This window comes from Siphateles boraxobius, unplaced genomic scaffold (genome assembly GCF_051911475.1).
Source record: "Siphateles boraxobius isolate OS27281-9 unplaced genomic scaffold, OSU_SipBor_1 25, whole genome shotgun sequence".
In the NCBI taxonomy this organism is placed as follows: domain Eukaryota; kingdom Metazoa; phylum Chordata; class Actinopteri; order Cypriniformes; family Leuciscidae; genus Siphateles; species Siphateles boraxobius.
In genome coordinates, this window is record NW_027508866.1 from 17,486,605 (window position 1) to 17,749,347 (window position 262,743).

The window sequence follows — 262,743 nt, forward strand, 5'->3', positions numbered from 1 at the left end:
ATATTTCACATATATCAGTATTTCATTAAGAATTCTTTCATAAAGAATGAATGAGAAATGCAGCAATTAGTTTTTTCATGTCTTAACATATAGTAATTTTTTGTGTGAAAAAAATAAAATGTTGAAACAAACAACAACAAAAAACTAAATCCTGAAGCAATAATCATTACACACACAAACAAACAAACAATCAAACAAACAAACAAACAAAAGAGTCCAGAGAAATGTGCCGCAGTAGTTTATTTAATAACATTTAACAGACTGATTGACTGTGACGGTCCCAGAGGCAAAGTTGCTCAGAATGAGGAGTTCTGCCATGCAGTATGAATGTCGTGGGCGTGTACCAAAAATTGCATGGTATAGCTATAATCTTGTACTGTATGCTTGTGAAAAAAGCGAATGTTCACAGTACTGATAAAAGAGTAGGCAACTGCACCTGGATGACCTTCTACTTTCCTGCGAGATTCTGGTGTGCATATGATACTATATAGAACATACTTTTTTTAGCAGCCCTGAAGTAATAACTCAAATTCAAAATAAGTACCGACTCAAGAGTGTATGCGATTTCGGACGCAGCGTTAGAGTTGCGAAGTTATAGCCATTTTTATTTTTTTTCTCCATGTTATAGCACCAGCAAGTTGCCAGTCGACACATGATCTTTCTCGTAACCACAGAATGAGCTCTTACATTTGTGCTGAGTTTGGTGAAAATATCTCAAAACAAATACCTCAAAACATTTTTGTCAAAGTGGCTTTTAATGTTTTAATGTTTTGGCAGCCCTTAGAGACTGTATATCAAAATGTAATCTGTTTTAGGTGAGAAAGCTGAACCTTGGAAATTTTAACAATTACAATTGATATTTTAATAATATTGGAGTCACAGCTGTGCAAGAAGGCCGTTCTGTGCAGAGTTTGTATGTTTTCCCCTTGTTGACATTGGCTTACTCTGAGAAACAGGCGTATTGAACATGGTAAGCTGGCCTGTAGGTGTAAGTGTGAATATGAATGTGTGGGAGTGTGTCATTGTTGTGATGGACCGGCCATTTACTGTGCTGTGATGGATGTACCTTACAGTGAGGATTCTAGTCCTCCTTCTCTCTGCCACACTTCTTTCTTCACACTGTTTTCCTTGATCCATGTTTTCAAACCAAATCATTCTGATGCCATCCCGATTTACCAAAAGATGACTGAAAAAACATTTTCTAGGAGAGACTAAAATAGGACACCTAGGCTTTCAGCTGAAATTGCAATTAGTTGTGTTTGTAATAATTATTTAATTTCATTGCAAACATTCTGCTGAGATTTTATATTGCAATATAATTACAGCAGAAAATAGTTCGCCATCATTCTGATTTGAATGTGCTTTTATCACTTTTGAAAGCAGTGTGTTAGCATTCAAAAAATGTGCTGCAAATCTACAGTGTTTTGCAGATGGTGAAGTATGAATGACAAAAGGGTTTCATGGATTTTGGAAAATGTGGTCATTGAATCTATTTTGAGTAAAAACAATGAAAAATTATTCCCAGTTTGGTCCGCATTGAATTCTGTTTCGCTGAATGTGTGAAGAGTTTTGAAAATGTGGCTTCAGTATTGGCCGATGCTTTATAGCAATAAAAACAAAAATAAAAAACAGTAAATACCTGTAAATAAAACGAAACATTTACAAATATTATAAACACTAAACATATAGCCTAGGCTATTTTAGTTACCCTCACACCACAACAAATCTTTTAAATGTATCGCTAGGCTATTCAGAACAGAACAAGAATAAAAATTAGTAGCTATAAAATTATAAAATAAAACAAAAAGCTAGGCAATCGAGGCATTCATTATAAACAACATGAAAACATCAGGCCAAAATTAATTTATTTAAAGTAAAAATGAAACTGCATTGGCCTCGCATAGGTTATTAAAACTGAATTGAAACTGAATATTGAAACTGCATTATGGCCTCTCTCATTCAGCACGAATACAAATGTTCCATATTCGCAATCCAACATTTGGTTGCTAAACTATCATTCATCACGTAATCAAGGCTTTGTACGGAGCCCTAACGGAACTTGGTGGTGGAAAAAAAATGCGATGGGAGGAAAAATATTTTTCAAAGCTTTGCGTTCTCTCACAAAACTTTTACGTTCTCTTGCAAAACTTCTGCGTTCTCTCGCAAACTTTTTCCTTCTCTCGCAAAACTTGTTCTGAGTTCAGACAAACACTTCCTGTTTAATATCCCGCTAGCATGGATCAATAACTCGTGAGGTAAACGTTGTTAAAACACAAATGGCACCTCTCTTTCCGATCATAGTAACGTAGACAACGAGCTACAACCTAATTTTCCTCAAAACGAATATCTCTGTGCAGGAGGCAGAGAGACAAGTCTGAATGGACCGTCTGCAATGTGAAAACCCCGAAAAACATTACTACAAAAATATTCATTAACTTCACTGTAACATACTGTACTGTCACCAAATTTAGTTTGCTGCTCTTCTGTTGGTTAAGCTACAACACTTAGTTTGGCAAGTAATAGCACATGGAAAAAATAAGCCTATTTCTTTACACAAATGTTATTGGTACGGAGTTAACATACTAGTTAAAAACATATCTTTAGCATAATTACGTACTGAATTTGAGTTCGTACTGAAGTTATTGATTCTATTTTGTAATAAAAAAAATATTTAAAAAAGACATTTTATCAAACTAAGTGTTGTAGTATAACCGGCAGGAGAGCACTGATTTGTGAACAGAATTTGATGACAGTACAGTGTGTTACAGTGCAGTTATTGAATATTTTTCATAATAAAAAATCATAAAAAAAATTAAAAAGCACATTTTATCAAACAAAGTGTAGTAGTATGACCTGTAGGGGACCATTGTTGTGTAAACTGAATTTGGTGACACTACAGTGTGTAACATTAACTATTTTTGTAGTAATTTTTTTCGGGTTTTGCACTTTGCAGATGGTCCATTCAGGACTTATCAGGACGCCTGCTCATAGATATTATAAGGCTCGTTTTAAGGAAAATTAGGTTGTAACCTGTTGTCTCTCTTATGATTTGAAAGAGGAGTCATTTGTGTTTTACAACGTTTAGCTCACGAGTTATTGATCCGCAAAGTTCGAATCTGTGAATATTCCCAACTTTACTGAACTCCTTGAACTAAGCATTGACGGTATTACTCCATACTCTATTTCACCCTCTCTGTTTTCAAAAATAACATCGTACACACCTGTCAGTTTTCAGAAAAGTGTTTGTTTACACAAACCCGTGTATATATGCCATCAAGAGCATGCCAGACCTGTAGGTGGCAGTGTAACGACAAGCTCAAGCCCACGTTAGCCAATCAGAATCCCGAAAATAGCAACAACAGCACCAAATCACTTCCTCTTTCTCTTTTTAACAAAGAGGTCGCACTTTTGATGCAGGTGCAAGTTCTGTCGCATACTGTGACACCGGCTGCCTGAAACTCAGTTTTTCTCAGTTTACATGGAAACGTGCAAACAAAGTTTTCCAAAATCTTCACTCTGGCCGGAGTTTTTAGAAAGAATCGTTTTCAGAGGCGAATTCTCCATTTGCGTGTAAACGAAGGGCACAAACGAAGGGAAATGTCTCCCCGTTTTTCAAATTGACCATGTACGTGTAAACGGGGCCTGAGGCACAAACTGACTTTTATCGGTCTCTTTGGGAGGAGATTGGAGTTTAAACTTTTATTCTACAATTCCATAACTGTTAATTTAACACTAGACATACATAAACTGTACCATCCAATTCTGCTGAAGTGTGGGCAGGATATTGCTTGATCATTTTTTTTTCGCTTTGTTTTGTTAATACGTATCTGTGTTCAGTGTTTGTTAGTCTGTGTAAGTTAGTCGGTCTTTTGTGTTGCTTTTTCTCCACCGGCTGGCCAAACCCGAGCGCCTATAGAGCCAGTGTACGCGAAACTTCCGGAAGCCGAGTCTATTGTTTGTCTTTAAAGGGGGCTATTGTGTTATGTTTCAGTTGTTATATATGCTTATTTCTGTTATTTTTGTATATGTAAGGAATAATTGACGACAGGCCGTTGAATTATTAGAAAAATACAAAACATTTGTGGTATTTTTATTGGGTCACATACACCTATCTATTCTAATTGATTTAATTGATTAGACATTCTTATCTTGTCATTTAATGGATAATGATCAGTTAAAAAGCATTGGATGTCGGTCAGGGAAATAATCTAAATGAACAAAATGCTCTCAAAACAATTTTTCACCAGATTTGCTATGCTGCAAGCGATTTCATGCTAACTCAAAAACTTGCACATGAGCTAAAACCTGACGTATCACTTGATTGTAGCAACCCCCCACATTGATTAAATCAAGTTTTGCATCCACAACAACTGTATGCCCACATTTATGTCGTACATTTGTTTTGTAAATGAGGGCCAATGAGTGCAAATGTTTTTTTTTTTTTTTATAAAAAATTATTCAATTTAGTATACTAAAACAATATTTAACAAATCACAAGTGAATACATTAACTTATTGAAATTGTTAATTTAACTGATATAGCGACTTATACCGACATTTCCAAAACTATGATTTTGTACTGACCTCAAATGCATTTTTCAGTACCCAAGTACCCTAACATGTTGATAAATTGCTTATAATTGCAAGCTAAATAGACACATCTTTGTGGTTAACAAGAAGGAAATAGGTTAAACAAGGCAGTTTAAGTCCATACTGATTGCTTTAACTTCATCTATTTGGATGTCTGGTAACTGATCATTAAATCAAAAGGAGATAAAGGCTGGTACACAGAATAGAACACAAAGGGTATTGCTTCCTTCATTATCTGACACTCACAGTGTAAAAACATAGTCCATAAATTACCTGCAAACCCAACAGAACTACTCAGACAGTCTCTTCTCAAAAGGGGTAGCAACTGAAACACCAGGCATCTCTTTTTGATTAGCCGCCATAGTTAGATTGTCTGCAACATGTTCAAAGGTGAACAATGAATGAGAGACTCCTTTTGTGTGATTATCGTGCAACTGCAGCAAATTGTAATAAATTGTAGGGACATGAGCACAGGAGACTTTTTGGATGGTAATTGCTGTCAGCTATGCTGATGTATGTAATAAAAAAAGAAAAGAAACAAACGTTTAGCTCCAACTTGCCTCAACACTCCCGCCTGGAAGTTACTAGTATACCTAATAAGCCAACGCATTCTCATCCTTTGGCGTCATGTAGGTGACGCCATATGACATTTCGTCGAAATCTTACGCACATGGCATCCTTTAGCGTCAATATAACATGCACTGTTATGGGTAGGTTTAGGTCTGGGGTAGGGTACGGTTATGACGCCTTGGGATCTGCGTCTCATATTCACGCTAAACGATGCCATGTGCGTTGGATTTAGACGAGCGTCACCTGTATGACGCCTTGGGTTCTGCGTCTCATATTGATGCTAAAGGATGCCATGTGCGTAAGCTTTCAACGAAATGTACAAAGCATCACATGTATGACGCCAAAGGATGAGAACGGGCTGAATAAGCCCTCAATTAGCACATGCAGGTGTGCTTAGTTAGGGTTAGAGCTGTGGTTTTTAACTGATCTCGGATCTTCTTTTTTTGTTGAAGACATCTAAGTTGTAGACATTTGTAATAAGACATTTGTATAATAAAAAAAGAAAAGTGTAGTTAATGTTCTCTTATTAGCCTGACTAGCAACGCCCTCCATAAAACGCACAAAACAAGTCCAACAAATTTATATAAGAGCACATTATACAAACAACTCATATTTACTAATATTTGATGATTTGTAGATTCCATTTAATAGATTAACCTTTCAATAAAACATTTGCAATTGGTTCGTAAAGGTGTTTTTACACATGTCTGAGTTTTAATTGCATTTACACAGTTTTGACCAGCAAGTTTCACCAGTGTGTTGCGTTTCAAGCACATTCGAAACAATGAATCCTTTTGCAAAGCAAGTGGTTCAATTAATTCGGAGTTTCGAAAAGGTTTGTTTCTGCTTTTCGTGTAATCGGTGTATGACATCAAAGTACCACAAGAGCTTTTTCGAAAGCATACGGAGCCGTATGCTCTCTAATCGCTCTCATGGTACTTTGATGTCGGTCTGCACAGTACCACTTCAAGTCGAACACACCTAATGACTACCCAGGTGGGGTAGTAAGGGGGCACTCGACAAATCACGTGAATGCAAGTAAAATCAGTCTACCCTAGTGAAAGTTCTATTTTATTATGCTAATTTGCATACGCCAACCTGTGCACAAGAGAGTATAGGCACTTTTTTTCTCCACTTCAAGCACTGACCGAATCATTCACCCCACTCAACAGATGCAAATACCCCAGATGTAAATGTAATTTATGTTGGTGTGATAAATAAAGTAACACCTGGTCAAGAGGAAAGTGGATGCTGGGTGCAAACATGAGCACAGAAAAACCATTCCCCAGTGCAGAAACCTCTAACCTGTTCAGACAAATCGAAAAAGCCAAGGTTGTTTCCTCAACTGACTCATTCAGAAAAGCTTAAAATAATTCCGTTTTGAAGTATAGTAACTACATGAAAATGTTGATTCACATCCTATCCATTCTGGATTTTACATAGACGTAAATTATTGTATCCACAGCACTTACAAATTATTATATTTTTAGCTGGTCAAAAATTGTAATCGTATGCTGTAAACTAAATCCGATTATAAAATAAACTGCAAATCATTGACATTGCATTGTTTAATTTACTGGCAGTTTAATTTAAATAGATTAATTTCATCAGTCAAAGTGACTGAGTTTTTTTTTTTGGGGGGGGGGGGGGGGGGGGTTAAATAATCGGTATGTTTTGACAATTGTGAGCACAAAATCTACACAAATTTACTTTCTTATACGTATAATTGTTTGTAGAGACTGCAGCAATAATTTAATTGGGTGGTTCCCAAGCTATTATTGTGGTATCATATTTCAGAGTTACCTTCCTAAACAACAAATAAAATTAACTGGGCTTGTTTACTTTTATGTCAATAAGATGGTCTCTTCCTGTTTAAGCTAGCTCATGAATGCAACAAAAAATATCATAAATCAGAAAGAAAATCAGACCTAGCACACTAAAAAATGCAGCAATGTTTTACAAGTTCAAGTGTGAAAAGTTCACTACTTCTGTTAAGGACTCCACCCTTATTTGGACTCCAAGTGCTCAATTGCAAAAGCACATTATTGAGAAAACAAATGTGTGTTGGGATTGAAGATGGAATGAGTGTCAACTCGGTGCAGACAGGTCGTTTCCCACCCATGCAGGAGGCCCCCTGTGCAAGTCTTCTGTCCCCAGGCAGATATGGATGCTAATGCCAGTCTCTGCTGCTGTTGCTCATCTGCTTCTCAGAAGATTTCGCTGAGTCAGCGCCACGCTCAGCATCACACCATCCATGTGGGGCCTCCTATTTGCACTTCCATTATTCATTTTGTGTATATACTATTCCTGTCTGTGTTAGGAGACAGTAAGGGTAGTTCACCTGACCAACTGAATTCTTGCATCAGTATTTGTTTCATTTGCACACTCCAAAATAACCTAGCCAACAAAGTCCCTTTAAAAAAAAACACTGACCATTGCCATTAAGTCTGGTCCAGTTTTCCGCTTTATCTAGCCAAGAATCGCCCACTTAGAATGAAAGGTGTCTGACCAACATGGAAAGCATCCAAGCTCAATTACACAGCAGTGTCAGTCTGTGACCAGCTGTACGGAAAACACTGAAAAAAATTCTAATGATTTCACAGACACACATCAAAGGAAAAAAACGAATAAACTGTTTTTACTCTGTATATATAGTATACATACTGCTAAATGTGTCAAACAAAACCTTAAAGCTGCAATGAAATGGAAGCATAGACATATTGTGACCATAGACTGTAAAAAAATATGGATGTAGTGTCCGTGACGTCACCCGTTGGTTTCTGAAAAGCATTTTTGAAGCTCAGTGGGCGGAGCCGGCGGTCGTCATTTTGGCAGCGCCACTCCCAGATAACCGAAAATGGGCAAAGAGGCGGGATTAGCTGAGGTGACGTGACTGCTAACGGACAGCAGACAAACGCCTAGTAGTGACAGCAGTGGCAACCCACCTGTCACTCAAGTGGCCACACCCCTACGGAACCTTAAGTCTTGAATAAACTTTAAACTGATGAGTTATAAAAAAATCCACCCCCCTCAGAGTTTTCATGAAGGGCAAAATTAGCCAAATTAGACCAAAACCACTTTTTGCACCAGGTTGTATTTTTTTTTTTTCTGCTGTAAAGTTGAGTATATTAACATGCGGGGTCTATGGGATTGACTTTTGGAGCCTGTCTCTAGCAGCCAGTCGAATTGCAGTTTAAGTCACTTCCGTGTTGGATTAAAGAGAGATAAAGGTTTCCGCTTGATTGTGACATACATCCAAGTGTAACAGATTAAACAAACAAAAAACAAAAAAAAGTTGACTTGATTTTGAGATGTGGATGTTGAGCTCAAATATGAAAGCAAGCTTGCAGTCAATTGTGGTGGAGCAAGGTATATGCTGACAAAATCATTGGAGAAATCCAGCATACGTCCCTACATCACAGAAAGATTTTTATAAAAAATTACAGGGTCAAAAGAAAATGAAACATACGTACACAATAACGTGCACTTACATAATAGGATGCGTTTTCGTTTAATGCTGACTAATAAAATAACACATTTCTGTCATGACTTTCTAGATGGCGCAGGCTCATAAGTCCTTAACCCAATCTGCTGATAATTGCATCATTCTCTATAGGGCACAGCTGATTGGTTCCCACTGTATTGGTAGCCAATGAGCTTGCTGCTCATCATTCAAATTATTGTCTATTATTTGCTTTACATTTCAGAAACCCTCCACCTTCCCCAGCTCCACCTGTATCTGCTACTAGGGTGATTCAGCAGCAGCAGTATAGCAGAACCATTTTGCCAAGACCAAACACATTAACTTTGTCATCCTCATCACTATGCAAAACTCTCAGAGAGTTGTCATGACATAAATATCTTTCAAAGATCTGATGCCACCAAGCAGGGACATTTTTGGTAAATCCAGTTATTAGTTCTCCCTCAAAAGTTCTAAAGGCTCATCAAAGGTATTGTTCACCCAAATGTAAAAATTGTTTCATTATTTAATCTTCCTTATGTCATTGTAAACTTGCATTATTTTTTTTTCTACTGTGGAACACAAAAGATGACATTTTTAAAAGCCTGTTTTTATGTCCATAAAATAATGAAAGTCTATGGGCTCCACTTTTTTTTTTTTGGTCCTCATTGACTTTCATTTGGAGGAAAAAAGAAAGTTAAAACAATCTCCAAATCTCTATATTTTTTTGTTCCATAGACAAAGAAAGTCATACAGGTTTGGAACGCTATGAGTAAATGACAGAACTAAGATAAAAAAATATTACAGTATATTATATTATACATGTATATATATATATAGTATATATATATATATATATATATATATATATATATATATATATATATACTTAGTTACCACAATACATTTTACATTGAATATCTTCAGTAAGCAGTTACCTGAATATCTTCAGTAAGCAGTTACCTAAATCCCCTCTCATGTTGTCATAAAGCGGTATGAACTTCTACTACTGATGCCTTTTTGCATTAGCTCACATGACGAAAGCCTCATGTCCTCTTGTCATCTCGGATGCATTTGGCTCAAAGCCAGGACCCACACTTCACATCCATTCTGTCTCATTCTCAACTATTTCTATGGTGAGAAAGAAATGCTCAAAATATTAAGTCAGGCAAAAGTAATAAACTTTCTCAACTTTTAGAGCTCTATATAAACTGTAAACATCTGCCAAAACCCGTTTACTCGTTCCCCGCCAGCTTTTTTTTAAGTTGCCAGCCAGCGCCAGGATTTTTGATAATTTTCACAAAATTCGTGGCCCCCCGAATATTTTGTTGTATGAATATCTGAACATGCAATATATCAAAAGAAAAAAACAGACCCTCTGATTAAAAAAAAAATAATAATAATTCTAGCTTCATGCATTCTTTTTTTATCAACACTTCAATGGGGGTAAATTTCCTAAATTTTGAGCAAAAAGCTGAGAAAAATGAATGGATGGAGTAGAACGAGTCCACCAACACCCCCAAAGCTTTCACAGTCCTGTTGCTCATCCTGGGTCGACATTTCATTCAGTAACATTAGACATTTTTGATATGCAGTATAATGTTTGATGTACATGCTATTTTACATATGCATCTGCTTACATATGCTATCGCTTTTTGCAGCTTCTTCACATGTCTTTTGTTCTGGAGATTCTGTACTCTTTCAGAAGATGCCTAATAGCGCCTCCTACCGTATGACAGCAAAAACACGGAAAGGCGGAGAAGTGTTTTTTTCATAACTGATGGAAAATTCCGTCAATGGCCGGGAAAGACTTCAAATTGTTTGCTGCTATCTGGGAAAATGGAGTAAGATAGATTATATATATATATATATATATATATATATATATACAGAACAAACGAGCCATTATGTGGATTCATCGGAGCGAACTTTGTCCTGCAGAAAGGGAGAATGGGATTTCTCTTTTAAAATATTTCTCCCTGTGCGCTCAAAGGAATGAGGAGAGGAGGGCAGCAGAGTCTTCTCCACTGGTCTCTTCGGGAAGAGAATCATCGTCACTGGATCCGTCCTCCTTACTCCGTCGATGGTTTTAGCCAGCCCTGTCGATGGTTTTAGCCAGTCTGCGCATATCCGTCAGAAGGGACGGAGGAGGAGGAGGAGACCTGCGCCTGTCCATTCGGAGACTGTTCACGTCCCGTCTGCCCAGTCAGAGACTGTTCACGTCCCGTCTGCCCAGTCAGAGACTGTTCACGTCCCGTCTGCCCAGTCAGAGACTGTTCACGTCCCGTCTGCCCAGTCAGAGACTGTTCACGTCCCGTCTGCCCAGTCAGAGACTGTTCACGTCCCGTCTGCCCAGTCAGAGACTGTTCACGTCCCGTCTGCCCAGTCAGAGACTGTTCACGTCCCGTCTGCCCAGTCAGAGACTGTTCACGTCCCGTCTGCCCAGTCAGAGACTGTTCACGTCCCGTCTGCCCAGTCAGAGACTGTTCACGTCCCAGTCAGAGACTGTTCACGTCCCGTCTGCCCAGTCAGAGACTGTTCACGTCCCGTCTGCCCAGTCAGAGATTGTTCACGTCCCGTCTGCCCAGCGAGAGACTGTTCACGTCCCGTCTGCCCAGCGAGAGACTGTTCACGTCCCGTCTGCCCAGCGAGAGACTGTTCACGTCCCGTCTGCCCAGCGAGAGACTGTTCACGTCCCGTCTGCCCAGCGAGAGACTGTTCACGTCCCGTCTGCCCAGCGAGAGACTGTTCACGTCCCGTCTGCCCAGCGAGAGACTGTTCACGTCCCGTCTGCCCAGCGAGAGACTGTTCACGTCACGTCTGCCCAGCGAGAGACAGTTCACGTCACGTCTGCCCAGCGAGAGACAGTTCACGTCACGTCTGCCCAGCGAGAGACAGTTCACGTCACGTCTGCCCAGCGAGAGACTGAGCACGTCCAGTCTGCCCAGTCTGAAATAGATCCGGAAATGCCAATTTGTGTGGCCGCCAAGGCAGTTACGGACTATCTGGAGCGTCTGGCTCGGATCCTGGACATGCCCGTGTCTGCTGTTCCAGAGTGCCCGTTCTAGAGCCGGAGGCAGAGCCAGTGCCCGTTCCAGAGCCGGAGGCCGAGCCAGTGCCCGTTCCAGAGCTGGAGCCAATGTCTGTTCCAGAGCCAGTGCCTGTTCCAGCGCCAGAGCCAGTGTTTGTTTCTGTGTTTGTGTCTGTTCTTGTGGCTGTTACAGTTTTGGTGTCTGTTCCTGAGCCGGTGTTTGTTCCTGAGCCGGTGTCTGTTCCTGAGCCGGTGTCTGTTCCTGAGCCGGTGCCTGTTCCAGAGCCGGAGGCAGAGCCAGTGTCTGTTCCAGAGCCGGAGCCAATGTCTGTTCCAAAGCCAGTGCCTGTTCCAGTGCATGAGCCGGGGTCTGTTCATGAGCCGGTGTCTGTTACTGTTCCTGTGCCATGGTCGCCCTCGCCCTGGTCGTCACCGCCCTGGCCGCCCGAAGGGTCTTCACCGCCCTGGCTGCCCGAGGGGTCTTCACCGCCCTGGCCGCCCGAGGGGTCTTCACCGCCCTGGCCGCGGGCGGTGAAGACGCCCTCGCCCTGTACAGGCCCGCTCGTGTTGTGTGTTTTGCCCTAGTCGTTCTCTCCTGTTTCCCCCCTGGCCTGTCCCTCCTGTACCACCCGGGTCGGATAGAGCGTCTGGTAGCCGCTACGTAGGGAGGGGGTTATGTCACATGTCTGTCCTGTCAGGACAGACATGTGACAACTAGAATGTGTCTTGCTGTAAGAACATTGCTCACAGTGTTTACACTTTAGGGAAATCACAGTCTTTGCATCTACTACCTCAGCAAGCAGCGGGAAATGTTTATTAATGTTGTCTGCATGATTTAAGGACGCAGAGCATTTAATGTGAGTAATAACTTTTGGGTTCCTAAATGTCTTGGCCACAGCTGTATTCATTAGACTGAACCCAGATTGATTACTTTAAATGAATGAGCAAACACTGTACATCAGGTAAAGCTTTTGGGTGGGATACTGATATCATAGGAAATGTTTGTTTCATGTTTCCATTTCTTACTTGCAACAGACTTTGCTCATGCAAACGGCTATAACTAATAATCTGTGTTGGGTTATCATAAACAATAGAGCAAAACGGATACGCTACAAAAAAAACAGAATATAAATCTGCATAGTAAGATGTTGTTTTTCTGAAAGGCTGAGAATTCAAATAGCTAAAAATCTTCTCATACAACAGCAAAACCCAGTTTGATTTTTGGTTAGTGTCATATGTAAGAGAGGGCAACATTTTCATATCAAGATAAAACCTGAAGAGACACAGGGGAAATTTAAATCAATGGCTCACCACAAAATGTAATAATTTACTCACCCTCATGTTCTTAATCCTTACAATGAAAGTGAATGGGGTCCAAAACAACACTAAACCCCAGTGACTTTTATTGTATTTATTTTAAAAAGAAATCTCAGTCATTAATACAGGTTTGAAATTATGTAAGGGTGGATAGAAGATGATAGAATTTATTAGTATTTTTTTTAAATGTATTTATTGAGTGAACTGTCCCTTTAAGTTGTCCAAACTATTAATTTGGTCTGGGGTTTCTGAAACCCTAGACATGAGGGTGTGACATATTTATATGGTCGGATTTTTGCATTGCAATAAGTACAGTGTTTTGTATTTTAATGGTAAAAGGGTTTTCATTCTTCTCATGACAGCTGCCCACCTCAAATATCCCAGTGCCGACCCCAAGATGGCATCCACTATCACCAAAGGTGTGGATCCATTATCCAAGCTCCTTTACAAATCCGACTACACCTACACAAGCCTCCCTTGGCTACATATAATTGATAAGGCTCTTGAGAAAGAAACCTAGGGACAAGATGAAGATCAGGCTGAAGGAAATTGATTGAGCTCATAAATCCTGTCCAGAGCAGCACCATATTTTATTAGCGCTACGCTAGAGAAGTGCGCTCCTGCTGCGATTTAAAAAACGGCCATTCGGTATATGTGTGTGCGCGTGCGTGTGTATCATACCTCTGCTTTTGTTTGTGTGCATCTCTAGGGATGCATTTTACACAGATATTAGACATTTGCCTGATTCCCCATGAATAATGAAATTGCATTCACTGATCTTTAAAGCAAAAATGCATGACACATATGCATCAGTATCACAAGCAACAAAAGAAACACTTCAAATACAACAGCATGGTTTTATAATCTTATTGCTCTCAACCATACTTCAACCAACTTTTGTCTTGCAATCTCACATTTTCCCGCTAACATTTGGTTCGAAAATACCTTTTTAATCCTGGCATCATCTGTCTGTCTGTAATCTAGCACTTGACTACACACTCCAAGAGATCAGCGTTGTGCGCACAACAATAAAAAAAAAAAAAAAGTAAGCTGAACAGATGTGTGTTTTTTTTGCTGGAGGGATATGCGGCATATAAACAATAGTAATATTGTGAAACAAATAGTCTGTGTTAAAAGCTGTGAGGTTTCTGCAAGGATCACCTGAGCCCAAAAATGTGGTTTCCCAATTGAATTAATGACCCATCCCTGGAGCCGAACTCCTGCTCCAAACCCTTTTAGTAGCACTCATGAAATGGATGAGTCTAGTAGGTTTTAATATTTAGGTTACCTCACGGCTCACTGCATTCGATCTTATAAGCATAATGAGATTGCCCAAGACTGCAGGACACTTAAGTACACACATATTTACCCTGATGGAAAGATATGGAAGGACATGTATGCACATAGTATTTCAGAATTATTATTTATTCTACATTATATCTACATTATAAGACAAACTCAAATTGCAAAGTTTTTTTGCACAGCAGGTTTGATATTGGATTTCTTGCTGTTATGAAAACATGACTTAAGGATATATTTTCTAGTTTGTTGCAGGTGATATAAGAGGGATCGACATTCACATTCTAGAGAGCATTTGATTGGTCAGAAATCTTTGGTGCAGGATGATTCATAAATATTATTGGTCCATTTTCCTAGAAAAGAAAGCCTAATGTTTATCTTATGGGTTTTATTATTATTTCATATTTCATATTTACTTTTACCTGTATCATTAACCATCCATAACTTCTCTTGAGACGTGCCTTGTCTTTGTGTGAACAGACTCAACCTAATTTAGATCAGATTAGAGGTTGGTTATTGACTTGCTGAGTACAACAATGTACTTTCTCACCAAATCCTTCACTTAAATCTCTCCAGTTGAATGCATAGAGTGGCACATTGGGTATGTGACTTTGAGGTAATGAGAGATGATGCCGCTTCAGGTGCATCCAAGTGTAACAATATTTTAATTCCTTTTGGTATATTTGGATCTTATTAGAGTCATGCAAAGGATTAGATTATGATCCATTTTTATAGCTGAGAAATGTGTAGATACTGCGATAAACTTGTTTGCGTGTTACGAAATTCCTCGAAATGCACTTCGCTGAATGCAACGACTAAATGAGTGTTTCCTCCAAGTCTCGCTTGTCCCTTTTGATCATACCTGAAATGTCATGCATGAATTTTTACCTCAGTTAATAAGAGCAAAAATTACTTGGTAGGCCAGGCAAGCAGCTTCTCAAGATCAGTCATCCACATGACAGAGACACATGAGAGCTAAGTACCCATGATGTTCTACAGATCCCATGATTGAAAGACACCGAGCTGAGAGGGTCGGGTATGAGTAATGTTGATCTCCAAGATGAATCACATCAAACTTGGCAAGAAGTGGTGTCGATCTCCGAGAAGAAGAACATTAAACTTAGCAAGAAGCCAGGGTTTAAATATGAAAAAGCATGTAATGAGCCTCAGAGGAGCTGCTCTCAAGCTCTGAAGAGAGAATGGAAGGAGAATGAGGCAAAAACAAGGCAAGGAAAAGAATATCCAGGCGGAAAAGGGATCAAGGTCTTCCCTGAGGCTGTACCTCCACTGAGAAAGTGTCATGAAGAGCGAGGGTGAGTGGGAAGCAGGGTGGTCTGATGGGCAGTAGGATAAAGGCTGAGTGACTTCATCTACACATGGGATAATCTCTCACTCTATGTGTTAAGCCCTGGACACGAGATATTATATCTCCCAAAATACTGACAGTGAGCTGCTACTGTACATCTAGATTAGACCTAAGCAAGGATCTTGTGTTGAAATATTCACTATATCAAATACATGTGAATGTGAATAGACGAATCAAGGGCTCTTATAAAGAAATCATCCCTTTAGTGCTTTCAGTTGTCTTAGTTTCGATTTGTTGGCTTATACCCCAATGTCTCGATTGCTTAATTGAAAATACATTGTGATTGATATTTTAAGGTTATGCTTTAACAATTCAATAACTTGGAGATTAAAAGTATAGATCTGTATCTACACATCTTTGATCGGTAAATTGCAGTTTTCTTAAGGGATTGTTTTCTCAAATTAAAATCCTGTCATTGTTTACTTGTTATTTTGGTTCATGAATATTTAAGCAGCTATTTTTTTAAATAGACCAAAAAAAAAAAAACACCAGAAAGGTGTAATAAACGTTGTCAAGTCTTCTGAAGCCATTCAATAGAGTGGTGCAGGGATGACGTATTTTTGTAGGCCAATTCGGAAGTTTGTATCACCCTGGTTCCCTCAACAAAAAAAAACAACAAAAAAACCACTGGGATTTTTCCATTGGCTTTTGGATTATTGCAGAAAGTTAAGTCTATGGCTAACAAAAGCTTAGGATTCTTATATTCAAAATATTTTATTCATCATGGAAACACATCCCTGTCTGAAAATTGAATGCTAACCACATCCCTATACCCTTAAACCTCACCCTACCCATAAGTCATTAGAGGGAAATTATAGGTGAATAAATCTGATGTAGAAGCACCTAACGTCCTGGTTGCGTATGCAACCCACCGTTCTCTGAAGGAGGGAACGGAGGATGTAGTCGACGTCGACTGAATTGGGATCTCGCTAGAGAGCCTGTCTTCTTCGAGTACTATTGAACGAGCCAATGTAATTGGCGTGCGTGATTCGCATCACACACTCCGCCCCCGCGGCGCGGGTATAAATACGGAAGTGGATGCACGCACTAGTTGCTTTTTCGCTGAGGAGCCGAGAGTAACCCGGGGTCAGCGGTGGTCCAGCGGTAGTGGCAAGGGGACTACGTCCTCCGTTCCCTCCTTCAGGGAACGGTGGGTTGCATACGCAACCAGGACGTTCCCTTTCAGTCGATAACGTCGGACGTAGTCGATGCGATTGAATTGGGATCACCCTTTGAACACGCCACTAACGCTGCCACCTTCCAGTGCCTAAACCAAAGCCTCCTGATGCCCCCGCAAATTTAAGGCGGGGAAGGACAGGGCTTAGGCCAGGGAAGTCACTGCTATTCCTTCAGGACCACTGGGAAAGCGTTCCCCGTACATTGGAAGGAAGGGACGCTGCGGAAGCCACGTCCAACCCAGAGGGAGGTAACGTGGAAAATACACATCTGAACTGGGCGGAAAAAGGGCAGTCTAACATATGGAATGACACTGGGGTGGCTCCAGCCTAAGACGGGGGGAGACACACCGGACAGTGACGGCAGAGAGACTCTGCCGAGGGAAGACACGGGCTCACCGCAGGGAGCCGTATCGTGGAAGAATACACATATGGGGTCGCCGAAGGGACCGCAACATATGGACCCAGCCTAACACAGGTTCCACACTGCTTACGAGTGGTAGGCCTAACACCAGACGTTCCGCACGTCCGACGTCGGAGGGGTGTGGAGGAACTCAACAGGGTTAAATTTTAAGGGAACTCAACTGGAGTAGAAAGGCGCACGTATCCAGTCCATAGGAGGGGAATGGCGCAGCAAGCCGACACTTGAACCGGGCTCACGGTGAAACTGGCTTCATGAGAAGGGAGCCCACGGGAAGCAGCGGTTCAACTAGGTGTCGTCCAGCCCCCAACTCTAGAATCTGTTTTAGCAAAGCATATCGTCAACGCCCAGGCGCAGCACTTTACACTCATCATAGAGGAGCTCAACACCTAAGTGGACATGTTGCATCCCGGATCTTTACCGAAATGAAGGCAAGCACTAAGTGCAACTTTGCATGGAAACAGCCTTCCCTCTCTGCTGAATTCCAACAGATATTTGTAGAGCTGGTCTGAGGTCTATGACTTGCATTCTGTACACGTCCAAGCGAACGGACAGAGAAGCCAGGGCTGGATCTGCCTCCTCCAGGGCAGCGCTTGCAGGCTCACCACCTGCTCCTATTACGGGAGAGGTAGGAACCTTGGGCACAATCCGAGCCGGGGTCTCAGCTTGTGAGAGTTAGCCGGCCCAGACTCCAGGCACAATACGTTGACCGAAAGCGAGCAAGTCCCTACCCTCTAGTAGAGACCACGCCAGCAGGAGAACTGATATAACAGATTTTTTAACTCAGTGCCTGCAGTGGCTCAGGGGCGGTCTCTGCAGTGCAGTCGCACCAGGGACAAGGCCCAAGAGGATAAAGAGGGACACAAGGATTTACAAGACCTTGCTCCTCAGGAACCTGATGATCAGAACGTGCTTCTGCATACTTCTGCAACACGATGAGCATCGTTTAAACACCGAGGCAACATCATTTTGAGGGTGAAGGAAAACAGCCTACTGCAACCCATTTTGCAGGAAAGAGAGCACTGAAGTGATCGAAAGCTTTCAGGATCTCCTCTGGAGAGAAGACGCACTCAACGACTAGGTTCCACTTCTAAAGGCGTAAGCACGCTACCCAATTCTAGGGGGTGCTCGCAGAAGTGATGGTATCTATCACATGTTCTTGTGATAGCCACCTGAACCTCCGCGTTCAGATATAAGACCGCCCGGAATCTCCGGGGGCAGAACGCGTGTGCCATCGTGCTCCGTCCCCGAAAGAGTTTTCAGGGGAAGTCAGGAAGGCTGTTGATGGGAACTAGGTCTAGTTGGGCCAATAAGGGGCAACTATGAAGACCTGTTCCTCTCCTGACTTGGCACGTAGGTGCAAGCGACGGGCGCAAAAGACAGGAGCATTGCTCAACACAACATGTGAAGATCACTGGGCTTCAGGAGACTTTTCTGCTCAGCACTTGGGTGTGACAAGTTCACTGTGCTTCAGGAGCATTCCTGCTCAACACCTGAGTTTGATAAACTCACCGAGCTTCAGGAGCATTTCTGCTCAACACTTGAGTGCGAAGAACTTCACTGAGCGACAGGAGCATTTCTGCTCAGCACTTGAGTGTGACAAGTTCACTGAGCTTCAGGAGCATTCCTGCTCAATACCTGAGTGTGATAAACTCACTGAGCTTCAGGAGCATTTCTGCTCAACACTTGAGTGCGAAGAACTTCACTGAGCACCAGGAGCATTTCTGCTCAGCACTGCGTGTGACGAATTCACTGAGCTACATGTGATGAACTCACTGAGCTACAGGAGCATTGCTGCTCAACACCTGAGTGCGATGAACTTCACTGAGTTTCAGGAGCAATTCTGCTCAACATGAAGAGTGATGATTTCACTGACTTGAGCAGGCCAAGTCGACCATGAGTCGCAGTCACTTTGAGAAGGCTCACTGGGGTTAAACGCATTTCTGCGGGCCCCTGGGGCAGCTGAGACCCAGTGTTTGTCAAAGGGTAGTCCACTCGGTTTACACAAACACTGGCGGAAAAATGAAACCGGGGGGGGGGGGGGGGGGGGCAACTGAGCGGCCCTGGAATGGTCATGACCCAGCCGGACCCAGGGGATGGAGTCTCCACTTGCCCTGGCTATAACTGTCGTGAGGCTCGATGGCGGCACGATTGAGTAAGCGGGAGGAGTGGAACAAGGCGCCCTCAGAAGCGTCTGACTCCAAGGAGGAGGTGACGGGTGAGTTGTGACATGCAATGGAAGCTTGCGCAACGGTCCCAATGTCTAACAACTCGAGGCACGAATGCCCGTTTAGTCGGGGGTCGCCCAGGCCCCCGTTAAAACACGCCCTTTGTACATGGCCCCTCTGTTGAAGAGGGTTTGGCAGCAGACCGGGATGAACTATAGTCACACAGGGTGAGCTGCTCTGCCACTGTCACCTCGGGACTCGATCATGAAGCTAGCGCTGAAGCTGTCACATATGGAGGAAGCCAATGGCTGCAATTACCATATACCCCAGGAGCCTCTGAAAGTTCTTCCAGTGGGACCCTTTCTCACTTCAAACACCAGCTGAACACATTCTCAGTGGAGAAACGTGTTAGACCGAGTCCATCTCCAAAACTGAAAAAGAGATACTAAGCCCGTGGGCGAGATTACTCTCTTCCAGTTGACCTGAAGACCCAACGGGCTCTGGAGCACTCGAAGGGAAGGACACTGTACTGATACTCCACCCTTACACGCAACCCACAGGATGGCCTGCGGTGCGGAAGGTAGAGATCTGTTTTTAAGCACATGTCTTTCAGGTCGGAGCTGCAGACCAATCTTGGGCCAAGATGGTCACGACCCACCACCTAGTAGCACGAAGAACGAGTTTACAACTGGCCTTCGTACCGGCTGGAGGAGCGGCTATATCCAATCCTTCGCCAGCAGGATAAGATAAGCACGCACAAGTCAGGAGCACTGCTCAACGCTCGGTGTGATGAATATCACTGAATTTTCAGGAGCACGTCTGCTCAACACCTAATGTGATGACTATCACTGACTTGAGCGGGGTAGCCGAGCCTGAGGTGGGGCAGCAAAGTAGAGAGAGTGGTGTTAGTGTGCTGTGCAACACTTACCTGTCCCCACAAGTGGCAGGGGGCGCGTGAGAAGGCGGATGACCGGGTCCTCGAACCAGAGATGCTCACAAGTCTCTGAGCTAGAGTCCAAGTCAAGTCTCAAGTCTTTGAGCTAGATTCCAAGTCAAGTCTCAAGTCTTTGAGCTAAAGTCCAAGTCAAGTCTCAAGTCTTTGAGCTAAAGTCCAAGTCAAGTCTCAAGTCTCTTGTGGTTATAATAAGTGTTGCATCACGTACAGCGACCCATCCAGGCTGCTTAGAACACTGCATAGCTATTAAGGAATTCAAAGCATGTTATATGTTATTATGACTCCTTTATCTAATAGCATACAATATCAGCTTTGATTTAGGTATATAATCAGTGTAAACAGGCTATTTCAACATGACAAAAACACCAAGATTACTTTACTTTTAAGTTAATATCTGTATCTGTAAAAATTGAGGTTCTGAAGAAAAAGGACTCTCATGGCTGTTGCTGAATTATAATGAAAGGCCTTGGCTCCTATTGTGCTGGCTATGTGGAGCCATTAGACCAAATATAGAAAATGTTATAGCCTACCTCACAGCACTAAAATTGACATAGTGCAAAACATCACAGTAGCTAAATGCAAAACACTATTGCAACCAAATGATGTGAAATACATGGTTCATATATTTGTGGCGGCCCGCCACACATTGATTTTCGATTTATTTTTTTATTTTTACTAAGCCTATTTAAAATCGTATTTGATTGCAGAGCGCCGTAGCGCATTCGCGCAGCACTACCTCTCGCACGTCTCTCTCTCTCTCTCTCTCTCTCTCTCTCGTACACCCACCTCTCGCGCTCTGGAACACCATGAGGTGCACGCGCGCAGATACCCCATATTTTGCATTGAGCGCTTCTCTTGTTTGGCCCGTCTTGTTTGAAGTTTTTAAACCCAAAGCTGACGATGAATGGCACAGCAACGGCCGGTGCAGTCGACATGTTTGTTTGTTGTCCTCTCATGTGGCCGCGCGCGCACGTAGTACGTGTTATGTAGGCAGGTTTTAGGTAACGGGTCAGAGGGAGGGGAATAACAGCGTGCTCATCAGACGTTTCCTAAAATTAAACATTGTTCACGAGTCCCGCAGCTCGAGTCCGAGTCGAGTCTGGAGTCTTTCGAGGACGAGTCTCAAGTCGAGTCTGAAGTCACTGTGTGTGCGACTTAAGTCGCACTCGAGTCCGAGTCTCAAACTCGAGTCCCCATCTCTGCCTCGAACGCACCAAGCTGCCTGCTGGCGACCAAGGGGGAGCTGAGGGGTGTAAGGCTATACAGGGTCACACCCGCCAGACTGGCCCTCTTGAGACCCAGGAACAGATGAAATTGCTCTCTCTTTGAAGTGTGGGTACCGCTTGCTCCGCTTTTTTTTTTTTTAGGGAGCCAGCGGCGGAACCGACACACACACAAACAAAGGCTCCACCCGGCCCTCACCCGGGGGGAGGGAGTGATCGTGCCACTCCAAGAGCATCTCATCCATTCCTGGGCGGCCCGCTCCGGAATGCTTTCGCTGTCGCTTGCCACCTGGCTTGGCAGCGCCTGGAGCGGGCTGGGCGTCCCTACTGCGGCCGGCTCCATGCTGAGGCCTGGGTGGAGGCTGCTGCGGAGGGCCAGCAGGAGCGGCGGCCGGGGAACGCCCACGGCGACGAGCAGGCGGAGGAGCTGCCACCGGCGGCGGGTGGAGGCAGCAGCTGGCCACCGGGGCAGGATGTGCCGGATGACCTCCGTCTGCGCTTGAGCGGCAGAGAACTGTTGGATGCAGTTCTCCACCGCGTCGCCGACCAGCCCAACCTGGGAAATTGGGGAGACCAGGAACCGAACCTTGTCCGCATCCGCCATACCAACCAGGCTGAGCCAACGAAGGCGCTACTGGACCACCAAGGTGGACATCGCCAGACCGATCACACACGCTACGACACCCGTACCCCGGAGGGTGAGGTCAGATGCAGTGCGGTGCTCACCTATGAGCGCACGGTCTGGATTACCCTCGTGCAAGAGGAAGCGGCTTGCCCACAGGCTTTGTAAGCTCTGCCCGTCGGAACGGACAAAACCTCACAGGCCTTAGGGGGGAGACGAGGATCCCCCCAAAAGGCAGCGGCCGCCGGACACAGGTGCACCTGTGTCGACAGACCACTCCAATGGAGGGACACCTCGCAACCCTTCACCGTTCCTCCATCAACGGTAATGAGGGGGAAAAGCTATTCAGGCAGTTTCTGGCAGAGAAAGATGCTGTTCACCACCTGATAAGCTCTCCATGCATTTCGGGAAAGAAAGGCACTGGGGCGGCGATCTGAGAACCAGCGCGGCCCGCCCCAAGATACCAAACTCCAGATTCCAACCGAGACTGAACGGGACACGGTGGAGGTTCCACTCGAGCCCGGCAGCCTCGGCGGCCCGTTTCAGCATAGCTGATAATTCTGGATCCGGCTCGGGCAACATTGAACTCCCGGAGGGAGACAATGCAGCCGAGTCATCATCTCTAGAAGTCAGCTCACCCTCCGATGCTGCAATCGGCGTCCTGTCCTCCAGGGGAGCCCCTAGTGAAACCGCTGGCCCACCCATTACAGATGGACCAGCAGACAACACAGGAGGCTCCAGTGGTTGCAGTGGAAGGGAGGAGTGAGGAGCCCACAGGGAATGGTTACCGGGCGGGACATCCAACACTATCCTCCGGTCACCCATCCCACACAGCACCCGAGGGTGGGGCATGGTAATGGGGACTCGCTCTCCGCGAACGAAGGCGAGTCTCGCCCTCAACACTGCGACAGTCATGTTCCCACAGTGAAAACACGAGCTGTCCACAAAAGCTGTCTCAGCGTGCTGTAAGCCCAAACACGTGACACAACAGTTGTGACCATCAGAGAGAGACAGAGAACGACCGCACCCAGAAACGCACGGGCGGAATGACATCTTGAAAAAGACGCAAACGCACCCGTGTTGCTCTTTCAGAAAATAGGACCGTCACCAGTGCCGGAGCAAACAGGGGAATGACCGCGGCAACACTGAACAGAGAACTGAAACAGTGAAGCACTCACTTTTCCGCCCTCTAACCAGCCATCAACACACACAAACATTTAGAAATTTGTTGCTGTTAAAACAGCAGTTGAGAGCTCAAAGCTCGCGATCACCGCTGCACTCGCGCTGTAGAACACCAGCACTGGGAGAGTCTTCCTGAAGAACACCGACACACTCGCTCGTTGTAGACAACAGCACTCTCAGAGACATCAAACGATCGGCTCCGAAGCGAAAGGCAACTAGTGCGTGCATCCACTTCCGTATTTATACCCGCGCCGCGGGGGCGGAGGGTGTGATGCGAATCACGCACGCCAATTACATTGGCTCGTTCAATAGTACTCGAAGAAGACAGGCTCTCTAGCGAGATCCCAATTCAGTCGACGTCGACTACGTCCGACGTTATCGACTACGTCCGACGTTATCGACTGAAAGGGAACCCTGGTTGTAAGCCTAAACTTGACATAAATGTTAAATTTGTCACTGATTAGTTGATTGAAATGTTGTTCCAGGATCAACAAAGATGTTGATCCAGGAACATGTTGCACTTCGTGAAATCAGATTCTGCACCGTTTACAAGACAATTAAAATCTTTTTTTTTTTTAATCATAAGAGGCATTACTAATGTATTTTATATTAACAAAAATAGAATAAATTGTGAAAATATCTTGGGCTTGTGTTCACCACAGACCTTATTTCAAGCATTCGATCGAAAACCCTTTAAAAAAAAAAAAAAAACATTGACTTCAGGACACTGAAACCGAAAGTGCTAAAATTTACGGGGTTTTCAGTTGAAATTTAGACAACTGCAATGATAAATTGAGGGGGAAATTAGCTTTGTTGGGATCACCTTCTTGCACATGTCACCAAACCTTTGCCTTCCCAGGTTCCTTACCTTTCAACCTTTTTGTTGAAAGGTAAGAAACTCTGTTTCTGGCCTCATTCCTCTCTGCCCGACATACACACAGACACACACATACATCCGCGAATGCAACAATGCTATCAGCCATTCCAGGCACGCAGGCCTCAGCACAATGTAAATTATTCAGCTGGGCTTGCTGGAGGCTGCAAGGGAATCATAAATCGAGACAATCTGGGGCCATTTCGAGGGGTGACTATGGTTAAACGAAGCTAAACATCAATACAGAAAACCCTCACAACCCTAATGCCATTAAAAAGGATCAAATCAAGCCATTCACACCAGCTAAAATCTCACTAAAAATTTTTGGCCATCAGTTCATTCGGACAAGCGGTGCACCTATCTTTTGTAGGTTGCAGGTCTTGGCAGGGCTTCAAAGGTTAACCAACATTTTATGGATGCAAACCAACCCCAAGCCTTGCTAAATGACTTTAATTATGTATGGCTATTGGGCCAGAGGTGCCCACAGCCTACCTAGAGAAGTACCTCATTGCTCAATGTTTTGAAGAAAAATCCCAGTAAAGCTCTTCTTGCACTGTGTAAAATGAATTAGGAATGAGGAAATAAATGCCTCAAAGATATGGTTGCTCGATAAGGTGCTAGAGTATTATGACAAATTTATTAATATAAACAGAAACCACGGGTCAAATGTCGGACATAGATTATACATAAAATGTGGCATTTTTATGATTTCAGACTGAAAATCATCCTTTTTAAGTCGCAGAGCAAGAATCTATTTATGAATTTTTGATCCAATGTGCTACAGAATAGAAGATTTTTTGAGATATTTTATTATTTAACAATCAAATAAAAGCCTAAGTAGCATTAGTATTCTGGGCGGCAGTCTCTGTGTGGTCAGTATGTAATTATTTCCATTAAATTTAAATATTAAACATTACATTTGCCCCTATCAAACCCTTTGAAGATTATAAATTATTAACTTACGCAAAGTACCACGTACCTCCGAGTTCTTAGCATATATTATTGAACATAAAATATAGAACGTGTGCTAGAGCATACTACACTGGCAATTTTACCTATCCTGACAGAACTCCAAATCGGACAGAATAACAACCGAGCCAAAGAGAGAAAGAGAGAGTGTTGCTCGCTTGTTTGTCCAGCTGTTGTTAAACTCATAGACGTGCATGTGTTTTTTTTTAGGGGGGGGGGGGGGGGGGGGTTGTGGTGTGGGGATGTGTGTGTGTGGGGATGTGCTCTGCAGGGCAGCCGCCATGTTTAGTGAGGCAGTTTGCTGCCTAATTATGCACTGCAGGAGTGACCTTCCATAGACCTCCTCCTCACCAGGCTCATGTATGGGCAAAACAACCATATCAGGCAATATTTCTTCTTAACAGCTACATTCACACTGCAATGATTTTGGAAAATGGCAGCTTTGGTTTACCATAATATATGAAAGTCAAGATGGGTTTAGGAGATGCCTTGATGTCCCCTACCATGGTTTACTTTTTTTAATGAATTTGAGAGCTTTACCTCTGATTTGATCCCTGCTAAAAGACACCAGCATAATTTTCAATGCAGGTCCTGGCTGGTTAATACTGGTGGACCTGTATTTGCTATACTATTGACAAGTAAAACTTAAGTTGACCAGCATGGTCTTACTGATGTCAGTGGTACCAAAGAATGGATTCTATGAAAGCCGACTGCCTACGTATTTCTGTTAAAATCTAAGTGCTATGCAAGAATTGTATTCTTCCATAAAAAAATATCTTTCTGTAATTTATCATAAAACATTATGTTTTAGTAATGCGTTCCAAAAAGTTTAAAATAACTTTTGCCTAAAGGAGGATCAGTATTGTTTGGTCCTGTTGTGTGTGTCAGTGGATGTGGATGTGTATTTAAGCTCTCTTGTTTCACTGTTGTCGGGTCTCGTTATTGTTTGGATGTGCGTTACGTTAATCTCTCTCTGTGTGGACTTATTAAAGACTGCCGTACTCTTCATCTTACAAAGCCGAGATCTAGTCCAGTCAAGCATTGAAATTAGGGTGTACTCAGTCACACTAGGCAATCTTAACTGTGCCCGAGCACTTTGACCCCCAAAGGTGCATAACGGTCTGGTTCTCAGCTTATTGATGAACAGGAATTGTCGTTTGCGAGTAAAGCTGCAAATTCCTCCATCAGTCAGCTGCCTCCGTAATAATCTTCTGATACATGCAGCACAATCTAACGCTTTTCTTCCTGTTCTCTTCTAAACAAAAAGATGCATCATAAGGTCATGAATACGATGGTGTGTTCCAAAACAATGACAAAAATCGCATTTAGGAGATATAAGCATTCAAAACTTAGTCTCTCACTGGATCTCTCAAATGGATCATGGATTTTTATGACTTCACCGCAGACTTCAGCTTCTCATCACGTCTTCTATCCAATCAAATGCTCTCAAAAATCTAAAGCGTCCCACTCCCTATGCTATAAATACCACCAGGCCAAAGCAACCGTTGACACGTCACGGAGCAATATGGGTTGGAGATGTGTATTCGGTTGCTCAAACGCTTATTCCGTTTTCCAACATTATGTTGGTTAAAAATGAAATGGCTAGAATTTATTCACACCTCTAATACTGAATCCAACGTATCATCGGCACTCAGATTCGCTTCCATGGTTCTGTCAAGTAGCAATTGCAGTCTGTGAGGTAAACTAAACGCTATTGGGTATTTGAAAAGGGGGAGGAGCAATTCAATATGTCCCACCTTCGCTTCCTGTTTCAGTGGAAATTAGGTCAACGCATCATACAAAACCTCGCGTTCCAAGGCACTTCAGTGGGCCTTTGAGTGCAATGTGAGTGCAGGTCAGTGGGGGAGTGGGGTGGGGGTACAAGCGTGCCAGTGCATGGTACAAGGCAACCGTGCCTAGTGTGAGTGCACCCTTCTTGAACGTGCTTATTATGATAATTAGGGCAATCTGCAATGGGCTTTCTGATGTGTTTTTTCAATAAGTTGGTCAACAAGAATTTAGCAAGACTGCCCCTTTTTTTGGAACAGCCTTGGAACAGTCATCTGGAGCATGTCTTATAATGCTGTATGTTGGCAGTTCACTAGGTTTCGTAAGAGAGCAAGGGAGTGATAAACAAACTCAATGAGTGTGAAAAGAGCTTGAAGAAACTGCCAAAATGTTTGTTTGGCTCTTAAACCGAACATTCCCCTATCTTGTAACAATTCATCGGTATATAAAAGACCAAAATGAAATGACTCGGCACTAGATCAGTGTTTATAAGCCACACACAATGACATAAGTGAAAGTGGAAACACAAATCACCTCCTTTACAAAGCACAGATAATGTTGGGCTTGAATTCACATTTTAGCTGAGTGGAATATGAAACAGTATAATTTAATGACGTTTCATAATTGCTATGACACTGATGGGACAGAGTAATTGATTTGAAGGCCTCTTTTACTTTAGCTTTTTCCCTCTGATGGTCTCTTCATGTTTTGTTTGCATATCTGGGCATTACGATGAGTGGCGCTTGTAGACACAAGATAGCACAATGAAAACTCTGCTACTATGCATTAAATAACAGAATTGTTCTTTAAAAAAATATATAATTTCTTGGCATTTTCAGTGGCATTTTTTTAAATATTATTTCTCATTCCAAAAGGCATATCTACTTTGAATGTTTTCTAAAGATGGGTTGCGGTTTTCTTTTGTCTCTAAGACCATGGTGGTTAATGTGTGAATCTAATCCATACTTTTTGTTCTGCAGTAATTTACAAAAAGATCCATATGTCCTGTTCCTGTAAATCCAATCCCAACATCTTATGATTCTCTGTTTAGATAACAGCTCTCCAGATTGGGACACAGCATGTGGCAATGGTTGGTAAGGTCCCCCCATATACACACACACACACACCTATTATTATGAGGCCATTCCATAGGCATAATGGTTTTTATACTGCATAAACTGTATATTCTCTCCCCCAATAACCCTACCCCTACCTATCATAGAACACTTTCTGTATGTTTATATGTATTTTGATAAATTATTGTTTAGTATGTTTTTTAAACATATTAATTACGAGGACTGTAATGCAATACCCATGTCATTATGCAAATTTGTGTACTCATAAGTCATATAAACCACCACACACACATTCTTGTACATCTATTTTCAAGGACATTTATTGACACAATGTAATCTCTAGCTGCTTACCCATCACAACTAAGTGCCTAACCTGAACCCCTACCCTGAACATACCCTTAACCTAATTATAACCTTATTCATAAAACCAAGTCTTGACCGTCTTAGGCCTTTAAAGGGGTTCCAGAAAGTGAGGACAGGCCAAAATGTCTACTCTCTTTGTCCTTACTCCGATGGTCTAAAACTCAAACCGGTCCTCACAAAGATAGTTGTACACACACCCACACACACACGCACACGCACACGCACACGCACACAATGATGCAAACGCTCCAGAACTGAACTGCCGCCACACTTCACAAGTCTTGTCAACAAACTAGCAAAACATCTGTCATTTTATTTGCCTCAGTTTGGCAAGTTTAATGCTTCGACTTTAACTTTATTTCACAGTTTAGTGAAAGTGTAACAATCACCACCTGGTGATTACTCAACCTTTTAAATTTGGAACAGGGATTTGTTAAGAAGACAAATATAAGAAAACCAGCGTTGCATGTCACTATAGCCTTTCATCAGTACTGAGGCACAAGCTCCCCATCAAACACAAAAGTACCCTTATTTTCCAGGGGGGTCCGGGGGACCTGGACTCCGGTGAGAAAAAACAACACCAAAGCAGTTTGGTTACTTTTGAGAGCAATATTTTTATATTTTCTTGAGAGCTTCTGTGAGAGCTTTCTATTTACAGCATATTTAAAGGTAGGGTAGGCAAATTTGTTTTATAAACACTTTTGAAACTCACTTTACATTCTCATAGCAATCAATAATAGAAGTGGTCTAATCACACGTCATCGATGCGTTCCGTATGCAGAGTTGTAGGCTTTAGCTCAAGAAGTCCTATTGAGTTTAAATTACATATATATTGAAACATTCACTCAAAGGTACACAATGCTGTATTCAATTCCTCAAAAAAATCCACAGCTGAGAAAATAAAGTTGTTGAGATATATCAGTTTGGAAAGGGTTAGAAAACTATTTCAAAGGTTCATGGACTCAATTGAACCACCATACGAGTGATTAACTGCAAATAGAACATGCACAGAAAAGTCGCCAACCTGCCAAAGTTCCTCCAAGGTCATAGCAACACCTCCTCTGGGAAGTTAAAAAAAAATAATCAAAGAACTGCAGATATCTCTAGCATCAGCTATAAGGTCAGTGTTCATGACTTGAAGAAAGAGAACAATAAGAAGAGTAGCAAGGTGAAAACCAGTGCCCTGCCAAGAAGAACATCAAAGCTCATCTCATGTTTGCACCTGAATAATCCCTGGATGAATTCTGGGAAAATATAATGGAGCACATGTACAGTGAGCACATCATTTTACTGCAAGACCTTCATACAGTATCTAGTAAAACATAATAGTGACAGTTTGATTCTATATGGATGTTTAGCTGTTATCACTGCGGGAAGCTTAAGATTTTCTATATACCAGGCAATTCTTAAGGAGAATATACATCCATCTGTGTGTAAGCTGAAGCTTTAGTGTAACTGGGTGATGCATCCAGACAACAAACCAAAATACAGAAGCTACTGCACGTCTGAAAGGAAACAAACATGCAAGTTTTGGAGTGGCCTATTCAATGTTCTGATCTGAATCCTTTGAGATGATGTTGCAGGGACTAAAAAGGGCAGCTCATATATTAGAAGATCTACCAGTCTATCAAACGTAATGCATTTCTGCAGAGAATAATTTTAATATTTTATTATTTATTTAAAGGGATAGTTCACCCAACAATGAAAATTCTTGTCATTTACTCACCCTCAAGTTGTTCCAAACCTGAATGAATTTCTTTTTCTGCTGAACACACACACACACACACACACAAAAAAAAAAAACTATGGAAGTCAATGGGGCCCATCAACTGTTTGGTTAACCATTCTTCAAAATATTTTCTTTTGTTTTCGAATAATATTGATCATTTTATTATAATATAATTATAATTATATTTAAATATATTTATAGATGAAATAATTATATAGAGCTGCGCAATATTGAAGATAGATATGATATGCAATAACTCTTTAATGTCACAGGGTCTTTGCAGGCGAACAGACAAAGACAGGAGAAGAAGGTTCCAAACAACACTAGTTTTAAAGGGATAGTTCACCCAAAAATGAATATTCTGTACGTATTTACTCACCCTCATGTTGTTCCAACCCCGTAAGACCTTCGTTCATCTTCGGAACACGAATTAAGATATTTTTGATGAAATCTGAGAGCTGAGAGTATGGAGGGATCACTCCTCCATACTAGTCCATAGGCTTCTTCAGGGATTAGAACTTGCCGGCCTCGAAAAGTTATTAAAGACATCGTTAAAATAGTCCAAGTGACTACAGTGGCTCAATCTTAAGTTTATCAAGCGACGAGAATACTTTTTGTGCACAAAAACAAACATAAATAACGACTTTATTTCAACTATTCATTTCCTTCTCTTTGGGCCTCTAGTCAGTTAAGCCAGTGTAATTGCGTAGAGCTACGTTACACGTAGGCTCACTATTGGCCAACGCTGGTCATGTGTGTTATGCGTGTGACGTATAACACCAGATTGTACGCTGTTACCTGTTACAAACTAGTAAGCTGACTCGAGGCCCAGAGAGAAGGAAATGAATAGTTGAAATAATGTCGTTATTTTGGGGTTTTTTTGCACACAAAAAGTGTTCTCGTCGCTTGATAAACTTAAGATTGAGCCACTGTAGTCACTTGGACTATTTTAACGATGTCTTTAATTAACTTTTCGAGGCCGGCAAGTTCAATCCCTGAATAAGCCTATGGACTAGTATGGAGGAATGATCCAGCTCTCAGATTTCATCCAAAATATCTTAATTCTGTTCCGAAGATGAACAAAGGTCTTACGGGGTTGGAACAACATGAGGGTGAGTAAATACTGACAGATTTTTTAATTTGTGGGTGAACTAACCCTTTAATAATACTAATCCCGAAGGAAGGCAGACAGATAGATAGCAAACACAAATAACATAACTGTGACCGGACAAGGAATGCAGGAAAGGGATCAACTTAAGTACAAAACATAAACTAGGATAATTAATTAAACACAACTGACACATATTAACTAACAATGATGGTAGCCAAGGAGACAGATGAGTGGCGGGAATCTGCATAAGGACACGTGACAAAAACAAACAAACTGAAAGTCCATAAAAACAGAAACTAACAGAACATAACGGTGACCGTTAAATTATGCATACGATTATGCTTTAAGTGTGTGAAATGAATTTAAATTATATTTAAATATATTTAAAACTGAGCATGATACAAACATGCATTCTTCACCTTCTTTCTGGGAGAAGAAAGCATTCGGGATCACTTGTTGTCTGAGTTATTTTCTGTGGTTTATTGTAATGTTGTACATTTGCGCTATTTGTGATAACACTAACACTCAAAATAATTAATTGGTTTGAGTAGAGCCAACTTAAATTAAACAAATTAGTTCAAACAAATCAACTTTTATGAGTATTTAGAATCTACTTTTTTTTTTAGTTAAATAAAAACTGACACATTTTAAGTAATCTGAATTGTTTCATTGTTTTGAGTTTTATAAACTTGATTCTTTTAATTTAGACTAACTTTAATTTAACTGGGCTGGGATTTCTATTTCCCAGCATGCTTTGCCACGACACTCAAAGGGAAAGTAAATGCTAAAATTTAATGTTATAAAATGTTCTGCTGACTTAAACTTTGAATTTCTTAACTTAAAGGTGCAGTGTGTGATTTGTAGCGACATCTAGCGGTTCGGCTGCGAGTTGCACTGAGGGCTCAGCCCACTGCTCACCCCACCCTTTCGAAGAAGCTACGGTGCCTGAAACTGGACAAACATATCGTTGTCTGAGACAGCAGAGAATAGCCAGAGTAAGCCAAGAGTGTGTAACATTGTCACTGTTTCTGTACCACAGTCCATTATAAACCACATCATTGATAAAGTTTACAAAGCCATAGTCAGGTGAGGATCAAGGGTCTTAATATATAATATAATAATAGTAATCAGCTGATTGTCTCACAAACGTAACCAGCACATTTCCCCCCACATAGCAAACCCATAATACAGCGAGGGAGAAGAACCACATGAAACTATGCAACTATATATTGTTTCTAACAGGAAAGTAAAAGTTTAGCTGGCTCAATATGAGCTGTTACTGTGGCTGAGCTGGTTAAAGCGTAAAGCCTTGTTTAAACTTGACGCGTCCGCATGAGCCCAAAGGTTCGAACGTGCAGCACATTTATCCCCACATAGCAAAGCCATAACACAGCGAGGGAGAAGAACTAAGTTACATGAAACAATCCAACTACATATTTTACACCACTGACAAGGGAAAAGTCACTACTCACGGTTTTTATGGCTAGCTTCTAGCTTTCTGCTGCTTCTCTTTCAAGGTTGTGACGAAACGCGCTCTGTAGCGCTGTTTGTTCGCTGTCGGCTACGGTAGAAACATGACGTCACAATATGTCGACCTTCATAGAAGGGGATTCCCGCGGGTTATGTAGATATAAATGTCTCATTCTAAGGTAATAAAAACATTACGGTTTATTAAGTAAGTTCTATATACACCACTGAAAACATAGTTATGGATGTCATATTGCATTTCTGTAAATATATAATCAAATTTTTTACAAATTGCACCTTTAAAAAAATTGATGTGGCTCTCGAACGGCGCTTGCAGTAGCGGGCTCTGGAACGGCGCTTGCAGTAGCGGGCTCTGGAACGGCGCTTGCAGTAGCGGGCTCTGGAACGGCGCTTGCAGTAGCGGGCTCTGGAACGGCGCTTGCAGTAGCGGGCTCTGGAACGGCGCTTGCAGTAGCGGGCTCTGGAACGGCGCTTGCAGTAGCGGGCTCTGGAACGGCGCTTGCAGTAGCGGGCTCTGGAACGGCGCCTGCTGGAGCGGGCTCATGGACGGCGCCTGCTGGAGCGGGCTCATGGACGGCGGCTGCTGGAGCGGGCTCATGGACGGCGCTTGAAGTAGCGGGCTCTGGGGGAGACAGAGGACAAGAGGCTCCCTTCTTCCTCTTCTTTTTCCTGGGTCGCGGAGCAGAGGACATAGCCAGGCTTGTGACCAGTTGAGGAAGCACAGCAGGGACCGCAGTCTCAGGGGAAGAGGACTCCGAAGTCGACTCCCACGACAGCTGTCTCTCTCGTTTACCACGGAGATCAGCGGGTGCAGATGACGCCTCTGGAGTCGAAATGGAGTGAGCCTGGTCTCCATGCGCCACGATGGCTAAGACCCGACCCTCCCGGATAACTGGCAACGTGGAAGGAGGTGACGACACAGTGGGACCCTGCGGCTCCTTTCGAGATAAACAGTCCACCATGTCCCGGAACGGGCGGTGGACCAGCATCTCCCGTTCGCCCAGAGGAGGGGGAACATTGAGATCCGCGATGAGGTAACGGTTGACGAGGACATCAGGTAAGAAAAGTCTCCTTGCTTCCACGGCCTGGGCATATCTCCTCAGGGACCTCTCTCCCTGGGGAGGGAAAGGAAGCTTGCCCAACTTGCTGTCGGTGATAGCCGACTGCCACTATAATTCCTGGTCATTCGACTGTTGAATAGCAGGAAAAGACATACAGTCTGCTGGGTTCTGTAGTGGTCGGTTCATTCTGTTATGTGGATGGCGGATGAACCCAGGCGCAGACAGTATGCAATCACAGAACGTTTATTGTAGACAGAAAACAGGAAAACAAAACCCACGAGGGGGCAAAACACGACTAGGACAAGGAATGGATGGCAGACTAGACTAGACAATGACTGTACAATAAACTGACAATTCTTCAAATAAACATTCACAAAGACAAGACTCTACACTAAGTACTCACGGGTAAGAAATGGTAAGGTATAGCAACATAGACAGATTCGACAACATTCAGCATCAATTAGGCACTGAACCGACACAAGACAGCAAACACAAGGGGACTAAATACCAAGAAACTAACGAGGGGAACAGGTGACGCTAACAAGGCAATCATGACTGAACAAGGATAACAAAGGGGCGGGGTAGCAAGACGAGACAACACAAGCACATGGCCCAAACAACAGACCATGCGCTTGTACATAAAACATGGGTCTGTCATGATCCTGCCACAATACTAGAAGAATACAAGGACAGGATGGCAGAATCATGACATGATGGAACTGATTCCTTGAATTTTTTGAGTTTTGCCAACTTATTCGGGTTTACAGTGTTATTGTAGTATAATGGTTTTCTTGGCTATTAAGTCAATATTTGGCTCGACCATGGAACAGGTGGTACTGGTTTACATGTTACCAGTAGCAAGCTTCCAACAAGCCTGACCTGACCATGGTCGAGCCACCGGCGACTAATCTGGTGAACTCACTGGCCCGCATAGGGAGTGAGAGGGTGGGTAGACACCCTGGCAGGACAAACACAAAACCTGCCTTTAAGGGCGCATGCACCTAATGGTCTTGCGTCCATCTACCAAGCCGGCACCCTGCTGCCTTGCAGTCACGTCCCTGTAAGGACAAAGGCTAAGGGAGTTAACCCTAACAGAAAATCCAGGTGTGTCGTCAGCCTATGAGGGCTTTTGGATGGGGCATTGCCTTTGCCTAAACTTTTGGTCAGACACTGCGACTGCTAAGCTGCTTTCTCTCGTCTTGGATTCTCCTTGCCAGGTGGGCGAACTTAGCAGAAGAGAGGGGCTCACTGGCAACTAGCAAAACCCAGTGAATCCTTAACAGATATTGCTAGCACTCCTTCAAAAACTATGAAATCTCACAGAAAAAGAAGAAAATCATACTGTCAGGACGTCGCCCAGGATAAAAAGGTCCACCCTAAACCTATTAACATGAAATTCGCAACATGGAACATCAGAACGATGCTTGACAGAGAAGAAGTTAACAGACCCGAGAGACGTTCAGCTATAATCTCTCGTGAACTACTGAAATATAAGATAGACATTGCGGCTCTGAGCGAAGTACGTTTTCCTGAATCAGGCAGCATTCGGGAAGAAAGTGGCTACACAAAATACTGGAGTGGGAAGCCATCAGGGCAAAGACGTGAGGCTGGTGTCGCCCTCGCAGTATCAAATCACCTAACCCCGAAGCTGATACAGGACCCTAAACCTGTAAATGACTGATCATGACCCTCAGACTGCCATTAACAAATAACCGGAATTGCACCCTGATCGCAATATATGCACCAACAATGACGAACAGCCCGGAGAAAATCGAAGCTTTCTACAGCCAACTGCACCAAGTTCTAAGGGCCATCCCAAACTCTGACAAGATCATTCTACTAGGCGACTTCAATGCCAGGGTAGGCCAAGATGGCACCACATGGCCTAAAGTCCTTGGGAAGTTCGGCATAGGCAATGTGAACTCTAATGGTGAGCTTTTCCTCTCACTATGCACAGAGTTTAAACTTGCCATCACCAATACATTCTTCAAACACAAAGCTGTGCACAAGAACTCATGGATGCACCCGCGCTCACACCACTGGCACCTGATTGACTTTATTGTCACTCGCCAGCGTGACATTGAGGACTTCCTGGATACCAGAGCCATGCGTGGGGCAAACTGCAGCACAGACCACATATTGATAATGTCGACAACCCGTCTAAAGATAAGGAAGATGATATACAAATTTAAACAGCCAATAAAAAAGCTGGACGTCCTCAAACTAAAGCGTGAAGATGTAAGGGAAGTTCTTGAAGCAGCTCTAAATGAAAGACTGACGGACCCAACCGTTACAGTCTCTATAGATGAAACTTGGAACTCATTCAAATCTGTCGTCAATGAGACCGCAAAGACGACACTTGGGATCGCACGCCAGAGAAACGAAGACTGGTTCGATGAGAATGACGAGGAGCTCAGCAAACTCATAAAAACAAGAAATGAGGCAAGAAACAAAGTGCTGAATAGAAACACCAGATCGGCCATAGCAGAACTCAGGAAGCACTCTAAGCTAGTGCAGAGAAGATGCAGAGAGCTGAAAAATGATTGGTGGACAAAAAAGGCAGTGGAGCTACAACAACTGGCAGACATGAATTATACAAAAGAATTTTACCAGAGCATGAAAGCAGTATGGGGTCCGCGGGTCAACTACCCCGATCAACTTCTCGCTAGTGATAATACAACCCTACTAAGTGAAAAACAGGACCTACTGAACAGATGGACTGAACACTTTAGCAGTCTATTAAATGTCCGCACAGATGTCGACCAACATGTGACGGATAGTATTCCTCAAGCACCTACTCAGCAATGGATGGATGCCCACCCTACCATTGACGAAGTCCATAAAGCTGTGAATTTGCTAAGTAGTGGTAAGGCCCCAGGTGCTGACGGAATCCATCCTGAGATAATCCAGCAAGGTGGCACCAAACTACTCGTTGCACTTCACAAGATCATAACTGCAGCATGGGATTCCCGATCCGTCCCACAGGACTGGAGGGACGCACAACTGATTACCCTTTTTAAGAAAGGCGACAGACGTGTATGTGGGAACTATCGAGGCATCTCACTTCTTTCTATCCCAGGAAAAGTATTTGCCAGAATTCTCCTCAACAGATTAGCAACCCACGCTGAAACAATCCTCCCTGAGGCCCAATGTGGTTTTCGACCAGGTAGAGGAACGGTAGACATGATTTTCTCCCTAAAACAGATACAGGAAAAGTGCATTGAGCAGAATAGGCCTCTCTTCATGGTATTTGTAGACTTTACAAAAGCCTTCGATACAGTGCACAGAGAAACATTATGGAAGATCCTGCATAAAATTGGTTGCCCTGACCTGTTCACTGACCTGATCGCCTCCCTCCATAATGGCATGAAGGCTTCAGTGAGCATGAAGGGGGAACTATCTGAAAACTTTGTTGTGCTAAATGGAGTGAAACAAGGTTGTGTCCTAGCGCCAACCTTGTTTTCCCTCTTCCTTGCCACAGTCCTAACTAGTGCTTTTGCAGATTGCGATAAAGGTGTGATGATACAGACAAGGCCAGGAGCTGATCTCTTCAACATAAATCAGTTCAAATCATTAAGTAGAACAAAACCTCTCCTTGTCCGGGAACTTATGTTCGCCGATGACATTGCCTTTGTCGCCCACTCACATCAGGATATACAGGATATTATCACCCGCTTCGCCACAGCAGCAATGGCCTATGGACTCATGGTAAATATAAAGAAGACAGAAATAATGTTCCAGCCACCCCCAGGCACGGACGAAAGTAGCCAAAACAACATCCAGATCGGAGGCGAAAAGCTAACCTCGGTCAAAGAGTTCAAATATCTCGGGGCAATAGTCACCTACAACAACAAACTAGATGCCGAATTATACCTACGTAAGTCTAAAGCTTCGCAGGCATTCGGCCGACTAAAAGAAAGAGTCTGGTCCAACAAAGACCTCACCATAAAGACTAAATGTGCAGTATATCGTGCAATTGTGCTCCCAGTTCTTCTATATGGAGCAGAATCTTGGACAGTTTACATGACCCAAGCACACAACCTTAATGCCTACATGATGAGACACCTGAGACAAATTCTAGGCATTAAATGGTGGCACCATATATCAAATAAAGAGTTACTAGACAAAACCAACACACCAAATATGTACGAAACACTAATCCAGCGCAATCTGAGATGGGCTGGGCATCTGAGCAGAATGGACAATAGTCGACTGCCAAAACAGATTATCTACTCCCAGCTCAAGGACGGGCACCGTGGTATAGGCAGGCCAAAGCTGCGCTTCAAAGACACAGTTAAAAGGAATCTCAAGCTTAAACAGATCCCACTAGGCAGCTGGGATCGCCAAGCAAAAAACAGGACTCTTTGGAGAAATCTAATTAGAAGGAAGTCGTCATCGGACACGATGGACAGCAATTGAAGTCAATATTTTGAAATGGTAATGCACTCGATTATCGCAAAAGCCCCGGATTTAGCTTGATGTTTCCACTCACCCCCGCCAGGGAATGATGTTTTCGTAATTACAGACTTTGATGTCAAGCTCAATTTCATGAAAAAGTGATGAGGCTAGGTAGAACTCTCGAAATGTCTAACTGACAATTATACCTACTTACAGTATGACAGCTTGCTCAAAAACTGATCAGAGAAAGTTTTTAGTATATGCAAAATGGTAAAGATTTAGTTTTCGCTTGCTGTGCAAGAAAAGAAAAAAAAACTGGCAAAAATACTCCCATGGATTTACATTGAAGGAGCCATAATATAAATAGACTTACAGGTGGGCTCTTTTGACTTGGGCCTGTAAGCAAACACATAGCAACCATCCAGAATGCCCTAAATGCAGAATACTTAAGCAACAGCATAGCACTCTAGCAGTGATGCGAACCACCAAATCCCACAAAAAACAGTTGTGGTCCTGAGGTGGATAAACCAGCGTAGTCAGGAACACAGACTTTTCTCCTGCATTGACCTCTTTCTAAACTGTTGTTAAAGACTGCAGCTGTTTGGCCTCTATTTCTAGGCAATTGTACAATTGCTGAGACTCAGTGCACAGGGATAAGCTGTTCTCTTTGAAGACAGGGAGGAAACGTTGGAAACACAAGCCTCTTTCATTCTTGGCAACTATACATTTCTCTTATTCAGACATTCACATATTATGTAATGCATATTCTGTAAAATACATATATGGTCAGCTTCTCAGTAATTGTCTTTGCTCAATCAGTTCACTTAGCCTGGAGAGGTTAAATGCTTCTGTTAACTGGCTTGTTAGTTTGAAGGGGACACTTGATGGACAGAAATTGCAGGGTTGTGCTAATGATGAAGCAGGAAATAGCAGTGCCACTCAAACATTTCCTTTGCAATGAGGACAACCACAGGCAATCAGATTCAAGTCCATGTGAAAACCCATAATAATTGATTAGACTTCATTGTGGAATTCATGACAGCAATGTCAATCAAACCCAGGGCCTTGAGGTCAGTCTATGTCAAATTTAAACCTATCTGAAATAATTATTTACATAATTATTTAGATAAAACATATATAAAGAAAACAAGGGATGACTTAATAAGCAGGACTACATCATTGTGATGTTTGTAGTCCTTATTTAGTTACTTAAAGATACACTATATGTAACTTGGCACTCTATAGGTTAATAAACAAAACTGCATGCGTCCTGTGCAAGAACATTGTAGCTAGAGCTACTTCTCTCTGTTTATGTACAGTATATGACGAGTCACGCAGGTGAGCTACTCCGCAGTGGTTGGGATCAAGCTCTGTCTAAAATTGTTTTAATTCAAACTACTTAGGTACAATAAACATAAACTCCAAAATGCTTGCACACTTACTCCATGTTTTTAGTTTGTTGAACGATTTGCATGATACTTTTCATTCTATTGAATTGTTTAGATTGAATGTACTTAATTTAGCTTATTTTAGTCTGTTGTCAATGCAACGCAATACAAGGAAGATGTTGATTGGCTCTGTGAACTGACGTCAGACATGCATGAATCGCGCATTTTCATCTGTTCATCTGGACTTTCATCAGGCACGTTTGCTGGTGAGTAGTAGTACATTTTGCTCTGAAACAGCTAATACGTTATAACACATAGATAAATGAGATGTATAAGATTTAGCCAGTAAAACTATATGTAAGTTTAGGCTGTGTTTACATGTTAACATTGCCATCGTGTTGTATCGATCAGTCGCAACCGAGACTTTTATAAGTTAGTTCTGATACGACATGCTCTTTGGGATCGTCACATTTAAAATCTAAATCTAAAACCTTTTTTGATCAATAATTCTCATTAAACAAATGAACGAAAATGTCGTCTGTTGTGTAGGCCTACAACGATATCTTTTTTCGATGGTGTTTTTGCATCTTGACGGTTTGACATATTAGAAATGTTCAACATGGCTTAAATAAAGCGCAACTTTATCATTAACCTTTTAGAATTGTTTACATTTCTTTCTGAGTGAAGTGAAGTATTAAACAAATAGCTTAAATTGAAATTCGACTGCCCGCAAGAAATACTAGCCCATGTAGTTATGCATTCTAGCCAAAGAAATGCAATCTCGTGCTCATCAGCGTATGTTAGCTAGTACATTTCAGTTAATGCGAGTCTAGTGTATCATGACATGCTAAATAAATAAATGGATAGCTAGATAGTACTTCATTTTGCATATATATTTTGTAGATAACAGATCAAAAAAGATATAATTTTTTTCTTGTTATGTAAAAAGCAATCTAATGTTTTTTTTGTTACTCTGCAGATTCAAGTTCAAAGCAAGGCTAATCAAGATGATCTGGAATGGACAATTTAGACAACATACCCCAGGCTATGTGTCTTCTTTTTGGTTTAACTTACGCACTGCACCTAGACTATCCAAAGTGCATGGGCAACACCTTTCTTTTCATTCAGCAAGTTTTGCTAGGTTTAGGAAAGGAGCTGAAGGGCAAGATTCTGGCTGTTACAAATCAGCTTACCATGTAAACAGGTAAATGCATTTTTCTTCTGGTTCTCTTTCAGAATCGTTAGATAAAAAACGTCCCCTTTCATTGAACTATGCCTTAGGGTTGGACAAATTTTCATGTTCCTTAATAATACAGTATAACACTGTGCTTGCTAAATATTTTGAAAAGTTTTAAAATACTGTTTTAAAGATTTAAAATTTGGTAAATTTGGTAATTGGTACTTAAGATATTTCTTTGTTGTTGTTAGTCTTTGAAAACTGATTTTGATAAGTGAATTCAAATAAATTGTAAGTTCAAAAAAATGATTGTTATCAGTAAATAGCTATTTAAATTAAAGTTTTGGGTTCTGTCTACTCACAACATTCATCCAGATTGTAGGTTTCACATATGTCGTCTGTGCATAACTGTAAGCCTTTACAGGTTGATTGAACTTAAAACATTTATGGAAACTGTAAGCCCTTACAGGTTGATTGAACTTAAAAAATTTATGGAAACTCGTTGCCCTAAAAAAGTTAATTTTGTATTGTTGTTCAATCAACCTGTAAGGGCTTACAGTGAAATAGTCCGAATATAAACACTTATCATAGCTGGTGATTCAGCATAGGACAAAAACACAGGTTGGAATATTGATTGATGATGTACTCGCTCATTAAATAAATTTGGTACATTTTGGAACAAAAAAAAAAAATAGTTAGATAGTGTATACCTTTACCAATTTGAAAACACATATAAATGTATTTTTTTCAAATATTGTATATTTATGGTATATGCATTAATGTATATTTATTGAATAAAGCAGTGTTTGTTATAAATTATTTATTTCTGCACATCTTTATTTTTATTTATTTTTTAATTCATGAGCCTGCCTAATTTTCAATCAAAAAAAAAACTTCTCCTCCCACTTACAATGACATCTCTTCTCTTCACCAACGGTGTTTACCGGCACGAGGGCGGGACAACCTATAACTCACATGAGATGATCCAATCAATTCCTGTCTGTCAATCAAGTATGTCAAGGGTTCTGACCGAGGGTTCTGGCCCTCCATTAACAGCTACGCAACTACCACTTTCACGTTTCAAAAAGTTTGTGATCTTATAAAGCGATCATAAAACTAATCCCTATGAATTGAGCGGTTTCCCTAATTTTCTGAAGAGACTCGATCGCTTTATATAATGAACAGATTGAATTTAGGCTTTTATTCACATATAAACATTGATCAGGGAACATAAACAGAAGCTCAACCGGACCTGCTTGAGGCAGAGAACAAACCTCATTAATTATTGTGGAAGCTCAAACGTGCTGCGTAACACAAGAGAATAACACACGAGAATGGACCTCATTGGGAGAATGAACCTCACTGATTCTCGCACATCAGTCGAACACACTTGAGCTTCCATTTACCACAACTGATGTGTGTGTGTGTTGATGAATGTTTATATATCAATAAAAGCCTAAATTGAATTTAATCAGTGTATAAAGCGATCCTGTCTCTTCATATTTTTTTAAAATGTTCATTTGTGTTCCAAAAATGGATGAAAGTCTGGGTTTGGAACAACATGAGTGTGAATAAACGATGACAGTATTTTCATTTGTGGGTGAATTTTTATAATTTGTATCCCACGTATGTGTAAATATCTACTTTAAATAAATAAACGTTTAAAAAACTACATTTCACACCATCCTCTATGGAGCAGCAGGAGAATGCTAAAATAAATTGCATGATACATAATGTAGGCTACTCACCTATGAATAATTTGTTTTTAAAAGTTTGAAGCTGAAAGAAAGAAACATAAGAAACTGTATATCGAGACACTTTTATTTCAAATAAAAGTGACACATTTTCACAAGCACTAAAACGCAGCAATCCACACAAAGTCGAAATTCAGTTTACATTTATTTCTGAATAAAGAATCTAAAACTTCAAAAGGAACATAGAAGCAGTACATAAAAAAAGATTTTGATATTTGTTATGATTTCTTGGTCAAGAAAAGACCAAGCTGGATTCAGCTCTTCAGCTGGATCGAGTGTTCTTCTTTTATGGTAGTCGATCTAATAGACTTGTAGTGTCACCCACTCGTTTTCCTCTGGAAATATCGAGTGAGAGTGAAATGAGAGGAGAAGAGATTGCTGCTGGAGATGTCAGTTCGCCAGAAGAGGGCATTCGGATTCTGTCTGACAAAGTTATGGTGCGACAGGCGGTTGTGGTTAACCACTCATGATCGTGCTGCATCTCTGTAGCTACTGTCGGGAACTGTACAGGAGAGGAGAAACATTCCCGATGGAGTGGAGGACTCTTCTAAACAATATTCTCTGAATGCAATAATTTAGAACTGGATTGAAATCTCTTAAACATCATAATTCTTATTTATAACAAAATATCCACGGATTAATCTTCGGTACGCATCATCAGCTCGGGAAAGACAGTGTTTGCGCATTATGCTGCGATGGAATACGCTGAGGTGGAGGGGGATTGCTGGGATTTCCATAAGTTTGACTTGTGGTAGATAACTTGGATTTGGAATCGCGCGTCTTCGGTTCTGTTTGTGACTTGATGTAAAAATTTTAGGATTTAAAATGGATTCTTTCTGTTCGAGTGGATGTTTATTATGAACATTTTGTTTTGAGGGGAATTAAAAGATATGGTCAGTGGTCAGTCAGGGGAGACTGAAGATTTCCCGCGTCTGTTCTGCGGTGGAGGACTACAGGCGGGAACGTGCGCGTGTGGAAGAACCGAACCATCTGAAGTGAGCGCGTGCCATGCCGTTTCGGGTCTCGAGCGGTAGAAAGCTGTAAAACCTGTGGCGAGGAGTTGACTGAGACGCGGTGATGGGTAAGTTTGACTATCACTCGGACATAAGTGAACATGGAAACCACGGTAGATGTTTATGGTGATACATCAGGGGGACATTTCCTGCAGGTGAATAATTTTTTCATTGAGATGTGAATAGTCTTCAAACGGTGTCTATGCATTAAAATAAAAGAGACCGCATATCTTACTCTGATAAGCATAAAAGGTGTATTAGTCCTATGCATGCATTCATATGGTGTTGTCTTTAAGACAATTTGTATGCATATTTATTTTGCATATGATAAGCACCTATGCTACATATTTCGTGATCAAATCTGACCCTGCATTCACTTCAGTTCACAGTATGATTCTGGTAAGGTAGGCTACAGTCAAGTGTATCAGTCCATTTATTTATTCGGTGGGCATTTATTCGATGTTAATCGATGTTAATTAAGTTTATTCAGATTTTTCGTTTATAAATGTTCAAGTGTCTGAAAACTAGAACTGATCTTTGACTTTTTTGTCCAATAATATTTAAATGATTATTTAGGCTACTACAACAAAAACATGTGTATTTTGATGAATATTTTATTTATTTATGCTGCTTGTAATATATTGTCAAAATGCAAAATATGTTTAGAAAATGTATGTATTGCTGTTATTTATGCCATTATATTTATGCAAATCTGTTTGCTGATCTGGTAGAAAATTGATTTTCAATCTTTGGTGTGGACTGATATCCCCTCGTGATAAGGTGTAAATGTTAAGCTAGATATGTTTCACTGGAGAATGAATGGTTATATGCAAAGTTTGAGTGTCTAAACTTTAAATTGAATAGCTAATTGTAGGCCTACCTGTAAACTATGTTGTGATTTTCAGTTGGGATCCAAACTGTGCCATTCAACCATAGACATGACAACCAATTAAGTTGGAAAGTGTGAATATTGGTAAAAGAAAAAGTCAACTGATTATCAGCTTATTACTCGTCATCTCTCACTGATTTAAATAGCAGACTTATGCCAAATCATTTTTTAACACTCTAATGCTAATTGAACCTCATTTTTGGCAAAAAGGCAATTTCTCAGAGTGTGCCTGTGCATTATTGATAGTGTGGAGATCGTACTGCGATAGTTAATATTCTTTCTTAGATTTATATATGGTATTGGAAAAGGTGCACATTATGTGCATGCATTGTGCTTGCATCAATGCAAGTGTGCATACAATGCCTTGAAGGCTTATTGTATAGTTTTGCATAAATTACTTGTTTGAGCAGCTGGAGTTATTTCTTCATCAAAGAAATGTGAAGCCATAGATTTTATTCAATGACAGAAAAGCAAACTGACAGTATCCATTGCTTCAGTGTTAACAGTGTGATTTTCGATGTTAATTTGCATTTGCATTTGGCTTTTATTAACAGATGCATGTCACATTCTTACAACATGTATAAATATTTACCAGAGATATATTTCTTACATGTTTTTCATGATTTCTACTACACTCATCATTATTTAACTAAGCACTGCAATTAACTGTAAGTCACAGACCTTCTTATGGCCACATTAGAGTACTTGATTATGGATGTGCTTTCAATCATTTTACAGGGGCTATTCGACAGATATGTGACCTGCTCTGATTGTTATTCGTTAGCAGCGTGTGGCGAGATGGCCTTCCACAGCTCGTAAAATGATGAGCTATGCTTGCTGCTTTGCGGCACTGTAGTGGGAGATCTTGACAGCAAACATAAAATAACCAACCTGGTAAAATTTTGGAGCATCACTGTGAAGGGTATGTAGGCATATATAGAGGCAAAATCAGTTTTACCAAGAGAAGAAAAAGTGTAGATGCATCTAAAATAAGAAAAGTGGCAGATCAAGTTTGTTACAAATTAATTTTCATTAGACTTCACATGGATCATTAATTTTATCAGCGTCATTTCATTAGCAAATGTCATTAAGCTGATACAGTCTGATTGTCTGGTTAGTGTGAATGGAAGCCAGTGACGTAATTACTTTATTGTACTGCAGCCTGCTTGTGCATCAGTTGTTGGTCTACGCTCATAGACATCAGCACTTCTGTGCTTTGTTTTTGTGATTGTTATTAATCACAATCAGTGGATCCCAAAAATAGTTACGGGACACTATGGACACTGAAGCCACACGCAGAAATGTATGAATGTCATTGTGTTAAATAAGAAGAAATCAAACCAAGTGACATTTTTAGGTTCTACATGATAACAATAGATATGGTTTTCAAAAATTAAGACAGTTATTCAGACATTTTCTGGTTGTTAACTGTTTAAATGACTTAATACATCCACTATTAATCACATCAAGATCAGCAAGCTTTTTGAGGCCAAGGTATATTATAAATAAGGAACAGAAGGTGCATTAATAATGTTCTTGACTATTTAAATGTTTGGTCTTGATAAGCTGTTAAATGCAGTGAAGTACCGTATTTTCTCCTTTTCAACCTTAGAGAACATCTGGTAGAATTACTTTAACATTGTATAGATTCAGATAAACCATTTGGTTCCATGCACGTTTCTAAAGGTGTTATTTTGATGGTTTTTGCAATAAATTTGTCTTTAAGCGAAATGTATATTTTGATATTTCATATAACCACTTTCCTGAATTCTTGTTATCAGAATATTAATGTATCATCACCACATTGTTTGTCTCAGACAGACAGATAATGCCTCAGGAACTTTATTTCAGAATGCTATTTCTAGCCAGCTTTGTAAAAGTTGCATCAGGGATGGAATTGAAACCCTTTTACAGCAACACAGTGTGGGTATGAAGGCCGGAAAGAAACAGCACAAATGATAAAATCCCATTACTGGAAAATGTCCACACTTTAGCCAAGACCTTCACATAAAGAACATGCGTATTTTACCCAGACCTCTAACCTCTTGATCCAATGTTTAGTTGTGAACTCACTGCTGATATAATGCCTCACTTCAACCTCCCATTTGTTTTGACAAGAACAACAGGCCTTCCTATGTGTATTAAGGAAAGATGGACAAAGGCTGCTAGCAGAGTCACTGAACATCCAGGCAAATATAACTGATTTGGTTGACTGACAATCATTTAGATTATAATTAGCGACTAATACGATGGCCGAGGCATATCTCTCAGGACATTTCCTTTTATACTGTAGTTGGCTCATGTCCAAGCTTATTGGAAGACAGGCATGTTTGCCATTGCCAGAGAGAAGAATTAAACAACATAGCATGACTGGATTGATTTGCACAATCACCACTGTTAATTGGGTCCTGTGTGGTATCATATTGCTGTATAAATGTAATATTTCAAGGGTTTATAATCACAGAACAATTACAATATTTCTTCTCTCATTAATCGTCTTAATCTCTGCTTTGAAACTACTCAACAATTAGGGCTGGGCATTTTCAACTACCTCATAATAAAATGCACATCACAATGCACATTTCACGATTCAACATGTCGCAATATATCACAGCGTCCTAATAGGATCACGATTGAATCTGCACCAAACAATTGAGAGTTATTTGTCATGGATAGGGCCCTATGAAATCCTTTTTATTTTTTCTCAAATTCCGTTTTATTTTTTTTCAAATTCCATTTTTTGGGATTTATTTTTAGCCCTTTTGGATTTTTCGGATTTGCTTGTTTTCTTTTCACTTCTAAGCAGTATTGACCGTTAAATTCAGTTACACAAACTCACAATTCAGCTTTTTTATTTAAACTCTTAATATATTCAGCAAAGTACATTCAAGATTCTCCAAAATTAAGCCAAACCTTCAACAAATCTCTTGCCAAAAAAACAGTAACATGAAGGTAACAGTTACAAGGTAGGATTGATGAATATTAAATCAAAGATTAAATGCAGACATGCTGCAGGGAGACAGAAACATTGAAACAACGATATGTGCCTGACAGAAAGCCAACACAATGACATTAAAACCACTTTTCCTAAAGTAAAAAATTCTTTATAACTACTGGCATACATAATTTATTCTTTCAAGCAGACATATTAACAAACATATTAAAGCTATTAACAAACAGTGAATGCTTTTCTCTTTTTCTTTTGTTGCTTGACACGGACCGCATTAGGTTTATTACCCACTGTCACTTTAAGACGTCGGATCATGTCCAATGACATGCGATCTCACTGTGATGCACATCCGATACCTCTCACAACTGTTTAAGACATAGCCGACATAGTTTACGTGAATACTCTCCAAAACGGATATTTAGACATAATGTTGTGTGTATTTGTCTATTTAGACACGAAAGAGAGCTCAATGCAGTACTAGCGCGCTGTATGGCTGCGCGCTTCGGGTCGGGTCTACTCATTCTCCCAGACGTTTACATCGGGTCGGGTCTACTCATTCTCCCAGACGTTTACATTTTTTTAACGTTTTATGAGACCGCTGGTTAGATCAGCACGTTACAGTATACAAATGGACGCATCTACCACTAACGCAGCCCCCGTTAGCTCATCAGAAGCCACTCGCTTCGACATTTTTTTCCCTACGCGTGAACGTGAGGTTGTATGGTTACTAGGCAACATGTTTAACAATGCCATTTGGCTACGGTTTAGCTAGAGACCTTTCTACGTTTGTTGTTTTAAACTGAAAAATGAGAAGGAAGTAAACAAAAATTTGTTTATTTAATATGTCAACAAAATATATGCAAATTCCGCGTTTTCACGTGTAAATTCCGTGATTCGTCCACGTTTTCCGCATCACGGAAATCATAGGGCCCTACATGGAAAGTGAATCTGCTGTATCTGTTTTAAACTCTCTTGCACTGTTTGCTTTAGAGGTCGACCGATAGTGGATTTTACTGATACTGATATTTAGGTTTGACCGTACATGTCGATGACGGATTTTTCAACCGATATTTTTTTGAATGGATATTGGATTAAAAACAAACATAGCACTCCAAGTAAAACAGTGCCGAACTGGAATGTGCTAAATTAAATAAATTAAAATGAGAAGTTATACAGAATGAACTCTACAGAAAATAATTTAAACATTAAAATACTACAGGTCAAATGTGTGTTTCTTTAGCTATAACCTAGAAACATAGCCTATGTAAATTTCATATAACACTTTGCAAGTCCCATTTGTTAACAAGGATGTATTAGCTAGCTTTCATTAACTATATGCATTATTCGTTTTTACTCCATGTATTATTTGAGCAATACAATTGTACCTTGGTAATAACCTAAGGTAATAACAGATCAAATAAATTAAAACTCAATTTAAAATGTATTTGTTACGATGGTGGTGAGGTTGAAGCAAGAAGGAGGCAGGGTCCAAATGCAGCATACACTCTTTATTAAATAAACTTCAAAACTAGGCGAAGACTCGGGCTAGGAACAAGACTCTGGAACAAAACAACAAACCTCAAACTAACTGCATAACTGATCAACACTACAACATCAAGAACTCACAAAGACTGAACAAGACACAGGGCTTAAATACATACTGGACTAACAACGAGACAAGGGACACCTGTGAACATTTAAACAATCAACCAATGACACAACAGATGGGGGAATACAAGGCAAGATCACATGACTAGAACAGGGGATCACATGACAGACAAGAACCAGGAACAAGAAACAAAACCAAAACCGTGACAGTATTATTAAATGTTGAAATTAACAAACTAACAATGAATAATACTTCTACAACATTTATTAACCTTAGTTAATGCTAAAAAATGTAATCTTATTGTAAAGTGTTACCATTTCATATAAATGAAAGGAGTCGTGCTTAAAGATGGCCATCTTTAAATATCTGCAAATGCCAGAGCATTAAAATTGCATACATGTATATTAGGCCTAAATGTATAGTCTATTACTTTATTTGCTTCTATATTAGAACACTTGATGATTATCTAATCAAAATAACAATATGTATTGCAGTGATAAAAAATAATTGAATCGAATGCGTTTCTGATTTGTTTGTTTCTGTCGGCTACATGAACATATCAATGTTGAGAAAGCAATCACATCCCTAGCTTTAAATATGTAACTTTGCCGGGTAATGAATGCATAAAATTGTCCAGCTTTTATAAACTAATGGTAACATTTGCGACATTAAACATTATTGGGTCAGGTTTGGGTGTGTTTTTGTCACATTGTTTTAACCGCTTGAGGTACTAATAAACGGCAAACATACTTCTGTTCTTTCTCTGCTAATGCAGCATCTAATCAACAAATTAATTACTTTATAATGATATGGCAATATGTATATGCACATCTGAGTGTCAGCGCTCTCCGTGAAGCGTGTTCTCTCTGTGCAGCGTGCAGCCTCACATGTTACAATAAACAACAGGAGCTGCCAGTGATAGTTATTATTCCGCCTCTAGAGGTCGCTCTCGCTCTGTATAATGCCAGCAGACTCTTCTCAGTGCTTTCGTACTGTGTAATGACAGTGCACCCTTCTCAGCCGCTCCAGCAACGGACGCAACCCGGAAAAATTATCGGTGTGGATTTTTGCCGATAATGATAGTTGCACCAATTAACTATTGGTACCGATATTTTGGCAAAACCGGTGAATCGGTCAACCTCTAGTTTGCTTCACTTTTGCCCAGTATTGTGTCTAGTATTGTATGTACATTGAATTGAACTGAATAATCCCGTTTGTAATGGCATGATTTAGGTGTTATCAAATTATTTCATATATTTGTGCATTCAGAGAGTAAGTAGTTTTTTGACTGTTTTTTCTATTTGCATTTCAGGCTTTGCCATGAGGCACCGCTGGTTCATGGTGCCACTGCTAATGCAGGCATGGCTCTCTTCCACTCCATGCTTTGGTGAGCGTCCTTGCCCTCGGAGCTGCCGATGTGATGGCAAGATTGTATACTGTGAGTCTAGTGCATTCCGTGATGTTCCCAAGAACCTCTCTGGTGGCTGTCAAGGCCTGTCCTTGCGGTATAACAGCTTGGCAAGCCTAAAGGCTGGACAATTTGTTGGCCTCAACCAGCTCATTTGGCTGTACCTGGACCACAACTACATTGCCAATGTAGATGCACGTGCTTTTCAAGGGATACGGAGGCTCAAAGAGCTAATATTGAGCTCCAACAAGATCACAATTCTGCATAACACCACATTTCACCTGATACCAAACTTGAGAAACCTTGACCTTTCTTACAACAAGCTACAAGCTCTGCAGCCAGGACAGTTCCAGGGTCTACGCAAGCTACTTAGTTTGCACATGCGCTCCAATTCCCTTAAGAATCTTCCCTCTCGCCTTTTTCAGGACTGTCGTAATCTTGAGTTCCTTGACCTTGGCTACAACCGTCTGCGCAGCATTACTCGCAATTCAATGTCTGGCCTGCTGAAGCTAACTGAGCTGCATATTGAGCATAACCAGTTCTCCAAAATCAACTTTTTCAATTTCCCACGCTTCTATAACTTACGTGCTCTTTACCTACAGTGGAACCGCATTAGGACCATGAGTGAAGGCCTTACGTGGACCTGGACATCATTGCAGAAGCTGGACCTTTCAGGAAATGACCTGCAGGAGATAGATGCAGAAGTGTACCGGGCCATGCCGAACCTGCAGACACTTAACCTGGATTCAAACAAGCTTGTCAATGTGTCTCAAGAAGCTGTGGATGCCTGGATCTCTCTGACTGCAATTAGTCTGGCAGGAAATATGTGGGACTGTGGACCAGTTGTTTGTCCGCTAGTGGCCTGGCTGAGAAACTTCCGCGGAAACAGAGAAATTAATATGATTTGCGCATCACCCAAAGAAGTTCAAGGGGAGAAGGTTATGGATGCAGTTGACGCCAATAGAGTTTGCATGATTGCCCCTGCTATGCCATCAACCGTAATTGCTCCCTCTACTCCTTTGGTCGCCTTTGCACAGACCCCAGCCAGCTCTTTTGTCCCGACTCTTAAATCTGGAGACAGCAGAGGGGGCCTGGGGACATCCTTGGAAGGTACCATCTCTTCAGCACCTTCTCAGCCGGCTGTCCCACCACCTGAGCAAGACTTCGAACCAGTATCATTCCACAAGATAGTGGCAGGAAGTGTTGCCCTTTTCCTGTCAGTTGCTATGATCCTCCTGGTAATTTATGTCTCGTGGAAGCGCTATCCAAGCAGTGTAAAGCAGCTGCAGGAAAACTCGGCTGCAGCTCGGAAACGTCGGAAAAAGTCCCGGGAGACAGAGCGCACACTCAGCACACCATTGCAGGAGTACTATGTGGACTACAAGCCTAATAACACAGAGGGCACTGATGTGCTAGTCAATGGTACTGGACCATGCACCTACACCATCTCTGGTTCCAGAGAATGTGAGGTAAGACTCCATACCTCGACTTATAATCCATTGGGTTTGGTGGGAAAAGAGGTTAATTCTTTAGCTGCTTTTAAAAAAGTCCTTCTGTTCTTATGCTGTTTTGATGCCATTTTTAGAAGATTGTTGCATGGGAGGGATGTGTTTTTGGCAGGGATATAGTTTAGGAGGGACACGTTTTTAAAATGTTTTTGGCACAGTATGCGATTTTTTTAATCTTGGATGAGGTGTTAATTTACAATTACATATTGATTTGTTAGTACATATTTGAGGCGTCCTGTTAATTAATTTGATTTTTTCTTTTAGGAGCAGTTTTATTCTGGGCTGTAACATAATGCATGTAAACAAGTGTACCTGAAATACCTTCTTCTACCTGGTAGGCATCTACTTGAAGATGATAGGGTGGTTTTAATTATGCTCCCTCAGGCAGGCTCTTGCTTGTTCTTTTATCCCATAAAGATTTGTGATTCTTTGAAAAAATCAGCTATAGTAATCACAGTAGGGCTGCTCGATTATGGAAAAAATCATAATCACGATTATTTTGGTCAGTATTGAAATCACGATAATGTAACAATTATTTCACATGACTTTGGGTACATGTTGCATTTAATTCAATTCAATTCAATTCAAATTTATTTGTATAGCGCTTTTCACAATACACATTGTCTCAAAGCAGCTTTACAGAAATTGCATTTCGGAAATGTACATAGAAAAATACAGTTAGTTAATCAAGTATTAATTTATGGCATAACATATCGCCGGCTTTGAGTCGTCTCTTCACAGGCGTCGAGTCGTCTCTTCACAGGCGTTGGGGCATCTGAAGTCTCCGTGAGAGGCTGGATACAAACTGGAGCTGACGAACGCTATTTACCTCGGGACTAGCGTCCCGAGATAACAGCAGAAAGGCAGATGGGAAATAATTAGCATAGCTGATGTTCATAATGTTAATGCATTCGAACTGATTCAGCAGTATCAAAGGTTAAGCATTAAGTGAATGCTTGGTTAAAGAGATGCGTCTTTAATCTAGTTTTAAACTGGGACAGCGAGTCTGAGTCTCGTACAATATCAGGAAGGCTATTCCAGAGTTTAGGAGCTAAATGCGAGAACGCCCTCCCTCCTTTAGTGGACTTAGATATCCTAGGAATGACCAGAAGCCTCGAATTTAGTGATCTTAAAGAGCGCGATGGATTGTATGGCGATAGAAGGTCTGTTAAATACGCAGGAGCTAAACCATTTAGGGCTTTATAGGTCAGTAGGAATACTTTGTAATTGATACGTAACTTAATAGGTAACCAGTGTAGAGATGATAAAATAGGAGTTATATGATCATATTTTCTTGATCTAGTAAGAACTCTAGCAGCTGCATTTTGCACTAACTGTAGCTTGTTGATTGAGGATGCAGGACAGCCAGCTAATAAAGCATTACAGTAATCGAAAGTCGAAAGTCAAGTTGCGGTCTAGTGTAACACCCAGGTCTTTTACTGTAGTGGATAAAGTAACAGGACATCCTTCTAAATTAAAGTTGTATTGTAAGGGATTTTGTGGGTAGTTTTTTGGACCAATAAGTAGTACCTCCGTTTTATCTGAATTTAATAGCAGGAAATTACACGTCATCCAGCATTTTATATCATTTAGACACTCTGTCAATTTAGATAAGTTAGTGTTTTCATCTGGTCGTGATGAGATATATAATTGAGTGTCATCAGCATAACAGTGGAAATTAATTCCATGTTTTCTTATAATATTACCAAGTGGCAGCATGTATATTGAGAATAGCAGAGGGCCTAACACAGATCCTTGCGGCACTCCATAGTCTACTGACGTTATCTTTGATTTTTCCCCATTTAGACAGACAAAATGTTAACGGTCTGATAAGTAAGATCTAAACCAGCTTAATGCCTGTCCCTGAACACCAGTGTAGTTTTGTAGTCGATCCAGGAGTATTTTATGATCGATAGTGTCGAACGCAGCGCTTAGATCGAGTAGAACTAGTATTGAGATACAGCCTTGGTCAGAAGCTAAAAGTAAATCATTTGTAATTTTAACTAGCGCAGTTTCTGTGCTATGATGCGGTCTGAATCCCGACTGGAATTTTTCATAGATATCATTTTCTTGTAAGAAAGAGCACAATTGAGCGGACACAATTTTTTCTAGTATTTTAGACATAAATGGAAGATTTGAGATGGGTCTGTAATTTGCTAAGTTATTTGGATCTAATTGCGGTTTCTTAATGAGAGGTTTTATTACTGCCAGCTTGAATATTTTTGGAACATGACCTAAAAATAAAGACGAGTTAATAATATTAAGAAGAGGCTCTTCGACTACAGGTAACACTTCTTTCAGTAGTTTAGTGGGTATTGGATCTAATAAACATGTTGTTGGTTTCGATGCAATGATAAGTTTATTTAGCTCTTCCTGTCCTATAGTTGTAAAGCGGTGTAGTTGTTCTAGAGGGGCCATAATTGAGGCTGAATCATAAGACATCATAGAGGATTGTATATTTACAATTGTGTTTCGGATGCTTTCTATTTTCTCATTGAAGTAATTCATAAAATCATTACTACTATATTGTAATGGAATATTTTGCTCTGGTGATGTTTGTTTATTTGTTAGTCTAGCCACGGTGTTGAATAAAAACCTTGGATTATTTTGGTTATTTTCTATTAGTTTGCGGAGATGCTCAGCCCTGGCTGCTTTTAGAGCCTTTTTATATTTATTAGAAGACACCTTTCAACAATTCTTAAAAAAATCTAAATTTGAACATTTATTGTAATTTTTGAAATATTAAACAGACCTGCTAACTCACAAGTGGTGAAAAAGGTGACATGTTTACAAAGTAATTTGTTGTAGGGGGTCACCAGGGCGTTATTTGCGTTTATAAAGGACAATTTATTAAACCTTACTAAATATATGTTTTATGTCAAATTCTTACATTTGATCAAATTCAGTTTTAATAAAAAGGGCTGTTATCCATTAAATTAATTTACACTACAAAATTACAACTGTAAAAATATTATGAGATTAATGTTTAAACAAATAATAAAATAAAAAATAAAATCAATGATGCCTTTGCCTTTAAACAATAAATCAATAGGTGGCGACAAGTGACCGTCTTAATAAATGAATCATTGAGTCATTCATTAAAACGATTCTTTCAAATGAATCATACAGTAACAAAACACAGCACTCAATGATGCTTTTCTTTTATAACTATTTTCGTCGGTGAAATAGAACAAAACCAGTCAATAATGCGTCTAAAATGTAAGTTACTACATATAAACTAGGCTACTTCTATAAAACTATAAATTCAGTGTAAAATTTGCAATCGTGCTATTATAGAACAGCCCTTAGTCGTGTTATGTTACTTAACTATCATATAGCCTATTATAAATAAAAAAAAACTCAACATTTCTACCTCAGTATGTTTCTTCTGTGAGTTTTTGAGTGAGCTGTAAGGCTCATTGGTTTTGATTTGTCCACTAATGTCTCTCTCACAAAGACAGCGCAGCTTCCAGAAACTATCCATTACCAATCTTTGTTTACACTGACTGTACAAGATCAAAATCATTTCGCGTTTCGATCGGTCGGGCAAGTAAAACACTCTTTCACTTGAAACTTAAAAATCCCCTTTTCCCGGACAAGCAGACACGTTTAAATGTCGCTCCCTGTGTTCATTCTCGATTTGTTTCGTGCTGTAAAGCGGAACAGATGATCAGGTTATGGGCACTCGCGCTGCTGTTCGCTTGAACTGAGGCGCTACAGTGATCGAGCAGAAAGAGATCGCGACAGCTCGAGAGACGTCTATGGTCTCACTCCAGTCTATATTAAATTAGCCAATTGTTATTGTGAAGCTTATTGTGCTTGCAGTTTATGACTGTATAGGCTGAGAGTGTTTATGGCTTCGGGAGGGGTGGATGTGCGCGTGCGCGAGTCATTCAGAACACAAGACAAAATAACATGACAAAATAATCGTTTTTACTCAATTGTACTATTTTGGAGATCGTTGGGAGCCAAAATCGAAATTGAAATCAAAATTCGATTAATTGCACGGCCCTGAGTCACAGGATAACAAACTCCCTCAAAAAACTGCTGTGTCACAATTGTTTATTTGTCCTCATTAAAATATGTGTATGTGTGTGTGTGTGTGTGTGTGTGTGTGTGTGTGTGTGTGTGTGTGTGTGTGTGTGTGTGTGTGTTTAACTGCTCCCAAGACCAAAATGGAATGGATTTGTCTATGGGGAACTTCAAACACATCATGTTAGTGAAAAACCTCCTAACCATCCTTCTAATCCTGACTTACACTCATTGGTTCTTTCAACACTGTTTGGTCCATGCTCAATGAAACAGCTCTATTTCTATATTTTCTCTATTTTTTTTTTCATGATCTTACCGGGGCTATGAGAATGTCTTTAATGACACCCCCACTTTTTCTTTCAAGGGCCCTTTTTGACTTATTCCATGTTTATCACTTCATACCCATTTTCAGCCTCTTATCTTTGCTTCACACTCGTCTTTCTCTCTTGAATCATCTCTCCCTCATTTTAGATCACCCCTATTTATACTTCAGCACAACCTGCAGTTCCAATTTACAAAATACAAATTTTCTCAGTTTGACACTCAGGACTCCACTGACATGTGTGTTGGCAGCTGGGCTGAATTGATGCATTTTAAGGAGCTGGTTTTGTGTGTTGTTTGTATGCTTCACTATATTTACATATGCTCATGCTTTTCCTAAGGCAACTTTTACTGTTACTCCTTCGGGCTAAGAAGCCTGTCAGTAGTGCAGTAAGGTGTCATTAAAGGTAGACCTGCCTCAGGCAGAGCCATGATAGGGCATATGTGCTGTGGCTAGCAAGACAGGCAAAAAGTAAAGACAGCTAGACATGCTAGCAGGCCGATTGGCATGATGGTAAACAGGTGATACCAAATCAAGTCACAGGAAGAGAAGACTATAAAGGTGGGTGAGAGCACAAAGGCACACAGAATGGCATCCTGACAGTGACGTTGACCTCTCCACATGGGCCCGTGTCCGTTCTCTGATCTGTCCCCTCAAAGCGTTTTTGAAGAGATCAGAGGGGCACATCAGAGTCCAGCAGATTGGCATGTTTTTCTCTTTTGATTTCCCCAAGTCAAGGAACAAACTTTTTCCCTAAGTCTCTTATAGCATCTTTGCCCTTATGATGATATATCTTGGTAACACAGCAAGAACAACTGAAAGAAGAACACAGTTTGTCTGTAGTACACTACCGTACATGTTTTCCATTATAAAAAAAATATATCCATTTGGTCACTTTTATGCATTCGTTAGCGAGCGAAGTTGCACATTTAAAGCAGCACTATGCAGTTTTTTAGCTTAACTGAACAGCTTCAGAGTTATTGGAATGGTTATATGACTCTTTTCGGGTTGAATGGTGGTCGTGTCACCCCCGTCTGGTGCCTGTGAGTGGAAAAACCGCACTTGCAACTTTGAGCCGGCGGACCGCCGTCAGGAAGTATCGCATGATTTCAGCTCTCGCAATATAACAAATTGCTTTACGGCGCTGCACACATTACACGCATACACGCCCCCATCCAGGATACGGCTAGCTATAAGAACAACTAACGTCATGGCTAAACCGGCATATAAGAAGCAGAAAGCTAGGCAAGCATTGTCGGAGGAAAAGAGAAAGCGGAAACGGCAGACTCACCGAGCAAGGAGTCAGACACGAGTAAATATCTAACGCATTCTCATCCTTTGGCGTCATATGTGACGCCATATGACAAAACGGCGAAATACTACGCACATGGCACCCTTTATCGTCAATATAACACGCACTGTGATGGGTAGGTTTAGGTGTGGGGTAGGGTCTGCGTCTCATATTCACGCTAAAGGATGCCAGTCAACTTTATGACGCCTTGGGTTCGCGTGTTATATTCACGCTAAAGGGTGCCATGTGCGTAGTATTTCGCCGTTTTGTCATATGGCGTCACATATGACGCCAAAGGATGAGAACGGGCTCAAATATCGGACCTGCGTTTTCAGAATGGAGAAAAAAATTAAGAAAGCGCTGTCGGAAGAGTCTAGAAAAAGGTAACGAGAATCTGACAGCGTGAGGAACCGGACAAGAGTCCTACTCGCTCAGGCTTTCACAGTTAAAGTTGATTCCTGCGGTTATCATGAGAACATTTGTCAATATCTCACATAATTATCAGGACATAAATAAGCCTACACGTTGTAAATAGTGTAAATGAGTGGAGTTTGCAAACTATTATGATAAATTGCAATAATCATGTCTAACAACATCAACAACAATAACGGATATTGTTATGAAATAATGCGACGTACATGATGTAACTTTATTGATGTCATCTGGCATTTAGGCTCAGGTTAGCCTAACGCGGTAGGCTACTTTATTATTATAAAGTGCAGATGCCGTGAGTGCAGATCATAGACTGTGACGCTCTGCGTGAGTTGTATTTATGACAGTAACATTTAATACAAGTACTCTACAGCGACTCTAGGGGTCGATGTTTGACAAAAACGGAAATCCTGCATAGTGCCGCTTTAAAGCTAGTGACGTGAGATAGCAAATTGATATGATCATGCAGCTGACAGAAACATTTAAAAAAATCAGAATTGCATTCAATTTCAGTTCTTTATGTAATATTACACATTTCTTATAAAATAAAATAATGTGTGAGAGTATACATACAATATGCATATGAGTCTAATTTAAATGCTATGGCCTTTGTGTAGATATTTAATTTGATAGTTGGATTTATATGTTATTTGGATTTATATGAAATGGTATCTTTTTACAATAAAATTCCAATTCTAACTATAAATTCTCTAGAAGTTCCTTGTTAGATTGTTAATTTTAACATTTACTAATACATTTTAAAAATGTTTAAGTTCTATTAAATTTAGTTAATGTTCTATGAGCTAACATGAAAGATAAAGGTACAATTAATATATTTATTATTAATATTTATATATTTTATATATTTCAATTTAAAGTACAGTACATTTTCATGGTTCAGTAGGCTACAGTTTTTTCTTTCTTTTTTTGTAATAAAGTTCAGCCCTATTTACTTGGGATGTTATGTTTGTTTTTATTTTTATCGGTTGATAAATTGTTATCGGTCAGTGTCTTCCAACCTACCTTATCGTTATCGGTAAAATATCGATACCCAACATTTTCGTTATCACTAAAATCCACTAAAATCCACTATCGGTCAAACTCTACTCACTTTGAGATGAATGGAACTGGTAATGGTGCTTTCTACAGATATTTAAGACCTCCTTGCTTAGACCTGGCTAACTATTGGCTAAATTTAGTGACCCGTCCATAGTCATCGAAAGGTTTCATGTTGAGGTCACTTAGTTGACCTGTTTCCATAATGTTTTCCATTAATAGTCTATAATTCTGAATTGTTTGCCTCCTTTTTTCCTTCTGCCGTCCTCCATACCACAGCATTGCTACATCAACACTAATGTGGTTTGGCTTCCCTCCCGTGCAGCAAAGCGCACGTCACACATGATTGATGAGTTCTATTCTCTCTCCTGCGATCTGGTATTCCAGACACACACCTGATTTACGGGCTTTTCACATCAAGCCAAAAGACTAGATTCAAACACACAGTTCAGATTGCTCCTGTCTTGAAAACCAGTGTTCTTCTCATGCCTTACATCACTGCTGTTGCGAATCACAAATGAAGGTGTGGATAAAGGTGTGGAAGAGACTGCTAAGAGGGATTGTCCTCTGACCTCACTTTGAGAGAGGTTCTCCATTAAACTGTCATGCAATTTGGACACCTTTCATCGTAAAATATAAAGCCAAGATCTAATGTCTTCTTTGATCGGTTTAGATCAACCGAAGATCTTTATCGTCAGAACTCATAAAGGCTCAACTGTGGATGAAGTACCCATTCTATCCATTTATTTAGGTGATGAACTTTGTTTTACTGAACAGTCAACCATGCTATTGCCCCCCCCCCCCCCAACTACTACTACTACTACTACTACCACCCACTACTTGACATTTCATAATAGATAACACGTTCTTCCATTTCCAATATTTATTAATGTAGTTGTTGGAAGATGTCACCAAAACAATCAGTTATCATTACATTGCAGCTTTTACCTCATTACATGTTCTCATAAAATGTAAACTCACATGAGTGCAGGAAAAAGGGCATCACACTGCCAGGCCCATTGTGGCTATCGTCTATGCATGTACATATATGCTTAGGCGCTGAAATTGTCAAACGTGTTTTTGAAGGCACCTCATTTAATATTAATTATTTTTAGTTTTGAGCAATTAGGCCAGTACCATCACATTTTACCGTATTGTACATTATGTTGCTGTCACATTTGCATTAAAAGCTTAACCTGTCAGCCCGTGATGCGTTTCGTGGTTTTAAAAGTGCTCTAATTGCTTTTGTAGAAAAGAAGAAGAAAAAAAAAAGAACTTTGCTTCGGTGTAACAGTGGAAGGCCTACAACAAGGGCATTAATCATCATTAGACTCAACAAATTTTAGTTAACAAATTGGTGTTGAACAGTACCTTTGACCCCTGCAAATAATGAAAATGGACTCATCTGACACATCTGGCATGTGATCTAGTATTTAAAAATGGTATAATGTATACAGCTCCCTGTGTTAATAAGAAAACTGACTCAAAATTTAACTTATTTAATTTCTTTGCATGTCAAATTGCCAAATTGCATGTAAACTGCCTACACAATTTTTTTAAATTAATTATTTTCTTAAAAAGTCTATTTTTTGCTCTCTTAATCTCCATGTTTTTATTTGAAATGGAAATTCTACTTGTTCCCCTTGACATGAATCTTTTTTTTTTTGCTAACATGGGCTAAGTTTGGACACACACACACACACACACACACACACACACACACACACACACACACACACACACACACACACACACACACACACACACACACACACACACACACACACACACACACACACACTCTCTCTCTCTCTCTCTCTCTCTCTCGCTCTCTCTCTTAAAGTAACATTTCTCTGTCTGTTTCTATTATAGATGCATTCTTCTAATTTCAGTTGATACCACACATCCTGCAATATAATCAGGAGTATTAATTGCACCTTTAGCACATTTCTCTTTGCCTTGAAATGTTCAGCGTTATTCAGTGTGTTGACGTAATTTCCACTGAAAAAGGAAGACAGGGCGGAACATATTGAGCAGATCCTCCCCTTTTTTCAAATAGTCAGTAGCATTTAATTTAAATCAGAGCTCTGCCGGAGCCACTGAGTTTGGCAAAGCCACATTTGACTGCTTAAGACAGCCACATTGTAATAGATTCCCTTTTTAGATGAAACTGTTACTAAAGCAAAACAATGAACAAAATCACACACAGGATGTTTAGTTTGAAAAGTGTGTAAGTTATGTTGGGGCATGGTACCGGTGTTATCTCTTCTACTGGTCAGTGCTCTTTCTAATGCTGAGTCTTTCTAACCGTTTCTCCTTCTAATCTCCTTCAATCTGTGCAGAATTCAAATGGGTCCGATAAGTTTTGTGGCTACACAAATGATCCGCTCTGTGCTGTCGTGTCTCTGAACCGGAGCCTGTGTGCGCGCATCTGCGGTACGCGTGACACTGACGCAAATGCAGACTTCATTCACCCCAATAGAAAGCATATTTACACTGTCTGAATCATTACCTATCCCCTATATAGTGCACTATGTGCCATTAACCATATAGAAAATAAATGTGTGAACAAATGACTGATTTCAGCCACAGCTTCAGCGCTTCAAATTTTACAGAGCATTTGATTGGGTTACACTTCATTTTAGGGTGACGTAGTTACATTGTACTTACTCAAATAAGTACTGAGTAATATCAATTAACTACATGTACTTACTACATAGTTACGGTTAGGGTTTGGTTTATGGTTAATTACTTATAATTATGCATAGTTTACTGTTATTACTATAGTAAGTTGCCTAAATGTAGTAACGTGTAACTTCGTCACCTTAAAATAAAGTGTTACCTTTGATTGGACAGAAAATCTGATGAGAAGCTGAAGTGCAGGGTGATGTCATAAAAATTGTTGATCCATATTGGTGGAAGTTATAGGGACTGTAAGTTTTCAACACTTATATCTTCCAAATGCGAATTTTGTTTTTTGAACACACTATAGCTTATAGATAAACTTAACGCTAACATATTCATACTAAAAGCCAAAAAAACTTCTATTTGGATTTCATGGGGGCTTTGAGTATAAAGTTGCACAGCTTACCCCACTTTCTCCTACTGCAAATGAATATTACTGAATGAGTCCAGCAGAAAAGAATATTATCTGATAGTAAAATAAGTGAGAAGGGATGAGAGTGAAAGGAATCTGTTCTAGATTCTGAGTCACAGCCCATTTAATTTAGTACAAATCATGTTTTTTAATGTCTGCAGAGTACATTATAATTTATTGGGATTATCATAAACTTGAGCTTGCAGCCTAGCACAAGGGCATTCCAGCCTCCCCCTCCAAGATGACTTTCTGATAGTGAGCCTTGACGTCAATCATCATGAAACGGCTAACCGCACTTTCTGATTTTTGTCCCAGTATCTTCAGGTTGGCAAAGCTTTGGCACCTGATAAATATTTATGCCCATCCTGTCATTTTTGGACAAGGATTCTGCATAGAGAACAGGACTGAAGGGTCCTCATCGTTTGCTCCATTGAGCAGGGAGGAGGAACAGAACCAATGAGGGCACTCGCTGCAAAAGTGGCCCCTCATGTCTGCTCATGAAACCAGTGCCATTAAGAAGAGAGAGTGCTTTTTTTTTGTTCGGGTGTGGGGGTTGAATTGTGAGGGTTGTTTTGTGTCCCAGATGGCCTCTTGTAACTCAGTGTTATGAAAAACAGAGTTGAAGTGATTTGATGCCTAATTGGATTGTACGGGGGCTGGTCCAAGTCGTCTATTTAAAGAATAGATGTTGTTTTCAGGCTTTTGTAAATGACAGTCTACTGAAGTGCAAGCGCCCTTTGCTGCAAAGTGGCAGTAATTCAATGGTTTATTCACATCTGAACTCCCATAAATCTTTAGTACTCTTTTACTAGATTGGTGACATTAGCAAATACCATGTATTGCACTGATACTTAACGTCAACAGTTCATGCTAAATGTCCAAGAGGACACACTAACACTAAAGTTAAATCTAAATCTAAAAAATAATGAATTACTCTATATCTAAAATCTTCTATCATGGTTTGAGTCCTTTTATATTGGAGTAGAGGTTTCGTGTGTGTGTGTGTGTGTGTGTGTGTGTGTGTGTGTGTGTGTGTGTGTGTGTGTGTTTATGTATCAACTGAAATTGGATATTTTAATTGTATATGCTCATTTCCCCTATTTTTACATATAGAGTACTTTTATATTTTACATATTTTAGTTGTTAGTGTCTTATTTTTTACAAAATAATGCAACATTTTCAAAATTGGTAATTTATCAGTTAAAATAATGATCAGCTTCAGCTTGTCAGTATCAGAAAGAACTTTAATATCTATGCATTTCTATTTTTCTTTTTTTGGGGGGAAATTTTTGGATGCTTGGAATTGAATCACTAAGTACCTCACGGAGCGATAAAACTTGCTGCCTCAGGCTATAATTTTACGCTTGATGTAAAATGTTTGAATTGCGTTGTGGGATAATTTTGTGGTATAAGTGGTATAGCATGTTTTACACATTTCTCCCATCACACATTATATATACCATCATACCGCCCAGCCTTACCTTGTATTTGCCCACAAAGGTAACCAAGTTACTCTCCCACTGGACATTACAGACTTATGTACATTCCAAAGACCAGAGCCCTAAAATCCGTCCAACAACAATGTGGCATGTTTTATGAGGGGATGGAGGGTGGTGCTGGCAGGAAACACAGTGGGAGAATGAGAGGCAGGCAGACTGAAAGCCTAATTAATCCGGCCTTCCTTAATTAGCCTCTGTCCCCTCCATTATGTGCTTTCCAATGTGTTCACTCCATTTCTCTCTCTCCCGCTCTCTATCTCAGCAGTTTTTACTGTGTCCTTTCTCTCTCGCTTTATTTGCTGCTCTTTATTCATCTTTTTCACAGCCACTATTTGTTCTGTTTCTCTTCATTCCCTTTTCTTGTGTCCGTCTCTCTATCTTCCTGTCTCTCTCTTTCTCTCTTTGCCTTGCGAGGACATCGGCAATATGCTTCGGTGTGATAAACAAGCTCTCTCCGTCACAGAGGGCAGCAGAGGCAACGGCGTAGGTGTCTAAGCCTGCGTGGTGCGTCTCTGACGGATGGAGAGAGAGACAAAAGCACAGCTGTGGACTGATATCGAGGGCTTGTTTTCCTGACCGGCATTGTTTGTAAAGTGCTCGGAGACACCGGAATGGGAGAGCTGGTCATTGTGTTCAGTGTCTGGCCCACGGCCCTGGGCTTGAGCCCTCCCGTGTGCTCATGTCGATTAGGATCATGTCATGGCTTGAGCAGGCATTTGGCCCAGTGGGCACACATGAAGCTCTTACCTCTCAAGTACACGGCGCATGGTGGGCTAAAGCATGTTTCTCGTTCAGAGGCTCAGTTTTGAGCAGAAGAATACCGCTGATTATGATTATAGTGCAGTGACGCAAGGGTAGAATTAGCAGTCAAGACTCCACGCAGAACATACGTTTGTAAAGAAAGGGTGTTGTCAACTTCAACGGCTGTTTATTCCTTTTTCAGGCAGAGGTTCATTGTGCTTGAATGGATAGAACACACAAAAAGTTAAATTTTGTCATCTTCTAGTCACTTTCATGTCATTAAAATCCTGTATGACTTCGTTTGAAAATACTCTCCGTCCACACTAGCGTTTTCAAGCAGAAAACAGAAAACGCTAAATTCACCTTACTTAAACTTAAGTTTAACTTAAGTTTAACAGTCCAAACTTAAAACCTCACAAAAGCGTACAAAATGTGTCACGTGACTAAACTTACGTCATCGTTTTTAAATACCTCCGTTTTGACAGTTCGCACTACAACGAAAACATATTATTGTGGAATAGACCTTAGTCTACCAGCAATGGGAAATCTGAAAAGTAATTTCTAATAGATTATGATAATTAAATGAAGCAGAACCCATCTACATCCCTGCCAATGGCCCACTGTATGATAGATTTTTTTTTCTCTCTCTCTCTCTCTGTTTTAAAGATGGTCTATTTGCGTATCAAGTTCATCTCACCTTGCCCACGACCATGGCAGTCGCCACATTTCTCTTTGGATCTTTTATCATGACGTCTTCTTTTTCATCTTTGGAGAGGGCATTATCATGACGTCTTCTTTTTCATCTTTGGAGAGGGCATAATCAGGAAGGTTGAGGAAATGAAACGCGTACGGTAGAGCCTTCATTGTGGAAGGGAAGGTGATGTGGGAAATGACCTTTTAAGTTGTGTCTCAGAAAATGTATTCCCCATTGTCTAGAAACATTTTTGACAGACAGCTTGTCAAGTGGGTATAATTGCCAGAATTCAGTTTTTTACAAGAATTTCATCTTAGAGTATATTGGATGTTGCCAATACCGACAACTAAGTTGGAGAAAAAAGCTAGTCAATAGTTTTATAAAATTGTGTAGGTGCAGTTTGTGCAACCAGACATTTCCAGTAACAAGAAAAAAAAAAAAAAAAAATATATATATATATATATATATATATATTAGGCGCTTAGTATGGGCTTTTAACATCATACAAAAAATATACATACCAAAATACACCAGATAATGTTTTGAAATTGATGCCTGGTGGTTAACAGATAAGCAAAATGAAATATACACACATTCAGTCTTCTATAACACATTACAATATTAACACTAAGTAAATATTGTCATATTGCAAATATGAACAACAATACATTAACAGTAGATTCAGAATAGTTGTGCCCATTCGAAATCCCTGGTAATATGGTTTATCTATATTCAATGTAGTTAACATGTATATATATAACATTTTCTTATTTACTACAAGTATATGCAATGTATGCTGTCAGAGAAAAATCCTAACAGCATTTTTTACCAATATTTGATTAGTACATAAAGCTGCTATCAGGACTAATTAATCAGCAGAAACAATAACCCGTTAAACTCTAGATTTAACAGGCACTCTTGACAATCTTAATCTTAATTGGCGTTTGGGGTTCATCATGTATGTTTTACTTATCTTAGGAAAGATACTAACAAGAGAGCAAGCTCATGTGGAACACTTATTCTGAGCAAAACTAGGGCGGCTTCGTGTCAAGAGAAGTGCTCAGAGAGCAATCTCAATGGCAATGAGGTTGAAAAACATTGTCCCTGGACAGAGTGGGAGGATGACATGTCTAACCCATCACTGGAAGTGTTGTTTGGCGGCCATATAATCCTTCATGCATCATTTCAATGTCTGCAATGTCTTGTCTGCCGCCAAGGCCTGTTGGGAGCATGCACTTAACTGAGCCCTGGGACTTCAGCCTGCCTCCTGTCAGAATGGTGAGATAACCAAGTGTGGTTTTGCAGGTAATGACTATTCCCTGTGACTGGAGCTCAGTGTCTTGAAGGTCTCACGGGTCTCATTGTGAACTATACGAAGAATAGTGCCAAGCTGATAAGCAATTTTGCTGGCACCTGTAATTGGCCCCAGATTTTCATTAGCTGCAGTTCTGTAATCTATTATTAACTTCAGCAGGTTTAGCTTTTAACATCTATATTATATTTAGGAGGATGTCTCTAAATATTGAGCTTCAGTCAATGTATTGTATTAGGTTAATTTAACTGAGGTTTTTTCAGGTGCAATTCATTCAAAACATTGCACTTTTTCCTGAACTCTTCTCATATTCAATTGGATAATGGCTGTGCCCAAAACTTGAGAAAGGCACCAAGGCGTGTCCAGATTCAATATTTCGCCTTACAACCTGTCTACTAATACACCTTGGTCTGGTCAGTTTTGGTTAGTCCTGACTCCTGACCCTGTCTAAAACCAGTAACCTTTTTATAAAATGTTAACACTTTGATTGATCTACCTTTGCTTTCAGACATAACCAGTGTGTCGCAACATAAATTAATCTATTTTGCAGCACACCTGGAGCTTACAGTGGTTAAGTGCCTTGCTCAAGGGTACCACAGTAGTCATGGACTGAGGAACGAAACACTTACAATTGAGCTTTTCTGAACTTATTTTTGCTGTATCTTTGAAAAGCAGTGAAAATTGCAAAATGTGGATTTTTAGATCGTGTGGTGAATCTGGCAATCTGCCCTGGCTCTTTTTCTAGTGTACTGGTTGGCGCTTTACAGATGGCCTATTTTTTAAAGTGGGGCTCCTTAATACCTCCACGAGGGGCTGCAGTGGTAAACACTCGTTTCAACACTGGCACCTTGCGACCGTCCCAAATGAAATGATCCACTTATGATTTACTTTGGCTATGCCCCTCACATCCTCAAGAGCCCCCTACTTTCCATCTGTAATTCTAACATACTCCTCCTCTATAATATACCCCTTTTCCACCAGTATGAACCTGGTGCTAATACAAAGCCAGAGCTTTTGCCAGTTCGCAGTTGGTTCGACTGATGATCCTTCTAAGAACCGGTTTGCCTTTCCACAGGCCAGAGAGCCCCCACAGAGCCAGATCTTACATCACTGTATACATCTCATGTTGCCCAGCAACGCTAGCGTGGCAGCGCCAAAAACACCAAGCTTGTTCAAGATGCATCGGCTTCTCGCAGACCAATCGGCACATGACATCAAAGCACTGCGAGAGCGAACCAAAAGCACAAGGATGCTCTCCAAACACTCCCGCAGCACTCCGATCGGTCCGACTCTGATCTGCTATTAGCTCGATTAGCTGCTATTTAAAAATGGCGGTCACAAGTTTCTGTTCGTCTTGTTGGTCACGGTAACCCCGCCCCCAGCCCCTGACGCAAGCGGTTCTTACTTCTAGGCCAGCAATGTTTTGGTTTTACTTAGGAACCACTTTTCCTGGATCAGAGCTGGTGGTTTGGATGTCAAAAGACAGAACTGATTTGATGCTCTGGCTCTGAACCGGCACTCAAACTGCCTTGGTGGAAAAGGGGTAATAGAGGTACTGTACCCTTGTATGTTAGCTCCCAATATCTCTGTTTCCTCATGAGGTTTACACATGCAAGATGCTCTGTGTTTGATTTTTATATTGCACTTCTTTGTACATAATCATCGTTGTTTACGCTCTTGCAGTTCTGTGTTTTCAAACAAGACTTGTGCTGAAATGTTTTCTTCTTGAGTAGGTAAGCTTTGTTTTAGTTTGAAGGGAAGGTAATATCAATTACTACTGTATTGTTTGATTCAAGCTCCAATTTTTGAATATGCCTCTTTAGCATGACACCCTCCAGGCTATCTCTGGCTGTGTCAGATAAGTCAGATGCTACCCAAACCACCCACTACTCTGCCTTACTCTCTGAGTGAGGAGTTTTTTGAGAGGAGGAAAAAAGAGGCAACAAAAGCTTGTGCTTATGTAAAATTCTTGATGCAGTTGTTTTTGTGAAGGAGTCTTATTTTGTGATGTTTTTGTCTTGTGTATGCTCACTTTTGGCATCTGAAAAAGCATTTGAGCATCAAGAGGGATGTGTAGGTTAAAGAGTAACTGCCGATTTTCAACCCGCTTTGTATTGTTACAATGTCCATAGTATATGTAAATTAACAATGTTTACTCATTCTCTGAGTTACCTGGACTGATAAATCCACATTTATTTGTCAACATAAGTCCTAAAATGTTGCAGACTTTTGACAGCTTTGATCTTGTACATTTGGGCTTTCATGAAAACACTGTGTTCGTTGTCATCTAATTTGAAATGTTGACTACAAACACGGAGGTTTTTCAAATTTTCGGTTGCACCGTTCTCTCGGTATTTACCATTCTTTGCAGCCTTTAGTCACTGCCTACAATGCACTGGATCCTTCACTGGAAACCGAAAGTAACATTGACTCTTTAAGTTCTTGCACCCGGGGACAATACAAGTTGACAACATTATGACTAAAAGTTGTCTAAGAAGTATTTCCTACTCAAGCAAGGTGGTATTTAACTCTGTAAGGGTATTCTTAGCAGAAGTGGGAGTGGCCTTGGACAGCAAGAATATGGCTGCGTCCGAAATCGCATACTTCCCTACACTAGAACAAAAGAAGTATGTCCAAATGCACAGTACTCATAAAATAGTAGGCAACAAGTACCCTGATGATGTACTACTTCTGGCTAGATTCTGAAGTGCATACGTTGGAGACTTTATTATCCCATGAGGCCACGGGAGAGAATTTGTGAATGGACGCTGACAAGTTATGTATTAAGGGCAACATGGTGAATGTAGTATGTCCAGATTACATTCATACTATGTAGAACATATTTGTTTAGCAGTCGTGAAGCAATTACTTACTTAAAAATAAGTACTTACTCAAGAGACTTTGGAAACAGCTAACAGACATTTTTTTTCTGTTTTCTCTAGTCAGGTGGCAGCTATTTACATTTTTTCTTTTTGTGCCTTTTTACTGTGTAGTTAGCCAAGTTTTATTGAAAGCCCATTTTGCCAGCGGTTAAGTACTCCATTAATGGTTGCATTCCCTTGGTTTTCAAAATGGGTCTGCAATGGGGACACTGGCAAGGGTAATTTGAAAAGATGTATCTTTAAATGTGGGTAGAGAAAAGAATACACAGTCAACTTGATACAAAGTAAATATGTTCTAAGCATTCTAATTATATTTGGTATAATAAAAAAGCCAAATATCTTCAAACTGTTCTAAAAAAAAATGATTTAGAGAGTATTGAGAGGTGTTTAACTCTACGTGTGTGTGATCAAGTTGTACTAAAGATAGTAAAGATTAATTAGAGCAATATAAATAGACCAGAATGCAGAAAAAAACAAAACACATCACCATGTAGGCTGACTATTTTCAAAACAGTAGTGTTTGTTCTGCTAGCTGTGGCAGCACAAACACACAGCCATGGTCAATTTTGTCCAGGCACCTTTCTCTCTACAAGCCTATGAATTTTTATAATTTTTGTTTTGTGTCCTGTGTGACTCTTGTGCATCTTTGTAATTTTATTTATAGGGCTGAACGATTAATTGCATTTGCGATAATATCGCGATATGATGAAATGCGATTTTGTAACCGCAAAAGCTGCGATTACACTGGTCACGTGACACGCGAGACAAAAGCAGTCTGCAGATCAAGCATCAATTTGGCACGCTACGCATAGGTCTGGCATACAGGAAAGAACAGTTTATTTTTTATGTATGTGATATTGTGTTATTTATTCTCTCTCCAACAATTCTAGATCGATTCAGAGAATTTCAGAATCGAGTCTGAGCTTAGTTTTTAAACACAGATGCGTGATGACGCTGCGCGTGCTTTAGAAACAACCGTATTCTGCTTGTTTCTAATTCTCTCTCTCTCTCCTTCACACACACACACACACACACACACACACGACACCGCTCGAACCTTCCTAAAAATAAGCTTTCATAAAGTTCGGGGTTTAAGCGAATTACAAGGATAGTCGCAGGCTTCATTGTACAGGTTTTGCCGCTTTGATGTTACTCTTGCAGTGCGCGGTCTTGGCCGCCGGAATTTTCCTTACAAATGCTCCACAAAGGCATTATTTATGTCTTTTGGAATGCAGTTGGCTTATATATTAAAAATGTGAAAATCACTGAGAAAGCTGCTTTCATTTTAAAATACTTACGCGCGCCTTGAGAAGAGCGCTCGTGCATGCGGCTGTGAGCGACTCATTGGGTAAATGTACTTGGATCTTAAAATGCTTTTGACGCGAAATTAATGTAAACACGGTCAGTTATATCTTAAACCAACAGGACAAACTACATTTACAATTTCAAAAGAGATATGTGCATTAGTGTGAATGCAGCTTATCGTATAGGGGGGAAATCACTCCAGCTCTTGAATGGAAAACGTTCAGACAGCCTACTTTTTGTTCCTCTTTATTTACTAGCTTTTATATTTTGAAGCTATATTAGTTTATAGCCCATTTAAAATTCTTAACATGTAATTGGTTTAATTAAATGTGTTATATATATATATATATATATATATATATATATATATATATTTAAAGTATGTATATTTACACATCTAATTAAATACATATTTTAAGTGTTATTAAGATTAATTAATAAGAAAAAAAATAGGGGATCGGATCATGAGCTGCCTAAAGATTCCCATCCCTGTACAATGATTTATTGCTTATCTGTGTCGACTTATACAGAAGGTAAAGAACTTAAAGTAATCACATTTTAAATCGCAATCGCAATATTGGTTAAAAAAATCGCAATTAGATTATTTTCCATAATCGTTCAGCCCTATTTATTTATTTAATTTACAGTTTAGATGCCTTGTATCTGCCTGAAATCAAGTGGCGGCTATAAATTGGTTAGCAACTTATCTGACATCTAAAAGCCTGAGGGAGAATCAAGTCATAATCAGCACTTGCCTCCCCATGAATGCTGAATTTGTTCATTTACAATCAAAGTCACAATCTCCCAACAATCAAAGTTGAAGATGCCCCCAAGAGTTCATTGCCAACATTTTTTATTATTATTTTATTTCACAAGAATATAAATTATTTCTCATCACAGTCCCTTGAGCATCTGTCTTCAATGTGCCTCGGGCTTATTTTAAATGCTTCTGCCTTTAAGAGTCTCTGTTGTGCAGTGCAAGACACGAAACAAGTTAAAGATGTCTATCTGTTTATTTTTTTTAAGGGGGGTTCTTTGCAAGAGGGTTTTCACAATGGTATTAAGCAGAAGGAAATATGAATCACAGATTGCGTTTGCTCGACTCTGTCACTCAACCTGAAGAATCTGTTTGCTGGGCATTTCAGCCTGCGCCATCCTCTCCCACTTTAGATCTGAAGGTGCTCCACTTTGTCGTCTGTCTCATGCCATCTGTAAAATGAAATGGCTGGCTATGCTGGTGAGTCATGCAACACATCAATCGCCTGTGACGATAGCCACTTGTTTGCCCTATAACTCTTATTGAGAGTGACTCACTTACATATCGCAAATGATGTGGTGTACTGATATCTGTGATTATATATAGGTGGATATCCTTGTGGCTCAAGGTCATAGTGGCACTGTCACACTTGCTCATCCAAAGTGTCTGCAGACCTAACCACTTTTTTCACACAGTTAATTTTTTCATATTGCATTTACTCCTCAAACATCAATTTCCAACAGCAAGACGACATTTTGCAGCTTGTGATGAGTGTGTGCAATTTGAAGCGGAGCAGGGTTCTCATGAGGACCATTTTTTTAACAATGAAGCAAAGGTGTTCTCTCTCACTCCAAGATCACAAATGTCCTTCCAAGATTGCAAATATGTCACACAAGTTGCAGAAAGATTATTTCATCTAATGTACATTGTGGCCAGATATTCACGATTACAACAACAACAACAAAAAAGTAATTAATGCATTAGGTATCATGAACTAAGTGAACAGTACTTTTACGGTACTTTAACAGTACCTTTACATTAAATGTATCTAATGTAGGCCTATGTAGATTGTATGTTCACAAATTAACTGAACAATAGTATATTTACTATTAACTATAAAAAATGTTCATCATTTTTAGTTCATGATGCTTAACATTAAACCTTATAGTAAAGTGTCAATAATAAAAAAAAAAAAACACTGAAATAACTTTTCACTATTGGGAAACTGTCAGAAAAGCTGTCTGGATTTTTTTTCTCTGGGGCCATAACTAGAAAAAAAAAATTGCACGTACAAGAAAATTAGCTAAGAGTTCCTTGAAATCTGTTGTAAGTAGTACATTTGAAGCTTTCATTGATTGATTTCCCCATCATTGCTGGCATTTGACTGCCATCAAAGTCCTCCCCAGTCTCCTTCAATTAGCTCTCTGCCTTGGAGTTCTGTCAATCCCCATCTGCTCCTGCGCCTATCAATGGCTCCCCTTCACTGAGCAAGAGAGAGATCGAGACAAGCACTTTATTTGGAGCCTATTTGCTGGAGAACAAATAAGACTGAGACAGTAGAAGCCCAAACTCTCTGTCTCATATACACGAGTGTCCATAAGCGGAAAAACATAAGCGGACATTTTGAGACAATTGGTATACAGCTTGGTCGTTGGACCCTGAATATAAAACACCCCACTTCAAAAAAAACAACTGTTTCTCATTGCCATGAATGGAACTGGTTCTGGATTCTGAAAGTGGAGATCATTTTTTTTTCTAGCTGTTAAGTCCCATGAGGGCTTGGCATCTCCAGCAGGCAGGACCATATGGGCAGTCAGAGAAGAGATGGCTCCAATTTCCATTTATTTTTAGGAGGGGCTTTGTAGCAGTGTCCGGCTTTTGAATAGTCTGTGGTTCCAATTCCACTGATGGCCGGATAGTTTGAGAAAGCTTATGCTTTTCCCTGAAGAGAACATGAAGATACTTATGAGAGACACAATAAGTCTTGAACAGCAGATGATTTTGACTATGTTGCCCTGTTTAGCTGTTTTTGCAAGACTGTGCTTTTGTATTCCAAAGTTTGGCTTAGTCTTGGTGGGTGGTGTAATTACCAAGCAGTGGGTGAGCAGCAAAATTGGCGACATTGAGATGACATGCTGAGATGTGCCGAAGGCGGCAAAGAAGTACATTATGTCACAGATAACTTTACTCTCATAGCCTCATCCTTGTGTGCACACTACTTCCTGTAGTTGCCAAATACTGATTTCACAACTGTGTAAATCCACAAATACGGTAAAAGTGAAAGTTGAATCTTCTGTAGTTTTATTTTATACGCACAGACTCATTTGATCAACAGGCTGCAGTGTAAAGACAAATATGCAGTCGTGGGACCAGCAGGTGCTTCCCTTGTGGGTTTGCTAATGCACTGTAGGCGATTCGGAAGTGTCCTGAAATGGTACAGCAGTCTCCTTTATGATGGTCCAGACGTTCAGGGCTAGTCGTAGGAAGCTAATTCACGATGGGGATGATAAATAATGAGCCGCTGAATAGTGGGAAGGCAAAGAAATAAAGCCCCACCAGCTAGCATGCAGCAAGGTCAAATCTGACTAGAGGAACCCTTTGGAGAGGTTAAGAGTTTTGGGATGCTCTCCAGTATTTCATAGCTTGATTTTGGTATCGATCTCAGGGGTAGGGGTTCTACTTCATTTTTATTTTCAAATTGTAAGTATTAAAGGAAATGTCAATATTAGCAGCAGTGCTTAGAATATTAACAACAGCAGCACACTGGAAAAGAGAAACCAACCAGGAATCATAAAGTCTAGCAGAATGACTCATCGAGCAGACGTAATGACCGCTGAATCCCATTACAAAGATGTGAGTCGAGTTGAAGACCCAGGGCACAAAGTTATGTGGAGGTGTACTGTAACCTCTTTTGACAGGGCTGACATCTGATGCTTGTCTAACGAGCCTCCCGATAAATCCTTTCCTGTATCCCCCCCCACACACACTCTCTTCATCCTCACACATTCTCTGAGTTATAAATACATTTCTGCTGCATAAACATCCTTGTCAAAATAAAGCAGTCTCCAACAAATGCACTGCATATCACCAAATCACAGTGGAAATTACTTCATTGATGGAGCAACCTCAGTAATTTCATATGGCAGTCTTTACCTAAGGAATATATTAAAGTTTCAATGAGACAAATGAGATGTGGCACTCTTTACCTAAGGAGTCCATGTAAGTTAAGATGAGTCAAATGAAAAGGTTTTAAATTGAAAATCCAACTGAGATGTTAAGAGCTAGGCCTTTTAGTGCCTAACAATCCGAATATGGTTTTGTAATGTATCGCCTGCCAAATAACAGTAATACAACCAATCCGATATTTTTTTTGTCACATGATCAGAGAAATTTTAACATTTATTTTACATTACCATTTGATCAATTTACCTCAACACACCTTTTCTTTTTTTGTCTTTCTTTTTCACTATTTGTTTTTCTATTTCCTTTCCTCCCTTCCTTCTTCATCCCATCACCTGCTGCAGTGCCTGGAGGGGTTAGCCCCAACACTCCCACTGAAGCTGAGCGATTATTCCTCAGCTCAGGCGGTTTGACTGGAGGGGGAAAAGGCTCAAAGCCTCTCTTGTTGAGGAAGGGTGCTCAGAAATATGGAAAACAGATATGAGGCTTGGGGTATTGACTCTCCTGGTACTTTACCTTTCAGCTCCTCTCACCAAGCCTTAGATTCACAGCAACATATTCCTTCTGCTAAGCTTTATTTACTCTGTTATTTTCCTGATAATTTCCCTACGTTTGCATGTTTTGATTTAAGAAAGTTTGTCTTTTATTAATTTGTTAATCTTTTGCATCCATTTTGAAGCTTGAAAACGATTGTGCCAATTGTGAAAAGAACAATAAAAATATAATTCCAAATGTATCTTTCAGTATTACAGTTAATTGTACAGAATATGATGGTCAGTAAATGATGACTAAATTATGTTGTTGTTGTTGTTTTTTTGTTATTTTTGGAGGGTCAACTTAAGAATATAAGGGTTAATAATTTAAGAATGATTGTCCCTTGCACAGTTGAACCCTTCTAAATGAACTTCTTAAGGACTTAATTCATTGGTGTACTTTTGCAGTCTTCAACTTGTTACGTGGGAATGGGCTTTTGGTGTCCTTTACGGTGCATCGAATGTGTGATGGGGCGGCTTGGCTCATGCCAGCAGGGAGTCTCACATAACTCATCTCGGTGGGAGATGGACATTCGGTACAGTTGGGTGGTAACATCAGGAGCGGGAGCCAAGAAAATAAGTGAAACGAAGGAGAACTGAGTGTGACTCTGACTTATTTCATGATTTCATATCATAGAGTTGTGGAACAGCTCAGTCCAGTCTCATGCAGCTTCTCCTCTCATTCAAAACTGGTCATGCTGGCGTGGGCCCAGCAGGAGCTTTACGGGCTTTAGGGGCTCAGCCGCCAGCTCTGTGATTGACAGGCATCAGTACTGATGTATGTGACGGGCAGGCCCTCGACAGTGCCTGCAGATACCTCAGTGCAGGAGGCTAATTAACTGTCCTTCAATAAATCATTGAATGCAGAGTCTAGCCTGAGGTGAGGAGGAGAGTTTCTAGCCATTGGTTTGTGTTAGCACTAAGCATATATCTTGCCTTGTGAAATCAAATGTAAATGACAATTATTGCTGTTAGGGGCTAGATCAAGCAGAAATGCATCCATAGCCAAAAATTGACATCACACATTGGTTATCTATGCTGTAACACTCAGGGATTAACAGTTCATACTTGTTTATGCTTGGTTGTCACTGTTGCTAATGTGTCTGGATATATAGCTGCATCATCATAACCTTGGGCTTCCAAGACTTTTGTTTGCCTTCAAAAACACTAGCACTCAAATTGGGCTAAGCTACAGTGGTCTGTGAAATAAGATTTTTTTTTTTGTGGCTAAATTATTGAACAACTTGAGATGTATACCTGCAGGGAGACTGCTACTTTGAATGGTCTCTTTTGAAGAAGGGCTTGCAATGCACTAAAATTATCTCTTTTCTTTGCCCCGTTGAAACAGTTTTTTTTATTTTAGGGTTGGAATCAAAATAAGTTTTTTTTTTTCAATAATAGATCTTACATGTCATGTAAGGAGGGTAGAATTTTAATAGAGAGACCAGTCAAAAGGCCCATATAAAGAATCCAAATTGAGATTTATCTTCTCTCACCTGCATCATTGAATGTCAAAATTTGGACACTCTAAAGTTTAAGCACAAAAAACAAAGTTGTCAAGGAAGGATAAGCACACTAGGTTTTGGAACAGAGCCATAGTGAATGTACTGAACACAAAGCACTGGTAAAATAAAATGTATTCTGCTCAATATGTTGACACACATGAGCAATTACGAGTCTGATAAGCTTCAACCATAGTGACTGCTATACTGTTACACCCTATTGGTTAGTATAGTGCAAGATTTGTTGCTATCTCTTATTCAAGAGGAAGCCTGGGGGATCTATCCCACATTGCAAGACAAGAAGAAGAGGTGAAAGGTTAATACATAAATAATTGTGTATATAAATAAATAAATAAAGGGTCTTGAGATTTAGAGAAGGCCACTGATATTGCGACCTAATGAAGGGTATGCAGCGTTTCTCTGGAGCCAGGGCCCTGGCCTCGCAATTGACAAGCTGTCCACATCCGAGTGTAATTTAAGACCTTCCCCAGGAGAGCCAGACTGAGTTAGGACATGCCTCTCCCTTTCGTTCTTCCTCATTCCCCACTTCTTCATGCCAGACCTTGACCAACTTCTTTCAACTTCTTTCTTAGAGTCTTACTGCCAACATAGACAGTTTACTTCAAGGGCAGCATCATAACTGAAACAGAAACTCAGAAGTTACTGGTTTGGGATGCTTTGCAACTCAACACATCATACAAATAAATAGTATTCCACTTGAGAAGTATGCCAGGGGTTCGACTTTCTGTAGATTTCAGTATTGTATTAGTTACATTTATAATCTGTTTGAAACACTCTTCACAACTTGAGTATGCTTATGATGCCTTAATATGCAGCCTGCGGAGGCAGCTCACTAGGTTTTGGAACAGAGTGCATTTCTCTCTTCTGTGTACACACCAACTAATCCCTCTTTAAATTCACCTGTAAGCAATCCGTCAGTCATTTATTTTCCCTGAACTGACGTCTTTTCATTCTCTTCTGCTTGCCATCCATTTATCCTCGTACTCCTCTATCTTTCTCCCTATCCCTGGCTCTCCTTCCTATTTACTTTTAGTCTCTTCTACCTGTCTCTGCCAGCCCCTGTAGTTCCCCATTACTGCAGTCCTCTATCCATCTCGTTTTCCTCCTTACATAGTCTTTTGTCACTGCTCACTACTTGGCACCCTCTCTCTGGATCATTGGGATGGGGGCCAACCCATCCGCAGTATAGCTCAAGCAACAGAAGCATTGTGCCCATTCAAATTGAGGTATTTTAAAATATTTTTGCAACTTTAAGTTTTAAGCACGTCAGGTTAAACATAAAACTTAAGAACGTTTTAAAACATTTCATAAGACCCTTGCATTCTGTTTGATTACATTGCAGTCCATATAGCTGTTTTTGCAAGAATGCATCTTGTGTAAATTGCGCCTAAGAAATATGTCCAATCTGGGTCAGATGAACTCAAAATCAGTCCAGCTATACAGGGCTTCCTTAAGACTTACTTTTGGCTGACTAGTCGTCAAGGCAACCAACCAAATACTATTTTGCAAACATGTTATTTTTGTTCATGTCTTATGTTTCCTAGCACTCCAAGTAAGCTAGTACTGCACCTGGTACCCCCTAAAATAGGTGCATGATGGTCCTGCATGGCAGCAATGCAAGAGGATTCCAGCCCATCCAATGAGAAAAGAGAACTTTCTGTTCTCACCACCACAGTTCCCTACAGTAATAGTAAAGAGCAGCTGTGCATCTGAACACTTGTTCTTTATTGAATTGAACATGGGGGTCAGATTGAATTACGTGTTGTTGCGGTCCCATTTTGAATAAATGGCATTATGACAGTTGAGATTTAAAGTGGTGATTTGTTGAACGCCAAAAGAAATAAATGGCCCTGTAGAGTCTAAAGTTCGGGCCAACGTTAAGCACCGTGACCACACACACACACACACACACACACACACACACACACACACACACACACACACACACACACACACACACACACACACACACACACACACACACACACACACACACACGAGAGAGATCGAGAGAGAGGTTTGAGCTCTCTTCCAACGGCACCATTTATCCACTGAGTTTAACCACCCTGTTTGGCTCATTCTGAGAGCCACAAAAGCCTTCATTACCTTTGTTTTTAATCACTTAATTTCCCCCTTTTAATAAATAAAGAAATCTACAAATGCACAAACGGTGATCCTGCTCCGTAATAGCTTGTAAATCTTTCAAAACTGGTAATTAGCTACTTTACTGTCTCTTACCGGGCTTGGCTCCACTTGTACACAAACACGTCAAGCATTCCCTTCACTTCTACTCAAATAAGCCGCCATTTTAAGGGATTTGTTGTTGTTGGTGTGGGTTCATTTGTTTATTTGTTTGCTTGGGAGAGTTGAGTTAATCTATTTACCTGTAATGTTTTCCTTACCTCTCATAAATGATTCACTCATTTTTTCTGAAGTTCATTATTGAGCTCTGCATTTTGTAGTGGAGCCTATTTTGCCAATGCATGGGGAATTGTAATAAGACTGAAGTGTTGAGTGTTACCTCTAAATATAATGCCAACTACAAACATTTGTGTGTGTGTGTGTGTGTGTGTTGCTGTTAATTTGCCACACTGAGGTTTGCCTAAGAGTCCCCTCTGTACATCTGAGCTCTACTGAATGGTCTTTAAGCTGGGTTAATAGAGTTTACTTTTAAACCGCCACAGCTTGCATGAATACAAATAACCTCAATGCTGTGGACGGTTCAGAAATTAGCTTAAGATAAACACGGTATTTTAAAGGATTGTAGTGTGTGAGGGTAACATTTGTTGCAAAAAGCATTCTGTAATTACTCTGCTCCAATTTCACTCTGGATTTCTAACACTCTTGTGTTCAGAATTCACACGCCACTGTTCCACTATAAATTTAATATGTAACTCTGTGCATGAAACGTATTGAGTGAAATCATGTTTGCTCAATTTCTAATACAGTTGTGGGGATGATTGAATTTTGAATAGACTACACAGTCACATTTATTTATTAATTAAATTTTTTTTTTTTTACATTTACCTTCTCATGTGGTGGACCAGGAAAAGAGTCTTTGCTTCTAGTTATTCAACATATTCTTTCAACATATTGTAGAGTCGGATCTTTTCAATGACGGATTCACAATGCTGGTCTTAACAATTAAGTCAAAGCCATTTTCTATTTGTAGTCTGAATCAGTTCAAGCAGTTCTACTAGAAAGACTCAGGAGAATAAATACGGTAACAAATATACATTTATTAACAGCCCAGCAAGCAATATTATGATATAAAGATATTTGGCATAGGCCCCGTCCGTAGCTCGCAATCCGAGGGTCCGGACTCTGCATTGCCTGCCTGAAGACGAAGGCAGGGACGCAGCCGACCCCCTGAGAGGTATGGGAAAGGACCATCCTGGTGATGGTGGGGAGGATGGAGTGGAAGGAACCATCTTGGTGGTGCTGGGGAGGATGGAGGTGAATGAAAGAGTCAGCATCTGCGAACTCAGACATGTGTAAGTACCGATATTTTATACCACAAGTATTAGAACACGATTGGATAGATGAGAAGGTAATAAGTGACGTAAAAATTGAGTCTTCCCGGCAGAACTTATGCTAAAGCTTTCATTTCTTGAGTCATTTGGTGTGAACCGGTTATGGGGTGGAAAATATGTTTAATAGTAGAATGTAAACTAAATCAGCATACTGGAAATATGTCAATGACTTGATTGTATGACAAATATGCAAAACATATTTTATTTTAAATTAATTTTATTACAAACATGCAATGACTTTTTCATCCAAGAGATGAGTAAATGGTATTAGTATTTGGAGTATTGCTAAGTTCAAAGGAAAATTATCCATCCCATTCCTAAGGTTGTGGGGATGCTGGAGCCTATCCCAGCATTATGTTTAGATTCTGAATAACTTTACTTGTTACTCAGGTATGATTACGACCTGAATCATAGCTGAACTCGGGAACATGAAATTAGACTAAACACCCGAATTAATAAAAAAAGCCTATAACAAATAGCAGTATACCTACATGCGGTTTTAGTGGAATGATTTAAAACAGGTAATATATAAAACTGGGATGTAAGGGACCAAATCATGAACCTCTGAACCGGTTCCTGGAAACTGGATGAAAGAACTGATTCAGAGAAATGACTTTCCATCACTACCCACTCTCCTTCCTTTCCACAGTGCTCACATACTGTGATGGACGGGGGTGTGCGGGACCGAGAAAGAGCGAGCAAGAGCTTTTCTGCCATACTCTTCATGCAAATAGCGTGACACCCCTCTCTTTGCAGGAAAATTTAGCCATACTTGTACATGGCCAATGAGCCATGAGAGCTGGATGGAGTCAGTCACCAGGCGACAGCATAACCACACAGCTCTCTCTCTACCAACCCCCCCCCCCCCTCCCTCTCCCTCTCCCTCTCCCTCTCCCTCTCTCTCTCTATTGTTCCCAACCCACCCACCCCCCCCCCCCCCGTCTCTCTCTCTCACCCACCCCCCCCCCCCCCCCCCCCGTCTCTCTCTCTCTCTCTCTCTCTCTCTCCCTTTTATTGAAAAAAGTTCAGATCTCGATAAAGTTCTGCAAAGTAAAATGGCCCGATGTTTGTCTGGTTAGGTGATACTTGGGGGAAAATTTACTAAAAAGATGTGTCCCTTTAGTGACTGCGGGCAGCGTGTGCCAGTAAATAATGCTTTTAGTGACTGAAATATTTCTTTTGTTGAATGTGTTTCTCCTCAAAGAGTTGTCATTTGTCAGTCAGTGAAGCAAGTGGCTTTAGGTGATGACAGCGGCGTCTGCACTGGGCCTTTCATGTGAACAACATGTATGATGGGGAGATATATGATGGCAGAGTTCAGTGTCATCTTGTCACCTCCTTTAAGTGCTATAAATCACCAGGAGGAGAAGGGTTAGTAAGAATAGTGAGCCTGTGTAAGTGCAGGTATGTTTATTCTTATGACATAATGCCCAGGGCATTATATAAGCTTTTGAGAGCTTTTTTTTTTAGTAATTTGCATATCCAATAGAGCACTTATAAATAATTTACATTTGCCTGGTAGTAATTAATGGCTAGAAAACATCTGATGATCTCTTTAAAGCTGCAGGGAAATTGCTAAATATTTTCTGTGGTTATATGTACTGAATGATCTGAGTTTGCCTAATTAAAGTTGCAATTAGTTTTATAAAATTTTAATGGAGCACATATTATGGTTTACATTCATCGAGGTCAGTACAGTTCATAAATCATGACATCTTTTTTGGTGATCCAATGGAAAACCTTTCAATATCTTTTGTTACAATTGTTGACAAATGCAATCAAAACAAAAAGAGTTCTATAGTTTTCATGTTTTTGATTTGTTAAATAATAAGGGCATGTGTCACCACATGTTTATATATATTTATGTGTCTTATAATTTATTTATTAAGAACACACAATGCTACAGGCTTAATTAAGAGTTATTTGTGTTCTGTATTGTTTTTTTAATGTGTTTTTTTTTTCTATAGTCAAGGATTTCAAGTAATAAGCCTTCTATGTACATGCATTTGTATATAAACATCATGCTAATACGTATATATCATGTATATTTGTCACTAGTTGGGGAGACCTAGATTTACTAAACAGGGTAAATTAGCGTGAGAACACAATTTCACTGAAGTGCCGATGGGAGTGGAAATTTCTGCACGTGATCTACTGACGACATGCAAATTAAAGAGCACAGTCTCAGCCGGATCATTTCCATAATGACCAACGCAATCTACCAAGAGCAGCAAAATTTATCGTCTGGTTTAAGACGGTTTGGGCTGTTAAATAATGGCGCAAATACCAGTAAATTGACGTGTGCAAACCTTAGTAAATCACCTTGCATGATTCATTTCAATACTCTCCTACCATAAAGTTTGCATCTGAAACGAAAACTCCTACAAATGCATATGCAATAAGGTCAGCCACACCTTCCATGCCTTTTCAGCTCTAATTTTTCACTGCGTGTCTTTAGTAAATCCCAACAATATTTTTTTTAACCCAAAAAGAGGGTTTGCGCTGGCACAAGCTGTTAGAAAATCTGGCCCCAAGTGTTTTAACATTTTTACACTTCTACCATCATCCTGAAGGGCTGGTGGTCGTATAAGATGATTTTTCTCCACCTTAGTTCTAGTTGGTTAAACTGACTGTGTTACTACTCACCCCATGTTACAGCACTCCCCATTCTCACTTATGCAATTGAGCTGGGTTAGCATGTTGCATCATCGTCTTTAAAACTGTGAACTTGACACATATCAAGCTGAGCTCTTGCTGCACAACCAAAGAGACTTTCCCGAGGATTGACATATAGGTGCAGTCCATTTCCTGTTGATTGGCAGGAAAGAGCCAGAGGCTGGACAGACTCAGCGCACGGCAGCCCGGCTTCTAATTAAGTGTTTAGCAGAGAGAGCATTCCTTTGCAAGCGTGCCTTCCGACACAACAATGCAAAGCAGTCAGAGCGCTGCAATTTAGCTACTTCACTAAGGACTGCCTAAACAAATTGGTTTGCAAAGGTTGTGACAGCAAACACCTCTCGTTTACCATCTTCACTCGCAGGAATTTTGAAGGGATTTCCTTTCTAGCTCATATTGTCGAAGTTCAACTGATTTCTCGCCACTGATGTATTTATCATTTATCTATAAAGCATGCACTCTGTAAATCTTGTCTCCTTTCATCCTTTTCAAATAATCAATACACGTGGAAAGAAAATTGGGCTCCGGGGAGGATTACATCTGACAGAGCGTTTGCTCAAGCACCTTGATTTTTGGTATGGACTGTTTAACATAATACTTCCCACTGCAGAATTTTCATCCCTTGAAAGCTATCCATCCTGGGCATTCATACCTCTCATTTACTATCATAGCCGGAGAGCTAATTGCTTTTCAGCCCCTCTTGGAACGTGTGCAGGAAATCAAGCAGCAAGAGAGGGCCCCCTTTTCAATTTTCTCTCTAATAAATTTCCTCCCCTTTTTTTTCCCGAGCTCTTTCGAAAGTACAGGCAAATTAGAATTCATTGAATTCCGACATGTTCATTAAGCTCTGAAGTTCAGGCACGCTTTTCTTCGAGTGGCGCGGACAGATGAAGTCGGCGGATGAGATGAGGGGAGACAGTGAGGCTCTGATCTCACTGCACATCGACAAAGGGATTGAAAGCGCGAGAGTAATGCTTAAATCACTTATTCAGATGTAGTCTTAGATCTGCTGGAGATCTTTGGTCTTCCAGGCTCAAGCCACCCGACTTTAAATTTGTCATGAATCTCTAGAAAAGCAGCCATTTTGTTGTGACTGATAGATTAGGACAGGACATTTTCGTACTCTTCAAATTGATTTTTTTATACATTTTGTGACAGCTATACGGTTTTACCTTCACTTTCTGGCGGCAAACATTTCCGTCTGTTGTCTGTTCAGCAGGAGTTGAAATTCGGGGGCTTTTGTCTGCAACATTGAGGCAAGAGGCAGAGTGAAAATCTCAAAGGTTGTAATGTTTTTTTAAATCCAGACATTTGCTAGCACCAAGGGAAGAGGTTAATTGAAAGCCTATACAATTGAAGAGACCTCTGAGAACGGGCAATTGAAGGGGCAAACCTCACGGCACTTTGGGATATCTAAGTGGGAAAATAACTTTTGAATATTTGTTGATTGCTGAATAACTGTCTTTTTTTTAAATGACTGAGATCATGCAGCAACATGTCCGATTAAGATAAGCGAGCATGTAAGTATGACATCTACAGTCCGTAATTGAATCTCTTTGACCTGTGAGTTATTGCTAAGAATTATTGCCTAGGAAAGAATAATACACCATTGAAGGTCATTGGGAATATTTGTAAAGATAAAGATAAAGCTCCCTGGGCAACTCAATATATGTTGATGAAGAAATTTGTCATGCTATGCCCTTGATTCATTAAACTGCACTGATGTGAGTAATATTAAGTGGCCTGATAACTTTTCAGGCCTGGTTTCAAAGTATAGTTTCTTTAAAAAAGGGACCGTAGGGATGATTACTTTGTGATTAGACTGTAAAGGTTTTTTTTTATTTATTTATTTTTATTACTGTTTATGCCTTTAAAGTGGGTTCGATAGGTCTCGGAAAGCCCAGAGGGCAGGAGAAGGGAGACAAGGACAGCCAATCCCCCCATTTCCCTCCCACCTCACTCTATCTCCCAGCACTGTTCAACTACGTTAGGACTTGCATCTAAATTAGAGGATCTGAATACTGCTGCTTCATCCCACGGGGCTAACTGGTAAAACAACTACAAACACACACCGACACACGAAAAGACACATTCTCTCCCACAAAACATGTTTATCAGTAACATTAATGTGCATGTTCACCGACCGTTTAGGATGTCCACACACCCAAAATCTCCCTTGCATAAATGCTTCTTAAACATTTCCTAAAGAGACAGTTCACGCAAAAATTCTGTCATTTTTTTCTCATCTTTAAATTGCATACTTTCTTCTGTTGAACACAAAAGGAGACAATTTGAGGACCGTTTTCCATACTTTCTACCCCACATGCAATTACAATGAATGAGGACTGAAGATTTCATATTTCATTAAGAATGCAAAAGCATCATAAAAGAGGTCAATATTAGTTGTAAACCTAATTAGCTTTGTGTAAAGATTATTTATTGATTATCTGAGTGAGCTGCAACCAGTCAGTGAGTCAGTGGGATTTGTGAACTTTTATAATGGTTGTGTGAACTGATTGAATAAAATTAAACTTAAAATAATTATTTAAACATACATCATACATCACTACTTCTCTCTAATAAATGTGCTAAGGAGATTAAGTCAAATGTTAAGATTATCTGTGAATAACGACATCAATTTTGAGTGTGTTTCTCACACAAATCTATCACATGACTTGGATTGAATTTAAATGCTACAGTCCTAAAAAAAATGGACTGCAGACTCCAAATTGTCGCCTTTTGTGTTCCCCAGGAGAAAGGAAGTCATACAGGTTTGAAATGACATTCGAGTAAGTAAACGATGACAAAATGTCCACTTTCGCCCTGAACTATCCCTTTAAGGATCTGCACGACACATCCTCTCACATCGCCACACACACATCGGCGTTGGCAGAAATATTCTGCGGTTACAGATTAAATTACTGCCATGGTGAAACTATAAACGGCAAATTAAGTGGCTGGCAAAGGCTGCTATAAGGAACATCCTTTGCCAGAATCCTAATGCTGTTTTTGTCCAAAAAAGAGCAAAACGATGGGTATAAAGCCTTCAAGGGATAAAACCTTCACTCTATTCTGTTTCAGGGAAGTTGGTGTGTGATTTTTGTGTTGGTGGTAATTGGGATTGCAGGGGGTGTTATGACTCAGTGGGAGTCAAATTATTACTTTTTTTTCATTCCCATAATTCATAATCCTGATTAGAGCAAAAGTATGGATGTAGTGCTCAAGCATACATGGCTGTTTTGCCCTCATAAGTTTACTTGCCCCTTGCAGAATCTGTAAGATGTTTAGGATTTTAAAAAATAACAAACTATATTAAGTACTAAGGGTATGTAAAATAATAATAATAATAATAATAAATAACAGTATCATTTGTGTTATTATTTAGTTTTGTGGAATATGTAAATATGTTGTCAAATAGCTACAAGGCTGTACTAAACAATGCATTTTATATGATGCTCATTTTTCTTAAAAATTATAACCATCTTGCAGATTCTGCCGGGAGTATGTCAAATTATGGAGAGAACTGGTAGAGGTCTGCAAAAGGCATTAAGTTGAATCTCGAATCTGCTCTGTAAACAAAACCTTTTGACCCGAGATGACCAGCTCAAATTTTAAGTCCGATCCCAAACCAAACTCAAAATTTCACAGTAACAGCTCACTAACCTCTGACTTGAAGATGAAGTGTGAGAGCATATGCGCAAAATGATCCGTGTTAAAAATATTTTTATTATACTCGAAGTTACTGATATGAACTTGGGATGAACCCTTGGGTGAGCTAAAAATAAAGTACATTTGTACCGCACTTTTTATGATTCACATTGTTTAAAATTAGCTTTACTGAAATTCGTGATGTTAAAAGGTTATACCTTAATGTCTAATTATCCACATTTAGTAGTTTAAAGATGAGTAATAGGGTAGTTTTGGTGATGATAACAAATCAAGCTGCTTATCGCTTTATGTGAGTGTACTGTATGTATAAAGCTTAGAGAAGTTGGCATTATTAATTTGCTATGAAAAAGACCTACAATATGTTCATATCCACTAATATTTTGCGCAGTTTATTACAGATTTATGTTAAAGTAGACGTAGACTTCAACAAGTACGTTCTGAGCCTTGTCAGATTGTGCTGTTTTTACTAGCCTATAATTCTCATTTCAGACTTGGTTCCACTTCATCCGTTGTGTGGAACAGCAGTTTTTAATGTCAAACTAAAGATGGAGATTATTTTCGGCTCATGAATTCATCAAAATATGCATCCAATTATTTTCCATGCTACGTCTCCCCATCAAGTACCTTGGAAGGAACAGAGCATTGAAAATGAACAGCATGAATGCAGGGCCCACACTAATACAGTGACCTTTTTAGTTGACAAGTGTGGAATGTGATTGCGTGCGTATCGCAAGTGTTTTTTTGTCGCAGAATGCTCTGTCCTCCACTCTTAACACGGGCCTGTAATAGCTTGAGAGTGGGGCTCGTGCCTCACTGTGTCTGATGCCTAACTAATCATTCAACATCCAATAAAGATGGCATTATCGGAACTGTATGACATCCTAATGTGGACATTTAAAGGTGAAATATGTAGTTTCTGCGACACTAGTGGCAGCTAGCGGAACTACACCCCTGTAAAAACACCCCTTCCATGTGTCGCGCCTCCCCAACTCAAACATCATGAATACTCGGGTGCTTTTGAAGGCATGTCTCAACAGGTAAAAGTAGGCTACTTTCAATAAAAGGTCCAGCATATTATTGCTACTTTTAGCTGTGTTGCTATGTGTCATGAGTAAGCAATTGAGAAGACTAACACTCTCTCACTTATAATCAGTGTTGGGAGTAACGCGTTACAAAAGTAATGCATTACAGTAACATATTACGTTTTGCTGTAACGCAGTAGTGTAAGGCATTACTAATCAATTTTCAGTAATATTTTACTCGGTACATGTTCGGTAAGGCTTGCGTTACAACATACTTTTAGTTTTAATCGTAAAACAAACAAACAAACAAAAAAAAAAAACAGCAAGACTGCCAGACATTAACGAATGAAAGATGCAAGTAGGATAAATTACCTGTTCGTGGTCAGTCAATAGCCGCGTGTGGTGTCCAAGTCTGTAATTAAAGACTAAATGGCAGCGTCTGATATATTTGTATAGCGATTTATTTTTTACAGGAGTGCCGTGAGGTATGATTTCGGCCTCTGTGCTCACGCTGGCCAGAGGAAAAGCGGCTAATGGTGAAGATGGCATGAAGAAGACTACATTCGCGAGATGGACGTATGCGCATTAGGCTATTCGTTCTGTGTTTTCTTTCTAAACAGTTAGGCTATGTTAATGTGGTATTTTTCATGTTTTCATCACGCAATCATGTTTTTGATGCCGTGGTGACGCGTTCATGTAAGGGTGGCGGCGCTGCCGATAAAGCACCGAAAAGCTGTCACAAAGAACCGGCAAAAGCAATGATTATGAATATGTCAAATATAGCAAGGAGACATGTTGATTGTTTATTAATAAAGTCGAGATGAAGTTGACGATGCTGACTCGCGATCTTCGCAGTAGGCTAGTGAATGCACCAGAGAGAAATGCACATTTCATTTCATAAGCAGAGCAGTCTGTTTTCTTTCGTTTTGAATTTTTCTGTTTACAAGTAGACATTTCAATATAGATATATTTTTCAGGTCCGTACAATTAATACAAAACGAAATTCACTTTAAAGAAAGGCTTCGTGTCTTCTGTGTAAGGTGTCTGTGAAAGTTTTATAGCAGTCTTTTAGTGCCGCTTCAGAGCGGTCGCGTCTGTAACGGAGAACTGTCACGTCTGTAACATTGTTTTTTCCTCATAAATGCGAACACGAAAAATAAAATAAAATGAATATTTTATGTTCTGTGGAGAGCCAACCCTTCTTCATTAGATTTGCGCAGTGTAATTCACAGAATTACAACAAAAAAAAATCGTTGCCTCCTAAAAGTTAAAGATTTTTTTTTGTCACACATGACTGTCGATTTCCCTAATATTAAATATAAAACGCATGTGTAGACTGATATTTTTCTAATGTCTGGACTCCTTTCTGGGAGGAGCCTATGGATAAACAGACGTTTCAATATTTTGATATTAATGCATTTTCTGAGAATTTATATAATTATATAAGTTTTGACTGCAAGTCTGCAAATGTCATGTCCATAACGCTGGAATTCCCAAATTTTAAATAATTTATCCTCAACTAGTTTTGTGTTGTAGGTCTACATATTTTATAATGTTAAGTTAACTTCAAATAATACTAATAGTAATTTAAAGATGTGGTAGCATTGGATCTGGACGGTATGGATAACGCTGGGAGTTGGAAGGGGTGTGTCGCCATTCTGCAGGTTCGTGGATCTGAGTGTCGCGATTTCGGTTTCATATCGCATATCGTTACAGCCCTAGTCATTTTAGAATGTTAACTTCTACTTCTGTATAGTTATTTTGGTGAAAGTAACTCAAAAGTAATACAGGAGTAATGTAACGCATTACAATTCTGAGACAGTAATATTGTAAGGTAATGAATTACTTTTAAATAACAGTAACAAGTAATATATAATGTATTACAGTTTGGAAGTAACTTGCACAACACTGCTTATAATAAACCCATTCAACGCATCTGCAGGCACATTTTTGACATGACCAGCACAACAGTTTACAACAGTTTAAGGCTGTCTACTGTCTAAATATTTTTATTTGTTTTCTTTAATTATATTCATGCATGCAATGAATTGTTATATAAGTATTTGCCATATAATGTTAATAATTCCATTTTAAATGTTTAATCGATTGAAGAATCCTGTACCTTTATGGAAAGCTGTATATAGTAAGACATGTATACCCTATGCATGTGCATACACAGGCACTCCCAGGTTCTTTCACATTACTGGAATTACCCAAAGGGCATTGACAGGGGGGTTTTAATGAATTAAAGTGGACAGAGCTGACTCAGAGCGATCGATTGCTTGTCCCTTATGGACCTGTGTGTGTTTAGTGCCAGCAGTTTCATTCTGGCACAGAGAGCAACTGAAAGAGAGGCAGGTTTGGATGTAGTGCTCGGCAGGGACGGGAAGGCACAAAGTGTTTTTAACTGGCCAATCATTTTTGATTAATGAGGGTCTCCATTGGTAGGATGTTAACAGAAGGAAAAACATATCTCTAGGACTCACAGGGACAGATACTTTATGATATTGTACGTCTGCATGTTCCCATCTATAACAATGGTTCTCAACACATTTTCACATGATCTATTGACAACCAATGTAGTTCCCAGCAGTCAGGAGTCACTGTTCAGAGTGGATACCATCTACTACTAAAAATAATGAGGGTAATACAAGGGATAGTTCACCTAAAAGTGAGAATTATGTCATTTACTCATCCCGAAACTGAATTACTTTTTCTTCCTTTAAAATTGCTTTTATTTCAATCAACCTTTATACAATACAGATTGTTTCAAAAGCAGCTTTACATAATATACTTGAAAATAACAGAATCAATGATGCAAACATCATCAAATATGAGGCAAATTTAAATTATGCTGTAAAGCAGCTCTACGTTAGACAATAGTGTCATTATTCAGGTAAGTTCAATAACATCAATTATAAAAAGAGTCCAGTTCAGCTCTATGAGCAGCTGCCATTATTCAGGTCAATGTTGACTCAATAAAGTTTAATAACAGGATCAAAATACACCAATTATGAAAGCAAAGTCAGCTATAAATCAGCTCTACAGAAGACAGTATTAATGAATATTAATATATCATAAAACATTTAGAGTTTCTTTTTTTCTTTCTTTTTTTTTGCCAATACAAATAGAAGCCAATAGGCACCAAAATGGTTTGGTTACCAATATTTTTCAAAATATCTAACGTCCAGTATGAAAACTCCAAACATGTTTTTCAAAACCTTTAGTTCACTTGAAATGTGTTTAAAAGGGTGCTGTGGTGTGAAATAATTATTCCAGTCATTCCATTTTCCTGATTTTTATACAAATTGTAGTGTTGACTGCAGTTTTTCAAGCTCAGCCATTTAACACTGCTACCAAACTTATTGTAAGCATTTTTTCCCCCTTTAAATTTGTATTATTAATTTTTTAAATAATTTATAGGAAATATATTACATACCAGCCATACTGAGACAGCTTAATTTAGGCTCAGTTTGAAATTGTATTTATTTAATTTTATTTATCTTTTGTTAATTTTATTTATTGTCCATCTTTTGAAAAACTTTTTAAAATTTTTTTTATTTATTTTTTATTTTACTTTTTTAATATACATTAGAGGCATTGGTACTTTTAATAGTCAAGTCAAGTCACATTTATTGATACAGTGCTTTTCAAAATACAGATTGTTTCAAAGCAGCTTTACAGAGATAACAGGAAAATAATGCAACAAAGTTTGTTTCCAGAAAAAAATAGCGTCAGTACAGCTTAAGTTTAGTGATGTTTCATTTTTTTTGTAAAAAAGTTTTTAATATTTTAAATAATTATTGAATAAAAAATATTAAAAAATTATTACATAAAGAAAAATATCTAAAATGGCATGCAATTTCGTTTATTCATTTATCTAGTTTGACCTGCTGACAATTAAGCACCTCCTTTCATTGATCATTTTTGTTATAAAAATAAAGAATAAAAATAAAAAAGCCTTCAAGGCTCAGGCCTTATTTGTTGAAAGTGCCAGGTAGACTTCCCACCACAACAGCAAGCAGAGGTCATTGAATCTCCCCATGGAGGGGGGAATGTTATCTGACTTCCTGAAGGTCATAATTTCTGATGTCTGTTCCCTGTCCAACAGTCCAGCACCCTTAAGCAAGGCACTTAACCTTAGAGTTGATGCTGGGCTTCTACAGCTTGTATACTGACCTCAGTATAGCTTTTATATAAAAGTGCAGAAGCCATTTTGTAGACCCGCAGTCAGTAACTAAAGGTTAAATCTGCACTACATCTATTGTGAAAATAGCCTCTGTGATCCACTGCTTTGAAAACAAGATCAAACCATGATGTAAATCAACACTGCAGTGCAGATCGTAGAGGGGCATCGAAATGTGTCAGGGACTACTTAAAACGCTGTCAGAGAGGGCTGACATTTTATTTGCATATATATCCTACCTCTGCAAATGTCACCCTCAGTTTGTGTGACTAGCCTAAAGCCTACTTAGTGTGGGATAGAAGAATATCATTATTTTTTTTTAAAGGACATTCATTACATTTCTTTTTTTTCTTTTTTTTTTCTGAGATATATTTCTTTGGAAATGCCCTGAAGACTTAACGAAGACACAGAAACCTCATTTACGACAACTACTTGGTTTATTTATATCCTCTCAGTGGGTGTTTAGTGCACTTTTTTGTATTTGCTACTTTTACAAATATTTATGTTTATAGTAATTGGACGTGGTGTATATGTATGTACAAAGCCATGGTAGAACCTTGGTTTAAATAGAGAATATATGATGAAGTGTTTTGGAAGTCATTAAAGTTTGTGCCTTTCAGCAGGGGCTTAAGAAGGATATTTATTTTGACAAATAATAATACGTTTTTTGAAGACAGAGGGAGTATTAAATGTCACAGCTTGGAACAATTTTACTTGTCTTAAAGTGTCACAAAATGCAGAATGCAGAAGTCTTTAACAAGGTGCAGCGTACAAAATTAGACCAACTTACAGTTTCAAGATAGAGTATTGCTTCTAATTTTCCTTGCTTCTCTCCTGCTCTCACTCAACATTGCTGTGTTGTACTTTTGTCTTTGTTGGAAATGGAACAGAAAAAAATGCTCCGTTTGAACGTCACACAACAGATTTTGACTGCTTAACCCCCTGTCATTGTTTCTTTTTACATCACGGTTTCATCCCATTGTGGTCTGTCTTGCATTTACCCCTTTTAGTGTCATCTTCCCATCTATTTTCTTTCTGGAAAACTCAGTTCTCTCTTTTCACATGCACATCTCTTTAGAGGGAAAGGTGAGCTGTGAGTTACCACTTATAGAGAGTAAGTTGTGCATATCTGTCAGATTTGTATGACTGAAGAGTCGGAGGCTCAATTTATAGGGCTGTCACACTTTCGTATACGTTTATTTCCCCAGTAGACGCTTTCATACCAAAATGTCCTGTCACCATCTCAAGATGTGAATACATAGATGAGGCATATCTATTTTTTTTCCACTTTCTGTCGGTAAGATGGATGATAAGGTTATACAAGCTAATGATTTTCTATATTCCCCTACTCTAGTCCAGTGCCGCTGAAAGCTTAGGGGCCATAACATTTTGTCATTTTGTTGTACAGTTATGAAATAATAATTGTTTATTATGATTATTTTATACTAATGAGGAGAGTAGGCTTGTTTGGTATGCGGCATTACCGACATTTCTTTTTTTCAGTATATGAAATTATTAAAAATCGTTTTATATAGTTTGATATATTTAAATACTAGCTATACAGTTTATTTTTAATATTAATTTATATTAGACTTAAACTTAATTAAACTATTTTATATAGATAAGTCATATTATTAAATATAAAGTCTCATTGAGAGAAAGTCACAATTGTGAGAATTTGTTCCCAGTGTAAAATAAGTAAAGTCACAAATATGAGCGATGAAGTTGCAAATACAAGAACTGACGTTATGAGAAATTGTTGCAATTGCAAGATACAGTCACACATGTAAAACATGAAGTAGCAATTCTGAGATATACATTTGCATTTATGAGTCACAATGGTGAGATATACTAAGTTCTGTCATGTAACTCTAGATGGCGCAGGCTAAGAAGTCCTTTAACTCAACCCGCTCGTAATGACGTCATTCTCTATAGGAGAATGCTTTCAGAAACCCTCCACCTTCCCCAGCTCCAACTGTATTAATCTGATATGGGTAATTCATGCTATATTGTACGGCAGCACCACCCCGCACAACAAGGTACATATTGGCATAATGCCCATCCCTGCTCTTCGTAGAAAGATGGTCACATGGTAAGAAGGCATTCTTGTGTTTATTTCAGTTGCGGTCGTCACATAAACCACAAAACGTTGCATGCGGCTTATGAGCCGTGCGTTGAGTAGCGCTATACCCACTCTTTTCCGTATCTCGTTCTTTTCACTTACCACACCAATCACGATCCATGGTCGCCAATGACAAAGAGCTCAAATTTAGTTATGCTAAAGTGGCACAGGAGAAAAAGAGCAGGTTTGAAAAGGAGGTTGTGCGTAATGGAGGCTTGATTGATTGGCAGAGCCATTCTCTCATGCGCTTGAGTGACAGAGTAGCGGTCGCCATGGTGCAGGAAATGAGAGTGGAATTACAATAAAGCCCTGTCACTTCCTCGGGGACAGAGAAAACACAATCAGGCTTTTTACCTTCACATCAAACACACAACCTAACACCCACACGCTCCACATCCATAGCACACACACACACACACACACACTCACTCACACATTCATGGCCTCACACAATAGCACTTGCCACAATGGGCTCCACATCAAAAATACACTCGGCAGCCTTGCTTTTACCCGATATTATACCCCTGACTCTCTTTGCCTTTAATCTGTCACCTCACACAACCCACAAGAGCCATTATGGAAATACAGAAAAGGGCTTCAGTGGCTCCCTCTAAAATGCGGCCATGAGTGATTTGCACAAGGTTCTGCCCCACAAATCGGTCTATTAGCTGGGTAATACAGTGATACTGTAATCATGTTCACAGACACTATAATAACAAATTGTTTTCCAATAGGGTTATAGACAGAGAGTATATTGCTTGATCTCTGTCTATCATAGAAGCCTACATTTTAAGAATTTAAAGAAATAAGCCTAAATTTAAAGAAAATATAGCTGGTTTCATGATATATAAATACTTCTCTATTAAAATAGTATGAATAAGGTATAAATGAAGTATGAAGTATGAATGTGCCTACTTGCACATTGGTGGTTGTCTTTAAATACTACTCTTTGTACTACTGTATAGTAGTACTATAGTAGTATATATATATATATATATATATATATATATATATATATATATATATAATTGTTAGGTACAATGTACTTATTTTGTTAATGTTTTTTTTTTACAGGTTTGGTGGTATCGGTCGATTTAAGGGTGGTTTAAGGTGTAAGGGAAGGGTCAACTGTGTAGTTATAGATGTAATTTATGTATATATATATATATATATATATATATATATATATATATATATATATATATATATATACGTAAAATGTAAATACATGTATACAACATGTGTATTGTATCAAATGGTTACTTTGAATGTTAGTACATAGTAGTTAAAGACACTTAATATGAAGTTGGACCATATATTATTTTTCACAATATGGTAATGAGAATGAGAAAATGAGAATGGGGGAGGATCTTTTATTGGACCTAAAGTAAGCTTGACTGTCTTTAAGTAAAATATAAACTTGGAAAATTTAGTTTTGCGTCTATATGTTTTGTGACATCCATCCTTTTCAAAGAAAGTGCTTATTTTATCTGTCTCTGTTTATGCATCTTTGCACTGATTACTCAGGAGGTTTTTTGCATGCAAATACATGTTTTTTTGTTTTTTTTTTGTAATTGTTGCATCTCTCTTTCAGCTTCCCAAAGTCCCTTAGTCATTCCCAGCATGCATCAGCTGTACCCCTAAGGCATTTACCACTCTCAATTCCATTTCTTTGGTTTGTTGTTAACTTTTTACTGCACCATTCATCCTCATGTGACAAACATCCTTTAATTATATGCTGGAAATGTGCATTTTTAATTGAAAACATTATCTGTTTGGAGTGCGAATATAAAAGTTGCATGTTTGATGCTCCATACTGCAAAAAAGCTTAAGATTATGAGCTCTGGCCATGTTTTATGTTCTTTTTTATGAGCTCTGAATCTTCTTTGGGTGTTTACGAGCGTACGAAGGGTCTGATGTATCATCTTTAATACAATTCCGATGTGCTGCTTTCTTTCGTCAACACATAGAACCGTTAAACACTGTTAAATGCCTTTAAAGCTTGGCAGCTTGGGGCCTGTTACACGCAACAATAACCTCTAACTGGAAATTCATTTCTAGTGTCATTTAATAGGATGTCGTCCTTTACATGAGCTACAGTTACCAGCCTTAGGGCAGATGAAACACGAAAACAGGCCACTTCTGGAGAAATGCCCTCCTGCACTGATCAAGCAAGTCTCCGAAAATCTCAGATCGTCTGCGCTATTTAAGAAATTCAGTCTCAGACAAGCTTTGAAAGGTCGTTTTTACCAGCGCTCAGTGGATCATCATGTGGCTGATTGTCGTTGGTTGGGAGGGGCGGAGGGAGTGGACCGGGGATCTCGCAGGCAGCCAGTGGCCCATTACCTGACATTTCGGATAGCCGAGGCAGGTGGGTCGAGCTGAGAGAGGAGAGGGTGGCACTAGGGGAACAGATACAAGTGTCTTTAAGGTTAAACGCTGCCTCAGCTGGGGCTACAGCAAGCTTGATGAAGTACTTTTGAAGCTGGCGGAGGCCAGGTGGCTGAACCACCGCTGGTGGATGAGAGCCAATCTTGTTGCCTTGTGTGAGGCCCGGCTGGATATAAGCACAGTTAGAGTTGCACAATTAATCAAGATTGCTATATGACCTCGTTCGAGATTTAAATAAATGTATAGAATGTATGTGCTGCATGCTTCAAGGAGCAGTATACTCTGTTCTTTCTGTAATATACATAATAATAATAATAATAATAATAATAATAAACAATAATAATTATTATTATTATTTAAAATGTATTTTTAAATAAAATAATAACAATAATAATATTTATGGTATTTAAACGTGTTTTTATAATAGCATATTATTGTTGTTGTTGTTGTCGTCAATATGCTATTATAAAAAACATTTGAAATTGGAAAATTAATAATAGTAATAATAAGCTAAAAAAAATTTAAAAAATGATAGTGAATTGTTATAGACTGTTATTGCTTGAAAGTGAAGCGGTACTCTGTTCCTTCTCTAATATACTTAAAGCAACACCATGGAACTTTTCCTTTTCGGTCGCCCTACTGGTCTACTTGTTGGAAACGAAATTGTTCATTAACGGGGTCATAAATAATTTAGCCTACCGTCGCACGCACGCTCGCTGTTTATCCAGCACCGGCTTTAGAATGAATGATGTCCACAGACAAGGTAAAGTATGTTACATGAGTTCATGAAAGGATGATGTATTGCGACATCAGAAACGAAGAAAAACGAAATAATAACTATTGTAGCACTTGACGTAAAGCAGTCGAATTTTGTAGTTCTTTTTGTGGTCGGGTTACTACCCGAACCCCGAAGTTCTGTAGTGCCAGTAAAAGCGATACAGACCCCGTCAGGCTATGGCAGAAGTGCTTTCACCCTGTTACGACTTGATGAACCACTGATAATATTTTGGAAACATTATTTTAAGGTAAAAAATGTTACATAGTGTTGCTTTAATACTACTACTACTACTACTACTACTACTAATAATAATAATAATAATAATAATAATAATAATAATATCAATAACCACAATAATAGTAATAATAATATTTTTGCTATTTAAAAATGTAATAATAAAAATAATAATGATGATGATGATGATGGCTATTATTATTATAAAAATATTAATAATATGCTAAAATATTAAATATTTTTAAAAAGTAAATTATTATTATTATTAATTTGCTTTATTAAGAAATAAAAAGTAATAGCACTTTAAATAAAAATAATAAGTATAATAACTATTATTATGATTAAAGGTGCACTCCGTAACTTTTTTGGGTTTAAAATGATCCTAAATACATTTTTGAGCAAGTACATAACCAGCCACTGTTCAAAACTGTCTGCTTGCCTTAGCTCGATTCAAAATGGTAAGCTTGTAATAATGTGTCCAGTGGTACTGGTGGATTTCCGCAGGAAATTCAAGCATGTCATGTAATTTGCGTCATTACGTCACATTTGTACACATAAAGAAAGTTTCTCGGCTAGTAGGCTATATTGCGTGTGAGGATATTGGAGGTGGAGATTTATAACCTTTTCTCACAGCACTTGATATAATTAAACTTATCAATTTGATGGCGGATCCAGAAAGATTCAAACGACAATCAAAAGTGACAACTAGAGATTCACCCGTTGTAAAATGCAAAAGACTTCATTCGGACTTCGGAGTGGCAGAAAAAAGAGACTGCAACTGGGCCCATGCGAAAAAACAAGGATAATATCAGAAGGGCATTAAATGTAGTCACTCAATGATGATGTTGTTAACATTAACAATTTGAAAACAAAGTATAATTTGCACGTTTGACGTGATATGATAAGTGATCGTTAGATTTAATCAGTGCGGTTTACTGCAATGCTTTTTTCCCTTAGTTGGTCAGAACAAAAGTGGATGTTAGGACTTGTTCAGATTACATTTTCCAGTGAAAATTCTTATGTTGGTCAGTTGGACATACTTCCAAAAAGTAGAATCTGTAATTCTGAATGACAGGATCCACACCGGCGCGGTGACTGACAGCTGGACATTCGCATCAAAACATTGGATTCATCTGTGCAGTGCCGTGCCGAGGCACAACCCACATAAAATTGATAATTCCACGGATATCTGCAATTGCAGATTTCGAACCGAGATGGTGACAAGGAGGAAAAATGGACTTTAGTTTTAAGTACAAAAAAACTGGGTACAGCTTCTTCACTTTCAATCATGCAGCACATTATTTCAATCACAGTCTATAATAAATTACTACCATTTAAAAATGTTTTTAATAATCGCTTATTATTATTAAATTATATTATATTATAATTATTAATAGTATTATTGTTATTATTATATACTATTTAAAATATGTATATAGTTTACTGTAATTTAAAATGTTTTTAATATTAGATTATTATTTTGTTTATTATTATTATTTACTCCTAGTTTAACTAATACTTGTACATTTACTAAAATGAAATTATTAAATAACAGTGTGATAGCCACATGGTTTGGGGCCTGAATGTGTTTGGGTCTAAGTATGAGTTTGGGTCTTTTAAAGAAGTGTGAAGACCCTCAAAGGTAACTATTGGCATCATAGCATGGGCTGACCATAAATTAAATATTTTAGTTTAGAGGGATAAAATTTCTTGCATGTTTGTAGTTTTCACACATTCACGAGAGCTGCTCTTTCAATGTCTTGTATGACTTTTTGATTATTTAGCCTTTAGTCAAGCAACAGCAATTTGATATATTAAATGTTTTCAGCCAAATAATTCAGGCCTATATTGCTTGGCTTTGTTTACATAAGGGAAGTGGCTTTTAGTTTGGCTAAGTAAAAGCTTACCTTTCGACTTTGAATGACTTAACATGTATAAGTATAACTCTTTCAAACACTAATCCTTGTTTTATATTTTTGTGCGTAATGCACAAGCTTAATGACTGGTTTTGAATGATTGCTGGTGAGTAAGGGGTGGTGTGGGATGGGGTGGGGGGTGGGGGGGGGCTGCAAATTACATAAGCTAATCTTACATTCCGCTCTCATAATCACAGCTTGATGACAATATATGCTTGTATTATCAATCAAAGCATTTAATTAAGTTATTAAGCTCTTCAGAACACCGTGGATATCATTCTCAGTCGACTGTGTAATGGGCAGTAATGACTTTCACCTAGAGAGACCTATTAAGGTGTCCTCCTGTTTGTCACACGCATCTGCCTGAGCTCCAGATGTTAGTAGCCATTAAACACCTCCTTAAGCAGCTCACACCAAAAACAATCCACAATGTCGGCATCTTCCATTCAGCTGTTTCGAATACCCATTGATTGTCTTCCACTATTATCACAATATCCTTTCGAGTACCTATTAGCGTCAGCACGTGCAGTGGGACAGCCATATCTCAAGCTGTGACGTTTTTCACTGCTAATGCACTCAGTATCAATGGCTAATTAAACCATGAGCTCGCTTTGCCAAAACATCTGTTCTGTTCTAAACAGCACCGGGTTGTCTTGAAGCGATTGCGTTAAGTGTCATTAACTGCTGATCAAATGGTGCGGCCCGGTCAATGGCTGTAAATGCTGCTGACTGCTAAGAAACACTTGTGTGGAGAATGCTAGTGCTTAAGCAATACAAGAGGTGGGGAATGGCAAGGCTACGTTTATGTAAATGTTAGGGAGGGAAACGTGTTTGCTAACAGGTGTGACAATCACGTCTGTTTAAATGAAAAATATGTATAGTTCCTTGTGAAAAAGAAGTGTGCCTAATTGTACTAAATGTAATATACGGTAACACTTTATTTGTTTGGATTTATATTACAGTAAGTGCACTTACGTGTACTGTACTTACAGTACCTAAGAAAGTACTGGGTTATATAAGGTAACTGCATGGGTTAAGGTTAGGTTTAGGGGTAGGTTCAGAGTTAGTACCTAGTTATTACCCAGTTACTTAATTACTATAATAAGTACATCCAGTGGTTAAAGTGTGATTTGGCAGGTGGGGAAACCCTCAAATTTTGTGTAGGTGCAACAGAGAAAAACATATTGAGTATTGTGGTATAGCAATACTTCTTGGCACAAGAGTGTCACTGTAGCACCAAGTATCACAATACTTATTTACTTGATATTTTAATGGTTTTATTTTGGTCCATCAACACTGATATGATGACAATACTATGTTAAAACTGCTGAACACTGGGACAAAAAATGAGCCCTGTCACTGTAGCCACACCAGCCCACATTACGAAACATTTCATTTTTGTCTGTGTCAGTGAAGAAAGTAAACATAGGGTCAACTGATATCATTTTCTTAGATAAGTTAATTTACTCAAGGCTACCAGGTCAGTATTGCCAATAGGAACCTTCTACAAGCTTTGGAATTTGAAAAGTAATTGTAAATAATAGCCTTCAAATTATAGGCTACGTTTAACGCAGTTGGTGGAATTGGCAGTCGTTCCCTTAGGCATCATGCGTTGTGGAAACGCGTCAAATCATTCTCAGGTATAAATATGCAGCATTAATGCACGTATGTGATTTTGAACGAATATTTAATGTTGATATACAAAATGTTAAAACTAATCCTGCTATTGATATCTTTGTAAGACTACCGACCCTATAGAACAGTGGCAAGGGAAAACAAATGTCCGGCGAAATATCGAACCTAAAACTAACTTTTCCGCGCTCAACCACCGTGAGTGCATTTCACGCATTTGTAATCGCTCGCGTTCAGCGGGGAGGTCGGCCAATCTCGGGACCAGCGAGATTTGTTGAGATTAATGAATCTATTTATTTATTAATCTATCTGAGGTGCCAGAACGCAGTTCCAGACCGTTCCGGCCCACTTTAACCCCTGAGTACATCGTATGTACATGAGGAACAGGACTGTAAAAAAAAATTATAAATAAATAAATTACAACCCTTTATTTAAGTGTCCTTGTTACAATTACTTACTTTAGTTATTATGCATAATACATGCAACTAACCCTAAACCAAACCCTATTCCTAACCATACAGTAAGTGCATGTTAATATTACTCTCTACTTGCTTTTAAAATAAAATGAAGGAATTAAAAGTCGACTTAAGTGCACTTAAAGAGAAAACTTCAGTTCACTTTTAGCACACTTAAGTACACTTAAAACTGCATTTGGTTACACTTAATTTTAAGGTGTCATTGTTACAGTGTAATTATAGATTTAAATACTAAGTAATATTAATTAACCACATGTACTTACTATAGGGTTAGGGTAGGATCGGGGTTTGGTTGAGGGTTAATGCATAATTAACTATATGGTAAGTATGTGTAACATATTTAACACTGAAAAATAAAGGGTTACCCTGCATTTGATAATGCCAAATTAAAAGTTTTACTTTAAAGTACATTTTAAATCGTTGTTTTAATAATCTTTTGTCATGCTTTATAGAAGAAAACGTCTCAGGTTACGTATGTAACCCTGGTTCCCTGAGAGGGAACGAGACGCTGCGTTGAGACGCGGTGGGAACGCTCTGCGTGATTGCGTCGTGAAGCACGTGTATAATCAGTCCAATGGAAGAGTCATAGGCGGGTGACGTCATAGACCAGGAAGCTATAAAGTGCTATTTCACACCTGAAAACAGACCGCGACAGCTTCTGGTAAGCCTGAAGCAAGTCGATCAGGGCATGCAGGAAGTATGGCAGGAGAATGCAGCGTCTCGTTCCCTCTCAGGGAACCAGGGTTACATACGTAACCTGAGACGTTCCCTTTCAAGAGAACTCGAGCTGCGTTGAGACGCGGTGGGAACCCCATACCCACTACGCCATAAAGACAAATGCCCGTTCTGTGTGAAGTCTTTGCGCACACTAAGAAGCAAGCAACCTAGCCCCAGGAGTGGAGAGGTCTAGGTCATACAATCTGACAAATGTATGTGGTGAGGACCAGCCTACCGCAATACAAATATCCTGAAGGGAAACACCCGACATTAAAGCCTAGAGGCAGCCATACTCCTTGTAGAATGGGCCTGAACAGCCATAGGTGAAGGCTGTCCGGCCGCTTCATAAGAAAGTGAGATAGCCTCAACTACCCACTTGCTCATTATCTGTTTAGATGCAGGGCAACCTATCTTAGGTTACCCGAAGCAGGCAAATAATTGTTCTGATATACGCCACTGAGCAGCTCTGTGGACATACGCATCCAAAGCCCGGACAGGGCATAACAGATTAAGTTTTTCCTGATCTGGGGTATTAAAGGTGGAGGACAGGAGGCTTGGAGCACAAATGACCCGCCCATTTAGTAGGGACCTAGAAATACAACCCGACCTGGGTTGAAGAAATACTACCACCAAACCAAGTGCAAATCCAAGTACGTGCAGGCCTCAGCCTCATGTACCACGGAGAAGACGAAATTAAGGATCTCTCCTCAGAGATAACCCAGCAAAGAAACATTCATTACAGAAATCAAGTACTGTACCAACAGGGCCGAAACAAGATTCAGAAGGCATTCTCTGCACCAGGCAGAGAACAGTTTCCATATCAATGCATATTTAGTCTTCTCGTGGAGGGAGCTCTAGACTGGAGTATGGTCTCCACAACCTCGATCGAGAGACCTGAATCTATGAGCTGGGCCCCTTCAGAGGCCGAGCCCTCAGTTTCCATAACTCCAGAGCTCCCAGGAGCAAAGATATCGGGAAAAGCGTACAGGTGTAGCGGCAACCACACCTAATACATCACATCCAGTCCAAGCGGAGCTGGATGCGTGAGGGAGAACCACAAAGGGCAATGCATTGTATAAACGATGCGAAAGGTCGACTTGAGTTGACCGAAGTTCTCCCTAAGAAGCTCCACCACCTCGGGGTGAAGTCTCCATTCCCCGGGCCACAGCCCCTGCCTCAACAGGATATCTGCTCTGATATACAAGACCATCAGTGTGTTGTCCGGACCCTTCGCCGAGCTACCACTCATGATTGCCCCCGACTTGTGAGGGAAGCATCCGTCGATAGCATTATGCGTCGTCAAGAAGCCCCCAACACTGGGCCTGGGCGAGGAACCAAGGTTCTTCCACATGACCGAGGCAAGTAGGCATACCCGCGTGACCATGATCATGTGAAAATGGATTTCCCCTCCGAGAAAACCCCTTGGTCCTGAGCCACCACTGCAGGGGTCTCATGTACAGAAGGCCAAAAGTAACTACGTGTGACGCAACTACCATGAGCCCCAACAGTCTCAGAGACTGTTTTGCAGTGAGTGACTGTCCTAGTTTTACATTCTTTACGGCTGTGAGAATCGCAGAAATACGTGCAGAAGACAGACGTGCTTGCATTGTTGTCGAATCCCATATTTCACCTAGAAAAGTGGTCCTCTGAGCTGGGAGGAGTACACTCTTTTTGGTGTTGAGCCACAACCCCAACCTCCTTATTTGGGACAGAACGACATATCGATGTTGAACTGCCAAAGCTCGGACTGAGCTAAAATCAACCAATCGTCGATATAATTTAACCCTCTGGGGTCGAGAAACGCGCCGGCGCGTTTTACTGTTTTTTTTCCACATAGCAGCAACATAGACTTAAAATACTCTGTATTGATTTTTGGTCATAGAAACTTAAGAAAAATAAAAAAAATAAACTGTTGAATGTCTATTTTTTTATGTGCCCACTTACAATCGAAATAAAACATTGTGCTTTTGTAAAATAAAGAAAATAAACAGGGTGTGCTTTCTGTCTCTCCATCTCCGTTAAGCTTTTTTCTGAAGCACGTCTCTAAACTTAAACAAAACTCAGCGAATACTATTCACCCAAACATGAGAAATATATATTTATTATCATTTAAGTTTGTACTTTTAAAATATCTAATTCAAAACTAAAATAAATATTATCTTTTTATGTAATCTATAAAAAAAGATAGAGGTGTCAGCCGATCTCATTATCGTTCTCCCAGCTCATTATTCTGCTAATTTGACACGTCCATGGACAGCGCGCGCTATTCAGACGCAAATGATCTGAAGCCACACATGCAAACGTGTCAACGCCCCTCATAAACGCGGTAACACAACAAATGTAATCATCAGATTACATTCGTCTTGCGAGGCTGTGACTGCGAGGATTAATCCTGGGACATTTACCTCAGAACATGTGCTGGTTTAGTTTCATTTCAAGGAGCGACGGATCTAGCCGAGAATTCTGAGTAGCCTAAGTTTTTTATTATTGTGCTTTGTTCTAATCGCGATATGGAATAAGGCATAAAGACTGTTTAAATTTGAATCACGTTTCGGTGTGTGAATGAATTAACGGCACAGATGGGCGCTGTTGTTTATGTTTAGCCTACTATGTTACAGATGAAATATGAAAGACAACATTTCGTAGTTTTGGATAGATTGTAAAGTTTTTCTTCTAAAATATCAAATAAGCTTTTGTTATCCAGTTTCTGCTCATGTTAAATATATAGTAGGCTATGTTCTGTCAAAAATAAACTCATCAACAAGATGTTATTATAGTGTTTGTTCCAATGTAAGCTATATCAAACTAATGAATCCTTAACTTTAAAACATGTATGATAAAATGTATTGGCCTACTTTTAAAAAGAATACTTTATATAAATTTATGGGAAAAGACAATTTTCTTTTCAAGATGTTTCCAAATCTAACTTTGAACAAATTCTGTAGAATGGCCCATATAGCCTATTTGAACAAGATTTGTCTTCAGGAATGACTATGTACTAAAAATGTTTATTATATATATATACACTGCCATTCAAAAGTTTGGGGTCGGTACGATTTTTAATGTTTTTAAGTCACTTATGCTCACCAATTTATTTAATTAAAAATACAACAAAAAAACAGTAATATAGTGAAATATTATTACAATTTAAAATAACTGTTTTCGATGTTAATATATTTTAAAATATTCAGCTGAGCTGAGGAATACTGTAGTAAGTTTTTTTTCATTCTCAAGTGAATCGCGTTTCTGTGTGTGAATGAATTAACGGCAGAGATGTGCTGTTTACCACAACACGCAAAAAGACAGTTTAAATTTGAATCGCGTTTCTGTGTGTGAATGAATGATCCACTTTTAGCAAACTACATATCTCTATACTGAGATGAGTAAAAATCGACTGAAATGTGTTGAAATAAAATGTATTTGTGTAAGCAACGTATTAAACTGCAAATTAACATTTATATTTCTTATATAAACAAAAGACCTATGTTACAGACATATGAAAGACAACATTTCGTTGACTAGTTTTGGATAGGCCTAGATTATACATTTTTACTGTAAAATATTTGCCACCTCAAATAAGCTTTTGTTTGCCAATTTGTGCTCATATGTTAAATAGCCTATAGTATGTTTTGTCAAAAATAAAGTAATCAAATAATATGTTATTATGTGTTTGTTCCAATGTAGCCTAGGCTATATCCAAAGTAATGAATCCTTAACTTTGAAATATGTATGATAAAATGTATACTTTAGTTTTTACAAAGAAAGATTGCAATTGAATTGTTGTTGTAATTGTAACCTTTTTAATAAAAATATATATATTTACAATATAGATGTAAACAAACTATTAAAAGGTAAATATAAGCCTTTTCTTTAAATAATTTTTATTGAGTTTTATTAGTGACAAATTTGGGGAGAGGATACATATTCCAAAACTGAAAATACAGTATGAGAATTAACTGCACAATTAGGCTACTAGACATGGAAAAAATATATAAATATATATATGTATATGTGTATATATATATATATATATATATATATATATATATATATATATATATATATATATATATATATATATATATATATATAATATTCACACACACACATATATGTTGCTCTTGCATTCTTTCTTGTGGCTCAGTGACACACCTGAATGAATGGCTCATTAAGTATGCGGGCCCCATTGTCTCCTCAGGTGTGAACCACTAAATATGGTGGATGGTGTTGAAATCGTTGACGACCCTTGCGCATATTTCCTTTCCAAACAAAAAGTGTCTTACAAAATTTAAATCAATGTATTGTTTTATGTGAATGATTAGGCAGGATGATTTTCACATCATTTTGAAGCAAAAATTCTAGGCAACAACACCCATTAGTCAAAAGTCTTGTGGACACATATTTAGTATGTGTTTTGTGGCCTTATTTCGGACACTTTAAGTTATAGTTTTTTCAATAACCACGTATAAACATTATTCTCTTAAAAATACAAACATGTACATTCATGTAGCTCACATATTAGGGTAGCTCCGTTTGTGCTATATAGAGTGAATTTACACCTTTGCCATTAACATGTTTATAAATAACTGAAAAAAGCACAAATGTCAGAGCATGTCAGAACACCTCCAGGACCCAGAAAATACCTTAGACCCCAGAGGGTTAATACGCGAATGCCCTGGAGTCTCAGAGGAGCCAGAGCTGCATCCACGCATATTGTAAAGGTGCGGGGTGATAACCTAGGCCGAATGGAGGAACCCGATACTGGAATGCCCTTTCCTATAGTGTGCAGGACCCACTGAGAAATATGTGGCAGTAGTTTCCACGCTGCCAGAAATTCTACTAGGGGAACCAGTCTCTTAAGACTGGCCTCTGGATTTGGTTGAACAGTCACTATGGTGCCCTGAAGCGGCAAACCGGCAGGGATCAACCGAACTGACCGTTCTATGACCCTCCTCGGAGGATCGTATGGTGACGCTGACACCTCGGTGCCCTGAACGGCGAACCGGCAGGGAACAACCGAACTGGCAGCGCTGCGACCCTCCTCAGAGAGTCGCACCCCAGAGGGCGCCGAGGAGAAACGATTTCTCAAAACCGTCCCTGCCCCGGAGGAGCCCTCAGAAGCCTGATAACCTCGTTTTTTACGACAGGACTTCCTGTCTAAGCTTTATTAGAGATGACGACAGTCCTCAGATCTTGCTTACCTCTAAGTAGCTTAGTTCCTACGACCCTCCTCAGAGGATCGTTGGAAAAAGCAGGCACCTCGGCACCCTGAAGCGGCGAACCGGCAGGGAAACCGAACTGACTGCTCTACGACCCCCTTCGGAGGATCGTTTGGGGACACTGACACCTTTGTGCCCTAAACGGGAACCGGTAGGAAAACCGAACTGGCAGTGCTGCGACCCTCCTCAGAGAGTCGCACCCCAGAGGGCGCCGGGGAGAAACGATTTCTCAAAACCATCCCTACCCCGGAAGGGACCACCCTTAGAAGCCTGATAGCCTCGCCGTCAGGGCTTCCTCTTTGTCCAAGCTTCTTTATAGATAAAACAGTCCTCAGATCTTGCATATCTCTAACTGGCTAGACTGCTACCGCCACCCAGGTCCCCCTCGATTGTGGAGGAGCCCAAATGGCGATGCTCGTTTTGCACTCTGTGCTGCGAGGAGCTTAGTAGACCGAGACTGCTCCCCCCCAGCAGTATGAGGAACATTAGATTGGTGAGGAAGAAACCTCTGGAACGCCGATGAATGGTTTATTTCTTAGTTTTTTGAAAGCGGAGCATCCAGAAGAACAGACATAATTTTATCTTATTTTTCTTTATTTTTAAATCAGAAAAACGTATATATATATATATATATATATATATATATATATATATATATATATATATATATATATATATATATATATATCACTCCGTGGCCACCAGCAGGAAAACAACCAAACTGGCCGTGCTGCGACCCTCCTCAGAGAGTCGCCCCCCAGAGGACGCAGAGGAGAAACGATTTCTCGAAACCGTCCCTCCCCAGTATAGTTTATCTGTTTTTGCACGATGCAATTCTCGAATAGCGTCAGTGCTGACAACTTCACAATCATCCATGTCCTTATAATTTACCCACTAGCGCTGCCTAATAAAAATGTATTTATTTAAGATGGCTGGTGGGTAACGTCGGGGTTAAAAATGATGACGCCGACTCAGGAGAGAGAAAGCTCGCAAGCGTCTCTTTAACCCGAGGCACTGTCATACCAAGATACTTAATACCCAAGCATTACTATAGTTAGATGTTTGGGCATTAAACACATAAAATAGAAACCGGCTTATTCCACGTTTTCGACACCTCAGTGTGGAGATAGGGAAAAACGGCAGTCCCCGACAAGGAGGCTGAGATACAGAGAGTTTTTTCTGTTTTTAGATATATTTCATCTAATACACTCTTTTTATTTTCACTCTCATAATGTTCAGCTGGCCAGTAAATATTTAACTAGCAAAAGCACTAGATAAACCTCCTTTTAAAGCTCCTCTTTATTCAACAGAGTTACGAGCTGACTTATTTATTAATTTATTGTAAACTCAAACATCTGCCTTTTTCTTAATATCTTTATTTGTTTTGTTCTCTTTTTTTAAACAAAACACTAACGATACCAATTCCTCGGAACTGGAAATCGCCAGCACTGGATCTGGCAGGTGAAAGCTGAGATAGGGCGGGGCCCATCCCAACCCCCTGCTGTCAGATCTGTTTGGGAACCCCAAAATGCGAGTTGCCGCCGTGCCTCGGCAACAGGGGGGCCCGCGCGGTGAGCGCGAACCGAACCGTCCTCCTCGAAGAACGCCCGGCGTTAGTACTCCCAAATAGTAACAAAAAGCTGATGTGTGTGTCCCCAACCGTGATATAACGTGGGCAGGGAACAACACAAAGCTGCTCTCTTTCGCCATAATATATATATATATATATTAGTGCTGTCAAACGATTAAAATATTTAATCGCGATTAATCGCATTAATGTCATAGTTAACTCGCGATTAATCGCATTTAATCGCACATTTTTATCTATTCTAAATGTCTCTTGATTTCTTTTGTCCCATTATTTTTTCTCATTTTAATGCTCTTATCAACATGGAAAAGTGGATCGGCTTGCTTTGTGCAAATGTTTTTTATTGAAAACAACATTGGCATATATTGTGTTCAATTTCACACTAAAACATTCTTACTTGGAGCAAATAATCTCTCACACAATGTAGCACTGTCCATCAATAAAAGGGTGAAAGAAATACTGACGAGGTCCTGATATTGACGAGGGGGCGGAGAATTCGCATCAGCTGTGTGTGTGTGTGTGTGTGTGTGTGTGTGTGTGTGTGTGTGTGTGTGTGTGTGTGTGTGTGTGTGTTTGGCCATCATCAAGTGGTATTTCAGACTGGACGTGCTGCGATGATGATAACTCAGTTCACAACGACAAAACACACAGATCACTTTGGTATCGTCAATGGAACCATTTGGCAACTTTTTAAAAGTAAACGTTCCATTCAGAATCTTATTGGCATCCATTTCGGTGTCTCGCGCTCGTCATCCACTCAAAACTGGACGTTTTGAACGTTCCTATAACATTCAGAAATAACGTTTTTATAACTTAATGGGAACGTTATGAAAACGTTCTTATAACCTAAAATTGTTAGCTGGGGAAGAGGAGAGATTCGCGATTGCACTGAACACGTTTTAAGTGCAGGCACATATTGTCTGAGCGAGCCCAGAGAAAATTCTAACAAGAGCAGCGTGTATCTGAGAGCGCGCGACTCGAGCAGAGAGATTCGTGCTCGGCACATTATATTCCACGCGCGAGCAGAGAGATTCGCGCTCGCGCATCCGGCTCGCAAGCCCAAACAAGTGTGTGCGGCGTGCCTGTTGTTTTGTTTCCGGTCTAGCTAGATCCGCTTGCGCTTTCAAAACGTCCATGCCGCGTCCTATTGCAAAAGCATGTGCAAAAAAAACTACAAAGTTTGCTAGGCCAAAAAGACCGTTAATCGCGCGATAAAAAAATTAACGCCGTTAAAATGGGTTTGCGTTAACGCCGTTAATAACGCGTTTAACTGACAGCCCTAATATATATATATATATATATATATATATATATTGCAACTTGACAGACAACAATAAATATGACAAGGACAGAATACACAGATCGCTTGCTGAAGGCACAGAAGCTGTCGCGGTCTGTTTTCAGGTGTGCTTTATAGCTTCCTGGTCTATGACGTCACCCACCTATGACGTCTCGCTCTTCCATTGGACTGATTATACACGTGCTTCACGACGCAATCAGGCAGAGCGTTCCCACCGCGTCTCAACGCAGCTCGAGTTCCCTTGAAAGGGAACGTATTTTGAGACTAACATACTAAAGCACATGTAAAGTACTTGATTATAATTTGAACTATAGTGTGTTGTTCGATATTGAACATAATAGTCAATACATTTTAAATGTGCGAAATCCAGACTTCATTATCTATTCATCAAATGTGTTATTACAAATAAATTTGAATACGGCATACAAGTTTCAATAGAAATGACAAAAAACGTATATATTAGCTTATACCATTCAGTATATGTTCCTCTATTGTAAGTCACCTTAGATAAACGCATCTTCTAAATGCATAAATGTTAATAAATGTTTTTCAGTACATTCGGCAGTACACTTAAACTATCTCTCAAAGACAATTGGAGTAATTATGAATTTACATATAAAGATGTAGAGTACTTAAGTCCTACTTAATTATCAAAAAGCCCTCGAGCTATTGCTTTTGCTTTGAATATAAATTTAAACTATAATTAATTTTCATCCAGTTAACATGCAATTAAGTGTCCAAAAACATTATATTAATGCCCGGTTTCACAGTCAAGTCTTAAGTTACTCCCAGACTAGAATGCATGTTTGAGCTCTTTTAACTGAAAGCGACTTGCACTGACATATCTTAAAATACATCAGTGCATTGTTATATCTCAAGATGCTCACTAGTAATGTTTTTTTTTTTTCTAAGGCATGTTTATAAAAGCTACTTAAGTGTCCTAATTAAACTAAAATCTAATCCTGGCTTAATCTAAGCCTTTTTTTGTGAAACCGGGTCTCAGTTTTTATTTAAGTATATATTCTTTTTCATTGTATTATTTCCGTAATAGGTACTGTATTTTTCTGAATGTACAGGCAAGTATCTTTTTTAAAGCATCAATAAAGCGTGCTGTGACATATATCAATCTAGACAGGATTGCAAACAGTTTTCTTCTTCTCTGTGAATTTAGCAAAAGAGTAGCAATGCTAAAGCCTATTGGACCAAGAGCAGACTCTCTTGGACTTAGACATGTAAGCTCTTAACCTCTCTGGCCTGTCACTAACAGGACTTGAAAGTCTGTGTAAAGTTTGTACTCCTCTGAGTCACTCTAGCAAACAAGTTTTATGGATATCATGGCTTGCAAGTTCAAATTCAAACGGCATAGCACATCCGGGGTTAAATTAGTCATAAAAGGAAAATAAATTAAAGTTATCTTCTTAGCCTGTTAAACTCGTGCTTTGAGGAAAGATAATGAGGGTAGTTAAAGATAAAGCATGCTAGCACAATGCTTGCTCTGATAAAGAAAGATATCAAAAGATTCTGAAAGTATGGCACTTCTATATTACATAGTATATCAGGGATATTAAAATTACATAGCTCAGGGGCCACCTTTAAAAATGCAGGGTGAACCAGGGCCAGTGATTCAAATGACCTGGTAATTGTAATGATACTTGATCTTCATTTGGTTTTAAAATTTGAAATATCTAACAATCAGCTATTTCTTACAGCAGCCTCTTATTTTTAGGACCTCATTTAACAAAAGGTAGTGAATGCTGGTCAGTTTTTATTTTTTTATTTGCATTCTTAAAATTAATATGCCTCTAGTGTGTTAGCTAAGGTTTTGATTAACATTAACATATTATACTTGGTATTCAATAAAATAATGTCATTATGATATGTAATTAGTATGTAAAATCATGAATAATATTGTGAATTAAACTTATAACTAACAATTGAATGTAATTTAAATGTATGGCACAGCAAAGCAATTTTAAGCACTTGTAGTGGTAATGGAAGGGGAACATGCTAGTTTTGACGCTGTGCCTCACATTTGAAGTATAGACATGTTACAGTCATCAAACTCTCTGGAAGTGCAGACAACTTTGCTCTTTATAACGGAAGAGTTCTGATTTTTGTGTTGCAACATTACTTGCAGTTTAGAAGTGGCAACTGAATTTTCAAAAAGTGTCTGGATTGTGGTAAATTGACACTGATAACCATGTGGTAGGACAGATTTTTTCCCGTGGGGCCATACTTTGCACATCACTGCAGTGTAGTCCTCTAAATTTAATAAGACAATGCCTATATAATGAATTTCATAGCACAACTAGGTCGAATTTACTTATAAATGAGGCTGGGAACTAAGAACCACTTCTTATTCAGAAAAATTCTAAATGATTTCCACAAAGCTTTAGCCTGACGTCGTCATACTCAGATTCTAATCAGAATATGAGTCTGATACTGCTCCATTGGGCTGTGATTATGGGGCGAGTTTCAACCGAACCAGGAAAGAAATGCTTCTCCACTCAATTGGATAGATCTACAACCAATCAGAGCAATGGAGTAAGTGACGTATGTTGAGCGACGCATAGTTGTCAACAGAACTCAACTGCACGCACGCTGGAAGAAGTAGAAGAAGAGATTAAGTGTAAACAATCTCTGCCGGTGTCGTAAACAGAATTTAAGGATACACGGAATACTTATCAACATGATCATAATTTTTGAGAGAAATAGTAAAGGTAAATGCATTCTCCGTTTAGGATTAGAACTCGACAATACAAGCATACAAATCTTATCGCATTTGTCGGTCCTGTCAGAACTTAATAACACGGTTGGAATGCGATATGCCCGTGTTTAAAAAATAAAGACAGATGAGGAAGGAGACCTGGCTGAAGAAGCGTGTTCATCTGAGGCATCAGAGAAAAGAAACTGGGAGCCTACTCCCTCTATGTTTTGCCCCAATCGAAGTGCTCTTTGGTGACATGGATGATTACGTTGCTGTTGATCATCTGTCCATCATCGTATAAAGCCCGCCCTGACAATTTGATTGGTCCAAACAGCTCTGGTTTGAGCATAGTTGCTCCACAATTGAACAAGTCCAGAGCGAACTTCCCGACCTCAAATGTTGAGGGCGGGGCTAAGTTCGGCTGGCATCCAGGCTAACAAAACTTAGTTCTGGTAACAGATCTAAAACGTGCAGAAAGTCTTACTACATACCCATGCTGCAGCATGACTCTTGTCATCCATTTTTAATGAATCAATAACAGACTCATGATGCAGTTCTACTGTATTTGCAGTGCTTGGCAGAGCATCATCTACTGGTCAGGAGATACCAAAAAAATTTTTTTTTTGCTTTTTATCTTCTAAAAGATTCGCCCCAAAATCATAAAACTGGTCTATTTTGATTAAGTACAGCATGAAGAGTCAGATGATATCCGATTTTTCCATGTTGGCTATTTTGGGGGTCAACCATGTTGAATTTTTAATTAAAATGCTATATTTTTTTAATTGAATTGAATTGAATTCCGTTGAAAGCCTACTTTTTCGATCTCCTCCTAGTCCATTGGTCCAATTTTCAACAAAATCAGCTCAGGTCATTGTGAGACCATGCCGGCAAAAAGTTATTAAAAGCTTTTTAATTAATCAAGCCGTTTTTTAATAAAGTATCAAAACATTTGATGGCATGATGCAAAGCTGATTCTGGGGCTGTACCTCTGAAACGCCTTGCCATATTGACACCAAACTTTGTATTTGTTATTATCACCTCAAACTGACACACCTCATCAATTTGGTAACTAACCACATTTTGATCAAAATCAATTAATCATATTACTAGTGATTGTATTTAAGATTACCCAGGCATTTTGACAAAAATCCTCTAAATATGTCTTTAATTACTCACTGTTACAGTCTGATAGCTCCTCATTATGCCTCTTTTGTGCTTGTCTCTGATAATTGCTGCCTGCAGCTATATATATATATATATATATATATATATATATATATATATATATATATTACTGTGTGTTTGATAAAATATGCAGCATTAGTGAATATGAGACTTATTTCAAAAGTATTGAACATTATTACCGACCTCAAACTTTTAAACAGGAGTGCAGTTAGAGCCAGTTATTGGATTGCATTGGCATTGAACTGCCTCTGAAAAGTCTGAAATGATCTCATAATGTGTCTTCAGACTGCTGAGGGCTGTAAATGTAATAAGAACTGTGTTTCTTATATCCAAATATTTATTTTTCAATAGTAATTAAACTGCAATCTGAATCAGACCCCACATTTTTTAAATTACTTACAATTCTCATCCCTGTTTATCAATAACTCACTCCTCCACACATCTCAGGATCCTGTTCATTTTGAGGACACTTACAGAGGTTTGGTGTATTTTTTCCACATGTTCTCACATCGTGGGTTGTTACGGCTTTTATGAGCTGTGCCGTTGAAAATTATATGATGAAGTGTTGAGATTAGACGTATAATCCCTGTGAATGCACCAGTAGGTGCTTTACTCTTTTATCTAGGACAGTCATTTACATACTGGGGAAATAGATAGACACAGGAAGAGACAAATGGAAATTATTTATTTCAAAGTGGGGGAAAAAGAGAAAGACACAGAGCCTCAAGAGAAAGGTGAATTTAGCAAAGTGCTACAAAGGCATTCAGTTTGGGTTATGAAGACCGATAACACAGGCTCTAAGTAGGGCAGAGAGACCGAGAGTAAAGATTCAACTCACCTTTAAATGGAACATTTTGTAAGGTACACCAAGATACGTTCAGCCTAACATCTACAAGCAGGAAATACTTGTTCTTGCTTCATTGACTACATTTAACATGATTGACCTTCCTTCTGTGCTTGTTCTTTAATGTTTCATGGTGTATACATGAAATGTGCTGTTTATGTAAATGTCCTACTTATAGCTTAATATGAAGAGACACCTGTAAGTAAACACTTCATATGTTTTCACCTAAAAAGTGTTAACACTGACTCAAAACATGTCACATAATGTAAAAAGTAACCTTTTTTTCTTACACCTTGAATACACGTAAGTGTACACTCTTTTTTTTCCACGCATCAACGGAAAACTGTATCTAAAAGATATATTCTTAGAATTTAAGAACCGATATTCATTCAAAATGAGAATCAATCAAAATCGAGAAATTAATATTTTCAACCCAGCTCTAATATGTCCTGCAACTGGTCATCAAACATTTTTTTAATCTCCCTTTTTTTGTCCCCCTCATGTTTGGTGACTCTAGTGTCACAAAAATGACACACTTCACTTTGGATGCAGGCCGTCATGGCTACTAAAAACAGAAGCACTTTTTAAATACAACATAACCTCCAGCGAGGAATCAATAGTTTTTACAGGTTCCGATCATTCAAGCGAGAGCACGGATCTGACGAGGTCTCCCAACATCGACAGTGCCGTTTTATTTGACAGTGCATCATAGAGATCGTGCACTGGGATAAAAAAAAGGGAATTTGACGGTTGTAGCTGCAGGGACTTTGTCCAAAAGATGTCACCCTCACTGCAAAAAACATGCTGACAGATATTTGGAAAGGATCCAGTCGAAGCGTGCCCTTGTCCTTCACAGCCGCAGAACGCTCTGTTGTGACTTACCATTCAAAACACAACCTTTGCCATTTGTTCTGCCACATCCACCTGCACCAGTCGAGCTTCTGAAAAGTCTCCCCGAGGACTGGTAATGTCTCCTTTCTCCTGTCTGTCTCGTTGTCCTGTGTTTGGCATGCTGACAGCAGATTGACTCCATCTCTGGCTACATTTCCCCACGCTCCCCTGGAGCAGCCTCCCCAGTGAGATCCCTCCCCAGGACTCCGTCTCACTTCTCAGGCTGTCCGAGACTGGTCCCACAACCCCATGTTTCAGACGCCTGAGCTGAAGAAAAATTCCCTCTGATGGCCTTTTCTTTGCCTTTCCCTCTATAGCTCTGGCAGACAGTCAGAAGATAAATCTGAGCTCTGCAGGGGTTTTACCCGCAGCTAGAATGCCGCACTATCTTCGATTTGGTGGCCCCCCGGCTAACGATTCAGTTAACTGAGACTGAAAATGACAAAGATGAGATTCCATTGCTTTATCTTTGCTCTTTGAACAAAGCAGCGCCCTGCGGAAAGCGCTAGGTGCGATCTGAAGATAAATACCCTCTTTTTATCCAATCCACTATTAGAATTTTGTTTGCTAGATGTAGTCCCCTAACAAGTGTGACAGTCAGGTTTCGTCGGATACAGAATAATTTATCTTGTACTTGGATCTGACATATGTCCTTTTATCTGAAAAATGGGTTAGATGTATATTGCAAACTTTTCTTACACCTGAGGTGGTTCTTAGTCAAAATTACAACTCTGGTTTTGAGCAGGCACAACAAAGTGCTATGACTGAAGAAGCATTATTTTTTAGACTACTGACGGTTCTGCTGCTACAGGGTTTGTGTCAGGACGTCGTATTTAGAAAATATTCTCCGACATTTACCATTTCACCAATTCATCATTTTTGTATAGGAAGCAACTGTCAACTGTTGTTTTTTTTTTTTTTTTTTTTACTTGAAGATGCTGTTGCATACAAAATATGTGGTGCAGATGTCTTAAATCTAAACTATAAATTCCAGCTAATCTCTTGTTCACCAGGTGCCTGATAGAATTTAATAAAGGTCAGTGGAATTGATATGCATATATTATTTTATGGTACTCCTGGCCTTAAAGAAACATGTCTGACCCTTTGTATCTAATGCATCAGTGGGTAGGTACTGGGGGAAGCCAGTACAAATGTCACTGCACCCCTTAGTTTTTTGTTTAATTATTGGAGGCCAAATATAAATAATTGCTAAATATCATTTCTAAACTCAAATTAAAGGTTAAATCTGTAGTTTATGTGAATATCTAATACCCTTTAATCCTGTTCTGTAGTTGTAGCTGATGGAGGGTTTTAAAAGGCCTCAAATGGCTGAAGTGGATGTTCGCCAGATTCTTGTGTCTATCTTCTGCCGTCTCTGTAAGATCGTTCTTGTTACAGCCTTAGCTTTGAGTTCCCAATGAATGTGATGTATACAGTACATTCAGGGAGCCTTTATGACAAACACAAAAGCATGCAGGCTTGAGCTGCAGCTATTACTGGTGATGATTTCGATTTAGTGAATTAATCAAGTGAATTTTAATCATTTGAATTTTACCACAAAAAGTTTTCAGATTCCTTTACTGATTCATTCAGTGACCTGCGGGTTACATTGTTACACCAGTAATATGTTATATTTTTGTGTTTTGAGTGAGTCATTAAATCATTGACTCAAACTATTTGTAAAAAAAAAAAAAAGGAGAGTCTTGTAATCATTGATTATAAATTCATAAATACAATTTACAATGCTTTCATATACAGTATCAATATGTAAAAGGTATACATGTATAAAAAAAATATAAAATAAAAATATAAAAAAACATGTATGCGATTATCTAATCAGCCAATATTGTGGCAGCAAGAAGGCAGACTTGAGCTGGAGCTAAAAGTGGTGAGGATTTTAATTAATCTCCGTGAATTTGAATCTTCTGAGTCCGTTTACCAAAAATAAATAAATAATTAAATAAGGTCAGATTATTTTACTGATTCATTCTGTGAAGCTTTCTGAAGGTCACATTGTTTACCCAGTATGAGAGGAAATTATCAGTTTGTTATAAACAATGACTCATCACACACAAAAAAGTTATTGAGTCAATTATTCAGGGTCATTCATTACTAAATCTTGTTATTGTAATTTACGAGGCTTTTATATATAAATATACACTCACCTAAAGGATTATTAGGAAAATCATACTAATGCTGTGTTTGACCCCTTTCGCCTTCAGAACTGCCTTAATTATACGTGGCATTGATTCAACAAGGTGCTGAAAGCATTCTTTAGAAATGTTGGCCCATATTGATAGGATAGCATCTTGCAGTTGATGGAGATTTGTGGGATGCACATCCAGGGCACGAAGCTCCCGTTCCACCACATCCCAAAGATGCTCTATTGGGTTGAGATCTGGTGACTGTGGGGGCCATTTTTGTACAGTGAACTTATTGTCATGTTCAAGAAACCAATTTGAAATGATTCGAGCTTTGTGACATGGTGCATTATCCTGCTGGAAGTAGCCATCAGAGGATGGGTACATGGTGGCCCTAAAGGGATGGACATGGTCAGAAACAATGCTCAGGTAGGCCGTGGCATTTAAACGATGCCCAATTGGCACTAAGGGGCCTAAAGTGTGCCAAGAAAACATCCCCCACACCATTACACCAGCACCACCAGCCTTCACAGTGGTAACAAGGCATGATGGATCCATGTTCTCATTCTGTTTACGCCAAATTCTGACTCTACCATCTGAATGTATAAACAGAAATCGAGACTCATCAGACCAGGCAACATTTTTCCAGTCTTCAAATGTCCAATTTTGGTGAGCTCTTGCAAATTGTAGCCTCTTTTTCCTATTTGTAGTGGAGATGAGTGGTACCCGATGAGTTGTACCCGGTCTTCTGCTGTTGTAGCCCATCCGCCTCAAGGTTGTGCGTGTTGTGGCTTCACAAATGCTTTGCTGCATACCTCGGTTGTAACGAGTGGTTATTTCAGTCAAAGTTGCTCTTCTATCAGCTTGAATCAGTCGGCGCATTCTCCTCTGACCTCCAGCATCAACAAGGCATTTTCGCCCACAGGACTGCCGCATACTGGATGTTTTACCCTTTTCACACCATTCTTTGTAAACCCTAGAAATGGTTGTGCGTTCCACAACATAGAATAAAAAAAAAAAAAAAAAAAAAAAACCCTCACAAACACCAAGGCAGGCTAGACAGGCGAGAAGTGGTTTCAACGGGACAGCATCTCTGTCCCAATTTGAGACACTCTCGCACTGTACTCCCTATTTTAATGCACCTTAGACATTGCACATAACACACATAACACAAAAAAAAAAAAATTAAAAATTAAAAAAAAAATAGGAAAAGATATGGACTGATGAGATGAGGGGGAAGGTTATATTATATTATCTTATATTATATTATCTTATTATGTCGTATTTTATGCAGGATTGACAATGGCAATTATTACATAGGAGGAAGGATGGAAGTAAAAAATCTACCAACACAATATTGGCAATATGGTGGTAGTGGGAAGTGGGATGGTGATGGTAATAACAATGGTAATACATAATAAACGGTTACTTTGTTTACGCATACACACACATACACATAACCACACTCACACCCGCACACATACACACTTAAACACTTAAATCACTCTTGTCACTGCTGGAAGTATGGATTTACAAGATTGCTCACTACTGCACTATGTTGGTTTGTTTGTATGTATGCCTGATTGTTAAATAAAAAAAAAAAAAAAAAAAAAAAAAAAAGAAATGGTTGTGCGTGAAAATCCCAGTAACTGAGCAGATTGTGAAATACTCAGACTGGCCCGTCTGGCACCAACAGCCATGTCACGCTCAAAATTGCTTAAATCACCAATCTTTCCCATTCTGACATTTAGTTTGGAGTTCAGGAGATTGTCTTGACCAGGACCACACCCCCAAATGCACTGAAGCAACTGCCATGTGATTGGTTGATTAGATAATTGCACTAATGAGAAATTGAACAGGTGTTCCCAATAATCCTTTAGGTGAGTGTACATAAAAATACACCCAACTGTATATTTATATGAACATTTCTAAATGTAACACAAAATACTGAATTGCATTTAAGTTATAAATAACTTTAATCAGAAATCTAACCTTATTATTTATTTACTGTATGCATTTTGTCAGCTTAACTGTTATTTAAACCATGGTCATGATTATTAAATAATTTGGTGCACTTTATAATCAAAACCGCTTCTACAAAATGCCACAGTTCAAGAGGTGATTGGGATGTACATGTGATCAAGTGGTTCAGTTATTGTCCAAACTAAACATCAGAAATGGAAAGAAATGTAATCTCAGAAAACTGCTGGCCTCCAGGGATTGTTCATGCATGAGAGTCTCTATGGGATTGCAGAGAATGTTGCGGACAACAAAAAGCATCCAGTTAGCGTCAGTTATGTGGGCGAAGATGCCTTGGTAATGAGAGAGGTCAGAGGAGAATGTACCTTAAATCAAAGCTTGAAAATGATGAGCTACAGCAACAGCGGCCACTCCAAGTTGTACCTCTGTCAGTTAAAAACAGGAAAATATGGGTTTTTTTATGGTCAGATTTTGGTGTACAACATTGAATCCATGAATCCATGAATCCATCCTTCCCTGTGTCAACCGTTCAGGCTTGTAGTGTTGGTGTAATGATGTGGGAAATATTTTCTTGGCACGCATTAGGCCCTTAACACCAGTTGAGCATTGTTTAAATGTCACAGCGTACCTGAATATTGTTGATGCCCATGTGCAGCCCTTTATAGCCACATTCTGTCTATCTTTTCATAGCTGCTTCCAGCTGGATAACTCACCAAGTGCAAAGCACTAGACGCATCAGACCTAGTATTAGAAAGGTGAATCTAATGAAGGGGCCAAAGAGTAGATGCTCCTCCTCAAAGGGGGATCATTAATTTCTGGCATTTTTAGCATAGAATAGAGTCAGAATGGTCAACTGTTTGTTGCTGTGAACTTTCTTTGTTTCAGTTTTAGTATTATTAGCAGCAGTGCTTTGACGAGGATCAATTTAAATAAGTCTCAGAGAGGGATTTTAATGTTCTTTAGAATGTTAACATTAAAATCGGGCAGTCTTTTGGTTGTTGCTCTCTTTTATTCCATCTAGCTGAATTTGAAAAACGTGCAACATCCCTTAAGAAATGTGTCTAATTGATGTCTGTTTGACTTAAACCATACAGTACTTCCTTTAGACCGACTAGCCAGTTAGATGTTTAGGACCTAAACAAGGTCAGGGGTTTTTAAACTGGTTTTAAACTGCATGATAATTCTAAAAATAAAAACTGATAGGGAGAAAAAACTGGAACATTTTAACAGGAACAAATAAAAACCAAAAATGGTATATAGTTTTATTAACAACATATGGTAAACTTTTGAAGAGCAGTGTATGTTGTTTATACATGAAAATATATAGCATGAGTTCCTTGTAAGTGATCTTTATATTTGGATGCCCTTCAAAAATTAAAACTTTCGAAAAGCCCTGGCTCAGACAACCCAAGGTCTGGTGAGTATGTTTAAAACTTTTGAATAGCCCTGGTTCAGACAACCCAATGTCTAGTGAGTATGTAACTCCTTCAGTGCACCACAGAGGCACATTCAAAATTGTGTGTTTTATCTATTTCTTTTCTGCCCACAGATCTAAAATTGTGTCATATGTCACAATCATTAACACGTTAGATTTATTAATGCAGCTGTCTTGTCAGAAACACATTGATCTTCTGTCGGTCAATCACCCCCTCTGTCAGTTCTGTCAGTTTTCTCTACCTGAATTTGCTTTGCTTGTTTTCCTCCTATGTCTCCCACATTATTATTTTTCTTCAGCATACTTCTCATTCACCTGTTTATCTACAGGAAGCCCGAGATGGTAGAGTAAATGGTGTGTAGCTCAAACGGTAACTATTGAACTGCAGACATCAAGGTTATGTTGTTTTGATTGAGCGATCCGCTCTGCATCTCATTTCAGTCACAAGTCGCTTTCGTGCCTTTGAAAATTGACACATGTCAGAGAGAAAACCATGTCTATCTGTTTGTCATTTTTGCTAGTGTATACGTTTGCGCCCTTGAATATCTGGGTGAGCAGCTATCTCCGGTAAAAAAAATAAAAAAGCTACTATTTGTCATCATATACATTGTTGCATTGCCCATCTAATCTTTTAATCCGCAAAAATAAATGTCTGGATAAATGTCATTTTATCTGCTTTCTCCCTCCCTCCCCTGAGATGATGTTGGGTGGCCTTGCTGCTTTGTTCAGTATATCAGCCAGCTTGCACCTGTGTTGCTATGAACTGTATAATTTGCTCTCTGAGGACTTCCTGCACGGAAATTGAACTGGGAAAATCCTGAGACAGACTGAAGCTGCTAGTTTATCTGATGTAGATAGGTGCATTTGGATAATATTTTTTCTGGTGCCAAATAAAAACGTCCCCCTACTGAGCGCAGAGAGTAACATCTCTTTCAGGAAGCCCAGGGAAAACAGACTTTGGAGTCAAATCGCGCAGCTTTCAAATACAGCCTGCTGCACCGCGCACCAAGAGCACGAATTATCAAACGGAGCTAGCCATTTAGCATTGATTTATTACAGAACATTAGGCAACAATCTGCATTCATATCTGAAAATGTACTGTTTTTTTTTGCAGTGCAATCGAATCGATCAGTGGGAGGTCAGATATTCTTCTATAAAACTATAGTAAGCACAAATTTTGAGAACAATGGCTCTGTTTCAAAACCTTGTGAGCTGCCTTGTTTTTTACTTCTAATAAAGCATCCTACCTCTCCTTAGACCCCATAAGTGACAGATTTGTCACACCCTAAAATTGGCAGCAACTGTAGAAAAAGCGCTACTCAAACATAAAAATAAACAGGATACTGTTCCCAATTGTTTTTGGTAGAATTTAGCGGTAACATGTTGGTATGCTAATGCATTTATACACTAATAAACACAAAAACACACAGTACACACAATTCTACAGTAGGTTAAAATAATGCACTTTTAGTTTGATTTAAAGATAGGGTATCCTAAAAAAAAATGGCAGATGAGGTAAAATGGTTTTTAATCACCATTTTGCTCATTTATCTGTTCCTTTTTTTTTTTTGGTCTATGAATCTGCAATTTATTTTACCAGAAGGTCATAGTCAGAGTTATTTTACTAAGTACTTTTTGTAAAGGATTCATGACCTTGGCTTTAACAACAGCAAAACACTTTGTTGACAACTTCCCTTATAAAGACCTTGTTTGTCGCTTTTGCTAGCTGGTACTTTACCTTGTCTTTTGAGTGAAATTCATTAACTGGCATAAGTTTTGCCAGGGTAAATAACTCCAGTAAATGTCCCGGCTCTTTTGTTTACAACGCACAAGTCGCCAGTGTTGCCCTCATTTGAGTGTAAATAATTTAGCCCTCTCTGCTCTTCAAGCCTCAGTGATTTGACTAAGCACCCCAGTTTTTAGCAGAAAAATGCAAAAGGAAACCATTAGAGACGGCCTATGTGTATTCACACTCTTGAGTATGAAACGCTATCTCGGGTGCTACGTTCTAAGGAATACATGGAGGTAAAGTATGTAAGCGTATTTAGTAAGAACATTGTGTCTCTAGTGTTACTTAACAGTATCACTGTCATGTATGATTTCTTTCTGAGCATAATCCTGTGTTGTTTTTCGACAAGACGCCTTTGTGTTTTAAAACTACGTAGTTAAGTCAACCATATGCTAATGAAGTTAATTGCTAAATCAACCTGCAGGCTTTGAAGCTCTTCTCTCTGCATTTCATGTGCTCGGTTTGTTTGTTTCACCTCGTTTTTTTTCCCTCAATCAGGGGAAATGTTTCCCGAAGCAGTCTTTTTCTCCACTCCCTTGTTCTCTTTCTTTCTCCCTAGACGGTGTTACTGTAAATAGACTTACCTTTCCTAGTAGCAAAGTCCTTCGTTTCGCCTTTGTATTCCCGATCCTGGCTTTCATCTACGACCACAGGCCTCCCGACTTTATACCCTTCCTGCTGTGATTCACACCCTTGTATGGCTGCAGTGTGGGCTAGCCCCCAGACTAGACTAGACTAGACCCCCAGGGCCATGCTCGGGGTTAAGGGATGATCAAAGCTGAATCCTGGGAGATTAAATCCCACATCAGCTCCCTCTGTCCTAATTAGGCACAGGTTAAAGAATCTCATTAGCGGGTTTAGCTAGGTGTTAATGGAAATAAGGATGTAGCAGTGCTAAATTTGAAAATTTCTGAAAACACCTCAAGAGATTTTGACTGATCGCTTGAGCAAATGTACACCACGGAGAAGAGCAAAGTAACTTTGGAAAAAAAAAATTCAGCTTTTTTTGGTATAATACATCTCCCCAACGTCCCGTAATGACAACAAACCATGCATGACTCACTCAATTCGAAAAATGTTGTGAGGGACTCCATGTCGCTAGTCGTGATATTTAATGCATATTTGATAACGTTTCTGTCAGACTTCATGAATCCTTGTCATGTCGTTATGTTGACAGTGAGTCTTCAGAAAAACCATTGGATGAACATCTATACTTGGCGAAGAGGGAAGTGAGTGGGAACTAGAGAGGCTCCGTCTCCAAGGCTTAGTGGAACTCACTCACAAGCCGCAAAGGAACCACGTGGCGTGACATCCTCCTCAAAGTGCTGTGAATTTAGGTCTCGCTGCGACTGAGTTCCCATTTAGGTTTTTTCACAAGCTTTGAAATGGTAGTTAAAGCTATTCATCATGTATCTGCCCTAATGGATTGGAGGAAAAGTAAGTTTGTTGGAAGATCTGTTCTATATTTTACACTAAAAAATATTTATCTAAAGGTTACTGACATTTTAATTTCTTATTAGTATATTTTTTTTTATTTTGAAAATGAGATTTAGTTTTTTATTTATTTTTGTATTACAGTAATTTAAACATTCCCTTACATTTTGATGGTACCTGCAATCTTTTGTTAGTAAAGACAATTAAAAATTGAATATTGTGTGAAAAAAATAGGAGAAACAGAAATTGCATCCATAATGGTAACAAATATTATAAGAAAAAAAATAAAGAAAAAACATCCATTGTAGTAACAATATGTTGCACAGTAATTTTAGCTATTACAGTAATAGAGCCTTTTTGTAAATCAATAAACAATATGGTTTTATATGTATTACTCAGTTGGTAGGTTGGGAACCAAATCAGTTTTGGCTTCTTATACAAATTTTTTTTTTCTCAACTATTTGCAAAAGGAACCTGAGGGTGGTATATTTGACTCCAGAACTATTCTATTCCTAATTTGGGTATTTATATTTTTTTATTCAAATTACTAGTTCTTTCATTTGTTTTTCTTTTGTAACCCTATTTCTCAATAATTCTCAAGATTTCCGTACTCTTCTTAATTATCATAATTTTTATACTAGGTCTGGTCTTAGTGGGTGAATGTAAACTATTAATTTTCCCCATAACTTGGCAAATTTCTCAGACTGTAAACAAAGATTCATTGTTAACCTTCTCCATCGTGTAGATTTCGCACACTATTCAGCCAATCATTCATTTCCGTATTTCAGGTTGTAACCATTTTCTGGTTAAATTTCATTTTTTTATTTTTATTTTTTATTTTTTTGCAGGAATCCTCATCAAATATTTGTCAGATTTGGCTGCTAATTTGGGATTTGTAAGACAAAAGTATAGAGTTAAATATGTGTGTAAATAGGTACCTTGAATATAGTCTATGGATTTCTTGCCAATATTTCTAGGCTTTAGAGCATTCCCAGAATATATGGCTATGATTTGCTTCATTGCACATTCTCCAGAAGATTGTATTTTTGCTTTGATATATGATATCAACAACAACAACAACAAAAAACAAAAACTTGCCAAATTTTAAATAAGTAACTTGTCCATGGATTGAGTTCATTTATATATACATTAATCAAATGGTCATCTGCCATTATTGCTTGTATTGGAATTTTGTTTTTTTAAGGTTAGCCTTTTCTATTTCTTTCCATCTGGCTTTAAAATCTGGAGACATAATAAAGGTCGTAATTGGGCCGCATGATAATACTCCTCCAAACATGGCAAGGCAGAGCCACCTTTTTCTTTCTGTAATTGTAGTATTTTGAATTTTATTCTGGTATTTTTTTCCCCTTGCCATTTAAATCATGATATCATTCTATCCCATTCAGTAAAATGTATACTTATCTCTATCGGAAGATTTAAAAATCGCGGAAGTATATTCATCTTAATTCATTTAATTCTACAATATAATCCTAGATATGGTAAAAGATTCCATCTAGCCAAATCTGATTTCACTGTAGAATGCAGTGGCTTGTAATTTACATTGAATAAGCGTGTGGTATCTTTGGTTATATGAACCCCTAAATATTTCAAAGATTCCTCTCCCCATTTAAACTTACATTTTTCCCTCAAATAACTAGATGGTTCAAAATGAGATTTAACCTCAGGTGGTCCTAATCAGATTAGCCTGATTTGCGGCATTTTTGATGCTTAGTAGTGACTTTATTCACCGCAATCAGAAATTACATAATTGGGCTGAGATCTGTTTAAAGACATTTTAAACCACACAGAAATGTCTCCAGTCATAAGACCACTCAATGTAGAACAGTCTCTCAATGTGCCGTTTTAACAGTATATTCTTGCCATGTTCTCTTCTGACATCCCCTCTTTCACACCTGAATTCTGTGAAGCTATTGATAGCTTCATGTCTCGTGTTACCTGCGATTATTTCGGACCCTCTCAAGCAATGCAGTGAAAAACCAATTGCGCTCATATTCTGCCTCTGCTTAACCCTATAAAGCCTTCTGTTGATTTTGATACACACATTATAAGACCTCAAATTATGACACTTTGCTGAAAAACCTGTTTTACACAATCTACTACACGCTTTCTGTCGTCTGAATGATACTGTTATGTGCAGTGAAATCTTGACTGATGTGAATGAAGCAAACTTAAGAACAACTTTTATATTTTTCGTAATATTTCAAGACGAACACTTACTGGACTGAAGTGAATTATATCTACTTGATTATCCGTACATAATTCTTTTAAGTAAAAAAATCATCTTAAAATGTGAGTATCATGTATGATGCATCAGGTTTTTGAGAAACAATTATTTGTTCATCTCTCAATCATCTTTGTATTGCATTGTATTCTATGTTTTGCCTCACACAATGAAAACTACAGAGTTTTTAAAAATGTGCATTTAAATATAATTATACTGATATATTATTGGAAGATATTGAGTGATGACAGATACTTAAACATCTCATTAATTTACATTACAAGACAAATCAGAATTGTATCTAACTTTTTGGCCATGTAAATAACAATTGCACCAAATTGTATATTTTTTCTCAGTTGTGGCATCAACCCCCTTGAGTATGAGCTCCATATATTCCTTTTCTTTATCATACTATATGAGCCTGATGTATCAATCATGCTACTTTTGTTTTTAGATTTAATCTAAAGGTTTAAGAAACGGTTCCATTAAAAAAAAAAGATATGTCAAGCTTTACAGGGTTAACCAGAGCACATAATCCCTCGCTTTCCTCATCGGGTTGCTTCCTGCACCAACTGGCAAACACACTTGAGAGGGAGCGAGAGCGAGTGCAATTCTCTTTGACAGCAACACTGGCTTGTGATCTTGAAGCAAATACAAGCTGCCAGAAATCACATGAGTGTAATGCATTCCAATGAATGAGAATGAAGGATGAGAGACTGGCATGGACAAACATGGCTCATCTGAATTATTCCATTAGAAAATGCTAGATGTTCCTTTTGACTTTAATTAGAGGCTTCTTCACATAGATCTGCCAGGCCTAGGCTGATAGTAAAATTAAAGATTCTTCTCCACCACTCCCATCCTTAAACCCAACTCATGAATAAACCAAAAGAGCAGCCTCACACTCTGAAACAAGAATCACAATTACAACACACTGGAGACACGGCTTTCTGATGGGCACTTTATCACAGTAGCCATGCATGTGTATGGACATGTTGCCTTATTTCTGAATACGGGGGGGGGCTTTTTTGATTCTGTGAGAAAGTTCAGGCAGCTAGTTGCCTGCTGGGTATGTGTAGAGTGGATGTTTTACCTAAAAGCTCATCTAGGAAAACATCACGATGGTTAAGTCATCGAAGTTCAACAGAGCAATTGCTTAGTGAGGTAGAGCAGCTCATCTAGTTTCTTTACTTTTTGTTTTTGCTAATGTTGCTTTAATTAGCATGCTAACATAATAACAAAACAAACAAAAAACATGCAGTAATGTAACAGCGTACTGTGACACATTGATGGTCTCAGATGGTAAGACTGTGATACTTTGAAAAGTACCATAGTACTTTCAATAATAACAGGTCATGGATTGCGGAATGTACCAAAAGAATCCTCCATTTTAATACATTATAATTGTCCCAAATCCTTGTTAATATATATAGGCTTTATAGAGAACTTCCTAGTCTGTAATATTTTACATTTTAATATTAGTGTTAATAGTATAAATTAGATGCCAGACATATTAGGCCTAAATATTCTTTTAAGCTTAATTTATGACTCTGGATAATCTATATTTTTTAGAGATATAGATAATAGAGATCACTGTCCTCCAAAACAGGAGAACAGGTTTACTGAACTATAAATAAAATTATCTTCCAAAGCATCCTAATGCTACAATTGAATGTCAACAATGTGAATGTCTCAGTTGAGCATTATGCGGTACATTTCACTATGGATTCTTTGGTAAATCAGTCGCAATTTTGGCGCAGGTTTTGCAAACAGACTTTTATGATATGGATCTGACAGTAATGCGACAACGTGTAAGTAACCGTGTAAATTCTAATGCCTGATCCATGACCAGGGATTTCCGATATGTAAATGATTCATGTACAGTCAGATGTTCTTTATCTTTGTCATTCTGGAAAGCCTAGTCAGTTTCTGAACATGGTTTTGCACATTCCAATGTCTGCAGATATGGGAAATGTGTTTGTATGGTCAGAGCAGATCAAATGTAAGATAACTGAATTTAAGACTCTGGGAAAATCCCGTGAGGACTCTGGAGTAGGCATGTGTTTATGTTTGCATGAGAATGAGCCCATGCACGTAGAATTGGCTGAGAGCGGAATTCTCTGCGGTTGCTGTATGTGACATCAGGGAGAAAGAAGTATGCCTGTAGTAATGACTTAATTTGAGTCCCATCACACAATTCCAGATGACAGCGGTACAGGTGCAGCATGTGTCTTTTGCCTTGGGGCATTGAAGCAAGAAATGTGTGGAGACATTTTTATTTTTTGTTTTTTAAAGATTTTGGTAAGTGGGTAAAGTGTCATTTGTACTGTTAAAAATCAAATATAAATTTAACTTTCTATTAATTTGACTGTATTTTTGAGTGAATGTTTAGAAGTATGAACGTGAAGAGAAATTTGAATCTAATATGAATCTAATGGCTGTCAATTCAGTTTTTTTAGAAAGTAGAATGAAACTACTATTTCTATAATGTCAAATTATGTCTTATTTTATTATTTATTTATTTTTCTCTGCACTTTCCCTGGGACCCATTAGCACCCTCTTGCAGCCCCATTGGGGGCCGTACCCTAGCTTAATTGAGGAACAAGATAATCTGTAAAATCTTACTTAATTGACAGCAGCTTTTTCTAATTTATAAGACAAGACTAGATTGAAGCGTTTAGGTCACACACAAACCACAACATCATAGTAGTTCCATGTGGAAAATGGTGACTGGGTCTAAAACTTGAGTGACACAGCCCATCTCTCCATCGCAGGAAAAAAAGTTGACAAAAACCAAAGACTACAGCACAATCCCAGACATAGTACTGAAGGAAAATGAAAATTGAGCGGAAGTACGTAGGAGGGTGGAGCCAGGCTAGCGTTTGATTCTGCGCCCTAACAAAATCTTACTGAAAGCTAATTTTTTGAGATACCAACCTCATATTTGGAACACAACTTATTGGACATTTCATTTTGAGGTCTATGCTCAAAAATTTAATAAATGGTTATAACAACTGCATAAATATAATTTAGTACCATAAAATTCCCTAAAAATACAAAATATTGACTAAAAAACATTAGCTAACTAAAATATACATTTTATTGAGAAAAACAAATCAGTCATTTTTGACCGACACGTGAAGAGTACCAGAGGATTAAAACATGGCTGACAATCGTATTCTGCTGTTTTGTAAACATAGCTATTGTTCCTGAAAATGTGAATTATACAAAGAAAGAATTAGACAGTACTTATAAGACAACTGAGATCAGAGTCAGAACATTAGGTTAAGGGGTCACAATGACTCTTTTGTCTTGTGCTGATGCTTAATTTTACATGACTTCCTCTACTATCGCTCCATTAAATCCTCATCGAAAACCTTCTTTACAAACCCCTTAGGACTTTTCAGTGCACATACAGTTCTTTCTTATTTGTACCACTTTGGGGGCCTGAGGAAGACAATGCATACTTCTTTTGTCAGACTTTATAGTTAGACACTAATATTGCTGTTTGATACTATTTAAAGGCAGGTTGCATGAAAATTGCCTCAAACTTATCCATTATTTATTAGTCTAATGCAAACAACTGCATTGAATGCCCTTATGCTATTTAACTCAGGAATATTTTGTAAGGTTGTTGAGGCAATGTGGGGAAATGATGCCAGACAGTAACTTCAGGACAGCTACATTTCTCCTTCCATTTGGCCACATTTTTGGAGGAGACCAGAACATTTGGATGATTAAAAGGATTTGATGATCACAGTGTCATGTTTTTCTAATCTCACAGATAAGGATTAGGGCTTCTGCAGTTTCACTCTGCCTATAATCCGGTCGCATGACGTCTCAACTTGGTGCGCCTGCCGCCCGTGTTCACTTTGTTCTCTGTTTTGTTTTGCCAACCCACTGACACTGATTCTCATATCAGCCAGCCATGTTCAGACAGCTGGCTAGAATGGTGGGCAGATGTGTAGTGTACTTCTTTTCAGGACCCTGGACAGTTACCGCTTGTGTTTGGTTCAGTACAACTCAATTGAACTTCAGTGGTTTCAGTACCCAGGACAGCTACATAGTCTGCACTCTGGTTCTGCCAAGTGGTTTAAGTTTGGCTGGCTAGTATAGCCCAGTTAACCCCTGTTGTTAGCCTCCCTGTAGCTCAAACAGTTGAGTATGGTGCTATGCCAAGATCATGGGTTAGATTCCTAGTGAATGCATGAATTGATAAAATGTATTGTACCCCTCAGGGGTGTACAGTCCAGCTCCTGGATGGCCACCTTCATCTGCAGTTTAGCTCTAGCCCTAGAAATGTCCAGTCTTTGGTTGCTTTGTATATAATGTTTGCCCAATGCATAAATGTAAATAGTATATGTTAAATGGTAACTGCATCATCACAACATAGAACTGTGGGAGTTGCTCAAAAAGTTCTGGGGTCGCATGCCAGTTAAGGAACTACCATTCAGATCAATGTGAATTCTAACAAACAGCTTTTACCAAATACTTTAGACCTTGTTGGTTTCAGCAGCATGCAGTAATCAAGCCGATTTCAGTTGGTTTCGCCTCAGAAAAGTAGCAGTACGCAAACGTCGAACTTTGATGTGTCCCTTTGGGAGAAGCATGAACATTTGTGTTAACTGGCAAATCTGCTAATGACCAGACATTTTGTGATAAGCCGGAAACATCGGGGGATCATGCCTCGCTTTTTTTGTCGCAGTTAATTTGGAAGGTGTCTATGTCTATTTCCCCAGATAGAGCGGAGTTTATTTTGCGAAGCATGTGAAATTGTGTCGGATGGGGGCGAGGTGTGTAGTTTCCTACCAGCTCCCATGTGGCCACCATCACAAGCTGAGTGTGTGAAATTATGATGTGGTTGATGAAGAGATTGGTACAGAGCGAGACAGGATCCCTCTGTCTTCAGACATTTCAAACCCTCGCAGGGATTCATCATCCGCATTTTCATGTATCTTGCAAAAATCACGGACAGCTGTGAGATGTCAGGGAGGTAATTAAGATGAACGTTCACCTTATTCCCCAAAACACGTCATGATCTCCAACCTCTTTATCTGCCGATCCCAAAACATCTCTCACAAGATTCCTTTTGAGTGCCTACATCGCTTCCCTCTCCACCCTGCTGTTTCAAGGCAAGCTACGGCATTCGAAAAGCTACCCTCTTGTTGTGATGTACAACAGATAGCACAGGGGGAGTGGGGCCTGTGTTTCCTGGCCTGACAATGCCCCTGTCATCTCCCTCCAAAGAGCAGGCGGCCAGCTCCTCTGTGTGACACCTCTGTAGAGAATGTCAAGGGAGAACAAATTCCCCCGTCCAATTTGTGAGGAGGCTGAACTTTACACCCACTCGCGATGACATGGGGGGGATGGAGGGGATTGAAAATCACAGTCTATCTATCGATGTCTCTCTGCATCTCTCTGGCTTCTTGACATGATATTTTTATTCACTGGCTTTTCATCTTATGCACACTCCAAGCCTCTGAAACGCCATCGCAGTCTATTCAAATGTCAATGAGAATTTCTGTCTCTCTATTATTTATTTCCTGCCTGCGCCTCATCTTATATTTCCCCCCTCTCAATCCCAGTTTCTTGCTTTTTCTGATTGCTAACTCACCTATATGGAAGGATCCCATTACTGAAGCTATAGCCTAAGCTCTCGAAGATGCCGGGAATAAAAAGTACACCATTTCTTACCTTGCTGAGTAAACAACCAAAACACCTCTCTCATATTCTACATTCTTGTAGAGGCCAACACTTACCAAGCGCACAAGGCAGAGGGCATTGAGACAGTGCCACGACTGAGATTAAAACCACTGTGGCAGGAGTATCATCTCTGAGCCCATTTAAATCCATCACACAGCAAAAGCAAAGCTCTCAGCAGATGGCCTTAAACAAACTGCAGAGCATTGGCATCTCATCTTAGACTTTGTTTACAGTTTAAAGGGAGCACACTTTGGGTATGCACATTTGTATAATCATACATCCTCACAGTAGGTTGATGCCCAAGTTCATATAACCCCAACCAACTCTATAGTGCCATAGCAGATTTTGTTTTTTCCAATGTTATAATTATTTCTCCTATCCAAATTTAATGTGCAGACACAAATATAAGTAAGCTATTTCATTGGGAACTGGCTGTGGGGCTTTCAGCATTTCTCTGCTTGTTTGAGTGACCCGATTCAATAACATTGGCTCAACATTGTCCTTAGTTTGGGGCACGACAACCTGTTTGACTGAACAATGGAAGTTATTGGGAAACCTTTTTTTGAAAACTTAAGGCATATTATTTTTCTCCTAGACAAAATGTTTGGCACACAAATTTCCCCATATATGATACCTCAAATCGTGCAGCTTGCTGTGCTATAAAATTTCTAGGCAGTCCATGTTACAGTTTTTGCTTGGCGCAAAATCTCATGGATTTACACTTAAATGAAAGATAATATCTCAGGAACAGAATGCCATAGAGAGTTGAGGGTCACCAGAGTATCATAGAGACATGCAATTGGGGCAATGCACTGGGGATCTACCAATTAGCAGTTTCTCAGCAGGTGAAAAGAACTCATGAAACGTCTCTGTAGGAATGCCATCACACATGCAATTTAAGATATGAGGGATGGCAGTGCTCATGTGAGCCATCAATGTTTTACATTACTTATGTGATATGAAGTCATTAACACTCTTGAGAAAGATGTAAGAGGATGGTTGAAACCAGCTGTGGCAATTATTCAATCATGGATTAAAACATAAGAGAAGATCTTGCATTTATCAATGTCGCATGTCTGTGTGTGTGTGTGTGTGTGTGTGTGTGTGTGTGTGTGTGTGTGTGTGTGTGTGTGTGTGTGTGTGTGTGTGTGTGTGTGTGTGTGTGTGTGTGTGTGTGTGTGTGTGTGCGAATTCGGGAGAAAGAGATAGACTGACTCATAATATGAAGTGGTCATTACAGTATTCTATTTAACACTGCATTGGGAGCAGTTTTGCTAAGCTATTTATTTTGTGTGTTATCTTGAATTGCATTATAGACCACTGCCATGCCAGAAATGCATTTCATTTTTCTGTATTTTATTCCCTCGTGTAAGAGTTCAGACATTCAAAGGTTTTCTCCAAAATACCTTTAGAAAGTCATCTAAGAAGTCTTTTATGCTATTTTCAAACATTTCTTACCAAACATGACCCACCAATCCTCGATCCAAAGCACACCACTGTCATTCAAGAGGGCCACAGAGAGACCTAGCGGCCTTTACTGTCTGTTTTTGCCATTTCCATGAAATATGCATGATCTCCAGTGCCGTGGGGCACATGGCTAAGTCTTGATGGCTCTCCCCTGTCTCAAATGCTGAACATTATTCTCTAGAGATTACATCCCCGAAGGAACCGCAATAGCAGCAAGCACATTCTGGTATGTGGATTGCATCGCAGCGGTTGCTTGCTGGGCCACAGTTCTTGCCCCATGCTAGTGTTTTCAAAGCAACTTTTGGACTTGAGTTGCAGAAAATAGTGTTACTGCCAAGTTGACTAGTACCAAGGACAAAGCCCCTTCTCTTTCATCGAATGGAAATTCCCACTTGCAATTACATTACTACAACTGGATTGGCTCTAGGAAGCGGATTACAATGCATTTAAAAAAAGAGTCAACAGCTCATTGTATAAACACAAGGTATGATCCCTCCATGGAGGTGGCAGAATAACTATGCACATACGGTATGATAATCTCTTTCTCACAGTGTGATGCTGTTTGACTGGAGGAGTCTGGGGAGTCTGGACTCACCGGACCACCCAAACAAAATGTAGTTGCCATTATAAAAAACCCTCCACCTAATAGCATTTAAAACAGTTAAAAATAACCGTAATGATAATACATTTCATGATTGTCGTTGTTGTTTTCAATCATATTGATTTATTGATTGATTGATTGATTGGTTGATTGATTGATTGTCACATGGCCACCCCTGTCAAAAAACTGCAGACATATCACTGTGTTCTTGATTAAAATGAGGTTGCTCCAGGTTTTGGAGCACATTTTAAAAAGTTGAACTATTTTTAACTTGACTGCATCTTAAAAATGCAACACTCATGCTGCAAGTTAACTACTAAAGTCGTCCGTCTGAATCCTAGAGAACTTTTGCCGTTAAGTACTCGAGGAGTCAAAGTATTCATTTCGATGCAGTATTCAGTGAACATGGGCTTGTATAATGCTTGTGTTGTGGTGTTAGACTACTCTCACTTCCCTACAGTTCTGCGCAAGTAGTTTCTAAAGGCAAGGTCACTTATGCTGAAAAAAAATAATCTGCATACTAATGTTTGCTGCCCACACACCAACACTGTTTGGATGTTTGCATGGTTACTGGCAGGGAAAAAAAAAACAAGCTTTCTGCTAGAGGCATTGCTTTCAGCTGTTCCAGATGTGAACATCTGCATGCACAGACACTCATTTTAATTGCTATTAATGATTGAGTGTCGATGCAATCCCTCAAGCCTCTCATAGTTGTTTAGTGTCATTGTTTATATGCAATGTTGGTCTTGCATAGGGAGACTGGGAGGTTGTATGTGGCGCCTAATGCAGGGCCAGAAGGTCATGGTTCTTGCCCCTATTATTCTATTATTCATCGTCTGTGAGTCGTATATGATTTTGCTGTCGCCCATTCTTGCGCGGTAATGTCATAATCGAGGGACAGCTGGCATCCTCGTTTCCTGTCGGCACATATTTTCTGCCACATCAGTAACGAGTGCCTACATGCTGCTACACAGGCCACGGCCCAATGCTCTTCTGCACTTCAAATGAAAGTATGAAAAAGTTATGGAAGTTTAAATTTATAGTAAATCAAATGTACTGTACTTAATATTTTTTTTCTTTTAGATAAAATACATATTTTACAAAATATTTTTTACTATAAAATTACTATAAAATCAAAGCCATATATTTAACCAAGTTGTGTTCCAAATTTGTTATCCTAAAAAGTTGATATCATAAAAATTGATGTTCTCATGAGATTTTGTTTAGGCGTAATACTAAAAATAACAGGTGACATACATTCCATTGAATTTAATTGTATGCATTCTGCTGTAACAAATTAATACATTTCTGTCCACTTCTGTCACAAAATATGGAACCTTGAGACTCATATGACAATATGTTTAGTCTAGATTAGAAAATGTTTTGATAATAAATTATGAAACATGATGACGCCCAAAAGGGGAGGAGCCTGATAAAATAATTTAGAACCGTTTCTATGGTAACACAATTTCAAAATGTTTTTCACAGGATGAATTGAGTTAGTAAGCTTTCAAACGATACCTAACTTATGATAACTACTAAAATATGTGATGTAATAAAAAAGGCAATAAAAAATAATATTATATTTTAGAGGATAATATATATATTAGTGGTGGGCCGTTATCGGCATTAACGTGCTGCGTTAACGTGAGACTCTTATCGGACGATAAAAAAAATATCGCCGTTAATCTATTCTCAAAGTTGGGTTGTGAGCTAGGTCTAGACTATGCAAGCTATGATGACTTTCACCTTGATATTTTAGCGTGGATGTATACCTAGCCGAAATGCGCTGTAGGGGGTAGGGATGGGAATTGACAACCGGTTCCACTCGAGAACCGGTTCTAAGTTTTACGAACCATCGATATTGTATGCCCTCAACGTTAACGATTCCTCTTATCAATGCTCCTGCTCCGAGTCCCAGCCATAATATACAGACCCTGAACTCACAACTTTCCCTTTTGTCCTTTATCGGGCACCATAGCGTGACGTCCTATACGCATCTGTGAGTCGTTCATGATGTCAAAGCGATTTGAGCAGAGGAGGTAAACATGGATGAGTGGAAAAGATGATCTAAAGCTTGGCTTTATTTTACTAAACGAGACAAATTATGCTGTTTTCTGTTTGCAATAACAGGGTTATTTGCGAATTTTTGTCCCGCCAAAGTCTTATTTTATCATTGAGTAATGTAGATGAACTGCTGCACTTGTGACAGGGCACATGTTTAACTGAAAGAACGAGCAGAGAGCAAGAGTGTCGCACAATCCCTGAAAAGTGAAGCCAAAGCGTCTCGATCGCCCCCCCGGTGACTGGTCCTAGTATAGCTCATAAACCCCGCCTCCCCGTGTTATTCAATGGGACGTGAGACCAACTAAGCAATTAAATTACACTTCACATATCTTTTTTCCAAAGATAGTTTCTGTCATTTACTGTAGTTTTCATCACGCTGATGTAATTTCAAGTGTTTGTTTTTAAAATAAGTTTAAAAACAAACTGTTTAAAAAACAAACTGTTTTTAAAATATTGTTTTTAGTAAGTTATTTGATGCTATAAAAACGGTGCTGTGGCGTACATGATTGACAGCTGTGATTGACAGGTTCTCTGAGCAAAGTAGTCGCTGAAGCAACAACAGACTTTTTTTCGGGATCTTTGGAGGACTGAGGAGATTGGAGCTTTAAATTTAATATCTAAATTTCTATAATTAATTATTTCACACCGACATAATGGTTTGTTCTGCAGCAGAGGCACGTGCTTACGCTTGATTCAGCGAGAGTGAGGTTGGATACCAGAGCGGGACGTTGATTTCGCGGCTTTACTTCCTGCTCACTACTGCGCATGTCTGGTCCCGAAATCGCAACTGCGCAGACTCAAGTCGCAAGATGTCAGCGCCATATCGGGACAATGGTGGCTTCACTTCTCGCCAATGGAAGAGAACGAAGGGGTGTCGTCCATCTTTTTTTACAGTCTTTGGCAGAGAGAGAGTGCGAGAGACTCGGTCGCGCGCGCACTCTCTCACTTCGGAGCCAGGCGACTTCACCATCTCCACACTAAGCGCTGTCTTGCTCTCTCTCCCTCACACATATTAACCAAAATAAATCGACACAATGTTAAAAGGTCGGAAGACCAAAGTTTAATATGGAGCATTCGGAGATTTTGTTTTCCTGAATTACCGCTGAGTTTGAATTTGGCTAAAGTAAGTTACCTTATCTTCTCTGAAAAGCGTTCCACACATTCAGCTGACAGTCTCAAGTACCACCTAATCCCAAAGCATCCCTTAGCTAATGCGGTAGATGCCGGGCCAGCGCACTGATGTAGCGCAGGGGAAGAGTCATCGTCAAACTACTATGTTTGAGTGCAACCGAGGCAAGCCCCTCAGCACAGCTCTATCAGTTAGTAAACCCAAGTAAGTCTGATTGAAAATGATTTATTTTCATCACCAATTATAATAGCAGAACAACTTTCTCAAGCAGTTTGTGATGCGTTTTGGAAACAGGAGATGAGCCCCTGGTCTAAAGTAAGTCTTTGAGAATGGGTTTCTCAAGCTAGGTGGGCTAGGTTTCTCAACCAATTTGGTAAATATCAAATTGGTTGGGATGGGAGCCTCTCCCAGGCTGAGTCTTTTACTGAGATTTATATTTATTTACACTTACTCTTCTTTTTCTTTGTCTCATGCGCACAATGATCCTGCTGTCCTCCATCTTGTCTTTGTTCTCATCTTGGGCCATCCTGTAACCCCTTCTAACAGTTTCAAAATACGTCTTGCAGGATGCTAGAGAGAGGAAGATAGTGAGGGGGGAGAATGTGTTTATTTATAACTAACTAATCTATACAGATAAATAGTTGTATCCTTGGGACATTCTTTTGTGACTTACCTTTAGAAACAGCAGGATCTACGTCCAGTACAGCCATGGAGACGCCATTATAAAGATAGGTTGTGACCTCAAGGTTGTGGGGGGAGGATAGACTGTGGAGCTGTAATTAAAGAAGGTTGATTAAAAATATCATTTAGAAGAAAGGACTGTTATGAAACAATAGTTTTAAAGATATACCTTGTCTGTGGGTCATATTTGTGTATGTTGTTTTCCCCATTGTGCAATCTCCGTACAGCTTTCTGTAAACATCCAACATAGTATGAGGGCTCAATTCAAATACATTAATAAATAAAGCACACGAAGTTAAGCGGACACCGTCAAATGTTTGTGACGGTCAGAAAATAACTTACCGCAACAGAATTATTCCCAGCTCTCTTTAATTTCTTTGAAGCAGGCTTCTCTTTTGCCTCTTTGAGCTCATTGATGTCAGCCTCCATCTTATCCAACCTCTTGTCCATCGTCTCCAGCTTTTCAAATATCCTCTTCAAACTTGCATTTACCATATACACCAGTCTGTTTTCGTTCGGACTCAGAGTTTGAATAGCCACATTGTCCCGACGTAAAGGAGTAACATCTCTACTCTGCTCTCCGTAAAACTCCAGCGATCTTTTGCAAGCCATCTTGAAGAGCAGAGGACACCTAGATACAAACTGCTTTTCAGGGTCTACAGTCTTTGTTGTAGATTGACACAATGTAAAGCACTTATCAGCCCACCTTTCCTGAATACTAATGAGGGGGGCAGGGGAATAGGGGCAATCTTGAGCTGCCAGTCCCAAAACAAATTAGCATTTACAAAGCAAGCCATCAACTAACAGCATGTGGTCAGACAAGTTCCTGTTTTCGGGCCTTTGCGGGCATTTACAGGTACGCGTAACAAAGTTCCAAAGATCCCTGCCAAACAGCACATTTAGCGGGCGTATTCATTGTCTGAATTCTCCCGTATACACCCCTTTTGATGCAGTGGAAGTAAAAACTAAAGACGACCCGGTAGCGTAACGGTGACAGTTAAAGCGGCACTATGCAGGATTTTTGTTTTTGTCAAACAGCGATCCCTAGAGTCGCTGTAGAGTACTTGTATTTAACGTTACTGTCGTAAACACCACTTACGCAAAGCATATCTGCATTCACGGCCTCTGCACTTCATAATAATAAAGTAGCCTACCGCGTTAGGCTTACCTGAGCCTAAATGCCAGATGACACCAATAAAGTGTATCATGTACGTCGCATTATTTCGCAGGGCTCTCAAGTTTTGAAGACAGGCAAGAGTGACATCCAGCCGACAGATACATTTTTGTCATTGATTGTTGCGTTAAATCTTACCCAGATACAATAGTGCTATTGTCTGATTGGCTATTGTGGAGCTCGACGAACAAAACCAGAGGAGACGTGCTTGATTCCTGCCGGTTCCACAGTGAGAGCGGCGCGGCCAGAGTTTTGGTATATTAAATATATTACAAATAGTTTTTCAGCGTGAGAAATACAATGTGTGGCGGTAGAGCGTGACAAAAGACCGAAATGAGTGACTGTCACGCTCAATGCGTGACACTTGAGAGCCCTGATTTCGTAACAATGTCCGTTATGATGTTGTTAGACATGATTATTGCAATTTATCATAATAGTTTACAAATTGCGCTCATTTACACTATTTACAACATGTAGGCTTATTTATGTCCTGATAATTATGTGAGATATTGACAACTGTTCTCATGATAATCGCAGGAATCAACTTTAACAGTGAAAGACTGAGCGAGTGGGACTCTTGTCCGGTTCCTCGTGCTGTCAGATTCTCGTTACCTTTTTCTAGACTCTTCCGACCGCGCTTTCTTCGGTTTTTTTCCGCCATTCTGAAAACGCAGGTCCGATGTTTACTCGTGTCTGCCTCCTCGCTCGGTCAGTCTGCCATTTCCTCTTTCTCTGTTCCTCCAACAATGCTTTTCCAGCTTTCTGCTTCTTATATGCCAGCTTTGCCATGGGACGATAGTTGTTCTTATAGCTAGCCGTATCCTGGATGGGGGCGTGTACGCGTGCAGTGCCGTAAAGCAATTCGTTACCTCGCGAGACCTGATATCACACGATACTTCATAACACTGAGGCCGGCGGCCCACCGGCCCAAAGTTGCAAGGGTGGTTTTGCGGCTCACAGGCACCAGGGGGGCGCGAGACGACCACCATTCAACACGAAATCAGTAATATAAACATTACAATGACTCCAAAGCTGTTCGGTTAAGGTAAAAAAGTTACTTAGTTCTGCTTTAATAACTAGCAAATACAATCATACATGTTAGAGTGTTATTAAACACAATAAGCTGTGAAAAAGGCGGACACACAGCCGAAGCGCGAGCACAGATGCCGCATCTCAGATGCATGTGATCCCGAATTCAGTTCTTTTTCACAGCTTATTGCGCTTGCATGGTCAAACACACACACACACACACACACACACACACACACACACACACACACACTCACTCACTCACTCACTCACACACACACACACACACACACACACACACACACACACACACACACACACACACACACACACACACACACACACACACACACGCACACTCACTCACTCACACACACACACACACACACACACACACACACACACACACACACACACTCTCTCTCTCTCTCTCTCTCTCTCTCTCTCTCTTTTATAGCTATTCCTTCCTTTGGCCACTCCCAACAGATCTGCAGAGAGGTGGCATTGATTAATTATAATATACTAACTACTAACTGTTTCAGTGAATTCTGAACAGTGCATGTACATAAATCTAGACTAATGTGTGTGTGAGGGAGAGAAAGGGTGTGTGACAAGTCATAACTACACCTTTCAGCACGGCAAAGTGACAGACGTGGAACTTAGTCAGGGCAGACACTATATTTAATTTAACACAAATGAAAAATTGTCGTGAGAGACAGACAGACGTACGGTCTGTTCAATGGGTTTCACTGTCTTAGGAACAGTTCCCCCAGAGCGGATGCCATGAACAGACTTATGGGTCAATGACATGATGCTCATTTAATATTAATTCATTCAAAAATGTATACATTCATACCTACATGGAGTTAAATACACATCTTGATGAGCATGTTTAAATACATCATTAAAATGATTTTGAAAAGTCAAAAAATATTAGGGTGACACAATTATCCTGATATTATAATGAAGAAAAAGAAAAGCCTCATTAAAAGAACACATTCTTGAAAACCTTATTAAGCTGGTGAACATCATATTTTATTATTGATTCTTTATAAGTGAAAACTGCAAATAAAACATTGAAAAGCATTTGTCCACCAAATCATCTTGCCAATATGCAGAACCATGCAGAAAAAAATGTATTATTATTTTATTTTGCTTCAAAGCCACTTTACAGGAATACACAGGAAAATAATGATTCCATGATGCAAACAGAGTTCAATTCTGCAGTAAAGCAGCTCTAAAGAGAAAATAGTGTCATTGTTCAGCTGAAGTCATCCAGTGTTCATTCAGTTCTGTTCAATAACCGTGTAAAGATCATTAAATATGAAATGAGTTCAATTCATATATAAAGCAGCTCAGTAGAAATCAGTAATGTCATTGTCCAGCTCACAGAAGGGACACAGATATCAGCTAATTTGACTTTTTTAAAAACCTTTAAAACCCTTTTTTATGACAAGGCAAGGCTAGGTTAGGGTGTAACATGTCACATTGTGCGATTCTCACAAAACCTAATATTTTTTTTTTTTTTTTAAAGATTCATGATGAATGAATGAATGAATGAATGGATGAATGAAGTTTACCACCATTCTAAAGTGTATGGGGTGGTAGGATTTTTAAATGTTTTTTCCTTTTCTTTATCTTGGACATTCGTATTAGTCATTTATCCTCATGTTAGGTTTAATTCTCTTTTGGCTTATTTATAGTACACAGCAAGTAAAACTTTTATTTTTGTTCATGTATGCCTGAATACTATCCCATAGTGCCTTTGGTCTCACCACAGGTGAGGTTTAAATGCTTTCTATTCAGCTTCTGTAACGAATCTCCTGTTTTGTTCCCGGTCCCGGGTGCCTTCATTTGGAATGGTACATATTGTAATGTTCCTTAACTCCCTGTCTCCTGTCTCCTGCCCCATTACCCAGATGACAACACCATGGCCAACTATAGTCAAATTGCTGGGCTGTTTGTCCATTACGGGTGACTATGACAGCAGGGACTCATCAGTATGTGAGGAACATGGTGTCTCTGCCATTCCTGTTTATTCAGAGCTTAACAGGGAATTCTTGTGCCCTGGCCACTAGTTATGCAAATAGGCATGCTCACGTAGCATATTAAAGCCGTACAGTCAAGCTAACACTTTGATTTGTTGCACGCTGCTGGTCTTAGAAGCGTGACAACTAGTTGACAGCAAAGGCTAATAGATCGCCTGCAGAGCACCGTAAGGAATCTATAGGATTCATTCCCAACATTCAGGCCAAAACCTTTTTATTAAAAGAAACATTACTGCTGTGCATTTGCAGTGCATTCAGGAAATTGGGCGCAACAATGTATTTACCATGTCTAAGAGGCTAAGCAAGGCGAAAGACATTCACCATCTGTATGCATGAGTCATCCTGCTACAGCTAAGCATGCATAGTATGGAATCTGCTAGATCTTTAGTTAATAAGGTGACAAGTACGATAAGCAATATTAAATCACTCAGGTTTACCAGCACAATCTGCATGTAATAGGGAAATGTACACGCAAGAAGATGTTTCAGTCTTAAACGGACACATTGTGCAAATGCGATTGTGTTGCAGTTAGAATACAAGGACCGGTTTACTCCAAAAATAATATTCTGTCATTGTTTACTCTTCCCTATGCTGTTATTATTTTCTGTGGAACTCGATAAAATAGTTCAAGATCTCACCATACAATGACAATAGGACTAAAATAAAAGTATGAAATAAATAAATAATTGTGACTAAAAAAAATTATTATAAGGTAGTTTATAAGACATATTGTTAAAGGGTAACTAAACCCTAAACCAACTTTTTTTTAGTTAATGATCTGTAAGAATGGGGCTTTATTAGTACTGTACATTGATTCGAGTAACTTTTTTGACATTTGTGTATAAAGTGTTTTAATTCTACAATATATTGTGTAAAAACGTCTGAGTGCTGCCCTCTTCAGGTTGAACGGTGGCTACTGCAGTTGAATTTTCCTATTGGATGTTTGGGGTGGTTCGTGATGTAAGGGGTTGTTGGTGAGGCAAGTTCCATACAGAGAGATGCGTCTCAGGTGCATGCCCCCCTCCGCTGGGCTCTGCCCACTTTTCCAGCATTTTTCAAATATTGTCAGTGGGTGGAGTCAGGCTCTGACCAGGGGTTTAGTTACCCTTTAAAAGAGATTGTGAGATATATGAAGTTGCAATTCTGAGAAATAAAGTTCCAATTATGAGAAAGGTGCATAGTGCGATTGTTTTGTTATTACACAGATCTCACCGTACAATGTATAAAAACACAAAATAAATAAACACAAGTAATTTAAGTGGTATACAGTGGTATAAAGCAGTACAATTGTGGGTATAAAACAGGTTATTGTGAGGTAGTTTTTAATAAGAGACATTGTGAGATATGAAGTTGCAATTCTGAGGTATAAAGTTGTAATGATGAGAAATAAAGGTGCAGTTGTAAGATATAAATTTACAGCTATGATATATAAAGCCACAATATGATATATATTCACACTAAAGATAATAACTATTTCATCAGTCAGAATTATGAAAAACAGTCACAATTCTAAGAAAAAGTACAATTTTGAGAAATAATATATTGCAGTTGTGAGATGGTCACAATTGTGAGAAATAAAGTAGCAATTGTGGAAAAATAGTCACAAGTTATAAGAAATAAAATATAAATGAATATATATGAAGTATGGCATTTGTGAGAAATTAAAGAAAGATTACCTTTTTTTCATACTTTTATGATGGGGATTTTAAAAAAAAATATTTGGAAGTTGGCAGCCCCTATTCACAATGAACTACTGTAAGGCAATAGTTGCATAATGATTCTTTAGATGTGTCTACTTATATATTGCAAGAAAAAAATTGTCGGATAGAGAATAATAACAGAATTGTCATTTTTGGCCGAAATATCCCTTTTAGTTTGTTTACAAAAGCAGCAAACTTGCACCAGGGCAGAACACGCAGTTACAAATTATCTTCACAATGGTTTTGCAGAAGTATTTTTGTCACTGTCTGGAGAGTTTAAATCGTCCCTGATAGGGCTTAAAAGTGTTTGCATGCATGTGCGTGTTAGTGTTGCATCTGAGTGCGTGAAAATTTAATGCAGCTGTTCTGAGTAGAGGAAGATGACACAGATGTTGCATGGGGAGCCCGTGTGACACTAAAGACACCAGACACGCTTTCATTGAAGTAAAACACATGTCTGAGGGCGAGTTCGCCTGAGCAGCAGGAAATTTAAACAAGCAGGAGGGGAAGAACATGTTTAAGAGAGAAAAGACACTCTGAAATAAAACAGTTTTTCTTTAAAAGGGACCTATTATGCCCTTTTTTACAAGATGTAATATAAGTCTCAAGTGTCTCCAGAATGTGTCTGTGAAGTTTCTGCTCAAAATACCCCACAGATAATTTATTATAGCGTGTTGTAAATGCCGATTCTTTAATGGAAGGAAAAACATGCTGTTTTCGTGCATGTATCCTTAAATGCAAATGCGCTGCTGCTCCCCCCTTTATCCAGAAGATAAAGCTACTGCTACTAAATATGCATTAAAAAACTAAAAAAAAAAACTAATGAAAAGCAGAAAATCACTTACTGCTCTTGATTGAATAACTTTAGTAGCATTAATAAGAATACATTTCTTACTTGAATGCTGCTGTTAAATGCTCTGGCGAGGAGATAAACCTTCGAGGTCCCCTTTAAGGACATGAAAACAAGACAAAAATACAGATTTTAAGAAATGCATCTAATAAAATAATGATTTTTCTGCAGAACTTCTGAAGTCTCAGTTGATTGGACAAAAACCTAATTAATCTAGTTTGTGTTAATGACCACAATGAAAATACAAGATTTGACCCATATCTGACTAGCGCCATCATGCATATCTCCGTTCCTCTTTGTGGCAATGCAACATCTCCCGTCAACCTTTGAAGTGGTAAGCCTCGTCTGCCCGCCCAAAACTGCTGTATCCATCCGTCCGAATCTACTTTCATTTTCACTCTGTCTAGCTGATGAACATTTCCAAAAAGTAAAAAGGGTTTTTGGCTCTGTGGCAGCCGCCCCTGTCAACTTTTAATCAGGGATATTGAAAAGGAGTGTGTGAACGGGCCTTTTTAAGCTGGGGCTAATCAGACATGCCTCCGTGAACTGGACCGAAGCCAGGCCTGTTTGAAGACCTCGCTCTGTCTCTGCCTTTGTTTCTTTCCCTACTACTTTCTCTCTTCCGTCTGATTTCATTTCAGAGAGGCAGATTATCTGAAATGAGGCATTCTATCTGGAAAAAGGCACTCAGGATAAGCCTTTAGTGAAGATGCTTCTGTTTGAAAAGGATCGATGCGGATTGTCTCTCCCTCCTGTGCATCTTAGTCCTGGCTTTCTGCTTTAAGGTGCTCTTGAGAAAGAACTAGAGAGAATTTACTGTCCATTGGTAAATGGACAAATCCCGAATTCTAATAAATGGAGCTTTAGACAACAGGTTATGTTCTGTTGGCAAATCTTCTTGTCTGTTTAGTATGCTTTTCTCCACCTCAACTATAGTGTCAGCCTCAGACTGTACACCCACAACCCGTTCACTGACTGTCTGATGCAAATTGCACACATAAATGACATGAAACCACTAATTGGGATCTGATTGGCTGTTGCTACACCTCTTAAAGGGATAGTGTGTCATTTTATCAACCAAATTGCACAAAAATAGTGTTTCCAAACATACAGAATCCCAATCAGGTCATGCGTTATTTTATAGTTTTCTCAATTTCAGAACTTATTGTATAGCCTCTGTGTGTTTGTATTCCATTTTAATGCCGTGGTGCAAAAAATTGCACAGTTCACCTATACAGGTAGTTTTAAATTACTCATTTACTCATATAAGTACTCATTGGAAAAACATGCCTGTGGCGAACTTTCTGCAAAAGGATATTACAATGCTTATTCCACGTTTTGCACCACTTACTGGACATTTCAGTAAGTGGTGCAAAAAAAAAAAAAAACATGTTTCTTAAATCTTAAACCTTGAATCTGGCAACATATTACTTCATTGGTTGTTGTACGTATTGTAGCAGTTTGGAAATGAAACGTCAAAAAAGGTTAATGCTCTGTTGCATTTGAAAATAACGCACCACCTACACTAAACCCTATACAGTAAACCTAATCGATATGTTTAACAGAAGCAAACGTGAGATAAAAACATTTGCTGAAGCAACCATGCCATTTTAGCTTGCTTCTATAATTCGTTGAGCTCTTTTATTGTGACTATTGTTTCACAGGCCTCGTATAGTTCTCCACATCACAAGTGCAATGTTGTGCCAGGTGAGTTATTAAGTACATTTACCATGCCCAGGGCTGCATTAAGACTATAAGGGGCCCCTGGGCTTTACCTCTTGAGGGGCCCTTAATCCACCAGAACTATTATCTACATTCACTCAATCTTCTTAATCACAAAGCGCAAGTTATCAGACTTTTATTTTGCAGGAATAAATGCCATTGTCAGAAGATCCTAACTATAGGTCTGTCATATAAAATATATGCAAATATTACTGTATGAAACTACATATTGGCACATAGTCTGAACTAGTTGCACAGGCTACTTAGAACTACTGCCTATATCAGCTCCATCTTCCTGCTTCCATCAAATCAGACTTTTGTTTTGCAGAAATAAATGCAATGAAACTTTAAAAACCAAATTTCATTTATTTTCGTTTATAATTTCATATAAAAAAAAATAGCCTACAAAAAAATATTACTTTCTAAAAAAAGTTTTTATAATGCTGAAAATGAAATCAGACTACCCTGCAAAGAATATTGTTTTTGGTATTGTTTATCTTCTAGCAAAATGTTTGTCTTTCTGTGACTTGAATGAAATTATGCTTCATATAGAGAGATAATAATATATGCCTAGATCAAGCTTTCTCTTTCCTTTTGTTCTGTTTTTTTCAAACACCGAACTTATCGACGCCACTTCTTGAAATAAACTTTTGCATGTTTTGTGATTAAAAAGGTAGTTTTTTTTTTTTGGGCTGATCCGATCCGTGGCAAAAAATAAAATAAAAACGTAAATGATCCGAACCGTGAATTTTGTGATCCGTTCCACCACGCGGTGAAACATGCATTCAAAGCAAAGCAAAAAAGCCTAATTTTAACTGCACAGTTAACTCATTATAAAGTGCAGTTATCTTCTTTTTTTGTCACCATCACGGGGTTGTCCCTCAGCACGGGGCTCTGAAGCCCAGATAAGCCAGTGCATTAATGCGGCCCTTACTATGCCAGAACAGCCACACATGCAGTATGGTGCTGGTTATCTGAAGCAAATGTCAGAATATATAATTTATACAAATCAATATACAAATATATAATAACACTACCATGCACTATGGTAAAAGTGTTTTGAGGTGATAACATAGCATTGTGCAAGGAACACTGCAAAAATAAGTCTGTACTAATCAATAATCTGCTGGGTAATCATAATTTAAGTGAAAAGGAATCAAAGTTTTACTGCCAGTAGTGTTACTTTCAGCTGGAAACTCCAGTGAATTGTATATCACACAAAAACATCAAAGCATAGTTTTCACCAATAAATGTCAAGTATTAAAACTATATTAATTTCTACTCATTAAAACCCGTGACAACTTGCCCTGACCTTGCATTTACTGAACGTAAAATGAAAACACAGTTTAACCTTTTAGTTAAAACCTACAGTACATTCTATTGTTCAAGGCTCAAGCTAAAAGTTTGTTAAAAAAAAAAAAAAAAATATATATATATATATATATATATATATATATATATATGATTTAATAAATTTGAAAATACTTGTGCATTTTTGTACAGAAGTAATGTAATTTACCATCAAGTTATATCACAACCATTAGAAGAAAAAAACAAAGACAGATACCATATAAACAATATCATCCTCACCACAGGCACACACACAAACACACCTTCAATTTTCTAAATCAGCCCACTTTCATTTACAGATTACAAAGCTGCAAAAGGGTTGGGGAGGTGTAGAACTGATATGTAATTATATTCTGGTGTAATATCTCCCCACTCCCCTTGCCTGGTTTGTGATTGCATTAGCAGCGAGCTGCAGTGCTGTTCTGTTCTGCTCTGCCTGCTGTGCTGTTGGGTTTGTTAACTTCAACGTGTGTGTGTGTGTGTGCGTGCGTGCGTGTGTGTGTGTGTGTGTCTGTGTGTGTTCCTCGCTCATGGTGGGTCTAGACCACTAATCTAAATTAAAACGATAACAACAACTTATTTGGCAGTAATTAAGATAGATTGTACAGTATAAAATGAATGAAGGGGCTTATGTTTTCATCTGCAGAAATAATTAACAGGATGCAGGAATGTGGGGGAAAACACCTTGCATCCTTGCATGTGCATGGAAGCAGTGAAATGTCATGTTTGTACACTTGTAGTGATGATGAGGGCATGAGCATTTTATATCAGTAATAGAATAAGTCACAATATAGCTATTTTCAACATAATAATCCCTTATATTTTTACATTTTTGCTAGTGTTTGACAAAAAACTACAACAAAAAACAAATTGGTTTTTACATGACAACATTGTACTAAAAACGGAAGAGTTTTTCCTTTGATTTTTTGCGTACAGAGGACAATGTTGTCAAATGATCCCTGGTATCTGTGAAAACGACTAAAGAGCTGTTATTCATGTCAGGCCAGTAGTTGGCGAAGTTTTCTAAAATGTGCACTTTGAAACCAAATGTTCTAAAGTTTGCATGTTTTGTTGAAAACGGTATAGTGTAAACGGCCCCTAAAATTAAAACCATTACATTTTAAAGAAATCGTTACTTGAAAATAAATTATTTAAAAAAATAATTAAAGTTTTATTTCAGGAAGTTGCCAAAGGCATAACTTCTCTTTTTCTTTTGGTTTAAGTTGAGGTTCAAAAAAAAAAAAAAATACAATCTTTTAAATCTAAATTAATTAAACATGTAAAATGTGAATATAAACTATAATAGTATATCAATAATAGTAAAATAACACTGCTGTGCATGAATTGGACTGCAAATACTCAGAAATAAGTCATGTGACTAGACTATCAAGAATTTTTATGCAATATAAAATTTGCATAACATTTTGTAGATGGAAATCCATCAACTGACACAATTTCTACTTTTCAATTCAAGCAAGAGATTTTTTAGAAAGCAGTAAATATATCTGTATATTTATATTACAGTAAATATATCTGTGTTGACAGTCTTACATTTTAATTTCAAAATGTAGATACATTTGGCAAAATTATGAAAGCCATGTCCAAAGATGACCTGTGAAAAATGTCATCCATTTGATAAACGGTTCAAAGAACAAATAAAATAAATAGGTCATTTTCAGAAATTCTGATCGAATTAACCATTTAAAGTCATAAAATATCAATCTACGCTCTTCAGATGCATGTTAATGGAAGTGTAAACAAGCACTGACATTTCTACCTTACACCAGATTATCTCCCCTTTAAATTCTGAACTTTGACATTTGAGGACATATTTGTTTGGATAAACCACATCACTGTATATGGATTCATGTCTGGTGGTACAGTTTGTGTTAAATGTTTGGATCTGCTACAGACACACAAACCTACTGCCTCTCACACTGAACTTCTTATCAAAGCCCAAGCCTGTGTTTCTTTGATCTGATGTTCAGTGAGGAAGAGATAAGAACAGGCCATCCAGGCACCAGACCCTGACCTCAGGCCTATGGTGTATGATTGTCATTTCACAATCATAGTGTTTATTCACTGGCAGCTAAAACAATTCAATAAAGTGAACTCTAATTTCCGCTTGCAATCTTTTAATCGTCATTTTCTGATTTTCTGGCTCAACACCTCTTAAAATACTGCTAGTGATTCTTTGAAATGTTATGCAGTTACCAAGGAAATCTCACATCTATTTTCTCAAGATCAGGTCGAGGAAGTGGATTTTAAGTGGATTGCCTCTTTGCACTGAATTTAGCTTTTCATCCTTTTTTTGCTTGAAAACTGCTTCCTTTTGAGGGGTGACTGCTGATAAGCCGATATGAAGTGATGTAATTTAAGTGTTTACTAAGAAACCGGATAGTGAGATGGAGGGTATCTAGCATCTAGCATAGCAGCTGCATAGTAGCACATCGATGTATTTACATACTTTTGAAGGCCATTAAAATAATCATGTACATTTACAATTACTAATATTCTTACTTGAAATTATTTTAACGAGAGAGGGACAATGACTGAACATTTTCAACAAGTGATCTTAACTCGTTACCCGCCATTGATAGAAATTTCTGTTCTATTTTTATTTTTTTTATGAAACTTAACCATATTAAACTGTTGATAAAAAAGGAATGCATGAAGCTTATTTAAAGCAAATGGTCTTTTCTTTCTTTTGATATATTGTATGATCAGATATTTATACAACAAAATATCCCGGGGGCAATGACATTTTTGTGAAAATGATCAAAAATGCTGGCGGTGGCTGGCAACTTTTTTCAATAATGCTGTCGGGAAAATAGTTATTTGTATCCATTCTGATTAAAATAGTCTGAATTCCTTCATTACTGTCTGAATCGTTTGTGCCTTGGCAGCATAAAACAATACATTATGGATTAGAAGCTTTCTGAGATAAATAGCTTTGGACAGACATACAACTGCATTTTTTAAAGCTCCAGAGGGAAAGATGTGACACTTCCAGAACAGCAGCAACAAATCCAGAGAAGAGCATTAAGAATGCATGCGTGACTATTAAGTATGTAGAAGTGTTTTAAGAATGTATTATGTGTGTTTACGCTTCAAACCGAGAACAACATCCAAGTTTCACCTGAGCAACCACGAGAGGGTGTGTTTATCTTGCTTACATCATACTGTATTTACTCCAAATAGCACTCGTTCATTGGCACTTTTTTTTTTCATGAAACAAAAAGGTCATGAAACAAGTGTAGTGAGATGTTCACTAAAGCAATGGCTTATGGTTGTCTATTTGCGACTGCAGTTCTGCACATGGTCAACAAAAAAAAATGTCTGAGTCAGCAAAGTGCTAGAAAGTAGAAAATCTTGTCAAATCTAAATGTAAAACTTGTTTCTCACCTCAGGGACCCCCAGAATGTGTTTTTCTATTGTATGACTGGTGGTTCACAACCTGCTAAGAATGTCAGAGATGAAATTCGACCTCAATGGAAGATGATGAGGCAGAGAATAATACGACACGAATAAACATTCAAAATTAAATTAAAAACTTATTATGGTAAGTAAAAAAAAATATCTAATTAAAATCAAATTTAGTGGTAAATTTAAGTAGGGTATAGTTAAAATGTCACTTTACAATTAGATTATTTTTGTTAACATTACTTAAATTAGTTAACATTAACTAACAAATGAGGATACTTTTACTAAATTAATTGATTGTAGTTAATTTCAACATTTACTAATATATACATTTTTAAAATCAAAGTTATTTTAAATGGTTGACATTATTTAATGCAACTAACATGTATAAGCAATGAACAACTTTAATTTCACTAACTAACATAGAGTAATACATGTAAATATCAATTACTACATTATTAAAATCAAAGGTTGCATTTGTTAACATTAGTTAATGCACTGTGAACTAACATGAACAAACAATGAATAGCTGTATTTTCATTAACATTAACAAAGATTAACTAATACAGTAACAAATGTATTGCTCCTTGTTAGTTAATGTTAACTAATGAACCTTATTGTAATGTAAAGCATTACAGCAAAGCATTAACTAATGTTAACAAATGAGACCTTATTGTGAAGTGTTACCCATAAACCATACCAATATATGATGTGATACAATGATCACAAATATGCAAGCTAAATAATTCTAAATGTTTCTAAATTTTTGCACATTGCCTGGTAAGGCAAGTTAATTTCAGAGTGTAGTTTCATAACACTCTCAGAGTGTTAATTCTCTTTTCGCCCTCCCAAGAACAAGAGTCAAACTCTTTGTTAAGCAAGGAAAGTAATGCCCGTACAATGACTTTGACTAAGACCACATATTGGTAGAAAATGACTCTCTTTCAGTGGTTCCCGCTGCTGATCTGTCGTTCCTCCATGGTTATCTGAAATGTGTCGCGCAAGCACAGCAGGGGTGCAGCTCTGTTGGAAGATGAATGGAAGGTTGAGTAACCCCTAGAGCTGCAATTACCCCAAAACACTAAGTGGTCTTTTTCCCTTTAACCTCATTATGACCCTTCATGGAGAGTGTGAGCAGTCTTATCCACGCCTGCAAAAACACAGAACATCAGCAGGCTCTAATCAAACTTTAATAACCACCATTGATAACAGCTTGTTTGACTGCTCCAAAGACGTCCAGCTGAGTTGTCCTCTTGTGACTTTCTTCTAGAAAAAACCATTGACCACAAAATGAGGCTTTATTCCGGTCTGAAGAAATAATTCCCTATAGAAAAACACTTTTGTTCCAAGACAGCTCTTCATATGGCTGCGAGAAATAGTTCATCACTTGAAATGTTTGAGATTATGGTGCTGACTTTGATGGTGTGCTCGACTGTTCCAGAGCAGAACACTGAATGATACTCCTACTGCTTCATTCTCAGCCTCAGAGTTGCTCTTTGGCCCTCTGCGCTGAAAGTATGAGTCTCTACAGAGGTGTTCTGATTTCAGAACAGCATGCCCTGGCTAGCCCTCCTGTCACGTCAAATCTCTTCCTGATCTTGGTGGATGTGCTTGGAGAGCGATGGGTAAATATTGGGCCTAGGCTCAGATTAAACCGGCCAGATACACCATCACAATACAGATGGCAGGTTTAGGTTGTGAGATTTACCCAGAGCTAAACATCAGATTGTGTTAAGGCTAATGGCACAGTTGCAGCGAGTTGAGGAAAAGCTTCAGCCAAAACATAAAGATTATGCACTACATGATTCTCACATTTTTTGACTTTTGTTTTGTTATTTTTAGGGTCAGTAAGATTTTTTTATGACTTTAAAAGATGTCTTTTATGATCAACAAGTGAGCATTTATTTGATCAAAAACACAGAAAAACTATAATATATAAATATTACAATTTAAAATAACTCTAATATTTCCATTAACGGTTACACTTAATTTTAAAGGTCCCATATTATGCAAAATTATATTTTGGACATTAATGTGTGTTGGCAGTGTGTGTACACAACCACCCAATAGTGATAAAAATCCACTCACTCCTTTTTTATTAATCCCCATAAATCATCGGCAGTGTCTCCCAACGACCTGTTTTCAGAATGCTGTTTTAGTGACGTCACTAAGTACAGGCCCCGCCCACGAGTGTTGACAGACACTGCCGTTCTAACATAGACCCGCCCTGATCGAGTTCACAGCTGCTGCACTGACGAGAATGTCTCTCAGCGTTGTAGGTGTTGTGTAGCTGGATGTATTAATCCACATAGCTCTCTCTATTTACTCCCGAAATCTGAGGCAGCCGCTGAAGACGAGGTGGAATTATTTTGTTTTTAAAGAAAATGCTCCCTCAACGCTACAGAAATTTGTTTATGTACTTGCGCACTTCTTATATTTTACTGTTTACTCAGCTCTTACGCTGAGTTTCTGAAGTAAAACTGACACTTCATCTTTTGTGTTATGTACAATAAACTTTATTAAACTCATCAGTATATGTTTGATCATCATTCGGACCTGGTCCGAAACAGCAGCTTGTAGGCTATTAATAGTGGATACTTACAAGCAGATGACAAATACTTTATAACCGTAATTAAACTACTAAACATTACCTGTATTATCTCTATACAGCACTCTTGACTCTGTAGGCATTATTGTCCGACTCCGGGTCGAAATGAACACCGTTACTGAGAGTTTCTGATATTATTATCATCATTCTGTGAGATGAAATTGTCCTGAGACTGAGCAGGACCTCTTGAAGCTCCGCCCCCTGTGCCGTGCTCATTTGCATTTAAAGGGCACACACTAAAACAGCGCGTTTTTCTGAGCACCAAAAAATGACAATTTAAACATGCTGTAAAAAATGATCTGTTGGGTATTTTGAGCTAAAACTTCACATACACACTTTGGGGACATCAGAGACTTATTTTACATCTTGTGAAAAGGGGCATAATATGGGACCTTTAAGGTGTCATTGTTACAATGTAATTATTTAAAGTACAGTGTAATATTAATTAACTACATGTACTTACTATAGGGTTAGGGTAGGATAAGGATTTGGTTGAGAGTTAATTGCATGTAATTAGGCATAATTTACTGTTATTACTATGGTAATTACATGTAACATATGTAACAAGGACACTGTAAAATAAAGTGTTACCCGCTTATCATTTATATGTGAGTTTTAGCATCATTACTCCAGTCTCAAGGTCACATAATCCTTCATAAATGATCATGCTGATTATAGGGCTCAGAAACATTTCTTATTATTGTCAATGTTGAAAACAGTTATGCTGCTTAATATTTCTGTGCAAATCTTGTGCAAAAGATGCATTTTTTTCAGGATTCTTTGATCAATTCAAAGTTCAAAAGAACAGCATCTATTTGACATGCTTTTACATTGTTTCTAAAAAAATATTTACTGTCCCTTTTGATCAATTTAATGCAACCTTGCTTAATAAAAGCATTCATTTCTTTTACAAAGACACACCCAACGGTAGTGTATATAAACATGCTGAACGACATAGCGTTAAAAGTTAGTGATCAACATTGCCTTATAAAATTATTTAAAACACAAAATGCCTAGTTCTGTCATTAAACTCTAGAAAAACTGTTTGGTTCATGTCACATCTGCAGCTAATGAGCTTGCTAATCAACATTTAAACGGCTGGTTAACATTCACTTCAGCAGTTTGCAGCACGCTTTCAGTGTTTGTCTAAATCCCTCCTCCTTCCCCAGCTCCACCTGTATCTGCTATGGGTGATAGACATTCTGCTGCTGCTCAAATAGCATATATCAAACATGCACACAGCAGATTAACGGCGTATTTATTGGCAGTGGCAAGTTCCTGTACTTGCTCTGCAGCAGCAGCAGCAGCAATAACGTCTAGGGTTATGACTATAGCCCTTGTTCCCTGAGAAGGGAACGAGACACTGCGTCGTTGAAAACGACTCTTTGGGGACGCTCCCTTAGCGTGCGTCTCTGAAGTATGAATGAAACTATTCCAATCCTGATTGGTGTTGCCTCATGACGTAACATGTGACGGCATAACCGGATGCATAAAAGTGACGCCGCCACACACACACACTAGCCTAGCGATGAAGCAAGACGCTCTCAGGCCGTGAGGGGCGTGGCAGGACGACGTAGTGTCTCGTTCCCTTCTCAGGGAACAAGGGCTATAGTCATAACCCGAGACGTTCCATTTCGAGGGAACTCGCACTGCGTCGTTGAAAATGACTCTTTGGGGAACGAATGCTCACTAGGCCACGCACCGAAAGAGGCCTGCCCTAGAGTGAAACTGAACCTCAGGCACTCAGCTAGGACGAGAGCACATGTGCGCCAGGCGTACTAGGGAGGTGCAAACTGTAAAAACTGATAAAGGTGTGAGGGGTAGCCCAACCGGCTGCCTCACAGATCTCCTGGAGGGGCACTGCTGAAAGAAGGGCCCTAGAGGACGCCATGCCTCTAGTAGAGTGAGCCCTAATGGCCAAAGGTGAAGGCAAACTGCGCAGCTTGTAGGCCAAGGAAATTGGCTGAACAATCCAGTTACTAATAGTTTGTTTGGATGCAGGGAGCCCCTTCTTAGGTGACCCAAAACACACCAACAGTTGGTCTGACCTCCTCCAAGAAGAGGACCTCTCAAGGTAAACATTTAAAACTCTGACCGGGCAGAGCAAATGGAGCCTCTCTTCTTCTGCCGACACATGAGGCGGAGGATGAAATGCTTGCAGGACTGTAGACCGTGCCATGTAGGAAGGCACCTTAGGTACATAACCAGGCCTAGGATGCAAGATAGCCTTAACTCCTCCAGGGGCGAACTCCAAGCAGGCTGGTGTTACTGCCAGGGCTTGGAGATCTCCCACCCTCTTTAAAGAGGTAATAGCTAAGAGAAAAGCCATCTTAAACGTCAGGTCCTTGAGCGACGCCGACTGAAGGGGTTCGAAGGGGGCCAGGGATAACCCTTCGAGAACCACCGCCAGGTCCCAGGCAGGAACCCTGGATCTGGTTGTTGGTCTCATCCTCCAAGTACCGTGGAGAAAACGAATGACCAGCTGGTGCCTCCCCAGAGGCCCATCACTCAGTGGTGCATGGAAAGCCGCAATGGCAGCCACGTACACTTTAATTGTGGAAGGGGAGAGACCCGCAGAGAAACGATTTTGAAGAAACTCCAGAACTGAAGCCACTGGGCAGTTAACTGGATCTAACTCATGTTCCCTACACCAAGTGGAAAAAACATTCCACTTGAGGCCATATAATCTCCTAGTGGACGGAGCCCTAGAGCTAAGTATGGTCTCAATCAGCCCAGCTGATAGTCCAGCATCTAGGTACTGAATCCCCTCAGGGGCCAGACCCACAACTTCCACAGCTCCGGGCGAGGGTGAAATATTGTACCTTCCGCCTGAGACAACAGATCCCTCCTCAGAGGAATCTGCCACGGTGGACCTATCAGGAGTGATATTATGCCTGAGAACCACACTCGGGCCGGCCACATGGGGGCAACCAGAAGTAGACTGATGCCCTCCTGACGGACCCTCTCCAGAACTCCCAGGAGCAGAGAGGCTTTAAGGGAAGATGCTGCTTCAGGAGAGAGGTATCCAGCTAGTGCCTCCTCTACCTTAGGCATCTTCCCATATTCCATATCCCTTGCCCCTAGAACATTACTATAGCCAACACTCGCGGGACTAAAGATACGGGATGAATGAGGATTTTCCCACTATCTCGAGATCTCATTGTGGAGATCGGGGAAAAAAGGTAAACCCCGGCGCTGAGGCCGTGACCTGTGCTGCAGGAAACGTTCATCTAATTTGCTTCTAACTTGCGTTCCCTGCTCATGATGTGGCCAGCTGATGTTGAGTCTGGCCACAGCACGAGTCACAACCTCGCTCCTTATGAGCTCCTCATACGCATGACCGTGAACCGGCGAGTCTTGTTCACTATCATCCGCCTCGATGCTGAGCACGTCCACTTCCTCGGAAGCAGAGAGCTCAAGCAATCGGGCCCTGATCATGGGCAAAAGAAGACGCAGCGCGGGCTTCTGCACCACAAACAGGAGCCTCGGGATCTTCAGATGAAGAATGAGAAAGTGCCGCAGCAGTCTCATTCTCATCTGTAAGATCCATTTGCGATCCCCACGATCTTAATCGCCGCGCCGCCTCAACAGACACGGGACCAGAACCGTGGGGAACGCGAGCCTGACCAGTTTCATCGAACACAGCCAGGCGGGAGCGCAGCACTCTCATAGTTTGTGATTCACAATCGCCGCAAGCAGCCCCCTCAAGAGCTGCCCGGGCGTGCTGCGCTCCCAAACATTTTACACACAACAGATTCGTGTCCCCACCCTTGATATAGCGAAGGCAGGGGTGCACACACCGTTTAAACTGTTCACTCGCCATTTATATATATATATATATATATATATATATATTTCACTCTGACAGACAAACAACACCAAATAGAACAGAACAACAGAGAGTGCTTGATGAAGAGCGAAAAGCTAGTGTGTGTGTGTGCCGGCGTCGCTTTTATGCATCCGGTTATGCCGTCACATGTTACGTCATGATGCAACACCAATCAGGTTTGGAATAGTTTCATTCATACTTCAGAGACACACGCTAAGGGAGCGTCCCTAAAGAGTCGTTTTCAACGACGCAGTGCGAGTTCCCTCGAAAGGGAACCTACAACAACAGGAATAATCAACAGTAGCAGCAGAAGCGTAGCAGATCTATTCCACCAAGACCAAATACATTAACTTTGTCATATCCATTATCATGCTAAAAATCTTCTCGAGACTTGATAGAAATACATCTACTTAAACATATTTGTGAATTCGTGTTACTCACACAGGGGATCAATTAGAGTATTCTAAAATGACATGTGAAATTATTAAATATCAATTTAATATTTTAGAACAGTGTAAAAAATTCCATGATATTTTCAGGTTTTTCATGAATGTGTCAACCCTATATGTATGTGCTATATCATAATATCTCCCTTCTCCCGCATCCATTTTTCATTCTTTCTTTGTTTCCTTCCCCCAATTTCTCCCTCCATTACGCCCACAAACAGCAGCTGAAAAGGTCTGGCACTTGTTCAGAATCCCAATGATCACCCTTCCCAAAAATGTCAGTGGATGGAAATCAGGCAACATCACCAGATTGAGGATTAAAGCGTGGTATTATGGGCGAGCGAGAAGCTCCGGCTGTGTGCGGAGAGGAGGCGAGTGTGCTTTTCGCCACTCCTGCCCAGTCAGAGGCCTGGTGAAGGGTATAAATCAGCAGTTAAAAGCGAGGTGCCTCCGGCTGATTGGTGTATAATTGAGTGTCTTTTCCGGACATTTCTCAAGGCTCTGGCTCTGATCATTTTAATGTTGCAGTGTACTTCAGGGTTCTGGCCTAATCAGAAGAATCTGTGCCCTGTGAGATTTGCACACCAGAGCCAGTGTGGCTGAATGGTGCTTAATATAAGAAAGTTGGTTTCTAAAGTCAAAAAGGGAAATGAAATTATGCTGCACATATTTAAATTTACATCTGGAGTACTCGCTTAACAATAGGAACCCACAACTTTGGGTTTTCATTGGCGATTGGAAAAGTTACAGGTCTAAAAAAGAATGTGATAGAGTTAGTATGCACTTTTAAAGGTCCAGTATAGTTTAGTTTTTGAAGTTATGCCTTACACTGTGTCCTGACCAGATGCATTGGGTTGACATGCAATTATATGTATCTTTTCTTTGTTAATCAGACAGTGATATGCAGAGAGCTACAGGAGATACAGGAGATTATTTTTTTTATTTTTTTTAATCTATTTCTGCGACATACAGTAGTTGCTGACATGATTATCTCATGATTATCTCACACATGATACATGTGTGTTTTGTACTAAATTAAAATTATTTAATTTGAGTTTGAATATCATTGTTTACAATAGGGTTTAATTTGTTAACAAGTTGAAATAACAATACAAGGTACTTCTACAGTATTTATTGATCTTAGCTAAGTAATTTTTACATTAACCCTAAATGTATGAATGTTTCACCAATCATTATTACATATTCGCATCTTTAGTGACCCGAATCTATATCTAACACGGATGGATCTCTATCTGTCGTGATAATATAAAACTCTGTTAATATTAGAGTTACAATTACAGAAGAATAAAATAAAGCATTATTTGTTAACTTTTGGTGCTTGGAAGAGTTCATTTTGAGTAGATGTTTTAAACCATCACTGTCCTCATCAGAGCTCATTTCCCAGTACATTCAGCATCTGGCTCATATTCGCAATCTCAAGAGTTCTACTATCAAGACTATCATTTCGATTTGATGTTGAAAACTATCATTTTCAATATCATCAATGTCAATTTTGATTGCTGACAGCTTCTTCACCAGATCCACCACCAAGTGACAGTAATATTTGATTGTGTTCAGTACTTGCTCTGCAGTAAATCACTAAGCCATTTCAAGTTTTGCTGATGATACTGCCTATTCTTTTGTTTTCTGCCTGCGATAACTATGAGGGAAACGTCAACGTCACTTCATCATTATGTATCAGTCGATGCCACCTTGTGGAATAAAGGTGAATTGCACTTATTCAGTCATCAAAGATTCAATTATTGTTGTTATAATTGTATTATTTTTTTCTTGTTAGATTGTTCATAATGAATTCATTGAGGAAAACTAAGAAGGTTGATGTCTAACTTTAAAAAATGAATGAGGAGGAGAGTAGTGAATGACGTCCCGGGTCACTAAAACCCAAGTCATGCATTTAAGGGTTAAAGGTGCAAAAGTTCTGAAATTATTTATCTTTGTTTATTTTTTTTTTTTACATCACAAAACATAGGGAAAAAATATGAATGTGTAGACAATGTATATCCACTGATTGTAGCTAAGATTAATAAATGTAGAAATTAGAAATGTAGAAATTGTTGTATTTTTAGTTCATGTTAACTAGGTAACTAATGTTAACAACTGAAACCATATTGTTATCCATTTGTTTCTGCATTTCAGTAATGATAATGTCAGGGGATTATCTGTTATTGCTCGTGAAAGATATCATGAAAAATGCATTTAAAAAATCAAAAATATATATTTTTTTCCATTAAGAAAATTATTTAGACAGATCAGATCAGTTAGCAAGATTCCCATAGCACATAATTATTTTATTTTTTTTAAACTTAATAAATATACTAAATATACTTTCCTCACATATTATTTAATGGCCTTTGTCATTGATTGACTGTTACCCTCTGGATCTGTTTCAGTAGACAATGGAAGACGAGAACTACTGTCATTTTCGTACTCTGACAGCAGCCGCACTGCTGATGAGTGAATGCTGGGTCAGGGTAGATTCCTTTGAAATATCTTTCTGCATCTCTGTGTTTCACCATCATACCATCCATCATTCTCAGGTGCCACCTCCACTGCCCCTTTCCATTACCTCCATCCTTCCTGTTTCACTGTTTCCATAGTGATGTGCTTGTGCCCATAACGACTAAGTATCTTTCAAAGAGGCTGCAGGGACTGACAGGAACCCCTCTAATTTTTATTTGCCTTTTTCTTTTCTTTGTCACATTGATGCAAGCTCACCTTTTAAGAACAGTTTATATAGAACAGGACAGCGTCAGGAAATGCAAAGTGCACATGGTGTCTGTAGAAGGATGTATAATGTGGTCCCTTGTTAGTCACATCAAAACAAAGTGGTACAACAAAACTGTTTAAAAGAAATAGATCTTGAAAAGTGAAATTTTACTCACTCTTACTTCTTTGAAAATCTGGAACATCAAAGGAGACAAGTCCAATCTGGATTTTTTTTTTTCATACAATTAAAGTGAATAGTAACCACAACTTTCACGGACAATTTTTAGTGAATACTGATTTAAATTTGAATCTGTTTCTTACAAAAATACATTGTATGATTTTGGTACGATTTTTAATAAAGTGCACAGGACATAAGGACTATATTTTATGTTGCTTTTTAGAGATTGACAGTTCCTGGTCACAGTTTACTTTTATTCCAAGGAAAAGAGCAGTAAACATTAATGGTGGGAATCTTTTGGCTCCTCACGATTCGATTAAAAATCGATTCCAGATTTTGAATCAAATTTCGATTCGATATATGCATGTATTTGATTATAGTTTACTGTTTTGTCACCTTACCTATTTGACTGCAGTAGATAGTTTAATAGGATTTGAATTAAATCCCTCTGAATTAAATGTGAACCATACAATTTTATTTTGTTTTTCTTCCCATTTTAGTTAACCCAATATTATTATAAAGCTGACTGCTATCATTACACACATGACTGGCAGTAATTCTGTAATAAATCAAGGCAGGCAATTTAAAAAAAACAAAAAAGCAAACTACACACAATAGGTGTAAAAAACATATAAAAAAAACATATAAATTAAATAAACTTTATTTTTTCAGGTACAGTAGCCAAGGTTTATTTAACCTGTAGTAAGAAATTCTACAGAAATTGAATAATCAAATGTAAAACTCTGCATGAATTAGATAAAAATTGATTCATATTAAAGATACAAAAGTGATTCAGTCAAAAGCAGTGCGTTTTTCATTAACATTATATAAACACACTACAGTTCCCCTTCAGGGACTACCGCTGCGTGAAATCGCAGTGGGAACGCCCTCAGTGTGACGCGTCTGAAGCATGAATGAAATCAGTCAATGGAGAGAATGAGCGTACGGCGAGTGACGTCATCGACCAGGAAGCTATAAATATCCCCTGAGTACACAATACGCCAGCTTTTAGTTACTTCAGCAGCTCTGTTTGTGTCTGAATCTGTCGATTGTGTTTGTCTGTTTTGTCAGGAGTTTTCACTATATATATTTTATATAAAAAAACCAATATGAGCGAGCAGTATAAGAAGTGTGTTCCCCCCTGTACTCGGCACATCACGGGTGGGGATTCACACGAGCTAAGTGTGGCTTGTTTGGGAGTGCAGCAATGCCCAGTCGGCTCTCGAGGGAGTCGATTGTCAGCATTGCGAGCGTTTTCCCTTGAGAACTCTGCGCTCGCGGCGATCGCTCTTCGAGGAGAGTGATTTGCTGCGAGCTCCCCGAGGCTCGGGTCCCGCTTCTGTTGAGGCAGAGCGGCGGCGCTTGTCTTGGGGCTCGCAGATGGATCTCGCTGGCGACGTTGAGACGGGCTCCGCCCTATCTCAGCTATCTCCGACGAGATCTAGTGCCTCTCACCCGGCTCTGGAAGCACGCGCTGCGGCGGTTACTTCTGCCCGGGTGGAGGCACATGATGATGTTGAATTGAGATTTTCCAGTTCTGAGGAGCTGGATGTCGAAAGTTTTGCATCAGAGAAAACTAGTTTATCACATTATACTGCAAATGAAGAAGGTTTGATGGATGTATTATCTCGGGCTGTTGAAAAGCTAAAAAAAAAAAAAAAATAACAGTATCGAGTGGCCAGCTGATAGACAGGTTTCTAGAATTAAAAGCAATCTAGATGATAGATTTCTGTCTGCACGACCTCAACCTTCTAGCCGGTGCTTACCGTTCTTCCCAGATCTTCATGCTGAGGTTTCAAAGACCTGGGTTAGACCGGTTTCAAGCAGAATTTACACAAATCAGTCCAATGCTTATGGTAACATTGTTGGTGCTAAATCTGCTGGTTATGTGACGATACTGTAGGCGGAGGAGACGCTCGCGAGCTATCTCTCTCCTGCTTCATCGTCTTCACTTAAAGCACCGGCTCTTCCACCAAAAAATAAATAAATAAATATATATATATACCTCTGTGCTGGTGGGGAAGGCTTACTCGGTGGCTCGGCAGGCGGCTGCATGTTTCCATACGATGACTTTTATGCAGGCTTTTCAGGCCGACCTGCTCAAAGGAAATCTGAGGGGGGTCCCCGCCGAGAGAGACTTGCGTTCACCTCCCTTAAGGGTGCCCTGTCTCTCCCGGCGCCCTCAGGGGCCCGTCCTACTAGCCCTGCCGAAACAGGGCGTAGAAGGGTCTGGCGAGTGCTTTCCCGAGGGACGCTCGCCGCCTCTAAGGAGGGTTCTAGTGTGTTCAGACCAGTCGTTCCCTGCCGGTGCGCCGTTACAGGGCACTGTGTCTGTCACGCAGAATGTTCAACCAGAGCAAAGTCTTTCGTCGAGTTCGTCTTCAAAAAGAGCACAGCAGAAGCGGAGTGTCACGTCTCGTGCCCCCCTGCAGAGAAACTGGAGGGACGAGGCGGGGTGCTCTCCGGCGCGGCCTTCTCGGGGCAGGACTGATCTGAGGACAGTCATTGTCGCCAGAAAGGCCGCGTCGAAAAAGTCCTGACGGGCTGAACGTCAGGACTCTGAGGGTGGTCCCCATCGGGAAAAACTTGAGTTCACTGCACAAAAACACGTTGCCCTGTCTTTCTCGATGCCCTCAGGGGTCTGTTCTACTAACCCTGCCTATACAGGGCGTAGAGAGACTCGGCGAGCGATTTCCCGAGGGACGCTCGCCCCCTCCAAGGAGGGTTGTGGAGTGCTCAGACCAGCTGTTTCCTGCCAGTATGTTACAGGGCGCTGTGTCTGTCACTCGGGATGTTCATCCGGAGGCCAGCCTCGAGAGGCTGGTTCCCTTAGTAGAGTTCCTGGCGGAATGGGTCCCCCACCCAGCAGGGAGTTAGGATACTACTTCATCGAAAAAAAAAAAAATCCTGACGTGCTGAACGTCAGGGTTCTGAGGGTGGTCCCTATCGTGAAAGACCTGAGTTCACTGCACAAGAACACGGTGCCCTGTCTTTTCCGATGCCCTCAGTGGTCTGCTCTACTAACCCTGCCTTCACAGGGCGTAGAGAGACTCGGCGAGCGATTTCCCGAGGGACGCTCGCCCCCTCCGAGGAGGGTTGTGGAGTGCCCAGACCAGCTGTTCCCTGCCAGTACGTTACAGGGCGCTGTGTCTGTCACTGGGGATGTTCAAATCAGATCCGAGGACTTGTTTGTCACGATAGATCTAAAGGACGTTTACTTCCATGTATCTATCCTCCCTCAACACAGGAAGTTCCTGAGGTTCGCTTTCGGGGGCGAAGCGTACCAATATCGGGTTCTTCCGTTCGGCCTAGCACTGTCACCCCGAACATTCACGAAGTGTACGGATGCTGCTATAGCCCCGCTGAGGTTACAGGGCATCCGCTTTCTGTACTATATAGACGATTGCTTGATTCTAGCTCAATCGGAACAACAGGCGGTTCGGCACCGAGATGTCGTTCTTGCTCATATCAAGTGACTGGGGCTGAGGCTCAACGCCAAAAAGAGTGTTCTTTCTCCATTACAGAGAACCACTTTTCTAGGTGTAGTGTGGGATTCAACGACGATGCAGGCACGATTGTCACCTGCTCGTATTGCTTTGATTCTCGCTGCAGTAGATCAGGTCAAGCTAGGCCAGTCATCCACTGTAAAACAGTTCCAGAGACTGCTAGGTCTCATGGCAGCTGCGTCCAACGTGATACCTCTTGGCCTCTTGCACATGAGACTGTTACAGTGGTGGCTCAGGACCAAGGGATTCTCCCCGAGGGGAAATCCGCTTCGCATGATCGTGAGTTTGCGACGGTGTCATCACGCCCTGATCATGTGGAAAGATCCTTGGTTTCTGTCCCAAGGCCCTGTGTTAGGAGCTCCTTGTCGTCGCGTTATGCTAATGACAGATGCCTCTCTCACGGGTGGGCTCAGGGTCTGTGGGAGGACCATCATCGTCTGTGGCACTTAAACTGCCTAGAGATGTTGGCGGTGTTTCAGGCTCTGAAACACTTCCTCCCAGACCTAAGGGGCCACCATGTTCTTGTCCAGACAGACAACACATCGGTGGTTTCTTATATCAACCATCAGGGGGGTTTGCGTTCTCGCCCGCTTTACAAACTGGCACGTCAGATCCTTCTATGGTCCCAGGGGAAAATTCTTTCTCTGAGAGCTTTTATCTCCCGGGGTATTTAAATCAGGGGGCAGACATCCTGTTAAGACAGGGGCCGAGGCCCGGGGAATGGAGTCTTCACCCCGAGGTGGTGGAACTCCTATGGAAACATTTCGGTCTTGCCGAGGTAGACCTATTTGCTTCTCGAGAAACATCACACTGCCCGCTGTGGTTCTCTCTCAGCCATCCAGCCCCGCTGGGGTTGGATGCGATGGTACATCCGTGGCCGAGGTCACGCTTGTACGCTTTTCCCCCGAACGCTCTGCTCCCAGGAGTTCTGGAGAGGGTTCGCCGGGACGGGCTCAGTCTCCTGCTAATAGCCCCGTTCTGGTCGGCCCGGGTATGGTTTGCGGACCTAGTGTCTCTCCTCAACGGCTCTCCCCTAGAGATACCGATCAGGAGAGATCTGCTCTCTCAGGCGAGTGGGTCGATCCTTCACCCCCGTCTAGAACTATGGAGGCTGTGGGCTTGGCCTCTGAGGGGGCCCAGCTCATAGATTCTGGTCTCTCGGCTGAGGTCGTTGAGACCATCCTCCGATCCAGAGCTCCCTCCACGAGGAAGTTATATGCCGCGAGGTGGAAACTTTTCACCTCTTGGTGTGGAGAGCGCCAGCAGGACCCCAGTTAACTGCCCGGTTGGTACAGTCCTGGATTTCCTGCAGGACCGTCTCTCCACAGGGTTATCCCACTCCACACTGAAGGTGTATGTGGCGGCCTTAGCTGCTTACCACACCCCTTCAAGTGGAGGTTCCCTCGGGAAACACCCGCTTATGTCTCGCTTCCTTCGTGTCACCTTGAGGCTGAGGCCTGCAGTTCGCACAAGGGTACCAGCTTGGGATCTGGCCGTCATCTTAGAAGGTCTCTCCCTTGCTCCTTTCGAGCCCATCGAGGAAGTTTCGGAAAAGTTTCTTACTCTAAAGACTATCCTTCTTCTCGCTATCTCATCTCTAAAAAGAATTGGAGATATTCAAGCACTTTCGGTGGCTCCCTCGTGCCTGGAATTTGCTCCTGGTTGGTTAAGGCCTTTCTCTTTCCGAGACCAGGTTATGTTCCTAAGGTTCCAACTGTTTCAGTTAGACCTATAGTTCTGCAGGTTTTCTGTCCTCCGCCTTTTCTGACGTCAGACCAGGAGAAAATTAATTTGCTGTGCCCAGTTTGGGTTTTGATGCTTACGTCCACAGAGCTGCCCTGTGGAGGAGATCGGAACAAATGTTCGTCTGTTTGGGTCACCTAAGAAAGGGTGTCCTGCATCTAGAAAAAGGATGAGCAAGTGGGTGGTCGAGGCCATCCCACTTGCTTATGGTTCGGCCCATCAGCCTTCACTTTGGCTGTAAGGGCTCATTCCACCCGGAGTATGGCTGCTTCTACAGCTCTTCTTTCAGGAGCTTCTCTTCAGGACGTTTGTGATGCGGCAGGCTGGTCCTCACCGCACACTTTCGTTAGATTTTATTCCCTCGATCTTAGCTCCACTCCCGGGGCTCAGGTTCTCTCGTCGGTTTGTGTCTCCTAATGACACACGACGGGGATTTGGTCGTATGGGGATGTGGGTATTGCGTTCCCACTGCGATTTCACGCAGCGGTAGTCCCTGAAGGGGAACGTCCCGGGTTACGTATGTAACCCTAGTTCCCCGAAGGGACGGACGCTGCGTGTCCTGCCATACTCTCGGCATCCCCTTGGGTCGCTGCTTCAGTAACTTTTAAGCTGGCGTATTGTGTACTCAGGGGATATTTATAGCTTCCTGGTCGATGACGTCACTCGCCGTACGCTCATTCTCTCCATTGACTGATTTCATTCATGCTTCAGACGCGTCACGCTGAGGGCGTTCCCACTGCGATTTCACGCAGCGTCCGTCCCTTCGGGGAACTAGGGTTACATACGTAACCCGGGACGTTTATGAGGCTGCTGTACCTTTAAGAATGAATTCATGGATTTCATGGATTCCAAATATACTGTTAAACGTCCAATTTTCACCTAACTGTTTACGTTTGTGTAGGACAATTCACGTAGTCTGTGTTTACATGAATACTCCACACAATGTGCATTTTGACGTAATTATGTGTGTGTGTGTGTGTGTGTGTGTGTGTGTGTGTGTGTGTGTGTGTGTGTGTGTGTGTGTGTGTGTGTGTGTGTGTGTGTGTGTGTGTGTGTGTGTGTGTGTGTGTGTGTGTGTGTGAAATTAAAAGGTGGGGGACTAACCCACTGAGCTGGAGAGAGTGAACAGGTAATGCTATGGTACCACTGAGTGCTCATTGGAAAGGTTTGACTCAGCGCAAATGTCTGCCTTATTGTACAGGATTCACCCTGTTTATCATGTATCTGTCCTTTCATTTGGATAGTCCACTGCATTCCACTAGCATAAACATCCTGGACAAAATATTTATCTTCTCAGATGACCGCTCTATGCCTCTGACACACATTATAACTCAGTACAATGTGACACTTCACTTAATCAGACAAGACACTTTCAGTCGATAGCGAATCAAAATGGACCATTTACTATATTTTTAAAGGGATAATTTACGCAAAATTGAATGAAATGAACATGTCTGTCCCATAAGGCTTTCATCTTTAAAGGCACAAATGATGATCTTTTTAATGAAATCTGAGAGCTTGCTGTCCCTCCATTGACAGCTGTGCAACTACCACTTTTACGGTTCAAAAAGTTCAGAAAGAGATCGTAAAATTACCATATGATTTGAGCAGTTTTTCTGAAGAGACTTGATCGCACGCAGCACATTTGAGCTTCAGCAAGAACCAATGAGGTTCATTCTCGTGTTACGCAGCACGTTTGAGCTTTCTAAAGAACCAATGAGGATCATTCTCGTGTTACGCAGCACGTTTGAGATTCAGCAAGAACCAATGAGGTTCATTCTCATGTTACACAGCACGTTTGAGCTTCAGCAAGAACCAGTGAGTATCATTCTCATGTTACGCAGCACGTTTGAGCTTCAGCAAGGACCAATGAGGTTCATTCTCATGTTTTGCAGCAAGTTTGAGATTCAGCAAGAACCAATGAGGTTCATTCCCGTGTTACGCAGCACGTTTGAGCTTCAGCAAGAACCAATGAGGTTAATTCTCATGTTTTGCAGCGAGTTTGAGCTTCAGCAATAACCAATGAGGTTCATTCTCATGTTTTGCAGCACGTTTGAGCTTCAGCAAGAACCAATGAGGTTCATTCTCGTGTTACGCAGCACGTTTGAGCTAAACCAAGAGGTTTGTTCACGCGTGTGAAGCAGGTCCGGTTGAGCTTCTGTTTATGTTCGTTGATCACTGTTGATCACTTTTAAATGTGTATAAAAGCCTAAATTAAATCTGTTCATCATATAAAGCGATCAAGTTTCTTCAGAAAATTCATATGGATTAGTTTTACAATCTCTTTGTGAACTTTTAGAAGCTTCAAAGTGGTAGTTGCGTAGCTATCAATGGAGGGACAGAAAGTTATCAGATTTCATCAAAAAGATCTTCATTTGTGTTCAGAATATGAACAAAAGTCTTATGGGGTTGGAACAACTTGAGGGTGAGTAATTGATGACAGAACTTTGACTTTTGGGTGAACTAACTCTTTAATAAATATGAATTCATTTGTTTGTTATTCCAAATATTCCAAAGTTTTTATTAATCAAAATGAAAAACTTGCACCACCTTTGCTTGTTGCTTGGAAAATAGCAAGCAAGTTTTAACCACTCCATCCACCTAAAGGAGAAGGAATGTAGTGGAAAATCAATGTATTATTGGATTATACAGTACATCACACATTATACATCTTTTTGGCAACAACCTCTGTTTGGTTAAAATGACAAGTCATTTAACAACAAATACATTTTTATCTCATATATATATATATATATATATATAGAGAGAGAGAGAGAGAGAGAGAGAGAGAGAGAGAGAGAGAGAGAGAGAGAGAGAGAGAGAGAGAGAGAGAGAATATCATGAAAAATCACCATCACAAAATCTTTGTCAGATTGTAGAAGAAAAATTAGTTGCAAAGTGTTTTTCATTTCGACAACAATGATCCAACCTCTTTCTCATTCTATTTCTATTTGTCAAGCCACCTGGGGCAGTGGTTTGGATTTTGGCAAGCGCTCCTCTCTTTTTACCCTGGTACCTTTTGATGTTTCTGAGGGTCCTCATAGACTAAAGGTCCAACCCACTTGTCTCCAAAACACACAGATGAGTAATAAAATGCAATAACCATTTTTTAAAAGATCAGCTCGTAGTCTCTTCCCGTGCTTTTGCAAGATTGCTTCTTCTTTGTGATTGATGTTGCCAAAAGGACCAATATACTGTATCAGAGAGGTCAATTAATATTGATATTTGCCATCACCATCAGCTGATAACCAATAATAAAAATGTTTTGCTTATTAATAACCAGAGAGTAGAATCAATTATATCCAACAAAATACAGGTGACACTCGAAAAATTAGAATATCGTGCAACAGTTCATGCATTTCAGTAATTCAAATTAAAAGGTGAAACTAATATATTTAGTATATATAACTATATACATATGCATGATTATACTATTCAGAGGGCTGACAATTCTGTATTTAAAATCATTTTTTTAATGATTCCATGTTATATTCAAAATTTGAGAGATTTTGAATTTGGGGTTTCCATAAGCCGTAAGCCTTAATCATCAAAACTATAATTTTTGCACAATATTCAAATTTTTCGAGTTTCACCTGTATATAAAGTACTTGAAGTTTTGTTAAAGCATCAGCATGTCTTGAAGTAATCAAATGTAAAATAAACTACTCAAATTATAGGAGTCTTCACTGCATGATATTACGATATAATGCATTAATATTAGATGCTGTTGGAGAAGCAGGCCTACAATTTAAACGAATAAATTAGTTATTTTATTTTATTTAAAGGGGACCTATTATGCCCCTTTTTACAAGATGTAATATAAGTCTCAGATGTCCCCAGCATGTGTCTGTGAATTTTCCATTTTTCAGTGGAAGGAAAAAGATGCTGTATTTGCCTGCATGTATCTTTAAATGCAAATGAGCTGCTGCTCCCCCCTTTTTCCAGAAGAGGGTGGAGCCTGTACAGCTCATACTTCAGATACTCTGCCAACAACTAAAACATCTTTTTGGTTTTGATTATCATCTCTATCGCGATCACACTCGCATGGCATTTCTTCATCATAATGAAAGTTTATTATGCACATGCGTTTTAAAGCCATAACAGTCTTAACTTCTGATATCTGGTTTTCTGAGCGCACACACCCAAAGCACGCGCACAGAGAGCTGGATGTCAGACGGCGCGTCCCGTAAGTATTAAACTAAAGTTCCCTTTCACGCTAGGGAGACCAACTGCCTTCGAGTGAACTAAAACGAGCCAATAAACATTGGCATGCAAGATTTGCATTCCGTGCGCCGCCTACCAGTCCGGATATAAAGCGTAAGCAAGCGCATACACATTAGCTTTTTGCTTCGGAGCCGACCGGTTGTGTCCTCTGAGTGAATGAGTTTCAAGAAAGTGTTTTCTTTGTGCTCAACGAGTCTGCTCTTTTTCTGGATCTCTCTGTGTTGGTGTGACGGTGCTTCAGTGATCTTCGCGAGCTCCCGGCTGCCGGTTGTGATTACAGGCTATCTACATCTTTCAAAAGAGCTGTTTTCACAGCTGGTATTCGGTTGAGTGCACACAGCGGGCTTGCAGTTTCCCCGCTGTGTTGCCGCGTTGATCCCTGCGTGCTTCAGCACAATAAGAGAGCATTCTCTAAAAGAGTAACACGGGTGAAGATCGCGTCCTTTTCATGATGATGTTTCATCCGTGTGTTTCTGGATGCGGTCGATATCTGCCACGGGTTGATGGTCACGATCGCTGTCTCTCGTGCTTGGGCCTCGCGCACGCTGAGGCAGCGTTCGTGAACGAGTCATGTTCTCACTGCGGGAATAGTGAGAGGGTGGCCTCTTCGAGAGGGTGACCCCATATCCCAGGGTGGCCTCTTCGGCGACGCGGTGGAGAGCTACGCCCAACAGTTTTCCGCCGCCCAGAAGCAGTCGGAGGTTATCAAGAACATCATGCCTCGGAGACGGCCTGCTGCTGCCCCGTCCCCGTCGCCTGCGCCTCTGGCTGCTCGTCGCCGAGGGCGCCCTCCTGCCGCCGCCTCCGCCCCTGCCCAGCCTAGGCAGCAGCCTCCTAGGCAGCAGGGTGCCGGCCGCAAGAGAGCTGCCCAGCCCGCTCGGGAGTCGTCTAAACCTCCCGGGCAGAGGAGAGGCAAGCGACCCTGAGACGGTCGACCCAGAGGATGCAGTGGCAGCTCGTCGGGAGGGAACCTCTGTTCCTCTCCTTCCCCCGGAGGAGGGCCGGGCGGAGAATTCTTTTTTTTTCCTTTTCTTTCTGTTCTGCCGCTGACCACACGGTCAGCAGTGCCCAAAGTTTCAATAAAAGAGCAGTTTCTACTTCCACTGGGACACTCACAGTCGAGTCTGGCAGCCGAGGTTGGCTGAGTCTCTCGCCGCTCCCAGTCTCCTCCATCCAAGAGGGTCAGAATGACAGTGTGCGCCACCACATTGCCTCGCCGCTCTCATTCCCCTCACCCCAGCGCTCGGACGCCAGTGACGCCGCTACGGCCTGGGCAAGGAGGTTTCCTTGGGCAAGGAGGTGCGAAAATCGGGATACGACGCCTCCGGGCCTCCCTCCCCGTTTCCCCTCCTTCCTTCACCTCGGGACAGCCAGCAGCTGAACGCCTCCGGGCCTTCCCTGTTGCCTGCCCCCCGGTGGAAGCAGGTAGGTGTTGCCCCGCACACCCAGACCCCTCTCTCGGCCGCAGTAATGCCTCCGGAGTCCGGTCCCTGCCTTCCACCTCGCTGCCCCTCCGCGGGTACGCCGGTGGTTCGCGTGGGCTCGTTGGTACGGTCCCTCGAAGCCTGGCTAGCGCTTCCGAGACCGTCCCGATGGCTCATTCATAACATTTGGCTCGGCTATGCAATTCAGTTTGCCCGCCGGCCTCCCAAGTTCAGGGGCATCCGCTTCACCAGTGTGCGGAGTGTCGATGCCGTTTTGAGGAAGGAGATGGCGTCCAGCTGGCGAAGGACGGGATCGAGCCGGTCCCTCCAGCCGAGATGAGGTCTGGGTTCTACAGCCCTTACTTCATTGTACCCAAGAAAGGCGGTGGGTTATGGCTGATCCTGGACCTGCGAGTTTTGAAGCTCCCGTTCAAAATGCTCACGCAGAAACGCATTTTCGAATGCATCCGTCACCAGGATTGGTTTGCAGCGATCGACCTGAAGGACGCGTACTTTCATGTCTCGATTCTTCCTCGTCACAGACCGTTTCTTCGGTTTGCGTTCGAGGGTCGAACATATCAGTACAAGGTCCTACCCTTCGGCTTGGCCCTGTCGCCCTGTGTCTTCACGAAAGTCGTGGAGGCGGCCATTGTTCCCGTGAGAGAACATGGCGATCGCGTTCTCAACTATCTCGACGACTGGCTTATAATTGCTCACTTGCGAGATCTGTTGTGCGAATACAGGGACTTTGTGCTCCAGCACCTCAGCCGATTGGGACTTCAGGTCAACTGGGACAAGAGCAAACTCTCCCCCTGGCAGAGGATCTCTTATCTCGGTATGGTGTTGGACTCGGTCAGTCAGACTCCGCGCCTCACCGAGGAGCGCGTCCAGTCAGTGCTCAATTGCCTCAAGTCTTTTCAAGGCAAGTTTTCAATCCCACTGAAACAGTTTCAGAGGCTCCTGGGGCATATGGCAGCCGCAGCCGCAGTAACGCAGCTCGGCCTGCTTCATATGAGACCGCTTCAGCGCTGGCTTCACGATCAAGTCCTGAGATGGGCGTGGCAGAGCGGCACGTTCCGGGTCAACATTACCCCGCAAAGTCGCCAAACCTTCAGTCCTTGGTCGGAGCCTGTGTTTCTACGGGCCGGAGTTCCCTTAGTCCAGGTGTCCAGGCATGCTGTGGTTTTCACAGATGCCTCTGCCAACGGATGGGGAGCCACGTACAACGGGCATGCAGTTTCAGGTCTGTGGACGGGGCCTCAACTGCATTGGCACATCAACTGCCTAGAGTTGCAAGCAGTATGCTTAGCCTTGTGCCGCCTCAAGGGACTGCTTCTGCACAAGCATGTACTGGTCCGTACGGACAGCACTGCGACCGTTGCGTACATCAACCGTCAAGGTGGTCTACGCTCCCGTTGTATGTCGCGACTCGCCCGCCATCTCCTCCTATGGAGTCATAGGAGGTCTCTCACGGCAGCCGCCTTTTCCGGGAGAATGCCCCATGCAGAGGATCTCTTATCTCGGTATGGTGTTGGACTCGGTCAGTCAGACAGTCAGGCCCCTCTACGAGGCGCCTCTATGCGTCGAAGTGGAACCTGTTCGTCGATTGGTGTTCTTCCCAACGGGAAGACCCATGAACTTGCCTGATCAGAGTCGTGCTTTCCTTCCTGCAAGATGGGTTGGAGAGAAGGCTGTCTCCCTCCACCCTCAAAGTGTATGTTGCCGCAATAGCCGCTCATCACGATGCAGTAGAAGGTGAGTCATTAGGAAAGCACGACCTGGTCATCCGATTCCTTAGGGGTGCCAGAAGGCTAAATCCGCCTTGTAATCCGCACCCCGTACCCTCTTGGGACTTAACTCTAGTGCTCAGAGCGCTTCAGATGCCCCCCTTTGAGCCATTGCAAACGGTTGAGTTTAATATCCTGTCTATAAAGACAGCTCTCCTGTTGGCTTTGGCCTCCTTTAAGAGGGTAGGGGATCTGCAGGCTTTTTCGATCGACGAATCGTGCCTTGAGTTCGGGCCGGGGTCTCAGAACAACATGAGAAAGGCCCGGCCCGAACTCAAGGCACGATTCGTCGATCGAAAAAGCCCACGGATATGTGCCCAAGGTTCCTACCACTCCATTTGTAGATCAGGTAGTGAACCTGCAAGCGCTGCCCCCGGAGGAGGCAGACCCATCCCTTGCTTTTCTCTGTCCCTTCCGCGCCCTGCATTGTTACGTGGACAGAACGCAAAGCTTCAGGACCTCAGATCAGCTCTTTGTCTGTTACGGAGGCCAGCAGAAGGGGAAGGCTGTCTCCAAGCAGAGGTTAGCCCATTCCCAGGATGTGCCTTGCCCACCTAGGTTGAGGGCACACTCTACTAGGAGTGTTGCCTCCTCTTGTGCTTTGGCGCAAGGTGCCTCGCTGACAGATATCTGTAGAGCTGCAGGCTGGGCAACACCTGACACGTTCGCTAGATTCTATAGCCTACGTGTTGAACCTGTTTCCTCCCGTGTACTCGCTACGGCCAGTAACGCGAGGAATTAGGTTATGTCGGCTCGCTACGCCTTTCCCGCCTTGTTACTCCGTTGGTTCCCCAACATACGGCTAACCTCGTGAGTTCCTCCATCACCTCTTCGGCACCAGGCGAGGCAGATCGCCCGGCGCTAGGTCTATTACCTCTCTTAGGAGTTGTGTGTAGACTGGGTGACCTACAGTGGTCCATTCGGCAACCCATTTTCTCCACGATCCAGCTACCCTCCGGTCTAGCATCGTGTCTTCCCCTCGACAGACCATTCTATCGTCCTTGCTGAGTACGCTCCCACCCCTCGGGCTGGGACTACCTCAAGGACTGCCATGTGTTTCACTACCCCACGGGTTAGTACACATGTGTATTCCAGTGCCTCCCTTCGGGCGGGCTTGGGCTTCCGCAGTGTTCCCTCCCACAGGCTGGCCACGCTTTCCCAGTGTTATCCATATCCACTGAGAGGGTCTTGCAGAACAGCAGTGTGATTTTCCTTGCTAGCTCCCGCCAAAGACGTTCAGAAACTGCCCCGGCGGGTAGCTAAGCTGGGCACTGGAAGGGGCCAGCACCATGGCGTTTTTGTTAGGGAATCTCAATTCGTTGGAAACTCCTCCGACGAGACGTAAGAGTTCCCACGAAAGGGAACGTCTCGGTTACGTATGTAACCCTCGTTCCCTGAGTAGGGAACGGAGACGTCTCGTCCTGTCGCCATGCTGCTGTACCTTCGCGGAGGACTGGACACCGTCCGGCTCCTCAGCGAAAAGCAAATGTGTATGCGCTTGCTTCCGCTTTATTCCCGCACTGGTAGGCGGCGCACGGAATGGAAATCTTGCATGCCAATGTTAATTGACTCGTTTTAGTTCACTCGAAGGCAGTTGTTCTCCCTAGCGTGATCCCAATTCGTTGGAAACTCCTCCGACGAGACGTCTCCGTTCCCTACTCAGGGAGCGAGGGTTACATACGTAACTGAGACGTTCTCATTCACGTCTGGTTGCTCTTAAACTGTCAAATACACACAAGGTTATGTATAAAACACACAAAGTTCACATAAACATCAGTTATGCCTGTGAACGTAAACAGCAAGGAAATATATTGCATGTGTATATTAGATCTGTGTATTAAAGTGAAAGCAGACAGTAGAGACTTTTTAAATGTTGTACAGTTATCCAGCCAGCATCAGTGAGCATTTCATCTTGACAATATTGTAGTTTGATTAGTATTTATAACATAACAGACAGCAGCAGGTTCTGTATATAAATATAGTATATATATATATATATATATATATATATATATATATAAAGCGGCATTTACACTACCTAATGCACAGGTCCAATTTTAAATCCTATTTTTTTTTTTTTCATTTACATGGCCATGTTAAATGGAATCTTGATGAGCAAGTGCTCTTGACATACACATGAACACAAATACGCATGTATTTGTACAAAATCGCTTGCTGTATTTTAGTATTTGCTTTACTACTTTTAACATCCCTTGTACTGGCACTATATGACCATCCATTTCTTCTTAACAAATCCCATGACACTTTAAGTAAAGCAGTTTTTTATAAGTAGCTGTGCATTCTGCTGGTGCCCATGCAAAAGCCATTCGCTCTGCTCAGGGGAATATGGGGAAGTGGATTAATTGTGGCATACAAAGAGCTTTAAACCCGATCCGCTGACACAACACATCTCATTTGCACTTGCGAGTCGGGCCTGCGTTTGACGTTGTTTATTTATTTTGCTTAATGTCAGGAGTCTCTTTGTAAAATCTCCTTGTCTGCCACCACGGCAGAGCTCTCTTGTCACTAATGTTCACTTAGTGCTCGGTGACGGTAATCGCGCTTGGTCCCTCTTCACTATCTCTAAGCATTCACTAATTCGCCCCTTTAAAAGCAATGAACTCTGGTCGTTCAGGGGAAATACATGGTAACTTGGATCAGCATGATTTATCATTGTGTGTGAGAGAAGGAGAGATGAGAACACTTCAACAATACTGATTAAAAAACAATTTTTGCAATGTTTTCCAGAAATAATGCGTGAAAATCCTGAAAACAAGATCTGCTTACCTGAGAAGCAAAACTTTGTTGGATAGTCAAATTTCATAGAATATATCTTTAATCAAAGGGGAAATATTTAGTTTTTGGGGTGTACTAGAACAGGCTTTCAATGAATGTTAAAAAAATACATTATTTTCCACATATCTTACATTGTTGCAGCACCTCTCTTCTCAGTCTATCAGCAACGCTCTGGGGTGCGTTTCTCGAAAGCATCGTTAGCCAACTATGGTCGCAAGTTCCGTCGTTATCAGCATAGTTCAACGAGTCTGTGTTTCCCGAAACCATCGTTCCAACGAAAAATCGCAAACAGAATAGCACAGTTGTGTGGTTGGAACGACAGCTATCAAGCTGTGGTTAGAAGCATAGTTTCTAGATTGCATGACATGTGGACTTAATAAATCCGTATCTTGAGCAAAATAAACAAGCTGGCATTCAGTACAACCTGTGTCTTTTATTTAGAATACATACAAATCCCATTTACGTCTTTAGTTTGTCAAGTGATTTAAAACATCATTTTTGAAGAGTGTGCATTTGCGAACGTGCTCTAGTGCGTAAGAACGAGCCTATGATTAAATCTGGAAATAAAGCAAAATAACTGAGAAATAGTCCTCAGATAATTCGATCTCAAACAGTTTCATTAAAATAAGTTACTCCACCACATGCGTCACGTCATAAACCAACGTGGTTGAATGACCACTTTGCAACAACATGGTTTCGGGAAACAGTCGTGACTAGCAAGTTGATTTCTTCAACGATCCATCATACTATGGTAGTGAAGCATCGAGTTACGTTGTTGTACGGGAAATGCACCCCTGTTTAGTTCCAGTCTCTATAAAGCCCCTTCCATCTGAAAAGTGCAATGTGTTCTGATTGGTCAGCTGGACCAGTGTGTTGTGATTGGTCAACTGCTTTGAGCGTGTTTGGGGAAATGTCATGTTGCGTACCACAATGGTGGTAACTAATGCAACTTAACCAGGGCTTGGCCCTTTTTTTTTTTCGTATGCCTTTAGCAGGAATTATTTTTATATGGAATATTGTGACGTATTCGATCTCAGAAGAAGACTCAAGATTACAATCAAGCGTTTCAAGGAGTTCAGAAACAGTATGCACTGATATAGAGAATAACTCTCTTTGGATTGACTTTGTAACTTTACAAACATGTTTAATGCTCAAACTGCAACATTACACACTAAACAAAGAGGAAAATGTAAACAAACATAATAGATCCTCTTTAAGATTTTAATAAGTTTTAATCTTACCCCTACTAGAAAAAAAAAATCATACACAATGCTGTTGTTCCAAAAAGACTTTCTTCCTAATCTGGAACTAAATTTGAGATATTTCGAAGGTTCTTTTCCATATGAAGACAGTTTATTGTGACCATAGCTCTTATAAGCTTTAAAAATTATGATTAAAAAAGACATAAATGTAGAATTTACGACACTTCTGAAGTCATGTGATAGTTTTGTGTTAGAAACCGAACTAAATTAAGTTGTCAGTGAGTTGAGCTCACTATGAGCTGGATAAATTGGTTAATTGAAAAGATCCAGCTCGAAAGAATGATAAATTCACTCATTCCTTAAGAGTAAACAGCACTGAGCTTTGTTCAAAACAAGGAAATAATTTGTCGATGAGTTTAAGAAAAATAAAATAAAAGTTCATGGAGTTCTCTGCAAATATTTTTTAATCATTCATGCATTTTTATTTTAATAATGTCAATTTATCAGTCAGTGTTTTATCAGTATTTGTTGTCATATTTTCCAGTAAAATTTAAATATGTTTTGCAGTGCACATCAGGCAGCCACATGTGGCATGTTTCTCCTCAACGACTCTCCAAGAGTCACGGCATGAAATGGAAAGGCATATTTGCTTGTGTCACTTATCATAGGAATAGCTGCAGAAGCCTATGCGGGGGTTTGTGTGTGTGCGTGTGTGTGTTCTGCCTCTTGTGTATACACAGAGTGAGTCACCAGCGAGCACAGCACACACACTGGGAAGTAAGACAGATGCTGGGTTTGCACTCGGTGTAAAAAGCTATTACCCCTACCAGCGCGGTTCCTCTTTGAAAACGAGGCGCCACGAGGCAGCTTCTAAATGCAGACGGAAGCAGAGCTTAAAGAGGAAGTCGTGAGTGGGTTGAGAACGATTGGGGGAATGAAGGATGTTGGAATGTGTGCATGTCTCTTGGTGGTGGAATCATTATCGGAGATATTTTATGACTATTTAATGACTCTTGTGGTGAGGGGGTGGTTTAATTACTCTAATTAAAGGGAGAGTTCACCCAAAAACGAAAAATGTAATTATTTACTCACCTCCATGTCATTCCAAACCTGTATGTCTTTCATTTGTCCTTGGAACACAATAGGTTCAGATAGACATTAATAGATATTGATGAATATCCTGATTGCTTTTTGTTTTTTGTTTTTTCATAAAAGAAATTGAATGAAGGCAGGAACTCTCAGGGAACAAAAAGCACCATAAAAGTGGTCCATACTGCATGACTCATGGGCAATATTCAGAGTCATACAATAGCTTTTTGTGATAAAAAAAAAAAAAGTAAGTTGTTTGGAAATGGAAAATTCGTCATGGTCACAATTTAGTTTAAGGCTCCAGTTCTCACTATATATATTATTACTTTTGCCGCAATAAACACCTAATTACTGCTTATTAATGGTATTTGTTAAGTTTGGTATTGGGTAGGAATAAGGGATGTAGAAGATGGTCATGCAAAATAAGGCATTAATATATGCTTTATAAGTACTAGTAAACAGCCAATATGTGACCGATCACGGAAAGTAGGGACACAAGTCGGTTTTGGAGCATTTTGAGTTATTCACAGATTCTGAAACTGTAGTCTCAAAGCTTTCCAACGATGTGTAACACATGGAAATCTGATAATATTTGGAGAAGTTGTGGCCATTTGAAGGTAGGCACACAAAAAAGCTAAAAGGGGAGAAAACAGCCTCAAAAGATTGTGCAGTTCTCACCTCTCTCTGCTGCTGGGAGTGACAATAGGGCTCATTTACATCTCATTTAGATAAGCCATACCCCCTGTAAAGCTCCCCCCTGTAAAGCTGTAAAGCACAGGGGGGAGCAAAAAGGTCAGGAAAATGTGCCATCAAAGAAAAAAAAAAGTTTGCAAACAGGTAATAAATAAAGCTCTCTTAGCATCTGCCGATAAAACTGTATAGGCAACTCTTATGTACACTGAATAAAAAATAAGATAAACTCTCTAGAGAATGTTAAAATCAGAAACAGGATGTGCTATGTGATTTTATATATATATATATATATATATATATATATATATATGCTGGGCAGTAGCTAATATTAAGAAATATGTTGTGCTTTTACTTTTAAAAATGATGGTAACGTTACAGTTAATGCTTACAAACATTGAAGATTTTGAATACAGAAGTTACATTTGTAATGGTGTATTTTCATTTAGATGTGGTATTATTATTTGTGCAGTAGCTAAGATTAATTACTGCATAAATTAATTTTAAAACAGCATGGAATAGATAATATGCATGATAATAAGCAACTAGTTAATAATGAGAATTTGACCCTAAACTAAAGTGTTATTAAATTAACATTAAGAAATGCTATTTTTCATCATTAATTCATGTTAACTAATGTGGTTAACTAATGTTAACTAATTGAACCTTATTGTAAATCAATGACTGATATGTGAAACTTTTTTTTTTAATCAGATTTTTATAATTAATTATTATTTCAGTTTGAGTCTGAATGATTCATTCACATATCAGACTGATTCTGTTTTTGATTTCAACTTTGACTCCGGTTGTATAGCGGAACATTTATAACTTACATTTTCTTGTCACAAAAAGCTTCGAAAGACTTCATAGCACTTTGAATAGGCATAAGTCAAATGGACAACTTTTTGATATTTCATGGTGCTTTTGAATGATTTTTTTAAAGCTTGAATTATCTAGTCCCATTTCATTATATTTGCAACCATTACATCTTCAAAATGTCCCATTTTGTGTCCTACTGAGAAAAGTAAGTCATACGGGTCTAAAATGACTTGAGGCTGAGTGAATAATGGCAAAATGTTAATTTTTGAACCACTACCCCTTTAATGACGATTTAATGACTGTTGATGGCTTAATTATTCTAATTAGGAATCTTCAACTTTTCTCATTCTTGCTCTCTCTCTCTACTTTACCCCCCACAGGTCCCTCACCAGATGAGCACTCTGACCTTCTACAGGTACGAGCAGCCCATAGTGGATTACTGCCAGGCGCATCAACCTCTGCGGCTCAACATGAGCTACGATGGTCCCCCCCAAAGCCTGGAGGGGCTGGAGGAGCTTCCCCCCCGCGAGAGGAGCACCATCCAGACTGTGGCCCTTCCGGCAGTGCCCACCATCAACACGGGCACCGCGGGACCCTGCTCCCCACCCAGCCACAGCCAGAGAGCACCCATGGAGGGGCCCAGCATCCCCTACCCCACCACAGAACGCTCCATTAACTATCCAACAACAGAACGTTCCACCAGCACCCTCACTTTTAGACGCTAACAGCCCCGCTCGTATAGCAAGGCATGATGGGTAATTTCAAAAGAGGCTGTGCCTGGGTGGTGATCCACATTCTGCCGGCATTAACGCAGCTGCGTGTCTGAAAACTGTGCATACTGCTGCGCGTTAACTGTTTCTCGCGAATATAGAGAAGTGAAAATCATTCCCAACGACGTCGCTGGAGGACACGAGGATCTGGCATACGGTACACTTCTATTGTGGAGTGTAGTGTATTCTGGAAAATGGGATTCCATTTGTCTTTTTCCATCTTTTCTTTGTTCCGAATCAAAGGCCAGTACATGTTTTGTTGTCCCGTTCTGCTCAATGGCAAATTGAAATCCAATGCAACATGCATGAGACGTTAAACGTGGCTTTGGTTTCATTCAGCCCTCGCTCTGAACCGATGCTAGGACGCCTTCTCTGAGGAGTAGATAATGGTGATTCTCCCATGCTGAGTGAAGAATGAATTGGAATGTGCAATAAACAAGGGGTTTTTTTTAAGAGGGAGAGAGTGTGAGAACGAGAGAATGAAGAGAAGCAAATTAAAGTCCCTGTAAAGTCAAAATGTGTATGTGAAAAGTATGTGTTCTGAGTTTGTCATATCACAGAAAAAATGTGTTATTAGACACCCAGCCAAATTTGAATGATAAAAAAAGCCGGCAAGTACATAAAATAAGCTATCAAAATCTTGAAAAAATGAGCAGTAGTCTCTGGTTTCAAACGCTGGGGGCGTGTCCGCAGGCTGCGCTGAAACCACGCCCAGTCGTGGTAAAGCTGCCGTCGGCACAATCAACTGTCACCCGCTACAACCGGAATGGATGCTCCTAGCAGCTTATTAGGTTAATTATAACATAAGCGCACAAGGCAACTTACACTCATTGGTGGGCACGCACTGCCGATGAAATCACCAGTTGTCGGCGCGACAGGATGAAGGCCGAGTCGGGAGATAGTCTTTCGGCCCCATTCACCAGTAACACAACAACGGATTATCAGTGAATCCCAGTTGTCTCCGACGAAAGTTTATAAAACTATCCCGTGTAAAATGATCACTATAGAGGCGCGTTTTGGTGGTGATCCTCAGCTCTCCATTAAGGTGGCTCTTCACAAAATTAATCCACCTCTTCTTGATGTGATCGTATTTAGGAAATTTAAATAAGGACACCGATCTGTTTTGTACGTGATCGCATCCAGGTAGTACGCATTTCCGTGACGAAGACATAGCTAACTAGCAAACTCTAAGCTGTAGTAACTAATAATACTGACAGTAACTCGCGATTGAGCGGCAAACTGATGCGAATGTGCTCTATTTATATTGTTAGGGGAGTGGCCAGCCTCAGGGGCTCCAGTGCGTCATTAGGTAGGGGCGGGGCCAGGAGCTCAGGCACTCCAGTGCGTCATCGAGTACCCTTTTAGACCCGTAAAATAAATTCGTAAAATATCAATGGTGAAAAACTGTTTAACGGTCTAACTCCACAATTCGGTACTTCACAGTTCACACTCTTTGTAATGTGTTTTAGCAATACATTTCTAACATTTATAATGTGTTTAGAAATTTTTTTTAAATTGCCTTTACAGGGACTTTAATGTTCACCAGAGCTCAAAGGCCTCTCGCTGTTATTTTCATTTAGTTGCCAGGGAGTGCTAATAAATGCAGTCATTATTTGATTAAAAAGACAGATCTGTCCAGACATGAGAATGTCAGATGGAAGATCTGTTTGAGTATAAGAAAACTCATTCATTAAATTCGAAATGAAGTCTCACATGGCAAGGTCTTTCATTGTGCACATGTACCAAAGATCAAGCTTCTTAGATGTACATAATGCTTGTATTTCTTTTCAAAATGTAATCAAATTTATCAGTGTGTCTAACGCATACTGTAATGTGTGGGCCAGCGGCGTTCACGGCTGACGACATGTTGCCTGATTTTTATTTCTGCAGAATTTAGAACTTAAATGCAGTTAAAAACATCAAGCTTTGTGTTTGAAGGCTACCTGTTAACTAGATTGTGTATGTGTGTGTGTGTTTGATTGTGAGTGTGTATGTGTTTTTTAAGTTTAAAAGCTGAAGTGTGTAATTTCTGCAAACACTAGTGTCAGAAATAATGGCTGTTTTCCAAAAGGTTTCCTAAACACTCTCTTTATCTGCCATTGGTCAGACAAACCGAAAACCACACCCCCAAACGTACACCATTGGTTGAGCTGGTTTTGCTATGTTGGCTGGTCTGAATGTTCCAACATACAAACTATGTTTTGATGTTTCTGCTAAATCAACCGCTTGTTCATACTTTTTACCAAATACTCTCTGCATTTAGCTAGTTAAACACTTTATACACAAATTACACACTTCAGCTTCAAGAAGGTAGAATCCTAAGGGGCAGGAGCAGACATCCGACCTCACTCGGATAGCATGCTGGAGTTACCATACAGTGGCAGAAACGCCTTCTTCGCAAGTATGCGATGCATCTCAAGCGCACTGTCCTGTTGTACACACCGTTGTAACAAACTTCCAGGGGGTGGCGTTAAACTGGATGTGTTACTATTGAGGTAGCTAGCTGTCATTGAAGAGTGTTCTCTTCAAAACGGTTGCTACGCTATGACAGTAATTGACCTTAATGGAAAAGCTGATGGTGGAAATGCTGGCAATCCACCACATACTTGAATTTATTTTTTGGCACACAACAATGTGTGAAATGGAGCTTAGCTAGAAGCGTTTACATTCATATACTTGTGTAAAACATGTTTCTGACCAAAATGATCTTTCTAAACCATTTTCAAATGGCTTTTTAATTATCTAAGGGAATGATTCGACAATAACAAAGCTAGAACCTCTAATAAGTACCTCCAGTTGTATCGAAGAGCTGAATAAACCAAGTTTCTCTTCAGGAAGAGGTGGTCAGTCACCTCAGGTCATGGAGTGTTAGCCAAGAGATTTTCTGACTCTAGATGTCACTCAACAAAGCAGCTACACGGATGAAATTGCTATAATTGGATGAAACAGCAAGACATATGGGAGACCGGGGACAACTGTAACTGAAATGTTCCTTTATAACTCGAACTTCTACTACAAATCGACATGCCATGCATTTTGAAGCAAGAAACGTATATATCTGCCAAAATTAATATTATCATTAAAGTGAATTTAATACAAGTTGTCAGAGTGTTATGGGTTTGATTGTGACAGTGACTTGGGGCAACCATAACACATAACACACATTTTTTTTTTATTATCCCCACTGTATCTCTGATAAGAGCACACATCAAAATAATAGTAGTATTGATCTAACATGTAGTACTATTACTGAAGCATTTTCACCTTTAGATGATATATCTTTTAGATGTCAGGAATTATTTTTAAAACAAAAAGCGGAAAATGCTTTTTAATAAAGTGTATTATTTGTGTAATTTATTGTTTAATATGGAAAAATATACACACAATTACAAAGATTTATTTTATTCCAGGGTAACATTTTAGACAACAGAAGAAAAAACAGGACATCCCCCCCACAAAATCAATGTTATTTCTCACTAAGTGAAACGATTCCAGTTTTCCTCGGGCAGAAAGTTATATCTACTAAACATGACCTGAATACATTTTGCAATAGCCTCCAGTCTCCCATAGTCATTGAGGGCCTGTTCATTTTTAGTTTGAGTTCAGCTCCCGTGTGGCTTTTCTTTGAACATTACACTATTACTAGTCTAATGGACTACTATGGTCATCCATTAGTAACATTACATTGATTCTGCATCACTCGGTTTGCAGGTTCACACATTGTAGTTCAGCAGAGCATTTTGATCAAGAAACTCTCTGGCATTACAAGCCATTGTCCAGCCGTGTAGAAGTTCTGTTTGTTTTTTCTTTCTTTTAATCCTCAAAGGACTTTTGAAAAACATGAGAAAATGGAATTATTGCCTGTAAACTGTTTTTTTTTTCTTTCACCCTGTGTGCCTGTGCGTTTGGACTTCACACAATGAATGTGGACATGGTACCTCACTACCTGTTATTATGGATATTGCAAATTTCAACCTGTTCAAAGCCTCCGGAACAACGGCGGGTGGTGGCATCATCACCCGTCTTCTCAGGAGCCACAGTAACCACTTTGGCCCCTTCAGAACTCTACTTTGGCATGTTTGCAATGGACACGGATCAATTAAACGAACGCAAAGCTCCACCAAGACGTCACAGGAAGTGTGGTGGAGAGCTGGCGAGGTAAGAAACGGATTTCACATTTTCACGTCTCAATCTCTTCGAGAGAACTGACGCTGTCAAGACGATCAAAGACATTTGAAACGTGTCCTGATGGTCTCCGGCACCAGTTATCTTCACATGTTTATCTTGTAAATAGAGAGTATAAAGAAGCATATTGTTTTGCTTTTTTTGACAAAAGTTTTGTGAAAAAGACAGAAGCCTCAGCTGTTTAAACGCGCATCCTGATCAAAAAATATACGCTTCTAGAAAGACTCAATATGATCCCTCATTTGGAAGATTGATATTTTTCTATCTGCTGTCTCATTCGGTTCCTCATCTCATTAGCATCATAGATTTTCATTTTCTTTGTATCACTTCACTGCTGACATCAGTTTGGGAATTGTAAGATTGATATCAGTGCTCATTTTAACGTCTTATTATAACAGTATACTTTTATTCTGCTATGTGCCCTAACCGTTGTGATCCACCACCAGCCCTCTCTCTTTCTCCTCGGCTTGCATTTGAGAAGCCCAGACAAAATTAAAATAATATCTTCTTGTTCAGTGAGAGTGGCTTGTACTTTGCTCCGAGGCTTCATGCATGATGTATCAAGTAAAGGCTTGATGTTGTTAGGTAAATGCTAATAGGGTTACCTGCCCACCGCATTTCAATTCTGAGTAAGTCGCAAGAACTTTACAACCTCATAAAAAGCTCCTTACAGCAAGACATTAGCTCAGTGGCAGCGTTGCAGAAAATCCATAGGACTTTCTGTGTCCTGAATTTGAAAAGGCAATGTCAGGCTGTTGTTTAGGGGAAACTAGAATATTTCATTATAATTGTTCTAATATATATATATATATATATATATATATATATATATATATATATATATATATATGTTGCCAGCCTCTGTCATCGTTTTTGATCATTTTCAAAAATAATTCATGGTCCTTAGAATATTTTGTTGTATGAACAACAAAGACTACATCCAGATGGGTTTCAGAACAATGATCAAAACATAGATGGAGTAGATAGAGTACATCAACACCTCTAATGCTTGCACAGCAATCTGAAGCTCGTCCTGGGTCAACATTTCATTTAGGCAGTTTTGATTTAAATGCTGTATAATGTTTATGATCACGTTATTTTACATATGTATATGATTACATATGCTATCGCTTGTTTCTGCTTCTTCTTCATGTCTTTTGATCAGGATATTCAGTACTCCGTAGTTCAGTAGTTGTGTCATAGAGCCCCCTACCTTATAACAGTGAAAACACAGAAAGCCGTAAAATGGCAAGGAAAGAGTTAAAACATATATAATGCACCAGCCAAGCAACTGCCATTGTGATGAATTAGAATAAAGGAAATGCTAAAGGAAAATATAACTATGGTACTAGGTGGCGATTTTGTATGAATTTTTACGATAATTCTAATAAAATATTAAGAATGAAGGTCCACCCCTAAATCCACCCATTAACATACCTGTGCATGCCTGTAAGCAGATTGTATGAAAACATTTAAATGAGTTTGTTGGAAGTTATATGAATTAGCCACAAATTTGCCAAAATGTGCAATAGTTACGAATTGCCACGAGATTGTGTTGCAATTTTCTCCATGTATTATACCAGAACTGCAATATTTTATAATTTTTGTCTTAAAATAAACTAGGAATGAGTATGAAAGCATCCGATCCATTCAGCTATTTGGATGAGTAACCTTGACTAGATAATCTAAGCTCTTAAACTGTCATTCCCAGCAACGATTTTCCTCCTCTACAAAGTCGCCAAATCATGAAGCCTTATGTAACTCAATTTGCTGCCTTACGGTCATTTACGCAAGGCTGAGGAAGCCCCTGCATCTTCTCTTTGCTTGTCTTTCACATTTTGTAGTTTCCGTTTTGAGTATTTAACCCTCATATTGTTTTTTTGGGTAAAAACAATACAGTATAAATAGGAGCATTTTGGTAATCAGACTTTGTGACGTGACAAATATTCAAACATAATTTGACATTTTTAAAATTGCTTCTATAAATATTATTATTTAAATAACTATTTAAAAAAACTACTTTCTGTTGTCAAAGTTGGCCCCTGTGAAGAACCTGATATATACATTAAATGAAATTAATTAAGCAGCACAACTGTTTTCACTATTGTTAATAATAACTAAGTTTCTTAAACATTAAGTCAGAAAATTAGAATGATTTCTGAAGGATCATGTGACACTCCATGCTCTTGGAATTGTTGCTTTGAAATCACAGAAGTACAATATTTTAAAATAGAAAACATTTATTTGTAATTGTAATACTATTTCATAAAATTACTGTATTTTCGCTGAACTATCAAATAAATGCAGCCTTGGTGAGCATAAGAGACATTTATTAATCATATTTGAGCCCAAAATATATTGCACTTTCAAAAATGTAGTGCCTTGCACATTCTATTATGCAGTGATTGTGCAGATTATCCATGCTGATTGTTTTGAATAAATTGTTTTTTATTCAAATCTGTGATCGTAATACACTTTAGAACCAGAAGAAGAAGGAAAAAAAAACATTTTCCTTAATGGAACTAAACCCTAATCAGGAATGTATGAATTATTAATGGATTTCAGTGCAATCAAATTTCAATTTGCCACAAGGATCATAGGTGGGCACAGTTTCATATGACACAAGGGTTAAATCAAAACTATGGTTAGTAATGTTTACAAAGCAAAACATTTCCTGGAAGATTTACAGAAAATATCCAAGCAGGTGCTGTTAAGCTGCAGAAAACAAACACACTAAATGCAAATTTTCCATTAACTTTGTCTCAGTCCACTAAGGATGTGGGTGTAATTCGCTAAAATTCAGAGAGCACTTTGAAGACAAAAAATAGGCCAGTACAGTTTATTCACATAAAAGCTAATTTCTAGTCCCGATAAAATACAACCACAACTTCAGAGTTTCCCCCTCCCATTTATTTGTTTTAGTCTTGTACTTTTATTTTCCCCTTGTGAGTTGGGTTCCAGTTTCTTCTGGGAACACATTTTTTCCTCAAGGGTAGGATTTAAAGGAACAGAGAAGACAATTTTTACTCCTGCGTTGACTCTCAAATGAGTGTCTGATGCAAATATCCAGAAGGACAGGAAGATGCCTGCGAGAAAGAAAGAAAGAAAATCAGAGGGAAGGAATTTCAGCTCGCTGGCCATTTTATTCTCTGCTGCGCAGACATGTAAACATTGGGGCAAAAGTCTTGGTGAAAGGAGCTATATACAACACGCACACACTAACGCATACATCTGCTCATCTGTGCAGAAATTGGAGGAGAAAAAAAAAACACTGCTTATCTCCATGCTTGCACATGGCTGAGAGGTAGCACTGTTGTCAGTGTGCGGGGGTTGGCCCATGGGGCTAACATCTGCTGCTATTGTGGACTTGGCCCTGTCACCATACTTATTAAGTCTACTAAATCTGCCACATTCAACCAGAGCCTCAGCCCACAAACTATCTAAACATCAAGTGTCGTAGTTTAGCAAATGAATGCTGGACAGAATGCCCGGATGAAATTGTGCCGAAAGATCTGTTCCAAAATCTAGCAAGTGCCTCCAACTACATAGACAGCATCCTAACCATTACAAACATCAGAAGAGAGTTATTTGGAATGCTTTACATAGAAAAATCCACTTTTTTTTCGAGTGTTAGCATGCCGCTAAGCTAAGATTTTAGGAAGCATAAAACACATAGCACACTAAGTTGGGGGAAAATTGTCTATAAAACTTGAAATTTCTCTTGAAGCTACCAATTATAAAACATTGACTAGATAAGACTAGGCCTACTAGAGATGCAACAATCAACTGGCCATAAATCGTAACCGGACTTTTCAATTCCGTCAGACAGATTTCAATGAATCTAAAGTGACTCACTCAAATGAATCAGCGTTCCCAACTATACGATAGAGGCACACATGCAAATGTCTATAACAAAGTAGACTTTTAGAGGATATTATGTAATGGATACTTTTTTTCCTTCACTGCTCATCACAATGCATTATGGGATTGCCTTGTCCACAAAGTGTGGGGATGCCTTTGAACTAGCTAAAAGTAGGTGTTTTAGAAGGCAAACTTTATCATACCTTTTGGAACAGCTTTTATGTGCTAATAATCCCTTAAAATCTTGCTTACTTAGGCTGCACGCTAGGTTTTGGAACAGAGACGCAATTTCCTCTGAAATTACTAATATAAAATTGGTCATAATGCAATCCTGTTGAATAAAACTCACTCCAACTCTTGAATTGACTGTACTTTCATTCCATACAGCCTTGTTTTTGTTTGTGATAGTTTCAGTATTTCTTCTACAATGACTTAAGCTATTGCTTTATGTATTTCATGCTGATTTTGAGTTGGCGGCCTATCATTTTTAAGCGTCATCTGCAGGAAAGCGGATCTGATACAGGCACACTTTTGATTTTGTATTTTGACTGCTATAGAGTAGGCCTACTTGTCGCAGAAGCTCCAAAGTATCTGTTTTTACTGTTACCCGAGTGCTTGATGTATCAACAGCAAAAAACGCTTTTGTTAAAATGACGTCTGTTAAGCTGGCTGTCTGCAAACCCATCAAGCATGTTCAAGGTTCCTCAGCATAACATCTTGAGTCGGATGTTTTGTTCCATTTGTAAAGCAGAGTCGCTTTGTTTGAAAGAAACCGGTGCTCAGCCGAGACCTCGAACACCGTCCTTTGAATTGAAATATGTGCTGTAGAAAAAGCCGTGACATCACTGCTAATTGTGTACATATCAACGATCTGGGCCGTGATGATTAATGGAGAACTCAAACTAACAATTCAAGAGAATTTGGGCTTTTTGGTTCTGATTCATTTCCCCCCGCTCAATCTATTAATGGATTACATAGGGCAAAAACACAATGAAAAGCAATATTGTCTCTCATTTGTATTCTCTCCCTGTTTTAACCTTCCACTTCATCCTCCGTAGGCCCATTAACTTCCATGAAAATCATGTTTCTCTGGCTTTGCCTGGTCTCGGGCTATGGGTTATTGTTTTTCTGTGGGATGTAAATATGCATTGTTATAACCCTTCTCTGTTGTTTTATTTTGTTTTCATCTGTACGCAGATTGAAAACAGTTTTGTGAAGACCTGCTCCAAATGCAAAAATGTGGCTCTTCTTTGAGTATATTATTGTCAGAAAAAAAAGTTTTGTAAAGATTTTGATGATGAGATCAGAAATAAAGTAATTTAACGATCTAATGTACAGGACTGTCGATTTGAATTTTTGTCATTTTGAATATAATTTGTATACATGTTTGTTTCTGGAAAAACTATCAATATGAACACATTCACTTATTGATTATGAACTGTTTTATTTTCATCTGTGTGATTTGACTGATCAACTTTAGAGCTTATTGCAACTGGTCTGAATTATAGTGAATTATACTGAAATATAAAAAGGAGCTATGGTACTATGAAACAATGTTAATATTTAATTACTTTATATTAAAGCTGCAGTCCGTAACTTTTTTGGGTTAAAATTATCCAAAATAAATTGAGCAAGTACATTTAGTCAGTGTTCAAAACTATCGGCTTGCCTTAGCTCGATTCAATGTGGTAAGCTTTTAATAATGTTTTAACTTCCAGTGGTACTGATGGATTTCCATGGGAAATTCGAGCATGTCTTTGCCTCATTATACGTCACATCTGTACATATAAAGAAGGTGTCTCGGCTTGTAGGCTATATTGCGTGTGAGGATGTTGGAGGTGGAGATTTATAGCCTTTTCTCACAGCACTTGATATAATTAAACATCCAGAAAGGTTCAAATGACAATCACCAGTGACAACTGGAGATTCACCCGTTGTAAAATGCAAAAGACTTCGGAGTGGCTACAGAAAAAAGGAGACTGCAACCGGGCCCATGCGAAAACAAGGATAAATATTGGAAGGGCATTGAATGTAGTCACGCAATGCTGATGTTGTTAACATTAACAATTTGAGAACAAAGTATAATTTGCACGGTCTGACGTGATATGATAAGTGATTGTAAGATTTAATCAGCGCGATTTACTGCAATGTTTTTTTTCCCCCTTAGTTGGTCAGAACAAAAGTGGATGTTACTTGTTCAGATGACATTTTCCGGTGAAAATGCATATGTTGGTCATACTCCCAAAAATATAATCTGTGATTCTGAATGACAGGATCCACACCGGCGCGGTGACTGACAGCCGCACATTCTCCTTAAAACATTGGATTCATCATCCACACTGTGCCGTGCCGAGGCACAACCCACGTAAAGTTGATAATTCCAAGAATAACTGCAATTGCAGATTTCGAACAGAGATGGCATCAAAGAGGAAAAACTACGGACTGCAGCTTTAAATTTATATTAATTAATCACTTTCCTTACAATAATTAATGTTTATAGTAAATAATATAATTATATTAAAGGGGCTATATGTAAGAATTGGCATGTATTATTCACTCTGTTATTGCCAATGTGTGAACAGCTTGTAACGGAACTTAAAAAAAAAAGCCTTTCCCTAACTTCCTAGGTTTCTATGAAAGCATGTTTACTGATTTTTAAATGAAGGAAAATTAAAGGGATCTGACATTTATGTGTGTTCCTGAGAGCCTCTCTTCCATACTATAGCCCTATTCGGAAGGGATTAGTTTTACAAGGGTAGATGGAGTAATGCAACTTGTAATGTACCACAGGGCGTCTGTAATATTAAAGGACAATTCCAGCCAAAAATGAACCTAGGGCTAAATAACACATGGGTGCCGAGTCGACCGTTCTCTTGGATGCGTTTAATGATAATCGAATGTACCCAGTTTTAACGTTAGTTTTAGTTTAACCACAGATTAGCTTATAACGCTAGTATATAGGGCATAGAATAAGTAAAAATAAAAATCGCTAGTTAATACCACTAACAAGGCTCAAAACAGCCCCACACTAACACAGTAGGATAAATGAGGGTCCCTACCTGCAAACCGAAGCATTGAACTTTGTAAGTGTACAGACAGTTTAATAAGAAGATACTTTATAAAGACAGTACACTTCGAGTATACAAGTAGGAGCCATCTTTGGAAAACAGTCTCGATCAGTCGAACCAAGAACGCTGTGCTACGTCCTGGTCGATAGTCACAGTTCAGCTCACGTAGCACGGCGTTCGTGGTTCGACGTTCCCCAACAGTCGACTCGGTACCCATGTGTTATTTAGCCCTAGGTTCATTTTTGCCGGGAATTGTCCTTTAATGGCCAATTCACATGAGATAAATCTCAGTAAAACTACCAGAAGTGGGAGGGGTAATTCGATGCCGTGCAACTTCATAATAACTTTAATGCAGTGGTTCTCTTTTGGTCAAATAATTTCACTAAAATGTATTAAAAAAATCATTTTATTTAGAACTCTTTTTTAAATACATTTTAGTGAAATTATTTGACCAAAATAGAACCACTGCATTATTCCTCTACAAGGAACTTTATGTTGGGCTTGTCAGATGGTGACAAGTCAATGCCCTGAAGAAGAACGATTCAGTGGAATTGGTGTCCGGTGCCACTATAAAGAAAGAATGCCAACCGCTATTCCTGCACATGAACGTCATTGCAGCGGCTGTTTTCTGCTGTTTTCTGTTTTCTTTTTCTGCTAATTTCCTAACTGAAATAACTGCAGCTAACTGCAATTTTGCAATTTCCAGCATCACATAGTGTCCTCTAATTTTACATGGTGGGCCAGTTCTTTTCAATCCTTTTTTGAATCGGTGCAAAGGTGGTCCAGTATCAGAGGTGAAGACGCTGTTCTCCTGATCACTCCTTCAGATACTGTCCCCTTCAAAGAAGAAAGGTGTCATTCTAGATGTCATCATCTGTCTTGTACTGAAAATGGTGGAATGAGATATTAAAGTCCATCTTGTGGGGCCAAGAAAGTCCAGTGGAAAACTTCTTCAGCTGAAAGGTTAGGCACCCCGCTGGGGCATTTAAACATGAACTGGGCCAGAGAGAAGCTTTAAGCTGCTTATGTAGTAGAGCATTTTTCTTTCACTCGATTAGCTCAATCAGCACTACAATAAATGCTATCATTTCTTGTTAATGTATAAGACCATTGACTTGCTCTTTAGTGTGGTGGAGGATTATTTGAATCTACTTTTGAAACTGCTTCTGAGCTACCTATTTAAAACATGTATTAAGCAACACTACATACTGTAACACACACAAAAAAAATATTTTTGAAGCAATCAATTATAAATGAATCATACATGGAAAACAAAATCCTGTTTTTGTATATAAAGAAACATGGCAGCTGTGGTTACCAGAATAATTATGTAAAAAAAAATACATTAAAAATAAAAGTTCATCACAAGTAGCTTTTCCTCAAGCTGAAGTAAATACTAGTAGGTGAAGAAGGTGCACAGACATTCACACAAACACAAAACGTCTCGGTTACGCATGTAACCCTAGTTCCCTGAAGGAGGGAACGGAGACGTAGTCGACGTGTCGACTGATTGGGATCACGCTTAGGGAGCCTGTCATCTTCGAGTACTGTTAAAACGAGCCAATGCACATTGAAGCGAGAGATCTGCATATCACACTCCACCCCGCGGCGCGGGTATAAATACAGAAGTGGATGCACGCACCAGTTGTTTTTCGCTGAGGAGCAGAGCAGAGCCAGGTGGTCAGCCGGTGGTCAGCGGTGGTCCAGCAACAGTGGCGACGTGACTACCTCTCCGTTCCCTTAGGGAACAAGGGTTACATACGTAACCGAGACGTTCCCTTTCAGTCGCACGTCGACGTGTTGACTGATTGGGATCCCAAATAAAACGCCACTAAATAGTGCTGCCACCTTCCAGTGCCTAGACAAAAGCCTTCTGATCCCCCCGCATTATTTTAGGCAGAGATGGGACAGGGCTTAGGCCAGGTAAGTCACTGCTGTTCTGAAAGACCACTGGGAAAGCGTTCTCTTTCATTGGAAAGGAATACGCTGCAGAAGACTGGGCAGTACAACATATGGAATGTCACTGGGATGGCTCCAGCCAATGACAGGAGGGAGACTCAACCGGACAGAGTCGTACCGTGGAAGAATACACATATGGGATTGCTGTAGGGATCACAACATATGGGCCCAGCCTAACACAGGTTCCACCAGAGCATACGAGTGATAGGCCGGGCTTCGGACGTTCCGCCATGTCCGTTGCCAAAGGGTATGGAGGAACTCGACAGGGTTCGGCTAAAGAGGAACTCTACTGGAGCAAGAATTGTGAAATCGAGCCCGTCAGCCCCGGCGGCTTGTTTCAGAATAGCTGACATTTCTGGATCTGACTTGGGCAACTTTATATATATACATTATATATATATATATATATATATATACATTATATATATATATATATATATATATATATATATATATATATATATATACATATATATATATATATATATATACATATATACATATATGTATATATATATATATATATACATATATGTATATATATATATATATATATATATATATATATATATATATATATATATATATATATATACATATATAATACATTATTTTTTTCTTCTCTTTTTTTTACACGTGATGCAACCATTGTGACAGTCAGAGGGGGATAGAGAACAACTGCATCCAGAAACGCACGGATGGAATGACATCTTGAAAATGACACAAACGTACCCGTGTTGCTCTTTCAGGAAATGGGACCCTTCACCAGTGCCGGAGCACACAGGGGAATGACCGCGGCAACACTGAACAGTGAACTGAAACAGTGAAGCACTCACGTCTTTGCCCTTTAACCAACCGTCAACAAACACACAAAAATTATGCTGTTAAAACAGCAGTTGAGAGCTCAGAAGCTCGCTATCACTGCTGCACTCGCGCTGTAGAACCACTAGAAGAACACCGACACACTCGCTCGTTGTAATATAACAACACTCTTCAGAGACATCGACATGAATATCGATCGGCTCTGAAGCGAAAGACAACTGGTGCGTGCATCCACTTTTGCATTTATAGCCGCGCCACAAGGCGGAGTGTGAGATGCAGATCTCGCATGCCAATGTGCATTGGCTGTTTTAACAGTACTCGAAGATGGCAGGCTCCCTAAGCGTGATCCCAATCAGTCGACACGTCGACTACGTCGGAAGTGAGCGACTGAAAGGGAACACCTTGGCATCACACAACACTTAAATAATGCAATAAACATTCATTAAACAACAGAAGATGTAACATACAGCCCACAAATGTGCATAACTGATAACAAATATATTACATGAAAAAAAAATAACATACTTTTACATGTGAAGTGTCACGCAGGATTTTTCGTAGAATTTTTACAACATTTTACAGAACAGATTCACTCAAATATGATTTGTCAGTTCTATGAGAGTGATAGACATGCACAAAAGGTAGAAAATAGTGTTCATTATAAAAAAAAAATAAACATGAAAGGGTTTAAACCATCAAAATAAACAGATTTGCCCAAATTAATCAGATTTTCTAATTCTATGATAGTGGCACACAAACAAATCTATATAAACAAGTAGAAACATTGTGATCACTAAAAAAATAAGATTTTAGATTAATCTATTAATCCTTTGAACCAATTCATTTAAATGAACCTGAATGAAGAGATTCAATCAACTGAATCAGATTTCACAGCTCTGTGAGAGGGGCACCTAAACAAATGAATTACCAAGTAGAAAACATAGTGATCACTATAAAAAATTTAAAAAAAGAAGATAGAAGGGTAAAAAGAATCAAATAATATTTTTTTAACCAGTTCATGTAAATTAAATATCTGAATGAACAGCTTAATTCAAAGGATGTTCCAACTCATAAATTTGCACATGCACATGAAAATAGACTTCTGGGCATAGTGAATGGGGTATCAAATGGGGTATCATTCTGAATCTTAAGATGAAAAACCAGGAGACAAGAGAAGAAAGTATGACTTCAAGTCCTCATCAAGTGCATCATTTGGGCATTTTCCAAATTACCTATTCTATGAGAGCACATTAGATTACTATTCCATTTTGCATGTAGGAAAAGCATTAAAGTGTGGCAAAAAAAAAAAAACACATTGATGCTTGATAGACAAAATAGCTATTTACTGGAAAAACTACACTGTTTTACAAACAGCTGCTACTTACATGCTCCTATAAACAGTGTTCCTTTTTGTTAGCTACTTCCAAGAGTTAAATTTGTTTGGATTGGCCAAAAAAGGCTTTAAAATCTTGCATTTTAATGTAGCCTAACTTGAATCCTTAAAGAGTTATCAAAAATAAAATTTGGCCTGAAATGAGGTTCCTCTTAAGTAAAGCAGTAGGATCCAATACCTGAAACACTGCAGAAATACTAAACTCTCTCTCCTTTACTTTGCTACAGATGTTTGCCAATGGCGTATGCTGCGCGAGCAAGAGGTCAGCGGCTTCATAATTATTCTGTGTGTGTTTTCACTCATGCCCTTTAAAGCTGCACCGTTGCCAGGTTCTTCTAAAGGTTTTGTGTAATAGAGGCCATCTGATAGCGAATGACTGTGAAAACAGACACTGTCAAGGAGGAATCCAGAGGCCAACATTTTCTGATGCCTCACTACCGATTTTCTGTTAGATATTATACATAGTTGTTAAACTTAATAATGGTTACGAGTAAAAAGCAGGACGGAGGAGCTTTTTTGAACAGCCCGGAGCACTAGAAGGAGAAGATGTTTGAAAGCCAAAATGACCTTTTTGTGAACTTTAATAGTGAAGAGGAGGAGCATTCTGGGAAAGTTTTTCTGCTGTTATTATAGGTTTTTTTCTCTCTATCCTTGCGACGCACAGTAATGTTTACCCAAAGTAAACATGCATTTCATAGTATCCCTTGAGAATAAATAATCCATTTATTTATACCTACCAGCATGAGCTCTTAACATTCTACATAATGGATTATGATTTCATACAATACAGGTTGAGCCACTCACTTTTGATATATATAAAAGAGGACATCGGAATATCAACGATTAATGGCTTTTGTCAAGTTAAAAAGGAAGATAATCTCTCTAAAGATAAAATGCTGCATTTCGCATTAAGTGTAAATTCATGCTGCATCAACACCTGCTTTGTTTTATTTTGAGTTATATCTGGCTGATTGAATATTGATGATACATGCAGCTTCTGTCTCACCGTTGCAGTGTAAATATGACAAAAAATTGTTTGATTGATTGTATATATACATTATGCAGAAATTAAACAATTGTGTAAATGTATTCCAACTATGAAAACAATAAAATGTATTCCAAAATATATTGACATATGGATTAACACTGTAAAAATAAATAAAAAATGTTGGTTTAACTTAAAAATGTAAGTTACCTGGTTGCCTTAAAATTGAATTGAATTGAAATTAAAAATTTGAGTTAATGCAATGAAGGAGATGGGTTTAAAAAAATAGAAACTCAAAATATTATGTTATCTGAACCACATTAATTATCTAAGTTGATTTGACAAAAGTAGTGTTAAATAATCAAAATATTTTTTTTCAGTATATTAAATCATAAATATAAATCACTTTTTTGCATTTTTTTCCTGATTTGCCCATGGTGACTGGCAATTATTATTATTATTTTCTTTTTATATATATAAATGTAACATCTAACATTCGCTTTAAAGGGTGTTTGTGCTATCTTTTATGTAAGGAAGTGCCATTACATAATGTAAAAACATTCATAAACATGAAGTGAAATTTGACTTTTTGGGGCTGCTGTACACAAACTTTTATTTAGATTTAATGAGAACGCAGCACAACTAAGAGTGAAACCGCTTTCATATTCTCATCTCAATTCTGCATCTTGTCTCATTTTTTGAACTTGGGGAAGATAATAGAATGACATTTAAAAGAGTGTAATGACAGAAGCATTGCTCCCAGTCACAGCTGCAGAAAGCCCCCGAACGCTCTGGAGATGAACTAATTTATCAGCATAATAGGGCAAATTTATCAAGACACATTTGTCCCAGCAGGGCATGGACTTCACTGGTAGGGGTCTAATGACTCAGGGAAAAAAATAATCACCAACGCAGCATGCAGATGGCCATAGGGAGGCTTCAGTCCCTTGCACCATTGGTCATAGATGTTGTTGGCTGTCTGAAGAGGAGTCTCAAGCACTGAGAGAAGAGATCTCTTTTATTTGGGTGAATTATTTGGAAAAACATTGAGGAGTTTGAGAGAGCAATTTCTTTTAAGAATATGCTACCACTTCTCAACAACTTCACTATGTCAATCATAATATCTGTGGTTCAAATATAGAAGACTCATTTTTCTATAACAGGTGATTCTTAAAGGGATAGTTCACCCCACAGAAAAAAGAAAAATAATAATAATAATTTTCTCACTCTCACGTTGTTCCAAACTGGTACAGTTTGCCGAGATATTTTAGAAGATATTTTGAAGAACACTGGGGTCCAAACAGTATTGACTTTCATTGAATGAACAAAAAACACTGAGATATTCTTGAAATTATCTTCTGACACTCTTGGGTTCTTTATTAAGCATTAAAGTGAGTTAAAATGTATTGCAATTGTATTGGATTGACCACACTAGAAATTTATAAAAATTAACTGCTTTTGTTTTCCACATAAATAAATTGTGGAAAAGACATGAGGGTGAGTTAATGATAACTATCTTTTATATATATTGGTATATATTGTTTTATATATTGACATTACACCATTTTGTATAGTGTTGTTATTTATAACGCAAAATAATAAATGCAAATAATTTGAACTGAAATTGTGGTATGCTTATTGCTTATTATCATGCGTTTTATAGGATATTGGCTGTTTATTATTACTTATAAAGCACATATTAATGGCTTATTCTGTATACATCCCTTAATCCTACCAAATTTCTAAACTTAACAACTACCATACACTGTAAAAAAAAAAATCAATAAGTTATGACAACATACTGTATGATTTTTACATTGCTTTACAGTCGTAGTTAATAATAGTAAGAAATGGACTCTAATCTAAAGTGTGATAAAAATTTTATAAAGGCAATCTGTTAAATCATCATAAATCATCGGTCATGTGTTATATGTCATAGGAAAGGTAACTAGCTCAATACAAATGTGTTTCACTGACAAAGATGCAAAAAAGGTCTGCACTCTAAAAATATTTTATTGCAAAGAGGAGAGAAAGATAACAAACATCGCAGCTCTTTGCCTTCATCAGTGTGACAGTTTCACTTATTCTCAATGACTATATAAAGCAAACTGCAGGTCTTCAGGTAATCGTGATCATAGTTAAACAATCAAATAATTAGTCCACAGACTCCAGTTTAAGTCCATCTGCAACAGTAAATAATTATAACAATGAAAAACAATGTTGGGAACTATTACACCTCAAATATAAAGATATCTCACTGACAAAGCAAACCATAATCCGTGTTTGTATATGAAAACTATAAAGTTCTCAGGGGGTGTTCTATTCAAAATGTGAAAATCTACGTTGCAAAATGTACTCCCAAACTTGCCATAATGGAATTATTGGCATTATAATTCCAGTGTATGGGAACATTAGTGGAGTATATGTTTCACAATAGGGTGCTGCTAGCCTGCTAAATGGGTGCTGTGGCGAGCAGGACGAGGCCGTGGGAGAATGGCGTGAGACTGGTGGCGTGATTACTAATGAGAGAAACCTGCGCGACGCACTGGTTTTGTATCTCTCACAGAGGAGCGGAAGCATAAAAGGAGGAGCGATGACAGTGGAGATGGAGAGAGGCCAGGCCTGGATTTTATTTGATGTTTTGTTTTATTATGTTTAACGGCAGTCGACCATGATGGACTGCCGTCTTTACTTTCATTTTGTATTTGTTTTATGTATGATATTAAAATCTTTGAATGTTTGCCAGTTCTGCCTCCTTCTTCCCATAACAACGAAGTGCGTTACAGATTCGTATTCCTTTGCTGTAATATAAGCATTCAACGCACAAACTAATGGCACTCATGTGCTAACAACAGTTTGCAATAAAGTTTGACCTAAAAGTATTTTTCTTGATGTAAAGCTGTAAAGATGAGTTGAAAATTCCCCAACTGCATTACTTTTTCTGATGCCAAGGTTGTGTGCAACTCGCATCAGGTTAGAGTGTTTCTTTGAATGCATTGGATACAGTTTTCAAATGTTAGGTCTGAAATAAATTAAAACTTTGTAAAGCTTCAAATATTGGATAATCATTCCTTTTTTTTTTTTTTTTTTTACAGACAATTAGCACACCTATGTGGCCATCTGCCCTTTGTTTGCGATTTTTGTCGCTTATTGCCAATACAGTTTGTCCACGTTTAGCATGAGCTGCCATTTTGTATGACACCGTTCCTGTTGACGTTTCAAATCATTTCTGGTTTTGGTGACCAATGGACCTGAAATCGCACCAGCAATTTAACCTCGGAGACACATTTATTTCATGTTGCTTTGAAAGTCCACTCATCAGAATTCAGAATTGTCAAACGCTTTTCCAGCCGACACATCCTGCTATTACTGGCAATCAGGAAAATATTACTCACCTTTACAGCTGCATTTGTAATTGTGATTCAGTTCCCTCAAGGTTCAAATTTTCAAATAAAATAGTACAATGGATAAAAATTGCCAGGATTGCTAGGATTGTGTCTGCTTTGACACTGAAGGAGAAAAAAAAAAAACAGAAGCAGACCTGAAGAGTTCTTCACTTCTATCGCAGATAAAAGGGGTGAAATTTCTTCTTTTGTTATCGCTGAAATGGTATTGCAATATACTGTTTTCAGTGTAAACTTGTTAACTTCAAAGCTGGTAGTGTCTTTTAAGTGAAGGCACTGTGACAGCAGAGAGAGCTTTGCATGAATCCCAGATTCCAATCTGTTTCTCCCTGAGATATCACAAAAGAAATGATAGAGCCAAACTATTTTATCTATTTCACTTTGTATCGCATGCTATATCAATAAGACTTATTTATCATTCTCACAGTGCTCACTATCTTTTGAATGAGCAAAGCATAGCTTAAAATATTAAGCAAAAATGCTTTTGATTCTCTTTGCTTCTTGAATTATATTGTTAAACTGAATAAACGTTCCTTTTTGCTGAATAGCTAAACGGAACAGTTCACCTAAAAAAATGAAAATTCTATCATCATTTACTCTCATGTACCTGTAGTTCCAAACCCTTTGTTCTTTTCTGCTAAAAAGGAATTGGAACTAGAGCTTTTGAGTTTAAGTCAGGACTAAACACCATGAAATTATACATAAAAATATACCGTGATTGAAATGACTTGAGCGTGTACTACATCCTCTGAAGCGATACAATAGCTTTGTGTCTGAACAGACTAAAATGTAAAAATTTTCTTCGGATAAATTTAGATCTTTCACGACATGATGCTTTAACTCTGCACAGGGCAGTATATCATATAGTGAACAGCAGTATCTCGTTCCTATGGGCATTTATGTTTGTTTCATGGAGAGCATCTAAGGTTTACAGGAATTGTGTTGGTTTGATAAATATGGTTTGATAAATCTCATTTCAGTGATGTCCAGTTTTACAACACTTTCGGCTTTTGGCGGTGAACTAAGGCAATGTGATGTTTAGAGTTCAGTTTGTTCGGTTGGTGCAGTTTAAAACTGTCTTGAATTGGGAATTAACTTGAAATAAGTAAATATTTTCTTATTTGGAATGTGTTTTTTCTCTCTCTTGTTTTAAGCATAAATTTATCGTATAACAAAATGTAATTTTATTTGAATTGTATTGAAACTTACCCTACATGATTGTGATGTTTGTTTAAGGTATTTTAATTAAGATAATTTAGTGCACACATGCTTCCTTTCCTTTAGGCTTAATTCATGTAAAGACTGTGCTTTATTCACAAGTCAGAGTTATTTAATACCACAATAGCATGTGTTTGTGACACAGATTGTTTGCAGATGTGTTACAATCAAAAGACCTTTACCTTTCCATCAGATAGTTATGAATAAAATTCCATATAAGTACATTAATCTATGACGTAGAGAAGGACATAATGGGCCACTATCTTTTTATAATACAAAATGACATTCTCAGCACTTTAGCCAATGCTCTGGCAAGATTATGTCAGCATTATGCACAAATGTTGTTCCAGTAACATTAATAGAATATTCATTCAAAGTTATCTAGCTTTTACTAATGTTTTCAAAATTTTAGCACAAAAACATTAGCCTGGCAAGCCAGACCTACATCAAGATGTTAGGTCTGTGAACTCACAATTGGCATACCTCAATCCGAGGGGCGAGTTGTCTTTCAAATTCCCACTGCATGCAATAGGACAGCGCTACAACCAACCAGAGCAACGGACGGCTGTGGCTGAGTGAGTCCCATCAGAGCCCGTCTAACGGAGAGCCTTGGCACTTCCTATTAGCCTATCACATCTTGGTTGCAGTTCCATTAGAATTCCACTGGAGGTGATCGCGGGCGAGTGCAGAATGAATGGGAGTCTATGGAGCTAGATGGCTAAATGTATCCCTATCTCCTGCTTGTCGTTGAATCAACGTAGATTTTATTGTTGATTCCGCAAGTTCAATATAGATTATAGTCCAAAAGTCGAATGAACGAGTACTTATGTCCTTTCAATTTCTTACAGGTTTGGTCGTTGTTGGCCGGAACACGCTAGCATTCTGCTATTATGTGACGTCATCACATTTTTAAACGGATTTTTAGAACAGATAAGAGAACTTAAAAATGCAATTTTCAGCTGAGTGTATTAACTTAGCCCACCCTTTTGAATGCAACTTTCAAATTACTTGATAAAAAATTACATCCTGAGAAAAGTGGATTTCTGGGGGTGAAACCCCATAGACTCCCATTCATTCTGCACTCGCCTGCGAGTGCCCCCGCATTGACAGAGACGTGTTACTGCAGCCAGTCCAGAAACCGGAAGTAACCAGACAGTGCCAATTCTCTTCCATTAGAAATTCTCTGGTCCCATGCGTTTTTCCACCAGTGGAGCTAGTTGATATATTAAACGTTTGCCGTATTCGGTCTTCAAAACTCCGAACACATCTTCCTTTTTTAAGAACGAATTAAGTGACGTTCTATTAACTCCAAGTCATCCAGAGGCCAAAGCCGATTCGAAAGACCGATGTTCGCCAGCAGCATCTTCTTTGTTTTCAAGTAGCAGGGAAATCACCTATGGAAATCACGCGGAACCGTCAAAACTCTGCCGTCATTATGTTAAGCCCTCCCACCAACTCTCTACACGATGTGATTGGCCTGACCAGAGTTTGGTTTTTCCTGCTCGAATGCCAACGGAGAGTTGCTAGACCACACTTTGCTGCAAAATAATTTTTGCTGCCGTTAGGGTGCATCTAGATTTCTAGGCTACAAAAACATTACATCGTTATTTATTTTTTTCTGAACCATTTAGTCGGATTGTCACATTTGGTTTTGGGTTTTGATTAACATTTATGTGTCATGTCTTTTATTTTAAAATTCCCATATGTTTCCTGGTTTCTTGTCATGTAACTTCCTTGTTCTGATTGGCTGATTGTCTTGATTGTTCACAGGTGTTTCTTGTTAGTCATTTAGTGTTGTTGTATAAAAAGCCCTAATGTTACCATTGTTCCCTGTTATCGCTGCTGGTGAGTTCATGTTTCTATCCAAGTCCAAGTCCAAGTCCAAGTCAAGTCAAGTCGTTGCTTATTTTGTATACGTTTATGCTAATAAAACTGCACTTGGGTTCTTCAAACTTGCCTTCAGTGGACTATCATTACATGGATGTCCCCCTAAAGTTTTATTACTTGTTTCAAAATGTTCAGAGAACATTCAGAAGTAACTGTAACAAAGTAACAAAATTATCAAATGTAATGGTCATGTAACGTTAATATAACCAAGCTGTTTGTTTTTAAAAAAAATAAAAAACATTTAAAAACGTTCAGGGCACATTCAGAAATAATGCTTGCATAACTGAATGGGTGCGTTAACAACAACAACATTTCAACAACAGTTTTTTTTTTTTAAATGAGTGGTGGTTGTTGATTCCATTGATTGTAACTTCCATTACAAGCATGTTTTGCATGGCTTTTCTCTTCAAATAAAGGGATTCAGTATGCAATAAACAATGAGCTTTCATTGCAATCAAAGCACTTCATAATGACCACAATAGCAAATATGCTGTTGCATTTGCAGGTGCATGTACAAGATTGCTGCAAATGTGAGCGGTCGCTGCATGAAAAGGCTGAAGCAGGGTGGAAAACGCAATTGTGCCAGTGAGTGATAGTGTTTCATAAAGAGAATGTGTAGTTACTCATCTCCTAAAAACAGCTGTCTGTCTAGATATTTATTTAGAGGTGTTTGTGTCAGACTGCTGATAACACAGCGAGAAGATGACCCCCTTCCTGCAGAAACACCAAAACATCACTCTGTGTTGGTATATTTCTGCAACTGTTTCTCCAGCCTCCTTCATATTAAAGCAACAGGGGCCAGTTGCACCAACCGGGCATAAATTACTCAGCCAAGTGTGACATAACTAACTAAATAATACAATTGTGTTACACCATTAAACTTTAATTAAGGGTAAGCATAAGTAAAAGTAAAACTACAATTGTGCCTCCTGATACTGTTTAATTATGCATGTTGTCTGCATTGATGTAGCACCTGATTCATTAAAGGAATTTATAATTAATTTAAAATTCCTGAATATGTACTCTTGTATTGAGTCATGTTTTCATATATATATATATGTGTGTGTGTGTGTGTGTGTGTGTGTGTGTGTGTGTACCCAGGCGGAATAGTAGTGAACACAGACAAGCATCACTAGAATTTCTGCCAATATTTACCCTAGGGTGATTGATAATTGATCAATAATAAAGCCAGTGAGCAGTGGATACTGCCTTCTCACAAAAGAAAATAAGAAACATGCCACTCAAGGCTGCATGTCACAGGGATTTACAGCGGTTATATGCTGTTTTGAGCCATGACCTGAAAAAAGACTATTAAAGTATATAATTCTCAGCCTCCGAACGAAAGAACGAACGAATCAATGAATGAATCAAATAATAATAATTCTTCTGGCAAGTAAAATGGGTGAGAAAGGAGAGAAATGAGAAATTAGAAGAAATTAAATCAGAAACAAATGAGACAATTGTTGACAAAGCTATACATTTAATTTGGATAATTCAGATAATTTGATCATGAAAAACTTTAAATCAGAAAGATTTGAGCTCATTGAAATCTGCAGTCTTTAATATCTTGTCTAATGTAGACTTTATTTTTCAGAAGAAACATCTGAGAAGCAATAGAGCAAAAATCTCCATTCGCTCTCCATTTAATCTTTTTTATGTCTAGGGGAAGCAAATGCAATGGATTGAAGTGATTTCTTTTGCAATGTGGCAGTCACAGGTGTGTGTTTATAAGCTATTTTACAATGCAGCTCATCCGATCAGCCTCAAGAGCAGGATGTTTCATAAAGAACAGTATTCCAGGCATGCAATATCTGCCTTAGAATAATTGCAGGATCAGTGTCTTAATTACCATCTGTAATCAGCCGATGAAATAACAGTTCTTTGGGCTCCTTACCTGAAGCGTGCGTGTCACAATAGATCCCTTTGTGCACTACAAACACAATCTTGCTTGAGTTACATAAAAGGCAGTTTTTAAGTTTCCAAGATAGTCTCTCAAGGCTTGACTGTTGTAAAGTGCCCATTACGCAAGTCACTCAAGAAGAGGGACAGCCCTACTCACATACAGTATTTTCATTTTCTTCACTAAATGTAGTCTTTAGACTGCATCTAGCTGTTAGTAATACTGTGCAAGTCCATTACATTTCACCTAATTGGAATGAAGCAGCATTTTCATGAAAAATATAGATACTTTGGGATGTATTTTTGATAAACGACTACAGTTACCCTTCGTAAGACGCCACAATGACATAGGTAAAGTACACTGTAAAAAAAGATTTTTCAAAATTTGTACATAAAACAAAGATTATTGGATTATGCTTTAAAAGTAAATACTAGTACTTAAAAATTGCATGTTTATTTGAATTAGGCTTTTTACACTGCTCTTAACCCCAGGTAAAGGAATTTTTCACACTAAGCTCCGCTTTTGTTTTTCTCTTACATCATCATCGCATCTTGTGTGCCACTGATAAGGCTGCCTGACACCGAAAATTTGAATGCACCATTTTTGCATTCTAATATGAATTTTTTATTTAAATTTGGCAAATATTTAAAATTTTAATTTTTTTTAATTTCAAGTCAGTCCAATGGCATGGCGAGACATCATCCAGTAGTGTGTACAAGGCTCCACCTTGGCCAGGAAGCTATAAGCACACCGATCATACAATATCAGCTTTTGATTGGCCGAAGCAAGTCGATCACAGATGTGTAGGATATACTGTATGTCAGGGTGACGCAGCGTCTCATTCCCTTCTCAGGACAGCCCTGCAGAAAATCAGTCCTGGAGAAATTCCAGCACTGAACCAACTGGTTAGATTTGACCCCCTGCCTGAGACAGAAGGTCCCTCCTGACAGGAATCTCCCATGGAGAGCCATTGAGGAGAGACATCAGATTTGAGAAGCATACTTGGCCTGGCCAGAACGGGGCTTCTAGGAGTAGACTAATGCCGTCCTGGCCAACTCTCTCAAGAACTCCTAAGAGCAGATCGATTGGGGAAAATAATGTAAATGTGCAGCCTCGGCCGCGTCTGTACCAAGGCATCCAACACCAGCGCAGCTGGATGTGTGAGGGAGAACCAGTGTAATGTGTCTTGAGAAGCAAATATCTCCACTTTTGTCTGGCTGAATTTTTCGAGAGTAACTCCACCACTTTGGGGTAAAGTCTCCATTCCTGAAGCCTCAGCCCCTGCCTTGACAGGATGTCTGCTCCTTGATTCAGGTGTACATTTCTCTCAGGGAGAACGGCTTGCCCCTAAGCCCACAGTGGAATCTGGTGTGCCAGTTTGTAAAGAGGGTGTGACTGCAGACTTCCCTGTTATTTATGTAGGAGACCACTGACGTGTTGTCTGATCTGACAAGCACTTGGTAGCCCCTGGGATCTTGAGGGAAGTATTTCAAAATCATAAAAACAGCCATCATCTCCAGACAGACCTTGAGATGAGTGACTGTCTAGGATCGCTCCTCAGCCCATGAAGGAACCATCTGTCAAAAAAGTTTTGCGACGACAAGGCAACCCTGGGACAAGAAACATTGCTCTTTCTACATCACCAGGGTACGAAGACACTTGCACATAACCCTGATCAGTGTTGGGGAGAGTTACTTTGAAAAGTAATAAATTACAATATTGTGTTACTCCCTTAAAACTAATTGTGCTACTTAGTTACTTTTTAAGAAAAGCCCCTAGGACCTGGGCATGGCAAAGGAGAAATTTCTGGAATGCCATTCTGTTTATTTGCCTTCTGAAACCTCTCGACAACTGAGGTAACAGTGTTGCCTTTGTACTTATCTATTTATACCCGACAAATTTAACCATAGTTGCCTCGGTGGCCACCAGGGCTGCCATAGACCGACCTATAGCTCTTGCTGTCTCCATAATGGCACGGAAAGAACACGGAAATCTTTAATTGCGTCCGGGCTCACTCCCATACCTTCATCTAGGTCCTTGAGCAGGTCAGCCTGATATGCCAGCAAGATAGACATCATGTGCAGACATGCACCGGCCTCACCTGCCGGTGTGTAAGCCTTACCCGCCAAGGCCAAAGTTGTTCTACATGGCCAGGGGAGAGATATCTCGCAAGCATCTTTTCCACCTTAGGCATCGGCCCATACCAGTGTTCCTCTAACCCCATTATTGATGAGTAGTTCAATACTCGGGGGCTAAAGACACGGGCAGGGAATGGTTTATTCCACAATCTCGACACCTCGCATTAAGATCAGGAAAAAATGGAGGGTCCCGTCGTGGAGGTTGCGCCTTATTAGGCAGGAAGTGTTAATCTAATTTGCTTCTTCTACAAATCTCCTGTCTCTCGGCCGGGCATTCAATATTTAATCTGGCCACGGTGCAAGTAATAACATCACGAGTATTTCATATGCAGGGGAGGGAGGTGACCAGTCCTCTAGCTCCCCTGCCTTGATACTGCAACTCATCCACCTCCACGAATACAGGGCCTTTACTCAGGGTGGAAGAAACTGCAGAGCATGCTTCTGTATCCCGAGAGAGCGCTGGATGAGGATTGATAAAAGGCCAGGACCGTCTCAAATCCCTCCACTAAATCCATCTGCGATCCCCATGATCGGAGTTGCTGCTCTGCCTCGGCAACAGCGGGACCCTGACATCACATGCTATGGGATGATGTCTCGCAATGCCCTTGGACATTTCAAACATGCTTAGAGACGCAATCACGCAGAGGCATTCCCAAAGTGTCAACATCTGATGCAGCATGGAGTTCCCTCGAAAGGGTACAAGGAAACCGAACTAAAAACACGTGAAAAAACCCACCTAAAACAGAAACAAACACAGATATCCTGTTACAATATCTAATAAAGCTACCCTCTAATCACCTTTCCTGTTGCCATGGTGTTAGAGGGACTAATGTAAGAGAAATTGTACATTTCAGCCTTAACACTCCCATATCAACCTGTTTTTTGGGTCAAAAAGAAATAATTTTCTGATAGCTGCTATTGTTTCTTTTCACCGTAATCAATCAATGTATCAAGACCAAGTATTGTTTTGGCATCAATCATGTTTCTGAAGTAAAATGAAAGCCAGGCGTATTGAGTCAAGAGCCAGTAATGTGGCTCAAAAGAGTGTTTTGCAGAGACATCCTAAGAGACTGCTGTGTGCACACAAAACATGTGATTATGTTGATGTACAATTATCTAGGAAAGACTGGCTTCAGGTGAAGATGCTTTTACTCTCATTATTAGAGGTAATTTGGGTGTATTTGTGGTGGGTTTTAGCAGAATCTTTGAATTGATAAAAAAAAACAGCTTTTTGTGCATACAAATATGTAATAGGCCATTTACCAACACTGCCAGAACAACCTGTCGCTGCTTATTTTGTCAAAGTGTTAAAACGTTTGTTGAGGGAAAGGTTTGGTTTTTATTCCATTTTATTTAATAATGCTTTTAGAGTTGGCATGCCATATGTTCTTTTAACTCTGAGACGACTCAAGACTTAATTTTTTAATCATTAGCGGTGCTTGCTAAGGCAAACATTCGTATTTCAAACTTACTGCTCCAATGGGAAGGCGTTTTTCAAAATATTAAATATAACTCCTACAAACATTAATGATACAAATTATGTGTCTGTTTTAAGAAAAGCTTTACTATTTGTTTCCAAGCAAACAGATTTATGATTTTGCCATAAACAAACAAAAGGGGAGGGGGGCTGCGGGTATATGCTAGTGTTAGTATATGCATTAAAACCCTACAGATTGTATGAAATAAAACTGTATTAAATTAAGAGTATTATATTTTTTGGTATTACAAAATTAATACATAAAGATTTTACATTACACATTGTTTAAAATGCATGAATTAAATAAGGAGTTACATTGTTTGAAATACTTTCAAGTTCACTGTAGGTCATTCTAAATAGCCAACAATCTATGTTGTAAGTGAAAATATCTGTTTATCAACGTGAAAGCCATAGTTTTATAAAAAAAATGTTATGTTTATTTTATATGTGGGTTATGTACTACAGTACTTTAAAAGCATCCCTTGAATTTTAATTATGAATTATTGCTGGCTAATTAGCATGTCAGATTACTGATAGCCAGAGATCTCAAACAGCACTTGTAGATCATTTACGTGGTGAATGCTACTACCCATCGTGACTCATGACATAATCAAGGCTGTGTATTTCAAAGATCACCTCACTGGTCTTGTTGAATAAAGAGCCCTTTAGTGAATTTGCAATAACTTACATAATATGTCTGCATTTTTACCATTGCAGCATTTCTCAACCCATAGTTCATAATTAACATCAGAAAGACCATAAGTTGCTAAAAAAATAGACCAATTTACAGTATATGCATTCATAATGACAACAACAATAATACAGTTATTTGCATTAGAGGGAAACATAGAAAAGAAGCTTGATTTACAAGCACTGAGTAAAAAAAAAAAAGAATGAAAGAAAACTTATTTTTTTCATGGTGCGCCATATGGCTATGCAAAATATACTGTGTGACTTAGAATACTCACATATCAACTCAGCATGAAAACAGGGAGCAACAAAGAGGAAAGTGATGTCATTTCCATATGAATGACTCTCATGCTGTAATTTCAGAAACCAAATCTTTCGACATTTGAAAGTACACTGATAAGTGCCTTCATTATAATGGCTGAAACATGTTCAGCCCACTGTTTAGCCCTCTGCTACACTTTCATAACTACTGGAGTGTTATCCCCCTGTGCTGTGCCACTGTGATTTGTCTTTTTTTGTACAGCCATTGTGGAATACAAATGTATTATATGCATGCATAATACCATGTTAGCATCATTATAGCTGCATAATAGAGATAAGTGTTTCTCTAAACTACGTAAATATAATTAGCAGAGCGTGATAACAGCACAGCGTTTCAACCACATTTCCTTATCGATAAATCTCACTAAAAGAGTCAATTAACTGAGTGTTGGACATGAATGTCTTTTTCTTTTGGACTAAAAAGTGTGATGACTATGTGCGGTCTGCGCCATGAGAACCCCAGTTGCCAGGCGATAGATGAAGCTGGAGAGATATGCGGTCACTTATGGAGAGAGATGTTTATTAAATTTAAAAGATGATAATAGAAATGGTGACAGGAAGGAAAGATAACGAGAGGGGAGAAAACGGAACACAGAAAGTACATCTGTCAATCAATTGCTGCAGGATTAATTGAGGGAGAAAAAGTACAGTAGAGACAGTGAGATGTCAGTATGGCGTAGAACAGCATTGGTTCTAGTAGAAATCCCTTTTATTTTTTCATAGACAAACTAATTATATATATATATATATATTGCAATAAACATGTATTGTATTGTTAATAAAAATAATCAAATGTATTGATTTATACTTACAATCAATGATTGTAAGTCATTCGTTTTATATTATACCATCATTGTATTGTTTTGAATACATCATTTGCACTGAATCATATAGTATTTTACTTTTTTCTTTATATTTTCATATAATTTTTGGTTCTAATCAAAGAGTTCGGTTTCACTTTATTTTGATGGTCCCTTTAACACATTCTGTTGTCTATAAGTAGCATTGCACCTTCATGTCTACTAACTCTCATTAGAGTATTAGTAAAGAATTAGTAGACTGGTAGGGTTAGGGTTAGAATAAGTTGACATGTAGTTGCAAAATTACTTATAGTCAGTAGAGTGTCTGTTGGAGGACCATCACAATAAAGAGTTTGCAGATATGAAGCAGATAGTTCACTATAATTTCAATGAGGGTTAGTTGACATGTAGTTGCAAAGTTACTTGTAGTTAACAGAATGTTCAAAAGGGACCATCAAAATAAAGTGTTACCAAGAGTTCAATGGTGCAATTCATCTCAGAACTGGTTGGTTTGGTTCACGACTCTTTATTGGAGAATTATTTCGAATCCCTGTCGAGAAAATGAATGGGGAAACTATTTCCAGAACCAAGACTGCTGAAAAAGTAGTTGGTCATTGTTGCGCTGTATTGCAGAAATGTTGAGTTGAAAGGAACCGTATCCTTTGAAAGTTGCGCGGCCTGTTGTATTGTGTAATAATGGAAGAAAAAACCCTATGATGTCTCCTTGCTCCCTTTGATCCACCATGCACGGTCTCTCCTTCTCTTTCCAAGTTATTTAAATAATTGTGGAAACAGAGCTTTTCTAATGCATGATGGATGTAAGCTTGCATTGCACAGATTGGGTGCATAAGTGTTGGATGCTTTATTGAGACTTGAATAGGGTAAGCAGCTCTGGCAAGTACAGATAATCATTCCTTTCCTGACTCAAATCATGTGTTTGTAAATTTATAAGCGTTCCAGATGAATGTTGAGCCTACATTTTAGGCTAATCTTATAAGGGAAATATTGCTGTAGGGACTTTTATTCATGCAACATCGACATAGCTGGATTCTGTTAAAGCTTTTGTAATCTTCAGTGCCTTTAACTGCAAAATTCTGAATTATATTTATATTATAAATATATAAATAGTTTCAATTACATTATACCGTTACTTGTACTATTATTTGTATGTTATATTTTTGTCTTTACTGGGACAGGACAGTATGTTGGGCCCTATAATTTCAGCAATCACGGAATCGTGGACAGAATTGCGGAATTGGCAAATTAACACGGAATCTAGTGTTAACACGGAATTTTGCGGAAATGTACATATTTGGAATGAAATTCTGTTTTTGTGTGGGAGAAGAACTTATGTCTTGTGAAAGGCAGCGTTTGTGGATGAGTCATGTACCCATTGTGGGAAGATGACAATCTCAGAGCTGCGGTCGAGACTCTCGTTCCTGCACAGGGGCGGAGCCCCCGTGCCTCTGCCTCGTTCCAACCCACCACAGAGGGTTGCTGCGGGAAGTAATACGGGTGACCTGAGGATCACCGTGAGCGCGCTTCCTTCGGGGAACCAAACCCCTAGGAACCCTCACCCCTCTCATGCTCCTCAGCCAGTCGAGCCACCAACTGAACGTGCTGCACCATCTTCGAGGTGTGTATCAGTCATTTCCTTTGGCGCTCCCCGCGACGACCAGATGTCGATCGCTGCATCGGAGGGTGGGTCAGAAGTTTCTGTGGACGACGGCTCGGACCCGCTGCTTCCTTCAGGTGTGCCAGCGGTGCCCGAGTCGGACCCAGAGATGATGGCCATGGTTTCACGGGCCGCAAACAGGATCGTGCTCGTGTGGAACCCTCCACCGTGTCCCGAGCCCTCGAGGCTGGATGATTGGTATCTCGGGGTGGTGCGCGCTGGTTCTCAGCAACACACCCCAGTCCCCTTCTTCCCGTAGGTGCATGAGGAGCTCACGGGGACGTGGGCGGCACCTTTCACTGCCAGAAACCGTTCCGGTAGCTCCTCCTCCCTCACCACCCTTGATGGCGGGGCAGCAAAGGGATACACACGTATCCTGCCAGTGGAACGGGCCGTTGCTATGCAGCTGTGCTCCACTTGGCGCGGAGAACCCTGTATTCCTTCCCGGTCCTGTAAGTACTCGTCGGACCTAACCGGCAAGGCTTGCAAGGCCTTTGGGGAAGCTGACTCTGCCATGCACGATATGGCATTGCTGCAGGTCCATCAGGCCAAGGCACTGAAGGAACTGCATGAGGGTGGTCACGATCCAAAAGTTCTCCTGGAACTTCGTACCATGACGGACCTCGCTTTTCTTACGACGAAGATTACCGCCCGGTCAGTGGGTGTGGGCTCCCCAGACCATCTCGCTGGCTCATTCGGACCATCAGGCTCGGCTATGCGATTCAGTTCGCCCAGCGTCACCCCAAGTTTCAGGCCATCCACTTCACTACAGTGAGAGCAGCCGATGCCCATGTCTTGTGTGCGGAGATCGCAGTCTTACTGGCGAAGGACGCGATGGAGCCAGTCCCTCCAGCCGATATGAGGTAAGTGCACTACAATCCGTACTTCCTTGTACCCAAGAAAGATGGTGGGTTACGACAGATCTTGGACCTGCGAGTTTTGAATCGGAGCCTCCACGAGCTACTGTTCAAAATTATCACGCAGAGATGCATTTTCAAGTGCATCCATCCCCATACGTACTTTCATGTCTCGATTCTTCCTCGACACAGGCCGTTTCTGCCCTTAGCGTTCGAGGGTCCAGCATATCAGTACAAAGACCTACCCTTCGGGCTGTCCCTGTCTCCCTGTGTCTTCACGAAAGTCACAGAGGGGGGCCTTGTTCCCATGAGAGAACAGGGCGTTCGCATCTTCAACTATCTCGACGACTGGCTCATACTTACACACTCTCGAGATCAGCTATGTGAACACAGGGACCTCGTGCTCAGGCACCTCAGCCAGTTGGGTCTTCAGGTCAACTGGGAAAAGAGCAAACTCTCCCCTGTGCAGAGGATCACTTTTCTCGTATGGAGTTGGATTCGATCACACAGACAGCGCGCCTCACAGAGCAGCGCGCTCAGTTGGTGCTGAACTGCTTGAACACGTTCAAAGGCAGGACGGCGGTCCCACTGAAAATCTTTTAGAGGCTCCTGGGGCATATGGCAGCGGTAACCCTGCTCGGCTTGCTTCATATGAGACCGCTTCAGCACTGGCTTCACGGCCGAGTCCCGAGATGGGCGTGGCATCGCGGCACTCACCGGGTGGCAGTCACACCTGTGTGCCGTCAGACCTTCAGCCCGTGGTCAGATCCCTCGTTCCTGCAGGCAGAAGCCCCTTTGGAACAGGTATCCAGGCATTCTGTGGTTTTCACAGACAATTAAATCCTCCTCGACCCCCCTCCATACCCTCTTGTGACCTTTCCCTGGTGCTTCAAGCACTTAAGGATGCTCCCTTTGAGCCTTTGCAATCAGTAGACTTAAAGCTTCTTTCCATGAAGACTTTGCTACTGGTTGCACTGGCCTCTGTCAAGAGGATAGGAGACCTGCACGCATTTTCGGTCAACGAATTGTGCCTAGAGTTCGGGCCGGGTGACAACCATGTAGTGTTAAGACCCCGGCCTGGCTATGTGCCCAAGGTTCCTACCACTCCCTTCAGGGACCAGGTAGTGAACCTGCAAGCACTGCCCTTGGAGGAGGCAGACCCAGCCCTGACTTTGCTCTGTCCCGTTCGCGCGCTGCGTTTGTACGTGGACAGAACTCAAAGTCGCAGGACCTCAGACCAGCTCTTTGTCTGTTACGGACAGACAGTTAGCAGAAGGGAAAGGCTGTCTCCAAGCAGAGGTTGGCCCACTGGATAGTGGATGCCATCGCCTTGGCTTACCAAGCACAATGCGTGCCCTGCCCGCTCAGGTTGCATGCACACTCCATGAGAGTTATTGCATCCTCCTGGGTGCTGGCACCTGGCTCCTCACTAACAGATATCTGTAGAGCTGCGGGCTGGGCGACACCTAATATGTTCACTAGATATTATAGCCCACGTGTAGAGCCGGTCTCCTCCCGTGTTCTCACCCTAAATTGGTAGAAGCACCGAGAGGCCCGGCTCTGTCGGCTTGCTGCACCCTACTGTGCACCCTTATTGCTCCAGAGTGAAAAACCTGTCAAGTCCTCCAACACCCTCGGCCCGGACGTGGCGGAGCGTCCGGTGCCAGGCCCTTATCCGCTGAATCCTTGAGACCCAGATCTGGGCTGGGTTCCATATGTGTGACCCTACGGGAATCCCGTATCTGTATATTCTCCACGGCTGCTCCTAAGACGGAAGTCTGTGTCTTTCCCTTGGGCTAAGTCACCCATTATTTCATATGCAGTACAACCTTCAGGTTAGTCCATATGTATTTTCCACTTGACTCTTCTTCCTAAACAGAAAGGGCATGCTTTCCCAGTGTTATCCAACATCTCACTGTATGGGTTATCACGGAACAACAGTGACAGATACACTCTGTGTAAGCCTCCTCCTACCGTCCTTCCAGGCAAGAAGATGTAGAGGCTTGCACGGGGGGCTGGATGGGGTTCAGCGGCTGTGCCGCTTTGGTAGGGATTCCTATTGTTCAGTCAGACCTACGTTGTAGTGACTGACCGATAGGGAACGTCTCGATTACATATGGTAACCTTCGTTCTCTGAGGGAGGGAACGGAGACGTAAGTTCCATCGCCACATCTGCTGCCACCCGCCGGGGTGGCCAGCTTATCAGGTTGGCTCCTCAGCAAAAAACTGAAGTGAAAATGCAACAGCTGCTCGTTAAATACCTGCGCTGCGAGGCCGCGTAGCTGATGCAAATTATTGCACGCCAATGTGTATTGACTTGTTTTAGTTTCACTCTGAGTAGATTGGCCTCTCTAGCGAGATTCCTATTGCTCAGTCAGAACTAGGTCTCCGTTCCCTCCCTCAGGATTAAAAGAGCAAGATTTTATAGAGCTCTATGTAGACCTGACAGGAAAAAAAAAAATATATATATATATATATATATATACATATATATATATATATATATATATATATATATATATATATATATATATATATATATATATATATAATAGAAGTAACCGTAATAATACCATTATATATTATTAATTTATTATTATTATGCTTTTTATTCACTTTTGTTGCCTAATCGTAAAAATTTTATTGTCTAGAAAATAGTATTTTGGATTATTCTGTTAAAAAAATCTTGAAAAATAAACTGGTTTTGCACAAAATTTTATTTTGTTCATTGTGTGTGTGTGGTGTACAGAGACCTTTCATTTACACTTTTCTTTTCCCATGTTAATATCAGAAATTGAATTTAAAAAATGAACGGTCCCAGCTTAAGTAAAACTGCTGTAATGATTTTTGCTTGTTGCACCTACAGAAGCTGCAAATGATATATAAGTGTGTCAAGCAGGTATAAGCATCTGGCATTTATTCTTTCTGCGTGTTGGCAACCTGTGGACTTCCATCGGTGACTCTTGACAAAAGAAATTAAGGTCTCGTGTCACGTGCCGTCACTTTGGTCCAGATATGTTAAATGCTTGAGTGGATGTGGCATGACACCGGAAATTAAAAAGCATGCAATCATGCCTGAAGGACTTTTGAAGAGCAATAAAAGCGTTGCAGAAGACCTTTAAAGATTCAGCTCAGAAAAATTACATTGCACGTTTTATGCTAAGCGCTAACTTCACATTGCATTTGGAATTTGAGCACTAAAAAAAATTTGCAATGCTAATGCTAAAAATAAATTAGCATTTCTTTTCTAGAGGAAACTGAATTAAAACAAATAGTTTTGGTTCTGACTCTTACAAAGACATGCTTTCCTATATAAATGACCTTCTCATTTTCATTTACATAGCTGCAATCAAAGATGCAATCAAAGCAAGAACTCATCAATTTTCATGTCTTGATTCGTGTCACACCCCTCTTAAAATGTACTATATCATCTTTTTTGGGTCAGAAGCAGAGTTAATGGATGCGGGCATGTCCTGCATATCAACTTTGCCAGTATAAACAGAACGGCTTATCGATCATTGTTTAAAGTTGTTTTAGAGTGATGAAAGGCTCCGGTGATAATGGCTCCTCAGAAGAATCATGTTGTTATGATAGCATTGTTATGATATATATGCAAGTACATTGTATTGATTACATCCAATGTGAATGCTGTTGGCTAATATGGCACTGAATTTTAGCTGTGCTAACAAGCATGTATGCCCGGCCAGAAAAAAAAAGGTCTCTGTTTGGATTCAAATTGGCAAATGCTTTAGAGTTAATGACTGGATCATTATTGCAGTGATTGCAGTTTCTAGCATGTTATATGTTTGGCAACAGTTCTTCTAACCCTAATTTATAGACCGTGCTTTTCATTTCTTAAGGGAAAAGAGGAAGACACATCATGGCGAAATTCCAGGATGACAATGTCAAGATTCATCAGGATCAAATTGAGGAAGAATGGTTGGGAGGGAGCATGAAGAATCATTTCACACATTTCGCACCTCTGAGTCGAGGCCTTAAATTCATTGAAAGTCTTTGGGATGTGCTATAGGAGACTTAACAGAGTGCTGGACTCTTGCATTGTCAAGACAAGAGCTTGACCAAGAATTTATGCACTTCATGGTGGAATTAAATATTGTGATGTTATTATCATCAAGAGGTGCATCATTTTGGGGTCTGATGAATTTTGACATTGCCATCCTGGAATATGGCCAAAATTTTATCTGTGGTCATATTTTAATATTCATATGTCTGTATAATGAGTGTATTGCAGGTCTGTATTTAATTGGTTGTTAACTCCCCTTTTCCCACTTCCCCCTATCCAAACAGCGACTGTAAGTGAATAAGTCTTGCTTTTTTCAGCATAAATTTTATTTTGACTACAATATACCTATTTGTTGTGACCATTTTACATTTTCCAGTATATTGTGGTGAAGGACGGCAGAGGGACGTGAGAGAACGGCGCGAGGCCGGTGGTGCGATTGCTAATGAGCAACACCTGTGAAGCACACCGGTCTCGCATTTATATTTATTTTCGGTAGCCAGCAGTCGTCCGCGAGGGGCGGTTTGGTTTGTTTGTTTTATTTTAAATAAAGTTTCTTTGATTGTTCGCCGGTTCCCGCCTCCTTCTTCCCTGAACATTGCTACACTGGTGCCGAAAACCCGGGAAGAGGGAGGAACGCGCTGTCAGAGAGTCATCGCCGCTGTGGGGAATCTGCGGTGCCATCGAGCATGGTGCACGAGTCGCCGCCGCTCTCCGTGGGCCGGAGCCTGCTGCCATCCGCTGGGGAGGGGAGGAGCAGGGAGCGGGGGATTCGCGGCCATGGACGCTCGAGGCGGTGAGCTGGAGCGTCCATGGGCACGCTTCATGCTTCCGTCTCCGTTTCCCTCGGCTTGTCGGTTCATACGATTCTGGATTGCCCTTTTCGAGACTTGAGTTTGTATCTCCTTGTTCTATACCTAGAAAGCACAAGCAAACATCTTAGCTGGATTACCATGACGCTGTGATAACACTGCCCCCACACCTGTGTTAGATGCATCCACTTCCACAATGAATCCCCTCTCTGGATCTGGGTGATGGAGAATAGGAGCGGAGGTAAACCTCTCCTTGAGTTGAGCAAAGGCCTGAGTACAATCCGCTGTCCACTTGAAACATTTACCTCCCCCCCGAAGCAGAGAAGTGAGTGGAGCTGCAATCACACTGAAGTTGCGCATGAATCTGCGGTAAAAATTAGAAAAGCCCAGAAAGCGCTGCAGCTCTTCAACAGAAGATGGTTGGGGCCAGTTAACCACAGCTTGGACCTTATTGTCATCCATAAGAACTCCGTCCGCACCGATGACATAGCCCAGGAAGGGGAGCCTGTCTGATGAAACTCACACTCGGACAGCTTGGCATAGAGCTGGTTCTCAACCAGGCGCTTGAGAACTGCAAGAACATCCTGGACATGTTCTTCTAGGGAATCAAAAATCAGAATGTCATCAATGTATACAATAACTTTAAGATGCAGCATGTCCCGGAAAATCTCGTTAACAAAAGCCTGGAAAACGGAGGGACTATTGGACAGGCCGAAAGGCATAACCCTGCATTCATAGTCCCCGGAAGTAGTCGAAAACGCAGTTTTCCATTCATCTCCACTTCGTATGCAAATTAAATTGTATGCGTTTCTTAGATCCAGCTTGGTAAAGTAGCGGGCCGTGCGGAGCATCTCCAAAGTTGCTGGGACAAGAGGAAGAGGATAGCGATACATGACTGTTACCTTGTTAAGATCACGATAATCATTGCACGGCCGAAGACCCCCGTGCTTCTTCTTGACCAAAAAGAATCTGGTGGAGGCCGGGGATGTAGAGGTGGTAATAAAACCCTTGACCAGCTGCTCGTCAATGTACGCCTTCGTACCCTCAGTCTCGGGTTGTGACAGTGGATACACTCTTCCGCGTGGGATTGTAGCCCCAGGTAAAAGCTCAATAGCACAATCGCCAGTACGATGAGCTGGGAGGTGAGAGGCCTTAGTTTCGCTGAAAGCCAGAGCGAGATCATGCTACTCAGAGGGAATTTTCAGAAAATCCACTCCCGTAAGGGGAAAGTTGTTGGATTCAGTACCTTGGACAGCTGCCTTGCAATGAATCTGAATTCCGGGGACTATGAATACAGGGTTATGCCTTTCGGCCTGTCCAATAGTCCTTCTGTTTTCCAAACTTTTGTTAACGAGATTTTCCGGGACATGCTGTATCTGAAAGTTATTTTATACATTGATGACATTCTGATCTTCTCTGATTCCCTAGAAGTACATGTCCAGGATGTTCGTGCAGTTCTCAAGCGCCTGATTGAGAACCAGCTCTATGCGAAGCTGTCCAAGTGTGAGTTTCATCAGACACGCATCTCCTTCCTGGGCAATGTCATCGGTGCGGATGAGAGGCCTTAGTTTCGCTGAAAGCCAGAGCGAGATCATGATACTCAGAGGGAATTTTCAGAAAATCCACTCCCGTAAGGGGAAAGTTGTGGGATTCAGTACCTTGGACAGCTGCCTTGCAATGAATCTGGCAAAATTCGGACCACCGGGGAATTCTCCCCTCAGACCAGGAAATTTGGGGGTTATGTTTCTCCAGCCATGGGAGTCCTAGAATTACTGGATGCCCGGGTGAGTGAATAGTGAAGAATTGGATGATCTCGGTGTGCTGCTTCCCGAAGTCTAGCGTGAGGGATTGGGTGATGTACTGAACCTCTCCTGACCCTAGGGGGCGTCCATCCAGGGCTTCCACGGTGACACCAGACTCACATGCGAGGAGAGAAACATCATGAGACTTGGCAAAAGTAAGATCGATAAAGTTTCCGGCAGCTGCCGGATCAATCAAGGCTTTAATGTTAAAATCTTGTCCATTAAATTTCAGAGAACTTTACACAGAAAACAGTCTAGAAGACCGATTATCACTCATCGTAGCAGAATTCTTGAGAGCTGGATTAACCGGACAGGTGGCCCTCAGATGTCCTGCTTCTCCACAGTACATACAGAGATGATTCCGTCGTCTCCCCTCCCGCTCCGCCGCGGAAAGACGTGTGTAGCCAATCTGCATAGGTTCCGACTCCGCGCTGGGGAGAGGATACTCAAGAGAACTGGATCTGAGAGGTGTGAGTCGGGAGAGTAACAAATTGTCCAGGCGGATAGCAAGCTCCATAATTTGATTTAGAGTTTTACCGTCATCGCGACATGCCAGCTCTCCTTGGAGTTTGGGTTGAGTCCCTTGCGATAAATGAGCTTAAGGGGTTCCTCCCTCCATCCAGTTTGGGCAGCAAGGGTGCGGAATGAGAGCGTGTAGTCCGCTGCGGTCGAATTTCCCTGGCGTAACGTGAGCAGTAGTTCACCTGGATCCTTTCCGCCCGCTGAGTGCTCAAACACCTCTCTAAATTAAGGCAGAAATTCGTTATAAGACGGGAAAGAGAGCTGACCTCCATACCAGAGTGCAGTAGCCCATTCCAGAGCTCGACCAGTGAGCAGGGAACAAATGAAGGACAAGCGGCTCCCATCAGTAGAGTAGGACTGTGGTTGCTGATCAAAATACAAACTGCACTGCAACATTAATCCCTTACAAGCAGAGGGTGAGCCATCAAATTTTTCCGGAAGAGATAATTTGGGTTGAGAGGGGTTGTTACTCATGACTGGAGGTGCAGAAGCGGGTGCCGCTGGAATCGAAGCTTGGTCATCAGTCGCGTTAGGCAGCGATAAAGCTTGAACAGTTCTGGCGAGCTTCTCTGTGAGATTGGTTAGTTTTACCAGCTGTTGCTGATGGGCAGTGAGTACATTGGCTTGATAAGATACCTCGGAGGCCAGTCGACTGAGATCTGCTGGATCCTTGTGTGGTGAAGTCTTCTGTGACACTGAGGCAGAGACAGTCGGATCCATTTGCAGAGATTTATTAAAGGAGAAGATAAACTGAGAACAAGGAGATACAAACTCAAATCTTGAAAAGGGCAATCCAGAATCGTAGTCAAAAAGGCAGTGGTAAGAGGCAGGCAGCAAAGGTTCACAAACGAGTCCAAAATCCAAGTTCAAGCACACGAGAAAAAATCAAAGTAACGAGCAAAAAGAGATACAAACTGTGACAGAGGTTTGGTAAAACAAGACTTCACAAAGAACAAAGAACAGAGCAGTCCAAATAAAGGGGAGCTGAGGGTACACAGGTGATCCTAATGCAATGATGATGAGATAATAAGCCGGGGTGGAAGAAGGGAAGGGAGGTCCTAGTATGCAGGAGAGAGGGACCTAGTGATCCCATGAGGAGGCGCTGCTGTGCGTTCCGTGACATCAGTAGACTTACTGCTTAATATCTGCTAAAACTTTATTTTTATGCTCCCCCAACACACAATCTACTGACTATAAGCAACTTTGCAATTACATTTCAACTTATTAACCTTAACCCTACCTTAACAGTCTACTCTAATGAGAGTTAGTTGACGTGTAGTTGCAAGGTTACATCTAGTTAGTAGAATGTCTAATGTGGACTATCGAAATTAAGTGTAAATCTTAAATCTGAAAAATGTATATGATTAAGCTTTGCTGTTTACAACATAAATTTGAAATATTTTGACTAGAATTTAGCAGGTTTGCTCATGTGTTCAGGTCCAAACCTTGCTGCACACTCTCCAGGCCTGTTTGTTGGAGCCTGGTGAAACTTAGCACTATCTCCTCATCACCACATATTTGGACCCTGAAAGCACGAGATCGATTGCAGCCCGTCATAGCGTACAGTTTTCAGTCAGGGCAGCTCATGCTGTAATGTTTAATTAGACAGAATCAACATGATTAATTTAGCTAATTAAAAGTTAAATGTATTGATAAATAAATAATGTTGACAGATTAAGACTGTAAATGACACCTATTTCATGTTTAATTAAGCAGATGTTTGGAAATAATCTACAGTATCTCCCTGCACACACAGGGCTCTGTAAATTCATTAGAGTGCCTGCTGCGGCGGAAAGTTAAACATTGGGCTTTTACTTTTAAATGGGAAATACTTAAAGCTATACTCGGCTCACATTAGTGAAAAGAAAATGCTAAAACTGCTGAATTGATTTTGCCTTCACTCAAAATCTATAAATGTATAAACTGCCATCAAATAACTCAGGAGTCTCAAACTCAAATTACCTGAGGGTCAGTAGCACAGGCCAGTTTAATAGTCACAACAATGAAATGTTTCAACGACCATGAATTTTAACTATTGGCACAGTAATACGGTTATTGATGCATAGACAGATTCTTTTCAGAGCTGAATGCCTCATCTCATCCTTGTATACTGCTCTGTATGTTTAGCGGAGTAATGACGCCTGAGATGAACTGCAATTTTCTCCTGCAGATGAGGCAGGTTGCAGTCCCATTAATAGACCAGGGACATCACAATGCAGCTGTGATGTAATGATCAGTGGTTTAATACATTATGTATAAGGAAAAATGTGGACCAGACTTAAAGTTTATGTATTACAAAATCTCAGTTGGTAGTTTGAGACATCTGAACTGAATAATTCCCAGTGGTTTTCTTTAATGATGTTACTTTTTTTTCAGACATTAATAGAGCTATTTCAATCATGACAATTCTCAAAATACACTGAAAAAAACAATAAGTAAAATTTACTTCATTTTTCTTTTGCAAATTTTTGCCCACAGATTTTTTTAATGTAAATTTCACAAATGAAATTAAGTAGCATATATGTAACCCTCTCCAGTCGGGTACACTTGAATAATGCTGTTAAAGGAGCCCTGGTATCCCAGCAGTATAATAATGTCTGGGCCTTCCCCTGAAGAATGGATAGTTAATTACTCCAAGAATAACTTGTTATATAGTGTGGTGCCTCCAATTAATAAACATATTCTGACGTGTTTGAGAAGACAAAAAAAAAGACAAAAAAACAGGTTGACCATGAGAAAGTTATAATAAGAAAGTTATAATAAACTCTGAGGTTTATTAGATAAATCACCAAACAAAAAAATAAAACAAATGACTGCAAAATTACAAAGCTCAAAGTTCAATGCAAAGGAAGGTATTTGCTTTCAAAGAAATCGCTTTTTAAGGACTACAACAAAAGGCTGGTAGGGACTACACAACATTCCTCCCGGGTTAGTGACATCACTAACCCTAAAATTTACATAAACCCTGCCCCTGGGAACACGCAGTCCATGTTGAGAAGAGGAAGAGTTGTTGTACAGCACATTTGTGAGTCTGCTCAAGCTGTCACATGCAATACAGTACTAAACAGAAATGCAATAGCATGTCACTCTGTAGGCATCTTACTACAGTTCCCACACAAGCATTTTATAGATTATCATGACAAATGATAATTGAAGATAGTTATTAACTCCACATTAGCAACATAAATTAATCAGCTAACCATTCAGAAATGTCCTGTTGCTTTATGCATGTTGTCACTTCTTTTTGAGTCTCTCCATCATTGTCAGTCTCTAGTTTAAACATAAAAGGCAGAACAGTTTCTGACATTTTAGTGCTTGTCTGCGTGCGTGAGGTAATCTGAGCTGCTAACACAGCAACAACCCCCCCCCCCCCCCATTTCAAAAATGGTAAAAAGCACTACTTTTATTTTTTGCCCAAAGTTTGCATGCCTGCAACTCATATTAAAGGCATCTTAATATTCGTATAGATTATAATTCTTAACAAACTTTTCTTTTGGTTGCTTAATTTTCAAGGCCGAATATGGTTAATTTTAACACATAATATATTGGGATGTTAATGTGGCTCAATTAGTAAATTGGTACAGATTTTCAATGGTCGCACATTTTCTGAAGAACAAATAATTGAAACTAGAAATGTATTTTTTTTTATTATTACACCAAAAGTTGTGTGCCTGTAACTCTAGAAGTATTTTAATATCCTCTTTATTTTCATTCTTGATAAATTTTTATTTTGTAATCTTCATTTTAAAGGCCCTATATGCCCTATATGTTGAATTTTACCCATTTTCAATATATAGCTACACCAACGGATATTACTGTATCATCAACCTCTAATCAAAAAGATAAACAAACTTTTTTTTCAAGAAACTTTTTTTTTTTAACAATGGCACTTAGAATTTTAAACTAGGCCTAAGTGTTGTTGCAACCATGAATAAAAGAAAAGTGCATAGGCTACTTTCCAGATAAAGAGAACGTCTCGGTTACGTATGTAACCCTAGTTCCCTGATAGGGAATGAGACGCTGCGTCAAACGCTGTGGGAACGCCCCTGCGTTGTGCGTCATGAAGCACGTATGGAATCAGCCCAATGGAGAGATGGAACGTCATAGGCGGGTGACGTCATCGACCAGGAAACTATAAAGTACCCCATAAACACAAGCGCAACAGCTTCTGATAGGCCTGAAGGAAGCGCTAGCGGGAATGCCGGGAGTATGGTGGAATGACGCAGCGTCTCGTTCCCTATCAGGGAACTAGGGTTACGTACGTAACCGAGACGTTCCCTTTCAAGGGAACTCGAGCTGTGTCAAACGCTGTGGGAACGCTAATACCCACGTCGCCATAGGACCAAGTGACCGCCATGTGAGAACTAGCGCACAGAGGACGAGATCACCTGTGCCCCAGGGGTAGAACTTAAGTCTAGGTCGTAGAACTTAATGAAAGTATGTGGTGAAGACCATCCAGCCGCATTAAAAACGTCACTGAGGGAAACTCCTGACAGTAAGGCTTTAGAAGCCGCCATACTCCTGGTATAGTGGGCTCGTACAGCCAAAGGTGAAGGCTGACCAGCCGACTCATAGGCAAGTGAGATAGCCTCGACCACCCACTTGCTCATTCTCTGTTTAGACGCGGGACACCCCTTCTTGGGTGGCCCAAAGCACACAAATAGTTGTTCTGACTTCCTCCACAGGGCAGTTCTGTGGACATAGGCGTCTAACGCCCTAACAGGGCAGAGTAAATTAAGTTTCTCCTGGTCAGACGACAGAAATGGAGGAGGACAAAAGGCCTGCAGAACTGTAGGTCTAACAACATTAGTAGGGACCTTGGGAACGTAACCTGGTCTAGGATGCAGAAAAGCCTTAACCATGCCAGGCGAAAATTCCAGGCACGAGGGTGAAACCGACAGAGCCTGCAAATCTCCGACTCTCTTTAGTGAGGAGATAGCAAGAAGAAAGATAGTCTTAAACGTGAGAAACTTCTCAGGAACTTCTTCGATAGGTTCAAGAGGAGCTAGGGAAAGACCTTCTAATACGATGGCCAGATCCCAGGCCGCCACCCTCGTACGAACTGCTGGCCTCAGCCTCAGTGTGCCACGAAGGAAACGAGTTATAAGCAGGTGTCTCCCAAGAAAAACTCAGCTGAAAGGGACGTGGCAAGCAGCCAGTGCCGCCACATACACCTTTAGTGTGGAGGGGGATAGCCCCGTGGAGAAGCGCTCCTGCAGGAATTCCAGCACTGCACCCACTGGGCAGTTAACTGGGTCCTGCAGGTGCTCTCCACACCAAGAAGTGAAGAGTTTCCACTTCAAGGCATAAAGCTTCCTCGTGGATGGAGCTCTGGAGTGAAGAATGGTCTCAACAACCTCGGTTGAGAGACCAGAGTTCATGAGCTGGGCCCCCTCAGAGGCCAAGCCCACAATACTGGGCGGGGGTGAAATATCATGCTGCCCGCCTGAGAGAGTAGATCCCTCCTGACCAAGAGCTCCAAGGGAGAGCCGTCCAGGAGAGAAATCAGGTCCGCAAACCATACTCGGGCCGGCCAGAACGGGGCTACTAATAGTAGGCTGACCCCGTCCCGGCGAACCCTCTCCAGAACTCCAGGTAGAAGAGCAATCGGGGGAAAGGCGAACAGACGTGACCTCGGCCACGGCTGCACCAGAGGGGCTGGATGGCTGATGGAAAACCACAGATGACAATGCGTGGTCTCCTTGGAAGCGAATAGGTCGACCTCGGCGCGACCGAAACTCAACCAAAGGAGCTCCACCACCTCGGGATGGAGTCTCCAATCCCCCGGTCTCGGCCCCTGTCTCGACAGGGAGTCTGCTACCACATTCAAATACCCAGGAAGATACATTGCTCTCAGAAATAGAAACCTCCCTTGGGACCACAGGAGGATCTGACGGGCCAACTTGTAAAGCCGGCAAAACCGCAGGCCCCCCTGATGATTTATATAAGAGACCACCGACGTGTTGTCTGACTGAACTAACACATGATGACCTCTCAGGTCTGCTAGGAAGTGTTTCAGAGCCTGGAACACCGCCAACATCTCTAGACAATTTATAAGCCGTGATAGATGATGGTCCTGCGACAGCCCTTGGGCTGGACGACCACTCGTGACCGCCCCCCACCCTGTGAGAGAAGCATCCGTCGTTAGCGTTACGCGACGACAAAGAGCCCCCAACACAGGCCCTTTGAACGGGGAACCAAGTTTCTTTCCACATGACCAGAGCACGAAGGCAGCGCCGCGTGACTTTGACCGTGCGGAGCGGATTTCCCCTCGGGGAGAATCCCTTGGTCCTGAGCCACCACTGTAGCGATCTCATGTACAACAGGCCGCAAGGTATAACGTCAGACGCTGCTGCCATCAGACCCGACAGTTTCTAAAACTGTTTTACAGTAAGTAGCTGGCCTAGCTTTACTTGTTTCACAGCTGAGAGAATCGAAACGATGCGGGTCGCAGCGAGTCGCGCCTGCATCGAAACCGAAACCCTAACGACACCCAGAAAAGTGGTCTTCTGAGGAGATAAAACACTTTTCTTTGCGTTCAGCCTCAACCCCAACTTCCTGATATGAACGAGAAAGACATCTCAATGTCAAACCGCCATCTGCTCTGTCTGAGCTAAAATCAACCAATCGTTGATGTAATTGAGGACACGAACACCCTGAAGCCTCAGGGGCACTAGTGCTGCGTCCATGCATTTCGTGAAAGTGAGGCATTTCACTTTTCGTCCATGCATTTCGTGAGGTTCGCCCCGAAGGCGAACCTCAGGAACTTCCTGTGTTGTGGAAGGATGGAAATGTGGAAGTACGCGTCCCTTAGATCTATCGTGACAGACCAGTCCTCGGATCTGATTTGTGACACGATCTACTTGATAGTGAGCATCTTGAATTTTGGCTTCCCTACCGAGCGATTCAATAGGCGCAGGTCTAAAATTGGACGCAACCCCCCATCCTATTTTGGAACGATGAAATATCGGCTGTCATAGCCTGACTCCACACTGGGAGGAGGAACCCGTTCTATAGCCTCCTTTTGAAGGAGTGCTTTCACCTCTTGTTCCATAGCCAGAGCCTGCCCGGGGCCAACCACTGTAGGCAGAACCCCTCTGAATCTTGGTGGACGACACCTGAATTGGATAGCATAATCCCTTTCAATTGTCTGCAGGACCCAATGAGATATTTTTGGAAGGCTTTTCCACTCTGCCAGAAATTCTACTAAGGGTACCAGTCTCTCGAGACTAGCCTCTGGTGTAACTTGAGCAGCAAACGCAGCACCCTGTAACGGCACATCGGCAGGGAACAACTGGTCTAACCACTCTGAAACCCTCCTCAGAGGGAGCGAGCGTCCCTCGGGAAATCGCTCGCTGGGACCGTCTGCGCCCCGGCATGAAGGCGGGGTTGGCAGAACGGGCCCCTGAGGGCACCGAGGAAGAATGGGCACCGTAGAAAGAGGTGAACACCTTTCCGACTCGGTGGGGACCACCCTCAGTGTCCTGCGCGCCGTGGCGCCAGGACTTCTTCTTAGCCAAAGCCTTCTTAGCTAATATAACTGTCCTCAGATCAGTTCTATTACTGGGAGATTTCGGCTGAGAGTGCCGCGGCTGAGCCCACTGTCCAGCAGGGGCAGCACGAGACGCGACACTCTGCTTCAGCGCCCTATATGATGAGCTCGCAGACGGCCGGGGGCTGCTCCCGCCCAGCAGCCCCAGGGACATTAATTTTTAAAGGGAGAAATTTCTTAAAAGCTGTTGTTTGTTTTTCCTTCTCCTGGAATTTATCAATGACAGAATTTACAGCATCGCCAAATAAACCCAGGGGGGAAAGAGGAGTGTCTAACAGGAAAGCTTTTTCTTTTTCTTTTATATTTGTCTGATTTAACCGAGATGTCTTTCTGCGGCCACCAGAGCTGCCATAGATCGACCCACTAGCTTGGCCGACTCTCTGGTTGCGCGCAGGGATAAATCAGCAGCCTGACGCAGTTTGCGAACCACGTCAGCACTGACCTCCTCACTCTCACTCACGTCCCTCAGCAGGTCAGCCTGGTATGCCTGCATAACAGACATAGTATGCAGACATGACACAGCCTCGAGGGAGGTAAAACTCGCAAGCGTCTCTTCCACGCGAGGCATAGCCGAATAACCATATGATTTTGCCCCCACAATATTAGAATATGTTGAAGTCTGGGGACTAAACACTCTATATGACACCGTTTTTTTCCACGATTTCGACACCTCAGTGTGGAGATCGGGAAAAAAACGCAAGCACCGGCGTGGAGGTTGCACTCGTGACGGCAAAAATCTCTCATCTAATTTTGATTTAGAAACAGACTCCTGTCTAGTCACTGGCCATACAATGCTGAGCTTTTATACAGCTCTTGTTAATACCTCCACTAGCTCATCACTTTCGGGAGTGTAAGGTGGCGAATCCTCCACATCTCCCTCATTTATAACTGGTGCCTCAGCCCGAGCGCAAGAAACCGAAGCGCGTGCTTCCGAACACGGGACTGAGGCACTGGATCTCACAGTTGAAGGGAGAGATAAGGCAGAGCCCGTCTCTAACCCCACTGAGAGATCCATCTGCGATCCCCTCGATACGCGTCGTTGCTCTGCCTCGGCAAGAGCGGGACCCGAACCGCGGGGAGCGCGCACCGAACCGCTCTCCTCGAAGAGCGCCCGGCGGGAGCGCAGCGTCCTTAATGGCAGACGCTTGCAATGCTCACAATCAGCTCCCTCGAGAGCTGACTGGGCATGCTGCACTCCCAAACAAACAACACAAAGAACGTGTGTATCCCCACTCGTAAAATTACGTGAGCAGGGAGGGACACACTTCCTAAACTGCTGTTCGTTCGCCATATCTCTCTTAATATATATATATATATATATATATATATATATATATATATATATATATATATATATATATAAATTGTTTGTGTGGTGCAGAGTATGTAAAGACAGACAATATTCACACAGGGACAGATTCACATATAGCGCAACTGAAGGCACAGAAAGCTGTTGCGCTTGTGTTTATGGGGTGCTTTAGAGTTTCCTGGTTGATGACGTCACCCGCCTATGACGTTCCATCTCTCCATTGGGCTGATTCCATACGTGCTTCATGACGCACAACGCAGGGGCGTTCCCACAGCGTTTGACGCAGCTCGAGTTCCCTTGAAAGGGAACTTAGATATGGACTACTTTTGGTGCTTGAGATTGTATTGGTTATTTTGTGTTTCAAAAATCAGGTCCAACCAAGAAGCCTATGGTAGCCTACAAGTTACTTTAATGGAAAATGTTATACCTTATTTAACATTACGCCTAACTTACAATGGTGATTTTTTTCATAATAACGTCTACCCTCAGGTAGATTGCATGTTTTCTTGCGTTGCTGAATGTTGGACTAATGAACAAAAATCTCGTTGTTTGCAGTCGTCAAAACTAATTAAAACCCGGACAGTGAAAGAATGGATTTGCCATTTAGCGTGAGTCCCGGTGGCTGTGAAGTGGTGCGACAGCCGGTAGAGGATTATTCTGGGTCTTAAAACCTTCTGCGAACGGCTATATTCGCAAATCAAAAAAAGATTTCCCTCAAAGAAATGGTTAATTCTCAATTTAACCCTCTCAGGTCTAAGGGTTTTTTGGGGTCCTCCAGGTGTTCTGACATGCTCTGACATTTGTGCTTTTTTCAGTTATTTATAAACATGTTAATGGCAAAGGTGTAAATTCACTCTATATAGCACAAACGGGGCTACCGTAATATGTGAGCAACATGTATGTACATGTTTGTATTTTTGAGAGAATATTGCTTATGCATGGATATTGAAAAAAATAAAACTTAAATGTCTGAAATAAGGCCACAAAAGACATACTAAATATGTGTCCACAAGACTTTTGACTAATGAGTGTTGTTGCCTAGAATTTTTGCTTCAAAATGATCTGAAAATGATCCTGCCTAATCATTTACACAAAACAATACATTGATTTAAATTTTATAAGACTCCTTTTGTTTGGAAAGGCAATATGCGTGGAGGCGTGTTCACACCTGAGAAGACAAAGGCCGGATAATGTGCCGCATAATGAGCTGCATATTAATTAGCCCTTTCACACATGGTGTGTCACAGGGTCCCAAAGAATGCAAGGACAAAAGAAATGATCTATATATACATATTTTACAATTAGAAATTGTAACCAATTACAAATAGGTTACAATTACAACAACAATTACAATTTTAACTATATTTCAAGTGTATTGCTTTGTAAAAAGTATACATTTTATCATGCGTATTAAAAAAGGTAAGGATTCATTAGTTTGAATATTGGAACAAACACTATGATAACATCTTAGTTGATAATTCTATATACCTACTTTATTTTTGACAAAACATCATACTTGTTGGGGATTGCCCCACTGAAAACTGGTGGATTATATTATTGACCGCTGCAGAACTCTGGTCAGGGAGTCGGAGTCATCAGGTATAGTTTAGTCGTTTATTGCACAAGAGTGACCATACACATAATAGTGTATTTGAGGTAGTTTCTGAAATAAATAATATAACAGAAATAAATACTCACTGTCTAAGCATATTCAACAACTTAAGAGATTGCAAACCCAAATATAAACATCTGCTAAGTGCACTGATACATGAAATATAAATGTAGAAATATATTAATATGAGTCTACATACAATAACAAACTGCATAGTGCAATGAAACAGTCTCATAATACAGGCGGTAATAATTTACAACCAGTAAAGGATATTATCCCAAGGATAAATGCACTTAAAGGTAATAACTAAACATAAACAATACGAGCCGCGATGCTAGCGGGCTAATTTGCTCGTTAAGCAGGATCAAATTACACTTAGAAAGATCGCTAAACATCAACTACATCACAAACATGGTCTAACTTAGCCCAGTTGGGATACAGTGACAATCTATGTTATTAACAATATACATAAAAAGGAAAACTTACTTTGTCTCAAACTTTATCTTGTACATAAACACTGAACATGTGAATGTGTTCACGCGATATGATCGCTCAACTCAAGTAGCTTAGTGAATAGGCAATTACACTGAGTCCGTGCATATTGCGAACGCTGCGCTACGTTATTTGCGTACAACGCAACTTAAAACGTCACACACAGTCAACTTAACACTTAAAGGGAGAGAATTCACAACAGCCGCCCCCACAATTGAGCAACAAATGGGTTATCAAGGGAATTCTCTAACTGTCTTTAGTGTTACCTTCTAGAGCAGGCAACTGTATCAAGCGCGCAACTGGTCTAATGTAAGCTTTACCGTCAATGACAACTTCAACAGTTCGCACACATCCATCACTGCTGGGCAATGTCTTCTGAACTCTGCCTATGGGCCACTGAGCTCTCGGGAGTTGAGGATCCACAATCAGTACAACAGAGTCGACCTCCAGGTTTCCTGAAGCTTTATGCCACTTCTGCCTGGTCTGAAGCGTAGGCAAGTAGTTTCTGGTGAACTGTAACCAGAATTGGTCCGCCATGTTTTGACAGTGACGCCACCTCCGCCGCCCCATATCTCCTGGAGCATATGCCACCTGAGGGAGAGATGCATCCCGCCGCCCCATAAGGAGAAGGTTAGGAGTAATTGGATCGATGTCGGCGACATCTGTTGAGGCATATCCCAGAGGTTTTGAATTGAGAATCCCCTCCACTTCCACAAGGAATGTGGACAGAACATCCTCTGTGAGAGATTGGTTACCAACGGCTACCTGGAGAGCATTCTTTATAGAGCGGACTTCACGCTCCCATATTCCGCCAAAATGTGGAGCGCTGGGCGGATTGAACTTGAAATCAATTTGATGGTTTGCCAGATGGGTTTGGAGTTCTGACTCCATGCTAAAGAAGGCTTCCCGTAGCTCTCTTTCTGCCCCGCGGAAGTTGGTGCCACAATCTGAACGAATCTCGCGGGGTTGACCTCTTCTGGATATGAGCCGGCGGAGTGCAAGGAGGAAGGCATCAACGTCCATCGAATTAAGAAGCTCGATATGAACTGCCCTGGTTGTGAGACATTTGAAGATCAGGCCCCAGCGTTTCTCATTCCGCCTTCCTATTTTGACCAGGTATGGGCCAAAGCAGGCAACGCCCGTTGAATAAAAGGGTGGACAGAGCAGACGGAGGCGTTCTGGTGGCAAATCTGCCATTTGAGGTACCTTTGGCTGCGCTCTCCAACGCTGACAGGGCTGGCAATGGAGTTGATGGTGCTTGATAGCCTGGCGTCCTCTGAGAATCCAGTACTGCCTACGTATCTCAGCGTAGACTCTTTCAGCTCCCGGATGTAACAGACACTCATCAAATTCTTGAATAAGGAGCTTTGTTACTGCATGTCTTGGGTCCAGTACAATAGGGTGGATTTGTTCTGGGTCTGAGTTTGCAAGCCTTCTTAGACGCCCCCCAACTCGTATCATGTTGGTCAGGGGGTCCCACTCTGGAGCGAGGTTGACTAATCGACTGTGCACAGGAATCAATTTCTGTGCCCGTAGGGCAGCTATCTCTTCCGGGAAGCTCTGAGCTTGACATGCCCTCAGCAGGACAGCTTCCGCCTCCCTGTTAGTCATTATCACACTGTTCGACGCGGCCGCCCCTTGACAGGCTTGTAGAGTTGCCCCCACTAACTCTCGCCAGGTCTTAAATTGCGTAACATCAGGGAGGCTGGACTCTGTTTCAACTGCCATTACGGAGTAGCAGGTTAGGCCTTTCAATTCGGATACAACTTCTGACTGTGCAACTTCAGGTCTTTTAGGCCAGTGCTCTGGGCTCTGTTTCAAGAATGGAGGCCCTTGCCTCCATCGGCTGGGTTCGGCCAAACTTTGGAGGCTTTTACCTCTCGTTATGTCATCAGCTGGGTTATCCTGCGTATTAACATACCTCCATGAGCTGTGGTCTGTTAATTCTTGGATCTCGGTGACTCGTGTCCCAACAAACACCTTGTACCGGCAGGAGTCTGACTGAATCCACTCTAGCACAGTCATGGAGTCTGTCCACAGAATTGTCTGATTGATGGAGAGTGTTAGCTCATCCCTCACCAGTTTGGCCAGCTGAGCTCCAGCTAAGGCAGCGCAGAGCTCCAGGCGAGGTATAGACTGCTGTCTCTAGGAGCAACCCGTGATCTGGCCATTATGAAGGAAACATGAATGTCACAGCTGGTTTGAACGGCCAAATATGCCACTGCCCCGTACGCTCTCTCAGAGGCGTCGCAAAACACATGAAGTGACCTGTGCTGTTCTGCAGCAGTTGTGGAGGCTGGCGTGTAACAGCGAGGAATGGAAACTGCAGTGAGTTGTTTAAGCTCGCCTTCCCAGTTGGTCCAGGCAGCCTGAAGGTTTGGTGGTAGATTTGGGTCATCCCAGTCTCTCTTTTTAGCCCACAGCTGTTGGATGATCACCTTTGCTCTGGTGGTAAATGGTAGTATGAACCCCAGTGGATCATATTGGGACGCCAACACCTGGTAAGCAGCTCTCATCGTCAGTTCTGCATGCTCAATGAGCCGATAATGGTAGCCAAGGGTATCAGCTGCACAATTCCACCTGAGGCCTAATGTGGGCTCCATAAGTTCAACGCGGTTTTGCACTAACCACTGCCCTGTGGCTGATGACCGGGCTTCCGTCGGAAGATGAGCTACCACCACTGGATCACTGCTAGCCCACTGTCTGAGGTCGAACCCTCCTTCTGCTAACATGCTGCGTAACTGATCCACAGTTTGTTTGGCTGCTGGGATAGTAGGGAAGCTTGTCAGGCAGTTATCCACGTAGAAGCTTTGGTGGACTAGCTGTTGTAGCCCTTGATATTTGGCTTCAGAATTGCAAGTATGGTGTTGCAGAGCAAAGATGGCACAGCATGGACTACTTGTTGTGCCGAATGGCAAAACCTGCCACTCGTATACATCTGGAGGGCTTTCACTCTGCAGATCTCTCCAAATGAAACGGAGAAAGGGCCTGTCTTTCGGCAATAGACGAACCTGATGGAACATGCCCTTGATATCTGAGCTTACTGCTACAGGATACTGTCTGAATCTCAGGAGTACTCCTAACAGCGATGGTCCAAGTGTAGGACCTGGGAGGAGCTGATCGTTCAGGGACAGGCCATGGTATCTGAAAGAACAGTCGAACACCAGTCGTTGCTTATTGTTATGACTCACGAGATGATGGGGCAGGTACCATGCCTCTGTTTGTGTCGCTTCCATTTGGTTGAGCTTGACTACGTAACCTGCCTCGATGAGTTTGGCAATCTCTCCTGAATAGATTGAAGCCTTTTCAGGGTCCTTCTGGAGTCTCCTTTCAGTGCTCCTCAGATTTGCAAGGACAGATTGCATGGAGCCCTTAAGTTCTGGAGCACTTGGTTTCCACAGAAGAGGGGTGGCGTAACGCTGTACTCCCTTGACATTGACTCGCTGCGTTTGAGACTCAAGCAACTGCATAGCCTCTTTGTCTTGCCTAGACCGGACAACCAGTTTCTCGTTATGAAAGGGCAGTACATCCAGTTGCCATAACCTCTCCACATTTCTGTAAAGAAGATCGTCTGGGTGGTCAGTGGAGATGAAGAAACATTGCTGCACTGGTTCTTGGCCTGTGGTACTCATTTCCGCCCCTTGAAGTGCCCAGCCGAGACCTGTACAAACTGCCACGGGTCCCCCTTTGGTGCCTTGACGAATAGGCTCCTTAGCAGTAATAAGGTGAACTTGGTCTGAACCTATGAGCACCAATGGACGTACCTTGTGAAATGGCTGTAACGGAACTCCTCTTAGATGTGCATACCGTCTCTGAAGAGTCTGAACTGGGTATGACTGTTCCACCAGATCAATGCCAGAAGCTGTGAATGCCCCAAACACTTGATAGCGTTTCTCTGGGTTACCTCTTGGAGAGATATCAAAGGTGACTTTTGAGCCATTGAGGTGAGTAGTGTCGGGTCGGACTGTACGAAGGGCTAGAGTCTCAGGTTCACCTTTAAGCTGGAGCTGCTGGACAGCAGTAGGTAGGATCATGGTGCACTGTGCTCCGTCATCTAATATAGCAAAAGTCTCTATTGTCTTTGATTTGTGGTGCAACAGCACAGGCACAACTTTCAGAAGGACTCTGCCTGATGCAAAGGATGGCAGAAGGTAGATACGGCTCTCCGAGGTAGCTGATGATGTATCGGTTGCATGCCTTCGGGCCACGCCATGAAGCACTTGAAGGTGAATACCACCACAGTCACTGTAGGGTTTCTTCAGATTACATGTCTCAGGCGCATGGGAACGGGCACATTTCCAGCAGCGGGTCCCCTCTGAAATCCACTTACAAAGATCAGCCACTGACTGTTCTTTAATACTGCTGCATCGAGTGATGTAGTGGTCTTTCCTGCCACAGAAAAGGCAGTTGACTTTGAGGGGGGTCTTCTTACAAGACACCTTAGGACTGGGAGATGCTTTATCCTCAATGGGTGCTGCACCATGATACACGCTTTAGTTTGGCTTTTTGGTTTAGCTGCACTCTTCTCCTTTGAACCGCTGGGATCCCTTTCATACTGGTAGCGTTGCACTAACCTACTAGACATTCTCTGCTGCTGAGCTTTGACGTGGAGCCACCCTGCGAAGTCTTGTAGGTTGTACGGGTTAATACTGGGGGAGTTGAGCTTCCCTTGTAGCTGGAGAAACTCTATGAAACCATCTCGCAAGTACTTTGGCAGCTTACTAACCAAACGATCCACATGCGAGCAGCAGTTCAACTCCATCCCTCTGGGTCCCTCCAACGATAACAGCATGCTCACTAAGAGGTGGACACGGAGAGCGAAACTCTGGAAACTGCGAGCATCGTTTGGTTTCACCTCTGGTGCTGTGAGGATTGCTGCTATTTCGCTCTGCGCTAGCTGATGGGGTTGGCCATATTGTAACTGAAGAGCTTGCATAGCTGCAGAGTACGGGTATGGATGATGGCGGCACGACTGGCCAATCATTTGTGCCTCAGGCAGTTTAAGGTGTTCTAGCAAGATGTGGTACTTGTATTTCTCGTCTAGCTCTGCATGAGGTTCAAGAAGATTGTCCAATGCTAACTTCAGGTTAGCAAATTCCCTTTCGTTGTCATTTACAAAATCAGGAATCTTTGGCAGGGGGGCAGCATGCAAAGGGCGGTGAGGCACCAAGTATTCTGATCGCTTCAGTGGCTGGCTCAATGGATGTAGAGAAGTGCCTGCGAGAGCAGGAATGTTCATGGCAGGAACTGAAGCACTGTGCAGGGTTTGAGGCACTGACACTACTGGAGGCATTGTAGTATAGTGAGGAACTGAAAAACTGGATGCAAGTGGAGCCGTGTCAGGTTGTCGTGGAGAAGGTGCCACTGCTGTATAGATGTAAGGCACTCTGGGATGCTGGTAGGTTGGCGTGGGAGCTACTAGCTGTGGCTGCACCTGAGGCTGAAAGGCAGATCCAGCATCGTCATAAGGGCAAAACTGTGTATTAAGCAGTAGTGGCAAAGTGTCTGCTCTTGTAGCATGTTGGTGTTGGTGCACAGCGACAGGTAACGTACCAGACGACATTGGCGAGTACAAAGGGAGTGAAGTGACTGGCTGTATTGGTACAAAACCAGGGTTAAAGTGCTCTGCCTCTGCAGTAGGTGTGCTTACATTTATTTGTGTGGTACTCACATGTCTTTGTACTTCGGTATGTAACTCAATGTCAGGTGACTGTGATGAATAGGAGGAATGACTTGATAAAGGGGTCGGATGAGGTGAGTTTTCTGGAGGTGATCTCGTCAGTGGTGTGGCAGGCTTTACACTTTGCACCTCTTCATCCCCTTCTTCCCTCAGGAATGATGTGATATGTTTCATCAGCTCCTGACGCCGATGCTGTCGTTTCTCATACTGCTTGAGTTTGCTCTGAAGCGCAGCCATATCAGCAGCCTCATCTCTTTCCTTCTCGGAGATAGACTTCATTAATTCCCTCAGTGAACTCATACTTAATAAGTCTGTGGAGCTTGTGGGTTGACTAATTATGCCCACTGCGGTTGCTGCTCCTCTCTGCTCCGCGGGCACCTCTGTTGTAGGTGGGGAGGAAAGAGCATGTCGGTGATGGCTGTAGTCAAGGAGATACTCCTCCAGATGCTTGGGTGTGCGACGATGCCGTGAGGGTCTGTCTGACGTCTCGGCATGAGGGAGAGAGGTTGATCGCTCTTCCGATGACATCACTGCAGTAGTCAATAGATCCGGCTCGAAGGACCATTTGTTGGGGATTGCCCCACTGAAAACTGGTGGATTATATTATTGACCGCTGCAGAACTCTGGTCAGGGAGTCGGAGTCATCAGGTATAGTTTAGTCGTTTATTGCACAAGAGTGACCATACACATAATAGTGTATTTGAGGTAGTTTCTGAAATAAATAATATAACAGAAATAAATACTCACTGTCTAAGCATATTCAACAACTTAAGAGATTGCAAACCCACATATAAACATCTGCAAAGTGCACTGGTACATGAAATATAAATGTAGAAATATATTAATATGAGTCTACATACAATAACAAACTGCATAGTGCAATGAAACAGTCTCATAATACAGGCAGTAATAATTTACAACCAGTAAAGGATATTATCCCAAGGATAAATGCACTTAAAGGTAATAACTAAACATAAACAATACGAGCCGCGATGCTAGCGGGCTAATTTGCTCGTTAAGCAGGATCAAATTACACTTAGAAAAATCGCTAAACATCAACTACATCACAAACATGGTCTAAATTAGCCCAGTTGGGATACAGTGACAATCTATGTTATTAACAATATACATAAAAAGGAAAACTTACTTTGTCTCAAACTTTATCTTGTACATAAACACTGAACATGTGAATGTGTTCACACGATATGATCGCTCAACTCAAGTAGCTTAGTGAATAGGCAATTACACTGAGTCCGTGCATATTGCGAACGCTGCGCTACGTTATTTGCGTACAACGCAACTTAAAACGTCACACACAGTCAACTTAACACTTAAAGGGAGAGAATTCACAACAATACTATAGTATATTTAACTATGAGCAGAGATTTGTGAACAAAAGCTTACCTATTTAATGTGACAGTAGTCTTTTTTTACAGTCAAAACTGTATAATCTATCCAAAACTAATCACAAAATCTTGTCTAAACATTCATATTTAGTCTGTAACATATCGTGTTTATGATATATTAGCATATACATGTTAATTTGCAGTTTGTTGCTTATAAAGACATTTTATTTCAACATATTTCAGTATATTTTTACTCATCTTAGTAGGCTATAGCAATATAGTTTGGATGTGTTCATGTAAACATAACGTTTACTAATGTAGGTGCGAGAGTGAATGAACGGCACAGACGTGCTCTATAACTGTAGTAAACAAAGCGCGCGCCTGTGCCGTTCATTCATCATTTAGCCTACACACAGACACGCAATTCATATTTAAACAGTCTTTTTGCGGTTTACAGACACTATTCAATATCGCGATTAGAACAAAGCACTTAAGAATAAATGACTTACTACATCAGCTGGATCCGTTGCTCCTCGAAATGAAACAACTTCTGGTACATTTTCCAGGGTTATTAGATATTATTGCTCACACCGAAAGGATGCGCTGTGTAAACAGCTGTACAAGATACTTACTAAACACGTTTTATAATCCAGCTGGTAGGCGTTGACATGTTTGAATGGCTTGCCTTAGATCATTTGCGTTTGAATACGGCGCGCTCTCCGTGGGCGTGGCACATTAACGCGTAATGAGGTATAATGAGCTGGAAAGAAAAAGACTGACATCTCTCTCTTTTCATACAGATTACATAAACTGAGAATATTTGTTTTTTATATAAATTAACTCATTTAAAAGAAGAGAGTTCAAGCTTCATTATGGAAAAACACTCGTGCCTGTATGACAAGTATTCGCGGAATTACAGTTAATTTTCGGACGCGTTTCAGAATGGACTTAACTGACAAGCCGCCTTTCCACTGCACACGACATTCGCATACGATTGTCGCATTTCGCCCCCTAGTGTCAGTCGCATGGAACTTTCATTCCTATCGTACGCGGCAACATGGGAGAGAAGTTGATTCTCGCAGTCTCCGAATACCCCATTCTTTATGATATTACTCTTGAATCATACAGAAACGTCAGCAGGAAAAATGAAGCTTGGAAGAGAGTTAGCGAGATTGTCGGTCTGCCAGGTGGGTTTTGATTGCCAAATGTGCAGAATGAAAGCAAATCTTTGTCCCGCCTAAATTACCATCTAGCTAGTATTTCAATGCAGTTGTATTATTACACGTGGTTAACATAACGAAAATACTCACGGAAATCTTCCCCGTTTTGGTTTAGACGCATCTCTTGCACTAAACGGTGATACTCGCCGAGATGTTTCCTCCGTGCCAGGTAGTGTTTTACCCACACTGATTTGGAGTATTTCTTTTTGCGTCTCCAGTAAATGAGTGCAACAACAAGAGCCTTTATTCTCTGTGCCTTTACCATGGTTGAATGAATGAATGAATGAATGAAAACATCAAAAATGACCGCCAATATTTTAGGAGGGAAAAGGAATACAACATTAAAACCAATAATATATATATTAAATTCATAATTTTTTTAAACTTATTTATTAATAACCATGTCTTTTTTAAAAGTATTAAGTGTTTCGGATCAAGTTTTAAAAAAGAGTATGAATAATTCTCAACTTGCGCACACTGATTTGATTGGATTACATTGGAATACATCACATCCGGTCGGCCGGTCGCATTCGGTCTAGCCGCAGAAGTTCAGATATTTCAACGGATCCAAAGCTCAAATCGGATCCGAATTTTCCGCATACGCATATGATCGGAACTCCCAGCAGCTCCCGTACGACTCTCCATTGGAAATGAATGACTTCCGGTCCGACGTCTGTCGTTTGTCGTGTGCAGTGGAAAGGCGGCTACAGAGAGAAGGCAGAACGCGCATCATGTTTGTTTTTCTTTATTTGGCGAAAAGCACAACACTTTGTTTTTATTGTGAGTATCCACAAAAAAAAATAGACACTGATCAGGATCTAATGATGTACAACACTTAATATGTAAGATCAAAATCAACAGAGTATTTTGAGTTTCTTTTGCACTGATAAGAAAAAAAGTCCGCGCGATAGTCGACAAATGCCTGAAAATACGGGAAAAACCGCGTCCCATGGCTTTCATACAGGACGCTTCATTGATGCCTTAAATACAGGACGGTTGGCAACCCTAACACACACACACACAAAGGAGCTCTTGAAGCTCCGCCCTCTGTGTCGGGAGCAGCAGCTCATTTGCATTAAAAGGGACACACACAAAATGAAGCGTTTTTATTGACCCTCAAAAAGGGAAAAATTTTTACATGCTGTAAAAAAATAATATGTTGGGTATTTTGAGCTAAAACTTCCCATACACACTCTGGGGACAACAGAGACTTATTTTACATATTGTAAAAAGGGACATTATACCACTAAGAGAAACGTCTCGGTTACGTATGTAACCCTAGTTCCCTGATAGGGAACGAGACGCTGCGTCAAACGCTGCGGGGACGCCCCTGCGTTGTGCGTCATGAAGCACGTATGGAATCAGCCCAATGGAGAGATGAAACGTCATAGGCGGGTGACGTCATCGACCAGGAAACTATAAAGCACCCCAAAAACACAAGCGCATTAGCTTCTGATAGGCTTGAAGGAAGCGCTAACGGGAGTGCCGGGAGTATGGCGGAGCGACGCAGCGTCTCGTTCCCTATCAGGGAACTAGGGTTACATACGTAACCGAGACGTTCCCTTTCAAGGGAACTTCGAGCTGCGTCAAACGCTGCGGGAACGCGAATACCCACGTCGCCATAGGACCAAATGACCGTCATGTGAGACTAGCGCACAGAGGACGAGAGCACCTGTGCCCCAGGGGTAGAGCTTAAGTCTAGGTCATAGAACTTAATAAAAGTATGCGGTGAAGACCATCCAGCCGCATCACAAACATCACTCAGGGAAACCCCCGACAAAAGAGCTTTAGAAGCAGCCATACTCCTGGTAGAGTGAGCTCGGACAACCAAAGGTGAAGGCTGGCCAGCCGACTCATAAGCAAGTGAGATAGCCTCAACCACCCACTTGCTCATTCTCTGTTTAGACGCCGGACACCCTTTCCTGGGTGGCCCGAAACATACAAAAAGTTGTTCTGATTTCCTCCACAGGGCAGCTCTGTGGACATAAGCGTCTAATGCCCTAACAGGGCAGAGTGAATTAAGTTTCTCCTGGTCCGATGACATAAATGGAGGAGGACAGAAAGCCTGCAGAACCGTAGGTCTAACAATATTAGTAGGAACCTTAGGAACGTAACCTGGTCTAGGATGCAGAAAAGCTTTAACCATGCCAGGTGCAAATTCCAGGCACGAGGGTGAAACCGACAGAGCCTGCAAATCTCCGATTCTTTTTAGTGAAGAGATAGCAAGCAAAAAGATAGTCTTAAGAGTGAGAAACTTCTCGGGAACTTCTTCGATAGGTTCAAAAGGAGCTAGGGAAAGACCTTCTAATACAATGGCCAGATCCCAAGTCGGCACCCTCGTACGAACTGCTGGCCTCAGCCTCAAAGTGCCACGGAGGAAACGAGTTATAAGCGGGTGTCTCCCAAGAGAAACTCCACTGAAAGGGACGTGGTAAGCAGCTAGTGCCGCCACATACACCTTTAGTGTGGAGGGGGATAACCCTGTGGAGAAGCGCTCCTGCAGGAATTCCAGCACTGCACCCACTGGGCAGTTAACTGGGTCCTGCAGGTGTTCTCCACACCAAGAAGTGAAAAGTTTCCACTTCAAGGCATAAAGCTTCCTCGTGGATGGAGCTCTGGAGTTAAGAATGGTCTCAACAACCTCGGTTGAGAGACCGGAGTCTATGAGCTGGGCCCCCTCAGAGGCCAAGCCCACAGTTTCCACAATTCTGGGCGGGGGTGAAGTATCGTGCCCCCCGCCTGGGAGAGTAGATCCCTCCTGACCGGGAGCTCCAAAGGAGAACCGTCCAGGAGAGAAATCAGGTCCGCAAACCATACTCGGGCCGGCCAGAACGGGGCTACTAGTAGTAGACTGACCCCGTCCCGGCGGACCCTCTCCAGAACTCCTGGTAACAGAGCAATCGGGGGAAAGGCGTACAGACGTGACCTCGGCCACGGCTGCACCATAGCATCCAACCCCAGGGGGGCTGGAAGAGTGATGGAGAACCACCGATGACAATGAGTGGTCTCCTTGGAAGCGAATAGGTCCACCTCGGCGCGACCGAAACTCAACCAAAGGAGCTCCACCACCTCGGGGTGGAGTCTCCATTCCCCTGGCCTCGGCCCCTGCCTCGACAGGGAGTCTGCTACCACACTCAAATACCCAGGGAGATACATTGCTCTCAGAGATAGTAGCTTCCCTTGGGACCACAGGAGGATCTGACGGGCCAACTTGTAAAGCCGGCGAGACCGCAGGCCCCCCTGATGATTTATATAAGAGACCACCGACGTGTTGTCTGATTGAACTAACACATGATGGCCTCTCAGGTCTGTTAGGAAGTGTTTCAGAGCCTGAAACACAGCCAACATCTCTAGACAATTTATGTGCCACGAAAGATGATGATCCTGCCACAGACCTTGGGCTGGGCGACCACTCATGACCGCCCCCCACCCTGTGAGGGAAGCATCCGTCGTTAGCGTTATGCGACGACAAAGAGCCCCCAGCACAGGACCTTTGGATAGGAACCAAGTTTCTCTCCACATGACCAGAGCACGAAGGCAGCGCCGCGTGACTTTGAACGTGCGGAGCGGATTTCCCCTCGGGGAGAATCCCTTGGTCCTGAGCCACCACTGTAGCGGTCTCATGTACAACAGGCCGCAAGGTATAACGTTGGACGCTGCTGCCATCAGACCCAACAGTCTCTGAAACTGCTTGACAGTGAGTAGCTGGCCTAACGGAAGAACCCTGTACTGGTACGCCTCGCCCCCGAAGGCGAACCTCAGGAACTTCCTGTGTTGTGGAAGGATGGACACATGGAAGTATGCGTCCTTCAGATCTATCGTGACAAACCAGTCCTCGGACCTGATTTGAGACACGATCTGCTTGATAGTGAGCATCTTGAATTTTAGCTTCCCTACCGAGCGATTCAATATGCGCAGGTCTAAAATTGGACGCAACCCCCCATCCTTCTTTGGAACGATGAAATATCGGCTGTAATAACCTGACTCCAAACTGGGAGGAGGAACCCGTTCTATAGCCTCTTTTTGAAGGAGCGTTTTCACCTCTTGTTCCAATACCAGAGCCTGCTCGGGGCCCACCACTGTGTGCAGAACCCCTCTGAATTTTGGTGGACGACACCTGAACTGGATAGCATAACCCTTTTCTACTGTCTGCAGGACCCAATGAGATATTTTTGGAAGGCTTTTCCACTCTGCCAGAAATTCTACTAAGGGTACCAGCCTCTCGAGACTGGCCTCTGGTGTAACTTGAGCAGCAGACGCAGCGCCCTGTAACGGCGCACCGGCAGGGAACAACTGGTCTGACCGCTCTGAGACCCTCCTCAGAGGGAGCGAGCGTCCCTCGGGAAAGCGCTCGCTGGGATCGTCTGTGCCCCGGCATAAAGGCGGGGTTGGCAGAACGAGCCCCTGAGGGCACCGAGGAGGAATGGGCACCGTAAAAAGAGGTGAACACCTTTCCGCCTCGGTGGGGACCACCCTCAGCATCCTGAACGGCTTGGCGTCAGGACTTCTTCTTAGCCGAAGCCTTCTTAGCCAATATAACTGTCCTCAGATCAGTTCTACTGGGAGAAGGCTTCGGCTGAGAGTGTCGCGGCTGAGCCCACTGTCCAGCAGGGGGAGCACGAGACGCGACACTCTGCCTCTGCTGCGCTCTATGTGATAAGCTCGAAGACGGCCGGGGCTGCTCCCGCCCAGCAGCCCCAGGGACATGAACTTTAAGGGGAAGAAACCTTTTTAAAAGCTGCAGTTTGTTTCTTTTCTTCTTGGAATTTATCGATAACTGAATTCACAGCATCACCAAACAACCCCATGGGAGAAAGAGGAGCATCTAAAAGAAAAGCTTTTTCTCTCTCTTTAATATTAGTCTGATTTAACCACAAATGTCTTCCTGCGGCCACCAGAGCTGCCATAGAACGACCCATTAATTTGGCCGATTCTCTGGTGGCACGCAGGGATAAATCAGCAGCCTGACGCAGTTCGCGAACTACGTCAGTACTGACCTCCTCACTCTCACTCATGTCCCTTAGCAGATCAGCCTGGTATGCCTGCAAGATTGACATAGTATGCAGACATGACGCAGCCTGACCTGCTGCCGAATATGCTTTACCCACCAAAGCCGAAGTGTTTCTTAAAGGCTTGGTGGGTAATGCCGGTGCCTTAAAAGATGATGCTGCTTCGGGGGAGAGATGGCTCGCAAGCGTCTCTTCCACACGAGGCAAAGCACCATAACCATGAGCCTTGGCTCCCATAATATTAGCGTATGTTGAAGTCTGGGGACTAAACACTCTATATGACACCGGTTTTCTCCATGATTTCGACACCTCGGTGTGGAGATCATGGAAAAACGGCAGGCACCGGCGTGGAGGCTGCACACGTGACGGCAAAAATCTCTCATCCAACTTTGATTTAGAAACAGACTCCTGTCTAGTCACTGGCCATTCAATATTAAGTTTTTCAACAGCTCTTGTTAACACCTCCATAAGCTCATCACTCTCAGGAGTGTGGGGTGGCGAATCCTCCACATCTCCCTCAACACTAACAACATCAAGTTCCTCAGAACTGGATAGCTGCAGCATTGGTGCCTCAGCCCGAGCGGAAGAAACCGCAGCGCGTGCTTCCGAACCCGGGACTGAGGCACTGGATCTCACAGGTGAAGGGAGAGATAAGGCAGAGCCCGTCTCAAACCCCGCTGTGAGATCCATCTGCGATCCCCACGATAAGCGCCGCCGCTCTGCCTCGGCAGAAGCGGGACCCGAACCGCGGGGAGCGCGCACCGAACCGCTCTCCTCAAAGAGCGATCGGCGGGAGCGGAGCGTCCTTAACGGCAAACGCTCGCAATGCTCACAGTCTGCTCCCTCGAGAGCAAACTGGGCATGCTGAACTCCCAAACAAACAACACAAAGATCATGTGTATCCCCGCTCGTTAAATAACGCGAGCAGGGAGGAACACACTTTCTAAACTGCTGTTCGTCCGCCATAATCTCTCAATATATATATATATAGGGATAAATTGTTTGTGTGGTGCAGGGTATGTAAGACAGACAATATCACACAGGGACAGATTCACATGTAGCGCGACTGAAAGCACAGAAGCTAATGCGCTTGTGTTTTTGGGGTGCTTTATAGTTTCCTGGTCGATGACGTCACCCGCCTATGACGTTTCATCTCTCCATTGGGCTGATTCCATACGTGCTTCATGACGCACAACGCAGGGGCGTCCCCGCAGCGTTTGACGCAGCTCGAAGTTCCCTTGAAAGGGAACTCACAATACAATACAAAGTGTTACCACATTCAAATAGTGCAACACTTTAAGTGACCCAAAAACTCCGTAATGCAGTGACTAAAAATAGTCAAACCCAAAAGAGAATTTTAGTTACCTCAAATACAAGTGAATTACTCTTTTTTAAAACCAATTAAAACTCTTTAACTCTTAAATTGACACGTTCGAAACAAAACTGCTTGTAACCAAAAGACTCAAAATTTCTTGTATGTAATCAAATGACTCTTAAACTGACTCAGTTTCCCTAAACCGAATCTTTGATAATCAGTTCACACATTACAAATCTTGCTCACATGCGTCAAAAGTCAAAACAGATATTAAACACTCACTGCCTCAATAATAAAAGTGAGAACCCCCAAACTTGGTCTCAACAACAGTAGCCTACATTTGAATGGCCATGAACCGTTGGTGCACTTTTCCTCCAAACGATTTGATAATCAACAGAGCGCAGTCCAATTGTACTCATTCGTTTGCATGTTAATTTCCGATGGCAGTCCAAGGTCCCGAATAATTGTCTTCCAACCGAAAAAGAAAAAAATCAGAATGGAACAATCTCGAATCGACGATGCACGATGAATCAGAATTCCTCAAGCAGGCCCGCAGGCTGTCTCTCTCATTGGAAGGGGATCACTGTGGAGTTAATATTGTGCTGTAATTAAACAAACAAATCCAGCATTTTGCAAACAAACCTGATCTGCTTTACAAAGGAAAACTCGACTCGCAAACAAACTCGATCTGCTTTGCGAAGGAAAACTAGACTCACAAACAAACAGAAAGCAATGTGCAAGTACAAAGGTCAATTTGAGCGAAAATGCAGTGGAGTAAGAAATATGTATTGTGTTTCACAAATATACATAAATGAGCCTAGATAATATTTCACAAATAAATACAAACCATCCAACAAATTGCATGCAACCTTTGAACAAATACCAAATCTAGTTCATACAAATGCATATCTGTCTGTTATGATTGTGAGACACTTGGCTTTTTATTAGATTTCTCGGCTCGATTTTCTCACAAATGCAGTTGAGCAACTTCCTCTTCTAAAACAGTAGATGGCGCTAAGCTAGCGGATTCATTTAACGCTAGTATCCTGGGAGAAGCACTGATTTTAAACGCGTGCTTGCCTTTGCCTACAGCTGAGGAAAATGAATGGTGAACAGGTGAGTTTCTATCCTACTGTATCTATAATTTACCTTTTTGAGGTTTTCTTTTGCAAAATGTTTATTACATATCTAGACAGAAATGAGAAATCCACATTAGTACTTAGTAGCACTCCACTCTTGATAGAGGAATCTATAAGCTGAAAGCTCTGCCATATGTTGCTTTTTACATTTTTCCTATCGGACACATGCAAAATGACTAAATTAGTGGTTGTCTACAATGAACAAGTTTATTTCTTTCATTCTCCATAAATTAATGAGAACATTTCATTTAAATAAAAGGAGGGTTTCATTTGTCTGTCCAAAATAATAATTTATTTGCATATGTCTGCATATGTCACAGGCAAGTTAAGAAACAATTGTATATTGTTTGTTTTGTTCATTCATTATTTTATTACATTAACAGTTAAGGTGACTGAATTCCAACTAAATAAATAAGTGGGACCCTCCTTTCAATTAAATGAAATGTTCTCATTAATGTATGAAAAAAATGAAAGAAATATACTCATTGAGTAAATATAAAGTTTTTACAAAAATGTAAAAAAGCAACATATGATGGCAGAGCTTTCAGTTTATAGATTCCTCTATGCTAGAGAGAGTGAAGTGGTACTAAGTGCTAATGTGGATTTCTGTCTAGATATGTAATAACATTTTGCAAAAGAAAACCTCAAAAAGTTTAATTCTAGATACAGTAAGATAGAAACACCTGTTCACCTCTCATTTTCCTCAGCTGTAGGCAAAGGCAAGCACACGTTTCAGATCAGTGCTTCTCCCGGGAGACTGGCGCTAAATTAATCCCCTAGTTTAGCATCATCTACTGTTTTAGAAGAGGAAGTTGCTCATCTGCATTTGTGAGAAAATCTGGACGCATATGTGAGAAAATCGAGCTGAGAGATCTCATAAAAAGCCAAGTGTCTCACATTCATAACAGACAGATATGCATTTGTATGCACTAGATTTGGTATTTGTTCAAAGGTTACATGCAATTTGTAGGTTGGTTTGTATTCATTTGTGAAATATTATCTAGGCTCATTTATTTATATTTGCAAAGCACAATGCATATTTGTTACTCCACTGCATTTTCGCTCAAATTGATCCTTTTTACTTGCAAATTGCTTTCTGTTTGTTTGCGAGTTGAGTTTTCCTTTGCAAGGCAGATCGAGTTTGTTTGCGAGTCGAGTTTTCCTTTGCAAAGCAGATTGAGTTTGTTTGCAAAATGCTGGATTTGTTCATATAATTATGGCACAAAATGAACTCCATAGATCACCCATCAATCACCAGCAGCATGCAGGTGCTGGTCATAATTAGAATATCATCAAAAAGTTGATTCATTTCAGTAATTCCATTCAAAAAGTGAAATTTGGATATTATATTCATTCATTACACACAGACTGATATATTTCAAGTGTTCATTCCTTTTCATTTTGATGATTATAACTGACAACTAATGAAAACGTCCTTGAGAGGGAACGAGACGCTGCGTTGAGACGCGGTGGGAACGCTCTGTGTGATTGCGTTGTGAAACACGTGTATAATCAGTCCAATGGAAGAGCGAGACGTCATAGGTGGGTGACGTCATAGACCAGGAAGCTATAAAGCACCCCTGAAAACAGACCGCAACAGCTTCTGATAAGCCTGAAGCAAGTCGATCAGGGCATGCAGGAAGTATGGCAGGAGAATGCAGCGTCTCGTTCCCTCTCAGGGAACCAGGGTTACATACGTAACCTGAGACGTTCCCTTTCAAGGGAACTCGAGCTGCATTGAGACGCGGTGGGAACCCCATACCCACTACGCAATAATGAGAAATGCCCGTTCTGTGTGAAGTCCTTGCACACACTAGGAAGCAAGCAACCTAGCCCCGGGAGTGGAGAGGTCTAAGTCGTAGAATCGGACAAATGTATGTGATGAGGAGCCTCAACTACCCACTTACTCATTACTGCCCTACAAAGCAAAAAGGCAGTAACTGTGTGACAAAACATCTTATCTCAAATGTGCGTTGTTTTGGAGAAAAATGGTAGTCGTTTGTACAGTAACTGCAAAAAGCCCAAGTGAAACAAAGCAAGAGTACAGTAACATCCATTACTGTATTCTTGGTATGTTTTACCTAACAAAAAATAACCGTGTTGCTGCGCAGTGTAGTTACTGTTTCCATGGTGAACACACACAGCTGATATCGCAGCATCCTCATGGGACGGTTTTAACATTTGCGATTTCACCCTTCTAACTTCACACAAATTTTGTTTGAGATGGCACAAAGCCGGGGAAAGAAGATGGTCGAACTGGCGTTGAAAAGAAAATACCCGGAGAACAGTGACAGATTTTAACATTTAGAGGCTAGGCTATCACAATATAAACATCTGTCAGCCGCCATGGCAAGACTTCCTCTCAGAGGTCCATTCAGATAGCATTATGCTAATTGACAGGCGATGTTTTAAATAGCTTTGCTTACCTGCCCCCTGATCCTCCCTGCTCCTAGCTGTAACTTTATCCTCTGTAACTTCACATCATCGCCGATGCCATGTCATCATTTTGTGGTTCATGTCACAAAGTTACAATCCAACCAACGGTGATTTTTTTTTTAAATAACTAGAAAAGCACTCGGAGAGCACAAACCTCTGTCAAGGCGTGATCTTCTTCTCTTATTAGCCTACATGAATAGCGTCTTCTTTTTTCATAGGCTAATCATTTACGGCGTTATTGTCCAGCAGGAGAATATAACTGTCCATAAACACAGCTATCGGTGTAACAGTTATTCTTTAACGTGATAGGTGTCTGTTCAACTTAAAACACACTCTCTTCGCGGCTGCTGTTTGAAGACTATGTCCGCTGTTTAGATAAGTTAGCGAGTTGTGAGCAAAACTGACATCTTTCTCTTTACTGTTGTAAGCATCCATGCTTTCAACAAAAACAAACTTCTGCAGAGCGAGCCGGCAGGTATTTACTTTATTTTGTCATGGACCTAATTTAAGTTATTCCCTGTACAATGAAATATTATGATATACAGACATCATCTGTAATCTTTGTCCTCTCATAACACAAAACAGGAGGGTGTTTTGGTATTCCCTGCCTGTGAGCAATGTTGTGGAGGATGAGGAGTAATAACCATATGAAATGTGGTGTTCATCAATTAATTTTATTATTATTATTATTATTATTATTATTATTATTATTATTATTATTATTATTAGGTGTTCAAGCACGAAGTGCTGAAAACCTATTGTAATTGCTATTTGAAAAAAAAAAAAAAAACTAAAACGCATCGTGCAGCCCAAACCGTAAAGCCTAGAGACTTGAAACCTGGCCAGGTGGTAGGGCCTCAGTTTGGGGAGAACCTATCAGAGTATGACCCCGATTGGCCCATGGGTGGCGCTACAGCAACCAAAAGTACTAAATTGCTCATAACTCATAATAAGCTCATAAAGATGTATATCTCGGATTCTCGATTTGAGCAACAAAAAATTTGTTATGGCCGATTTTGTCCAAATCCTACTTTTGCGAACTAGTCCCTGGTTTTTTGCCTGATCGGAACCAGACCAGTCTAGGACAATTCTCTGGACTCTCTAGATCAATAATTATCAAAAAAAAAGTTGAACTTTGCCCTTTGGTTCACTGTAACAGGGTCGTTTAGAAAAGGGGGCGTGTCAAAATACACTCAAAAGCCTATAAATCATTAATAAAAACTCAGAACTTCACAAAAACTGATGAGCACATGTGCCATGACATGGTGAAGAAGCATGCAGAGTTCATGGAGATCGGACCATAGGTGGCGCTATAACTGTCAAAAAGGTCGCCTATTATTAGGTGTTCAAGCACGAAGTGCTGAAAACCTATTGTAATTGCTATTTGAAAAAAAAAAAAAAACCTAAAACGCATCGTGCAGCCCAAACCGTAAGGCCTAGAGACTTGAAACCTGGCCAGGTGGTAGGGCCTCAGTTTGGGGAGAACCTATCAGAGTATGACCCCGATTGGCCCATGGGTGGCGCTACAGCAACCAAAAGTACTAAATTGCTCATAACTCATAATAAGCTCATAAAGATGTATATCTCGGATTCTCGATTTGAGCAACAAAAAATTTGTTATGGCCGATTTTGTCCAAATCCTACTTTTGCGAACTAGTCCCTGGTTTTTTGCCTGATCGGAACCAGACCAGTCTAGGACAATTCTCTGGACTCTCTAGATCAATAATTATCAAAAAAAAGTTGAACTTTGCCCTTTGGTTCACTGTAACAGGGTCGTTTAGAAAAGTGGGCGTGTCAAAATACACTCAAAAGCCTATAAATCATAAATAAAAACTCAGAACTACACAAAAAACTGATGAGCACATGTGCCATGACATGGTGAAGAAGCATGCAGAGTTTCATGGAGATCGGACCATAGGTGGCGCTATAACTGTCAAAAAGGTCGCCTATTATTAGGTGTTCAAGCATGAAGTGCTGAAAACCTATTGTAATTGCTATTTGAAAAAAAAAAAAAAAACTAAAACGCACCGTGCAGCCCAAACCGTAAGGCCTAGAGACTTGAAACCTGGCCAGGTGGTAGGGCCTCAGTTTGGGGAGAACCTATCAGAGTATGACCCCGATTGGCCCATAGGTGGCGCTACAGCAACCAAAAGTACTAAATTGCTCATAACTCATAATAAGCTCATAAAGATGTATATCTCGGATTCTCGATTTGAGCAACAAAAAATTTGTTATGGCCGATTTTGTCCAAATCCTACTTTTGCGAACTAGTCCCTGGTTTTTTGCCTGATCGGAACCAGACCAGTCTAGGACAATTCTCTGGACTCTCTAGATCAATAATTATCACAAAAAAGTTGAACTTTGCCCTTTGGTTCACTGTAACAGGGTCGTTTAGAAAAGGGGGCGTGTCAAAATACACTCAAAAGCCTATAAATCATAAATAAAAACTCAGAACTTCACAAAAACTGATGAGCACATGTGCCATGACATGGTGAAGAAGCATGCAGAGTTTCATGGAGATCGGACCATAGGTGGCGCTATAACTGTCAAAATGCTTATATACCATTAAAAGAGATTTTCACAATAACATATCCCGTGTGTGTGTGTGTGTGTGTGTGTGTGTGTGTGTGTGTGTGTGTGTGTGTGTGTGTGTGTGTGTAAGCATGCATAATATAGTTAACAACTGGTTTGTTTTAGTGCAGAATACTGGTGAAATCAAGTGTGTTCAAAATGAAAGTGAGTCAGTAAGTGGTCTTCTATTGCCCTCTCTACTTATTAATAGTCTTTTCACATGTGCTTTTGCATTCATATATATAGACAATAATAAATCACTTATATAACAATTACTATTATAACACAATCATATTTTGTCAGAGTTTATCACTTCAATTGTTCTGATGCTTCACATAATGTCTATCAACGTGGTAAATCATGGTAAATAACCCCAGAAACATGGTAAATCATAGTAAATAAGGTAAATCATGCTAGAATCCTGGTAAATCATTCTAGAATGTGCTATATCATGGTAAATCATCCTATAACATGATAAATCAAGGTAAACTAAGATAAATCATGGTAAACTATGGTAAACCATGTTAGAATCATATTAAATCATACTAGAATGTGTTCAATTCTGGTAAACCATGTTAGAACAGGGTAAATCATGGTCAATCATACTAGAACTTGGTATATCATGGTAAACTATGGTAAATCATACTGGAACATGGTAAATCAAGAAAAATCAAACTGAAATGTGGTATATCATGGTAAATCATGCTAAAACATGGTCTATTCCATCTATGATGTCAGTGGTTAAATGCTTGCTAAATAAAACTTAATGTCTTTTGATGCTTTTGTGCCTAACGGCCTTAAAGGCCTTAACTGCTTGAACACCGCTAAATGCTGCTTGCAGCTTTAATTATTATTATCATTATAATACAATACTATTATTAAATGTATGTTTACTAATTTGAAATATCTGTCCCATGTATTCATTTCATTCAGTACTTTGTGTTTATAAACCTACTGAAACAGATACTGCACCATACAAAATCATCAACTTGTTTATCTTAGTTATGATCATAAGAGTTTGAAAAGCCTTAGAAACACTTAGGCAAAATTATTTTGTTTTGCTCTGTTGAATTGGAGTTTAACTTGCCTATTATTGCTCCAAAGAAAAGTTGTTTTGCAGTGCTTTGACATCAATGTGATTTGAAGGTATAGCAGATACTACATTACAGATACAGAAACAACCCCAGACACACATTAATCTAATACTCACACATAATAATGTGGTCCTATAAAAAAATAAAATTGTCCCCATTTGGGCCTTGATACAGCTTAGCAATGTGAGACTTTAAGCAGCCGTTTCAGTACCAGAACAGCTTCCGGGTGGAAAAATTGACCTAATGGTCAAATTAGTTTGGGTTTGGTATATCCATGTTCAGGAAAACAAATGGTTCCAATTGTTTCAAATACAGTGTATCTAACACACCCAGAGCCCAAGTTGTGGCAAAATAGTTTTTGGAGAATCTGTAGTTACTGCCTTTTTCCTTGGTATGGTGCCACGTTTGTGGTAAGTAATACAAAGCAAGAATAGAGTAATTGAAAAATAGGGGTAAAATATCAAATTAAATATGAGGATTGATATGTACAAAGAATAAGCTAATATAAAGTAACAAAACAGCCACATGTCCATCTACTACAAATACTTAGGCTGGATGACAGGATAACTTTAAAGTAATTTTTCTCAGTTCTGCACTCTGCGTAGTTACTGCCTTTTTGCTTTGTAGGGCAGATTACCTGTCCCGATGCAGGGCAACCTTTCTTGGTTGAACCGAAGCAGACAAATAACTGCTCTGATCTACGCCACAGGGCAGCTCTGTGAACATAGGCATCCAAAGCCCTAACGGGACATTACAGATTGAGACTTTCCTGATCTGGGGTATAAAAAGGTGGAGGGCAAAAAGCCTGCAGCACAATAGGGCCCGCCACATTAGTGGGGACGTTAGGAATGTAACCCGGCCTAGGGTGTAAAAATGCTTTCACCATACCAGGTGCAAATTCCAGACATGAAGGAGCCATCGACAGGGCTTGCAGATCTCCAATTCTCTTGATGGAAGAAATAGCAAGTAAAAATAAAGCTTTTAGTGCAAAGAACTTCTCTGAAACCTCTTCAATAGGCTCGAAGGGAGCCAAGGCCAGACCCTCAAGTACAATGGCCAAATCCCAAGCCAGTGCTCTAGAGTGCAGTGTAGGCCTCAGCCTCAATGTACCACAGAGACAACGAATACTAAAAGGATCTCTCCCAAGAGAAGACGCCCCCAGAGGCGTGCGATAAGCAGATATAGACGCTACGTACACCTTTAAGGTGGAGGGAGATAATCCAGTAGAGAAATGGTCTTGTAGGAAATCGAGAACTGTACCAACCGGGCAGTTAACAGTATTTAAAAAACGTTCTCCACGCCATGTAGAGAACAGTTTCCATTTCAATGTATTTAGTTTTCTCATGGAAGGAGCTCTGGATTGAAGGATGGTCTCAACGACCTCAGTCGAGAGACAGGATTCTATGAGCTGGGCCCCCTCAGAGGCCAAGCCCACAGTTTCCACAACTCCGGGTGAGGGTGAAATATCGTGCCCCCCGTTTGGGATAGCAAGTCCCTTCCGATAGGAATCTCCATAGGAGAGCCGTCCAGAAGGGACACTAGGTCTGAGAACCACACTCGGGCCGGCCAGTGCGGGACTACTAATAATAGATGAGCCCCTTCCTGGCGAACCCTCTCCAGAAATCCCGGGAGCATTGATATCGGGGGGAATGCGTACAGGTGCAGCCTCGGCCACACCTGCACCATAGTGTCCAGTCCGAGAGGAGCTGGATATGTGAGGGAGAACCATAGCGGACAATGGGTTGTATGGTATGATGCGAAAAGATCGACCTGAGCTTGACCAAAGTTCTCCCATAAGAGCTGCACCACCTCGGGGTGAAGTCTCCATTCCCCGGGCCTCAGCCCCTGCCTCAACAGGATATCTGCTCTGATATACGAGACCATCAGTGTGTTGTCCGGACCCTCTGCCGAGCGACCACTCATGATCACTCCTGACTGGTGAGGGAAGCATCCGTCGATAGCATTATGCGTCGACAAGAAGCCCCCAACACGAGATATATCCAGCTGCAGACCCGCAGCACCACCAGTTTCAGAACCCCAGTGCCAGAACCCCAGCGCCAGAACCGGAAGTGAGGGAGGGGCGGAATTATTTACAATGACACAAGCATGGTTATTTTTGCAAGTATTTAAAAATATTAAAAATTGTTGCACCTTTTAAATAATATTTAGGGTATGTTTTTATTACACAGTGAGTCACTGCTCGTTGTATGAACTATAACTGGTATGTGACAAATAAAGAGCAAGACAGTGCTCGTGTTGTTTGAAGACGTGAGAGTGCGCGCGCGCGGCCGGGGCTCTCTCTCTCTCTGCTCGTTAAGCGCCCTGTCATGCGCAGCAGTCATTCTATTCCGCCAAAAAGCGGACGATCTGACGGGTTTTAGAAGATTTAATACAACCTGAAACTAAAAAACAGACCCGACCTCTATTTGAGACCGGACTTATATTTACCCAGACCTGCAGCTACACCAGGCGTGTAAAGAGACAATCGTCTATTTGGGACTCGGCTATTATTTGAAGTACGGTACATTTTTATGGTTTCTTTTAAAACAATGCCGGATTTTATCTCTCTTTTTAGATTTTTGACATTAGTTTACATAAAGAAAAATGCATACTGCACATGTTCTTGTGAAATAAAGTATATTTTATATAAAATGACCATAAGTTTCAAGCATTATTTTCACGATCAGGAAGTAACTCTCATAATACAATAAAACGGATAACTATATAGAATTATATTACACAAAATCAATGTTTTAAATGCTTATTGTACTATACCTTAATGTATCATTATAATAAGTATAAAGTATGACATTTCGTGTGTAATAATGACGTTTCGTGTCTAAGCAAATTACGCTCCAAAACGTTAAGGTGGCGTTACTCGGTTTAGAACGTAAGCTCCGCCCCTCACTTCCGGTCCTGGCGCTGGTGTTAGAACGTAAGCTCCGCCCCTTACTTCCGGTTCTGGCGCTGGGGTTCTGAAACTGGTGGTGCTGCGGGTCTGCAGCTGGATACTATTGCCCAACACTGGGCCTGGGCGAGGAACCAAGGTTCTTCCACATGACCGAGGCACATAGGCATAGCCGCGTGACCTTGATCATGCGAAAACGGATTTCCCCTCGGAGAAAACCTCTTGGTCCTGAGCCACCACTTCAGGGGTCTCATGTACAGAAGGCCAAAAGTAATCACGTTGGACGCAGCTGCCATGAGACCCACCAGTCTGAAACTGTTTCACAGTGAGTGACTGGCCTAGATAAACCCATATCACACCCAGAAAAGTGGTCCTCTGAGCTGGGAGGAGCACACTCTTCTTGGCGTTGAGTGGGAACCCCAACATCTTTAAATGAGACAGAACGACATCTCGATGCCGAACTGCCATATGCTCAGATTGAGCTAAGATCAACCAATCATCAATATAATATAATACGCAAATGCCCTGGAGTCTCAGAGGAGCCAGAGCTGCATCCACACATATTGTAAAGGTGCGGGGTGATAATGTAGGCCGAATGGAAGAATCCGATACTGGTATGCTTTGCCTCCGAAAGCTAGATAGGTAAGCATCCTTTAAGTCTATTGTGGCAAACCAGTCCTCGTACTGAATCTGTGACACAATCATATTTAGCGTAAGCATACTTTGAACCTGAGATTCTGAAACCTGCTGTTTAATTGACGCAGGTCTAGAGTAGGACGCAACCCCTCATCCTCTTTCGGAAACAATGAAGTAATGGCTGTAAAACCCTGACTGTCTGCTGGGAGGAGGAACCCCTTCTACAGCTCCATTTGCAGAAGTGTCAGTACTTCCTGCTCCATAACCAAAGCCTGCTCGGAGTACACCACAGTGGGGAGGACCCCTAGAAATCTGGGCGGACGAGAAACGAACTGAATTCTGAACCCTTTTCTATAATGTGCAGGACCCACTGAGAAATATGTGGCAGTAGTTTCCATGCTGCCAGAAATTCTACAGGGGAACCAGTCTCTCAAGACTGGCCTCTGGATTTGGTTGAACAGGCACTACGGTGCCCTAAAGCGGCGAACCGGCAGGGAACAACCGAAATGAGGATCGTATGGGGACGCTGACACCTCGGTTCCCTGAACGGCGAACCAGCAGAGAACAACCGATCTGGCAGCGCTGCGACCCTCCTCAGAGATTCGCGACCTAGAGGTCGCAGAGGAGAAACGATTTATCAAAACCGTCCCTGCCCCGGAGGAGCCCTCAGAAGCCTGATAGCCTCGTTTTTTGCGACAGGACTTCTTGTCTAAACTTTATCAGAGATGACGACAGTCCTCAGATCTTGCCTACCTCGAACTAGCTTATTTCCTACGACCCTCCTCGGAGCATCGTAGGAAAAAGGAGGCACCTCGGCACCCTGAAACGCGAACCGGCAGGGAGACCGAACTGACTGCTTTACGACCCTCCCGGGAGGATCGTTTGGGGACACTGACACCTAGGTGCCCTGAACGACGAACCGGCAGGAAACCGAAATGGCAGCGTTGCGACCCTCCTCAGAGAGTCGCACCCCAGAGGGCGCCGAGGAGAAACGATTTCCCCTTAGAAATCATCCCCTTAGAAGCCTGATAGCCTCGGCATCAGGTCTTCTTTGCACTCTGTGCTGCGAGGAGCTTAGTAGGCCGAGACTGCTCCCGTCCAGCAGTCTCAGGAGCATTAGATTGGTGAGGAAGAAACCTCTGGAACGCCGCTGAAAGGTTTATTTCTTAGTTTTCTCGAAAGCGAGCGTCCAGAAGAACAGACATATTTGTATCTTTATTTTTCTTTATTTTTATATCCTCACCTTTTATAAAAAACATATATATATATATATATATATATATATATATATATATATATATACATATATATCACTCCATGGCCACCAGCAGGAAAACAACCGAACTGGCAGCGCTGCGATCCTCATCAGAGAGTTGCCCCTCCAGAGGACGCAGAGGAGAAACGATTTCTTGAAACCGTCCCTCCCCGGTATAGTTTATCTGACCTTGCACGACGCAATTCTCGAATAGCGTCAGTGCTTACATCCTCACATTCATCCCTGTCCTTATATACTTTACCCACCAGCGCTGCCTAATAAAATTCATTTATTATTAAAGATGGCTGGTGGGTAACGTCGGGGTTAAAAATGATGACGCCGACTCGGGAGAGAGAAAGTGTCTCACTAACCCAAGGCACTGTCATTCCATGATACTTAATACCCATAACATTACTATAGTTAGACGTTTGGGTATTAAACACATAAAATAGAAACAGGTTTATTCCACGATCTCAACACCTCAGTGTGGAGATAGGGAAAAAACAGTAATCCCCGACGAGGAGTCTGAGATACAGAGTTTTCCTGTTTTTTTAGATATATTTCATCTAATAAACTCTTTTTATTTTCACTCTCATAATGTTCAGCTGTCCAATAAATATTTAACTAGCAACAGCACCAGATAAAACCTCCTTTTAAAAGCTCCTTTTTATTCAACAGAGTTATGAGCTGACTATTTATTGAAAACTCAAACATCTGCCTTTTTCTTAATATTTTTTATTTGTTTTGTTCACTTTTTCTTAACAAAACACTAACGATACAAATTCCTCGGAACTGGAAATCGCAGCACACTGGATCTAGCAGGTGAAAGCTGAGATAGGGCGGGGCCCATCCTAACCCCCGCTGTCAGATCCGTTTGCGAACCCCAAAATGCTAGTCGCTGCCGTGCCTCGGCAACAGCGGGACCCGCACGGGGAGCGCGAACCAAACAGTCCTCCTCGAAGAATGCCCGGCGGGAGCGGAGCGTCCTCACGAGACAGCTTCTCGCAATGCTCACAGTCAGCTCCCTCGAGAACTGAATGTGGCATGCTTCACTCCCACAAAAAGCTGATGTGTGTTTTCCCAGCCGTGATATAACGTGGGCAGGGAACAACACAAAGCTGTTTGCTCTCTTTTGCCTTAAAATATATATATATATATTGAAACCTGACAGACAACAATAAATATGACAAGGACAGAATACACAGATCGCTTGCTGAAGGCGCTGAAGCTGGTGCGGTCTGTTTTCAGGGGTGCTTTATAGCTTCCTGGTCTATGACGTCACCCGCCTATGACGTCTCGCTCTTGCATTGGTTTGATTATACACATGCTTCACGACGTAATCACGCAGAGCATTCCCACCGCGTCTCAACGCAGCTCGAGTTCCCTTGAAAGGGAACCCCAAAATCAGTATCTCAGAAAATTTGAATATTGTGATAAGGTTCAATATTGAAGACACCTGGTGCCACACTCGAATCAGCTGATTAACTCAAAACACCTGCAAAGGCCTTTAAATGGTCTCTCAGTCTAGTTCTGTAGGCTACACAATCATGGGGAAGACTGCTGACTTGACAGCTGTCCAAAAGACGACCATTGACATCTTGCACAAGGAGGGCAAGACACAAAAGGTCATTGCTAAAGAGGCTGGCTGTTCACAGAGCTCTGTGTCCAAGCACATTAATAGAGAGATGAAGGGAAGGAGAAGATGTGGTAGAAAAAAGTGTACAAGCAATAGGGATAACCGCACCCTGGAGAGGATTGTGAAACAAAACCCATTCAAAAAACTGGGGGAGATTCACTAAGAGTGGAATGCAGCTGGAGTCAGTGCTTTAAGAACCACCACGCACAGACGTATGCAAGACATGGGTTTCAGCTGTCGCATTCCTTGTGTCAAGCCACTCTTGAACAAGACACAGCGTCAGAAGCGTCTCGCCTGGGCTAAAGACAAAAAGGACTGGACTGCTGCTGAGTGGTCCAAAGTTATGTTCTCTGATGAAAGTAAATTTTGCATTTCCTTTGGAAATCAAGGTCACAAAGTCTGGAGGAAGAGAGGAGAGGCACAGACTCCACGTGGCTTGAAGTCCAGTGTAAAGTTTCCACAGTCAGTGATGGTTTGGGGTGCCATGTCATCTGCTGGTGTTGGTTCACTGTGTTTTCTGAGGTCCAAGGTCAACGCAGCCGTCTACCAGGACGTTTTAGAGCACTTCATGCTTCCTGCTGCTGACCAACTTTATGGAGATGCAGATTTCATTTTCCAACAGGACTTGGCACCTGCAAACAGTGGCAAAGCTACCAGTTCCTGGTTTAAGGACCATGGTATCCCTGTTCTTAATTGGCCAGAAAACTCACCTGACCTTAACCCTTAAGAAAATCTATGGGGTATTGTGAAGAGGAAGATGCGATACGCCAGACCCAACAATGCAGAAGAGCTGAAGGCGACTATCAGAGCAGCCTGGGCACTCATAACACCTGAGCAGTGCCACAGACTGATCGACTCTGTGCCATGCCGCATTGCTGCAGTAATTCAGGCAAAAGGAGCCCCAACTAAGTATTGAGTGCTGTACATGCTCATACTTTTAATGTTCATACTTTTCAGTTGGCCAACATTTCTAAAAATCCTTTTTTTTTATTATTGATCTTAAGTAATATTCTAATTTTCCGAGATACTGAATTTGGGAATTTCATTAGTTGTCAGTTTTAATCATCACAATTAAATGAAATAAACATTTGAAATATATCAGTGTGTGTGTAATGAATGAATATAATATCCAAATTTCACTTTTTGAATGGAATTACTGAAATAAATCAACTTTTTTTTGATGATATCCTAATTATATGACCAGCACCTGTATACTCTCATTGGTTAAGAGCATACAATTTCAACACATTTTTACCGAACTTAAAGGTGCTCTAAGCGATGTCACACATTGTTTAGGTCAAACATTTTTTGTCACATACAGAAAACATCTCACTATCCGCTAGCTGCCTGTCCCCTGAACACACTATTAAAAAAAAAAACACGGTCTCTGCAGACACCCCAGACTCCACAAATGGCAACAAAAACAAACTGGGCTAACCAAACCCACACCACGAAACATAACAAACTGTTCGAGCCAATAACCAACAATGTCACCTGACATCGCTTCGAGCATCTTTAATATACACACAAAGCTTACATTGACTTAACTTTAAAAAAAAATTTTTTTTTTAGAAAAATAATATATAACTCACTATTTTGCCAATGATATTTTTTTATAAACTTAACAAAGAAAATAAGTAACTTTAACTTGGCCAGTCAAAGTTTGTTGAGTAATTTCTTAGTTGTAGTATTTACTCCATTGCTTAATTATTTTTTATCAGTGTTTAAGTATGTTAATGGATCTGGCATTGTTCTCTCATGGATTCTGCTGCTGCTGCTGTTGGAGAACAAGTATGGACTTGCTACTGCCAATAGATATACATACATAAATCCTATAGCAGATCTAGGCAGGTGGAGCTGGGGAGGTGGAGGATTTCAGAGGAACTCTTATAGCGTGTTGCAGGGCAAGCCTACAGTGAGCACTGAACCAGGGGCCTGTTCTTCGTACGTCGCTAACTCAGTTAGCTGGATTTGATTGTTGGCGATTTGGCATGATCTTGGATCGTTTGGTTCTTCGAAGCTCATCCTAGACTTGCTGTCATAGCAACAGGTGCGCCAGCTTGAACCTGCTCGCGAGCAGGCTTATTTCATGCAAACAGGATTAGATTACGGCTTTATAAGCGGAGGTGATACGGGAAGTCTGTCGTAGCCATGTCTTGTCCATTTTTACGACAGCAACCTGTTGCGGAAGGTGCGAGGATAATTCGCAGAGCTTTTCGAATTAATCGCGTATTGCAGGATAGACAGGATCCTTTAGCGC

General features: G+C 40.6%; 1 protein-coding gene across 3 annotated transcripts; it reads left to right on the forward strand.

Moving 5' to 3' along the window:
* The first annotated feature begins 43,016 nt into the window (after positions 1–43,016).
* LOC143750099 (leucine-rich repeat transmembrane neuronal protein 4) lies at positions 43,017–184,575 on the forward strand. 3 transcript variants are annotated; one of them, XM_077242954.1, is made up of 3 exons: positions 43,017–43,635; positions 50,328–51,892; positions 74,876–75,251. In XM_077242954.1, the coding sequence occupies exons 1-3, from the start codon at positions 43,632–43,634 to the stop codon at positions 74,942–74,944; spliced, it is 1,638 nt and encodes a 545-aa protein (XP_077099069.1). In that variant the 5' UTR covers positions 43,017–43,631; the 3' UTR covers positions 74,945–75,251. The 3 variants fall into 3 exon arrangements, with proteins under 3 accessions (XP_077099069.1, XP_077099068.1, XP_077099070.1); XM_077242953.1 differs by lacking the exon at positions 74,876–75,251 and adding an exon at positions 181,087–184,575 and having other exon boundaries at positions 43,040–43,635; XM_077242955.1 differs by lacking the exon at positions 74,876–75,251 and adding an exon at positions 52,196–52,382 and having other exon boundaries at positions 43,069–43,635.
* The last annotated feature ends 78,168 nt before the right edge of the window (positions 184,576–262,743 follow it).

Excerpts from the sequence above, each read along its gene's own strand:
- LOC143750099 (XM_077242953.1), top strand. Across the intron at positions 51,893-181,086 it reads CTGGTTCCAGAGAATGTGAG|GTCCCTCACCAGATGAGCAC; the intron begins GTAAGACTCCAT and ends TACCCCCCACAG.